General features: G+C 44.7%; 9 protein-coding genes across 24 annotated transcripts; 4 read left to right on the top strand and 5 right to left on the bottom strand.

Moving 5' to 3' along the window:
• Nucleotides 1-3086: 3086 nt before the first annotated feature.
• Nucleotides 3087-28955, bottom strand: SETX (senataxin). Of its 4 annotated transcripts, none has more exons than XM_065853797.2 (26): nucleotides 28874-28955; nucleotides 27970-28113; nucleotides 26918-27098; nucleotides 26580-26790; nucleotides 26240-26349; nucleotides 25853-26072; nucleotides 25446-25565; nucleotides 24743-24914; nucleotides 24303-24393; nucleotides 18923-23437; nucleotides 18033-18132; nucleotides 17350-17526; nucleotides 16770-16999; nucleotides 16079-16246; nucleotides 15362-15518; nucleotides 14925-15026; nucleotides 14033-14145; nucleotides 13561-13632; nucleotides 12604-12753; nucleotides 11980-12087; nucleotides 10423-10610; nucleotides 9964-10056; nucleotides 9212-9376; nucleotides 8649-8747; nucleotides 6819-6906; nucleotides 3087-5817 (listed from the first exon to the last, which is right to left on the bottom strand). In XM_065853797.2, the coding sequence occupies exons 3-26, from the start codon at nucleotides 27095-27097 to the stop codon at nucleotides 5077-5079; spliced, it is 8370 nt and encodes a 2789-aa protein (XP_065709869.1). In that variant the 5' UTR covers nucleotide 27098; nucleotides 27970-28113; nucleotides 28874-28955; the 3' UTR covers nucleotides 3087-5076. The 4 variants fall into 4 exon arrangements, with proteins under 4 accessions (XP_065709869.1, XP_065709870.1, XP_065709871.1 ...); XM_065853798.2 differs by having other exon boundaries at nucleotides 28392-28951; XM_065853799.2 differs by having other exon boundaries at nucleotides 28912-28949.
• Nucleotides 28956-29830: 875 nt separating this feature from the next.
• Nucleotides 29831-40257, bottom strand: TTF1 (transcription termination factor 1). Of its 4 annotated transcripts, none has more exons than XM_065853810.2 (17): nucleotides 40171-40257; nucleotides 39179-39279; nucleotides 38162-39007; nucleotides 37825-38067; nucleotides 37479-37721; nucleotides 37163-37393; nucleotides 36819-37058; nucleotides 36397-36698; nucleotides 35358-35608; nucleotides 34340-34525; nucleotides 33990-34068; nucleotides 33569-33699; nucleotides 32826-33054; nucleotides 32160-32249; nucleotides 31886-31951; nucleotides 31471-31556; nucleotides 29831-31029 (listed from the first exon to the last, which is right to left on the bottom strand). In XM_065853810.2, exons 3-17 carry the CDS (start codon nucleotides 38993-38995, stop codon nucleotides 30869-30871), a joined length of 3372 nt encoding a protein of 1123 aa, XP_065709882.1. In that variant the 5' UTR covers nucleotides 38996-39007; nucleotides 39179-39279; nucleotides 40171-40257; the 3' UTR covers nucleotides 29831-30868. The 4 variants fall into 4 exon arrangements, with proteins under 4 accessions (XP_065709882.1, XP_065709881.1, XP_071673438.1 ...); XM_065853809.2 differs by having other exon boundaries at nucleotides 37810-38067; XM_071817337.1 differs by lacking the exon at nucleotides 40171-40257 and adding an exon at nucleotides 40128-40148 and having other exon boundaries at nucleotides 37810-38067.
• Nucleotides 40258-40399: 142 nt separating this feature from the next.
• On the top strand, nucleotides 40400-96500 carry CFAP77 (cilia and flagella associated protein 77). Its single transcript, XM_065853818.2, has 6 exons — nucleotides 40400-40625; nucleotides 74014-74113; nucleotides 74666-74897; nucleotides 86735-86837; nucleotides 88317-88418; nucleotides 96339-96500. Exons 1-6 carry the CDS (start codon nucleotides 40497-40499, stop codon nucleotides 96405-96407), a joined length of 735 nt encoding a protein of 244 aa, XP_065709890.1. The 5' UTR covers nucleotides 40400-40496; the 3' UTR covers nucleotides 96408-96500.
• A 4570-nt stretch (nucleotides 96501-101070) lies between these two features.
• Nucleotides 101071-108112, top strand: BARHL1 (BarH like homeobox 1). Of its 2 annotated transcripts, XM_071817412.1 has the most exons (4): nucleotides 101071-101337; nucleotides 101463-102142; nucleotides 105307-105529; nucleotides 107082-108112. In XM_071817412.1, exons 2-4 carry the CDS (start codon nucleotides 101692-101694, stop codon nucleotides 107374-107376), a joined length of 969 nt encoding a protein of 322 aa, XP_071673513.1. In that variant the 5' UTR covers nucleotides 101071-101337; nucleotides 101463-101691; the 3' UTR covers nucleotides 107377-108112. The 2 variants fall into 2 exon arrangements, with proteins under 2 accessions (XP_071673513.1, XP_065709887.1); XM_065853815.2 differs by having other exon boundaries at nucleotides 101071-102142.
• A 4467-nt stretch (nucleotides 108113-112579) lies between these two features.
• DDX31 (DEAD-box helicase 31) lies at nucleotides 112580-155819 on the bottom strand. 2 transcript variants are annotated; one of them, XM_065853570.2, is made up of 20 exons: nucleotides 155518-155819; nucleotides 154254-154504; nucleotides 153990-154065; nucleotides 153464-153507; nucleotides 152942-153012; nucleotides 152501-152565; nucleotides 151624-151668; nucleotides 150443-150484; nucleotides 148972-149036; nucleotides 148003-148122; nucleotides 147524-147630; nucleotides 146554-146789; nucleotides 146021-146197; nucleotides 143689-143748; nucleotides 137911-137961; nucleotides 135790-135929; nucleotides 130437-130518; nucleotides 124457-124568; nucleotides 119545-119725; nucleotides 112580-113014 (listed from the first exon to the last, which is right to left on the bottom strand). In XM_065853570.2, the coding sequence occupies exons 1-20, from the start codon at nucleotides 155575-155577 to the stop codon at nucleotides 112867-112869; spliced, it is 2133 nt and encodes a 710-aa protein (XP_065709642.1). In that variant the 5' UTR covers nucleotides 155578-155819; the 3' UTR covers nucleotides 112580-112866. The 2 variants fall into 2 exon arrangements, with proteins under 2 accessions (XP_065709642.1, XP_065709641.1); XM_065853569.2 differs by having other exon boundaries at nucleotides 154254-154507; nucleotides 155518-155769.
• Nucleotides 155820-155842: 23 nt separating this feature from the next.
• GTF3C4 (general transcription factor IIIC subunit 4) lies at nucleotides 155843-167393 on the top strand. Of its 3 annotated transcripts, none has more exons than XR_011742039.1 (6): nucleotides 155843-156223; nucleotides 156984-158804; nucleotides 160592-160722; nucleotides 161384-161472; nucleotides 162364-162815; nucleotides 164811-167393. XR_011742039.1 is itself a non-coding variant. In XM_065853568.2 (5 exons), exons 1-5 carry the CDS (start codon nucleotides 155843-155845, stop codon nucleotides 162426-162428), a joined length of 2487 nt encoding a protein of 828 aa, XP_065709640.1. In that variant the 3' UTR covers nucleotides 162429-164207. The 3 variants fall into 3 exon arrangements, 1 of the variants encoding a protein (XP_065709640.1); XR_010652602.2 differs by lacking the exon at nucleotides 164811-167393 and adding an exon at nucleotides 162929-164207; XM_065853568.2 differs by lacking the exon at nucleotides 164811-167393 and having other exon boundaries at nucleotides 162364-164207.
• Nucleotides 167394-170396: 3003 nt separating this feature from the next.
• Nucleotides 170397-232344, bottom strand: AK8 (adenylate kinase 8). Of its 2 annotated transcripts, none has more exons than XM_065853998.2 (13): nucleotides 232240-232344; nucleotides 229807-229891; nucleotides 226155-226204; nucleotides 225325-225438; nucleotides 219454-219522; nucleotides 212745-212826; nucleotides 211579-211650; nucleotides 211171-211371; nucleotides 207936-208067; nucleotides 206207-206296; nucleotides 194080-194218; nucleotides 172751-172831; nucleotides 170397-170962 (listed from the first exon to the last, which is right to left on the bottom strand). In XM_065853998.2, the coding sequence occupies exons 1-13, from the start codon at nucleotides 232315-232317 to the stop codon at nucleotides 170716-170718; spliced, it is 1440 nt and encodes a 479-aa protein (XP_065710070.1). In that variant the 5' UTR covers nucleotides 232318-232344; the 3' UTR covers nucleotides 170397-170715. The 2 variants fall into 2 exon arrangements, with proteins under 2 accessions (XP_065710070.1, XP_071673426.1); XM_071817325.1 differs by lacking the exon at nucleotides 232240-232344 and adding an exon at nucleotides 231658-231772.
• A 186-nt stretch (nucleotides 232345-232530) lies between these two features.
• On the top strand, nucleotides 232531-238116 carry SPACA9 (sperm acrosome associated 9). 2 transcript variants are annotated; one of them, XM_065854044.2, is made up of 4 exons: nucleotides 232531-232625; nucleotides 233237-233392; nucleotides 235812-236014; nucleotides 236454-238116. In XM_065854044.2, the coding sequence occupies exons 2-4, from the start codon at nucleotides 233249-233251 to the stop codon at nucleotides 236833-236835; spliced, it is 729 nt and encodes a 242-aa protein (XP_065710116.1). In that variant the 5' UTR covers nucleotides 232531-232625; nucleotides 233237-233248; the 3' UTR covers nucleotides 236836-238116. The 2 variants fall into 2 exon arrangements, with proteins under 2 accessions (XP_065710116.1, XP_071673427.1); XM_071817326.1 differs by lacking the exon at nucleotides 232531-232625 and adding an exon at nucleotides 232809-232896.
• Nucleotides 238117-240720: 2604 nt separating this feature from the next.
• Nucleotides 240721-267307, bottom strand: TSC1 (TSC complex subunit 1). 4 transcript variants are annotated; one of them, XM_071817200.1, is made up of 23 exons: nucleotides 267182-267307; nucleotides 260127-260189; nucleotides 259731-259906; nucleotides 258956-259059; nucleotides 258151-258303; nucleotides 255744-255888; nucleotides 254542-254696; nucleotides 254147-254220; nucleotides 252515-252693; nucleotides 251960-252069; nucleotides 251600-251723; nucleotides 251099-251214; nucleotides 250709-250781; nucleotides 249869-249967; nucleotides 249204-249774; nucleotides 248451-248494; nucleotides 247842-248008; nucleotides 247016-247198; nucleotides 246532-246642; nucleotides 245997-246119; nucleotides 244815-245002; nucleotides 244553-244714; nucleotides 240721-243784 (listed from the first exon to the last, which is right to left on the bottom strand). In XM_071817200.1, exons 3-23 carry the CDS (start codon nucleotides 259834-259836, stop codon nucleotides 243298-243300), a joined length of 3474 nt encoding a protein of 1157 aa, XP_071673301.1. In that variant the 5' UTR covers nucleotides 259837-259906; nucleotides 260127-260189; nucleotides 267182-267307; the 3' UTR covers nucleotides 240721-243297. The 4 variants fall into 4 exon arrangements, with proteins under 4 accessions (XP_071673301.1, XP_065709661.1, XP_065709662.1 ...); XM_065853589.2 differs by lacking the exon at nucleotides 267182-267307 and adding an exon at nucleotides 267018-267122 and having other exon boundaries at nucleotides 251099-251211; XM_065853590.2 differs by lacking the exon at nucleotides 267182-267307 and adding an exon at nucleotides 267018-267122 and having other exon boundaries at nucleotides 244815-244999.
• Between the last annotated feature and the right edge of the window lie 587 nt (nucleotides 267308-267894).

Here is a 267894-nt window from a genome sequence, read left to right on the forward strand (position 1 = left end):
CGTTTAACAACACAGGGGCAGGTCAGAGGACTCAGTTAATCCACCATAAAATAAATGAGGGTTAAACTCACCCTGCTGAGAGTTGATGTTCAAGGGCGCGGGCTGGCACTGTTTCCTCCCTCCCTCCAGTGCAGCCGGTTGCTGTCCGTTGTTATCGACACCTGCACTTTCTTTGTACTTTCTGACTGCCATATATTTAAAATCCTCATCTGTTACTGTTCCTACAAGTAATAGCATAGAACACACTGTAACAAGATCAAGATCTCCAATAGCACTTCTGGAAGATGAAGCAACATTCTCCTTTCCCTGCACTAGTGTTTTTCTCCAGAATATTAGATTAAGCAACAGAAAATTTACTACTTCATAAAGCCACATCCCAGACAAACTCCACACCCAGCAGATCCCCTGCAAACTCACACATTTATTGCGATGCAAGCAGGAATGCGCCAAGCGCTGAATTCACATTGAAAATAAGCTCGGAAGAGCACAACGAAGCTCAGAACAGTCTGAGAATGAAGATTGCTGGAGGTGACACACCGCTGCACCAGACCTTTTCTCTTGGTTATTTGGGTGTTGGTTGGTTTTGTTTTTAAGACAAGACACCATTGGCTTCCTAACTCGGCTCCAGAGATGGCATCATCTCCCTGAGAACCCAGAACGCCTGTGAGGTTCAGTCCTGGACCTTCTGTAACCAAAGCCCAATGAATAGTTGAGTAACTTCAACCAGAAGCAGAAAGTTGTGGTGCCAAAGGGAACCTGCAAAACGCTGAAGATGGTGGAGATCAAACACAAGTCCACCCTCCATACTACATATACGATTCTTAGGCTTAGTAGTGATGCAGAAACAAAGCCCTTTGTGAATCGGTAACTGCAAAGGACAAACACAGGAGATCAGGACAGCACTTTACCTGTGCAGTGGTGCTGGAGAACTTGGAATCCATAACAGAAACCCCTGCAAGACAAAGAAACCCACAAAACAAAATGGAAAAAAAAGGCACAAACAAAACACCAAAGCAAACCCCAAAAAACCAACACCCATGAACAAAAAACCCCAACCAACCAAAAAAAACCCACCCAAAACTCTAACACAGAACTTAAACTTGGTATTTAAAAAATCATTTAAAGCTTCTGAAAGCCTCAGCACTGAAGACCCATTAAGCGCAGACATCCGTTAGCACACAGGTGTCTGCACAAAAAGAATAGAGCATTATCAAAATAACAGAGAAACCATCACAGCAAGTACCCACAAACCCCAAAGTTCATCTTCTTTAAGATAGAAACGTTTGTACACCGGTTAATGCTTCCAAATGGCAGAAGTTGTCCAATGAGCCTGATACTTGCGGAAAGGTTAACCAAAAGGCACTTCTGTTTCTGAGAAAAGCCGCTTGTGCTCCTTTCAAGAGGTTTTCATGTGTATCCCGCCACCAGCACACAGCATTTGAAATAGTTTTTAAATTATACTTCTGTCTGGAAAAAAAAAAGGTGACCTCTTAAAAGAGAACAAGTAGAGCTTTTGATTTTTCTTGTTTACCTCGAATTATAACAGTTTAGAGTGCTGAGAATTCTAGATAAAAGCCCCAAAGCAACACAATTCTGCCCCATGGCACAGGCCACAGCAGCCACTGAGCCCACAGCCCACGGGCAGGGAGTCACCGGCCCTCGGGTTCATGTGTATTTGCTCACTCGCCAGATAAAACGTTGAACCTACAGTCTCTGGGAGCTGGAGACAGAAGGAGGGGGGAAAAACCACCATTGGCACTTACCAGGTGTGTTGTTTGGTTTGGTTTTCTCTAAAGATGATGAAGCAGACATCTCATCCAGGAGAGCGATTCGTAAGGAGCCTTGCGGAGGCTGGAGCAGCCAGAGAACCAGCACTTGAGCGGTGATAAAATCAACAGCCTCGCCAACCGCTTCTGTTCTGTAATTGGCTTTCGTCGAAAGGCCCGAATGTAAATAAAATGAAGCATAAAGGAGGCGCTGAGTGTTCATGCTCAGAAATGCAGAGCTTCCTATCGCCATCTTCTCAGCCCTCAGGCCAGGAGATGGGGAGTTTGGCCACTATCCCATTGAAACTGCCTAAAAATCGCACAGATTTCAGATGTAGATAAGAACTTCAGGCTGTCCTAAAGGCTTCTTCATAGTTTTGATTCTCTAGGTGTCAAAATAAGTTTCACTGCAGGGCGAAATGCACGAAGAAAGCTGAAAACCACCCATTTTTACCACGTAACCACCTTCCTTCTCTCCTGGCCAGCAACAACTGGGCTCCAAAAGCTCCATCCCAACCCTGCTGTGCTAGTTCAGGGATTAAATTAACGAGAGGGGAAACCAATGGGAATTCTTTATGACAATGTGACTTTTTGCTCAAGACAACAGTGAAACTGGTGACAAAATTAGACGGCCTGGGAGTTGGTGGCAAATTAGCTGAGGCCTTAGCAGACAGGTACATATGGCTAGAAGGTCTCGTGTCAGCGATATTCGATGTACAAGGCTGCTTAGCTTACATTTATTTGCACTAAAGAATAAGGCATTGGGCTCCTTTCCAAGCATCTTAAAAAGACAAGAAAGGAGGACTTATATATGACTTGGGAATGGACCCGTTGTAGCAAGAGACTGTATTATATCATTAACATTATAAATTCCATTTACAATACAGCAGTCATTTCATCCATCATTTATTCATGCAGACCAGAGAGAACGCCTTGCATTTTTAGGACCGTGGTTCTGCTTATCCCTGGTGTTGCTGTGAAGAGCAGCGCAGCTCCAGCTGTTGGCAACTCCAGTCTATAGGGAAAAGTAAATCCCAATATCTCACACGCGGTAACTGCGAAAAAAATATCTCAAATCTGGAATGTTTACCCTCAGTGAGTATGTTCAGAGGGTGGGTTGGATTGGAAGGGACTTCCAAAGGTCGTCTAATTCCCACCCCTGCCATGAGCAGGGACATCTTCACCAGCTCAGGTTGCTCAGAGCCCCGTCCAGCCTGGCCTGGGATGTCTCCAGGGTCACACCAAAATTCTTTACAGCACGTGGGAAGTATAGCCCAGAACACATTCTGAAATGAAGATTAAAGAAAGCTAGAAGAAAAGTTTCAGCAGAACGCTCTTTTAATGACCAGAAAAGCATTTCCTCATTGACACCGTTGCCAGCTTCATTTTATTGACATAAAGATGGTCTAAACGGCTTCTGCAGCCGCAGAATCCTACAACCGCTCACGCGAACAGCGGCCCTGTGAATGTGCTAAGCAGGAACAGCAGGCAGGTCAGCACAGCCCTGCCAAGAAGAACCCAGAGGTTTGAAAGATGACAGTGTTTTTAAATATTCCTATTAACATAAAGGGAGATAACACACAGGGCACGCATTCTGTGATATGCCAGTGACCGAGATGTCCAATTCATGACAGCCAGATTAATTCCAGCCGCCTTCCTCCTCACACAAGGGACATGACGTCAAGGAAGAGTCGCAGTGACTTGAGAAGCGCAGGTGCTGCTGACAGGGTCGGGGTTCACCGGAGCGATTAAGGAAAAACTAAAGCTAAACAACGCACGTATTCTGATGTCACTTCACGGGCACCTCAAAGATTGTCTCCTATTATCTTAAAATACTACACAGTGCAATGAGCTGGGCAGTCGGACAGCAAGGAAGAGTCTCCCAAACCTACAACGTAGCTGGTACCAGTAAAGCCTGTTTGTTCTGGGTTGGATGTGTTAGAGATGGAAGTTTCACCAGTTTACTGAGGTTTTGCACAGTAAGGCACCTGTATTTCACTAAAATACATAACCTCTTTGGCAGTGGGTTAAGAGGACAAAGCTGACAATAATAATTGCAATTAATGCATTGGGACACAGACATAACCAAAGATTATGGCTCAATTCTGGCCAGAGAGGCCTGGCAGATCATTTCTTTTGGGAAAGCTGCTGCCCTTAGACTGGTTAAGCACAAGTTATTTAGCAAGGGGCAGCAGGACACTCCCCCTTCACCACAGGTTGTATTCAACACAGACACGTGGAAATACCAACCTGTCCCACTCACAACACACCCAACTCCTCTTAACATCATAAGGTGTCGCAAAACTCTGTGCACACAAAACGTTGCTCTTCACCTCCTCGAGACAGACAGGTACTCCACAAAGTGACACTTCAGCGACCCAAAGGCAGAAACAATGCCAATTTTATTGCGAAATGTTATGATGAGATGAGGGCTTCCTTAAAAATAGCTCGCTTTTCCCCCCCCACCCCATTTTACTGGTTGTATATTCTTCATCAACACCCAGAATGAACTGCTTGCCCTTTTCATCTCTGTAGAGCTCTAAATGAAACTCAAGTGTCATTACCGGTAAGCGTTAACTAGATCTTTGACTAAGATTCCACATGGATTCGCTGGGACCAAACAGACCTCGTGGGCTTTGATCTGCAACACAAAAAGGATTCCAACGGATGAAGCAGCAGCAAGAGCAAAACTCAAGGCACATTTGTATAAATGAAAGCTCTTCCATTCCTATAAAAACAGGCAATAAAATATACAAAACAAGTAGAATTGCTCTGCTTCAGTATTTCCTGAGGCACTAGTGGAGCATGGGGAAGACTCACTGCTACCACATTTTCAACGTTCAGTCTTTGCTGTCAAATAAATTAGGGGAAGTCTGTCTGTTTTGTGGATTTGGGGTTGTTTGTTGTTTGGGTTTTTTTGCTTTGCTCTGGTTCTTCATAAAAAATTGCATCACTAAGAGATTAGCACTTGCACAAGAAAACAAGCAGCTATGTATTTGCCAAATTAAATCTTAAAATAATTTTGTATACTGTACAAATATACATCATCGAACATTTACAACCTTAACTTCCTAGGTGACAAAATTCACTGCTCTTCCAAGCAAAGCAGCTGCCCAACTTCTCTTTTCAAAGGCTCAAAGCTATCAGGTATAAAGTCCCCTTCACAATTAAGGACAAGATGGGAAAGAGATCTACTGATAGTAGAGGTATCAATACAAGGGAGGTTCCGGGTGTACTGAGTAATTTAAAATACAGTCCTTGCTAGCCAGAAATCCAGGAACAGATTTTCAGCAATGAGCCAACACTGAAGTTAGTGAATTGTCTTCCTTCGCTTCGCAGTGTTTGAATCCGCGTCCTCTGGCAACTCCTCTGACGTTCTCCTCGTTAAACTATGACAGTCTCTGTTCCACCTACCGCTGGTACTCTGACCCCCTTCACCGGGGGCTTTCAAGCTGCTTGTCGACGCAGCAGCTCTCCAGCCTCCCTCGTGCCGAGCGGCGTACGGTGCCGCGGAAGGCGCATCACACTGTCCCATCGTTTGCTGGGGCCTCTTAAAACTTTCTGTTCTGGAAATCTGATTCCTGGCAGCCGAGGACACACCGTGGCCTTGCTGCGACGTCGAGCCCGGGTTGCTCCGGGCTGAGCTCCTGTCTCCCAAGGCCGACTCCTTCCCTTTGCTTTCAGTTCTACTGGCCAGACTCGCCAGCCGCGGGTCGCGCGGTTTCTCGTGATCGGTTGAAACGGCCGCAGCCTCCATGGGCGCGGAGGTGCCGCCTCTCCTGGAGTCCGCAGCCTGAGCGCTCTGCGGCTGCTGGTGCGCTCGGCTGCCCTGGGTGCCGGTGAGGTCCCGTGGGTTGGGATGCTCGCCCCTCTTGCTGCTGGAAGAAGCAGCCGGCAGAGGTTTCCTCGTCACTGGTTCGGTCGGGGGCTGTATGGTTGGCTTGAGCTTCAAAATCTTAACAGCATCCTTCCTGTAGCTTATTTCTGATGTCTGAATAATGGCACCTCTTCTATGAGCATCCTGAATCAACTCGTTCCAGTCTTTATTTTCCTTTCAAAGAGAAATAAGACACCCGCCCAAATAAAAGTTATCACAGAGAGAAATCAACACAAACGGACAGAGGTGTCAGAGGAGGCACAACCCCTTTAATCAAGGTACCTGACACAACTGTCATGGAAACCACTGTTATGTTCCTTCTGGAATGGAAGAATCTTATGTTTCACTTGCAAAACAGCAGTTGGCACTCTGGCTGCTGCAACACAGGGAAGGTACTTTCAACCATCACTGAGCTACTACTTAAAACGACAGTTTCTGTATTTATGAAGGTCAGAAAAGTTCTCTTACACAGAGAGCAAAAGAGGAACACGGCTTTAATGCCCTCTAGCGGTGCAGCTACCAACCCCCTCAAAAAAAAGCATTAAAATCAAGTATTGGAAGACATTAAGTCTATTCAAGAACACTCCTTGTAATTTCAGTGGGTCTTTCTAGTCCCCCAAATATGTAGTTCTGTTTCAGAAACAGCTGCTTCAAAGAGTACAAGCAAAGAGTATCCTTAGAAACCACATGGCTATGCAATGTAGTGTCAAAAACAATATTCTGAAGATCAGGGGAATGTTTTGTGGTGGTTTGTTTGTCCGTTTTTAAATCATTTTCCTTGCTCAGGTAGCCAGTGACAACTGCAATAGCTGAAGGAACAGTAAGGATTGAGCAGAGAAGTATCTCTGCCATCACGCTATCTTAGCAATAGAGATTTCTCTTCACAACCCCCACACTTGAATTGTAAAGGACTGTGTTACAATTTAGTTACTAAAAATATTGTGAAAGTAATTTCTAACTTTCCTTCTTGGAAGCAAGGAAAAGAGATTTGAAAATATAAAGCAGCAGCATTTACAACCGATATAGTCAAAGCTTTCAATGAGAACCCTCAGAGGGCTGGACTGCACTAATTTAACACCCCAGAAAAGGGTCCCATTCAGACTGGAGCAGTCTGAGGATGGTTTTACCTCCCCAACCCTGAAGTGCCCTAAAAGGGTGATTAACACTGTACTTACCATGAGCGTTTTCAGTCTTCCAAGGATGAAGAGACTGTATCTGGCTCGGGTAATTGTAACATTCAGACGCTGAAGACTTGCCAGAAACCTGGGTGACGAGACAAAACCAAGCTCCTAAACTACTACTTCCATGAGGTTTAAGTGTTAGCACAAAGAGAGTGTTTCATTTCAGTGGAATGGAGCTAACAGAAGCAGTTAGAAAGAAGGTGACAGTTCATAACCCATTCAGCAGCCCTGCCTGACACAAAGGGCTTTGTACAAATTGTGTTTTCCTTCACCACCCCGATTCCTTGCAGGGAATTCCGTCTCTTTCCAGCTCCTGCCATTGATGTTTCATGTTTCCTTTCTTAGAGCAAATCCCCTCTTAATGCCAGCCGTTGCTTCCTTAAACGTTCCTCAAAGTGCAGAAGACGTCAACCTCACTTCACCTATCAAGACTTTAAGCTTCTTTTTGACTCGAACTGAAATAGATTAATAATATTTGACACGATTAATGGGAAAATTTTCTACTGAAATACCGAATGCTGGATAGGAATATTTTAAAGGTGACTTGCACTGTAAGCACATAAAGGGAGACTTTTGCTTTGTCATGCTTCGAGAGTGAAAAGTACATTCTCGCAGAAGAAAGTCTGTATTAGCACTATGAAAATTGCCTAGTCTGGTTTTGTGGGCTCACAAACCAAGGTACTGAAATCTAAACAAATGCTTTTAAACGTTGATTTCTGCTAAGATTTATTTACCAAAACGCCACAAAAGGTTTGCAAAAGTAAGATCAACTATTCTCTAGTGAAAAAGCTCCCAAAATGCACAGCTTATGCTATACCAAGGTCTGCAACACAAAGTTCTTGGACAACTTAGTTTGAGCAAACCCAACATCAGTGTCTGGTACTGTGGTCATGGCACTGAGACCTGCTCTTCAGTACATTCACAGCCCTGCAGTAAAACTGCCAAATCCCCAGAGAATTGGGCAGTGCAGGAAAAAAGAGAGAGAGGCAGGACGCTGAGTGCGGGAGTGGATCCAGCAGCACAAATATTACAGTTCTCCAAGCCTCAGGTGGGGAAAACAAACAAGGAAACCCCAATAACAAACCAACACTATCTTGAGAAACTACTAAATATTCCTAACAGCTTTGAAAACTGAAAGACAAGAAGACTATTTTCTCAGGAAAGAAAAAAAAACCCATTGTTATTTCTTGGAGTTTTCTCCTCCCTTTGCAAGCTATTTCCAGAGTAAATTTAATGCTGGACTAGCAACCTTGGAGACAAAAATACTTTGCTCAGCTACAAGATCACAGTAAGGGTGATGCAAACTTTGCCATCACACCTTGCCAACGACACCTGGCCCTGAAACAGAGATGTCCAAGTCATTAGCATGTGCAGCTTCTAAGGCTTTGCACTCCCGACTTGTACAGACAGAATGCTACATTAATAGGACCAGTAACAGTCACAGAAAATGGATTTCATTTTAAGAGAGCAACATTCAGAAAGTTACAATATATATCAAAAGCTACAAGAAAAATAACTGCTGCAGTACTAATGCCAAGAGCCAGGTTCCCAAGACCAATCCTGCCAAACCAAACCAGCAGCAGGCCGAGGCAGCCCTGCAAATTCATCAGCTGCAACGCAGAACAAAATATTTCTCATTTCCATGTCCTTTTTGTCCAGAGCTCTCAACCAGTAACATTAATTCACACATCAGAACACCCTTTAATTTGCTGGCTGTAGCGACTTGTTCTCTATAACTTTCATCCTTGTCATATTAAAAATATAATGACTGTATCTAAGGCGTTGTTGGAAATGGAACTTGCGCATCGCTGAAGAGAAACATACCCGATGGACCCTTTGGTGCTGTTTGCCCGGACACACGTCACTATGATACAGTCTTTCTCTCGTCCCTGGAACGCATCCACTGTGTCCACTTCTCCTGGGCTGTTGAAGAAAGAATTAGCAAGCCATAAAATTAGGAGAAGTTGAATTGTTAAGCAACACACTGACACAAATGGCCTAAACACCACCCTTAACGACCATCTGTCAAAACAAGTGAGGGTAAATTCATTTCAGCGTACAAGCCTAAAGCTATATTTCCTTTTCTGAGGCTAGCATCGTTACTGAAAAGCTGTTCAGGCCCATGTAGCTTGGACTTTTAGGTTTTCTTTTAAATCGGCTTTATTCAGAGCAGCAATATAATCAAAGCACGTATAAAAGTAAGAAATGGCACAGCGAGTCCATGTCTCCTTTAAGCAAAAGGCTTGCGTGTCCCCTTTAAATGACGAAGTACAGATTTTTACTAGTACAGAAACAAGTTTTAGAGATTTTGCCGTTATTTCAAGATGATAAATAAAAGACTAACGAGCGAGAGCCGAGTCCCATTTGAAAACTCATGTTTTCTTTACCTGTCATTCCTATACACTCTGTCCAGCTGTTCTTGAATTTTCTTTTTCTGTGCGCTGTAAGGCGTAATTATTCCAATGCGACGAAGACCCAGATCCTTTCTTTTTTCTTTAATTGTTCTAATTAATTCCATCACCAGCTTCACTTCCTGAGGATTACTAAAAGAGCTGAACAAGACGGAATGGAAACATTACAGAAATACATTTGGTGGCTCTTTCAAATTCAGCCCAATTTGTAGGGGGATTGAGGGTCCAAGCGCCTGTTGTGAACTTTCACAGCCTCCTTCGTATGGAGGCTCAAAGAACTTTGCAAACGGGCCTTGATAAGGGGCTCAGACATTCCCTTAGAACTGCACAGCTTTGCTTTCCTTACAGAACAGGCAAAGGGGAGGACGGAGCTGCCACCTTCTGGCATTGCCTCAGCACGCAGCTGCGAGAAGGAAGTCGCTGATAAAGAAAATATATTAAAAAATAAATCAGGAACTCCAAAACTGTTCCTAGAGTTAGCAGAGACTGTAGGCACTCACTGGCATCTAACAGACAATCAGACCAGGATTAAAATTGGTTTCAGATTAAAAAAAACCCACCCCATGAACAAAAGCAGTTAATGCTTACTTTTTTTGTAAAATTCAATCAAGTTGAAAACACAGTTCTGGTTACTTAGAGCATATTGGGAATAACGGTGAAGACAACATTCTGCAGGTCATTAATTTTCAGCAAATGTAAAGTTTGGCTGAGTAGAACGCAGGACTTACTCATTGTCTCGCTCCTCACGACCATCTCCTACATCAAAAATAAGGTAAGGCTGGAATGGCCACTCTGAAGAACATCTGTTCTCTTCTGTTGCTCTGTAAATAACATTTTTATCACTAGCTAATCATACAAGAATTCTACGAACTGGTACTTCATTTATTTACACCATGGTTATCAAATACAAGCAACTTTCAGCTTTTTTTCCAGAGCCCATAATTTTCACCACTACCTGCATATGCTGCGGCCTGAAAATGAACTCCAAGCAATAAATATGCTCAATTTAATTGATCTAGTTAACTCACAAATCACAACCAGCACCAACAAGAGATGGAATGCACAATTCCTCCCATTGTCTTCCCCCACACAACCTCAAGAACTTTTGGACTCAAAGGAAGATCCTGCTATGAAGAGTTTTCTTTGAAATAACCCCTGCTCAGAAAGAGGAGCAGGGAGCTACTCACTTGTCAGTCTTTAGAGTTCTGCCGTAAACGTAACTGGATGGGAAGAGGCAGATGTCGGGGTGCATCCTGTACTGCACAGTCAGCTGCACAACCGGGAGATTTCGTAAAATGTTGTTCTGCACTTGCTGCTCCAGGTGTTGGTGCAGACGAGCCATAAGTGACTGATCGTAGCCGTAATCCTGAGCTTTCTGCCAGAGGGCAAACATGGGACTGACTTAGGGGAATGAGATCCCAAATTAACAACAGGAATTTGCTGTTTGGACTTAAAACTATTTGGTATTTTCTTGTAAACTTCTAAATCGCTGACATAATGACAACTACCCGCACTTCATTTTTCTGTGTTAGCCTTATTACTTCAGTAAGGATCAGCCGCATAAATCTGATTTTTTTTGTCAGTGCAGTCTTCAGCGAGACAACTTCCTTTGTGAGTCGCAACATAGTAAAATTTTAAAAACATCAACAATAACGAAAGGAAGATCTTCCAGGTGGGATCTCGTTAAACAAGCACACAGCCTCCAGACAATTTACCCTGTAGAGAGTCACAGAATCCCAGAATGTCAGGGACTGGAAGGGACCTGGAAAGCTCATCCAGTGCAATCCCCCCATGGAGCAGGAACACCCAGCTGAGGTTCCACAGGAAGGTGTCCAGGCGGGTTTGAATGTCTGCAGAGAAGGAGACTCCACAGCCTCCCTGGGCAGCCTGGGCCAGGCTCTGACACCCTCACCGGGAAGAAGTTTCTTCTCAAATTTAAGTGGAACCTCCTGTGTTCCAGTTTGAACCCATTACCCCTTGTCCTATCATTGGTTGTCACCGAGAAGAGCCTGGCTCCATCCTCCTGACACTCACCCTTTATAAATCTATAAACATTAATGAGGTCACCCCTCAGTCTCCTCTTCTCCAGCTCCAGAGCCCCAGCTCCCTCAGCCTTTCCTCACACGGGAGATGCTCCACTCCCTTCAGCATCTTTCTTGCCCTGCGCTGGACTCTCTCCAGCAGTTCCCTGTCCTTCTGGAACTGAGGGGCCACAACTGGACACAATATTCCAGGTGTGGTCTCATCCCAGTCTATTTTCTCTCCTTTATCAGATGCTTAAAAGAGGCCTTACTGTTCAATACAAGTGCTCCTATATGTTCGCATCTGTAGGGTGAGGAAGACCCCACACAAACACATGGTCTTCATCATCCGCTCCTTAAGGAATGCGACACTGACTGAAGCTCACCTGATGAAACACTAGAGCCTGTTGCAACGCAACATCCACAAACCAAGCGCCAAGTTGCACTGCAGCTTGTGTTGCCACAGTTATTCTGAATGGTGCATGAAATCAGCTTCAGGTTGCGCCAGGAGAGTTTCTACAGGTTGTGTTCACACACCTGTATGAGCTTATTCACCCAGTAATGATGTGGTCTCCACATAACAGAGACTAAACTTGGCAGGGCAGAAATAATTATCTGATATACATCACGATCTCACATTGAAACATCTTTTTTCCTTTTATACATGTTTTCTATACTCTTCTTATGCTATACAGCATGAAAAAAATACAGTTGGGTACTTACTACTGATTTCACAGTAGGAGGGAGCTGTCTGGGATCTCCAACAAGGACGAGTTTATTACAGCGATGGATCAGTGGAATCAGTGTTTCAACCTCACAGGACTGCCCTGCCTTTGGGAAATGCAAATGGGACAAAAAGCAGAAGTTATAAACAAAAGAGTGGTGGGACGTAAATTTCCTGTAACAGAGCCAGAATAACTCAGAAATGCTTTTTGAGGCTTAAAAAAACCATAAAGTAGATATAAAGAATAATTTTTCCTAATTAAAAACCCCAAATGTATTTTTCTTTTATTATTAAATACACAAAGCTCTCTCCGAACAGATAGAAATATAATCCAACCATCTGGACACCTCTAAAGCAAGAACCACACCGCAGCCATGATTTTTAAGTAAAAGCTGCCTGCCATTAAAGCACCAAACAAGTCAGAAAAAAGAAGCAATTGGGTTATTCTTTCTTCTTATGGCTCTAAATGGCAGGACAGGCTTGTGTTCAGGTAAAAGGCGGGACAGGACAGTCAACCCACCATATGTTACACCAGCAGCCAAACAATCACAGGTAGCTTAAGCGGGGAACAAGGCAGAACGTGAACGGTGGAGCAGCCTGTAGTTCTAAACAGCTTTCCTGACCTCATCCACAATGACACAGCTGAAAGGATCAAGTCGCTGTCGTGCAAAAGTGGATTCCAGCAGCCCCCCTCCGCTGGTGCTCAGCGTGCAGCAGATTATGTCGGCCTCCAGGATGATGTCCGCCTGCACCTTCTGAGAGTGCCCCCGAACCTGCAAAGTACAACAGGACACCCTGACTCCTCTTCCGTTTTCTTGAACCACCTCAGAGCAGTTTCTAACTGCCTGGACAGTTCTAACAGCCAAACAAGTCGAGCGTAATGCAGCATCCCAATGAAACCATCTCCGTTATTACAAATGGAAGTCGCAACTTGGCTTAATTGAAGTGTTACTCTCGCTTTAAACGTTGAGGTGGCAAGCTGGAAAGAAGTATCACTCACAATCTAGACACATAACCGCCAGCAAAGTTTAGCCTGCCGTCAGGTTTGTGACTCCAAACCTCCGTGACCACTAAGTCTGCAAATATTTGTTGAAGTTGAACCTTGATCTCATGGTTCGTGCTACTCAGCCTTAATGACCAGTGTTGCTATCAGTGCCTATTTCCATTTTCAAACCTCTCTCTTCCTACACACACACAAATTCTTCCAGCTGATTTACTTAAAAACATTTTAAAGCATCTCAGTCCCAGCAGGACTGTAAGGGCCACAAAAGCGGTGATGAAGATACATCCTAGAACATGAGGACATGCACATTTCTTTTATCTTCTTTGCTAAATATACATTTCATTTAAAATTAACTATAAAAGTTAATGTTCCCAGTCTTTTCTTTTTTTGCAATATGCAGCCAGAGCACACCTGGATGTCACACCAGGCTGGCCATAACTGACTCAGTTTATGAGTTTTATCTGCTTAGCTACTATTGTATAAATACTCTCAGCCACATCAAAACCAAATCACCACAATTATAAGATATCAAGTATATAAATAGATTAGCCATGGCTTATTAAAGATAAATTCCTACCTCCTTTATTTGAGAAGCAAGTTGTTGTCTCTCCTTTGCAAGTCTGGAAATTTCATCAGCCAACATGTGACTCTATATTGAAGGGATGTAGAAACTACATAAATATCAGGAATAATTAACACGTATTCCCCACATACTCTTTTTCCTCTCATACTCTAATTCACTTCCTAAACATTTAAACATGTTCAGACCATCTCCTAATATGCAAGAAGCAGCACGACTGACCTGCTGAAAATACCAGTATAAATAGATAAAAAAATAATTCTGATATAAAGTTCCTCATTCCCTTTCATGGTGCTAACACTTCCATTAATTAAACAAGTAGGTGAATTAACAGTTATTGCTCTGAGATGGCATTAAAAAGTTCTTTACTCTTTGGATTCAGTTATGAAAACCAAAAAGAAAAAAAAAAACAACCAAATCACAACAAACCACCACACAAACAGGATTAAAAGTACTATTTTGTTCCTACCTCCCTTTTCTCGCATCTGTCCCTGGCGCGCTGACGAGACAACCGGTCCAGCTCTTGATCTAGAGCTGCTTTTCTCTTCTGAATATCCCAGTCACAGTCAGCTGGCCTTCGTTCTATAACAAAACAAAGGAAAAATCGAACAAGTATGTTACAATAACACTTGCTCTCAGTCGTGAACCTTCATTTATTAAGAACAAATGGACAAACTCATCTTTTGCTGCATTTTGCCTTTTTCTATTGAGGTCTTATCTTGTAAAATGAAGAAAATGAGACTTGGTTCCAGTTGCAGCTCTCAAGGGCTGCATAGCCACATTGCTTAAAAATGATGGCTTTAACCTGCATTTATTATAATTTCTTTTAAAACAAACAAACTAGAAATTATCTTGCTTGTTTCTTTGGTTTTGCTTAGATTTTAGGCCACATCCAAGCTGTGGTTAGGCCACATCCAAGTCGCGGTCAATGGGGCGGAGTCCAGTTGAGGCCTGGATCTAGTGCAGTGCCTCAGGGGTCAGTACTGGGCCTATATTATTCAATATATTCATCAATGATTTGGACAAGGGAACAGAGTGCACTATCAGCAAGTTTGCTGATGACACCAAGCTGGGAGGAGCGGCTGACACTGGAAGCTGTGCTGTCATCCAGAGACCTGGACAGGCTGGAGAGCTGGGCAGGGAATTGGACTGGATGAGCTTTCGAGATCCCTTCCGATCCCTGACATTCTGGGATTCTGTGACACTTCCCACTGCGACTGAGAACAACAATGCTTATGAAGCACAGTTGCAGAAAAGTCTTTACCAGATCTTCTCTCTTAAAGGACGCATAATGTGAAGCGTGAAACGTCACCGAGCTCCTAAAGAATACTGGAGAAAAGTCTGATTTGGATGTTACTTACTCATTCTGTGTTCAACTTGCTTATCCAGGCTGAATCTCCGCACTTCACTGTTGATCGCCTTTTCAGCACCAAGTCGCACTAATCTGATATCACCACAATTTCCTGTGTACAAAAACAGAGTCAAAATTCAGATTGCTCCAATCACCTCTGCACTTTGGTATGAGAGAAAGAAAACAGACATCATGGATATCAAGTAAGGTTTTTCCTTTTCTGTTTATGGGGTTTGCAAAGCTAAATTTATGTTTAAAAACCATAATACATCTTGTAGAAAAGCATATTAAAATTAATAACAGTATGAGAATGTACCAGTCACGTTCTGCAAGAGAAAAAATGCTACTTAGAGTAGCATACGAGTATTATATGTAATCAACTGTTCCAGTTTCTCCTTCAGGCTTTGTCTATTTAACACATAAACAGAACTTAAAAATAAACCATACCTAAAGGCTCCTGTTTGTTTTGGCATTTTTCCTTAAATGCAACAATGATCTTTTTCATGAGTTCATCAACGGCAGCATTTGATGGTGCACAAACTAGAAAACGGTTTGGCTTCATCTTGGAATTTGTTTTTTGAGTTGTTTTCTCATTCCTAGTGTTCTGTAGATTAATAAACAATAAACCAAAACAGGCTCTTTAAATTGTTTTCATCGGTGACTTAAAAACCAGACTGTACACCCATCTTAATCAACATGCAAAGTAAGGGGACTATTGCACTTGAATATCTCTCAAGGTGTGCCTTACATGAATAACAAGTTGTCAAATATATTAATACTATTTGCATAAATTTCCCTACTTGACGAATCTACTGGATACTAATATGAAAACCATTAAATGGGGCAGGCCAAATAACATTCTTTAGTATTTCAAAATATTAAGGACTTTTAATGTAACAACGTTACATTCAAACACATAGCAATGTGTTTTGATTGTGCACGTTTTAGTGATTTTACTTTTAAATTCTCTAAATAAGAGTTTGCCAAGATGCCCAAAAGGTATTATCTCCACCTTTACACCCTATGCAGTACAGGTTTAATTAAGCTTAACGAATTACACCCCCAGTTATTACCGATGCTACACTTCCATTTAGTTTAAGCTATCACTGACTTCCACTGGGACACCAAACACCAGCGCGTGACGATCACATCCTGTTCTCTTACTTCTTTCAGAACCCGAGACAGAAGCCCAACAATAGTTTTTGATTTCCCTGTTCCAGGTGGTCCGTGGATGAGGCAGATCTTGGGAAGCCCTGGATGCTGCTTTACCATGGCATAAGCTGTCTCAATGGCTCTCTTTTGATCTTCGTTGTATTCATTCATATCCAATGCCTGAAGGGACAGAAGAAAAAATAATTAATTACTGAATGCTGATCAAACATCCTATGTTCATTGTAGATACTTTCAGAACGTCCCCCACCCCTCCAGCTACAACGCAAAAACCTGAAGGGCACAGAAGCTTTTGATTCTAGGTTTGCTTTAGACGCACACCTGATCCTGACTTGAAAGCCGTAACAAAGGTTTGTTTACACACCTTTATGTTACATTGCATTTGTCATGCTATGTCTTATCTTTCCCGTGCACACACATTTCCAGCAAGAAAAAGAAACTGAAAGCTGCTTGAAGTGCATTATTAGGATCTGTATCACAGCAGAAACACCCAGGCAAACAAATACTCCTTTCTACCCACACAGTCATCCAACTCTGAAAAGCCCAGTGCCTCAGTGCTTTTGAAACTTCTCTCTTTGCACTTGATCATCTCAGAAAAACAATGCGCAAAACCAGTTTCATACAGCTCATGAGATCCAAATGCCCACTTCGTCATTCCTAACTCGCTTCTACCTGCAGGACTTACAGCATTTTCTGAAGCCACGAGCAGATCTCTGGGACAGAAGTCATTGTAACTTGGATTTATGATGGGTTTGGCCAGGGGACTCCTGTTCAGCAGCAGTAAACCTTTGAACATTCGGTGTGTGGTCACCAGGGAGCCAACCACCACGCACTTCACTTGCTGATTTAGGAAGGGTGACAAATTGCCTCGAGTTTGCACAGAAAGGTGACAGGCAGTATGGTGCTCCTGTTGTCCTATTAAAAGGGGGTCAGGAGAGAAGAAAAATGACAATTTGTTAATTCCAGGAATATCCAAATTGTTAACTGAAAGATATTCAAACAGATCACTCAAAGAATTCACCAGAACCAGGTGCTGCCTTTTATTAAGGAGCCAACAACTAATTCTTGCAAAAAACTCAACCTCCTTCCCATGTACCCTCCCTTCCCCAAAAAATACCCTCAGTGCTCTGCAAAACAACTCAGAGCACTGATTTAATCAGGCAACATTAATCTTGATACTTAATAATCCTGGTAATTCACAACTTCAAAGTAGCATTTATGGTACCAAGAAGAATCCCACTTCTGTTTCAACCCCATTTACTTACGAGATAAACAGCCAGATGCGCGAGAAAATCGCGTCACTAACCCCACGTGACTCATTATAAGGTTCTCCACCTCACTTTCTTCCCTAAAGGTGTCTTTTCTCTTTTGGACCACCAGAAAGATTAAGTCATCCTCCTTTGGATGCAGCTGCTTTGCCAAATCGCTTTCTTGAAAGTGAGCTACCCAAAATACATGTTACAATTAGAATATTAAAAGGAAAGCGGTTACAATTACTTTCTGACTACAGAAATACAATTAACATATTGCATATACATCAGTAATTCCCATCTATTTACTTCTAAAGCTACTAAAAGCTACAGCAAAGGACTAAGAAGAGTCCATCCTGCAGTCTTTACCCTGAACATAGCACTCTAAAAAAATAAACCAAGGAAGTAAAGGACTATTTTATTTACCCAAAAGAAGCTGACACAAAATCACAAATGAGTGAGATCGAAAATATTCCAACAGCAATCAAGTAACTTTTTGCACTGAACACTTAAGGCACAAATTCCCTGCAAAATACACGTTTCTGTTATGTGCATTCTGGAAAACAACAAATTCAAAACCCTTTCTGTATTTAAAAGGTAGAATTTTTTAAATTTACTTAAGTGTTAGCTCATTACAAGGCATTGTCTACTTGAAAATGAGAAGAGGACCTTCTTAAAAAGACCCCACAACCTCTTACCTGTAAAATCTGCTCTATTCAAGTCAGCACAGAAGTTCTGTAAGCAGAAGTAGTAACTCCTCTCTCTTACTCTCTGGTTTTCTATCCACTCTTGTGCCAGCTACATGTTGGAAAGTAAAAGCTAAATAAAAATACTTTGAACGGTTTAGCGCATCAAAGGAATAGCTTATCAAGACTCAAAGGAGCAGAAATAAAAGCTAACAGAACATCAAGTACAAGAAAACGACTCTGACCCATTTCTTCTTTTAACACACGCAGACATCATATAGAAACACACACACAGGGCAAACGAAAGTGCTGTTTCTGTTTCAAGCTTTATACACTTAAAGAAAGAGGAACCACCTCTTTTTCCCCTCCTATTGTGAATGGGCAGCCAAAAAAACCCAAAGCTTCCCTGAGATCACTTAGGGGCAGTCAACACAGCTTCACCAAGGGGAAGTCGTGCTTGACCAACCTCATTGACTTTTATGAGGACATAACAAGATGGATGGATGATGGCAGAGCGGTGGACGTGATCTACCTTGACTTGAGTAAGGCATTTGACACAGCCTCCCACAGCATCCTCGCAGCTGAACTGAAGGAGTGTGGTCTGGATGAGCGGGTAGTGACATGGACTGTAACCTCATCTGGGTGTTCCTCCTCCAGCGGAGGGATTGGACTGGATGAGCTTTTGAGGTCCCTTCCAAGCCCTAACATTCTGTGATTCTGTGAGATGAATAACACTGAGAGCCCTCAACCTTCAACATAAATGTCTAGATTCTTTCCCCCAAGTCAGATGTGTATCTGAATGTTTTTCAGAAGGTAAACAGAGGTCATAAAATAGTTTTTGATCTCTTGGTGGGGTTTACTAAACTTGATGAAAACAAACCAAGAAGCAGATAGCTACTCACCGTTTCAAAGGCATTTAGCATCATCAAGGGGAAAAATGTATTAAAATAGTCAGAGTATCCCTGAAACTGGACAGGAACAGGGGCCACTACAGACTGCAGGAGGTGACTTGGAGGTCCGAACTGGCTGCAGCTGGCAAACATGTCATAAGTCCACTGTAGCACTTGATTAACAAAAACACTGTGATCAAACTGCCGAGCAGCAGAATAGGAATAACACGCCTCTCGGACAGGCCTCCTGGAAACATTTGAAGCGTTGTCGTTCAGTCTGTTTTGTGGCTGGAGAACGTTATTACAAATACGGGGTTGAGGGACGTTACTGAAACTCGGAGTCGCGCAGGTTTGATTTCCTGTGGGCACAGCCCTCACATTTGGTGGCCTGACCACCGCTGCTTTCGCTGCGTTCACTTTGCTTTTTGAAGCTGGCGGCAGCTTTTGGACGTCTTCGAGATCCCTGCTGAAGGCTGCGTTCCGCGAAGAACTCGCCGAGCTGAAAATTTTGGTAGTGGATGGCTTTCTTGTTTTAGAAGGTGGCGGGATAGAAGGTTTGGCAAACAAGTGATCTGCACCCAAGCTGGTGGTTGAATGCTTGCTGCAGTGCTCTCCTGGTTTTTCCACTTTTTCCATACAGTCTTCGTACTTACATTTCACAGTAGCTGAGGATTCATTCTGCCGAGGGCTTTCAGCAGTATCCATTTCCTCTGGGTTTTTACCATCTACAGTAGTATCTTTAACACTTTCCTCCTCGGAGCATAATTCCATATCCACAGGATCTAACTGAGTTAAAAACAGATCACCGTCATCATCATCTTCGCTGCTTTCATTTGGTTTACCTCCATTTTCTTTTGAAATTGTCTTCTCACACTCAGGCTGGACAATGGAACCTCTTCCTGAAGGTTCCTCTTTGGCTGCACTTGTTGAGGATGGTAAAGAGAGACCTGAATCCATCAGTACCGGAGGAACCATCGTACTGTCACCCTCTGACTTTCTGTTTGAGTCCAAAGAACCGGGCAGTTCAGAGACACTCGTCTGCTCCTGCACAGCGAGCCTTTCCAATTTTCTCTCACTGGCAGAGGGACAAACAATCTCCTCATTTCTTTTCCCTCTTTGGTTTTCAACATATCGCCATTCAAAACTTTGAGGCTTTTGTTTCACAGACTCTGCATTCCCTTTGCCAACTTTTTTGTTCCTGCTTTCAGAACTTCCTGCGTGATTTTTCACTCTGGCACTATTCTGGGGCCTTGTCTGCCTTAAAAACTGAACCTCCCGGGAGGCTAACATGTTTTTATTATGTTTCGCAGACGATTTCTGTTTCTGTGCACCTCCGACTCTCCCCGCAGCTTTACCATGGCTGCGCAGCTTGGCTATGCGGTCTAAAGAGCCCTGGGATAATTCAATCGCTTTGCGAGGCCCCTTCTTCAGACAACAGCTTTCTGCAGTTGACTCTGGTGCAGGACACGGCCGAACTTTCTTGGGAGGAACCACAGCAGGCATCGACCTGCCAGGCTGAGAATTTTTGGACGTACTTTGTAGTTTTTTACTTTGAGCTGCTTTAGGAACAAAAGGTTTTTTAGGACTTCTCTGAATATTTCTTGCTACCTTAGATTTTCTTATATTCTGCTGTGGGCTTGTGCTATTTTTCTTATAGGCCAGCTTTGAAGCTAATGTCATCTTTGATGTAGATGGTCCGGGTTCAGGCAATTTTGAGCCCTGGGTGAAGTCTTTAGCAACAGCACCTTTGTCTGCAAAATTCTCCAGTTGATCTTTCGCACTTTCCTTACTAACAGATTCTTGCCCTGTGGAATCAGTGGCTCTTTTTGTATTACCAGCTTCCTTCTGATGAGAAGTATTTTCTATCTGCTTTTCTATCAAGTTTGCTTCTTCTTCCATGGTATCATCACTTATGTAATCCATATCGTAACCCCATTCATTTGTGTGATCATTCAGTAAGTCACCTGAATTACTATCAGCCGATGCTGATTCACTATCTGGTTTATACTCTCGAGTTGTTTCCGTACTATAGTCTTGAGTTGCTTCCATTGCTTGAGTATCTTCCCAAACCGAAAAGACATCATCTTCTGTTTCAAATTCAAAGTACTGAGACTCACAGTCTTCCAGTGACAAGGGAGAGCTTGGTGCCTTGGGTTCTGTTTTGATACCACTATCAGAAACACAGCTGGAAGCTGAAGGCTGCTTTTCAGGACACACATTTGCATTCATTTTTCTTGTTTCCTCCTTATCAGTCACACTTTTTTCTTCGTCAGAAGAGTCTGAAATTGTAATGATTTGATCATCAAGGCGATCTGGATCACAGGGAGACTTGGTACGCTGGCCACTGGAAGACCTTACAGCACCTTTCACCTTCCTTTTAATATCACATACATTATGATGTACTGAGCTTTCTTGGCTTGAATCAAAAGAAAAATTGACACTTTTGGCATACGCAGCTAAAGATAGTTTACTGAGATCTCTGTCAATCTGGGAATCTGTCAGAGTATTATCTTCAGAAACCACCTTCACAAAATCCTCCTCTTTCTTCACCACTGAATTGCTTCCTCTCTTGAAATATTCTGAAAATTTGAGCAATGTGTCACTGGACTCACACTTCAGCGTGAGTGGTCTGGTCTGAGAGGCAAGGCTGGGTACATCCTGCTTGTTTTCAGAAGTAGATGGAACACAATTATTTGCCCAATTTTTATCCATACAGAGTGTTTTTGAAATTTGACCTTTGCAGTCAGGTTTAACTAAGTCATTTAAATTAGGTTGTTCCTGGTCTGAAGTTACTATGTTGGAGTCTTGCTTAAACACAGACTTCAACAATGAACTTGATTTTTCTTCAGTGGACACTTTTTTCTGTAAGGTGTCGCTAATCCCTGAATGCAAATTCCTGTTATCTTCATTTGCCCACATACCAGGTTCACTTTTAGAGGAGCCAGGGCACTCTAGTGGTGTTTCTTTAGTGGGGACCGGTCTGGATTGAAAAGCACCATTGACACTTTTCTCCTGTGTACTTTCACAACTCCGTGAAGAGGGAGTATCAACAGGGATTGCATTTTTACCCGCAGTATTCACTCCCTGGTGTTTCTGACACTCTTTGCTTGTACACAGATAGTCAGTGCAAAACTTCGGTTGTTCTACCTCTGCTTTTGTTGCTGAAGCGCAGTTTTGCAAGTCATGCGGCTTTGCTAGCAACAGTAACTTTGAGGACCATACAGTTTTCTGTAATTTGTTTTTCAAATTTGTGAGCCTATGTGCATCTACTTTAAACTTTGAGGAGGAACTGGGGGACATGTTGCTTTCCTTTACATCTGAGCTGTACACGTGTTCTGAAAAACCAAGACGAGTTGGAGTAGCCAGAGGCATTGGTGTTATGGATCCTGCTTCACATTTGTCTTCCAGCTCCCCGCCTGTTCTGAAATCTGAAGGCTGGGCATTTGGATTGAAGCACTGATTGTCCGTATCGCATTTCCCTGCCACAAGATCGTTGTTCCTATTTTCCTGAACTCCCCCACGTACTTTTGTTGCCAAAGAGTTCTGTGGGAAGAGATACTCCTGATCTGTTGAGTCACCAGGTTCCTTTTTAATATTCACCCAGAGGTCTCCTATGGATGTCTGAGTTGTTGAACTTTTGGATGCATCTCTACATTCCTCTTCCCAGGTGCTCTGCCTTCTAGTGAAAGGGTTCTCTTGACAACCTTCATCTCCACCTTCCTTCGATACATCCGCAAACGGTGACCCAGGCTCACCCCTGCCATGCACACCCTTCTCTTGCTTTATAGAAACAGCAGGCGGAGTTGTAGAGTTTGCATTGTTTCCTGTAGGCAAAGGGGAATTCAAAGGTCTGTCCTTCAGATTTCTTATAACTTGCTTTAAACACATATGTAACTCCTGGGTTTCCTGGATGTTCAGCTGCCAACCTAAAGAGAGATTTCCTCGCAGAAAAAGATTGAGTTTGTCTAGGTAATGCTTGCAAAGGGAATTCTGCCCAATTTGGTAGCCTTGTCTGAGAAGGCTGCGTATCAGCTGCACGCAGGCGTGCTGCACGGAGTTGGAAGCTTGTGAAGATACTGCTGAACTCCTCACGCAGGGTCCAGACGCCTTCTCAGCGCACCGTGTAAATGCAATAGCTGGGAGCTTCGCACAACTCACCACTGCTTCCACCCATTTCCGGGAGCTAATCCATAGCAAATGCAGACACCTCTTATTGCGATGCAGCTCAATAATCGACACCAAGATGAGCAGAAAAAATTCAGAGACTTTGTCGCACTGCTGGATTCTTTCATTGAGAATACCCGTGATTTCTGAGCAGAGGTAGTGAATGACCTCTCCTATATATGCTATGCCCAAGTCCTTGAGATCCATAAGCGACTGAACAAAAGGGATGAACCACAGAAACGTGCTGTCGTGGACACGCATGTCTCTGCCGATATCAGACTGAAGCACGTTAGCCAGCGTTTGCATTTCTTCATACATGTTGGGGCAGTAGTCTGGACAAATGGCCGCCCTCCACCCAGCATCCTGAAAAACAAATTCACCACGCGTCACCCTCATTGTGCACATCTGTACAGTTCAGTCTGCCTGTATTTTTTTTTCCCCAGCCATAAAGGTTACTTTCTTTCAAATATATGTTGATTAATTTATAGCATCTCTTAGATATACTAAGTCAAAATCTAAATTTAAAAAAATGCAAAAAATAAAGATCAAACTAACACACACAAGGAACTTGTTTCCTAAAATATGAAATAAGCGCAAAGTAATACTTCCTTTAAACTCATTGTGAAACCCTCTAAAGATCTTGTTATGCTGACACAATTGAACCTCAGATAATCAAATACACATTTAAAGCCTTTAAAAAACATTCCATAAATACAAGGCACCAACATCAAGAGAACACCCTCATAAACGTTTCCTCTGCTTTATAACAAGAAAAAAAAATGGTGCCATTTTGGAGCACGGTCTAACAAGTACATCAATGTAAGTCTCATTAATCCATAGTGAATATATTAGTTTAGAATACTGAGGAACAAAAAGTAAAATACAATAACTCAATAAGCAACTGCTCTCTTAAATTGATTTCACAGTTTTCGTTGAGGTACCAATGTTTGTTTCAAACTTGGTACGAATTCTTAGGCTTTAATACCATCTCTGCCTAATTCACAAACACAATCTTCTTTCCTCTACAGCCTGAAAGTACCAGGTAAACAACAAGTGACCGGACTGGCTGCTATTTCAGGCACACACCAGTGACATAAGTTTTTTCTTTATAACAGTACTAGTAGAAACAAAAGATCTTCCCCTCTGTACTTTATAGATGGTTTAAAATGACAGTGTCGTGCAGTCATCAGACTACAAAGAACAGTGATATAAAATATTTTTTAAATACCTTTTGAGGCCTTTCTGTGTTATAATTATACACAATCTGACTGCAGGTCTCCATGCCATCATTGTAGTCTGACTCCGGTTCAGATTTTGTCCTAAAAAGAAAATACAAGTCAATATAAAATCCACGCAGATACCTGAAACTATAAGAAAGCCAACTGGCCAAGACACAGATTTCACTTTCAGGCCCTAACCATGTGACTATTAGAACTTCTTAGTGGTAAAACATCCCTATGAAAAGATTCTGTATTTAAAATCGTAAAGCTTGTCCTATCCTACTCCTAAGAGGAGGGGAGGAAAGCGACTGCCTCTGGAAAAAGAGCTTTCTACTAAGTCATGGATTTGACCACCTAAGACAAACACCCAGAAAAATTCCATTTGCTTTGAATTTTCCTACCTGGTATTAAAATCATAAAACCGTTCCAGTCTCTTAATAAAACTGACCTCTTAAAGCTACTGCGTATATTGTTTATTTCATTGTTGTAGCTCAAACTGTTGATAATGGTTTGAAAGGCCTGGACAGGATCAATAAGCTGGCCCCACACTTTAGATCCAAGCTGATCCAAAATAACCATGAAACAATGGAGCGCTGGCCAGAAGGGGTCAGTGGAATCATCTGCAACACAACAGCAATATTGGGGAGAGGTGAAATGCAAGAGTCCCGCGCATTCTTAGACTAAGCTGAAATTGAAAGTAACTGGTTTTCATTGTCTTTTCTTAAATACTGATAGGAAAACATGTATTCTAGTAAGTTGCGACTATACTTATTAACACAGAAAAAGGATGAGAAAAGTCATCCTCACTTAACAGTACAGTGATATGCACATTCCCATACAGCCTATACATTAAATGAAAACACTATGGTAGAAATTATAGATTTATCCTCTCAAAACTTCTATAAGTCAGGCTTATGCAAAGCACCACCATCCCTTCTCCAATGAAGAGTTTATTTCTGTCCTTTTTCAGTATCTGTCAGTATCGCCCAAATATTGTGCAATACTGGCCCATCTTCCAGAAGATAAATAAGCCCCAGTTCAAATCAACTCAGCATTACACTACTAAGAACATACTCAATTAAACAATGAAGCGCAATAAAGATTAAAAATAGCCCATGAACTGTCTTAATCTCAGTATTAAAATTAGTTACCAGCTGTCTCTTTCTCCATGGTGTGAAGTATAGTCTGCATGAAATCATTTTGTTTGTCTGGGCCCAGTAACAAGGAGTCCATAGCTTGTTCTTCCAGCACTGTTAGCAACATGCAAATCCCTATAAAATATAATAAAGAAGCAACCTGTCCATACATCTGTAAAATTTGTCCTACTTTTGACCAAATCAAGGACCATTTTCCAAATGCTATTACCAGCATAACACTTGACCAAAGAGATGGGTAGCAAGTTGAAGCTAACTAAATGCTGTTATGCAATGTTCAGTTTTCCCGCCTGACATACCCCAAAATAAACAGCACCCATGAAATAGCAGAGCTCTGACCTGAAAGAAATTCTTACAAGGAGGAGACTACATGTACAGATTCATTTCTGACTATAAATACTCACCTAGCCAATAGTTCTTGTAGTTCGCAGTATCATACAAATGGGACGGCAGAAGGATAAGTTTCCCCTTTTCAACCATTGAAGAGCTGTAAATATCTGGACTCTCAAAAAGCCCAAGCTCAATAACTTTGAACAGGCATGTCAGTACTTCCTGCAAGTCATAGTAATCATCCCTGTCAACCTTCCCTAAATTCCTTGCTGTTAGGATGGCCCATCGACGAATCTAAGGACAGAAACAAACAAAAAAATAATACATTAAGAAAAGAACAAATAAAGTCACAATGCTGTAAGATTAGGAATCATCGCTGCTACAAACGGGACAGTAATGTATACAAATAAAACTCCTTAAAATTAAAAATCTGTTTTAGTGGAACAGAAAAAGTAACTCACCACTTCATTGGGGTGTACCAAAAACAGATAAATTCCTGGATATTTCTCAAAGACCTGAAAGGAGCTGTGACTCTGTTCCATTCTACAGAGCACTTCCACACACAGCTCACCTACAAGGACAAACACACTTAGAGTAAAGACTAATTTATATGCTCACAAGACAAAAAGCATCAAGATAAATATATTTATTAGCACATGTTTATATATATTTGCATCAAAATAAATATTTTACATATATACACACACACTGATACTTCAGTTTAACTACTATTTGTTATTTTCACCTCCTTCAGTAGAAACAACACTGCGCCCTTCCAAGTGTAGACGATAGGATACGTACTGACTTTCTCATGCAGCAGCAGATACGGATATTTCAGTATTTCTAGAAGGGGCACTCGCAGGTTATTCTCAAAATCCGGGCCCAAATAACCAGACAGCTGTGTTTCTCCGTTCTCATCCACTATAAACAACTCATCATCTTCCGCAGCTTCTTCTTGCATGGATTTCTCCATGTGGGCCACAAGACGGGAGGTTTCCAAGTCCCACAAGACCTATTCAGTGGGGAAAAACAACTGATCAGAATGTATTTGTGAAGGAGTGATTAAGGACATTTTTTAATGTCCTTCAGTTCCCAGTCTTCTCACTCAGTAACAGGCAGGAGCCAAATCTCTTAATTACCTCATGCAAATTCGGCAATTTTTCCCTTGCTTTGTGGTACTCGACCACACAGTCCAGGCAGTAGCAGAGATCATCGTTGGATCCTTCAAAATCTTCCGGGGACAGCTGTTGAGAAGCATAGCTCTTGAGGAACTCGGTGGCGTCAGGACCACTCGGCGTACACCATTGGCATGTGCTCATTCTGCAGATAGAAAGGAGGAGGAATTAACAGAAGCCTCAAAACTGAAAGTGGCAAAATATCTCCTTTCAGCCACAACAGCACCTAGCGTTGAAGTGTGATGAATTTCAGGATTTAGGTAACTCAGCAGCATACACGCATATGCTCTTAAATATTCTTATATCATATAAGCACATGCAATTAATCAAGTAGAGATTACGGCATTAAATGAACATTACAGGAAAATGTCCACTGAATTGCAAACATTAGAAGTAAAGCACTGGAAAGAAGTTAAATTACATAACATGCAAACCAGAAAACAACACATGAAAATTCACTTCACATACAAAAAAACTCCTCATCCACACTTAACGCACCCTTTCCAGAGCTACAATGCTAAAGTCCATCATATTGTTTTACTGGTATCCCTGCAATCTAGGTCTAAGGAGTACAAAATCTAATTAGCTTTGTTTCTTCATCTCCTGCTAAAATTTATAGGTCAACAAATCCCTGTTGCCAAAAGCAAAGGACTTTTAAGCAGAACTTTTCTGCCTTCCATTATTATTGTTGTTAGAAACCATCACAAAAATTCCCACCACAGATTGTTTCCTCTAAAACCACAAGCTCTCTACTAAGCAGCAACACAGTAATCTCAGACCCTGCTGGTGTGAAAAACAGAACACTGGAAAAGCATGAACGCTTGATGTTAGTGAAGTTCTATTCCCTAATGCTTGAACTAATTATATAAAATTAAAAGAAGGCAGTTGCTTGTTATTTAGCATAACGAGGAATACAAAAGAGAATTCTAGATAAAGCAAAACCATACATTTCCTCATACTTATATAACAGAGAGAAAAATCAACCACACACAACAACCCCAAATCGTGGCATTTACCTTTGGCAAAGGCAGCTCTTTGCTGTGCAGGTGTGTCGGGTCACATTGTGAAAGGAAAACTGGGGCTGGCACCCTCAGCCACACCTGCCCCCCAGCACCGTCAACAACACATCCCTGGGGACCGGCTCTTGGTTTTTCAGAGATCTGGAGCAAAATAGTAGTTACCAGATTTGGTTCAGTTCACCACATTCTAGACTAAGAATTGCTTTGGTAATTTAATTAACAGACTTTATACTAAACGCACGTTTACTGAAGCGATAAGTGTGATTTGCAACTGAATCCCTTCTATCACTCAAACACAAGCAACACAATACCTACCGCACCGCTTTATAAATAAGGTGTAAAACTTTCTCCGCGTTCACTCATCAAGGAAATCCGCTCAAAGTACACACTGAGCCATAAACCTCAGCTGCAAAACGAACCTCGCACTCGCGTCGCTCCACGGTGGCTCCGCTCCACCGGCTGCTCGCTCATGGGCATCAGCACCCGGCACCGAAAGCGAAAGCAGCCAGGATTCGGTTTCGCGGTTTCAGCCGCCCCAGCTCCGGCTGCCCGCTCCCGGGGCCGCCCGGGCACTCGCCAACAGCTGCTCCGCGAGAGCCCCGGCCGGGCCCCGCGCAGCTGCTGCAAACGCCGCCTCCCCAGCAGCGCTGCCCGTTCCCAGCGGGGCCGCCCGAGCCGGGGAACGCGCCGCTCGCTTCCCGCCAAGCGGGCCCAGAGGGCAGCGCCTCCCCTCAGGCAGCCTGAAGGAAGAGGGACCGAGACAAAGGCGAACCCGAGACGGATGCAGCCTCCCCCGCGGAAGGAGCTGGAAGCGCCAGCGGGGTCACGGGCGGGGGTCACGGGCGGGAGCCCCGTCCGGCCGCTCTCACATCCGGCCGCTCTCACGTCCGGCCGCTCTCACCTCAGGCCGCCATGGGCCGCCCGTCCCGCCGGACGCACCTGAGGCGGCGGCAGCACCACCCGCGGTTCCGGCCCCGCCAGCGGAAGTGAGCGCCGGACCACGCCCTAAAGGCGGGGCCGCCCGCCGCGTGCCCGCTAAGCCACGCCCCTTCGCGGGGAGAGCGGCGCGGCCTTAAAGGGCCACTAGCGAGGAGAGAGGAGAGGCGAGTGCGGGCGGGAAACTGAGGCACGCAGGGATGGGAGGGGAAAGGGAGTCGCACAGTAGCATAAAGCGAAGTGGTGTCAGTGCTCCAAGGAGCACAGCCTCAAGGACGCAATTACTTAAGCGTTAAAATAACAAAATCCCACCCCAAATGCACAGTCAAGCCCAAGGGAGGGAATTGCCCATCACCCTGAAGCAATAACGCCTGGAGGGAAGATTCCTCACAGCCGCAGTGCAAGGGAAACCGCTTCCATGCACAGCTCAGCTGCTCCTACACATCCTGAACCAGAAGGTTTTGTCACCACTCAGGCCTGGCCCTTGTCCCCAGAGCCACTTCACTCGAGGCTTCTGTCCCAACCCATGATCTGCTGACCCTCCAGCTCACAGGGATGATGCTGCCCCGCGGGCTGGGGGCTCACAGGAGCCAAACGGGGTCAGTTCGCCTTTCTTCAGTGCTCCCATGGCACTTGCTCAGGACTTTTGATCTTCAGCTGTTGCCACTGTAACACTCCTGGATGCTTCTCAGCTGCAAACCCAGCCCTGATGACCCAGCATTGATAATGACACACAGCTGAGGACTTTTTTTCTAGAACACCATTCAGGAAAAATGCTCCAAGTGACACATCTGCTCGAATCAACAAAGTTTTTACGGGACTCATGGTGCTGTTCAGACATGAAGGATCAGTCATGCACTTATTTATGATGCAGCCCAGGGGGCGTCCTGCCTGTCTCACAAAAATCACACAGAATTCCACCTTCAGAGAGACCAAAGCCAGACTGCAGTTTAATATGGAAAAGTCTCATTTACCATGCTTTCCATAAGTCACAATCCAGATGAACCCCCACCAAGGCCTTTATTTAACAGTTTAAAGTTCTGCATTTTTAATGGCAATTATTGAAATTAATGAAGGAAATTCTCATTTATCAAAATGCCCATCAAAAAGCAGTATGCCAGAGACCAAGTCCTTTTGCGTTACTTTTTAATACAACATATAGGAAATAAAAACAGTCCATAAAAATACTTTAAATGCACAGTAAGATTTTTCTTTCTTTTAACATTCATTCGGTCAATTTACAAATAATCACTCTAAGCAGATAGTTCAAAATATCATACAACATGAATACAACCCCCTCTTACCCATCAACTTATTAAAACGTAGAAATTCTCCCTTGGCGAAATAAATATACGTTTTGCCTTTGTATTCCAAATGTTAACCAAAAAACATTCTAAATGCATTGTTCTAGTTAGCATGAAATGACATTATGAATAGCAGTGGACTAATATCCCTTTTCTCTAGAAGGGTTGATAAAATCAGTTGCTTTTAAGACTGGGGTATCTGTTAAAACAAACAAACCAACCTAAAAGTTGTGCTGTTTCCACCAACACAGATGTCTTCAGATTTAAAAGCCAATGAAAATCTTTTTCCCAATTCCACAAATTTACTTTTAAAACTTCTTTCAAATCCATTAAAGTTCTGAAAACCAAGTTAATGCACAAAGGGTAAACAGCAGCTTTCAAGTCCACAGAAAACAAAGCAGTGGGAAAAGCACTATTTTTGAGACGCTCAGCAAGCAACTTGGATGCTTAAATAAAGGTTTCTAAAACCAGAGCTAATTTAAAGTGACACAAAAAGCTGTATTTACCTCAGTCTTCAATAGGAAACAAGAAAAATCACATCTTTTTCCGTTATTAGGTAACCTGTGTACCTGCAGTTGTTGATCTGCGCCCACTTTTAACCAGATCCATTTTGCAGTTAAAATGCAGATTGGGAATTGGTTTTTTAAGGCAATCAATTAGTCACTGTCTTCACTGGAGTCAAAAATGTCCCTGAGTCGGAAAGCCTTTTTCTGGTTGGTGGTTGTTGAATTATCAGGACTATTGCATTTCCCCTTCCTGCTTCCTAACGTTTCTTCAAGCTCTGGGAGTTTCTTTTCATAAAGATAATCAATAATTTCTTTGGGGAAAAAGAAAAAGAAGTAGTCTTAATTGGATCTGCAGGGGAACTGGACGCCATGGGGAAATTGGGTCTCACAGACATAAATTAGTTTGTTAGTGTTAAATGGAAATAATCTCCCTATTCCACAGCAATCCCAGCGGTTGCAGGGCGGATCAGACACAAACATGCAAAGATGAACTCAAAAAGCAGAGTCATAAACTCGTAAAGCCAAGGTATTAGACAAGGTTGGTAAGCACTCCAGAAAGATGCCATTGAAAGTAAACTGTTGTTTAAACAAGTAAAATTAAAAAGGAATTTAGTAAAGGAAGTATAAAGCCTGTGATTTTAGCCAATTTACTTCAGGGAAAGCTAACCAAGAAAGCATTGAACTCCAATACTTGTCCTCTTAGATTCAAACAAACACTTTAAGCAGTATTTACAAAGAGCTGGGATACTGACCAGAAAAGGTTTTCTTTTGCCAAAAAGGGACAGAGGTCACTTTCAGCCTATAAAACTTTGATTGAATGTAGCCCGCAGGGACATTTCTGAAAAGAGAAGAGTTCAAAGAATTACTGGTGCAAGGAACTACTACAAAGTTTAGTTGTTACCGAGACTTCGGCACAGGCCACATAACACAGTCGCAGCACACAGAATGCGCTGGGAATATAAGGGTTGCCTGAAGTAGTTAGAATTAAGTTTAGAGTTTACAGGCATTTATTGCTCAGCACTCCGCAAAGATATCCAACTGTACATTATCAAACTGTCATTTTCTATAGTTGCAGAGGCCTAAAAACTTTGATTCCTTTGTGGAATTTCTAAGACTATCTGCTTCAACTATCCCATGTATCTATAAAAAAGGAAAAAAAAGGTTTACCCAATAATATCAGTGAGTTCTTTCCACTTCACGTCACTATAATCCTCCACTTGCATTTCATGCAACCTGTGAATACAAAACAGAAGCAGTTTGCAGACAGAATTCAAGAAATAATTCACAGCTCCCCCAGTGAGAAGTCACAGGACAACTCTGACCAAAGAAACAGCAGTTGTGAAACCTGTACGAAACCGCACGTCTGCCCTGCTCACCCTGCAAGTTGTTACAAATACAACAGTAAGAGACACAAAAACATTCCAGTAACTCTGAACAATACCTTTTAATAAGATTGATCTTGGCCTGTATTGCTTGAGTTCCTCTATATGACGGCTGCCCCTTGGTCATCTTGTGTGTTAAAATTACCATCCTTTGAAAACACACAAGAAGAAGTTTCTGTCATTTCAAGAAATTCCAGGTATCAAAAGGAAGAATCTTCAAGACGCTACTGCTGCCACAGAGAAGCAGAGATCAGGCTTCACTATCCCAGCAAGAAGAAAACTGGACCACAGGGAGCAAAGAGTTATTTCTTTGTCTCCGACACATTTGCAGTATCTCTTCTGTAGCTTACAACCTATTTATTACCTGTTTTAGCAAACAATCACAGAATCAGAGAATGTTAGGGAGTGGAAGGCACCTGGAAAGCTCATCCAGTGTAATCCCCCCATGGAGCAGGAACACCCAGCTGAGGTTCCACAGGAAGGTGTCCAGGCGGGTTTGAATGTCTGCAGAGAAGGAGACTCCACAACGTCCCTGGGCAGCCTGGTCCTTGGTGGCTGCGCTGGACTCTCTCCAGCAGTTCCCTGTCCTTCTGGAACTGAGGGGCCACAAATGGACACAATATTCCAGGTGTGGTCTCACCATGGTACAAACGTTCTTTTCGCAGAATAGCGTTAAACACTCCCCAGAACATATTTTACAGTCTCAACGTAGTATAACCCCTTACCATTTCTGTTTACATTGTCTCCAATGTCGAGTTCCCACTTTAGTTTCAATCTCAGTCCATGGTAATTTCTGGTACAGCGCCTCTTGGTCAATCAAGTGATCTGTACCTGACGTTTCCGATGATGAGCGAGAATTTGCATCTTCCATTCCCACTCTTTTCCTAATCACCTCCTCCACCGCATGCATTAACTTCTGGACTTCTTCCTTTGACCAAGGACCATAATTAACAGCTAAAATTGAAAAATAAAGTTGAGGCATATTTTCTCATAAATGATTAGGAAAAAAAGGCAAAAGATCAAATGCTTAACTTTGCATTATTCTTATTTAAAGGACCAGTTTCTTCACACACTTTCCAGAAACTCTTCTGCATACCAGATTTGAGAGAGTTCAGCATAATCACTAAATAACAGCACTGATCCCTAGTTTCTATCTTTCAAAACCTGATTGCCAAAATCCTCCCTGCCTTCCCCCTAAAAGCAGGTTTAGATGCCAGTTCTACCTAATCAAGAGCTGAATTTGTTCCACTTCTTTCCCCTGTTCTATCAGAGACTGTTCTGATCCCTTCCATATGAAAATGCAATCAGTGATCTAGAAAAAAAGAACCACCATGACAAGTTAATTACAAAAAAAAAATATAAACCTACTCTAGGGATTTTTGCCTAAAGTTTCGGGCACGTACAACATACAGCTAAAGCAGCTTCTCAAATTGCAATGGACAGAATGAATTTTCTTAAAATTCCATACTTGATTTGATTTGAGAGTACTTCATAGCAACTGAGAGGCTGGAGCGAGACATCATCTCAGAAATCTTCTTCCAGTCATTGCCATGCAGAGCGTGATACTTCTTCAATTCTTCTTTTTCTGCCTTGGTGTACCTAGTGGAGGAAATGGGCACAGCTTCAGCTGTAAATTCAAACCATCCCAATATCTCCAAAGAGCTGTCATCTTTATAGATGTTTACAATGTTACTCATCGCTACCATTCCAAGTCACATTTTAGATCAGAGGAATTGATAAGGACTAGTCAGAAAAACGAGCTGCCAATTAAGTCACGGTAACTAGCACAAATGGGAGAGATGATCTTCATTTATATCCATTTTTAATGTACAAATAAACATCAGAGACTAAGATTAGCATTCAGAAACTCTTTCAAATTACTCTCTTACCTCCCTTTATAATTATTTGGGTCAAATATCTTCTTTGCTCGATAATAGACCAGCCTCCAGGGTCGCGGTATGCCCTCAGCTGGAAAGCAAATGATTCATTTTTGAGAAACATTTCTTACACCAGCGAGACCACTTTAACAAAACAAAGCCAAAATGAAACAAAACAACCAGTAACACACATTTTTATGACTGCGCTGCCAATGATAAATTCTCGCCACTCAAAAGAACATGCTCTGCAACACTTCGGTAACTGCACACACAGAAAACAGTCTGAACAGCATCTCCAGAGGAGTTCCAAAGATGTAATTGTTATGACCACGGTAAGATTGAGAAGGAACTTAAATACTTACAAAGTTTATCACAAAAATGATGTTTTGTTTTTAGACGATTGATATTTTTTTGTTCCTCTGGATACCTCGAGGTAAACAGGAGTTTTTCAGCACTGTCTATTCCAGTAATCGATAAGAACTCTTCAATATTTTTCCGGATCTGATCATTTTCCGTCTTGGAAAATTTGCCAAACCTGACAGCAAGACCTAAAATATACAGAAAGGCCAATGGTACCTGGGGTGGGTTAGAAGGGGGTGGTCAGTAGGTCAGAGAGGTTCTCCTGCCCCTCTGCCCTGGAGAGACCACACCTGGAATATTGTGTCCAGTTGTGGCCCCTCAGTTCCAGAAGGACAGGGAACTGCTGGAGAGAGTCCAGCGCAGGGCAACAAAGATGCTGAAGGGAGTGGAGCATCTCCCGTGTGAGGAAAGGCTGAGGGAGCTGGGGCTCTGGAGCTGGAGAAGAGGAGACTGAGGGGTGACCTCATTAATGTTTACAGATAACTAAAGGGTGAGTGTCAGGAGGATGGAGCCAGGCTCTTCTCAGTGACAACCAGTGATAGGACAAGGGGTAATGGGTTCAAACTGGAACACAGGAGGTTCCACTTAAATTTGAGAAGAAACTTCTTCTCAGTAAGGGTGACAGAGTCTGGCCCAGGCTGCCCAGGGAGGTTGTGGAGTCTCCTTCTCTGCAGACATTCAAACCCGCCTGGACACCTTCCTGTGGAACCTCAGCTGGGTGTTCCTGCTCCATGGGGGGATTGCACTGGATGAGCTTTCCAGGGCCCTTCCAACCCCTGACATTCTGGGATTCTGTGAGCTGGGAGCAGGTTATTCATGCACACGCTTTGGGTTGTAATTTGACAATAAAGAAGCAGATGCTAAGAAGCAGAAAAACAGAAAATACGTCAAATGGCATGAAGTCAGCCAGACTCCATGGATGCAACAGACTCGACACGAAACCAAACTATTTTCCCTCTGTCAAAACATTAGTGCAGCTGCACAGTCCTCTCTCACCGCAACAATATTTTGAGAGCTCACCTTGTTCTTTGAACTGTTTAAACCTCGCTAGGTCTTTTCCAGCCATCTTCCTGATTGAACACTCTGCTATATTCCTCACGTGAGGAATAAACTTTTCCAGTTCTTGTTTTGCAGCCTCCAAATCCATGGCTGAACTCGTCCTAGAGCCCACATGCTCTTCATCATTTGGACCAAGTTGTTCAGATGTTACCGTTTCAGTAAAGGAACTATTTTGGTCCTTCTTCCTATTTGATGCTGAGCGTTCTGGTGTCCTGATATTTATAAAACAAACAAACAAAAAAAGGTAAAATAATATATACCACTAGAGCTCCAAAACGGAGATTTTGTTATTATCTCTACCATTAAAACGTTCATTAACTAAAGTACAAGCAACATTTCACACAGCCACCCCCTTGTAATTCCAACCTTTTAACACAGACATAATTTAGTATCAAATTTCTCTTCTTCCAATACTCAAAAAGCTTGCTGAAGTTGGGAAAATCTCCACCTTTCCTACAAAACTCTCACACACGGACACACAGAGGAAACAGTGTCTCTTGCTACCACTGGCAACACAGAACCTTTCCACTGGTCTCTTCTCAGTGCTCTTATGGTGGGTTCTAGGTGCTATCAAAGCACTAAACACAACTAACATAAGCATTTGTTCTCACAGAACATTAAATTCTTTGGTTGACCTTACCAGTTAATTGGTAAAAATGCATCTGTTCACTATAAATACCCCCCTTTTGTTTTTTTTCTAACTGAATATGAATTGCTTGCACATAAATTATTTCTATTCCTACAGATGCTAAACGGAATAAAATACTTGGTGTTGAAGGCAATTGTAATGCATTATTACAAATTTTCACTGTATCTTCACAAAATAACTAAGCTCTTAAAGGAGGTCTCTATAACATCTCAACGTGTAGTAAAGGTTTTCGAAGTTGTTCTTCAAAATGCACACAATACAGAGTAAAGAAAAATCTGGGAACCGAATTAGAGAAAAAAACAAACCACTAACATAAAACCACACACAAAAAAAACAAACAACTAAACTTACATTTCATCAGATTCTGAAGAGCTTTCTTCCATGACAAAAGCTCTGCTTTTTACTACCTTTTTAGCACGGACTGGAGTTTTTCGGTGAGATTGATCAGCTGCTTTGTTCGGTTTAGAAAAATTAGCAGGTACATCCAGAGAATCTTCGCGCAAAGGAGAAGAATCACAGTCACCATCTTCATGGCACTGCTGGGGCACGGCCGCGCCAACCTCTTCTGTAGGTAATGGCAAGACTGTGTCTTCCCTTTTCTTCTTTTCCTTTGGAGATAACAGTGACTGGTCAACAGTTACAGCTGTGTCTTCCTGGGGAAAACAAACAAAACCCACAAAATAAACCAAACAACTAAATTACATGACATCAGATTCTGAAGAGCTTGCTTCCATGACAAAAGCTCTGCTTTTTACTCTCTTTCTAGCACGCACCAAAGTTTTCCGATGAGATCGATTAGCTGCTCTGTTCAGCTTAGAAAAATTAGCAGGTACATCTGGAGAATCTTCGCGCACAGGAGGAGAAGAATCAGAGTCACCATCTTCATGGTACTGCTGGGGTGCTGCCACATCAACCACTTCCACAGGTAACAGCAAGACTTTGTCTTTCCTTTTCCTCTTTTGCTTTGGAGTTGACAATAGCGACTGTTCAATGGATACAGCTGTGTCTTCCTCCTAAAACCAAAGAAAACCAAACTATTAAATTACATTACATTGGATTCTGAAGAGCTTGCTTCCATGACAAAAGCTCTGCTTTTTATTCTCTTTTTAGCACGCACTGGAGTTTTTCGATGAGATCGAACAGCTGCTTTATTCAGCTTAGAAAAATTAGCCGGTACATCCGGAGAATCTTCACGCACAGGAGAAGCATCACAGTCATCATCCTCACTGCATTGCTGGGGCGCTCCCACAACAACCTCTTCTGTAGGTAATGACAAGACTTTGTCTTTCTTTTCCCTCTTTTTCTTTGGAGATAACAGTGACTGGCCAACAGACACAGCTGTGTCTTCCTGCAATTAGATACATTACATCAGATTCTGAAGAGCTTTCATCCATGACAAAATCTCTGCTTTTTACTACCTTTTTAGCACGCACCGGAGTTTTTCTATGAGATCGATCAGCTGCTTTATTCAGCTTAGAAAAATTAGCAGGCACATCCGGAGAATCTTCACGTACGGTAGGAAAAGCATCACAGTCACTGTCTTCATGGCATTGCTGGGGTGTTGCCACGTCAACCTCTTCTGTAGACAACAGCAAGACTCTGTCTTTCTTCTTCCTTTTCTTCTTTTTCTTTGGAGGTGACAACAGTGTCTGGTCAATGGTTAAACCTGTGTCTTCCTGAAAAGCAAACACAAAAAGCCCACAACTAAATTACACTGGATTCTAAAGAGCTTTCTTCCATGACAAAAGCTTTGCTTTTTACTACCTTTTTAGCACGTACTAGAGCTTTTCGATGAGACTGATCAGCTGCTTTATTCAGCTTAGAAAAATTAGCAGGCACATCCGGAGAATCTTCACGTACGGTAGGAAAAGCATCACAGTCACTGTCTTCATGGCATTGCTGGGGTGTTGCCACGTCAACCTCTTCTGTAGACAACAGCAAGACTCTGTCTTTCTTCTTCCTTTTCTTCTTTTTCTTTGGAGTTGACAACAGTGACTCGTCAACAGTTACAGCTGTGTCTTCCTGAAAAAAAAACATAAAACAAACCACAACTAAATTACATGACATGAGATTCTGAAGAGCTCCCTTCCATGACAAAAGCTCGGCATTTTACTACCTTTTTAGCACACACTGAAGTTTTTCGATGAGATCGATCAGCTGCTTTACTCAGCTTAGAAAAATTAGCAGGTACATCCGGAGAATCTTCACGTACGGGAGAAGAGTCACAATCACCATCTTCATGGCACTGCTGGGGCGCTGCTACATCAACCTCTTCTGCAGGCACTGGCAAGCCTTTGTCTTTCCTTTTCTTCTTTTTCTTTGGAGACAACAGTGATTGGTCAATGGTTACAGCGGTGTCTTCCTGCATATCTTCAGTACTTCTCTCTCTTTTCTTCTTTTTCTTCTTCTTTTTTGATCTTCCATCATCATTTCTATCGCATGTTTCTGAGGTGGACAGCTCATATACCTCTTCCCCTTCGGACAATTTTTCTTTTCTCTTCTTCTTAGCAGATTGTTTCACACAAACATAATCAGCATTGATCTCCTCACAACAATCAGCAAGATGCTGATTCACTATGCCATAAGTTACATCGCGTTGCTCATCTGTACTATCACGACACTTATGCTTCTTTTTTTTCTTTTTGGAAGCATCCACTGCAGTTTCATCACTAATTTCATGTTCCAGCTCTACGCAAGAATTACCTAACGAAGGCTGTTGCTTCTCTCCCTTGTTTTTGTGTTTTTTCTTCTTTTTACGGCCTTCCCCAGTCTGTGCTGCTTGATCTTCAAGCAGCAGTGGCAAAGTACAGCTAAGCTCCTCATTTTGTACACTTTCTCTTTCATAATTTCCATGTGTCTCATTGTGCTCTTTGTGTATTTTCTTCTTTTTCTTCTTTTTCTTGAGAAAATCCTGCACTTGAATATCATCTGCACTTGCTTCTTCTGTCATATTTCTTCTTACCTTAAATAAAAGACATGAGGTTTACTCAAGCGCTATGATTTATATACCATTACACAGTGAAAAACCAAAACACCACAAAGAAAAAAAGTCACACAAAAAACCCACCCAAAACATTAACATACTAAGGAACCACTCAATGTTATCTTAGAAACACAGAGTAAAGATACTTACTTTTCAATCCAGCTAATTTCGCAAAGTAACTATAAAATAGCAACACCTTCTTCATCAAACAGACACGCATCACAAACGTATTCAGCCTTAAAATTGTTTTCCTGTAACAACAGAGACACATTATAATAACTCTTAGCTTTAGGTTAAGTTTGAATAACTAAGCAACAACAGACTGACATATTCAACTCTGCTCATAGCACTGAAACAGCAATGAGGTAAATATAACAAAGATATTCTAAAGTAATCAGAACTAAAACCACCTTCTGTAATTGGAAGTTTCTGACTGGCTTTGCCCCTGTTCAAACAGGGCCCAGCCCAGGCAGGACCTGCTGGCTCCAACTGATTCTTTAACCAGAACAAATATATTCCTGAAAGCTACAATTACACAGAGCAGGCAGGAAGTATTGTCAGCACGTTTTCTACAGCCAGTACATTAAAACCAAGAAAAATATATAAAGCAACAACCCAACATTTCTGAAACATAAGACCCTGAATTTCGCATTCCCAGAAGCTTCCAGCACTGACCAGTACCAGGTGTGACCATCTCACTGCCACGGGGAAGGGGCTGCCCGGAAACCTCTGGGGACAGACACTGACCCCCACAGCCACCCAGAGCTCTGGGGACAGACAGCAACCCCCAGCCCCCCAGAGCTCTGGGGACACCGACCCCCACAACCCCCAGCTCCGACCACAACCAGGCCGCGGGGCACCGGCCGAGGCCGCGGGCAGCCTGAGGCCGGACCACAGGCCAGGGCCCCGCCTCACGTCCCGTCCGGAGACACGTCCCCCGCAGCGGCCCGCCCGCCGTTACCCTCCGCGACTACGGGAGGAGCCCGGTGCAACCACAGGCCTCTCGGCGGGGCGGGGAAACTGCAGTCTCTTTGGTGACCCCGCCGGCCTCTCCCCCTCCCCGGCCGGGACCGCCCGTCCCGCCACCCTGCGCGGGTACCGGGGGCACCGGGTAACGCTCCCACCGGCGCTTCCCGCCTCACCTCCGCGCCGCACGCGCTCTCCCGGTGTCCTCCCACAGCGCCGTTCCCCCGCCCGCCGAGCCACCGGCCTCTCCGTTCCACCCTCCCCGCGGAAGCGCTCCCAGCCGGGCCCGCCAGAGCGACGGACCCGAGGCGTCACCCCGCGGTTGCTAGGAGACGGGGCAGCGCCTCCCGGCGGTTGCTAGGAGACGGGGCAGCGCCGCCCCGCCAGCGCTCACGGGTGGGAGCCGCCGCTCCACGGCGGGATCGTCCCGGTTCGCCGCTCGCCCACGGGCAGGACAACGCCGCCCGGCTCAGCCCCGGCTTCCCCCCACCCGGGCGGTGATATGGCGGGCGGCGGCGCGGTCTCTTCACGGCGGCCACCGCTGTCCCTGGCCGAGGTGGAGCCGGGCAGCGAGAACGAGCGGCTGGGGCTGGCCCGGGACAGCATGTTCCGCAACCCGCGCATCCTCAAGGTGAGCGCCGGCCACCCCCGCTCCCTCCCCTCCCCTCCTAGCGCCGGTAGCGGCGAACGGGACCCCGGAGAGGGTGTGGGGGTGTCACGGTCCCCGCGAGCAGCTCCGGGTCACCGCAGCCACACAGCAAAGTTTCCCGTTAAAGCACCTGGAGGGTGGCAACAGTTTAAAAGTCTTTCCCCCCACACTAATTTATATGACGAGGAGGGGGAAAGGTGTGTTTTCTCGCTGCTCTTTGGTGTTTTATCACCGTTGAACACCCGGTAGCCCCGAAATGGTTTTCCCTCCGAATTTCGGGCGTTTTTCCAAGCAATAGCCCCGCGGTTTGAGGAGCGCTCGGGGACAGGAACAGAGGTGGCACTGGGGCTGTTCTCTGCCACCCCCTGCAATAGAGGGGCCCTGTGGGGGGGGGATCACAAACTGTGACCCCCTAAATCAGGATTTTTATATCGACTGTGGAGGTCACCGCACAAAGTCCTGACATTTCCGTCTTACCGGCTCACTTGTACCCCCGTCCTGAAGATGGGCCGAGCTCCAGGGGGAGCTTAGGAAGCTTCAGCGCCTCCTCTTCAACATCACCCAGCACAGAAAGTCCCGCTTTAGCCTCCCCATCTTCCCAAGAACCTCCCCGAGCAGCAGCTGAAGTTCAGCTCTCGTCCCCTGGATGGCACTCGCAGAACAGCTTCGTGCCCTAAACCTGCTCCTTCCCATTCCCGTCCCCACCGGGGGACAAACCGACCCCCGGCGTTCGGGATCGTGGTTCGCAGGGTGCGTGACCCCCGGCTGCCCCCCAGCGCTTCCCCCGCCTGTGCTTTTCCCCTTCTCCTGGGGGGGGGGCAGCCGGTTTTGCTCCAAAATGCCGTGTTCCCGCAGCGGGGACTGTTCAACCGCGGCTGTTCGGCCTCTGCTGCGGTAATTCAGGGCTTGAACTCCTTTGGTGACTCTACCTCGGCACAGGCAGGCTCGGAAGTCGGCCATAAAATTTTGGAATTTCGAATATCACGGGAAATTTGAGTCTTGCGACATTGAACCATTTTTTTCCCCCCGATGAAACGTTCAAAATCGATTTGGAAATTACATTAGGAAGGAAAAAACAACAAAAAAGTCGAGTTTGCGTCATAACTCAGAAGCAGCTTCACTTATTCAAATCCTAAATTCCTACTTTCTTTTCTCTGGATCCTGTAAGTTTAATAGGAAACGGCAACATCTTTGCTTAAAAGTGGAATCGGGGTGTGGACACACATAGGCAGAACGAACCTCCCCGGGATGCCGGCAGCTGCACAGGAAAGGAGGCAGCTCCGCTTCTTCCCCATCCCTCCAAACTGTTTCTGCCTTTTCTTGAGAAGCATGCTAGTAAAATACATTTTTAGGTGATGCAGGAATATGAATCGGAAGAAATATGGCATTTAAGGTATGCTAAGGGATAATTGCAGGGGTTTGGTTGATGCTACTTATTTTCACAATGTATTTACATTCCTTAAATTGAAATAGGTGTTATATAAACCACTCGTCAGCGCTGTAAACTTCAGGTCTACGAATATAACACTGGGGTAACCTACAAAGGATCCTGTAGTGTGTATGTTGCAGGCAGATTATCTGTGGTCATTAGGATTATGTTGATTTATGTGGGAGTTTTCCCTGTCTGGATGGGAACATTCAGCCGAGCTCTGTCTGTCCCCAGAGCTCAGCCGGTGCCTTTTCCCCTCGGGTCCAGCAGTTTGCTCAGTCCCAGCTTTAGGGTTTGAGTTTTTTCTCAGCATATCTGCTGTGGAGCATCCTGGCAGTAGGGATTCTGAGCAGTTATGACTCATGGAATGTTTTAATAAGACCCAATCTGGATTTCTGCGATCTGGCCAGGTGGTACTAAAATTTGAGCAAGTTGTGAGAAAAAGCATGGTTAAATTTCAGCATTCTGGACAACTACTGTTCTCCCATCTGAGGCAGGAGGGTGTAACCCAGCTGGTGGGGATGTAAAGAGAACTGCGTCCATCTGAAGTAACTGGGCTGTTAACAGGGATGCTTTTACTCTTGGCATCAGCGGTAATTTCGCCTCATGGTAAATTATATTGTAAAGTCTGTGCAGCGAACTACCGAACCCCTGCCAACTGCCTTTCCATGTTGCATCATACCCCAGCGAATGCTGAATTTACCGGGGTGTCCTACGCTGCCAGGAGGTGACAGTGGTGGGATAGCAGTTTACTGGGTAAGTGCTGGCACTGGTACACGCACCAGTAGTGGCATATTCACAGCGCCACCCCTCTGCTACGTCTCCTCTTGATGTTTCCAACCGCAGTCTGGGATCTCTTACCCCTCCCAAGAGCCCTGGGGAGCAGGCATTTTGGAAAGAGCGGCCAAAGGGGATGGCCAGCAGGTCCCAACCGTCCCGCTGTGCAGTGCCACCTGAAAACCAAGGACACAAAGGTGGTTTAGAAGAAGCGGACAAAAGGTATCGAGACAAATGCTGCTTGGACAAGTGCTTCTGGCAGCCATGGGAGGGCACTGAGGAACACACAGCTCCAACAGCTGTCTTTTAAGGTTCACAGGACAGTAAACACAGAAGAACCTGCAGCCCAGTTGTGATGATGGGACACTCACTGCCCAATCCAGCTAGCACTGGGTCCCCAAAACCTTAGTGGAAATGTGGGACACCTCCTGCTTTGCAGCACCTAACAGGATCCTCTGCTTTCCCTCCCAGTTCTCTCACTTCTACATGAGGCATCACATATCCGAAAAGAGACCACGGCACAGGCGACTGCCCCAATTCCTGGCTGCCCGTCCTGCCCCAGCTCTGCCCAGCCCCATCTTCCCACCAGGATGCGTCCACATACACCGGCTATCGCAGATTAAAACCATCATCTTTTCACATAAAAATCTATGGGGATGAATGCTCTAATTTTTGCCTGGCAGAATGTACGGTGTGTTTTAATTAATCAAGGAATTAATTTAGTTTATCAACATCTATTTGCTTGCAGCATAAAACTGAGGAAAGTGTTTCACCTACTGATGCCAGTAAAAATCCGAGCAAAGCATATTTGGTTTGTTTGTTTTCACCAGTAAAAACCTTAGTCAAGCACTTTTTTCAGTACAAACTTACTGAAAACTACTGCATTACAAAATAAGGCAGCTCTGGGCAGGAAACAAGACCTCATCCCACTTAACCCCCAGCACGCCTGATGTGCACTCGAGAAAAAATGGCCAGCACAAGTTTGGTTACATTTATATTACCATCTTTTGGATAATACACCACAGTTAAGTTCGACATATTGCTGCAAAAGTCACTGGTCACCAGCTTCGCATTGGGCGTTTGTATCCCTGGTGTGTGAAGGTGAATGGGAGATCCCAGCTGCCAGACCCATGTGCCAAAGCATCCTCTTACTTGCTAAGGGGAATGTGCAGAAAGAGAGGAACTGCTCTCCATAAAACACCTTCAGAACTGAGAGGAACCCACCTTCCCTTCAGAGCCCAAGCTGCATCTCTCCACGTTTAAAAGTTGTTTAAGAACGGGCAGTTCTGAGGGGGAGGATGCTGACGGTGCTTTGCAGGTCACCAAAGTGCCAGCTCTCAATCCCCGTCATCCAGGCTGCAGGAGAAACACATTTAACAGAGTTTTCAGCACTGCCGGAATGCACAGTATTTGTTTTTAAATCTTGTTATTTACATGACAACTGATGCCAGTTTTATTGGTCTGAATGCCAGGCCATTTAGGGGTTGTTTTCCTAAGCTTTTCTCTCCAGCCCTGAGGCTGGATTTTTTTTTCTTTCCTTTTCTAAAATAAGATTGCATAAAGCTACAAAATTCAGGCAAAAACATTGCAGCACCTACAGGCTCCAGTGGAAGAATATACGATCAAAAAACTCGCAAAAACCCTTAAAATGCCACACGGATAGCCCAGCAGAGGAAGGATTTACCAGGCCAGAGAGGCTGAACAGTGTTTTCAGCAGAAAAAGGGGACACATGGGAGAGCTCATCCCAGGTCACCCCAGAGCCTCCTCCATGGCCAGGGAGAGCAGCTCAGGGTGAGGGGACACCAAGGCATGGGCTGGGTGGCCATGGGACTCCACTCGCTGCTTGGGTACCAAGTAAAGGCAGAAATAACTCACTGCATTTTCCTTTTTCCTTTCATGCCATTGAACCTTATAATGAAGTATTTCTGAGCCGTCTGACTTGTCACAGAGCAAGGCGCTGCTGAGAGTGGTTACGAACTCATTTTGGTTTCCGGATAGATCCATAGAAAGGACAGCTAAGAAAAGAAAGTAGGGGAATTTTATCAAATTTAAATTTTCACATCATGGAAAAAAACAGTACCCTCTAATTATGCAAGAGACAAACATGGACAAACACATGGTGTAAAAAAGAATATTACAACTTTGGGTTGTAACCTGCATTCATCACAAACATCCCTTGCAACAGTAATTACTGAAAGAGCAGGCTTTCCATCACTTTGGAGTGGAAGCTTTTATTAATAGACCTGCTTGTGGCTGTAACCACAGGGCTTTTATACCTGGATGTTGTGCTCCATCTTGAAGCCTTTAACCCTCACTCTCCTCTTTTTCTTTTTAAACCTTCTCTCTAAATCCACTTGTCATGTTTAGCGCTCTGGGCACCTGTATAGCGAGGAGCCGAGGTGAACCTGGAATGATGCTCCCATCTCACAAAGCCCTTTCTCAGGGCAGAACCAGGAGGTACCGCTCACCTTTGTCATCCTCATCCACCTTTGTAATCCTCATCCACCTCTGTGCAAGGACCGCTCACCCGCACAGGGAGGGAAGGTGGTGAAGTAAAGGCTTCCTTAGACATTCGCCCATCACTGGATGCTCAGAGAGCAGCTGTACAAGCCATCGGAAACCATGCAGGTGTCTGTGTGATGGCTGGGACCGACAGGGAGCAAAATTGCTCCCTCTCCGCAGAGCATCCATTCTCTGATCATGCCAATACAGTGCAGGTCCCCAGGTTTCCATCATCTCTGCTCTGCTTCAGTGATCTGGGGGTTCAGATGAGATATCTCAGCTGCTTTTGTGCGAACCGAGAGCCCCAGGTGTGGCAAACTCTGCTGGCAGCATCACCACCCTGCAAAGCATCTTCCACAAGCATTTGGATAATGCCCCTCAGGTGTTCCCTTAGTTGATTTAAATAACACCGTTCCCTCATACCTGCTCTCAGCCGTTTGAAATCAATGTGTCTATTGAAAACTAGGGCAGGGATCAGATTTGTTTGTCTGTCTGGGGTGAAGAACCCCTATAACACAGAGCAATCACAAGTACTGTGAGCCATGTTTGGAGTAAGGTTGTCTTTTATTTGGCGTTAATTATACTATTTACCTGAAACCACTACATGTGCTAAGCATCCTACCTTCTGCACTTGCTGCTTGGGGACGCTGAGGATTAATTAGTGTTTATGCAGCGTTTTGTGTGCTTATTACTATTATTATTATATTACCACTATTATATTTTTGCAATCTAAGACCCAGTGTTGTGCTTTTAAAAATGCATTCTGAAATGTCTACACAGTACAGCTTAATAATTCATTAGAGAAATAAGCTAATGAAGGGCTGGTTAGTCAAATAATCATTAGGTTTGGTTCTGTGCTTTCTCTTGCCAATGCTGCGACTTCTAAGGGTTTTCTTCTCAGCGTGAACTCATTTAAGATTTTTAAATGAATTATTCGGTACACTAAAAATTAAACTCCTTACGAGCTTTCATGCCCTCCCACATTTTGCACAGACGCCACGGAAATAAAGAAGGCACTTCCAAGAGGCGAGTAAACATTTTGCATTCGTGAAAGCAGTGGGGTTTTCTCCTGGTTATTTGAAGCCAGGACTTAGGCTGCAAACCGCAACTGCGATTCAGCGGGCAGAGGGACGGCCCCGGCAGCACCAGGCCTTGGCAGCTGCTCACCCCCAAGAGCGGCGCGCCGCACGTAAAAGCGAGCAAAAGGGCATTTTGATCCTTTATGTGAACAAAACAATGCAAATCGGTGAGACTAATAAGCCCAGAAACATTACAAGGTGAATGCCTTTTATGTTTGTGAAAATCTTCCGTGTTTATTTGTCTAATACAATGGAAATAAAGCTTCAAAGGCCCTTTGATTTAAAAGTGCATTATTGAAGTCAGCACGATAATAACCATTAGACCCAATTGTTGCATCATGACCCTAATAGTAGCATTATCATAGCAGAGAACGTCTGAACGGCCCCTTGCCTGAGTTGCTGGTGATGCAAAAGCAGAAATTAAGCCAAAGGACGAGAGAATGTAGGCAGAATAAAAAAAAATATATATATTAAAAAGACCACAAATAGGTCCATGCACTCTCAGTGCATCCAGAGCTGCAGCAGGCTATACATTTTTATGATGAACCTAAACCTGAGATTTTACTGCCTGAAAGATTAAAGAAACTTCAAGGGAGAGTCACCACCAGTTTATGGCATTACCCCCAAACCACGTTAAGGCAAGAGATGAATTTCAGACTAATTCAAATCGAAGATGCCATGCAGAAAGGCAGGGATATTCCAAATCCCGATAACATGCCCTTACCCTCCAACCCTTTTCCCAAAACACTGAACCTGGAGAGCAGCACCAGAGACCCAGGTAAACCCTGCAGGAGCACGGGGATATCTCTGCCCTATTTCCCACTCCAGCAACAATAACCATCCCTCTTTCTTGGGAAGAGGCACAAGAGAATGTCCCAAGCAAGGAGAAAAAGCTGGTGGAGGCTCAGTAAAGACCGTCCTGGACAGCAGGGCACTGGGCAGGCAACCAGTGGGCAGGTGCCCAAGTGAAAGGTGAAAAGCTCTTCATTTAAAAACCTTTCTGCAGTCATTTCCCCTCTTTTTTGAGTGCTACCTAGCAGAATATAGAGCAAATGAAGCACATTCGTGATGAACACAGAGATCAGTGTTTTCGATTCCACATTTTTGCAAGTTTTTAGCCACACTTTCCCCAAGGGTAGGTTGCTTTCCATGCAAATTCTTAGAGATGCTCTTATGCTTAATTATTGAATTTGAGAAGCTTTTGTCATCTTGCAGGAATTGTTTTGTTCTTGCTTGGCTGCTCACATTGTACAGATTAGACAGAACCGGCATTTCTGAGGATACTTTCGTCTTTAACCATTTGTACTTCGTAAAATAAATTACACTGACTTTTCTACTCGCATTTATTTGAAGTAGCACAGATTAATGAAAGTGGCACTCCATTGCTAGATTTCCAACAACAGCCTTTAAGAAAACTTCAATATCAGGGGAAATATCTCCAGTTCGATTTTTTTTAAGTAAGCCAGCGTGGGTTTCGTGCCTAAAAATTTATGAGTGAAACCTGATCAAAAATAATAACGTAATCCTTAGGTTGGGGCAAGGGGGAGTTGGGAAAGCAAACACAGCGAACCTTGTATTGCTTAGTGAAGAGCAAGCTAGCTTGGAAAATAAAGATGATTTTAATCGCGAGCTTGGGGCTCCTCACCCAGGTAGAAAAGCCCCTTTGTCTGCAGCACATTTTTCAACTTCCCATTTGTTCTCTCCATCACCCTCCCACTCGCCGCCCGGCCCCTTTGGTGCTTCCCAGGAGATATTAATCAGCTGGTCAGGAGGCGACTGTAACTACACTAATTACCATGTATTACGGTGTGTTAAAGCTCTAATACACGCCGAAGAGCAAGTTTCCCCCGCACCGGCGCAGCTGCATCCACGGCCGCGCTCTGCCCCTCTCCTCGGGGCCGCCGCGCTACCTCTGCCACCCTAATCTAAAGCTAAAATTGTGCTCAGCTTAGCCCCAGCGATGAAAAGCACAGTCCCAGCTCACACTCGTGCTTAGTTAGCATTTAGATAGGCTGGGACGGGGGGCTGTACAATAGGCATCAAAGCTGAACTCTTGGTGCAGCGAGAGGGATTAATTTCTTTAACCAACATGCCTGATCTGGCCTATCTCATTACCCTGCCTTGTCAGTGTCGATGTTAGATTTGATTGAAGATTATACCATTTAGGCTTTTCCCCTGTTTTCCACAGAAATCAGGCCTATTGAATTGCACATTCTTCCATGGGCCCCTGTCAATACTCAGTGGCCTGAGCCTCTAATTCTGCTTCATTTAAACTTCATCAACTTTTCCAATCAAGTGGAAGGATCTGAAATAGGCTCCGTAAGCAGAAAGGCCCTTTTTCCTTTTGTCAGATAATTTATTCTGTTTTCTCTTTCTTTCCCCCTCACTTCCCCACCTCTTTCTCTTTTTCTTCTTTTCGCTCCCTTTCCCTGATGCTGAAAATGAGATTACAGTATTTAAATGACTATGATAATCAATCGGGGGACCTTGAGCCGAGATTGAGGTTAATTTTTCTTAGCAGAACAAAGAAGCGTGATGCCATCGGGGATTTGAAGGTGCAATCTGTGTTTCATGCTTGTATTCCTTCCCCCCCCAACCTGAAACTGCAGTTTTAGGAGTCTTTTCTTGTTCCTAACCAGGCGGTTGTTGTGATTTTTAGTAGATGCTACCCCTAGGAGAGAAGAAATGTAATTTTGGGCTGATAAATAGCTAACAGCCTTCAATCAACAATTTTAATGGGAAAATAAAGTCTCACTTACATGGCATGATGGCAGATCTAATGAAAGCGCTATCATTGCCTTATTTATTTTTAAATATACTCGAAATAGTTTTCAGCAGTGTTACAAGTAGCCCCTTCCAGCCTGCACAGCAAAGTTGTGAACTCTGAGCCGAATACCCCCCTTTCATCCAGCCACTCTTCCCACTTCGCAGCTTTCTTGCTTGCCTGGAAAAAAAAGTCAAGACTTTTGTCATGATTTTGCTAATCACAAATGGAATCGCTTATGTTAGTCTTAAAACCCGCGTTGAAATGGCTTGTTAAGCCTTTAGATGATGTATTTTTGGTTGTAACACGCCAGCATTCACTCACCTGGATCTTTCCCCTACCCTCCTCAGGAAGAGAGAAAGAGGAAAATATGCATTTCTTTGCTTCCATCCCAGCTGTCTTGTCAGTGCTGTTTTACATGCTGCCACCCAATGTTATCTTTTATTTGTGTCAGGAGAGAGGATTTGACAAGTTCAGTATACAATGTTCATTCGGCAAGGCAAATTTTTCATACCAATTTTGAGTAGAAAATGAAACCATCTTTCAACACAACGAGCAACATCATTTTTGGACAGACTTATTATGAGAAGAAGAATTGCAAAACTTTATTTCCCTGCACGATCCCCAAAAAAAACCACCTGGAAATGAGACATTTAAACAAAAAAATAAATACATGTATGAATGTTTGAGGCCATTAGTTTGTTTTAGAAATAAAAAATAACCACCAGCTGCTGTCAGGTAGCTGTGGCCTCCTTTTAGTTAATCAGATGCTGCTGAAATTGGTTGCATCATAATGTAGCTTTGTTTGAAATCTTTTAAGCTGTCAGAGGATTGGGGAAGGCAGACCGGCTTCAGAAGTTTGTCAGCGTTCGCCAAGCAAAACAGCCATTAGTCAACAGCGGTAGGCTGAGGATTGCAGGGATGCCCATGGCCTGGGTGAAAGAAGGGACCAGGGACATTTCAAAGGGCTCCAGGTGCTTTGCCTCCCTCCAAAATCCCAAACATAACTTCTTGCATTACTAAATACTCTGAACAATCCAATTAATGGAAAACAAACAAACAGACAAAGCAAGCTTGTTATAAATTCTGCTGTCCCGAGTGTGTCATGAGTTACATGGGTACAGCAGGTTCCTTGAGGATGAGTTTGGGTTTTGACAGCCCCACTGTAATGGGCTTCTGGGCCATGACAAGGACCTGCTGGTGCAGGTGCATAGCAAGGGCCCAGGACAGTTGAATAACTATTTTCTAAGGAAGGCTGTGTGTTGAAAAAAGGGTCTCAAACCTTCATGGGGTGGCAAGTTCATTTTAGCACCCAGAACCCCATCAAGGTTGGGGTGCATCCTGAGAGCCAGGGAGGGCTCTATGTCCTCCGTGTTCTGCAAGTCCCTGGGAAACCCCAGCCCGTGGTGGGAAGGGGATGCTCTTCGATGCCCCAGCTACAACCCTCTATGAATGTTACCCCCTACAAAAGCCACAGCCCTAGGATGCCTGTTCAGCTCCATAGACTGGGAAGAAGCTGTGTGTCTCTCGGGCAGTGGTTTGCTCTGACAGTTTCTCTCTTTAAGCAAATGTTGACTCACCACAGGGAAATTAAAACTCCATTAGACATCGCCACATTGTAGAGCAGACCCCATTACAGCGGTCGAGTTGCAATTAATTGGTTTCTTTAGATACTATTTAATTCTAGGAAGGCACAGATAGATGGGAAGGACAAGGCTCATCTAAACAATAATTTCCTAAAATAACATAATCTAAATAAACTAATGAAGTGATTACATAGTTATTAATCTAAACATGAAGAGTCAAAAGAAAATATTGGATATATAACAATTTAGAAAAAGCAGTAGAGTTAATACCATTCTGGTTAGACTCCTCATGAGGCAATCAGCATTTGTACTTAGGGATGGATGCTGGTTTAGCAGATTAATTATATTTCCTGCAAATACCTGCTATTTCAAAGAGTCCCATCTTCTGCTTTTCTTTGGTCTGTTGTTCATGCTACTTTTCAACACGCGATGGACGGGGCTGCTGCCTACGCGGTGCTGCAGGTTTGGGGGGTTGTTTTCTAACTAAGGTTGATGTTGAGCTAGGAAACATAGAGCAAAATAATAAGAAGATATTCCCTTGTGTGCAGATGGAATAATGAGTAATTTGGAAACATTCTGGCCCAGGGACAGCCCTCCCCACAAACCACTGCCAGTGCAGGGAGCAAATCCAGCCATCTCCCATGTAGCTCTTCTGTGCAAAGCTCATTCTCTTGTATTATCAGGGTGAGGAAGTATTTGACTTCAGGAAAATAAATAAGTAGGCCTTATAAGTCATTAAAAATGTATTACAAGAAAAATACAGTGCGGCTATAAATAGAAAACAAAGCAACTCCTATAGAAACTTTTACAGTGACAGTTACTCAGACTATTAGTCACTGTCTGGTTTTAAGTGAGTTTAGCACCCGTGAGCTCCAGAGGCCGATTCCCCTTGAAGCTGCAGATCTGCTCAGGCATGGGCCATGCGCTGGTCTCTGAGATTTGCCCCCGGGTTTGGTGACCAGCATTTGGTGACAGGAGCTGAGGTCTGTGACCTGCTCAGTCTCCAGAGCCCATCACAGGGAGCAGAGATGAGCTGAGATGGGGACAGAAGGGCCGCTCAGTCCCAAACTGGAACTTGGCTGGTTTTCCTTCCTTCTCCCCAGCAGCAGCCCCTGTCCCCTTTTTTAAAAAAAACTGGAAATATTTTACTTATTTCCAATCAAATTCCATTTGTGACAGTCTCATACGTAGCAGTTACTTCCATATCACCTCTCCCTGCAAACCCCTACAGATAAGGATGAAATGAACAACAATCATTCAGCGATACACCATTATTGTCTTCCTTTTCGTTATTACTTGAACAGTAGTTCACTTAGGTAAAGTCAAGCACACCTAATCATTTTTAAACCTTTCTTAAGGAATACACATCTTTTTTTGAAGAAGCCAATATTATCTCCACATTCTCCATAGTGCTCCAACTGAAGTCAGGGCAAGTTTGCTTTCAGGGGGAGATGAGCTGCACTTTGTATTTTCAGACACAAATGTTAAGAGTGTTTGTCCTCTGGTCTGATTTTCTTTTTGTCATATCAAGCAATAATGTGGAAGATTTAGGTGGCTAATATATCTTAATGCAGCTCAGCACCCAGCAGCAAAGAAAAATCCATCAAACTTTCAGCAAACTTCAGCTGTGTGATGGTAGAACTTTGAAAGGAAAATCCTGTGTTGGCAATATGAAAACTCCACAGTAGAGTGCTCAGAGTGCTTAAACTCCTTTGTGTAGCTAATTATTGCTCCAAGGGAAAGACTGGGTTGCCTTAGCTGGGCAGTGATGAACAGAGATAGCAGCACCCAGGTGTGCTGCAGAGTCTATAGCCACATATTCAGGTCAGGGAAAATAGGCCACAGATCTAAATGGTGAATTCTAATAGTCTGAGTTGTGGGGGTTTTGTAAGGAGGACATTTAATGCAGCTTATGTCTTCAGAAACGTGATGTTTTCATCACTATTCTGCTGGACGCAAAAGGGAGCTGGTCCAGAGGAGAATGTTCTGATTGCTTGAGAGAACACAGAATAGCCAGGGGATGGAGGACAACATTGGGATCTTGCCAAGTGTTGGACGTTTAGGATCTGGGACCGCACTGTCCTGTTTGTTTCCATCAATGTGTCTCTGACTCAGGACCCTGCAAGAGGGCAAGAGAGCTTGATTTGCATCTAATTCCTGGTTGAAATGTAGCGACTCTCTGTTAGGGTCTCATTGGTCCCCTCCCTCCTGCAAGGCAGTACTGCCTTTAATTTGGGAATTTAACAAGTGATTCTAAATTGGGATGTTGGAAAACCTGTGATCCTATCTACCATGTATATCCTATCAGATGTGGTTCTCTGCTTTCACTGCCTTGAAAACAAAGGGCAAGAAAGTTGAACACATGGTATCCTCAACTAGAAAGGGCTTTGCTCTAAGAGGATATTGAGTTGTTCTATAAAGCCCAATATTACGCTTGAATTATGCCTGAATAAGGAGAAAGGACATTGTTAAAGAGCCCTAAACATTGACTATAGTGGATCTTTTTTCTTCCAAACCCTTCAGTGGTGTTGTTTTCGGCTGTTAATGATTTGGTGGTGTATTTATAAGCTGGCAGAGTAATCTGGAGAGCAGCAGGAGGGGCAGTTGCCTTAAATAAAGCTTTACAATGCTGCTAATTAAAATGATCCTTCCTCTGCCTGTGATGACTAATGAGACAGAAAGAAGAACCAGGGAGGGTTAATGAAAATGTTGCCATGAGATTCCCTATTTTTAATTGGTCTTTTTAATGTTTTAATCTCCTTTACGGTGTGAGGGTGGAGATGGAGACATTTTCTTTCAACCTTCCTTTTGCCGTGCCCAATAGGTTTACATTGGTATTAGAAATGTGCATTTCTAGCTATATATTAAGAGTCTGTAACTGAAAGTCTGAGTGTAGCCTCAAGATAGAAGAAGCAATTTTGGACTTAACTGAAAACAGAAACAAGAAATGTGAGACTTGTTTTTAAGCTCAAGCTTCCAAAACTCCAAGGGAGCATTCATACCCCAAGGACTGAGGCTCAGATCTATTGTGAAGGATTGGCACTGATGCTCAATAGTATTTAGAGCTTTAGGTCATGATGCTCTGTTAAATGCAATATTTATCCCATGAGCATGTCACAGTTCACCTCAGATGTCAAGAATTCAATTAATATTCTATTTAATAGAACACACCATGACCTAACCTTTTAATACTCTTAGTGTGTCTGAGCTCTCCCTATTAGTGTCACACTCTAACTTTCCTTCTCAGCTGATGCATCTAACAACAACTGGGATGGGGAAATTGGGAGCAAGGAGAGGGGGTAAGAGATTTAAATTACTTTTGGACCTCACTGTGAGGCTTCAGCAGCTTTATCCCTTGTAAAACCCCATTGGCAGGGGGCTAGCACACCCCACTCTTCCCATTTTAAAGGGGTTGACATCTTGCAAGTTTCAACTTTCTATCGATTCAAAAAAATCACAAAAGGCAACGCTAAATTTTTCATGGTTTGAGCCAGCCCAGATTTTCATTGAAACAGCATTGCTCCTGCTTCACACGGCATTATCGAACTTAGGGTCGAGGAAACCACTCGTAACACCTGCAGGATTAAATCTTCGGCTTGAAACTGTGCTGTGCTGTGATGGTGGGTTATAAGTAATCAGATTTTGGATTCAGCACTGCAAAAATCTCCCTGCATTGCCTCTGAAAATGAGATCCTTTGAACACATCATGATTTTTCAGACCAGACTAGAAAAGTCACAGGGGTCCTTCTGGCCTTCAGTCTGTGAGTAAACCGGGCTGCCTTCCTTCCCCGTGCATTTCAGATTATACAAAACAGAAGACAGGCTTAGTAATCTGATGCTTTTTATATCTAGCCTTTTAAAATAATAGAATTAATTTTTGAAACTCCTAATTGGGATCTACCTCAGCCCAATACCTTTTTCTGTGCACGGCCTGCATGACTCATTAGGAAAAGAGACTGAAAACGAGTGGTTTAAATTATTCTGTATCGTGTAGCCTTCACATTTGGAGAAGTACTAAATAGCAAAGGGTTTATTTAAGGCAGCATTTCCCGGAGCTCAGGCAGGTAGGATGGGGATAGCAGAGAACACCTGCCTGCAGCTGGGAGGGGGCCACGCTATTACCACACCTGTGATTTCAGTAAGATTTGTTGGGAAGATCAACCAATAAATACTGAACCCGCACCACAGCTCCTTAGAGTGGGAGGAAGAACAGACATTGCGCCAGATATTTTCATGCAACTACATTCATTATTTATGCAGAAGAAGAGATATTTCAGGAAAACAGAGCTGAACTATGAGTGACAAGGTATCTTGCCAGAGCACAGGGTGCAGGAAAATTGCACTGAGGTTGACAGCTTTTTAATGTAGAGTCTCTATTTCACTGAATTACTGCATGTTGGCATTTCAAAAGTACAAGATGACCTATTTATTAGCTGTGAATCAAACAGAAATTACATGCTAGAAAATAAAAAAGTTGTATGTTTCTTCCAGCTGGTAAGATGCTTATGCTACAGAAATAATATACACATAAAAGAAAACCTGCAAACAAAGGATCATCAATCACAAAGCACTAAATTTAATGTCATAGGCCCTGTATTCATCTTGTAATACCGCAATTGTATGTGCTTGTTCCCTTACATGTGATGTAATATTAAATGTATGTGTGTCATAATACTTTAAAATTTCGCTATCCTGCTCAGCTTAGGCTCCTCTCATGCTCTTCTCTTTTGAAGAGGAAACATTGGCTTGGAGATTTGGTTTCAACAGTAACATGTGTCCTAAAGCAACACTAAGGGGCTCACTGAGGTCAAGCTTTCCATATTCCCTTTGAGCACGTGTCCTCTCCATGTACAGATTGGGCTCAGATGTCCCCGATTTGGGGATGCCAGGCTGTCCAATGTCCCCAGTTTGGGGACACCCGGCTGTCTAGTCCCACCTCTCAGTACATGGAGCCCTTTTTAGCCCTCAGAAACTTCAGCCAAGCTTAAACAAGAGCTCCCCAGCATCACCTGTAGTACAGGAAGCAGCAAGTTAGGAAGCAAGAAATTCAGCTTTCCTTGGGAACTTGGATATTTAGGAAGTGAACAAAGGCCTAGAAAGAAAAAGCCAAAGTCATTGGATCTGACAAGCAACTTCTTTTCCTTTATCTTCTTTAACAATTTAAGAGAAACTGAAGGAGCAAATGTTCAAGCCTAAACCTGGCAGAATGTTGAATATAGCTTTATTAGTGGATTTCATGTACCTTTTAAGCTCAGAAACTGAATGACTTGACTTTTATTTTTTCACTCCCAAGTACAACAACCATCAATATGAAAAGTAATCCTCATACACACAAAAAACCAGGCCAAGGCGTGCAATACGAAAGGATGTGGAGAATCATTCAAGAGGGGCACAGAAACACCCGCATTTGCTACAAAAATGCAAGGGTGCAGAAGCAATAAACTGATGTACAGATTGACGTGTGCCACTATCAGCCTGTAAATACAAAAACCTGCAGCATCCCAGCAAGCAGGTGCCCTCATTTCCTTCCTCCATCAGTTCCTCCTGTTCCCCCACCCTCTGGAGCAAGAGCCCCGCGTATCGGTGTCTGGCGACGTGGCCTGGCTGTTGTTTTCCCGATCAGAGCAGCAGGCTTTGCAGGGAAGATGAAATGATCGCTGACTCTCTTCTTCTCATTAGTTTTGTTTACGCTGCGGACCATTGAGGTTTCGCTGGCTTTGTGTCTCATGTTCTCTGCTTTGAGAATCCCCAGCGTTCATAAAAGTGAAGCCAACTAAACCTGCTCAACTCTTACATTACTTAAAGTTCGTTGAGAACTTTTATCACACGTGCATAATTTTTCTTTTTTTTCAAAAAAACCCCAAACCTGAAAGCCACAGATTTGTTGTGTAGAAAGACAACTGCTGTTAGGCTTATTCTTAGACCTGGTGGTTGTCATACCCAAACCCATTCTGGACCAACAGCCTCCAGAATCAGGGCTCCATTATACCCCAGTGACTATGGCCAAGAGCACCAAACTGACCATGGATTGCAATAACCTCACAGGCATTTGACCCATGTCCTGAAGAGGGCAATAAACAAGAACCTCCCAATACAATTATTACTTCTGCTAATCCAGTCGTGTGGCAGGGAAGAGAACACCATTAAAAACTGCTGGTCCAGCTGACTACCCCAGAAGGACATAAAGAGATGAAAAAACATTATCAAATTCCTGTTGACTTATCTGAAAGGCATTAGCAGAGGCACATGGTGAACTTTACAACTGCACTTCTGGCTCTGCCACTTGCCCTTCTGGGACTGCAAAGCAGTGTCTTTCACCAACCTTACATTCAAAGCAGCTTTGTAATTAATCAGCACCACTTGGATATGTATGGATATATATATTCTATCAATATAATTTTCAGACTTGTCAATATAGTGTCTAATTCCTCACAATAGCTGGATAAAGCATTTTTTAAAATACACACTGATCCAAGTACATTTGCAATAGAAGCAGGGCAGTCATTTCAGTGTTGCGCACTCATTCTGAGTTAACACATAGGATCTTCAGGGAAAAAAATCTACACATTAAAAATATTTAATTGACCACTTGATATTATTCCAATCTCTCTGTGTTGAATCCTGAATGGTAAAACTTAACACCACTCTTCTATTTTTTTGCTTGAATTATCCTCCTGCATATATACAAGCTACACGTTGTAATGCAAGACTCATACATTCGTCTTAGTAATTTATCTCATTTTCTTTGGAATGGTGTCCCTCAGTGGCTCAGAGAAAGTGGAGCGGTTGTTTTAATAGATTTGAGTTTTATCTGCCTCTCTATTTGCAGCAGGGCATAATAATAATAAATTATGATACTAATAAGTAGGTTGTGCAGAATGGACTACAGTGGTACCACTTCCCTCCCCCTCCAAAAAAGTAATTTATGGGTACATTCTTGTGACTTTAGGGGTGTAATAAATTATCAGGGTTCGTTTTTCCATCCAATTTGAGACAGTGCAGCTGTGTTTTGCAAGCAATAAACTCTCTTGTTGTATTTCTTAGCTAAGCACTGAAAAACACAGTGCGATTTTTTTCTCTCCCTTCCCAATTATTGTTGCAACGCCTGGTAGCTTCTCTGTAGTTAAGGGCTTGCCAGTGATTCTATTATAAACCTGAATTTTCAGAGACCTATAACTTTGCTCTTACAAATCATAGAGGGCTGGAACTTGGTGTACATCTGCCAATCTATACGCTTTTTTAACTGAGAAAAAAAGGCAAGTGTTTCAAGGAGTCCAGAACTCCCAAATTGGAGCCATGTGTGGAAGTCACAGATACATGGATACGAGTGGCTGGTAATGCCTGGATACCTCTTCAGTTCCTCAGAAGCCTGTAAGTGCCTTTTACTTTAGACACATTTTGGGACAGCATTTAGACCTTAATCACATTTTTGACACAGGGGGCAGAAAGGGCAGCACCGTGTGCCCCTTTGCCGCTGGAGGGTTTGGCGATCAAGAACAAATCAGCCGTTCACAGAAGCTCCCTCCTTGGAGGTGACATCCTGCCACCGAGTGCCAAACACAGCGGATGTCAAAGAAACCATGACAATTCACCCTTCCCAAGCACCGCCTTGCAGTCTGAGCCAACACACGGACCAAGATACGGTCACAGGGTCTCAGAATTCAAGGAGAGGTTAATTGTGGACCTGATGCCTGCCCTCTTTGCACTCAGCCTGATATGAGGAAGGGTCAGAAAATGAAGAAAATTAGAAGATATAAAAACATTAGAACTGCGCAGTGTCTGTACAGCAACCTTGGAGACCTTAGGCTGGGAAATGCAGTATGTGCTCAGCTCTGCCAGGAGATGGTGCATTCCTTCCCTTCTGCAAAATTTTACCAAATGGAGAAGAAAAAACAACAACAACAAAAACCACCACCACCTGATTTTCTAATACAGCTTTGTACGTGTATAATTATGTCCTGCTTGTACTGCACAGGCACCGCTCTGCAATAGGGCACCAAATACCTTCTACTACAAGTGAGTAAACCAAGAGTAGAGTGAAAAACGATTCTGGGTGTGCAGGGTGCTCTTTGGGGAGCCCGGCGGCAGGGACGGAGCAGCTTGCAGCCCCTTTGTGCAGGCGGCTGTGCGGCCGTACGGCGCTGCCAGACTCGCGCTCCGCTGAAGCCGCCTTCTACGTGATCAGCAATTAAGCTGTGAAGTCAGCCCCTTAATATTATGTTAACATAGTTCAGTATATTAAATGTAAAACAAGTCATAATTTTTAAAGGTACCTCGGCTTAGCGAGTTTAAATGAAGGCAGCAGTAGGACTATCACAGCCATATGCAAATCACCTGCATTTTAAAGCTAACAATAGATTTTGCTTTATTGTTTTGGCATTTAACGAGTGGGAAAATAATAAATTAAGCCACATGGGGAATCCCTGGTGCTTTTACAAACTGAAGCAGTGCCCATTTGGAGAGAGAACATTTCCCATTTTTCTCCCTAGCTACATTTCTCTTAACTCACCACCTTATTAAAGCTTATAGGGTAAAATTCTCCTCTCATTTTCCTCTGGCAGCTCTTAGTCCACGTTCAGCTCACCCTACCCTCCTGGCTTTCTTTCATCCTGAGAGCTCTCTCTGCAGACAGGGAACAGAAGAAGAGTAAAGCCTGGCTGGGCCATAGGGAGTCAGAAGAAAGATGTTATCATAGTTTTAGGAGGATTACAATAGCTACTAGAGCACAGACAGCTTCTTCTGCCTGTTGTAACAGTCAGCAGCCACCAGTGCAAGGTCTATGGAAGAGGCAGCTGTTAGGCTCTGGTCAGCAGTAAGCAGGATACATACGATGAAAATAACAGGGCCACCTATTATTTTCCGCCAATATTTCCATTTTAACTCACTCAGCTCTTACTGATCGGAGCCCTGAGCCAAAATCCAGGGTCAGCTGTGAGGCTGTTGGTCATCTCAGGCTGATTGAATGGGCAGATGCTGAATGGCAATATTTAGCTCGCTCATTGGTAGTTATGAAGCGGAGCTGAAAGCAGACCATGTCATGTATGTTCGCTCCTGAACACCATCTAGATGAGAACATCCAACACGTGCTTGCTTCCTGTGTTCTCTGCGAGAAGTATCAACTATACATGCCCAAAAAACATATCCCTCCACCTACAATCACCCAGAAACACTGTTTTACCAATGCCAAAAGACGTAACAGAAATCAGGAACCAAGGTAAACCAGCCAGCCTGAAGTCAACACGACACTGCAGCTTCAACTGGCAACAGAAAATTGCCAGGAAGAGTGAAAATTTGAATAAGACACACTACAGGAATGTAGAGAAGGTACTTTGAATGGAAACCTGCAAACCTCAGACAAGTTTGGAACATGCCTGGGGATAATTCATCTGCTTCCATCTTATGGCTCTGTACAATCTCCAAGAAGCGTCCCTTGCAGTCTTACCACACATGTCTGTTTTCCACCAAATCTGCTGTTTGTTCTATTCAGTGCATTTCATCTGTGGTGTGTAACATTCACACTTGCACACTAGAAGGGTGTATTTACACTGTAAATAGGTTTGTACAGCCCTGTGAATATACGGAGTGCTGCACAAGGATTACGGTTATTTTCATAGTAATTCTCCACCACCGACTATGTTTGAAGTCAGGGTTGTCTGGTGGCTGAACCAGACAAGCAGAACACACGCAAAAGCCCAATTAGCTTCTTATCTCCAAAGCTCTTACAAACGCTAATGCATTAATCATTGTAAAACTAAGATGAGCACTGGTCTGTACTCCTGGCTCAGTTCACTCAGGGTGTAACAACTGACGTTGAGAGTTATACGATGAATCTTGTCCATTCATCCCCAGTGTGTGGGAGAGGAAACAGAAACAAAGGCCAAGCACCTCACTGGTCACCCCAGTGTCAGCCACCATGTCCCTTTGTAAAACCTGGCCAAGACTCAGCTCAGGAACGAGCACATCTTAGGATCTGGTCCAGCTGAGCATCAGTCCTCCATGAGATGCTTTTAGTTCCCTGATAGAAAATCTAGATGCTGCTTAAAGCATGGAAAGTCTGAAAATGACATGAGAATAGACAAGGAAGGGCTAAACAGCAAAATAAATGTTTGGTTCTGTAAGAGATGCACAAACACACAAAAGCAAGCTGGCTCCAGGAAGAACTTTTCAGATTACTTGAATGTCTCTTAAAAAAATGGATTAAAATACAGATTCGCCCTATTATTTTTCAATAATAGAAGTGCAGCACAGAACAACTCACTAGTGCCACAAACTACTTTTTCATTTCTGTTTTTGTTTCATGCTTCAATTTCTTCTTCCAGCTGCTCATGTCTCCTTTTCCTTCTCCTCACTTTGATCTATTAGTTTTCCCCAGAAATGGGGTTTATAAATCATTGTAATGCAGCTCTGGGAAAGATGGTGCTTAGTGCAGGGAGAAATACATTGCAGCTAACAGCCACGGCAGGGAGGAAAACTCTCACCTCGTAGCGGGGCTTAGGCGACAGGTTACTGATGGCGCTGGGTTATTTTATGTCTGCATTCGTGCCATCAGGGGCAAGGCCGCAGGGAGCGCTGCCCGTACCCCCTGCGCAATATTTCAAGCTTCCTTCTGCAGGCAAAAACAAACTGCTCAGGGGCTCACGAGGGAAAGGGGGGAGGAAAAATGGCCAGAAGAAGGGGAGGGGTGGCAGGACAGGTGGGGATGGATCGCTTAGTTCCTGCTTTCGCACAGTCGCATCTTTTTAAAAAGAGACATTTGTCTCTCATGCGCCTTGGAAAGATGCAAATTTCATGCAAGCCCCATCCATTGGCAGCAATGGCAGGATCCAGCTTGGCTGTGAACATTTCCACCCCTTTGTGCCAAAGCTTTTGTGTTCCCATTTCGCACTCAGGAAACTGTTGCTGGGGGCCCATGGTCAAGGCTGATCCCGGCACCGTGTCGAAGCGGGGGGTACCGCAGGAGAGCCCCCTCCAGCACTGCCCCATGAGAGCAGATACAGACACACCTGCTTATGGTGTTCCAAAATATTTTTGTATTTAAACCCTAAGGATTCGGCTTCATTTTCTAGTCAGGCTCTTGAAAGTTGGCTACAGCTATTAAAGAAATAAAATACAAAGCTGAGAGCAGCGCGAGGCTGGGCACCAGGTCACCGAGCAATCTCAAAACAGCCTTTCCAGGTCAAGTTGGTGGATGGGCTGCTGTAACATTTGTGGCACAACACCATGACCTGGGGTGAAGGTCTGAACATCCCTCCAGTAAAGAGTGGTCCCCTGAGTCCCCTCCTGGGAACAAGGGTTAGTCCTAAACGCAGAAAACCCAGCAATGTCATACAGCCAGAGAGATAAACCTCTGTCAGCAGAGGTTTAGGTACTTACCTCCTGCCCTGGAGTGCAGCATAGATTAGGGGAACCTATTACCAGCCCTATTTAATTAGGGAGGAAATCTTCATAACCTCCTAAGAGCAGCACAATCACACCCAAGCTGCAAGCTCCTTGAAGGACTTGCTGCGTTTTTGGGATCACCAGCTCCTAATAAGACCACCCCAGACAGACACACCATCCTTTAGTTTCAAAGGCACACAAAAGAGACACCATGCTGGAATCTTACCTCTATCTTTAACAAAGCATTACCCCCTCCTCACCCTCTTCCCCATAATTGCCTTGTTATTGTCATTGGTGCCATTGTTCATTGGCTCGGCCGTAGAGAGGCCCGAGGGAGCAGTTCTGCCTTAGCTAAACCAATATCTCCTGCAATAACCCCCTGCAGTTTCCCCTTTGCTATCCCATGTTGAATAAATCCTCCATCTCTGTTTGCTGAATGATCATAAAGATATGATTGAAGTTTCAGATTTATGGTTTCGTTCAAATTGAGGAGCAGCTCCAATAATGCCAGAGCCTGTTTGCTGACTGCTTTTGACAGGATATCTGTAAATGGAGACTTGTAAGAGCAGAAACAGGGATGCAAAGATTAAAGCGAGGTATTTTCTAGACACGCAGTGCACACACATGCAGTCGTGTCTAGGAGTTGAATTCACACACACATTTCCAGAGCATCCTCTGTGCAAGGGCCTCTCTGCGGTTCCCAAGCACCCTGAGAGGCAGAGCGAGCGCACAATATTTTACTCTAACAGCGAATCTGTCTCAAGTAACCACACAAGGGAGCCACAAGAATTGGTTGCCTAGTAAAGCAGGATCCTAACTGAAGATCTCACACAACTGTACTGAAAACTACTCTAAAGTGGTTGCTGAAGGCTGGGAGAGGGCTGTATATTAAGGTGGTCCTCGCTGTCAGCTTCACTCTCCATATCCCACGAGTTCCCCCTGAGCTGTGCTAATGCAATCCTTTGGGTGCCTGGGATGCTCTTTGGGGAGCACAAAGAAACCCTCTTGGCTCCTATGGGAGAACATCCCAGATGTTTCCTCTGATCAAAGCACCAACATCCCAAAAAAAGCAGCCAAAGGGGCCTTATGCTTGTAGGGAAAAGCAACTGCCTCCCGAGGACACGCAGCATTGCACCTTCCCCATTGAGGCAACAGCCTCCAAGAGCGAGCCCAGGGAATCTGGTGCATGATTGCGAACTTCAAGCTGGGGACGGTTATCACCTTCCCCAATGCTGTTATTAATATCTTGGCTTAGGTGCCAAACCCATCCTTTCCCCATCGGTCCATCCCAGCAGCATTTAGTGAGCCAGCTCCATTACAGAGCTGTATCCTGGGAATTGCACATTGTTATTCACATTCAGGTCAATTTTGGTCTCAAAGCCGTGGCAAAATCAAAGTTTGTGACTTAGGTGCCAAAAAACACAAGCAGGGCATCCAAAATACATTCTCTCCAGCCCTGAAGCTGCAGCGTATTTGTTTTTCCCCGATTCACAGCCGTTTATGCTCATTCTCATTTCGACAAAAACCTATAAAACTCTTACGGTGCGATGCAGTCCTAAATTAAATGCACTTTAACATCCTATATAACAAGGGAGTCTTCACTCTTTTAAATTAATGCATGTAGCTGAAAAGGGGACCTTTCCTGGAAAATTCATTCCACTCTATTTTGAGACAGAAAACCCCACCTCATTGCGCCTTCTCCAAGAGCAAAGATTATTTTGCGTGTTATTATGAGGAATATGTAATAACGAGAGCATTGCATGTTAGACTAACTACGAAGCGAACAACAGAAGACTTCTGTGAGCAGCACTGTTTGTGTGATGTATGGTAATATTTTTCCTCAGTGCATTACAAAAGAAAAAAGCAAGATAAAAATATCTTCCATTTTCTCCCTAATTTGTAGTTTTCTGGTGTTAGCAAGGCTTATAAGACACATGCTCCCAATTAGCTGCTCCTCTTAATTTAAATGCTTCATAAATTATCTCCTGCGCTTGTGGATTATCACTTCATAATGCGAGTTAGCATTTAAATAAATAGCTGCGATGTAGGAAATTAGCGAGGTTTACAGTCTGAGGCAGCAGCATAATGAAGGAAAATACCACAGCAGCTGAACAGGGCTTGGGAGAGAGGTGATGAGACAGACATTTTTCTCCCTTTACCTTTTAGCAACCGAACTTGGTCTGCAGCAGGGAAAATATGGGTCAGAACTCCAGCAAAGCAGGAGCCTTTTGTAACGGCTGAGCACGAGGGAAACACAGAATTCTTAAGCATGTAAAATGTCTGATTTAGCAAATATGATGCAATTATGAAGTGACTTGTTTGAGCCAACTCTTGGTTGCCTCACAAGGTAGCCCCTTTGAAAGCAATCGGGCTACTCGTGTACATCACCCAAGCAGTAACTGACCCCCCCGTTCCAGCCTTCCAAATAAGTATAGGACTGGAGAAAACAACAAAACAAAGCAAAGCTGAAATTGTATTGAGAAAATTCGGTGGGGAAAGCAATGAGAGAGTCAGATGGAGGATTATGGGGGAATTTTAGGAACAGATATATATATACACCTTGCAAAGATAACGAGCATTGATTTGCAAGCCAGATAACTTTTGCCATGTTTTTAGCACCATTAATAAGATCAACCCATAGGCAACAATAATTTTTAACCATCGGCAGCAACTTTCCAGTGCTAATTCAGCCTGGTTTCACAATTATTGTCATAAATGTAGAAAATTAGGAAGGCAGGGCAGGGAAAAGCCTCATGACAACTCCTTGGGGGACTACGGCTCTCCCCAGTGTTTGCTGGTCTTGCCTTTGGTGTCACTGCTGCTTTTTCTGCCACAGGAGGAAACTCTGGGCATGATCCTGCCAGCAGTCAATCACACTTGACTGCCATTAACTTCTTGGGGAGTTGGAGACTGAGGCACTTGTGGGCTCAGCACCCTTTGGTGTTTGCCTTGCAGAGAGCCCAAGGTCGAGCACTGCAGCTCTCGGGGAAGCTCAGCTATTACATCTCCCTGCTCACTCACATACAGAAGTCCCAACGTGTCAAAATCATGGACATTTTTGAAAAAAACACATGAAAAATCATAGAAGCCTTGACAGCCCTGACCAAAGTCCAGCCTTAGGCAGGAGTAAAATTATTAGTTGCCTTATTTCCCAGAGAAAGTCTGACACATTAGGATTTCACAGTAACTGGCTGTAAGTGTAATGGGCAGGGTGTGATTTTGCTCACTAGGTTTTGCAGTTAAATTTCAGCATGTTGAATACATTTTGCTGTAGGACAGAGCAAATGATTCGGGCAGATTCTTGCATTAGCACAAGACCCTCTGTGCTTAATGGGAGTTCTGTCTACCTGACAGCACAATTTTGGTCATCATTGTATTTAATATACTTCAAGAGCGGGGGTCAAATTGTCTCATCATTTACATCCATACAACCCTGCTAATCCCTGGAGAACTGCAGAGTGAAAGCTCAGGACAACCTCTAACTGACTCACTTTTCTTCTCTTAGCACCTTTCAGTTAATTTTTCTAGCAATGTGCCCCAAAACGCTCTTGTCACAGTCCCAGTTCTTCCCAGATCAATAGGACTGAACATGGGCAAGTGGACTGAAGTTCATTGGAAGGAGGTCTCTGCCTGGACCCCTCTGGACACACCTGTGGAATCTGCAGCTGTTTTCTGGATAAGATGCTGTTCACCCTGCAGGGAGCTCAAAATCAGCATAGCAGGGTCCCCATTTCATCCTAGAATTTTCCATTCCAACACAGAGTTTACAACATTAAAAAAGGGCTCATCCCACTCCAACCAACATCTGAAAGGTTACAGGAGCTCTTCATCCCTCAGCATTCCCAAACAATAAAGAAAGGCTCTGGGGGCCAAAATGTACATGTGCTCACAGCTCTGCAGTGGCTCCGTCCGCTGGGGCATATTTACATCTCTATTAGCATCACTTTGCCTTCTGCATGGCCACAAGTGTTGCTGGCTTCTTCTGGGCTTAGAGCCCAAGGACCCCCTGTTTTGCTGGATTATGAGGATGCAGAAACCAACTCTTTCTGCCCCAGCTGCAAGAGTTCTTCAGGTCTAAGAAAAACCCAGCTGATGTGTTGGGTGCCAGATGCAGGAGATGGGATTGGAAGCCCTGGGACCAGATTCCTTCAGGGAGATGGTGCCTCTTTGTACAGAATCACCTTCTCTTCTAAAAGGGCATTTTAAATAATAAAATTGGAAGCTGCCGCATAGATCTTTCCAATTGATCTACTAATCATATTTCTTCAAATTTTATATCCCTGACCCTTGTAAAGGGATTGCAAGGAAGGCGTTATTTTAAGCTGCATTTTAATAAGTCAATATGAAAGCTCAAAATTATTTAAAGCTTCTTAAATAGGATTATATTTGATTTCTTGTGGGAATAGTGGGGAATAGTCTAGTAAAGACGTTCTGTCCTGCTGAGGTTTTATTACATTAAAGAAACAGCATCCTTTTTTAACAGCAAAAACTTTTATCTATTCTCTGATGAAAATGGAGATTATTCTGTACATGAGGTGACTGAAGTTGGTAAGTTCCCGCATCTGCGATCGGAGATTAGTTTCTCCTCAAGTGAAAGCTGAGAGATTCCTGAACCAGAGGTTTGCCTGAATTTAACAAGTTGTCTGTTAGTCTGAAATATTTGTATATTTTGTTCTAGGAGGTACCACAGGTGTATTGACTTCAGGCAAATTCTGCTGGGAAATAACAGGTAGCTTTCAAGGCAGGCAGTATCTCATTTGCAGCCAGGGATTGAATTTGGCCCTAAGAATAAGAGAGTTGTGCCACTGGGAAACTGTTTTGCTATACGGGGAACGTGGCTGCATTCAGTCTGCTCAGAAAGGCTGACAGTCAAATTCTCGCTTGCATTCAACTCCTTTAACACCATTGTGACTTATACAGATCCTACACTGGCAGCATTTAGCCTAATATGTTCTACAGTGCCCAAAGAAATTCAGGAGGAAGAAATTAAAACAACCTGTATGTAGTCAAAGGAGCCAGCAGCAAGTTACGTGGTGTAAACAGCAGCTTCACCAAGTTGAGCTGTGCAGGACATAATCTGGAACAACATCTGGCCCTGCCAACATCAGGGGATTTTTCTTTGAGTAGCAGATGGGGAGGTTTATGGAACAGATATTATTAAGGATGAAGCACAGAGAAAAGGTCATAACTGCTGGCAGGGGAAGGAAACTTTTGTTAAAATGATTGTTCCACCTCTAACGTTTAAAGAACGTTCTCTCAGTCAAATAACCCACATCCTACTCTCAGCTAAACCTCAGCACTCCCACTGAAGCCGAAACACACTGAGCAAAAGCATTCCCTGGCAGAATATGACTTCAGAGCTCACAACACAACCGGTATCCCAAGGCTGTGACTCTCTGGGAAGTGGCACCACCACTACACCCTTTCCAGCTGCTCTCTGGACAGTCAAATGCAAATATAGTAAAACACGTTTTTTTTTTTTTTTGTCAGGGTGCTACATGCTATTCTACCCACATTCTCTCCAAAACTCCCAGAACTGCTGCTATGAGGACAGAACTATTCCACTGGTTTTCCCACCCTGATCTATCTGCACCCACCTCCATTTATCCCCTGGTGTTGCCAGTGGAGAGAGCAAGGACTCTGATGTCTCCCCCATTCAGCTGCTCCAGGGCCACCCCATGCTGTACCAAACCTTTCTGCTGCTGTCCCTACGTGTCCTCAAATCTCACAGGTTCTTCCCACCTCTCAGAGACAAGTGGTGGTTGTAGCTCAGGAAAGACCAGGTCCAAGTAAAACCATAGTCTAGCAGCGGCTGCCAGCAGCTTTGTCTGACAACTGCAGACCAGGTTGCTGCTTTAGGACTTGAGTGGAGGCTGATGTGAACTTCACAAGCTGTGACACCGACTACAGAACCACGTACACGTCTTTGACCTTCAACACCAGCACGAAACCTTACAAAGACACAAATTTGTCTTAAAGTCAGGAGCAGATTTAATAGAGCAGGAGAACAGCGTTTTCACTATTTCTGTCTCAATTACAGTCAAACACCTCGGTGAGCCTCAGCCTTTGGGGCTGTACCTGGGCTGTCTGCTCCCAGCACTGAGACAGTCAGCAGAATCAGCAGAAATAACACAACTGGGCAAGGTGGTGGTGATTTATCAACACTGAAGTAATTCCTACTGACACAGAGGTGCTGAGGAGGAGCTCAGGGTCCACAGGTGCCCCCAAAGACCTGAGTGTTATTTGGTGCCACGCATCGAAAGCTGCAGACTTGGCATCTGGCTCCCTAGCAGAGAGCATCCTTTTTACTTCCAAAACCGTTTTCAAACAGCAGAAAGAAGCAGCGAAAGACAATTTTAACAGCTGCAGTACCCTACTGCTAAAATTGTCTAAGAGTGCATTATCTTCAAACTCAATAAAGAGTGACCAGTACTAAGAGTCCCGGCACTTTGAAGCAAAGAATTTTTCAAGGAAAAACTAGAAGGTGATTACGTCTGTGAAGACAAATGAAAGTATTGTGTGCGCAAATACTTTCATATCTGTCTGGCCCTTTAAAACCAAAATGATAGAGTTCATTTGCATTTAGATCTCTTTGGCTCTCTTTTCATCTAAAGACAAATCCTCACAAAGGCTGCTTAATTAGACTAAATTAGATTTCCACCTAGTGGCTTGTCATTCATTAGAAAATGCTGTTCTTTTTTTCTGTTTTGGTAATTATAGGCTGGTCTCGCAGTGTTCACTTCAGGCTCAAAGTATGACTTGCATTCATGATTTTGTGCAGATGAGAGGAAAATTATTCAGTCGCATCAAGTCTGCCCATTTTACAAGTTGGATAAAGATCATCGCCGGAGTCTTTTATGTAATGGGGTATACTCTTTCTTAAGTCTTTAATGATTAATTGTAATAGCATATCTCACGGCAATTTTCAAGACTAAAAGCTAAGTACAAACAGTTTGCATGCAAAGCTACTGTACCAGATAGCGGGTGGTTTTCCTTAGATATGGATTTCTGTCGGGGACACGTGTGTGGCCCTCGATTGTGGGTGTCAACGAGAATATGGGAAGGGGCAGCTGGTGCCTGGGGTTGGGTGGGTGAAACCCTGGGCTGGGTGTGCCATCTGCCTCATGTACCCATTGTACCTGACCCAGTGAGGGGGACACCCATGTCCCACTTGTCCTCACTGTCCTCTGCTGCTGGCGTTACATGGAACATCACTCCCAGAGGGGAAAATCTTTCAAATTGAGATGTGACACTCAAAGGTTTCTTGCTAATAAGGCTACAACTCCCAGTGTAGCTCAATCAGGAGCACAGGTTAGTGCAGATCATATGTAGACATACTCTGGGTTAGCAGCATCCCTATCTGGACTATTTCTAATGAAAGGAGTTAAAGTCACAGTAAGACCCTCAAGCTTTGCTATTCCTGACTCTGATGGTGGTGGTTTGCCCACCTTTTGCTCTAGAAAACTCTCATTTTGCTGTAGGACACTCTAATAACTTGGTCTGCCATGATGAACACAGAATACATGAACTGTCTGCATCTCTCCCCAATCCAAACTCAGTTCCCTTTGCTGTCCTGCATGGGCACATTAGTTCCCCACCTCAGTTTCCCCACTATTACAATAGGATTAATGTTCAGTGGCTTGTTTTGAAGCTTCATAATTCAGGGTGAGATTTTGTGGTCCTTCATCAAGCAAAACTTCCTTTGACCTTTAACGTTTATGAAAAGCTTCCAAGATAACTGCCAACTTCCTACTGATAACGTTGGGAATGGAAGTTACAAGCAGTTAGCAGCAGGCAGCCCGGCAGCCCCTGCTAGGACTTCTTCTGCGCTAACAAATCCAGATTTTCAGGTGTGTTTTCATAGCAACATTCTTGTTTTCCCAACCATTTTTTTGTGAGAGGGAAAATAAGTTTTTCCCTCCACCTTTAAAGAAAAAAAAAATCTGATCAAATTTGCCTTTCTCAAAACACAGAACATTCCCTTTCTCATCTACCTAAACCTGATGTTGAGTTACTGTCCCCCAGAGGCTTTCAGTGGCTCAGTTCTGATGTATCCCTGCACTTTGTAGCTCACTGCCTTCTTAGAGTGTAATCAAACATCAAGCTAAGTAGCAAATAAATCTCCCAATCTCATAAGCTGCACAGCAAGATCATGTAAATGCAAATGAAGGGCTTGATTTCAAGCTGTCGCGGGGGGAAGGAGGGAAAAATGCTGGGCCTTGTCACCGCAATCACTTCACTCTGCAAGTGCAGTAAATCTGCAATAATAATAGTAATGGCAGCGTGACGGGAGGCTTTACTGTACAAGGGGGTGTAATGAAAAGGGGAACAGAAGGTAGGGAAGGAAGCAGGGCCTGGTGGGTTGAAAATGCACCGGTAAGGGGTTTGCAGGGGTCCACAGGGCAGAGATGTCCAGGAGGGGACGGGGCAACCCCGGCTGAGTTGGAGCAGAGGGGATTCCTGTGTTTGCCCAGCATTCCCTCGCAGGGACGGGCTGCCTCAGATGCAGGGATCAGCAATCTGTGCCTCCCTCTGTCACTGCATCTCTCTACAGACAGATCTCCTCACCCTCTCAGTTTGTCACCTTCAGAAAAATCACTACAATGTGTCAATGGGCCATAAATACCAGGGGATAAAACAAATAAGGCCTACAACAAAACCTGGAATCCTTAGAGGTTTTCTACTTCCTTACACCTGTGCAACACACCCAGTTTTACAAACAGACCCATTTCCAAGCCTTCCTCTTCCTTCACTGCGAGAACTTTCCAGCACCCTTAGGCACTTAAATACAAATCTAGGGCTCAAAAACCAGGGTTGCACAAATCAAACTGTCTGGCAAAGGCCATGGAGCTCAGACCCAACACTGCTTATTCTTCAGCCAGCCGGGGTATCCCACTGATCAAATACCTCAGCACTGCTCTGCAGCCAGTCTGAGCATGGCACCCTCCAAATCCAACTCAACCATGAAAATTATCACATCCAAAGGGAAAGGATGCATTAACTGAGCCCTTAAAGACAATTTGAGAGAGCAAACAAAGCCTCAGCACACATTTCTCACAGCCCCGGGAGGAGGAGGTGATCTCTGCAGGATGCTCTGGGAACGCTTCAGGAAAAAGTCTAGAGCTGTCTCTTCCAAACAGGCTGGGTAAACAGTATTTAAGATGCTGGATTTTCCTCACTGAGGTCGTAAAGGGAGAAAACTTGCAGAAGGTACCCAGAGAAAATTAGGACCGCCTGGGATGCAGAGAGAGATGGTTTTAATTAGAGCCAAGAGGTGGGAAATAAGGCAGAGAAATGACATCTTAATGAGGTTTAATGAAGTTGTCTGCTGATGGGCACAGCTGTCAGACAGATCTGTATTCCAGCCAAGCAGCTTTGTGACAAGCTGAACCTGAATACAGGAAACAGTGCTGGAGCTGGGGAAGAAAGAAAGGACCTTCTGCATCAACTTTGGCTGGCTCTCCCCACAGCTTTGACACAGCACATCTCCAACACCCTGGGACAAACAAAACCAGCCCATGAGGCTCCAACACCCTTTTGCTCATTTATAGATACAAAAAGCTGTAACCTTGGATTACACTGAGCAAGACTTTTTCCTGCTACTTCCTTCCCATTCTTTGCTTTTGTGGGTAAAAGATGTTGGCAAGAAACCAGTCTTCTGAGTCCATTGATTTTCTTCAGGCACAGGTTCTCTCCATGTTCAACATGTTGCACCAGATTTTTTTCTTTAATTAATTATCCAGCACCTTCAGCTTTATTTATTCAGTGCAAAGTGACTGTAAAATGCCTCCCAATTGTAAAAAACAGCGGCATGCACTCATTTTGCAATGGAATAAATACCCAACTGTGTTAACTACACATACTTTAAACAAAGGAATCTTTAAATCCTGTCGTTTACTCCATTCTGCAGAATTCTGCATTCAAAGCTCCAGAAGCAGCATTGCCATGGGTTACAAACCTCTTTCCTTTCCTGCAGTTTCCCAGCAATATTCTCCCATCTGCCACACCTTTGCCATCACAGCCCATTTCTGACCTCACTTGGCTGATCTGGAATCAAAACATGATCCCCAAGAAAAGCCTTTTCCCATGCATCTGAGGAACACCACACCATTTCCCTTGCACATCAGTGACAACTAATCCAAAAATAGCTAGCATGCAAATGCCTGTAAATACAGGAGGAACAGATCAGCGGTGAAAGCCACTTTATCATCCCTGGCACCGGCTTATAAGCTTTGCAGGAGCTCCCTAACTCACACACGGCGCGCACATATGGTTTAGCACAGCCGGGTGATATTGCAGTTGCAACAGCACTAAAAACCCCCTTTCTTGGTGCTGGACAAACCTGCAGGGGACAGGGACAGTCCCTTCCTCCATCACAGGCTCACAGGAGGCAGCTGGGGAATGCAGCCATGGCACACACAGGTTGTATCAGGTACCCACCGAGTCCATTGCTTTCAAAAAGCTAATTAATAGAGTCTGCTGTTACATCACCTTGCACAGTGCAAGGAGCCTGATGAGGTTTTCAAGTCTATCAAAGGACTTCAGCAAGCCCAGAAAATTCATTTTCTAGTGAACTTGTGCTGTTGAGAGTCAGAAGGATACCACACCTAGTATACAGCATCACAGCTGCACGGACCTAACAGGACCAAGGTGAAGGGTTTGGATAATGCTCCTGTACAAGCAGCGCTGGTCAGCTGTGCCCCTTATTAACTGCTATACTACCTCAGCCTGCCATAGGGGTAAGTTGGAGATGGTTCATTTTCAGTCTCACTCTCTTGGTCCCTGCAGAAAGGGCAGTGTTCACTCTGGAGCGTAATAACAGTCATTTAAATATCAGCGCTCAATGAATCACCCATGAGAAGTGCTATAGTAGGATGTAAGCCCTTCCATTCTCCCAAGAAGACCAGCCAACACCTACAACCCCCCAGCTCCTCCAACACCCTTTCTCATAGAAAATAGCCCATCCCAAGGCCCCCACACCACCCCTCAGAGCTCAGGGGTTTGTTGCCCAGCCCTGCTGTGCTTCTCCCAGCAGGAACACACAGACCAGGCTGCCCGGGTCTCACCCCTTCCCTCCTCTGCCACCTCCCTTTCAAGCAGCAGTAAGGTTTCAAGACACACACATCCTGCAGTGACTTCACCATGGAGATGGGAGGGTAGAGACAAAGCGGGGAGCGAAGGTCACTTAATCCCACAGACTCCACCAGACTGGGCTACACATGGGCTGGGGAAGAGTTCATTTTAAAACTAAATAGGAATGAGGTTATTGAGCTCAAGTTCTCTACTGTGCTATAAATCTAAGGCTCTGCTCCCCGTTTTTCTTGCTCCTTATCCTCCCCCTGCAACATGCCTTGCGTCTTGATTATTCCCAGGCAGGAGTGGTGACGTGATTGCGCTTGGGGAAGTTTGTACCAGTTTTCTAGGGGAAAGCACAACTTGGAGATGAAATATCTCAAAGGAAAGTTAAGGTTAGCTGCAGGGTCTCCCCTGCAGACACCATGACCAGGCATCCCAGACAATGGAGAAATTTAGCCAAATAAGGAGACTTCAAGTCAATATATCAAGTCAGGATCTCTATTTCCAGCAAGGCTAGGTTGCTTTATAACTCAGGTACAAACTTGTGTGACATTAAGCATCCCTTTGGCTTCAGTTCTGGTGAAGCCTCATGGCTGTGAGTTCTCCTTTTGCACTGTCACACTCGCTTGTGTCCAGACAATGGGATTCAAACCTGTGCAAGTGGATCCAGAGCCACTTCTGGTACTTTTGGTCACATTTTGTTGCAGATTTTTCTTTTTGGGGGTTTTAGTTTATTAGGAAACGTCTTCACACTTCTTTAACTTCACTCTTCTGCAGGCAGAAGTGGGGAAGCCCCTGAGAAACTGCTACACCCTGCCAGGCTTTGATTTTGCATACGGGCTGTACATCCCCAGGACAGATGGAGGAGTTCCTGAAGGTATGACAACACCTCTAAAATACAGACCTGCAACAAAGTCCTAATGCTATCAGGGACTCCCCAGTGCTCTTCAATACTTCTCCTCAAGCTGGAGGTAAAGAACTCCAACATTCACCCGCTTGTATTATTATCACCCAAATTGCTTGGTGACTTAGTGAAGTTTCTCTGTCATATTGGAAACTCCTGTAGGATCACACAGAGCCCAAGCAGAGGTGGGTACAGCACCTGCAGAGGGTGATACATGTGGTGGCTTTCATAACTTTGTTAGAGCTCCTACTTTGTGCTCTCAGAGGCATTTCCCCTGTGTAATCAGGCTTGCTGAGCAAGCCAGGGAGGAGGGTAAGAACATATCCAATTCAGATGGGAGATGCCCCCATATGAAACACAGTGGATAGGACACAAAGCTCACTCCACAGTGAAACCATAGCAAAATGCATGTGAGCCCTACAAGGCCCATGTACATGGTGCACAAACAGCAGCCTGCCCTACCAAACAGGAGTTACCCGAGATGCTGATCCTCTCTTCGCCTCTTGTGTTTCCTTCCATCTCCAGCCATAGGCCACTGGAACACAGTGGATCAGAACAGGACTGATTTCATTCAGAAGATGCCTCGAGACTTCATCACCATGAACCGTGGTGCTCTGAAGGCTGGTTATACCACAGCCCGTGAATATAATTTGTACTATAAGAACAAGGACATTAGGCGCAAAGAAGAAGAATGCACTCGCCTCAAGAAAGGTCCTCTTAAACTGCCTGCAGACATGACTTTTGGCATCCCAGCACGGTAAGGGGGAAGCCTTGGGACCCTTCTCGGAATAAGATTATCCCTTCCTACCCTCATATCTGATTCTCAGCTAGCAGAGTCCCCAAAACAGAAGTCTCCTGAACCTGGACATGCTACAACTGAAGTCACAGCACCACTTCTGTGTATGATTGCATCTGTGTCAGATAATCAACTACCTAAATTTAATCTACAATGCCACAACACATGCCCATTCCACCCCTGGCACTAAGGGCTTAGAATCTCTCAAAAATGTGTTCCACACCTATCCTTTCACTTAAAGGAACATGAGTTATGAGCCAGAATGTCTTCCCAGGGCCAGAAAAATCAGAGCCACAGCATTTCTACCTGTTTGTGCTTGTTTAAATATTCTGGTGTAGTTAAAGGTCAGTTCAAGTTCTTTATCCCCCTCTTTCCCACTTGTTAGTTCATCACCCTGCACTAGACAGAAACTGGTACTAGTACAGCAGGATAGAGGCAAAAAAAAGGTTTCACTGCTCCATCTTCTGCTTTCTGGGAATCTTTCCCAAGGGCTGGAGGGGAACTGGTACCTGCTGCTCCCCAGCAACCTCTCTAGTAGGGCATAAGTCTACCCATTGATCCCTGGCGATGCAGCAGGAGGTTTAAGGCTTCACATCAAGTCAGGTCTTTTGCATCACAGCATCTTCCAAAAGACTTTTATAAAGCACACATGAGCCGCACCTGGAGGTGCAGCATTCAAAAGTGACCCATTTAACATCCCTCCTCATGTACCAGTTCCCAACTCCCTGCTGTGCCAATTTCTCCCAGGGAACTGTGCAACAGGGAGTCTGCAAAAGAGAACATCACCTTGATCAGACTGACTTCTAGGTCTTTCCACCGCCTGTTCTCCACAAGAGCACGGTGCTCCAGAAACGCCAGTGCAAGTCCAGCACAAACACGCCACCAAAGCCTCTACAAGGGGATCCAAAGCAGCCCTGTGGCTGCTGGAGCACGGAGGGTTTTCTTGCTCCATGCAGGTCTGGACCAGACATTAGGTTTCATTTTAAGAGCTGGATAACAATCACTACCAGAAAAATAACAGCTACAAATTCTAGAGAAAAGACATGATGAACGGCACTGTGTATTTTACATGATAGTAAATGGGCTTTGCATATGCAAATTGAATGGATTTTAAAATGGTATTTAATGACAATTTTCGTAGCAGACATTAACATTAATTGCATCAAAATGAAAATGTAGCATTAGCTTGCTGTTAGCTGCAAATGCCCCAGCTATAAAGCTTTATCTTTATCAGTATCAGCCCTCACCGATGTGACAGGGCTGCTCTGCAAATTGCAGGCAAAAGGGCTTTTATGTTGCAAAAGTATCCCCCAATGTAGACCAAAATCAACATCAATTTTGCTTTATTTCTTCATAAACAGAGGTTAAATGGCTGCCTGTGAGAAGTCTAGGCACGTTTCAAAAGTTTTAAGGAAAATCTGCAGACCCCACAACAGCAGAAGTAGTGGGAAAGGGCTTTTAATTTAAAGTTATTGTACAACTTGCCTCCTCCCTAATAGCTACCTTTTATGCAGACTGATTGTATTTATCCCTTTACTTTAAAAGCACGTTACACACAAAATCAAATTACTGGAATTACCAATGAGTTTTTACAGCCATTTCGGTAAAAGGGGGAATTTAACACACTTTTCCATGACTGACACATTGAAGATAACAGCTTTGGTGAGCGCTCCCAGCCCAGGCCTGCCCCTCGTCACAGCTGACCAGGTTCAGCAAGACCTGCCCTGTTAAAAATGACTTGCTTGTCAGTGGATTTAAGTTGCTTCTGCTTTTGGACTCTAAGCCCCGTACGACTGTGTTTTAGTGCTGCTAATTGGGAAGGCTCTCACAGCTAACATACACACACTTGTCTGGGGACAAGAGAACAAGGGGCATACAGTCTTTTTCCATGACTCCAAGCACTTGATTACCTTTCGAAATACCCACTTTGATAAATATCTCAGGTGCAGGGAGGTTTTTTTGACAAGAACAGAGCCTGCATATCATTCCCTAACCCCAGGCACAGCACAGACAGCACAGCTGAGCAAAGGTGCTTTCACATCACCCTGGGAGATGCTGCAGCCACGCTGCCTGATGCTGGCAATGCCATGGGACAGTCCCCAGAGCACCAGTGCAAACCCTCCCAGTCTGCATGCCCAGCCCCGCTGCAGCTCTTCCGCACATCTGGAATTGCGGGTAACACCAGCACGCAGCCTCAGGGCTGGGCTGCCCTGGGAACAGCAGCACCCACACTTATAAAGCCCAAACAACCCTGCAGCTGTCACAGGAACATGTTTGTGGTGTTGCAGCTGTCGGTGGGTGATGTCCAGGGGGCTTCTGAAGCCCTGGCAACATATCTCCAGCCCTTTTTCAGGCCCTGGGCTGCACTGCTAAAGGCTTTGTCTCCTAAAGACACCAAGGTCAGGAGTTCTGCCCCTCAACAGTACAAGCTCTCATGGATCATCCCAAACAGAAATGAACACAAATGCTGCGGTTGCTATTACTGCCTTATTAATCACACCCTGGCCCTGCTGCTCGCTCTAGCATAGCAGATAGCTTATGCTTCTGCTTTCTGTTCACCATGGACATGTGCTGCATTTCACACGGCAGTGTCAGACACTGGAGTGAGCTCTCTGAAGCTCTGAGGCCTCTTTCTTTTCCTGGGATATTTACCTTCAAAGGTCACCCATACCCCTCTAATTCCCTGTGGGCATCTTCCACAGGAGAGAGACAACCCTGCTTTTTTGCTGATTCCCACCCCCCATTCTCTCCCTCCCTTTTCCCAAAGAAATGTTTGCTAGGAATCATGTGGCCAGCTTTGTTGTGGGAGTCATAAAAAGGACATTTTTCATCTCTCTTTTTTCCTGCTCTTGCTCCCTTCCCTCTCTCAGTATCAGACAGAGATTTATTCCCTCCCTGATGCCTGTGGCATTCGGAGCTGGGAGGGGTCAGGGGAGGCACTGATGGGACGATAATAGATAATACAGTGGTTCCCCAGGGTCTTGTCCAGCGCCGTAGCCGATCCATCAGCAGGCAGCGCTCGTGCCAAGGTCAGCGGTAACGAGGATGCGGTGGGGTCCCAGGCTCCCCCATGGGGCATCCTCCAGTCAGGCTCCCCCAATTCACACTGCAGCTTCTGATCTCTACAAAAGCTGCCTTGTGCAAGCCACGATTTGCAAGAGCACACACGTCCACAGGGCTCAGGCACTGGGGTACCAACCACGGTACAGCACACGCATGCTCAGCTTCACCTGTCCCAGCTCTCAGCCACACCACAAATGGGTCTACAGGTTTTAATTCAAGGAAAATGCCCATTATCACAATACCTCCTCTCCAGGAGCTAAACCCAGCCCATCCACGTGCTCTGTGCATGACACATCACTGCAAGAAGTTTGCGGGTAAGGTTACTGTTCTCCTGGACCCAACTCCTAGGTCCTTTCCTTTAAAATAACCCCCAAACACAGTGCTGCTAGCAGGTGTATCCAACCCTCATGCTCTTTGTGTAATGATGATGTTTTACAAGAGGGAGGATCCAGGGCACTGAGCAGGTTGGGTTCTCATGAGACTGAGACAATGGAGATCTGAAGACAGAGGGTCTGTGAAGACCTCCAGGATCTTCACTGGTGTCAATACAGCTTGGTATTCAAGGTGTATTTGGAAATTCCAATACATGTCAAGACCCACATTTATCCTCCTAACCACCTTTTCTGTTTGAAGTTCACTGTGCACCAAAATCAGCATATTTTAAATGGTCATTTTTGGAACTAGAAGTAAGCATTAAGATATGGATGCTGTCCACAGCTAGATTGATTTACACAAGGCATTTGAAGCCAAAACACACCAGCACACAGTTGGTACCCCAAGCACAAGCTTTCTCCCCAGGAGCCAGCAGTGCAGAGCTCATCCTCAGCATGAACACAATGTCCTGCATTTCCAGCACTGCTTTTAGAAACTACTTTCCATTTGCCTCTTAGTAGTGCAAGCTTCCTAAGTCTGCATATTGTGTCCCAGAACTTATTCCTGCACACAAGGACCGCACAGCCCATCCATCCTACACCTGCACCTCCTTCAAACCCTGCATGGCCACAACCCCGCCTGCAACGCGCTGCCATCGCTTGGCAGTTGGCCCGTAGGTTGGGCTGACCTTGGGTGTGCTGGCAGGATTTCCCTGGCACTCTGTCATCCCCATGTCTCCTGCTGGGTCCCACCCACCGTCTGCCTTTACTCCAACCATCCCTTTGCTGAATTTTACATCCCATTTTCTTCTAACTTCATCTCCTCCTTCCATTCCACTTGCCATTCTCTAAAACTGGTCTTCATCCTTTCACAGATGCTTTGACAGCATTCCTGCAGCAAACGCATCTCTAAAGCATTTGATCTCTGCAATTTCTCTTAAAATTGTCACAGTTGGCCAAGGGCCTCAGTTATCCAGTACCTCCCCTTTTCTTTGTATCATTTGCAATCATCCTAATGCTCTGTGGACAGTTGTCTCACTGGTCTTTAGCAGCTCAGCTGGTACCTTGGCTGTCCCTGCAGCTTCCTGGCTTAACTGACTGCTCCATCCTTACCCTTCACCTTCCCCCAGAAAGAAGGTTTCGATGCTCATCCTTCTTTGCAAGTGGCCTTTCCACCCATGGTGTCCGTGATGTTCGCACACAGCCAGAACAAAGTTTAGAAAGCTGCCCCAAAGATGTTTAGGTATTTCCAACATCTCTTTGGCACAGGGAATGCACTGGTAGATTTATTTTTGAGACATTTAAAGAGCATTTCAGGTCAGTAATATATGGCCCTGGTGAAAAAAAAAAAAAGGAAGCTAATCTTGCCATAGACCAGCTGCAAAGATATGTAAAGAAACTACTGAAGAGCAGAGTGTGCCTGGAAAACACCCACCAGGAGAAGCTGGACATGCAAGAAGCCCCGCAAGCCCATAGCTGATCCACAATCACTGGAAATCAAACAAATATAGAGAACGTAAAGTCACAAAAACCCAAAAGATTGGGCCAAACAAGTTTTAGAAAAAAAAATCTGAGCACTGACAATGCAAATCAAAAAAATGTAACATAGTGACTGGAATCACTGTCAGGCTGAAGGCACCAGAAAAATGCAACCAAGTGAGAAAAAAATAGGACTCCTATCAGTTCAGATAATTGCATATCCTATCCAGTTCCACAGCAAAAAGCACTTTGTGTCTCTGCCACCATTCTCACATGGCTAAGATAACAATTTCTATTTCAAGAATCATTTTCTCCTGCTGGAGACGTTCCAGGCTGGGTACACGCTCACATTTCTGCGGGTGCATCAGCCACCATGGAGCTCACACCTCATCCGCCTGATTGCGCTGCCTCGTGTCTGGGTGACCGTAGCATCTGGGTGGGCAGAAAGACCTGTTACCCCCGTCAAAAATCCTGTGTGCACTCTGAAGATACTGGTTCTCCTTCAGCATAGTTATTTACTGCAGTTGTAATAGTTTCTGACTGCTTCAGGCTCCCGCATTAGCAGAAATAAACAGCCAAGTCATGGTTTGGCATAAGGTTCAATGTCCTGTGTGTCAGCCGCAGAGTTGGGAAAAAACATCTAAGCAATGGAGATTTAGGTCCCTTATTACACTGAATAGGAAAGTGATTTACTCTCTCACAGAGTGTTGTCCATGGGTTTTTCTCCATGAATTACAGCTGCCTGAAAAATTTCTACCAAAACCTTCAGCATCTAAAACTACTTCTTGCCACAAGTGCACTTCTCCCCTTGCAAATTTTGCAGTCTGTGTAATGAAAACCTGGGTGAGGGCAAAATAACCACAGAATCTTTTCTTTGTGAAAGCAAAGCTTTTCAGCCCTCGTTGACATCTCTTCCTTTCAAACAAAGTCATGTTCCCACCCAGCCAGAGAGGTTCAAGTACAGGACGGAGGTCAAGGGGAAGACCTTGCTCTTCAATTTGTTCATGTGGTGAAGACAAATCTAAATTATCTCCAATTAAGTCAGCAAAATGGCATCCTCAACCCAAAAACTCAATGCTAATACACAAATTCCAGCTTTTGAATCCAAGTATTTAATGGGTAAGAGCTGGCTCAGTATCTCCCCTGCAAGATACATTTCCCTGTGTGCATTTAGGACCGTTCCAAGCAAACATCTCACTCCAGGCCTGGGAGGGAATAGTAAAGCAAATTGGTGCTCTTGTAACCAGCTGTACTCCTAAGTACAGCTATGAGCATCTGATAAATCTTTTAAAGTGCATGTTTACAATGGACTTTATTCTTTTTACTGTTCTATACATATGAGCCCTCTGAGCAAAATAACGGATCCTCTGACACTTAGAAGAAGCCACTGCCACATCGGCTGCCCACAGTGAAATAATTTATATTGTTATTTCCCCATCCAAATTACAAGCACTGTAAAGAAGCCTCAGAAATTCAGAGTAATCAGTGTTTTGACAGCACAGATCCTGCAGCTGCCAGGGGGGTGGAAGACCGCCCCCCTTTCAACAGAGTTTTTCCAACCCAAAGACTGCAAAAAAACCCACAAAAATTGGTCCCTGAGTGTTTTCTACCAATTTTTCTCTTGTTATTTTCTTCAGTGGTTAATGGAAAGTGAGGACAAGCGGAAATCATTTAAAAATGATCTTTCAGGCCTCTCCATGGGTTTATTGCCAGGACCTGTTTAGAGGACCATAAAGCTGTAAGGGGCCTATAACTTCAGTGTATAGTCCACAAGCTCCTTAGGAAAATGAAGAGCCTTTACATTCACACACTGTTTTGCCATCTCTCCCTCTCCTTACAAACACACCCACACGTGTGGGGGAACCACCGGAGCCACTAATTGAATTCACTCTTGTGAAAGCATTAACAAATTGTAAGTGACCTTTTATACAAATTTCAAAGTCAAGAATCCACCACTAACTGCACATCCCTCTTCTGCCATTCACCCTTATGCAAAACCCACAAACAATTAGAAGAAATAACCAAGAGCACAGCGGCCCTCTTTCCTAATTAGCTGCAGGAGGCGATGCTGGGGAGTGTGGCTAAGTGCTTCAATTACCTCGGCCCTCCTCGCTGCCCTCGTTAGTACAGACAGGTCCACCAGCCAAAGGGGAACAATTAAGGCAAGGCAGAGCCGGGCAGTTTGCGGGGCGATGCTGGGGCCGTGCTGGCTCTCGCACCAGGGCCAAAGCTGTAATCACGCCCCAGATTCCTGCTGGGCTACACAGAGACAAATTAGTGGTGGATAGATTGCTAGCTCCAACCCATCAGTAACGAGGGAGGAAGGGAGACAATATAGCAGTCCAAGGGAGCTGTAATCAGAGCTTTCCTGTGCTATCAGCCCCCTTGCAGGGCAGAGGGAGCTGAGCACTAATGTCTCACTGCTGCCTGCATCAGTGGTACCCCAAAGCCCTGAGGCAGCATCACAGACCCTGAGCAGCATCACAGACCCCAGCTTGTGCTTTATTTGCTGAAGATAATCTGTACCAGCTGCACCGAGGAGCCCCATGCTCCAGAGATGCTGGAGACCAAACCAGTTCCCAATAAGAAACCAACCTGAGCTGGTTTGGCTCACCCGGCTGCGAGCCAGGGGAAGATCTCTGTATGGACACCACTACCCCAGGGCAAATCCTTCCCATCATGAAGTACATAACAAAGGAATACAAGGTGGTGACTCCTGCAGCTGTGGACCCCAAAGAGATATCTTGGCTGTGCAGCAAAAGCACATTGTCTTAAATGGAAGGACACCAGCAAGGACCAAACCTCACTGAAACCTCATTAACCTTTCAAGAAAGGGTTAAAGTTTCAGGATAGCCAGTAGTGTTTTAACAGAGGTTTACTATCACAACAGAAAAAAAATATCAGTTATAAGATTAATCTGTTGCATAAGCATCCCTTGCAGGACCAGATCCTGTTGCCACTAAGCTGCCATTGAAATCGGAGCAGTGTTTTTGATGCAGCCCAAAGAGCTGCGCAGCTGCCAGAGCCCATCCTGAGCTCTGCAGGCACCGTCCACACTGCCCAGGGGGACACCCAGAAAATTCAAGGGCTCAAGTTTATGCTAAAATATTTACAAGTCCCTTTGCTTTCAAATAATGTAAGAAAAACATGATCACAAGTCAAGTTTTTATCCTTTTACAACACAACTTAGCAATCAAATTGACTGTACCTTTTAAGCTGCTATAAACCCCCTTCCTGAGCAAAGTCCTTTGTATCCGCTGTTGCCAAGTATCTTTTTTCCAGTTGATAGATACACCTTTGAAAATAAGTTTGAGGGGAGACTGACAACCTTGAAACCTCGAGAGCAGCGTGCCATTGACGGGTGCCGCTCCCCGAGCTGAGTATTATAGATGGATTTTAATTTCATTTTAACAAAATAGCTGTCTCCAGTGGAAGAAGCATCAAGAGCTAAATGAGGACCCATCTTGAGCTGAAGCACGTTGAACAGACCTCAGCACTGTCATTGATTTTCTGGGAAGAAAAAAACCGCCTCTGGCTACTAAACCAAATTAGTAGTCACTGATGACCAATTATTTTGCCCCACTGTGAACGGAAAGGCGTACTAAAATTCCAGTTTGTCAGACCCAAGGCTCTCTTCTCAAACACCTTTCAACAAGCGTGTACCAAAAGTCCCTCAGATGGTTCTGACGCCTTCCTGTTTTCGGCAACTTCTTCTCCAAAGTTTTAATGAGCTGCTGCTCTGACGACGGCCTGCCACAAAGTGAGCCCTTCCCAGCGCCGTAGAGCACTATTTGGCAGGGCACAAATCACAGCTGTCAGGATTTATACACACATACACAAAAAAGTGTCAGCCTAATGTTTGCAAATTATAATTACCATTTCTCTTGCATGTCCCTGGTGCCTTCATTTTAGATAAATCCCAGCTCTGAGGTATCAGCTGCAAAGCACTGAAGGCTCATATTGAATAGAATAGATTTAACTAGTTTGTAGCTCATTTAAGGCCTACACCGTTTTATTTTAATATTGTTAATACTTTATTATACTTTTTAAACATTGTTTTCACAGTAAAATAGCCTATTAGGAGGCTGCAGCTTCTTTTCCAAGAGATTTCTGGCAGACTAGCATACCACATTGTATAACCAAGTTAGCAGGCGCTTGTCATTTCAGTTGAAAATAGGTCTGTACCCTGACTCCTGAAAGTAAATTAGAGAGAGATTCTATTAAAGAGACAGAAACTGTTTCAGGGATAATAGTTTTGAAAACGTGTACAGATAAATTTTAAAATATTTAGGAAATGTCAACATTAGAACTGGTTCCAACTATTTGACTATAAAAGGAAGCATCTGATTATTTTTTTCCACAATTATAAATAATTTGTTGTATACTATTCAGAACTTCTTTCGTTTTCCTTTTTGTGGCAGGGTGCTTGTGCCAAAACAAGGAGATCTGAGTTACTCCGAACGAGATGGATTTTAATCCACAATAAGCATTTTCAGGGGATGCTGCCCCTCACTGCATCCACAATTACAGCAAAATCCTCCCAGTTCAGAGGGGTGACATCTGGGCAGGGTGACAAAACACACAAGCTATTCAACCCTGTCCTTAAGTAACACTAAGGCGAGAGGACGTTTTCCCAAAGACCAGCTGCAGATCAGAAATACAGCTGCACTGCCAAAGCAGCGCCAGTACCAGGGCCAAAATACCGCATCCACTCCAACGAGATCAGCGTTTGACCTACAGAGAAAAGCCTGCCTTGCTGAAATTTCTCTGGTCATCTTAGTCAAAGAAATGTGTTACCTGATACCTCCTACTCTTGCCCGGTTTCTCAGTATTTCTTCTCAAAGGAGGCAGGAAAAGCCAGACGAAGCCTCACATCCTGCAGCCCCATCAGAGCTTACGTGCATAACTCTGCACATGAGTCATTCCCACCAGTTTCGAAGAAGCGGTTCACGCATGTATCATTCCAGGCATGATTCTATACTTTGCTGGATCAGGACTTAAATGCGATTAATCACACGGCAGGGAAGGATCTCTGAAGAGCATCAACCCAAATGTGTCCTTTCAAGCATTTACTTATAAGCCAGCTGTGGGCTAATCAGTCACCAACTGGCTGGTCCACTGGAGATGGTAAAAGTCACCTCCGTAGAGATGTGAAAACACATTCAGCTACCACAAAAATCAATAATCAAGCACCACACACAAAAGCTCAGTGTTATTCCTGCATCCCTCCCTGCTATTCCTGCACACCAGGAAGCTCCTGCCTTGGAGAGCAAAGGGACAGGCCAAGAAAAACACCATGCACTTGTGCTAGGGCTACCAAAATTTACACCATGCAATGAGATTGGAGACCCACCCAGACAATACACACTCAGCCACAGGTTTGCTGCATATTTTTATTACCCTTCATAAATATTTTGCCCTGCTCTGATCAGTACGAGATGCCAAACTGGAAAGGAAGGAGGGCAGATAAGAGGGGACGAAGGGTAAATGCCGGTGTCCCCTTTGGCACAGGGTGTCTCCAGACAATGGTCTGAAGCTGCACAGCTGATTTGTAAGCCAAGCCTTGAAAAGCCCTGCAGCATGTGATCTATGAAACAGGAGGTCTGCAGAAGGATGTCTCCTCTGATATGAATGCCCCCTTGGGATGTATATTGCTGGATCGCACATCTAGCATCATTAGAAAACACGACCATAGATTAGGCTGTTTTGAAGCATGCGGTGTGCAATAATTAAGTAATAAAAGTCACCACAGGGGTGAAGGAACAAGAAACAGAAGAGTTACTATTTGCATACGCGCTGCTCACACCCTCCGTGATTGTCAAAGATTCTCCAGGCTGCTAAAAGCTGGCTGCTACCGATTTTGGACCCGCTCCTGCCAAAAGCCACAAAACCCAGCTCGCTTCATGGCACATGGGCACTCCCTGCAGAAAAACACCTTCTGGTGGAGCTGGTGGCCCAGAAGCAGCCCAGCAGTCCCCAAGGTCTTGCAGTTGGTTCAGACAGGCAGGGAGAGCTCTGCCTTTTTGGTGTGGGAGCTGCAGCTGAAGGCAGCACAGGCTACAGGTGGGAGCAGAGCTGTGGCTGTGGCTCCACGCTGTCACCAGTTGCTGCTGAGATAGGGAAAAATCCCTCCCCAGCAAGAGGTACAAGGACTAATAGAACTTAAGCTTGATGTTCTCCATCACCTTCAAGTGTCTGCTTCTGAGGGTAAAGAGCAGCAGCACAACCACAGCAATAAGTGATATGCTGTTCTCAAGGTGAGAATCCTGCTGCTGCCACTGCCAGGTTTGCTCCCACAGTGGCTGATGAAGTTAAAGTATCTCACTTGCATGGAGCAATTTCAGGCTGCTGCTCTGCCACAAGCTGGTCAGGTCAACACCAGCTCAGAGCAGCTGAACAGGACACTGGCCAACAAGCAGCTGCCTTTTATTTTTCTCTCTCTTTACCTTCAGGTCTGTGCAGCTGAGGCACTAGACCCAGGCTCAGCAGTTCAGCTCCCATCATTGCTGCCGACACCTCACCATCTGTATCGAGTCTGGTTTTATCCCTATTCAGACTGCTTAGAACACCACTTAGTCCTCTCACCCAAACCATCATTGCATCTGCTTGCATCTTTTGATGTACCACAGCAGTGATACGTTAATAGCAAAAGCAGTTTTATTTTGGCAAAACACACTTTGCACCCAGCAGCTCTTCCCAGGCAGCTGCCATGGGCTGTGGCAGCCTGGATGGGACTGAGCTCCAGGGTGGCAATGCAAAGCCTTTCTTAGTGCAAGGACTTACTCATGCTCTCATCAATCACCTCTTCCAAACAACAGACCACAGGGAGGTAAATAGAGGCATTAGCCCTGGAGGTTATATTGTTTTCTTTTCAATGTTTTCCAGGCCTCCCACTCCCATTTTTGACATCCTCCAACACAGATACAAGGAGCTGTGGATGGAGCAGCAGAGAGCACTGACAGTAGCCCAGCGAGTGGAAACTAAAAAGGTGATAATACTCCAGCACAGTGCTGCTACCAGGCAGAAACTCCCACTGTCCCACCCCACAACAGAGGCTTCTCCCACTTGGGAAACCACCCTCCCTGACCACTAGAAAGCCGGTGAAGCCTCACAAAGCTCAGCTGCTTCCCAGCCAAGATGAGCCTGACTCCAGCTAGAGCATGTCTTGGGGAGCGATGCTGTGGGAGTGAGCACTAGCTGTGCATATTACAATGTGTGTATCTGAGAGTGCTCTGGAGACGAAAAGGAAGGGTTGGTTGGTTGGGTCATTTTTAAGTATTTTTGTATCTAGAGATATATACAGGAGCTAAGCAAACTTTTGCAGGTGCTTTGGCCAAGGCCTTTCAAAGGCTTAAACACCTTGTCCCACAGAGATACTTTTCTGACCATCACTAAGCACCTGTCTGCTCCAATATGCCTCTGGTCACAGTTAAATTCCTGATTTCAGCTAAAACAGAGGCTTTGGTTGTCTTTACATCACCACAATACTAAAAGCCCTTTCTGTAACAAAGAATTACATTTCAAATTATCTGGTATTTATGTCATCCCCGTGGCAAAAGCCCTGCAGACTGTGCTTTGAACAGCATCAGCTCTGCTCAGGTTGCCTGTGACAGTGGACAAAACAACAGAGCAGCCAACAAGCATTGGCAGCTGTTGGAGTGCAACGCTGTGCTGTTATACCAATATTGTAATAACATTTAAAAGGAGCCAATGACTGTTTTATTAGTTAATGGCTCAAAGAAGAGTCATGCTGATATGGTAATGACCAATTTCAATGGGCTTGCTATCATCACAAACTATGCTTTATAGTTGAAGTACAAGAATACAGTGTTCTTAATTAGCAGCTACTGTATGAATACACAAGCCTAGGATGTTGGAAAGTACATCCCTACCTTATCTATTAACAACTGGTAGTTTTAATCACTAAGTTCCCTCCATCAAGCTCCTGAAACCTCCAGCCACCAATTACTGAGTTAGGCAGCACAAACCCACATTCTGGACCACAGAGCAGACAGATTCCCCAGGGTTTCACACAGTGGCCAAAACATTCCCCAGGTACCTGCACAGGCTTGTGCTGGGACTATCAAGCACCACAAGCTGCAATTAATCAGGACCATAACACACACAGGACAGCCAGGAAACCACCCCATGGCAGGGGTTGGTGGAAGTGACTTTCCCAGCTGGTGACGAGCAGTTTGGAGGACAGGGCTTCCTGCAGGCAGTGCTCATGTCCCTGGGATGCTGTATAAAACTTGTCCTGAGAGCTGGCAGCTGCTCATGTTTTCCTCACCAGTGTTTTCATCAGTGTTAGCCACATGGATATGAAAAACTACCCAGATCAGTCGCTTATGATCATCAGCCCAAAATGACTTTGCATCTTGTTCATCCCAATATCCCAACATAGCATGACACCAACCAGATGGATGCAGCTGTGCAGCTCTTTCAGACCATTCTTCTTTACCTTCAGTTACAGATAGACAAACCACGTGAAACTCGCACAACACTTCTGCGAAAAAACCCACAACCCACCAAGGAGGAGTCCTTCTGGCACCTGCCCCACTTGGAGAAGGTATGGAGCACTTGATTGAACTCAAGGACATCCTCTAACCTTGTCCACATGCCCTGATAACACCCTTAACACGCGACAAAGGTAGACATGATGCTCTTGCCTCTGAGACCCAGACCCTAAAATACTCCCATGCTGGATGTATTGAAACTTTAGTCCCTTTTGGACTTCCAGATGGGATGATTTTTGCAGCCTTAAGCCCTGGAAGATAGGCAGCAATTGCCCAGACAAGGACCTAATGACTCGTTTTCTAACTTGTGTGCACTTTCACAAGCTTCATCAGATGAGAACCCTTTTCTGTATCTCCCTGTTAGTATCAGGGTGGCCTCTGTTCTCTGCTGGTGTCCCCACAACCATCCTACATGAGCAGGACTATCAAACCTGCATTTTGGTAACCTGCCATTTTACCAGCTCTCACCATAACTAATTCAAGCTACGCCACCCCGTAACTAGAGATTTCCAGAAAGTCTGTACTCTTAATACCTCTCTAAACTACCTGATTGACAATATTCACCCTGAGACTGAGCAAAGGGTCTGGCCAGGTTACAGACATGCATGACACTTCCTTTAATTGATCCAAATAAGAGCCAAGGTGAAGATTTCTTGTTCCAGCATTGGGATCAGAACCATCTCCCTGAATTCATGTACTCATGCTGCTGCGCTCTGGGGTACTTGTTTGAATTCCATTGGCTTTGTTTGTGGTGTAAATTACAGGGACACTTCAAGTGAAGAGCTAGGGGGCATTTTAGAAAAGAAGGGAACAGAGCTGGGCAAGGGGAATGGAAAGGAGACACCAAAAAGTCTGAAAGGACTGAAACTCTGCAGGGAGTTTACGTGGCCAATATCATATCTGGCATTGATAGATACCACTGCAAAGGGCCCCTCAGCCCTCCACCCAGTCCTTGTTCTGATGGGTTGGGGTTTTTTTTGCCATGCTGTTGGTTTCTAACCACAGTTTAAAACAAGTACGAAGCCTTGCGACTTCCTGAAGCTAATTTACTTGTGCAAGTTGTAGAGTTTCAAACAAGAAATGTATTTTGCTCCACCTTGATATATTCCTCTTATGTCCTGTCTAAGACTGTCCGATTAGCATATGTCAGTAATCATTTATCCCTGCTGCCTGTCAGCACAGAGCTGCTGCTGCGGCTAGTGTCAGGTAAAGAACATGACCGATCGCTGTTAAACAGATTGTGTAAGTCACACGAGATACTGGGGCAAGGCTCCTCTTTAGAGCTCCTCTCACCCCAGACCTTGCCATCACTATTCATTTTTCAGCCTGTGTTTTCCTTCATGCTTTCCCTCCCTGACTGTGTTTGGGTTCCTCCCCCAGCCACAGATTTCAAACCTATGGGTCTTCTCTCTACCTTTCTCCTCCTTCTCCCATTCCTTCCCATGAGAAGCATCCAGGGGAGGAGGAACAGCTCATTTTGCACAGCCTCTGCAGATTTTTTTGTGCTCCTTTCTCACTACGTTAACCTGGAAGGTTTGCAGATCTAGCAGCCACGGCCCATATTGGAACTTGGAACAGGAAATTAATGGCTCAGTTGAGTTGCAACACATGGTTGAGTTCTCTTCAACATCCATAAATGTCTACCCAGTTCAAATCAGTAACAACCCAGAGAAAGTTTATGGTTTCCAAAGACACTTGGTACCCTCCAAACTTTAACCATCTCTGTAAAATTGGGTTCTACATTGTTGGTGATGGAATGGCCTTCAAGGACAAGCTGGCCTAACCCTTCAGCCAAACCCAGGGACTCCAGGGGTCACTCTCAATGCTTCTTTCACAAAGGTGAACAATAGAGAGCAGTGCTCCAAACAGGTAAGGGAGCTTGTTCTTGCAGTGTTTCTGTCCTCATTAAACCGCTTTCTTAGACTCTTCTATTCTCTGGCTACTACACAGGTTGCTCATGACCTGGGAACAACTTCAGATTCTGAGAGCCCATTGCCCTGACCACAGCCCTACTTTGGACTATTTTTCCATGTGACCTGTGGCTGGTGCAGAGGTGTGACATGTCCTCAAGCCACTCATCATCCTTCTTGTCACTCAGTTGCTGCCTGTCATCTCCATATTGTGATATATTTGATAGTCACAACACAAACCAGTAAGTCAACGCTGACCACTCCACAATAGATTCCCAGGGCTCTGTCAAGTCAGACTAGGAGGATTCTGGTAGCAACACCTCACACTTTGATGTAGGACAGAATTCACCTGTGTGTCAAAATAGCCTCATGTACCATGTGTCACTGACACACACCAGGGTTTTTCCTTTGCTCATTAGAGAATTTCAACTCATACAGACATTCAAGGTGGCTTTCCTAGGAGAAGAGTCTTGTTTACTTGACCAAACAAGGAGAGGAAAGAAAATGCAGCAACTTTGGACAACACTTTTGTCAACATGCACTGCCTTCCCGAGCAGATGAAAAGAGCTGCGCTCAATGCGCGATATGAATAAGCGATAAGCAATTGACGAGCGAGTGTTCGGGTACCTTGGCAAAAGACTTAATTTGCAACCTGGCACAAAATCAAAGGCTCTGTCAACGGCTGAGCGGCTCTCCCGCGTGTGCCTCGCGTTACCTGGGAAAGCTCTGTCAGGTAAACTTCCACTGAAAGTAATTAGAGGAATCCCCACTGTATAAACTTTGCAGCAAAATTCTGGGCTCCAGAATTTGATTCTCACCAGGGATCCGATATCTGCTCAAAGCCTGATCCTTCATCAGAATTAACCGTTGAGTTTTAACACATACACACAAAAATGTTCCACATTTTTTTTTAATGCCTTACCTCTATTTTTGTCTGAAGAGCTGAACTGACAAGCACAGCTCGTGTAATCTTGCAACTGTTGTCTTGTCTGAAAAGCCACAGATTCTGCTTAAATAACCTGGGCTTGATATGTGCAGCATGTGGTGGGCTGGCTTTTCAGATACCGTGTTTACCCTGCCAGGTTTGAGGGCAGCAAAACTTAATGAAGTTGGAGTGTAATAGAACTTGTCTCCTGGAGCCTAAATCATGCTTAAATAAAAAAAAACAATGAGTTCAAGAGCTTTCTGTCATCACAGGGCCAGATCAAACGTCCCTTCAGCTGGGATTTTGGCTCACCTGATGGCTGTTCAATGTCCACCATGAACTGATGGGTCCCAGCCCAGCAGTGACAATCAGTGGCCTTCAGTGCTAACCAGCCTATAACAGGCACAATGCAAAAAGAAAATACAACACTCTGCAGGGTTCCAGGTGGGCAGCAGAGACCCCGCTACCCTGAGCGCATCCCCTGCACATCTCCACTGGGACCACAGCAGAGATGTCACCTCACACGCCACAGCCATTCTGTGACCAAACAGACTCCGAGTCCCAGTCACTACATTTTCTTGCAGATTCTCCATGTTTTCTTGTTTTGCCTAAATAGCTTAAATCACAGCAAAGCACTTCCATGATCCAGCCTTTCCCAGTATCCCTTTGCACATGTCCTGGACACTCAACCTCTCCATCACACCCTAATGCTGCCCTCTGCCATGCTCAGCCCCTTCCTCATGCCTCCTTCAGAAACACGGTAACTCAGCATTTCTCTGCCATTTTCATTGCTCTCCGACATCTCCTCAATCACACCATAAAACACCACCCCTCCCTGTGCAACTCTCCAGCCTGGACCATCTCCAGGGCAGGTTCCACCTGCATCCAAGTCACGCTGCCCAAAGGCAGCACAAACAATTGTTGGCAACCCATGTTCATTTCTGTTATGGAGATATTCACCCATGGAGGAACAAGTTTGGGGTACTTCCAGCCACACAGCTTGCAGCAGAGTAAAACCACACACACTGTGTTGGGTTACGGGTGAACATCTTCCATTGCTTTTGGTGCTACCTACTGTTTTGTACACAACTCCACAGAAGTGCTTTTAAGTGGACTTGAGGTTCCACTCATGGACCTATTCTGCCTTCTGCAGAGATGCTGTTTACAAACTGACAACTCAGTTTGACGTAAACCTCTTGGCTGGCATGAAAAGGATCAGGATTCAAAGCTCAGAAGTGCTTGAGGTCGGTACAAGAGCTGCCAGTTCTGGTCTGACCCCAGGACATCTGCCAAAGGGACACGTGCTGGGTTACAGCTCCAGTGGGTTAATTCTCCTTTAGTCACACTATTACCAGGCCAAATGACCAGTGAACTCCAGCAAACATCTGCAGCCCTTATTTTCAGGAAGCTAAAGAAAATCCCAGATCTCCTTGGGGCATTAAACACTGCAGCAAAAAATTGCCGAGCACTTTTTGAAACCTTCCTGGTCTGAAACAAATAAAGACCATTCAGCCTGGACTCCCTTGCCCTGCAATTCCAGACATTCTTGGAATTAGAAAAGTGGGAAGAGAAAAATCAACCCCATTCATTAAACCAGTTAAGTGCGCTACTGCCGGGAAAAGCCACAGTATTTGTAACCCTAATAATCCAACGCACACCTCTGAGCGCAGCTCATCTTGGACAGAATAACGTCTGTTTTAAAAATACCTGCCTCTCTCTAACTTGTCATGGCATTTGTTGACAACCCTATTGAAAGCCGCTCTCAATGCAGCTGTGAAGGATCTTTCAGCACCTCTTTCTCTTTCCTAGACAGTTTTTGAAAGGGAGAGGAGGAAAACACAAAAAAAGCACCATCAATACAGGGGGAAAAAGGCATCAGCAGCCAACATCGGCTGATGAAGCGCCTCACCTGGGCCCCCAGCGCACCGCCTCCAATTAAATCAAAATGGTTTGTTTTTAATGGTCTTTTACACTGACAAGTGGGCTATCATTCCAGGCCTAGAGAGCTGTCAGGGAGCCGAGGCAAATCCTTCGTTGATAATGCCCAATGCTTCCAATTAGGAGCCGAGGCCGCTCCTGGCGCACTAACGATTCCCCAGCCTCCCCCAAGGCCCCTTCGGCTCCGGCTGTTTCGTCTTCCCTCTTCCTCCGCCGCAAATTACTGACACAAAACGGAGGCGCCCCGGTGCCTCCTCACCACGCCGGGCCCCGGCCCTGTTGGATTTAATGAGGCGATGGAAGTTTTTTGCAGATCTTTCGCTAAATTCTTTTCTTGTTTGACAGCTGCTTGAGTGTTGACCTTATAAAAGATTTAGTGTTTCTCATTATTTTCTGTCAAGCTTTACAAGTGATAGCTTCACGGAAATCATTTGCATCTCGATGCGCGCGCGCGTGTGGTTTTTGTCTGTACGGGGATGCTCGGTGCAGTGCACGTCGGTGTGTACACTCTACCCTTCTCCCGTATTGTGTATTTTATTCCCTCCTAACCACCAAAAAAAATATCTACAAACATTACGCTATTGTTTTGGGGAAAAAAAAAAGAAGGAGAGGACTTAAAAGGCCCAGGAGTTGTTAGACTCCTGTAAATGAGGAAGGTTTTGAAAAAGGAATAGAGATTGGTTTCCTGTAAAGAGAGCTCAAGAAAGTGTTTTGTCACCCGCTAAAAAGGTTCGATCAAATGGATGATGGAAAAAACAGGCTGAGGCAAGGGGATGTTTAGTTGTTAAAGTGGAAAATCACACAGGGCTGGGAAGCTGCCTTGGAGCAGGCACAGACATATCCCAACAGCCAAGCATGGATCCTTCAGGGCAGGAGGAGAACCTGGTGCTGTTTAAGATAATACTTGCTTCAGCCTGTGTCATGGGTTCACTCTCAACACCTCCCACAAACCATTTAATCCAGCTATATCAATTAAAACTTCCATCCCAGGGTCACTCTCCTTTACCTTCGCCCCAGAGCTGAGCCTGCCCAGCAACTACAGCACACAGACCCCAGCACCCACCTCAATGGCAAGAGCACCCACAAAACCCCAGCTCTGCAGCCAGTCTGTATCAGCTCAGCCTTCCCTGTCCCACATGTGATTTATTAACCCTCCCTTAACAGACCTGCTTCTGCTTGCAACATGCACATGGTTATATTAATGCTTGCCAAGTGATCATTTATAGTCCTCTAATTTAAAACATTACAATAACTGAGAAACCCAAATGAAAATAACCCCAAGATATATATTTAGGTTTCAGGAATGATGAGGATTTAAATTGCCCCTCTAATTCTTTGAAGCCAGGGCTGACATCATTACAATATCTCAGCTGCAATTGTCCTGCAGGTTTTAATTTGCCAATAACAAATACAGAGAACAACAGGAAAACATTGCTTCTAATCAGCAGCTGAAAACCATTGCAGATCCACCACCCTGCCAAAAAAACCACCAAGTTTGTGCCTCCAAAGCATACTCCTGTCCTGCTACAGCCAGTGCTCCAAATCCATGGTTCAGACAAAATCCTGGCATAACAGCTCCTAACCACATCAGAGTAATGGTGGAATCATCAGCTGTCTCTAGAGGAAGTACCTTTGGGTTCATCATTTAAAATATGAATTAGAAGAATCAGAGATGAGAATTCATCACTGGCATTGACTTTTCAACACCAGTCTCTGTCATAATAAGACCTTTGACCCAAGGACACCCTTATCTTGACTCTAATTACTAGCCTGGGACTAATCCATAGTTCTCAACTGTCCCTCATTATGAGAGGGTGTCTCATTTTTTAAAACAGCACTTGTCCCCTGTCCTACACCTGGTGCTTCCCACTTACTCATGCTGAGGGCAGAACCTGGCATCCCTCACAACTTTGTCAAGGCTCTGCTAATTTTAATTACTGCCAGTTGTAGCTCAGTGTGACTGTTCTCACCTGAGAGCTTTGTTCCAAGACCAGAGTGAAAAGAATGCTGCTTCCTCCCCTGTGGCTTCAAGCCCATCCCAAACAGAAATTTCCCTCTTGCCCAGTCCCTGGTGGGCAGGAAACATGTTGGGGAAGGCAGAGGAACTTCAAGAGAAGCAACTCTTTACCTCCAGGCACTGGATTTTTCTAGCAAACCCAGCTCTGAGGGGAAAAGCTCCTACATCTTTAATGGGAGGCTGGAGTTGGCCTGGCTGGGGATTGTCCCTGCCAGCTCCCGGGGTGCCCACCTCCTGCAGCAGCCCTTGGTGGTGCCTTCCCCACCTTCCCTTCCCAGAGCAGGGTTATGTCACTGCTGCTGCTTGAGAGAAAGCAAAAACATCCAGAAACAACTGTCTGAAGTTAGGCTCTCAAATGCATATTTAAGTACCTGAATGCCTTCCTCCAGAGAGGGGGAATAGCTAAATACGCTTTGTTTGTCTTGATTAATGAGATCACTAGCAAGCTTTTCAGGGCAAAGACTGCTGTATATTTTTACATATGCAAAACCTGACATCCAGCCAGCCTGAGCAGGGTGGGGGAAGCAGCAGGCGGCTCAGCACAGCTACACAAGGCAGATGGATGGCACAAGGAATTGTGTCGGAGCAGGTAAAGCCCATGGCCCCCCGTGGTGACCCCACTCCATACATGAAGACACCCATCTCAGTAACTCAGCATCCACTGCATAGATTTGCTGCATGTAGCTGTGTGCTCACCCCAAAAGGCCCTGGGACCTTTCTCCCCAAGGCAATTTCCCCTTTGTTTATTTGTCATGGGCATTTTTTCATTCCCTTCCCACCTCAAAGGAGATTCCTGGTGGAGGCTGCTTAGGCAGGTCATAACAAGTCCCTGACCCCAACAGGGGCTTCCCTGGGAGCTCTGAGCCTGTCCTGGCCCCTGCAGTGAATCACACAAGTCCTTTGTTGCAGGAACCAAGAAACGTTTATTTTAGGGTCCACCTTAAGGCATACCAGGGTTTTAAAACATTAGACAACCAACACACCATAGTAAGACTACAGGATCTTGTTACTAAAGTCCTCATTTTAAACAAGTGAAGTGTTTAACTTCAGCTGGAACAACATTTTCCAAACAGGCAAAAACCCTCGTGCTAATCTGCAGTTTCTTTCCTGTTTGTGCTACAACCTATTTTCTTTGGCTGGCTGCTCACTGTAACCAATTGTCTATGTGCTCCTTTCATTATAGGTTGGGCCTCACCTCAGTACTCTTCCAGGTCGTGATGCTCGTAAAAAGGCATCCAGTGCCTCCCATTGAAAAGTGCCTGCGAGATACGGTCCCTTCCCCAGAGCATCCACACAGCAAGGACCACAGCCCTGTGCTAGACACCATAACCTTTAGATCCTGCAATAGCCATAGGTAATAGGATTTCTTTCTGGTTTTAAAAAGTTATGCTAATGCAGATATAGCAAAATTAATCATAAATACGAGAGGAATTATTCTGTCTTGGCCTGTTCATTGTCTCGTGTAAGATGCACAACACCTTACTCAGCCTAATCACCACAATTCTCATCATGCTCAAGGTAACATCACACACTAGGAACAGAACAGTGTTTGCACCAGTGCAGCCCCAGAGAGGAAGAACAACATTCTCCTTCACTACCTGTTCTGAACAAACATGTTAAATGCAACCATATCCCAGTCGATATCAAGTCTGTAATATCTCGTAATCCATCAACCCTTATCATTTCTTTGCCAAATAAGCTTCCCACCACTGCCTGATTCAGCAAAGCCCTTGCCTGTGTGAAGGCATCCAAACACCTGCATTAGGTGCTCTGCCAAACAGAGGCCTCACCACAGACCGATGCCTTTGCTTGAAGATGGCCCCAGCCAGCCCCACGCTCACCCTCCAACAGCTGCTGGTACCTGGTATCCCCACAGTTGAGCATCTCCAAGGAGTTGCTAAACAAACTCAAATTCTACCAACACCAACTCAACGTCACAGCAGCCAAACACCAGCCTGGTCTCCAACAGGTGCCAACAGAGTCTCAGAGAGGTACCAATACATTTAACCTCCATTTAACACTAGGAAGCCAGGTTGAGCTCAGGGCTTGTCCCCTACCAGATTTCCAGCCAAACTTTTAAACCCCAACCTCAAAGAGCAGAGTCCTTCATAACATTAAACTGCATTGCTCAAGACACAAAAAGAAAGTAAACTGCAAGGGCAGCTTTTCTTACCTCTCACAGAACAAAAAACCCTCCAGCTGCTCTAGCATGTCCCACATTTCATCCTTAGAGGTGGTTTGTGCCTCAGCCTGCCCTTTATATAGGGAAGCAGCTGTAGCAAACTCCACCCTGCCCACACCTGAGCAAAGTGGAGAAAGAAATCACCTGCTCAGCACCAGGGAAATCCTAGTATTGGGTTCCCTCTTTTTAGTACAGGCTTCTAAATAAAACCCATCTCAAATAACTGGGAGGGTAACTGGGAGGGTTTGCCATGCTGGCAGAGGTGGATTATAACTGGAGACCTTTCACATCTCCCCAGAGAGGGAGAAAGCTGGCCCTTAAATGACTTGTCTTGCTAAGAAAGACAGTGTTTACAAGTGTGCGAGAAACCCAGGCATGAGGTTTGCTTTCCCGCCTGGTGGGAACCACATCCAGGACTTGGTCCAGCCACAGCATCTGTGCTCACCTGCAGCAACTGCTCAGGTCCTTGGGGCATGCAGAGGGATGGCAGCGTCTCCAGCGAGTCCCAGGGCTGGCAAACAAACACGGTGTGGAACAAGCCCTTGCAGACCTGCTGGTTCGGGACAGGTCCAAGAAGCCACCAAAGATACCAGAAACCCAAAAAGCAACAGCTGAGTCAAAACCAAATTGTGTTCAGGAGGAGACATTGCTCTGTGGGAATCGTGACCGAAATCCTGGCCAGAGTCGTGCCCCAAATCGCCCAAGTCTTACAGCTCAGACAGGCTGTTCAGAGGGAACGTGGGCACCCACCCCCCGCTGCATCGGCACCCACCGGGTGGGGAAGGCGGGTCCCACCGCCTGGCCCTGCCGAGGGGTGAGCGCTGGAGCCGGCGGGGCGGCCTCGTCCCCACAAAAGGAGCCACCTCGGACTCACCGCGGTCCCGCTGCCCATCGCCCCCAACCCGCGGCCGGGCTCACCGGGGGGCACGGCCAAACCGCAACCCGGGGGTTCCCCTCCGCCCGTCCATCCCGGCGGAGCCCGGTGCGGGTCCCGACCCCCCGCGCAGCCCCATCCGGCGCCGGACGCTCCTTGTCCTGCAGTGACACCCACTGGTAACGGGGATTTTAACGCTGCTGCAGCTTCCCCACAGCCGCGCTCTGCTCCCCCCCGTCACTGCGACTCTCCGGCTGACTGTCCCCCCCACTTTATGCCGTTCCCTCCAACCTCCGTGCACTTCTCTGTACCCAGAAGATACTCATTTCGTTACCAGAGCATCCCACCGAAACCTGACCCTGTCCGTCAGCAGCACCCAGGGAAGTGGGGTGCACGGCAAGTCCCAAAGCTGTCAGAGTCCTAGAGCCAGCCCTGGGGTGCGGCTGGGGCTTGTGAGGCGACTGGAAACAGCTGGCATCAGGGATCTTTCCTTGGCTGGTACGTGTCCATGTATTTGTGAACAGGAACAGCCTATGAAATAGGTTTTAAGGGCAGGCACGCACCGGGAAGGCAGTGTGGGCTGCCCAGAGATCCACAGGATTTCCTACCTGTATTAGCAGCCACACACAAATCACTGGAACCCCACTTGTCCAGTGGTGCAGGGGGACACCACATATGGACAGAATGGGGAACGTTTCCACTTTGAGGAGTCTACTTCTTAAACAACTTAATAATAATAACATTGATAATTCATATTAATTGTCAGCCACGCTGACATAAGAATATGAGTAGCAAGCGACTCTGTAGCTGCTGGGAACTACAAATATGGCCCAGGAGTGATAATCTCTGTCCTCAGGGCCTTGGCTGGGGATGGGACAATGCAGTATCTGCTCAGGGATGAGCATTAGACCCCTCCATGCCCTCACTCCCCCCCCGCCCAGTCTTGCACAGCATCACATAGTGGTTCTGATCTGGAAAGTTCCTTGTGGTTGTTTGAAGGCAGGTGCTTTATTCAACATATGGAAATACAACAGCAGATCCACCAGCCCAAACTTATCCAGGCATCACTGATCCAAATGCTGATTCTAAATCCAGTCCCGGCCCCATTCTGGTCCCAAACACAACCCCAGTGCTGGTCCTGATCCCAGTGCTGAGCTCCATCCCAAACAGGGTACACTGGTTGAACAGGGAGGCTGCCAGGGCTCAAGATCCAGCAGAGTCACACTGCAGGGAGCTGGGAAAACCCATCAGGATCTCTGCCCCATTTCTCACTGGGACGAGTTCCTGCACATCTGTTGCTCTGGTCCAGACGCTTGGCCTGGCTTCACCTTGGGACGCGAATGCTGCAAAACCAACCCTCGGCAGACCAGGACCCTTCAGCCTGGCCCCCAGTTCCTGGCTCTGGGGCAGCATCTCCATGCTGGGAGGGAGCCAGAGCAGAGCAGCAACGGGGATCCTCCACCCAGGAACAAGCAGGACAAGCACCCCCAGCACCGGCCGTACAGACCCCCAGGGTGGGGCCAGGCTGAGGCTGGGGCTGATGCTGATTTTGTCCCCGGACTTGTCCTCTTATAAGGCTCTTTTGTTCCGCTGCCCCGATCCCAGCCGGCCCCGAGCCTGCAGGGCCGAGGGCAGGAGGTGCCGGGGGCCCTGCCTGCGCCGCTGCCCGACAGCTGGCAGCCGGGCTGCCCGGGGGGGCGGGCGGGGGCTTTCCCCTCGTTGATCGCCTCCAAGCTGCCGGCCAAGGGCTGCTTTGGAAGAGGGACAAGATGCAGCTGCCTGGCCGGGAAGAGAGGAAATCGAGTATTTGAGAAATAACCAGCGACATCGTTTTAAAGTGGCGCAGCTTCACGTACCCGGGTGTGGACATCTTCCTCATCTCCGCGGCGAAGGATTTACTCCCAGGAAAAGCCCCTAAATAAACCCTCGAGGAGGCAGGAGCCGGTCTGACCGGAGGAAGGTGGGAGTCCTGCGTTATCCGGTCCCTCTGCAACCAGGGAGATCAAAACCCCGGGACGGGGCGGGAGAGAGGAAACTTGGTGTCTCCAGGAGAAACGGGCAGGGCGGGCAGTCTGGGGCCATCGGGGTTTTATTTAAAACGAGATTGACGGCGAGAAGAATCCGCCTTGAGCCCGGTCCCTTCCCAGTTGCACCAGTAGGTACCGCCGCTGGGAGAGTGGGCAGAGCCGGGCTATGCCCGGTCCCCGCCGCTCCGGCAGCGCTGGGGAGGCGGTTGCCCGGTGGCCCCGCGTCCGCTTGCGCTAAAGGACCTCTATGCTCGTTCACAACCGATTTCGAGGGCATTCAACGAAATTCGCAGCTCTGAAGCTCACCTCGGGCGCAGAGTAGCCGCCTCTGCGCTGGGCTTTGGGGCAGGTTTCGATGCTTTTCCTTTTCTTTCTTATTTTTTATTATTATTATCATTATTATAATTTTCAACGCCCGGCAAAACTTTCCCTGCTCGGGAGGGACTGGTAGATCGGCTAATTGCTTGCGTAGGCGAGCAGAAAGCAGCAACCCCTCGACATCCACCCACCCCGCACCTCCCTCCCGCTAATCACCCCATTACGAGCCCCATCAGCGGGATAATGACAGCAAAAGAGGGCGGAAACCGCCCGGAAAGCGTGAGGATCCGTGCGGCAATTAATTCCCGTTAATCAAGCTGCAAGGTGTCGCCGCCGGGGAGTGACATCCCCCAAGACGCCTCGCGGCCAATGGGCGCGTTCACACGGTGGGGGGGAGGGTGCAGGCGTCCCCGAGCCGGAGTGGCACAAGTTCATTTTTTCCCCCATTTCCCCCCCGGTTCCCCCTCCCCCGCGGAGGACGCAGCGCTCCCGCCGCTGTCCGAGGTGCTGAAGGCGCCACTGACTCCGGAGTGACTCCGGTTCCTCCCCCCGTCGCTGTCCGAGGTGCTGTCGGGGAAGGGGGGGGCACGGCGGCGGCCCTACGGCTGGCCACCCCCTCCGCCCTCCCCTCGCCCTTCCCCATTGATTTCTGGATCATTAAGTGGTTAAGGCGCTGCGAAGCTTCACTATCGATCGCTGCCTCCCCACCTCCGGCTGGGAGCCCCCGGGCTGCCCCCCAGCCCCGCGTCGCCGCGGCTTCGGGCAAGGGTGGGGTGGCCGGGTAAGGAGTCGGGGCCCCTGGTGGAGTTGGGGTCCGTTCCCCCCCGCAATCCACCCCCTTCGCGGCCAAAGTTTGACTCTGCCTCCCTCTCCCCCCCTCTTCTGTCTGTCTGTCTGTGAGTGCAGCTGGGGGCGATGCTGAAGACGGAGCAGCCCTGGATCTAATGTGCGGCGCCTCGGAGAGCCTTGCAGCAATTTTTGCCTGGATCCCAGACTGAACTTTGCTCTCTTTTTTTTTTTTTTTAATATTATCTTTTATTTTTTTTTCCTGTTATTGTTAATTATCATTATCAACCCGCTTCCGCCGCGCCCTCCCCGCCAATGCCCGTGTGAGCGCCGGCACCTCGCGGGGGCCATGGAGGGCTCCACCGGCTTTGGGATCGACTCCATCCTCTCCCACCGAGCCGGCAGCCCGGCCGTGCCCAAGGGGGACCCGCTGGTGGGCGACGGCCGATCCCCGCTGGAGCTGAGCCCCCGCTCGGAGGGCAGCAGCGGGTGCCCCTCGCCCCGCTCGCCGGGCCGCGAGTGCCTGGAAGCGGCGGTGCCGCGGCCGGGCCTGGATGCGCATCTCCAGCCGGGACAGGTCTCGGCTCCCTCCCAGTCCCGCACCGTCACCTCGTCCTTCCTCATCAGAGACATCCTGGCTGACTGCAAACCCCTGGCTGCCTGCGCTCCTTACTCCAGCACCAATGGACCTCACGGCGGGCAGGAGCCGGCGGGCAGGATCCCCACCAAACCTGGAGAGGACTTTAGGGAGAAAATGGAAAAAAACACCAGCAGCTCCTCCTCGGACTCGGAATACAAAGGTAAGAGCCGCTCACCCCGTTGGTCTTTGCAGGGCGACCTGGACCCAAAGCCTCCGGCGGCCCCGAATCCTCCCGGTGCGCCCGGAGCTCGCTGCGGAGACGGCTCCGGCGTGTCCCGGTGATGGGGGGCGGGAGGGTGTCGCGGCACCGATCCCCCCGAAATGACCGCGGGGTCAGCATCAACTTGAGAAAACTTAGGGGTTCGGGGCTCGGTGGGGCTCGGACCGGTGGAAGGTCTTGGGGCGATTGGTGCTTCGCCAAACGCGCCCGGAGGATTCGCTGGGCTGTTTTCCTCAGTGAAGATCCGGCCATTTCGTTCCTGCCTGCGGGGAATGGAGAGAGGAGAACCAGGGAGGGATTTCTGCCTGCGGGGAAAAAAAAAAAGGCAAACAATAATAAAATAATCACGAATTTGCCGGGTAATTCCCCTGCTCCGGTGAGAAACGATCAAGAGAGTTGGCGGGGTTTCATTCGATTTTTATTATTTCAATTACTATTTTAGAGACGGTTTAAAAATGATCACGGCAGACAGGGAGTCCCGGGTCTCATCCGCGGCACCGGCGGGAGCGGGTGGGATGCGGGTGCTGCTCACCCCGGGCCAGGGGGCTCCGGCCTCCCTGGTCCCTTTCAGCCCCTTCCCGGCCTCCCCTGCGACAACCGGGGCGGGGGGAGGACAGGGAGCAGCACAGGAGGGGTTGGGTCGGTCCCCACCATCGGAGCAATTTATCCCGGGTTCCATCGCCCCTGCAAAAACTTTCACCCGGGAAAACTGTTTGCCGGGTGTTGGCGAGGGCAAGGCGAGGGTACCCAGTTGAGGAGAGAAAGGGGATGCTATGGCTCCTGGCGGGACTGCTGGATTTTGAGAGTGGCTGGCAGGAAAAGAGGGGACCGGTCGAGCCCCGTCCCGGCTGCAAATACTCCTTCGGTCCATTCCGAGCCGCCATCCTGAAACCCGGTTCATGGAAGGAAAAGTATTCACCCAAACGAACGAGAGGCTCTGGGCATCGCGGGGGAATTTCGCTCTGAACGAAGGACGGAGCCTCGGGTCGGTGCCGGGGCTGGAAGTGACCCGGAGAAAGGCCGGGATCAGCCCCGCCGTTTTGCAGGGCCGGGATCGAAAACAGCTGCGATTCCCAGCTTGGCGTTTTGTTTTCGCCTCCTACATCCTCCCGCCCCCCGAATTCCTTCAGCTTTTCTCCCCTTCCCCCAAATCGCGAAACAAGCGAGGGAGGAGAAGAAACGCGGGTTCTCCGCATTCCCCTAAGCGGCCGAGCCCGGGCTGGGGGAGCCGATTTTGGGTGGGGGCCGTTACCCCACCGCGCTCGGCTCCTCTCCTGTCCCTGCGATGCGGCAACCACGGCAAAAATGCCGCTTAAATTTGGGGGGAAACATCCCTTAAATCGGGGGAAACCACCACTTAAATCGTGAGGAAAACAGCGCTTAAATGGGGGTGCGGACAGCTTAAATGAGGGGGAAAACATCACTTCAATGGGGTTGAGAACACACTTTAAATGGGTAAAGAACGACAGTTTAAACGAGGGGAAAAACACCACTTCGATGAGGTAGCGGGTGAAAGTCCCTGCTGCGAACACGATCCTTTTTTGGCTACCTTGGAAATGGTCTTTCCTTTGGCAAAACGCGCCTGGTTTATCCCGCAAAGGGGCTGCGGTGCCGGGCCTAACCCGCAGCGGCAGGATCTGGCCCATGCCGAAAAAAAAATAATCTCTATATATTTATATATTATATATAGATATATATAAATACATATGTAATTTTTTACAAAACTACTAATAGCATGGCGAGAGAGCCGGAGCCGGCCGGGGAAGCCGCCGCTAACAAACAGGAACTTTTTAGGAGCCGAGGACCAGTCCGGGGGGCCGGGGCGGGATTTGCCTTTCCCGGGGTGCGGGAGGACAGACCCCGCTTTCCTCCGCGGAAAAACTCGGCACAAACTTTCGGGCCTTTCCCCAGAGGGAACAGGACCGGGACCCCCCGACCTTCCCGGTCCGGATTAGGCCCCTTCCCGGGCGGTGCCGGGGCTGCCGCTTTCCCCGGGAACCGGAGCCCGGTCTCCGTGCTCGGGGCTCGTCCCCGGCTCGGGCTCTGTCTGCTCGGCCAGAGCCGGGATTTCTGGTTGAAGGGTTTCGCTCCCCGGTGGCTCAATTAACCGGATTATTGTCTTGCTACAGAGAGAAATCAGCTCTCGTTCGGCTACAGCCCTGCTAACACCCACCACCAGCAAATTCAACATCAAGCCCCATTAAAAAAAGAAATCAAAAACCAAAAGAAAACCCAAGCGTCGCCGATTCGTATAAACTGACTCTTTTTGCTACATAATCTCCTTCCGGAGGGTGGGAAGGCGACCACAAACACAGATTTTTTTTCCCCACTATATTTTTTCCTGCTCGGATATTTCCCCGTTACCTAATAATATTTAGCGGAGTAAATTGCCGCGTCACTCCGCCGGTGCGGATGGACCGGCCGCGCTAACGAACCGCCTGACTGGCGTTTTGTAAAGATAAATAACAGCATGGAGACGGGTGTGTTGAGCCCCTTCCCCAGTATTTCGTTGTGTGCCTTGGAGAGGGGAGGGTAGTTCCGTGTCCCGGCAGCATCCCCGGGAGGATGGAGGCCTCTCCGCGGAGGAGAAGACGCAGCACCCCCCCGGCGATTTTCCTCTCCAAAAATGTGGGCTCGCAGTTTTCATTTTGGGTTGGTTTTCGTTTGGGTTTAAAAATTTAAAAAAGAGAGAGGAAGGGGAAAGGGAGAAAAAAAAATCCAAGCATCGAGAAAACTGTTTGGTTTTGGGCAATAACCCCAAGGCACGATCCTGCCCCGTGAGAAATGGGGGATACGGGAGATGCGGGGGGTTCTGGGCAGGAGCGCAGGGGGCCGGGGCTCCCCGCAACACAGCCCAGAGCTCTGGCCCCACTCCCAGGCGCTTGGGAAGGGGAAAGGCCGGACCAGGCTCGGGGACCCCCGTGAGTCCCCTGTGTGCAGCCGGGGTTAAAATTCACGGCTTTACAGAGTAAATATGCCCTAAGCCCGACTCAGTGTCTGAGCCCATCTCCTCCGGTTTATGGCTGCCAGGGGGTTACCCCCCATTTTTGAGGGTATTTCGCTTCTTGCCCTGACCTGGCCTCTCTTCCTCCTTCTCGGCCCAGTGAAAGAAGAAGGGGACAGGGAGATCTCCAGCTCCCGGGACAGCCCCCCGGTGAGGCTGAAAAAGCCGCGCAAAGCCCGCACCGCCTTCACCGACCATCAGCTGGCCCAGCTGGAGCGCAGCTTCGAGAGGCAAAAATACCTGAGTGTGCAGGACAGGATGGAGCTGGCGGCCTCGCTCAACCTCACCGACACGCAGGTGAAAACCTGGTACCAGAACAGAAGGTAAAAATGAACCCTTCTCTCCTGCTTACAGCGCCGGGGTCCCATGGTGCCTCTCTCCCCGGCCCCACATCCCCAAACCGGGTAGGGGTTTTGCACCTCACAGCCACCCCGTCCCTTTTGGCACCAGGGAAGTTGTGATGTCCCATACACACCCTGGGTCTCCTTGTGTCCCGGGTGCCTTTTATTCCAATGTAAAGGTGAGAAAAGTGATGCCGGAGCCGGGCAGATTTGGGGCGGGGGAGGCAATATGTGCCCCCAGCCCCATCACTGCGAGGAGGTAGGACCGGGTTTCTAGCTAAATACAACAGCATAACACATCGGCACATAAATAATAGATACCAATTACTGCTTTGGGCATCAATAATTAACACCCCTTACAGTAATTACACAATTATTATTATGATGAATAATTTACTGGTGGAAATAGGTTTAGCGCTTCAGCGACAAATCTGTAAAAGGGCTGGAAATGTGTGATGGCTTCAGTGGATTTTTCGGGCCGTCTCTATCGGTGCTTCCCCAGCCCCGACCATTGCCACCGTCACCAAACGAGGGACACTCGGCTGCAGCACCCACCCCGTCACCTCGCTGCCCCCCAGGTTTTAACCCTCCTCCCCCCACTTTAATTTCCATCGCCATCTGCAAAGACCCGCGACTTATCAACTCGTCGGGAGTTTTGGGGAGTTTAGAGGAGGTGGGGGCTGTGCGCTGACATCCCGCCCGGCCCCCAAATCCCTCCTGCAAGAGCACACCGGAGTCGGGGCTCCCAGCCCCTTCCCCAGCCGCCCTCCCCGGCCCCCTGGCGGCCCCGAAGGGGGCAAGATGCCGGGTCCGGGGCTTCTCCGTGACACACACATATATAGACACATATCTATACCTGTATGCATACATACATACATACATATATATATATAAAATAGATACATATATATAAATATATATATATGCGGCAAACGAATGCCCCGGGACCCGATCCCACTCGTGTGCCCCCGCGGGGCTCCCGCAGCCGCCCCAGAGGCCCGGCCCGGGTTGCAGTCCCAGAGCCGCGGGTGGCGGTCCCGGAGCCCCGGGTGGCGGAGCGGGACCGCGGCGGCCTCGGGCCGAAGCATCGCGGTGGCAGCAGCATCGCTGCTCAGCGACGGGGCTGCCGGGTAAAGGATCGCCCATGTCACACACGAGATGTCATACGCAGTTCACCATTTGCCGCCTGGAACTTACACCCCAGGAAGGGAATGAAATGTTGGTCGTGATTTATATCGCAGGGATTTTCACTCCACCATAGGACCCCGGCCGGGCTGTGGCTCCGGTGCTGCCGCGGGGGAGACATCGGGGAGATGGGACTCCTCGTCCCGTTAATAGGCTCTACATCTCTCCGCACCCATCCCATCCCATCCCATCCCATCCCAGCCATACAACAGAGGGCACTAGTCCTGGGAGCCAGCGGCGGGGAGGAGGGATGTTCGGGAGGAAAGGGGATACACGAAGGGTAAAAAGAGCCCGGGAGCGGCTTCTGGAGCATCCTTCTTGACCCCCTCTCTCGACTTGTCCCCTCCAGGACCAAGTGGAAAAGGCAGACGGCGGTGGGCCTGGAGCTGCTGGCTGAGGCCGGCAACTACTCAGCCCTCCAGAGGATGTTCCCCTCGCCCTACTTCTACCCTCAGAGTTTGGTCTCCAACCTGGACCCCGGCGCCGCTCTCTACTTGTACCGCGGACCCAGCGCGCCGCCCCCCGCTCTCCAGAGACCCTTGGTGCCCCGCATCCTCATCCACGGACTGCAGGGCGGCAGCGAGCCCCCGCCGCCCCTGCCCCCGCTGCCCGGCGTCCTGCCCCGGGCCGCGCAGCCCCGGTGAGCCCCGGTGAGCCCGGGCAGCCCCACCGGCACCCCCCGTCCCGGGCTGGGGGGTCGGAGGGGACCACCCCAACTCCGGAGCCGCGAGCAAGCGAGAGACTCCCGTTCATCCCCAAATATATATACATATATGAGAACTTCCCCCCTCGTTTTTTAAAATATATATATATAAAGAATGCAAGAAGTGAGGGTTTGGCAGGACGGAGAACCGGCAGAGATGCCCCCTACCCCGGCCGCGGGGCACTCGCCGCCTTACCCCCTTGTGCCCCCGAAGGGCAACGGTGCCGCTGCGGTTCTCCCCGACCTGGGACGGCGCCGGGAGCACGGGCAGGGCCGGCTGCACCGGGCGGGTTTTGCCTCTCCGCCCGTTCCCAAGGAACTGCCGCGGGGGCCGAGCCACCCCTGCTACGGACGGCTCCGGGGAGCCCCTTCTCCGGCACCCCGACCCCAGGGCACCGGCCCCGCCGCCGAGAAGAGTCATGGGGGGGGCTCGGGCCGTCGACCCCCGCCCGCCACAGCGAGACTTTGGGAGGTCCGTAACTAAAAACAAACCAAACCAAACCACAAAAAGCGGCGAAATGTAAATACGGTGCGCAAAATGTATATGAATTATTTATTTGTGAACCCTGAGGGCGTATTTGTGTAAGTGATTCTTGTCAGTCTGTATCCCGGGGCCGGCCCGGCCAGGGAGAGCGGAGGGGGGGCTCGGGGCACCGCTCCCGCTCCCCCCTTTTTTAAATGTGGAAATAAAACTTCTTTACAAACAAACGGGTTTCGCCTCCGCCGGCCCTTTCTTCCCCTCCTGCTTGTTTGCTCTGGCGGATCCGCCGCCGCCGGGGGAGAGCGACGAGCAAAGAGGAGTTTTCCCACCTCCCATCGCAGGGAACCCCCTCCCTCTCTCCGGGGCTCTGCTCGCCCACCAGGCCCGGTCACAGTGCCGGCATGCGGGACCGGTCCCTCCGCCGTGGGCCTGGGGGCGGTGGGCAAAGGGGGACACCGGGACGATGTTACCCGGCGCGGCGATAACTGCGGCGCTGGTGAATTATTAACGCTAATCTTAAGTGTATAATTGCCTAAGTGCTTTAAATGATCGCTTTGGAAAATGGATTGTTTCCACCTTTTAAAAGTGTCGCTCATCTGGCTGCGGCCAGCGAGCCCGGCAGCTGGTCCCCGGGACAGCCGGGCAGCGGCTCCGCCGGCTCGGGGAGCCGACAGATGGGCTGCGGGCTCAGCTCGCCCGGTCCTCCGCGCTCCCCCCGGTCCGGCTGTCTGCCGAGCCCCCCCCGCACCGCACCCACCGGCCCCAAAGATCCCCGGCTCCGGTCCCAGCCCATTGCCCCCGTCCCGACCGGCCCCGGGTGCTTTGCCCCGGCACCCCCGAGCCCCGCCGGGAGGGTTATTGTCGGCTCGGCCAAATGCACAGCCACGCCTGGAGGAGAGAGCCCCCGGCCTTTGTGGACCGGGCTGTTCCTTTGCATGTGAATGGGGGAGTTTGGTAAATCCCCGGGCCTCGGCTGGGGCGAAGAGGAGGAGGAGGAGGAGGAAGGGGGGTCGCTCCCAGCTCGGGGTTAATGAAGTGGGAAAGGAGTCTTTCAGAGGGGCCTGCAAACAACCCCCCTCCCTGGGCAACAAACCCCCGTCCCAAATCCTACATGGATTGACTTAAACCCAGGGGATAAGTGCTTTAAATTAATCTCATTGAATAAGAATGAGGCCAAACAAAACTCTTTAAAATCATATTAAAAATCTATCAAAGGACAACTTGCAGTGGGTGTGCTTTTCATTTTCTGAGCGCAAAGGCAAGGAGCATACAGCAACCTTCCTCCCATTTACACAGCAGGAATGTGAATCAAAGACATTCTCTAATATTTAATTGTCCTTGTAGCCATAGCAGAATCTTCCTCTTACATTAATGAAGTACAAGGCTTCGTTACACGTTTGTAATTGCAATATTTAAATTTGCCATTTCACATCTGGAAGAAGCTGGAAACTCCTCTGTAAAAGCGGGTCTGAGCGAGCACCATAACACAGTGATGGGTCCAGTTTGTGTTACAAGGATGATAAAAGACAGCGGGACAGAGGCCCAAGGAAACCTCCACTTCGAGAAGGGGGAATGGCCATGCCAGGTCTGGCTGCGAAGGAAAGAGAACAGGTCCTCCAGGGAGACCTCAAGCTTCAAAATAAATCAGTTTAGGGAAGACACCACGCACTGCTGTCTCTCGTCAGAGAGCACCGTGCGGGCCACATGAACAACATCTTGTGTGGGAGGATCTCAGCAGCATCAGAAGCTGCTGAAGGACCAGCCGCAGCTCCAGCCCGTGTGTCCACCAGCAGAACCCACCGGTGCTGGTCCTGCACCTCCAGCAGCCCCAGACCAGCCGTCCCACTGCAGAAACCTTTAGAACATCGCACCAGTTCTGCTCCACCAGTTTCTTCCAGGGCACAGAGACTCTAACAGACAGGCTGGTTTCTGTCAGATCCAAGATACAACCCAGTTGGTGCAGTGGGTTTGCCAGGACCAAACATGGCCCTGGCTCTCAAAGCCCTTCTGGGCTTTTACCCAGCTTGAGGGCCACCTACCCCCCCTCCCAGCACAGCTTTAACCAGGACCACCACCCTGGGAACAGACAAAGAACAAAAGCTGCTCCTCTGAACATGCCAACACACAGAATCCAACGAAATCAGCAGAATGGTTTCTAGCTGAGATATTTTATGGTTTCATCTGAACACCAGAATCATGCCAGAATGGAAAGCCTGAACAATTGGTGCTTTTCCTGTCCTCTCCCCAGACTTACAGAGAAAATAAATCACTATAAACAGGGAAGTTCTGTTGCTTTCTATCCTGCAGATGCTTCTCAGTGGTGTGTACCAGCACTGAGTCGTGTTTGACCAAGACACTGAACCCAGGTGTTCAACTGTGACCCTTGCACCAAGATGACATCCTTGCTTTTTCCCATCCCAAAGTCTTGAAGTTTAAACTCAGGATGTTCCAGCTGCAGAGTGGAGGGTGTGGGCTCCTCTTGCTGGCAAAGGACACAGAGTCAGATGAGAAAAAAGGCACAAGAGCATCTCCTGGGAGAGACAGCACTTGAGGCTGAGACAGGGAGCAGAGGAGCAGCAGGGAAGGCAAATCAAACTGAGTCCAACCTCACTCACACGCAGCTTTATACAGAAGTTCCACAGTGCCATTACGTCCATAGCAAACACAGAAATTTCAAGCTGCAGGGCAGCAAGGCCCCTGACATTCACCACAATTCAGACAATAAAGCAAACCTGACCGAAGCCAATGCCGGTGCAGTCAAATGAAGCTGCAGTTTCACCAAATGCTGCCAAGAGCCGATCTCCCCACCCCAAGGAGCGGCACAGGCAGCTCCCCCCAGCCATAACCCCCAAACACACACCACGTACCTCAGAGCAGAAGGGGACACATTCATGAGCAGTTCCAAGCCCAAACCTATCAAGTCCTCCTTGAACTGAGTGATGCAGGAGGTTAACACCAGCTCAGGGCCCACCTAGAGCTCCCAGAGCACAAATAAGGGCAGAAACTGGTTCCTGCTGACCCAGCTACAATTCAACCACATTTCACACACTGGCCTTCAAGTTCATTAGAAGTAAACTCACCTTAGCTTCAGGTATGTGGCAATTAACACTTCCTTGTTTAACTATCTCCTCCTCTCGCTTTCCCTAATCACACAAGTAATCCACAGCTACTTGCTAAAAGATGGTATATTTTTAAATAACATTATCCATCATAACCATTTGTAACCCTACATGCCCAGTTAATTCAGATGGCAATGAGATCTCTCTCACCAAGGTGCTGTTGGCTTTTTTTCCTATTATTATGAATTTGCCAATAGCCCCTATTAATTCATACATGACAGTCAGCCAGGAGAAGGTCATATATTTTCCCCTCATGAGCAAGATCAGTTCTTCCCAAATTTACACTCCACATCACTCTCTCTGAGTCATTTTCATCCTCAGGGGTTTCTTTTCAGTTTAAGTTGACATTTGCCTTAAACCCAATTGCTCTTTCAAACAGTACTCATAACAAAACCAGGCAGGCTTTGTTGTTATTTTATCTTTATCTGATAAACATTAGGAACTTCATTCTGTCTGCAAAAACATGCTTAATTTTTTACTGGAGCCTTTTGAACATCTTTAGCATTCAAAAAAGTATTGCAGTAAAATCAGCACATTTGGTACTTGCCTGGGAGGAAATAATAATTTTGTGTCTCAGAAGTTACATTCACTTCAGAAATTAAATACTTTCGAGCTGATTGCTCCCCTCCTACAGCCCTTAGTATGACTCACTACAGCCCAAAGCAGGTGCCCTCAATTCCATATTCACAAAGTGAGTATCGTTTTCATTTGGTTATACTTTGCATCCCTGGATTTGAACACTTTCTGGCCCTACGTGGAACGATGTGCGTGGGTCGGGGTCGACTGCTCTTCCTCAGCTGGGCACACCTGGGGCCACACTGCATCCCCATTCTGCGATGATCAACAAGAAAAAAGGCAAATGGGAAAAGCAAGAAGTGAAATTAGCTCAGGACGTACTCTGAAAAGGCCCAGCCAAGCAGGGAGGGCCCCAAAAGCCGGGGTTACTACGGCAAGTGTCAGCAAGAGTCTGCAAAGGCTTCAATGTTGGGAGAGGTGAGACATTTCATACCCACTCTACGTTAGATAATTAAGTATGACAATACGCTGCAGGCAAGGAGAAGTTTGGAGATTGCTGGATTCCACGCTGGCTCCTTCCCACTGTGACAACGTTTGTTCCCGAACTCAGGAGTTTCAACAGGGAGTTTCGTGCCCGTGAGCTCTGCCCCAAAGGGACCATGTGTCATTACACGGCACAGCTCTCCACAACCCTACCGTATGCACGGGGATCGGGGAGACTCCTTACAGGTGGCAACATCTGCCTAACAATCGGTGTCCAGAGGCAGCGCTTGCACAAAGGACAGGAGAGGAGGTGACAGCAACGTGGGTGTGTCACCCAAAACAGGAGCAGAAGTGTCCCCCTGTATAATGACAGGGGGAAGGGTGGCTGCCCCACTCCTCTAGAATGTGCTCCTAGAACCAAGCCCTTCTCTGCCCCGACTATTCATCTGGTTAAAAACAAGCAAGCAAACCGATTGTGGAGTGGTCCTGCAGGCCTTTTAAACAGAAACACATCTCCTGTGTTTATGTTATACACAGACATCAAGTTTTTCTGAAAAACATATTTAACCTTTTTAATTTTTCTTGCAAAAAGCACCTTAGAAACACGGTGTATCTTCAAGAAGCCACATTCCTTGCAGCAGTGCAACAGGACACGCCTGGATTCGATTCCATTTGGACCTATGGAATGAGGGGGAGGAGGCCAAGATCCTCAGGATCCCTCCCATATTCACCTGATAAATTGCAACACTCCTCAGTCGATTTGGCAGGTCACCCCGGCCCCCGGCTGAGGTGCTCGAGCAGGTTTTGCAGCCAATGACTGGAAGGACCCGGCTTATGTTGGAATCTGCTGGTTGCCAGGTTTCCTCTGTTTTCTCTTCCTCTTGACCTTGGATACACCAGTGTCCATCCCACTGGAATATTCAGATCGCAGGATCTCAGCAAGGCGGTGTTTTCTGTGGGTCTTCTTGAGAAGGTCAGACCTGGGCAGAGGGAAGAGAAGAGGAATTCAGAATTAGATTTCCTTCTCTCTGAAACGCTGCTAGGTGGGTTACTTATTTTACAGCTGTGGAAAGTGACATTTGCGCATTAGCAGAAGAACAGCTCCCTTTTCTTGAGGCTTGATTTGAAATTCTGTCTCATGCAAAATTAGATATTGTTGTGACAGGTTTTCACAAAGGTGGCAAAATATCATGGCGTTTTTAAAAGCAAGCCTTTGTTCTGTACAAATGCTCTTGCAGGGGTGGCGGGGAGAAGGAGGGAAGGTTGTGCGCTGAAGGTTGATGAATTAGGTGACACAGCAGTTTGAAAATTATTATAATAATAAAAAGACCTATCAGCCTTAAGACATCGAACAATGGAAATGTTTTATAAACAGAGCTTGAATCCAGAGCTTGAAAACACAAAACCCAAACAAACAAGCAAGAAAACCCCAATGTCAGGAGTCTAAACCCAACAGACTGTTTTTCTTGCAGTGTCCTGCAGACACCGCATGCACCTTCCAGGCCCTCTCTCCAGAGACCGGCTTTTGCAGAGGTAGCCTCATTCTGCCCGGCCACGAAACTCCACCATGGATCTCCCTGCAGCCCTGAACTGCCAGCTATAAATATAAAAACCCACTCAGCATCTTTTCACTGCAAGTTCTGCCACTGTCCTGCGCTGTGACCTTGGGCAAATGTCATCCTCACTGCTGCTGTCACCCTCCCTTGTTTAAACTGCGATCTCTTTGGTGCAAGACACATCATTCCCTACCATGTTCTCCTGGTCCTGGGCACAATAGGGTACTGGTGTCTGCTCCATAATAAAGACCAGTCAAACAAGGTGTGCTCAAACAGCCCAGCTCTACTCCAAAAACTTCATAGTGCAGCTGTACCCTCTGCTCAGCCCCCTCCATCACTTGATAAAAGTTTCTATTTGACACTTTCGTTGTGTCTCCAAGCATTTACTACAGTAATTCGAGGGTTACCAAGCAACAGATCAGTTTACTTAACAACAGGGAACTATCTACCGCAAAAGGACAAGTAATCCACCAGTAGCTGTCGGGCTGAGTTTCAGCTCAGCAGGGAGGTTGTCCAAGTCTTTATTATCAATCAGGTGAAATCATTGCCCAATTAGTAAATCAATACCCCCTGCTGTGGGGATCGGCTGTACATAGGGAAGCAAGGATGCAGCGGAAAGGGACATTTTCCCTTTAACTAGGGCCACACAAAAAACAAATCAATGGGGCTGTGCTGTGTAACCTGTGCTGATGGCTGAGAGAAGAAAAGCTGCTGTCAAGGCCCCGTTTAACCACGAGATGGAAGAGCCACAGGCAAGAGGAAAAGCGCACCAGGTCAGGAGCCCTGTCCGGATCCTCATTCCTGTTGTAAACCTGTAAATTCCCCTCTCTGCTCAAGTGGTGAGAGTCTCTGGGGCTCTGCCAGCGCCGTCCAGATAACATCGGTGAGGAAAGGTGCCCCGTGGTTATGAGACAAACCAGGAGAACAGAGAGACACCTTGATACTCAATCTGAGCAACCTTGGGCAGGGTATTTAATCTCTTCGGCCTCTGTGTTAATTCTCGCACACCATAACCCAGGACAACTGCATTTTCCCTGTTTGGAGGGCTCGTGTGATGTTAATTTAAGGGAACTGTGTGGTGATACTGGATACTACGGCAAAACACTTCACAGAAAAGCCATAAACATAAGATGCATTTCCAACACAGGCAGAACCTGTGCTCCCATCACTAGAAAAACACATGGATTGTCAGCATCTTTCTCTGTGATCTCAAGTCTAGATATTGTGCTACATTGAGCCCTAATGAGAACACATCAAGTTGATAACAGGCAACAATCCCCAGCCCCTGAAATCCCTCCCTCCAAACACAACCATGAGTACTTAGGTGGGAACTACAAACCAGTGCAGCTAAGGGGAACTTGCAGGGGAAAAAGGATTCACTAAGGACTGACCCATCCCAACGCACTACAGTGCCAAGGTTTGAGCAGGGCTTAAAGGAAAAAGAAATGTTCAACCGGATGAGAAAACAGCCACGTTTATTGGCTGGGGGAAAATGAGACAGGAATAGAGAAGTCATAACTCTGAAAATGAAACAGCTGCAACACGTAAGTTAGGAAGAACCTGTCCCAGAACAAACACTATTTGACTTCTCTGGGTTCCTGTGCAGCTGGGTGCTGTCACGTTTGGCTGCCAGGCAGAAGCACCACTGAACTACAGCTCTCTTACACTTGATACGGGGTGTCAGGGCTTCCATAAAAGACAGATGGGGATTGGGAAGTAGCCAGAGTGGAACAGTGGTACCTACACATGGCTTCTTGGACATCATTTGATGTCTCGAAGATGTCTCTGCTAGTCTTTTTACCTAAATCATGAGTGAGCTCATTCTTAGAAATATCTCCTCCAACTTGGCTGGCATTGCTGGCTGTTCCTTTGTCTTGAGCTGCGTGAAATGCTGGTGCAATGCAGTGCAGCAAGTGCAGTGACCTCTACCCAAATCACAGCATCTGCAGCAGTCAAAGGCTCCCAAATTGCTCCAGCTGAGGACGAAGGAGCACAAAGTTCTGATGCACAACCCCAGAACTCATGGGGTGTTTTTGGAGGAGACAGGAGTAGGCTGTTTCATTTATCAGAAAACATTTCAACATGGACCGCGCTATCAATCTGCCTGACAGCATCTCCAACAGCTCTTTGAAGTGGTGCCAGCGGCAGAGCTGGGTTACCTCTGGGCCAAGGCTGCTGCAACACCTGCTTTTTCTACTTACAGTGTTGGATGAACCATCTGCAGCCAATGCAACCCTGTTTGGGTTGGTTTGAGTGTTGTTTTATACAGAGATGGGGCAAGAAATTCATCAGCAATCCTACACTACTCTCGACAAGCCAACAGATGGCCAAGGTACTCTGTTATCAGCTGATGTGGACACCAGCTTGAGAAGATCAAGGAAAATTATTACCTCGTTTGAGCACCAAGTGCTGTTCCAATACAGTCAGAGCAGAGCAGTCTTCACGCCAAGACACACTAAAGAGCAAAGCCCACCTTACACCTGCTGAAGTCAACTGTATTTCAGCTACACAGGAAGAGACAAAACCCACAGCATCATTTTCACCACCATCCCTTGGCCTCCACCCTATGGAGAAAGGATGAAAGCACCACTGGGAGGCTGGGAACCTCCCCCCAGCATTCCTGCTTCTGTCAGGCTCTTAAAGGGTGGAATATACTTCAATTAGAGAGAGCTGATCATTTTTTTGGTGTGCACCAAACAGCACAGAGGTTTTCCAGCTCCATGAGTAGCCCTGTGCTCAGTCACAGCTGGAGCAAAGGTTCTGTGCTGTGCTGGAACAGGACAGCGACGAAGGGCATTGAAGTGCATGAATCCCTGCTCTCACCTGAGCTCCAGTCTGGCTTTCTAGAGCAGATCGCCCAAAACAAGCGAAATTCCTAGTGGGCAGAATTCCAAACTTGCATTTTGACTAATTAAGTGATATTAGGAAAGCTGTAAATGGCACGCAAAAAACTGGCAGCGAAACTGCTTCTAATGATTAGACAATTGCTGTGCAGGGAGATCCAGCTGCAGCCTCGATTCACAAGCGCTGTCAATAGGAGCATTAGTCTTTCTAAAACTGTCAATGCCAAGCCATTCAAACGTGGACCCAAGGATCTAAGGTAGAAGGTAAAAAGCTTCTTGTGTTCACCCAAAGGAGACTGCTGCCCCGTACAAATGAGGACACACGAGGTGTATTTCCCAGCAGGAGTCTAATTCTATCTGACCCCTAAATGCTGAAGAATGCATTAGCACAGTAATCTCGTAGCCAAAACCTTAAGGGCATGATGATATCCATATTCAGAGCAGTGGCAGTGTAATAACGATGTAAATCAATGCCTTCAAACAGAAGCACCCTGGACACCTTTTATTGATCCTATTTTAGTTAAGGGTTGGACTTGAACTCTGAAGCATGAGAGGATTTTAACCTTAATTTTTATACTCACTTCCTGCACATGCTGTAGCAACTATGAATATACTTGATACTGATACATAAATTCAATCTTTCTGAGCATTTCTGGCATCAGAGATATCCTGTAGCAATGAGTTCCACAGACTCGAATTTAAAGATTTCTCTTTCTTCAATAATGGCTTGAATTCACAAACAAGGCAAATCAGGTTGCAACTCCTCATTATGGTGAAACCCTTTGGGGACATACACCAGTCTTCCAGAACTCAAAAGGAGAAAACAGACCTTCAATTGCCAGAGAATGCCATAAAACCCACTGATCCAAAATGCAAAAGAACTGAGCAGCACAGGGATGCTCGGTGGAATGGCAACAGGCCTTTGGCATCTACATTGTGAAAGAGTCAGAAGACTCGTCTTTCTGGCACGTCAGCTACTTCCCGTACACGCTGCTGCTCTGCAGTGAAGGAAAGACAGTTAATCCCTCAATGGAAGTGGGATCAGCTTCCTTGCATCTCCCCTTCAGCAAAAGCACGAGCCCAGGCACTTACTAAGCTGATGTATTGTAACTTAATATACAGTATCTGGTTCATGTGCTCGTCTCTTACCTAAGTACAGCATTTCAACTTTCCAAAAAATCATGAGCAATTATTTTTCCATCTTCAGAGCAGGTTTTTCAAGAACCACTACGGTTAAGGGGACAGTTGGTTTGCACAAAGAGGTTTAAAAAATACATGCAAGTTTTCTATGTGCATTCAGGAGAAGGCTGTTTCCACATTTCAGCATGGACCCACCCCACACCTGGCTGCTCTGTCTTGGGTCTCACCTTCCCCAAGCAGGGCTCTCCGAGGAGGCACTGAGCACAAAAGGAAACTTCAACAGGAATGAGAAGTCTTTGTCCTCTTAAGGAAACATTTAATGATGATTTAATAATGATTTAATGTCTTTACCCCACTCTCAACCTGGACCGCTGCTGCTTTATTCTCTGGGCAGGTGCTGAGAGATGAGGCTTTAGTGAGCAGACTGATTAAAAACAAGTATCAGATGTTTGGAGACGAGGAGTAACACGACGACCAACACTCATGGCATCATGTGAGAATTATAATTTAAAAGATTGCTCTGTGACTATACTGTTATAATTTCAAGCCCTGCACTTCACAATTAAAACCCATTCGTCTTCTAAACGGCAGGCTAAATTCTGCTTTTTGCTTTGTCAGTGTGAAATCAAAAGCAATTTTCTGTAAGTTAACGGCATTATCTTGATTTTATGCTAGTGTAGACCAAATTTGAATCTATATTCACTTTCTGTAAACTATCCTATAAATACTAATACATTGTGTCTCTCTTTATTTTTTAAGCTCACACAGAGAAAGTTGATTAGAAACAAGTTTCATAGCCAAGAACAATCGTTGCACGTCACAACTTTGGCTATTTCTGCAGGGTCTTAACTTTCCAGATGCTCCCGGATTTGAAATCTGGAGCTCGAGCCGTGACGAACTTGTGCAACGTCTGCCCACTTTCCCTGAGCTGCAATTATATGATCCACGTGCAAATGAGCTTTCGAATCACTCTCAGACCATTTGTTCCAACACCTCCACATCCCCCAACCCCACGCGTCCTGTGCATAAACTACCTACTGTATCTTGAGCTTGTCTGTACTATAATGGGATGAAGACTTGGGGAGGAGGAACTCCATCTAAAAGAGGTTCATAACAAGGGAAAAAGTAGCTCTAACAGAGTAGCAACATCACAGGAACAGAGAAAGGCATTGTTGCAGGCCAAGTAATCCTGTGACACGCTACTGTCACTCATAGCTCGACACCCTGCTGGGCCAGCAAGACATCAAAGCCCACCCCATACCATCTTACATGCTCTTTATCGGCTAATCAGGCTATTCTTCCTGAAATAAAGCTCCGTTAAATCCCCTGCTCACAGGGGCATTCCCATCCTGTTGCCCATCTGCTGGCGAGGGTCAGCTGAAGCAGGAGGCAGATCGGTGGCCCATCCGTCCCTGGTGGCTTCTCAAGGCAGGACAATGCGCTCTCCAACTTTTTGTTTTAAAATCCCTTTCCCTTGCAGTTTTTTTTTCCCCCAAGATATGTACATGTGCAAGAGATGTCACCAGCCCAGGAACAATTATGTGATTAGTGCTTTAATTGCATGGCTAACGGAGTTTGCAGTAGCAATTACGCAGGAAGAGTCGCAACCGATACTGATAAAAGAAGAAAGATTTTCCTCCTTTGAATAATTTGAATAACTCAAATGTTCAACCAAGCTGGTTTAATAAATCTAATTTTTAGGTTCTCCAAAGCCATTAGAAAAAGGGGAATGAAACAATAGCTCAGAAAGCAATGTGACCTAAGCCACGGCTCAATGTGATTTAGTCTCTCAGGAACAATCACACACAACCTGCCCACAGCACGAGCCTTGGACTAGATGGTCTCCAAAGGTCCCTTCCAGCCCAAACCTTCTGTGATTCCTGGAGCAAGCACAAACACCTTGAGGAGTAAAGCACACCACAGCTTGTCACATATGGGATTCTTTGGTGCAGGTGTATCAAGGTAGCCTACCTTTTTGGTCTTGCTTTGGTTTTCTTCTTGGAGCCTGCAGTGGGAAGAGCAGTCAGGTTCTGGGGAGCGTCCCTCAGGCCAAAGCTCTTGGCAACATGACCCAGGTGGAGAGATTTGATGTGGAAGATGTGCTTGAGGTTCCTGGGATAGGTGGTGTAGGCACAAAGGAAAGACTGCAGTGCTGAGGGGGAAAGGAAAAAACAATGAATTCTGTTTGCTAATGCATTTTTTTATATATAAGTGTATATATATACATATATAAAGATTCAGCTGTTCCAGCTGAAAGGACGTTGGTCTTGTCCTTTGGGACACCTTCTGGTCAGCAGCTGGTAGAAAAGGTTGGTATGTTAAAATCTGTGAAGGTTATTCAGTACCAGTACAATCCCAAAAGCAGAAGGCAGGAGGTGGAGAAGCATCAGGAACTGAAACAAAGGTTTGCCTCTTGCAAGGATGCCCCTTCTGCCAGAAAGGGTGATGTCTGGAGCACAGCTCACAAGAAGAGTCATTGACATCAAATGGTAGGGGAGAGGGAACTGAGATACAGGGATGAAGACACGGAAAGAGAAGCATGGAGATGGCACAGGAAGACTCCTCTGATATTACGGTCCCAGTAGCCCATGCATTTTTCACCAGTTACTAGCTAGTCCCTTATAAATATCTGAGAGCCAGATGGATTTCCTGACTCATCATCTCACTGAGAACAGAGCTCACCTTCTCAACAGGGAAAAATAATAGAATTGCGTGCAAATTTCCCTTCACATCTTTATATTCCTGTAATGCCCTTCCCTCAGGGCTCATTGCTCTAAAGACAATCATCCACTAATATGAACGCTACCACTGCTCCTCCACCCACCCGGAGCATTAACTCCACCCAGGCTGTCCTATCTGCTATGGGGAACAGAGGGACTTTTTGTAAAGAAACTCTACAGCTCAGAAAATGCCTCTCTTCAATCCTCCGCTCACCAAACCTCCTGTGCTCCCCCAGCCCTGACTCCAGCCACCACCTGCATCTTCCTCTCCCCCAGCCCCTGACAGCAGCGAGCTCCAAACTCTCACCTCTCCTGCCCTTGCCTGTTGAGCCACCGGACCAGCAAGTTTGCCCACAGCTTATGTCTAATCTCTTGGCAGCAGCCGGAGATTGGAGTTTATGAACAGTAATAAAAATGTCATTTTAGCAGATCAGCTCCTGGAAGGACCCAGGGAATCCATCAAAGCTCTGTTTACTGAGCAAAGTGAACTCCTTTTCCCAATCGATGAGAAGAAAAGATTGAGGGTTTTTTGCATCTTCTTACCAATTTCACAGCGCTACTCTTTCACAGGCATCTGAACATCAAGAGACCTGTGTTCTCCCAAAAAGAGAATGCTAAATTCCAAATACCCCATCTCAGTGTCTCACCTGAAGGCCACCCCCCTGAGGGCTTACAAACCACCTCAAATGCTCTCAACCCCTCTACTCTGCTGCTTTTTTTCCAACAAGTTATTGTCAAATTCACCTGCCATAAGGAGGTGTAACTCCTCAAAAGGAAGAATACGAACTTGCTCCCACTCCAAATCTGGTCCCATTGGAGCAAACACAGTTGCATTTTTTGCTGCATTTGAAATGGTTGATACTAAAGATCCTGTTCTGATGAAGGCTTGAGCTCTCAGACCACAGTTCCTTAGCCAGGAAAGGCTGCTGGTACTAACTCCCCGGATCAGAGTCAGACAAAGTGTCAAAAGCCGCCCTCTTCCCAAAGCCCCGACAGAAAACTGCGGGACTTGGGCTTGAGTCAGAGCGTGAAAAACCAGGGAGAGCTGCAAAACATGGGCCCAAAGCTGAACTGACAGCCCAGCCGGACCAGCAGGTTGAGACCTCAGCTCGTGCAGCTCTCACCTCTGAGGAGCTCAGAGCTGGTAACGCTCATTACAGCACCCAGGAGATTGAAATGAAGACCTTTGTGGATGCGATTCTATTTTAAATCTGTACTACCAGGTCTTTAGACTCTCAGTGTTGCCAGAGTCATATTTTCCGGTTTTTATGTGCAATTATAGTGGCCTGATATTAAAAGCTTCCTTTTTTTTTTTTAATTATTTTATAATTTTGTGATCAAAGAGACAGAGCTTACAAAAAAACAACTCAAAAAGACTGGTAACAGCACTGGTCAGGCCACAATTCACACAAAAGGTACCTCATCTTAATGCCACAGGAGCAAACTACCCGAGCTGTTGTGGTTCTTGTCACACCAACACGAATCTAAGGCAACGCAGATTGGCCTGGGGTGGGATTCAGGCTTGCACTCATGTGAGAGAGTGGATTTAGACTGGTCCTTTGCACTTGCGCAGCCCCACTTTTCCATAGGAAATGTAAGTGTGGAAAGTCAAACGAAAAAAAGAGAGCTACATATGATGGAGGTTAGATAGGCAGTTTTGTTGTTTTTTAAACAGGGGACAAGAGGGTAATGAGATATGAAAGCGAGACAGGTGACATAACCTGTTCACCGCGCTCTCAGCTGGCAGCCAGTGCCCAACGCCGGCCCCCGAGCGCACGGCTGGATAAACCGGTTTCGGCGTTTCGCCAATGTACCGAGCGGGTGGGAACGGGAGGGAAAAGGCACTAAAACTGCCACAGATTCGCGCATCGTGCCACAGCAGAGGGCTCCTGGAACTCTGCTGTCCATAGGCGGGTGTTGAGGATACAAAGGATGGGGCAAAACGCTCAACTATTTGCTATAAAATAGGGAAACACACAGGAGAAAAGCAGGGTTTGCATCCTTACTCTTTCTATAACCCCAATGGCACGAAGGATCAGTCTCCTGAGCTCTGTCCACCCCCACAGCCCCAAAACCTGTCATCACGCAGCCCTTCGGACCTGAGTCTTCCATCTCCCAAAAGAGGCTTCACTCTCGATGAGATTCATCCTTTGGGTAGCAGGGCCCGGTCATACCCCTCCCCTCTTCCTCCTCCTCCATCCGTCCATCAAGTTTGAAGGGCAGCACCCTCACTGAACCATTTGATTTGCGTTTGGAAAACACGGGACCGAGAGGCAGAAGGAAGGAGCGGGCAGGGAGCCACTCGCCTTTTGAAGGCAGGCTGCAGCCAAAACACTGCTTATTAACATTGACTAGGTCAGAAAATGGGGAAAAAGAGAAAAAGAGAGAGAAACAAATGCATCTCTGGCACGGTTTCCAATTGATTGTCTGCCATGAAAGCAAAAGCCAGCTGCCATGTTAATTATTCATGATGCTTGGCGCAGAGGGGAGGAAAAGGGGCTTTATGGAAGCCACTCAGCACTGGAAAATTTGCATATGTAGATAGCAGAGCAGGAAAAAGAGGTGGAGTGCTCCTGTACGAGATAAATGGGCTGCACAATGTTTTAGCATTTCCTGATATATTTTCTGTACTTCTTGTCTGTGGCTAAAGAAGTTATTAGTGCTGAGGCCAGCAACAAGTGTGCGTGCAGTGACATACACTGTGCAGAGACAAACCACCACGTCTGACCATTCGTTGTTCTCCCTGTCACAGTCATTCCAGGTTAGAAGTTTGCATGGGGCATAAAGAATCCCAGGGGAGCAACAAGAAGCTCATCCATGCAGAATCAAGGATTTGGTCAGATTAGTCACAAGCTTTGAGATTGTGGACTGCAAGTGCAGCTGTAAGAGTAATTACAGCAGTCAAGTAGCACAAGACAGCTGAAAATGGTGCAAGCAAGTAGTGTAGCAAAGCCTCTGACACTTGCACTGTAGGGGAATGGTATTTCGAAACCCTGAGGAAAAAAGTCAGCACTGCAACTGTCAGGGGAGGTGAGAATCAGTGCAGTGACACGCAGCGGCGGGGAGAAGAGCTAAGAGTGAAATGGTAGGATTTCAAATACCTCGCCCATCGATACGGCCGTGCATCACTAAAAGCACACAGAATAATTTGGGGTAAGCAGGTAGTTATAGTACGAGCTCCAGTTGTTCTGCTGTATCATCACCTAACAAGTTAGTACAACATTCAGAAAAAAAACAGGACCTTTGACTTCTCAAACAATTGCTTCGCATGATTCCAAACAATTTTAGTGCTGAACTTCTATCTTGAGAACGGCCTTCCCTCACCCAGTTTCTATGACAACATTGTACAGCTCAAAGGCCAATTTCCCCATTTGGTTCTGGACCCCTTGGTATGTGATTTATGTAGTTTAGCACATACGGTACACTTGTACCACATCTGTACACACACGCATACAGCAGATATATATAATGGTAAACAGAAATGATGTCGACCATTAAAATTCATCTCATCAGGACCCCCTCCCATCCAAACCTGACTGGGACTGAGAAGCAGAAGGGAAGAGTTTCTTGTACTGCTCAGTGACAACTGCTGGGCATCCTGCTTGGCAAAGATGGGAGATCAAATCCCAGGTCTGTAACTAGCTACAATTAATTATTATTTAAATCCATCCCAGTTTTAATTCTTCTTGCCTTTTGAGTAGCTGCCCCCTCTTTCATTTTTCTTCCATCCCACAAAACAACCTCCAGTTTAAGATCCCTGACTGTTCAAAGTTGCCCCCAAGGCAACTTGTCTTATAGGCTTCAAATTCATCCCTGGTGTAAACTGAAACACCTAACGGGTGTTGGACCAGGATGTGGTTAAGCAGATCACCCACGACCTTCCCAGCGTAACACACATAATCTATTCACTCATGCGACTGGGTCAGAGCCCTTGGATGCGAATCCTGTCGAAAGCCAACATTAAACCTCATTTGCACGTAATATGGGAATGCAAGAAATTAACATTTAATATCATCGCAAAGCCTTCTGGGCCCATCTCAACCCCCTACAGAGCCCGACGGCCCCAAAATGTTTCTTCCAGGCCTTTTCCCTGAAGAAGAAGAAGAAAACCTTGGCAGCTGATACGAGCCCTTGTGGGATAAACTGAAAAGAAGCACACTGACCTTTCTTTGCCCATCGGACCGTCCCCTCGCTGGAGTGAACGTGATTTTCAAACTTGGTCTGCAGGACCGTGGCCCGTTCCCGGACTTCCTGAGGGTCCGTGCCACAGGATTTCTAGACGGGCGGTGGGAGGATTAGAGGAAAGAGAGAATTTGAGTCAGGAATAATGAAGCAGTTTACAATAGATTTAATAACAGTAAAATCACACAGTAACCACCCAGGGGCCAACAAAGGTAATCCTCTCAATATTACTAGAGAAAAAAAGATACAGATAAAGATGTTAAAGTCAAAGCAGCCAGTGAGTGCTCTGCGGTGAGGCGAGCAAATCAGTTTTAATTTTGTGTTTTCTAACATCTATCATCCATCTTTTTCTGTTGCTTCTTTTTTTTTTCTTTCAGAGTCAGACAGATACCACTACTTATTTCCATCGGAGTTATTTGGAATAACTCCCCCAGTCTCTACACTGACGTTGCAAGTTGCCCTGTGCAGTGCCCCCAAACACCCGGCCTGTTCTGGGCACTTGTGGGGCAGGAGCTCTATGTTCAGCCCCCAGTTCCAGAGAACGGACCAAATTCCGCACCTGTGAACAAAGCCACCTAAATGAACTTCTCACTATTGATGCCTACGTGAAGTTTTCTCACTGTCAACAAGCCCTAGTTCACTGTAACTGCCATCATGTGGCTCTTTTAGACTAAGGCGAGCCCATTGCACCAAAAGCATGACAGAAGAAACTTACTTAGACCAAAAGGGCAATATTGCACGTGCCCAAGCTTTCCCAGGATCAGGCTGTGGGATGCAGTTCAGGAAATGGAAAGCAAACATTCCTGGGAGCAAGCTGTTACTGGGAGAGAAGAGAGGCCGTCTCTAAAGTATCCAGGCAGTGAAAGCGCATGTGGACCAGAAAACAAGAGAATTTTTGATGGAAAGTTGGCAGCAAAGTGCAAAGCCAAGCACCCACAGATGTCAGCCTGTCCCAGGAAAGGACCACAGTTCTCCAAAGCTACTCAGACAGGAACCAGCATCCAAGAGCATCAGGTCCAAGGCAGTAACGTGATCCTGGTCAACCCCCTCATCTGACCAAAGCTGAATGAAAACAAACATCCAGCTTCCACCATTCTGCCCTAGACCTGTGCCAAGGCAACAATCCTGTTGTTCCTGCCTGGTAGATTTGCATGCTAATGCTACACAACCCTCCTTCTCTCGGTGTGAGCATCACCTCTGCGCTGCTGCCGGTCCAGGGGAACCAAATCACAATGACACTGCCAGCCTTGGCCATCGTGGAAGCCGGACAATGCTGCTGGCACCCTAAACAGAATGTCCTGCTGACCCAGATCTGCCCAGAGACAGACCCCAAATTAAGTCTAAATGCCCTGCACAGTGTCATCTTTTGAGCCTGAGATCCCACAGCTTCCAGGCACTGGGTTATTCTTCAGCAAAGCAAACGTGTGGAAACCAGAGCTCCTGCTCGCTCATTGCCTGGACTAAGCATCCTGCATCTCCAGCAAACACAACAGTGGGTATTTTATGGCTATGTGAAGTCTCCCAGATTTCAGGTCTCTGCTGTCTCCCAACGCACTGGAGAACCTCACAGCACAGCCCGTTTCACAGCCGCCTTTTAGTTGGACTCAACATGCGTCTGTTAATCAGCTGGGACAGTCTCCAGCCAAGGGGCCGCTCTAAAGGTTTAATAAACGACAAGTGGAGCCGCCTTCCCGAAGTGGACACTCGTCGCCGGGACTAACAAGTTTCCATTGACGTGAAACATAAAACTTTCTCCCCCCACCTGCTCCTCCCGGCCCCCATCACTTTTCTTTTGTTAAGCCTCCTGGCAGCACAAAGTGTCACCTTCCCAGCGTTTTTTAATATGAATGTGAAATTAGTGAGGTTTGCCCTTTCCCCTGGCGGACAGAATCCTCTGTTATTAAAAAGTAAAGCACTTTAATAATGAAAACTTTTTCTCTTTTTCCTGTGTTTTAACTGTTTAAAATTAATGAGAAGGGCATAACGGTTGTCAAAGCGATATTGAAAGCCGGGTAGCCAGGACCGAATAAGCACGAAAATCCCTCCAGAGTGTTAAATAAACAGTGCTTCAGCCCCCTCTGAATCCCTCTGTTGGTTATTGTATACATTCTGTAACAGCACTCAGAATAGATCTGAGCACCGGGGAGGCAGAAAGGTTTCAGAATTCCAATAAAGGCCTCAAATTAAAGACAGCCTGGTGCGAATTCCAGGAGAAAATTAAAGAGACCTCAAGCTTAAGTGACAGGTGACTTGCTTCTGTGTCACAACTGTCAGGGGATTTAGTGATAATATGGCAATATATTACAAAGGACTTTTCTTATTCCCCCCTTTAGGTTTCAAAATGAGGCATCTCTTCTTCCTGGTGCTAGGGGAAAAAGAGGGGAAAAAAAAGTAAGACAAAAATGAGGGATAAAAAACTAGGTGCATAATTTCTAAAGTGTGAGGTCAGTCCGAGAGAAGTAAATGAAAAAAAGCAAATGGCAGGAAACATAATGTACTCGGAAAACAGCTTCTCCCCTCCTCCCACCTCCACCTTGTCTTTTATCCTCTTCAGCCCCTTGAGACAGATCTCATTTTAAAATTGCCCCCTAATGGGCACGAAAACAAGAAATCTGTGTTTGATTCCTGCCTTCCAGGTTCATCCAAAATAAAATAATAATTAAAAAAAAAAATCTAAATTTAAAACTGACTCAGAGCCAAACTGTGAGAATAAAACCTGCAAACTGTGCGAGTGTCTGGGCAGACCAAGTAAACCAGCGCTACTGATGTGCACTGGGAGCCAACCTGGATGTGCTGTGAGCTTTAATCCTGCTCCTATTCTGGTTGGGATTAACAGGACAACTAATTTGAGACCTTATACGTTTTTCCAAGACCCAAAAGATAAAATCCCACCCTAGAGGTTTGCTTTATCTACTCTCCAACTTGATGAATCTGTTTCATCTGTTAAGTAAGAAGCATTTTCTTCATTATGGAGAAACAGCAGGATAGGGGAACTTCTACTCTGTGTTTGCTTAGAGTAAAAGCCTATTCTGGCAGATCCCTGAGAAATGGTGTAATGACTGTGATCAATAACAATATTTATAAGCTCAAAGAAGAAATGGGCATGGTTACAATGTCATTTAACCAGTTCAAGACATCTGGGGGCTTCTCCAACTGCCAAGTACAGCAAGAATAGACATTCAGCAGAAGGAAACTTGATTATAAGGACTGCAGCTTGTAGGTTTGAGAGGCTGGCGTAAGGCCCAAAAGCCTCTGATTTCATTAAGAGAATATGTTAATGGGAGAAGGGATTGAAACACAATAAAACTAGACTGAGGTAGCAAAGTTCTTCCTTAAAACAGCTTGAAAAAAATAAGAGAAAAAAAGGAGAAAAAAAAGGCAGGGAAAAAAAGGTAGAAAGCCAGGCTGTAACATCTCCTGCTTCCATTATACTTCAAAACAAAATGAAGGATTTTGTTTTAATAAAAACTTTTTACTAACCTCCACACACCTCCTCCAGAACTCACCGAGTCCCCTGCCCCCCTCCATAAAAGTTGAAAGATCAAATTTATTCTCTTTGTAGGCAGGTGAACATTCGCACACCCAGACATAGCCACATATATATTTTATACACCTAAATATAAAATATACATTTTACAGGCACTTCAGCTTGCTCCCTAGCTGCACACCGAAGCCCAAAAAATACATGCTCCAGTGTGGTACTTATAATGGACTTGAGTTGAGGCGATGAGAACTGGAGAGCATTATAATGAGGTTCCTGTGTGCACAACTATAATATATACATTACTCAATGTATGGTGAGCTGACAAGCAAAACTAACGCCCTCTGGAATGGCAGCATCACCAGCGGGTTGGGTCCAGCTCCTCACGAGTCCTCAATCCCTCTCTGACCTCTGTCACGTCCCATCGTGCTCCCAGCTTATCGTACCATCTTTACAGCAAATGTACAGAATTTAATAGACATTAACTCTCCTGAATACTTGGAAAGACGTCCCTGTAGCTTCTGAGGAAGGGCTGCAGACCGCTTACGAGCCTCTAATGGCAATAAAATACAAAGCTAACAAACAGAATGAGGCCTCGCTTGCATTTAATATATTTTTCAAGGAATTCCTGAAAAAGTCTATTTGATATGGACAGAACTACTGTAATTTCATCCCTACTAAATGATATAGTTTATTTGCCATAAAGAGAGACTCTATTCCTCAGTCCCAATCCTTTCAGATTCTGAGTCACATAAAAATAGGTTATTCTGTATTTACAAGCTCCTGTAGCAGATTCAGAGCATCCCATGGCCAGGGTGGATCTATCTCAGCTCCAGTGAAGTTACAAGCAAAGCCCCACTGGCTTTGAAGGCCAAAGGAAGAGAAGAACTCAGTCCCACCTTTGACTGCAAGAGAAAGGAAGCAGCTCCGGCTGCACAAGTACTCACATAGAGCGCCTGGCAGGGTGCAATATGAGTAATATGTTGTTTGTTTTTCTAAATTTTTTGAAGGAAAAGGAGGAAAACAAAAGAGTGTTTAAAGTATCCTGTGCTTAGCTACGCAGAGTATTTTACAATTTGGAAGTGTGTTAGAAATTTGATCAGTCCTGGCAGCAAACAGGCTTGTTAGCTTTTCATTGCTGTGCCCAAGGCAAGGCCACAAAGGTGCTGAGATGTCCAGGTGAGAATGTTCAAAATGGGTCAATGGTTTTGAACCTTCTCAAGCACTGGGCTCTGACGTCCAGCAACATTCAGCGGGCGTTTTCTCCTGCCACTTTTCAAAAGCCAAATGATCACTTCCTATAAAAAAACATTATATTTTTGCCCATTTCCCATGAAAGAACACTTGTCCTCAAGTCCAGAACAGATAATATTCTGTCCCACACCAGCAACAAATTTTAAGTGCAGCTTCTGTATAAATATAATTGCTGAAAAAACTCTCCAAAGGAAATGCAAAGTTACCCACCTATAAGCACACTGGGGAGAAAAGGGAAGTATTTACACACAGAAGAACTATTTAAAATAATTCCTGCATTAACAAGTAACACCTAAACTTTTAGGTATTTGTTGAACGAGTTAAGAGGTCAAATTCTAGGCATTTAAAACGTAGACATTACAGGCTTATTTCAGTGCAAAACTGTGCAGTGGTGGGAAAGAGCTTTAAATAGAGCTGTATCTCCGATGAGCCACAGATCTGGCTTTCTGTGAAATATAGGGCATGTAAGAGAACTGAACGCCTTTCAAAAGCGTGTTTACCAAGAACACCACAGCTCCTAACAGCCATCGCAGGAAATGAGGAGGCTCATACACGGTATAACAGAGAGAACGAGCAGGCAAAACAGCAACAAGAGAGGGGAAAAAAATAGAAAAGAGCATGCTGCATCACGCTTGATGCATTCTTGACTTCTATTCAAAATGAGCATTCTTGGAGGATTTAATTTGCCAGAATGCAGAAACGCCTGTGACATCGATTGCGTATGACTGAGTTCTGTGAATGAGCAACTTGAAGGCAGACCCAAAGCTTGCTGAAATCCAACAAAAAGACGCCTGTCAACCCAGTGAGCTTTGTTTTAAGCTCCAGGTAAATACAGATAATATAAAAACCTAACGTAACACATCACCAAATACATTTTACTCATTTCTTCAGAGAAGTTTTGTGATCTCCAACAGTATTTTAGTGCAGAAAAGCCAAGGAGAACAGAAATATCGTGGGGAAAAAACCCCAAACCTTTTGCAGCTAGAAACCTTTACCGTCTGTTACGAAAGTATTTGCTGAAGCGTTGGAAGCTACTGCTTTTTGGGGAAAATGGTGTAAAGATTGGACAATTGTGAAATAAGGCAGTGCTATCATTATTTGCACTGCCTGACATCATGGATATACCCACCCTAGTATTGTGAAGACAGAAGGTAAGGGAGGAATACTGATGATGTTTAGCTGGTAAATGAAAATCAGAGCAATACCAAATCAGCAGAACAACTCACCTTCCTTCCTGGTCTGTGCACTTTGAAGCGATCATCCTTCATCAGGCTGGATAGCACCTTCTCCATCTTTATCTCTGAAACACTGAAGCAACGAAGACAAGAAACTACAATTTCTCCTGCTTTTCAAACATAACATGTAACGAGCCACAGGCTGATAACGGAGAGCAAAAAGACTGAGATTTACACATTCAGCCTAAGAATTTACCCCTGAAATACATGAAGTCTTACCGGTGCTTTCATTGGAACAGCGACGCAATTTTACCCACAACCTTGTCACTGCTACAAGTGACCAACACACACATCAAAATAACTGATGGTGGACTTGCAGTTCTCCCTGGTTCTTAACAAAACTAACTGATTAAAGAAAAAGAATATGGCTTTTAATTATATTTCTGTTGTTTTTCATAATTTTTCTTTCCTTACATTGAGTAGCACCAAGACAATTGGGAACCATAAGAAATTCAAAACAGAGTTGAAGCAGCCCATAACACTAATGCTTCTTGTAGCTTTGCTTTATAACTATAAACAATAAAATCCGTAACCCCTACTTTGAACCCAGAGGGTGTCAAACCTTTTATTGCACATTAGATGCCACGGGCAGGGAGCAGAACGTGTCTGCATTTGGTTGCTTGTGTGAGACCGATTGAGACACACACAGAGGCTGGAGAGATGTGCTCCACTTACTTTGCTATTATACTTCTCTTTCATCATATCTCCCCCAATTTACCTTGCAGATTCCAGACATCGTTCAACCCTCATTCAAAGGAACATACTGCCTTGATGTTTCCACACATTAATTTCCACCCATGACCATGCTCCCAAAACCAAACAGCTAAAACTAAAGCTGTGTAAAGACACAGCTACTCCCTCTCATCGTGACTCGAGCTCAGAGAGTAACAACGGGATTCCAAGGAACTCCTCGGATCAAGCCGACGCTCCCACAGGTTCCTTCCCCCCGGTCACGTCATCGTTCTTTCCCACATCTTACATCATTCCAACTTCTTGCTACATTGCTTGGGTCAAAGCTCAGAGACACGCTCACCCTCCAATTCATTTATAGCTTCAAAAGCCACCTTTAACACAAAATACACGGTTTGATTTCCTTCCCTGTTCTAAGAACTCACCTTCCCTCTCATCTGAAGTGTGAAGCCAAAGCCCAGCCCATTAGGGACCCCGCAGCATTACTTTAGAATCCAGGAGGCTCGGTCAGCTGTCCTGGCCAGGCTTCACACCAGGCATTTATTTTCATTCTGTCGACTCACATTCCTCCTGTAGATTCAACCAGATGATTTATTCTCCACTCTTGCTTGCAAGACACCGCTGGGCACTGTCATGGCCCAGATACTGGAAACGCTTACAAACCTGCTTCATTTTCAAGTGACTGGCCCTACTTAGAGGTGCATTTACAGGAGACTAGAAATTCTTCATCCTCTTTAACGCTGTCTTGTGGGGCACACACACACCAGGTGACACAGCACAGGAACAGCTGTGCAGCTCCAGGCCATTAATATTACAGCTGCATCCAAACTGGGTCCCATTTCCAAGGGAATTTGATGATAAAAGCTGAAGTTTGTGGGCCCAAATTTTCAGCAATGGGCAAAGGACATCACTAGAAGAGATTATTTTCCTTTTTATACCATGAATACTGCGTGGAAGCCAAGGAGTTTATTTGGGGTTACACCAGTCTAAGGAAGAGAGAAATTTTGGGGGTCCAACAGTTCTCAGATGGTCAGAAAGACACATGCAGTTTTTGAAAGGAAGCATTGCTGATTTTCTTCAATTTGTGAAGTGTAGAAAAGAAATTATAACCCCAAGGATATCCCCTTTCTCTTCACTCAAAGATCTCCAAACACCTGGTTAGGAGGAATGGACTGATTTTTGCCAAACTAACAGTAACTATGATCCTTGCCTGTTCCCCAGTCTGTCCCAATTAAAGCAAAAAACACCTTTACTTTTGCAATCTGCCTTTTCAATCTCAGCCAGCTCACCACCGCAACAGAAGGGAAGGAAAAGGTATGGTCCAGAGAATCGGACATTGAGCCTGGAAGGTACAGGTACATCCTATATGGGAGACAAGCCCCATCGCTGCGCAGCTGGGACTCCCGATATGGCAGATTCCTCTGTAGAAGATGCAGAAAGGCGGGGGAGCGATGGGGGAGAAATGGAAACAGAGCATAAAAAGACAACTGAGGGTTTCTCTTTGAAAACTATAACAGCAAATTAAAACATAAATGGCAAGCACTTACGCAAGAGAAAAGCCTACCTCCCCAACTCCCCCCTCAAAGGTTGCGTTGACGCCGCTATGAATGAAAACGTCAAAAGCCCTGACATTGATTTGCTTGGGATGTCACCCCCTCCCTGGCGCGCCGCCAGCTCGCAGCCGAACAGATCCGCGAACTCGGTTCGCAGCGGGGAGCAGCGTGCGAGGGGGGCGAGCACAACCGGGGAGAAGGCAGAGAAATGACTCGTGCCTTCACGGTGATGCGCTTCCCTTTATAAATTAGTTAGGTTGCCGTTAGGAGATAAAGAAATTATCTGATAGCTGTCGAGGCAGGCGCTGCTAGATTGCAGTTGAAGGAACTAAAAGAGACATAAGGGAGGAAAAAAAAAGGGAACCTCACTGACTTTCTTCTGCTTCTTGCCTCCTCCCTTTGAAGGGAAATCTGTTAGTTATGCTTAGAGCTGAGACAGAACATTTTGGAGTCTAACCTTTTTTTTAAAAAAAAAAAATAGAAAGAAGAAATGTACAGAAAACATGAGTGTGCATGTGTGCGCACACACATTCACAGTTAGGTGGAGGAACCACAACTTCAAGCCACACAAAGACCGAGAAGAAAGTTGCTGAGAGCGGCACGCGGCTTTCTCGAGCCCCACCGGGAATTCCTGATCTCAGCAGAGCCAAAGTGAGATCGTTTTGGCAAAGGCAGACGCTGCCTTTTCACCGTGGAAGCCAAGGAGAGGTTTCAGGTACCGGTGAAAATTAATTGCGAGCGATTTCCAATTTCAAAGGCAGTCATCCCTAATTCCAAAGTGGATTTTCATCCAGGAACAAAGCCACGTCTGCTCTCATTACTTCCGACTCTCAACATTTCTGGACTCGCTCCCATGCACGCTGGGGTGGGTGGAGGGGCGTAAGAAAAAGCTCCGGGTCAGATCCTCATCTACTGCAAATCAGCACGGCGCTGCTCATTTACACCAGCTGAAGGCTGCGGGGACCCGTCTCGTGCTTTGTCTCCTTGGAAATACATATTTTATGAAGTATTTACATTTCAATAAACCCAGCGGGAATTTCATTTAAAAAATAAAAAATAAAACAAATAAACCGAATCCACAACGCGCACTCATCCCCAACAAAAATAACCCCGAGAGCTTTAAAAATTAAGCAAAGACTAAAAAAATGCCAACTCCAGTAACTCGTGCAGTCCAAGTCAAAAGCTACAAAGACTTAGGATAAAGAAACAAAAATTATCAGTGCTTAAGAGGATCGGTGACAGTCCAACACATGCTGTCTTTCGCCCTCGCACTGAATTAAATTGTCAGGATTATCACCATAATGCTCTGTTTATGAAGGGTAACGGCAATTTGTGCTGATGGCACTTGCTGCCTTGAGCTTCAAGCTGCCTTCCCGCATCTTCACTGTAATTCATCAGCTCTTTTCTATCCCGTTGCCCCTTCTCACACCATGCGCTAGAATGTGGGAAGAGCAGAGGACACCTGACTGCAAACAGGCTGAATCGCCCACCCTTGTCAATTAGAGGCTCATTTTCTTCCATCTGAAGAAGGGGGTCAAGGAAGGCAAATTACACTCCTCCTTTGGCAAGTCTCTTACCTGCAGGGCAGCACGTTTTATGAAGAACGTAAAACAAACAAACAAGAAAAGGCAATCGCCAGAGTCGTTTGGTTATTCTGATTTGAGAAGTGGAAGAAAAACCATATTCACATTAACCTTGCTCTGCTCATTCGCCACAGTCTTCTACAGACTCCTGAAGAACAGTGGTTAGCTCAACAACAGGTCTCCTCAGCAGATATAATTACCAGTGTGAGTGACACTCCTCCTTAAACTTGTTAGAAAACAACAAAATTGGATAAAAGCATTAACATTTAAAATTTAAAAAAAAAGGAAATTTCCCTCTCCTTCCTCCAACACTTCCAAAATATTTTGAAATAGAAAAATAGAACTTTCCGCTTGGAGTTAAAAATTCACAATTATGTGGGATTTCACCTTTAAATGTCAGTGCTGTTTGTTACATGAAAAAAAACCCTGTCAGCTTAGCCCTCCATGTCTTGCTGGTGTCTGCTTAATAGATAGTTACCTGGGATGATGGATGGCTCTTTGTTAGACCACTAAATGGCTCACAGCCTAGAATAAGCCCGTATTTACTGCCAACATTTGTTTGTTTCAAGGATGCAAAACCAAATTCGACTCCAAGCAGCTCCACCCGACATAAACACCAGAAATAAAAGGGAACTAATTTGTGCATGAGTTTACAGGGCTCCATCAGCTCTGGTACAACACAAAAGGGACTCAGCTGATGTTCTGGAAGGCTGAGAGACAGGAAGCAAGGGGAGTTGCATCCATCCGGCTGCCTGCTGAGGAGGATGGGAGACCTGACTGTGCTCCTGACCAGCAATCCTGAGCGAGTTGGGGGTTTTCTCCACAAAAGGACCATTGCGCAAGCAGAGCGGGACTAAAATCTCATGGTGTGTTGGCCATCAGGTAGCTGCACCTTGGGCTGGTCCTTACCCTCCGAGCTGGAGCTGGTGGAGAAGCTTTTTCAGCTGGCTTGGAAGCACATCCCACATTCGGTCTGCAGAGTCCACCCCCGTATCGCCCTCCAGGACCATCCTGGGCGCTCACCACTCGCAAAAGCCTCTACCATTCCTGTCACAAGCCACTTACACACCACATCTTGGCCAATTACCTGCCAGATACGACCCACGGCTCCCTACCTATTTCTCCACCGGATCTCTCCTGAAGAGAAAGCATCATCTCTGACAAGATGGTGCTACGCCAACAGATGGCCAGTTAGCATCTGACAGGCTCATTTGACTTGTGATCTCAGCGTAGCCACGTTTTGAACCCGGGGCCAGAGAGACAACAACGGAGTGTAAAGGATCTCCGACTGTCGTCTCCTCTCTGCCCCTCACCACACACTCGCTCATGCACAATCTGTCAGGCTGATGATTTTCACACACTTTCCTTTTTGCCTTTTGCTAGTCTGGGGCCGGTCCTGGATCACAAGAATTAATAAATTCTTATTAAAACCTGCACGAGACACAGTCCCGCTGAAAGTGCCACGGAAGGTTAATTAGCGAGGATGAGCTGAAACTTTTGTTCGCATTTCTGACTCACTTAATCTTGTGAGAAGCCAGCAAGCTGACATATTCTGCCTCCGAAGGCGCCAGGACAAGCAGGCTGTTCCCGTGACAGCCAATGCGAGCCGTCCTCCCGATCCGGTGGATGTATTCCGCAGGTGAAGCTGGAGCGTTATACTTCAAAAAGGGAACATGAGAAGGGAAAGGAGGAATTAACAGAACACAGCATGTTAATTATAAACGAGACGCTCAGCCTGCTCATCTGAAACAAAAGGGATCTCAGCAAAAGCACCTCCCTCGGAACTGGCCTGTTTATAAAGAGCCCGTCGGGCTCATCCCTGTAACCATCACTCAGCCCCCTCAGCTGCGGCAGTTTTTTGACATGTGAATGTGACACATTGGCCAACTTTCAGATAATAGGACAGTTTCCCCATCTCAGTGTCTCTCTTTGCCTTTTACATTCTATTTCTACACAGGCACGTCAGGAACATGTTTGCTTCACTTAAAAAAAAAATAAATCATCTCACAAAGAGCTCAAACCAAGCAGCCCCCCACAGGACTGCCCATATAGGACACCGCTTTTGGGGAAAAAGTCATAAAACAAAAGATGATGGATTCAAATTTGGAGTTGGGTTAAATTGCTTTGTTGGTATTAAAGCAAAAAATGGCTGGTTCCTCGTTAGAAACAACCTAAGAGAGATGGGGGAGTAAGGCCTTTCAGTAGTGTATGATAGAGGCAGCAATCGGCTTCCCATCTATAACTACCAAGCACTGAGGAAATGTTGCTTGAAGCCCCCCTAACATAGCAGTGCCTCTCATTTATTTCACTGAGAATCAAAACTGCCCAGCCATTTGCAGGATCTGATAAAGGGTGACATATTTCCCTCCCTTTAACCTCCCCCTATTCTCCCCCCCCCCGCCAGCCCCCCTTTTCTCTAGAAAAATGAACATGCACAGAGATACTGCTCAGAAATGAGCCCTCAGCAGTTTAACTGGAAAAAACCCAACAACCAAAGCCCACTCTAGTGTTTATACCTGTGCCCTCTGGCAAAGTTTCTCCTGGCTAGAGGTGTGAGTAAGATGCTGTGAGCAATCTAATTGCTCCCTGCAGGTCCTTGCTCTTGGACGCAGCTCTCAGGACAGCTGAGATTTCGCCTTCTGGACACACAGAAGTCTCCCAGGGCTTTAGGTAATTTGCACTACGTTCTAACACTGGCAACTATATCTTTGGTTAAATTATATTAATATACAGATCTGGGAATTAAAGACTTCACTTCCCCAGCCTTCTCCAAGTAGCTACTTGCTACACAATCTTTCTTTTTCAAAACCACAAAATTAAAATCAAATCTGCTCCTGAAGGGATGAGGTAGAAATTAAAGGGCTGTGTTGAGGGTCTGTGCCCTGTTCTTTTTACAAGAGAATCTGTGGGTCAGTTTTTCCTCAATTCAACTAACCTTTTTTTAATTATAAATCTTTTATAAAAATGAAATCTACTTCATGCCCCCACTTTCCCCTTTGAAACAACAGGATGCTATTTTTAAGGTTCAACCCTTCTCCCTTAATTCCTACTTTTTTTCAAAGCCAATATTTCTTTCAATACCAATGTGGCAGGTTTTGGGTGGGGTGGTTTTGGTTTTTCCTTCCACAGAAAACCTGAACTATGCAGTTCTACTGAAATCCGAATGCTTACAGCTACCCAGCCCTGACCCAGCAAAGCCCCACATGCAACATTCAGGTCACTGCACAGGCACTGTTGAGCTACTCAAAGTTTAACATTAGGATTGCACTTAAACTCCTCCTGGAACCGCCTCTCCAGCAAGCTCAGAAACACAGAACGGCAAGAGATGGCCAGTACTTCGCAGGATTTGGCTTCCTATGGGGGTAAACAGGGTGTTTCCTCCCAGCCAGTGAAATATTACACCGCTGATGATACTGGAGTTATTGAAGAGGAAAACGGACTGTCAAAACCAAAGATACGATAGCAATGCTGTATCTGAGCAAAACCTTGAGTCCCTGCTCTGCAAACCTGGGTCTCCCGCACCTGTAGGCATCGACACAAAGCAAACTGCAGGAAGAGGGTCTGGACTGGAAAGGGATCTCATCTGAGCAAGACTGCACTTGATACATACGTACACACATACACACACAGCAAACCTACCTGAACAATCCATGTAACTTGAGGCAGGTCTAGTCCACGTGCTGCAACATCCTTTAAAATTAATAAGGAAAATACTTTAGTAAAAGTGCTTTGAAGATGCCAGCAAAGTGAGAACTCTTCAGTGATGGCGATTATGCCAGGAAACAACTGCCTGTGCAAATAGGAATTTTATGTATCTAGTTCGGGGAGGGACAGACTGAGGGTCAGAAATAATATTGAGGGTTTAAAAAGCAAGGAATATTGTTAACAGACTCATGCAATAAAGAATGTTCCACTACTACGGCTCAAAGCCTGGAGGATATAAACCCACTAATTTCAGGAAAGTGTCGTTGAATTATTGCTGTCTGCTACAGTCCTCTTACATCAGATCTGAGAAAACCAACTGTCTCAATGGCAGTGATAGCGTTGGTTCTTCAGTTTGTCTCATCAATGAAAACAGATCTGCTTGTAGGCACCTACTACCTAAACACTGAGAGAGGCAGAATTAAAGCGATGGAAAGCAACTCTCCTTCTCAGCAAAATTTCCTCCAGAGCAAGCCTAAGAACTAAAACCAGGCTGCTACTGATGAACAAGAAAATGGCCTTGAAGCATATGGCCAAGGATCCTAAACCCTGAGTGGAATGTCCAAAGATGCACTCACCTCCACCTACAACTAATTAACTGTTTCCTAGGTGATGGTCTGAAGCTGAGGAGCAGATGACTTACAGGTCACTTGGCCCTATGATAAAAGGCCAACAAACAATTTAGCGGAATCTGCAGGAAGCTGAAGTACAGCTTGAGGAGAGCGAACTTCAGCTGCCCCTTAGGTTTTCACCAGTCTGGCTTTGATTTGGAGAAACAAAACTCAGCCCCAAAGAAAAGCGTCTGAAGCTGCTGTCAGGAGTGTTATTTGATGTCCCAGTTGGTGAGAAAACCCATCAACTTGGAGAGAACTTGAATGAGACCCTTTAGTTACCCACAGCCAGTATAGCTCAAAAAACATGTCCTTTCAAAGAGAAAAGAGAGTTTAAATACTGTTCAAAACAGAGAGGTAGTGCAAACATGTTTCAATCTCCAGTCCTGATTTTCTGTTCATTAGTAATGTCCTCACATACTCCTTGGATTTCACATTCACCGCGCGCAATAGCAGAGCAGGTGTGCAGATTTAACTCTGTTAGGAAATGTTTTGGAACACATGTATCTTTTAGCTAGCTGCAAAATAGAATATATTAAGAACGTAAGCAGGAGCTTAATGTACTAAAAATGTGTCAGCCACCCACTGAAGTGTTTTCATGCAACTCCCACACACGTTAAAAGACGAGGAAGCTGATGTTTTGGCAGCAAAGGCCCTCCCATAAGCACCAGCCAGGTTGTTTTGTGGCTCCAACTGCAGTAAAAGAGGAGACACTTTCCACAGCGCCCACTCCGAAACAACAGACACTTTCGCTCCAACACGCTCATTAAGAATGACTCGTTCCCAGCGTTGGAATGAACAGATGTACAAAAAGCCATTTAAAGGAGGTTGGAGAAAATAAATCAAGAGAAGTCGGGGAATGTGTACAGCAGTTACCAGGATAACAAGATTATAAACTCTACAGCACGATCAGACGGGAGCGCTGACGTCTGATTCCAATCTGGGTGGCTCTTATGTACTTCCAAGCTGACAAGTCTTTGGTTTTTTGCCTATGCTGTGCTCTTTCTCACACTCAGTAGTCTATGAAATCTTGTGTTTGATGAGAGACAGGGTCAGTTTACCCAAAATAATCAGATTCTCAAGCCATCCCTGTGGTCAGGAACGAGCACCTCCAACACATGGAGGAGAAGTAGATGGCAGGGGCAGAACCCATCGCTCTCATCCAACAGGATTATTTTCCTCCTCTTCTAAGACACCTTTTCTTAACACCTCCAGCTGGGAAACTACTGCTGCAGCCAGTATTGTTCTCATGTGCATTTGTCAAAGCAGGCAGCAAAGTTGAAAAGGTTAACCAAAAGCCTAATAAATAGCCAGGGACAACATTTTAGGAGGAGGTTCTCTCCCATCATCGGCCTTGTATTCACTATTGCTTTCACAATGCCACCAACTCTGCTCAGCTGTTACTGACACACAACAACAGCTATTCTCCCGGGGTTTAACTTGGCTTTCTTTCAGAAGCATCTTGGGATTTCCTGGTAATTGGAGTGTTTTGCAAACTCTCAAAGATTCCTCAGTATCAGTCCACCTGTGTCTCCTGTAGCTCCTTTTCCTCAAAGACTCCAATACACAGCAGCAAGGTAGAATTAGGATAAAAAGCTTGAGCTGATTTACTTTTCTCGACTGGCAGAGCCCATGAGCTTTTTGCTTCTCAGATCTCTAGAAAAATACCTGTGGGTCACCTTACCAGGAAAGGGAATACAGCTCAAACTCACCCAGTTTTACTAGCACTACATTTATTCCACATACAGAAGCACTAACCTATTGCCAGTGCTCTTCAAGAAGCCCAATGGATTTCCAATGTAATACCCCTCCCTTTTCTTTCCACTGCCCCAGTCAGCATTCCCCTTTCCATGCACGACCACCATTCCTTAGTAACAAGGAAATCAAGAATACGACATCTCAGCAGGTCACTGCTGAATCCCTTCAATGGGCAACGGAATAGAGAATTAAGTGACCATCTCACAGCAGCAAGGAGAAATAACCTGCAGTGGTACAATTGTTGAAGAAAGCCCAGATGCCAAGCAAACACCATAATCTGAAGCTTTAACCAGGTTCCGGCCCTGATCCCAGCTGCAAGCCACAGAACGGGACAGGGCCAAGGTACAATCCGCCTGCAGAGCCCCAGAAATGCTGGAACTTCAGCTCCCAACAATTCATGTTATCAGGTGTGCTCACGGTGCTGGGGTACAAACGAGAGGGTGGAATGGAACGGGGGACAATAAGGCCACACCAAAAGTGAGGCACGAGGCACAACCCTGTGGAATATCAGAGCCAACACAGCCTCAAAAGTTTTGCAAGGGCTTTGGTTTGCTCAGTCCCTCTCACACAATCTAATTAGGGCAAAGGAAATTGCTAAAGTTGCTTTTGAAAGACACTCAATGGTGAGGTCTTGAAGGCCCTGAGCTTGACAATTGGCTGCCTACATGAGGCCTAGAAGTACAGATGGAAGGCAGCTTGCTCAGGTGCCAGGCTGTCAGTTGGATTAAAATGACTCATTTATTTACCAAAGAACCTCACAAAGTGCTTTAGCTAACAGGCAGAGAGGGCCTAACGGCTCTCCAAGCTGGGGAAGAAGCTCTCGCGCCTTCCCGGCCTGCCAAAAGTCATTACTGCCGAGTGTGGAAAGCCATCAGCAGGGTAGAGACCCCCGTCGGCAGGGTGACAGATTGGGCTGCGTAATCAGAGGAGGAAGGAGAGAGCACAGAAGCTGTCAGAGGCAAAAGCTCTTGGCTGGGGCCGCCAGAAAACTGGCAAGATGAGTTAGCGTGACTGAGTAAACAGCAAACAATCTCCAAATGATCTTTCCTCTCTCCCTGGAAGAGATGAACTTGTTTAAAAGGCACATCCCAAAGGAAGCCGCAAAGAACTTCAGTGAAGGAGAGAGAAATAAATCTGGATGAGACCCTCTGAGATACACAGCCCTTCTTTATTTTCTTGCCTGCCAGCTTACATTGTCTGGCAAAAATATTTTATGGAATATATTAATATACATATGACACAGAGCAAATTAATAAAAGGAACAGCAGGTCCCATTGCTTACTGGAGCGGAAAGATGGGTGGAGAACATGGCATAAGGGACAAGGGAAGGACGGTAACACTATGGATGTTTCTCTTTTGTGAGCCAGGTTTCAAAATGTAGTGGGTGCAAACCATGATTTTGCAGTGCAAAGAACAGAACCACCTTTCTGCAAAACATTTTCGCCGATATGAAGAAAAGCATCAGAAAAAGCAATGCCCTCGGAGGCGGGAGGTGGTCACAGTGCTTGGCTGCCCTTTGGACATCTGCGTTGGGGAGGCACCTGTAATGTGGGACTAGCGCAAAGTGTATCTCTATATTAAGGTGTCCATATGGTCCCCATTACTGTGGTAACAGGCCACCTCCTGATTTCAATGCATTTGTCCTCCCAACATCTCTGTAAGATAGAACAGTGCTGCTATCCCCATTTTACAGATGGGGAGCTGAGGCACAGAGAGATTTTGGACTCGGACACACAACTTACTGTGCTTAACGTGCTAACCGTGTGCCAGCTGAGCCACAGAACTGTAACTGTCAGGATTTGCATCCCCGCCTTGCAGTAAATGCAGAGTAGCTTAGATTGAAACGAAGAAGGGTTACAACAAATGCGTTACCTTGCGCTACCCTCTTCGCGGCAATCTAGGTTCTTCCTCCTACCTTGTCAATAGTTGTACGTTTCCTGGCAGATTTTTCCTGCCACAGGCTGCATTTCGCCTTCGAACAGGGGGAACCCAGGAACTGATATCTCAGCTACTACAATGGTTTTATTTTCTTTGTCTAAAATTGAACATTCACTGTCTTTCCAAACTCATTAAATTGAAATTTTAGTAACAAGACATGTCCCTAAAATTTCTCAGCAATAGACAGCATGTGCATGAAGGGTTCAGCCCTTTACCGTTTAGACTTTACCAAACACTTTTTAACTTCAAAACACTTAATCTACAGCACTGATCAAGCTCTGCTATCCTCCTCAGTTGAGACACTTAAGTATTATCTTCATACACAGGGAAACCCAGTTATAGTTATACTTATGCATTGAAAAGACGCATTTTGACCTTGATTAAATCACTGAAAGGCTGTACACACAAGCAGGACCAAGACTACTGCATGCATAACAAGTAAAATTTTACAGGTGACACAATATATAATTTGACCACACTAAATCAAACACTCCCATATACATGGTGGTCCTAGTTTGAACTGCAAGGATAAAAATAAAACTTAGCCCCCACTCTCTGAAAAAAAAAAAAATTGCAACTAGTTTCCTTTAAGAATAATGTGCTGCAAGAACAGGAGTCATTTCAGAGCTGGAGAGGGTTTCTCAGCTCTAATTACTCCCGATCGTTGTAATTTACAAGTTTGCGGTGGGTAGAAATCGCCAAGATTCACACATTTTCAGATCAACAGCTGCCACTATTAGAGAGCAAATCGTGCAGCCTTCTGCACCACTGCAGCAGGCTGGCTGTGGCACCGACAGGTCAGAAACGAGACATGGAAGGTGCCACCACAACACAAGGGTGCCAGCAAACTTCAGAAGAGGACAAGAGTTTCTCCCTCAGCACCCTTGAAGGAAGCTTGAAGGGCAAAGCATGGAGAGCAGCAGAGCATGTGCATTTCTAATGACACCAGTCTCTGGTTGGGCTTCCCTTCCATCCCTGCAGGTTTTTGTTTTTAACCTTGGGGTAGTCATTAAGATGGGAAATATCACATTACATCCAATTTACCTGCCAGTTCTGGGGCATATTACAAACTAGACTGGCGCTCTACTGCCTGCATGTAGAGGGCAAGGTTCCAGCTTCGAACGAACAGATTTTTCCAGACGTAAGACCATGCAAGATACTTAGAGGCCTCTTGTACAAGACAGGCACTTTTTCTGTATATGGTACCTTGCAGCAAAAGATCATCTAACAGTTCGCAAAGAGGGCACCAGTCCTTATTTAACATGTGAGATGCTGAAAAAGGAGATGACTTTCCTCAAGGTCAGACAGTGAGCTGGAAATAGAGCTCAGTGCCAAATCCTCTGCTCTACCATTAGATATCAGACAGGCCCATTAGTGTGGAGCTGCAAAGGGACTCCAAGTTACTTACAGTGCAGAGCAAGATGCCAGTCTTGGATTTTAAGAACTCCTGGAAGACCTCTGTTCTTTCCTAGAGGATTGAAATAGAAAAATGAAGAGTGTTTATGCACATTACAATCAAACATAAAGCAAATTAGCTAACGCAACAATTTAAACAGCCACGCATTGTTCACCGTATCATGTACAGCTTTAAAAGCAAAGGAATCAACTCAACAAATTACAATCAGACTCCTTCTGCAAATGGAAAAAAATTCTATTGCATACAGGTAGGTCCCAGGTAGGAAGGCACAGTGTCTGGGACAAGCCTGAATGCATTTGGTCAAATCAAAGCAGCCAACACTTCCACAGTTTACACAGAAGCATGGCCTGTGTATGTTAAAAAGCAGGAACGGTTGAAGCACTGGCACACTTGACGGGCACCACAGGCTTTTGTGAACGCAAGAAAAAGCCAGACATCTGAACTGCTGTCTGTCCAGTCGCATTGTGGGCAGGATAAGCGCATTTTGTTGACACAGCGATACAGTCACATCACAAGAAATCAGCCTCATCATGTGCCCAATGGGGCATGCAGGCAGTCACCGGATTGACTGTGTAATTATTAAGTATCAGCTGCAGAGTTGCTCACGTGAATTGCTGTGCGATAAATCTTTTAAGTAACAGGGTAGGAGAGGTAAGACCTTGGCCAGAAACCCCTGGACAAGGAGGCAGGACTGCTGGGCCAGAGCTCCAGGGCACCCTCCATGGCCTTCCTGCAAGAAAAGGCCCTGACCTGGTGCGGGCCACCGATGGCTGCTGACACCGGGATGGAGGCCGTTCCCTCCTGCGAGTGTCACAGGCAGGCACCTTCCATCACAACAATATTTGCTGTCACACACAACGATCTCCGAGCACTAGCAACCAAAGGCCTCTGTAGCATTTAGTCTTTGCTTGCCAGCACCACCCATCCACCTGCGCTCTCTCTCCTTAGCTCTGGGAAACAAGTGCACACCCACATTCCTTGATCTGATTCCATTCAGTTTTCCTTCTCAGAGCTCAGGCTGTCTCTGGCCTCAGAAACATCCTACTTGTTTCCTTCTTGTCCCTTTTGCTCTCTCCTTCTAAACTATCCTCGTTTCTATGTTTCAAACCTTCCTCCTCAGAGTTCTAGCAAGGAATTAAGTGAATGTCCTGTTATCCTGATGATGCAGAAGAAACGTTCCACGCTTGACTCCCAGCTAGAGGTACTGTTCTAGGAAAGAAGGGAAACTTGGGCCTCGCCGACACACTGAACCCTCTGCTGACAAAAATTAAAGAAGAGAGCGCGCTGTATCTTGTTGACAATGACAGCAGCCGTGCTCAGCAGTACCATATGGGATCCACAGTTTAGCTCCATTAATGCTCTTAATTTGAAGACATCAAGCACTAATTACACACTGGGTACTAAAAAGGCAAAACCCTTCCCCTGGTGCCAGCTACTTAGTGGTGTTCTGTTGGCTTAACAGCTGGTCAGGGTAGAGTTGGGCCAGACCAGGCCTGCTCGCTCGCTCAGGCAGGCAGGTTGAGGAAAGGCCAGACTGCAGGGACAGCAAAGCACATGTTTCTGGTCTCCACAGGATGGGAATGAGTGAGAAAAACAATGGCTCTTCACCTCTTGCTTCATCAGAAGAGCTCTATTCATTTACCATCTCTGCTGTGCAGCTCAGAGTAGAGTGGGAAGTCTATCACAGACCAAGGGCAGGATCAGGAGGTCCCTCGGCTATTGAGAGAAACGCTGCAGTAACAGCTCATTTGACACTCTTCTCTTGGCCTTTCAGCCCTCTATAGCAAGCTCCAAGCTCATCACCCAGGCCAATCCAGCTAAAACATAGACCTATTTTGCGATAATCACTGTTATATTGCTATCATTCCATCCCAGGGAAACGAGCAGTCTGTCAAGACACTGTTTTTCGAAATCAAAGCCACACCGTTCCACCCTCATCTAATGGGGGCAACTTATTGTGTAGTAATGTTTTGGGGCTTGGGTGAGGTTTTCCTTTAGTGTTAAAAGCCTGTCTTGATTGCATGAGAGAGAATCATGGATACATAAATGGTTTAAGCCTGTCCACTGGGAATAGAGAACGGCTGCCTCAGCCTGCTGAAATAACACCTCTTGCCTCTTCAGCTGTGTTTTCAGATATAGCTACCAAGGTACTTTCTAGTAAGTGGGACAATATTCTTATTCTCATTAGCAGATGGAAGAGTGAGGCCCCTAGAGGTGAAATGACTCTATCCTCTTTTCTGCCCTCCTCCCCAAAATAACCACACAATAAATCACAGGGAATAAGGAATAAAACTGTGTATCCTGACATTCTGAGAATGCTTACTTCCTGGTCCATGTTCCCGTGCAGTCGTAGAAACTCCAAGTGCGCAGAGGAGACAGAAGAATGTTCAGGTTGTTTCGACTCTAGCCCTCCTGAAAGGACTTTTACAAGGAGCTCATAGTAGAATTCCACTTGTTCACAGCTGGAGAAAAAGATGATCATCTTATGGTGTTTTTCAAACTGCAAGAAGAAAACCAAGAAAATCACACCTGGCCATTTCCACAGAACTCTCCCAATTCCCTGGTCATGATAAGATCTACGTGGCTTCTACTTCTGGAGACATGATTATACAGGACAGGATTACAGAGTTTGACACCAAATACTGAGCCCACAGAAGATGTAGGAGCACATATTGCACAGGTATCTCACTGCCAGTGTGAAAGACACAACACCACCTCAGCTCTTGTGGCTCCCTGTACACCAGATGCTCCTCAAAGCCCAAGATCCAATCCATGCTGTCCTTGACAGAGTAATAGATCCAGGAGTTGGAAAAGGCAAAGGGCTACTTAATAATATAAATGCAAACAGAATCTCACCTTGCATTTCTCCAGGATAAAAGCTGCTAACATGACAAGCCTCAGTTTACTGGGGACCATCACAACATACTGCTTGAGCTTCTCTGGAACAGCAAAGTTTTCTTGGTCCATGCAGTTTGATGAACTACTGGCTTGTCTGTCTGTTTGTGATGCTGATTTGAGCCCGTTCTGGATTTCATCTGCTATGGAGATTCTGATGGGATCATTCAAACTGATATCGGCCAGGCGCGTTACTCCTAAATCACAGAAAATGAAAAAATACATAAGGTTTAGTCTGAGGAGCTGCTGGGGAGTGTGATAATATATTCACATAAAAACCCCCAAGAAAACAAAGAAACAACTAACGCAATTCCAGTGAAAAGCAGTGAAGGGCAAGGAACTAATAAGCCATGCCTCAGACACTGATAAACACCTCCACAAACTTCAGACTTCTCAGGGCTTAGCCAGGTTTAGTTGCTGTGGACTCCTCCAACAGCATCTCCAGACGCTACTTCAGCCAACCGTGCTATTTTACACCATATAAACATCTTGACCAGACAGACAGCATTTGGCTGTCCGCGTGTACAGGGAAAAACCCAACAGGTCTTCACTCTATCAAGAGTGCAGGAATCAGGAGTCCTGGCTCAATTCCTGCCTCAGCAACTGACTTTTTGTACAATATTGAGAAAAACTCCTGTCATGCGCTTTATCTATAAAGCAAATAAACAAACCAGTTTCCCAGGTTTACAGCGACTTTGCTCTGGAATTTGTGAGACATATGTAAGGACCATGTAAGTGTACACACTGACAGAAATTCCAGTAACAAAGGACAAGTGTCATAAGCCCAAAGAAATCAATAGAAAATCAATATTCCACTTGTGCAAAGGGCTTCAGATTGGGCTGTAATGTAATGTAATCAGACTCAACCAACTATTTTGCAGCTGTCTGTGCATTTTTCAGCTAAAGGAGACACCGTGTGTTTCTCATGTACCTTCTGTGAGGGTGGCTGAGAGCAGGACATTCTGACGTGTGTCTCTCTCAGCATTTAAAGCATTGAGTATCACAGCTACGTCCTTCTCAAAGCCCAGGTCCAGGATCCTACAAAAACAGCAGAGGTGATGATAGAATGAGGAGAAAGTCCTAATAATGCTCCATGAGCTGATTAGGAATAGGGGAAGTGTTAGAGCTGATCAGATCTTTGGCCCATCCAGCTTCACGTTCCATCTTCAACTTCAGCCATGGTCAGACAGGTCAGAAGACACTGAGAGAAACTGCCAGGAATCATTGTACACTAATCTGTCCAAAGGGGACATTTCTTCCCAATCCCAGACATCTGGTGCTTGGCCGAGGCCACTTGGCATGAATAGTTTAAGATTGTGTGTGTGTCTGCTCTTTTTTTAGAAAAATATTTAGTAAGTAATGATGCAGAGGCTATAATAATTTCCCACATTGAAACACTTGGAAGTTTACCTGTCTGCTTCATCAATAATCAGCCATTGAGTACGACGGAAATGAATACATTCTGTGGACTTGATGTGATCAACCAGGCGACCAGGAGTTGAAATGAGGATATTTATCCCTTTGCGTAATCTGTTTAGATTAAATAAAACAAAAACAAACAAAACAAACAAAACCAACCAAACCAAAACCAATCAAAACACACACACAAAGGAAAAATAAATAAGAAAGGAGAAAAGCAAACATACAGGTTAGCGGTAACTCTGGAACAGGAAACCAGAGTGAAGAAATGGAAGCTGCAGAGGAAAAAGATCACGGCCACAGTAAAACGAGCAGTGACAGTACTTTCTCAATGATTAAAACTGAAGTTTCTGGCACATTTTTATCCTTGCTTATCATTGATACTCAGAGGCATGCTCTGTGATGGGGATGGGGTGGAAAGAAATATTAATAATATTTAAAAAATAAAAACCACCAAGCTAGGTTTTCTTTTCTAATTAAGTTTGCTTGCTTTATTGTCAAGAGTAAACTTCTTTTTGTGTATGCTTATGTGTAGAGAAATGAAAATTCCATTGTGGATTACCAGCTTACAATTCAATTCTTGAAAAGGGAAAAGAAAGAGATTTTTAACACCAGGAAATCTCTTCTCCAGAAAGCAATTTCCCCTGTAACAAATACTGTAGACAGCACTTGGTGGTAAGCAAATACAGGTGTTTGTCAGAGAGGAAAAAAAACCTACTGACACAAGAGATCATCTTCTCAGAAGGCTCATCAACATTTTAGAAACAGATCCAGCTGGGGCGAGCGAATATTTCCTGCTGACCCAGTCACTGTGTCTGTGTCAAATCCAGGGGGATCACAGCTTGATCCAAACTTACAATCCTCTCTGCCAGTAAGAAGAGCACTCCGGAGAAGAGGAACAGATAAAAACACCGCAGAGCAGAAGAACCCAAAATAGGATTTAAGAAGCTGGCTTCCTACCTGGCTTTTTCTGATTTTCTCTTTTCTCCCCCCATTAGCACTCCAGGCACAATCCAGGCAAATGGCTACAGAAAGGAAAACCAAGACCAATATCGATTCTTCTTAATAAATACACAGAGTCTAATCCAACAATGATGTTTCTTGGCAAAAAGAGAAAAGACTGGGGCTGACAGCAGTGTGCACCTGATTTGATCTCAGATCCAGTCTCTCACCCACAGCTACATATCAACGGCACCTTTAGTTCCAGCCATGGAACTTGCTTCCTACATCGCCAGGAAGATAGAAATGCAATCATTTTTGCACCATTTCCAATCACATAATAATATTTCTTTTCCTTCTCCGCATGTAGCCTAAACGTTCAAAGACAAGCTACAATGCTATTTCTCCATCTTGCCTTTAAGCAGCATCTTCCTGTGGCCAAGGAAAACTCAAGAAGAAACACAGGATCGAACAAGTTTATTTATACATATCTAGACCTACATGCACATAGTCACCAGGGCTGTGAACATTTAATGTCAGTCTCATGGATACTGGCAGGAGTTTTTGCCACTTAGTTTAATGAAGTCTAATCCTGCATCGAATCCAATAGTGTCCAATATTGACGGGGGAGATAATCAAAGCCCAGCACTGCCATTGCCTCACTCGAAACGCAAGCCAGACGCAGAGCACAGCTTGGAGGGACTGCACGAACGCCTGACTGGTAAATAGGCTTAAGTTTGCACGGGTCAATGCTCGCCAGAAATGCTCCAGCAAAATAGTTTCTACAAAAAGAATTTATTTTTAAGGTTTAAAATAAGGAAGGTGTCTAAGCAAGATCCAGGCAATACAACCTTAGCAGGTTGAAGTACTTTAAACCTCATCATGACACAGAAAAATCTTACTTGGTAATTCCAGCACTAAAAAAGCCTTAGAAAGTGCCTTATTATTTCAAGGAAAAATCAGAAGTGGGAGCGGGACTATGGATCAGATGAACAATTTAGATGCCTTCCAGCCCCATGGTAAGATACTTTGCCTCAATTAAAAGGAAAACACTATCACCTAATGATTTTAAAAGCCTTCTAATTTCTCCAGTCATTCAACTGGCAAAGCAGTTCCCCAAGTTCTATTCCCCATCTGAAACCCATCTGCCCAGTATTAGTTTCAATAAAACGGTACTTGTCATCACAAGAGTTTCCATTCGGAACTCAGACCAAAACAAAGGCAGGCTCTTCTAAAACCCAAACTGGCAAAGTCAGCTACACTTGTTTATCAAACATGTACAACTAAGGTGCCACAATTAATCACTGAATTGGTCATGCAATAGTTTAAAAAACGACACAGGGAAATCATGCACTTAAACAGATTTATCTTTAAGGACCATATATCTTGCCAGATATAAACACTCAGTTGAATTCACAGAAACTGAAGTTGCTCAGCATCCTACAGCAAGAAGCTCAAGGAATAAGTAGAACACGGAGCAGTGAATTCTTACCTTAAGCAGTTTCTGCATTGTATCAAAGCTTTGGAGGGCAAGCTATGGAAAGCAACAGAAAAACGTGAGCTCTGAAAAAGTCCCTGGACTACAAAGATGGACTACAACCCCCTTTGGCTCAGAAAATCTGTAAGCTAATCTATTTAGGTATGTTCATCGGAATTCTAAACACGGCCTTAGTTTTTCTTTTAGAAGATGCTTATTATTTTACTTTCTTGCAAAATCTTGCAGAGCACTGACCCACGGAGTGATCTCAGCACTGGATCTTTTTCCTTCTCTGTCTCCCGGTCAGCAGAACAGAGGTGGTGCGTACAAAACCTGCAAAGCTCAGTGTGTGCTCAGGAGGAAGCATTCAGCTGTTGGGTTGGATTTGCTGATGGCCACTTCTGCTGTGGCAACGATGAAGACCCAGAAAGGCAGAGGTGCCACCATGACCCAGCCCTGGAATGACTGTGAGTAGGGCTTAATTATGGTAGTAGAACTCCTTTAAACGCTCTGACTACACATGCTACATACAACTATTTGCCAAGCTGTCACAAAAGGCCATTGCTTTCAATACAAAGTAAAAGTAATACCAACTGTAATTATAAATTGTCTTCATATGTGCTCTCAATGGCAGCCCTTTAAAGAAGCTTATGAACAGTTTTCTAAGTGCTCCATATTCATACAGCATCCTAGAGAGGCACTAAGTTTGCTGCTGTAAAAATTTAAACAGCTTCAGAGCTTTCTCCCTCCATGGAACCCTCCTACGAAATTGCCTTTGCAATTGCAAGTAATATAAATCAAATAGAAGAGAGTTCAAGGGACAAATCCACTTATGGATTTGAAAAAAAAGGGCTTTAAAAATGAAACGTTTGTATAAAGCTCCACATTTGCAAATTTGGTTTTACTCATCCCCCTGTGTGAGCTGGGCAAGCTTCTCCCTCCCATGCACCGCAGTCTTCACAGTTATTTCCAACTGCGTGAGGAAAACTTATGTTCCTTCTTTCTTACTTTGCTATGGCACTGAACAAAAATGACAACACACATCCAGAGAGCAAACACTCTGCAAGGGCAAGATCTAAGCAAATACAGACAACGTTTCTTAAGACAGTTCCTGGTGGACCCACAGCTACACACTAAAAAAAAAAATCAGTGTTCGAACACTTCAGATGGAATCAGAAAGAGAAAAGGCCACCTACCTCTCTTGTTGGGACTAAGATGAGCGCATAAGGTCCATCGCTGCGCTGCAAACAGACAAGACAAGAGGTCCACTAAGAAGAAGGTAGCACTGATACAGAGCACTTCCACATCTAACTGCTATTAGCTGCCAAAGTGAATTCTGAAGGGGTTTAGTACATTTGTACATAACAGTTTGGGGTATTTCGCCCTCTCAGCTTAAAAAGAAAAACCCAACAGTCTTTTGAATATCGATGCTGCACTGCCTTCCCTTTCCTGTGCTTGGAAACCTGCTCAAAGTCTCACCCAGCATTTTATGCCATACTCATATTGTTCCACTCTTGTATTCCTGAGTTGCAGAAATACTCTCATTTTGATGCACAGCACCAGTTTGCAGGTAGCAGCTGCAGAAAGTAACAATCCAGGATGGGCTGGAAACATTTCAACCCGTAAGACAAGTCAGGATGATCTCCTCCCATAAAACACAGAGATGGCAGAGCTACAGCAGCACTTTCTGGTCAACCAGACAATCCAAACTGGGAGCAATTACCAAACCGCACTCCATGTCAAAGATTAGAAACTTATTACTCCTACAGATGTGGCAGTAACCTTTGTTTTCAGTTCTTCCAACTTCCAGACCATTGCCTCTTCACTTGACAATTAGACTATTCACAATTTAGTCTACTCCATGAAGTAAACGGGAATGTGTAACTTTGTTCCTGTATCACCTGCACCTCAACAGTACAGGGGGATCACACAAGCCACATGCACAAATAAAGGGGGAGAAAGGCTGCTTGACCTTTGTATCAAGAAGAGACAGTGATGACCACAAGGTGAAAGCTGGATTTTATTGTTAATCTTAGCATCAAAACCCAATATATTTAATTCATTTGCACCTACCTGTATCTTCGATTCCATTCCTTGCAAAGACTGCACAAGTGGAATTCCATAGGCAAGAGTTTTACCTTTTTGAAAGGGAGAAAACTGGAATAGTTACCATCAAAAAAAGTGGCCATTACAGCACTCCAGCAAATTAAATTACCATTCATCCCACCATTCTTAAACTGAGGTCAGAGTGCAGAAAAGTTTTAATTAAGTAGAAAGTTTCCAGAATGGAAGATTGACAGGCAATTCACCAAAGGGTTAAATTAAAAAAGAGAGGTGGTGGTATCCCACTAAGATCTATCTAAATAAATACCCCCATAAGATTTATCTAAATAAATATCCCCAGCCACCCAAAGAAATGAGACATCCAGGCACAGTTTGCTGTAGCACAAGCTGGTAAGAGTGTGTGCTGCTCTGGTTTAATATGACCTAGGGAAGGAGAGTGACAATACCGACCTGAACCAGTCTGAGATCTCACTAGAGCATCTTTGCCTTGCAGGAGCACGGGAATCGTTTGCTTCTGAACACTGTGTAACAAACAAAACAGGTGAGGAAATACAAATCCAACACGTGCTGGAATCCTAAGGTTTGAACATACAGTGACTGTTTGAAAACTGTTTACCCCAAATTCCATGTAATCACCTCTGCTGCGTAGCTACATTAGTAGAGGTGATTTCAAAGGGAAGTCACTAGATAAAGACATCTCAGGATAAACTGAAAAAAGGCGATTTTATGATTCATGCACGCAGTTAGAAGGCAGGACTCCAAGGTCCCACCTTCAGCTGTGACAGCTGACTCGCTGTGTAACCAACAAGTGATTTCTCCTCCCAGATTTTGAAAGCAACAAGCCCTATGGCAAATGGGACACTTTAACAGGTCCTGTCATCTTCACAAACCAATTACATTATAATTAAACAATCACAGGTGATTTGCTTTAAGGGGTAGTGAAGGGCAAAGTTTTTAGATGAATTTGCTTACCTGGTCATACTATTTATCTTCAGGACAGTGTTTATTGTGGATATCTAGAGAGATAATAAAGAGTAGTAAACAGGTTTCATTGCCAAACTGTTCCATTTGTTACTTTTTGTAGTACAAGACAGAGCAAAAACCAGAAGACTGATTCCTACTCCCTACATTACTGGTCCAGGGCAACAGGATGTAAAAGGTCTCAGGTCCTCAAAATACTTCTTAGTTAATCAGGCTTGGAACATCGCTGGTGGTATCATGAGATACCAGACTTGTTAAAATACTGCACTCCCAAATAGTTTTCTGTGTTTTTTTTAGTATTATAACTGCAAACAGTGATGGGTGCTGGAACAACGTGTTTGAGGAGGGGTCGGGCCACTGTCCCACATGCTGAGCTAAGAGACTCCAACAAAATCAGGCAAAAGCCTGGTGATTCTGTCCAAGTCACGGTGAGTAAAGGTGCATCTCTCAGCTCTCTAACCTGCCCCCCACTCAAATCAAAGCACGTTTCAAGGTACACAGCCTTCCTGCCACTCACCAGATGTGGATGGAGCTCCAACTCACTAAAAGACTCCGTAGTGAAAACATTTTCTTGCACCTGCTGCACTGCTTTTCTGAGTTCAGGGAAACAAACCAAAACAAAGGAGGTAGCATGGTCAAAAACTGTACAATAGTATTCTACGTAAACAGCAATGAAACTACAAATACCAAGTAACTGCTTTGCCCAAACAAGGGCAAGAATTCAAGACATTACTTTTTAAGGCACTGAAAAGGTTTTTTTCCTCCCATTTATCTAAAATACCTGTGGATTTCTGGGATATCAGGGTTGTTTTTAAATAAGCTGGACGTCTTAATGAAAGCTTTGCTTTTCTGGCTTTCATTTCGGTTGTGAGTCAACTGCTTCTTAGGCAGAGATTTTTGTGCTGAATTTCCGTTTTCCCTGCTATCAGCTTCCGTAGCACATTTCTTGAAGGTGTTTATTGATGCTTTACGCTTCCGTTTCAAAGCTGAGTTTTCATGCGGCGACTGGAGCTTTCTTTTCGGTGCGTTAGACTGCTGCAACGTTAACAAACAAACCAAGAATTCATTAATGAGGGAGAATTAACGTGGTATCGTGTTGAACACAAACATCAGCCCTTATTTTTGGAATCTCCTACCCCATGACTAAAGAAACTAAGTTTGATTTTTACAGCTAGCCAGTTCCTACTGTAACAGACTCACCCCCATGCCTGAGACATCTGAACACCACTGAAATGCAAACAGAAACCTAAAATCATATACAGTACTCATCTCTAAAAGATTTAATCTAACTTCTCCAGTAACTGAGCAGGACATGCTTTAAAAGTCCCTTTTAACAGCTCTGCAAATGTCATTATCACATTAAAGTGATCCCCGTAGGCTTCTTTCTCTCTGTAGACGAATGGTCCGTACTTCAATTTATGCTTCTGCCAACTTTCAGCATCTCTGAGCTCTTTATTCCTTCTCCTACAGAAACCAGTTCGCTTTACTGATCTTCCAATCATCTTCAGAAAATAAACTGTTGCTCTCCCCATATCTCCCCAGGAACAGTGAAGAACGCTTTCCCTTTTTAGATGCTTTACCTAAAATATGAGAAGGCCTCTCCCTCCGGACACAAAAGTGTCCGAGTGATGCAGAGCATTACCCACAGGTTCAGCAACCAGCCCTAACAACCCAAAACCCGCTTCTATGGTAAGGAAAGCGCAGGGCGATCCCGCAGGAGGCCATTTTTAAAGGAATTAAGAGAACATCGTACCTGCCACCTCCCGCTCACTCCCTGACAAACTTCCCCGTCCCCAACCACCGCGCAGGGAGCCCAGGCCCGTCCCTCTGCCGGGTCTCAACCCCTTCTCGGGGGGGGAAAGCTAAATGCTCGATTTCATAAACTTTTCAGGCTCTGACCCCCCCACCACGCTGAGCGCGGCTCCCCCGGCCAGGCCCCCGGTCGCTGCCTCCCCCCGCCCCGCCCCGCTCCGCTCCGGCACCCAGGTCCCGGCGGAGCGGCGGCAGTTCGGCCCGAGCCCCCAGCGCCCCTCGCCCGCACGTACCCGGCTGCGGTCCCGCGGCGCCGGACTCAGGTTGAGCAGCAGCGTCCCGGCAGCCGCCATGGCCTCTGCCTCCCGCAGGGCCCCGGGGCCGCCCCTGGGGCCGGGCTCAGCCCGCGAGGGTGGCGAACAGGCGGACGGGGCGCCGAGGTGGCCTCCCCAAGGGACCGACCGTTCGCGCGGGGCCGCCAACCGCAACCGTCCCGCCCCGGGGACTCGGCGGCGCTCGGTGCGTCCCTCCCAACCGCGCCGCCGGGGTGCGGGACAGTGCAGGCGGCGGCTGGACAGCCCCAGCCTGGGCGGCCGGGGGCTTCGGCAGCGGCCGCGCATGCGCGCTGCGGCCCAGGAGGCGGCGGTGAAGATGGCGGCGGCGGAGCGCGGGGGCAGCGGGGGCGGCCCGGGCAGCCCCTCGCTGTCGGCGGGGGAGGAGGAGCCGCCGCTGGGGCTCGACTCGCTGGTCGAGGAGGCGGCGGCGGCTCCGAGCGCGGGGTTCCGCCTGACGGCGGTGCGGCGGGAGCCGGCAGTGCGGCTGCAGCACGGAGTTAGCGGGCTGGAGCCGCTGGCCTGGTCGGAGGATCACCGGGTGTCGGTGAGCACGGCCCGCAGCATCGCCGTCCTGGAGCAGCTCAGCGACGTGCACAGCGGCGGGCAGGAGATGGTGATCCACCGCACGGCCGTGCCCGCGCCCGCCGCCGCCTGTCACCTCAAGGTGAGCGGCACAAGCGGCCCCGGGGCCGCCGCGCTGGGTCCCCCCGGGCAGGGGAGACCCCAGGGCCGCCTCCCCCCGGCTGCTCCTGACCCCGCACAACTGGCTGCAGCGCGGCCCTGGTTCATTTAAAAGGGGGTAGCTCTGTCCAGCCCAATGCCAGGGTGCAACAGGCTCAAATACCGAGTGCATTTCAGGGATTCTAAACCTCGGTTTTCTTTTTAAGAATCGCTCGAGCTCCGGTACTTTGATGACGATTATCTCGGTGCAATCTCAAGTACGAGTATTTCCTGGTTTACTATCTAAGCTGGAAGATTTTTGGAGCAGGGGCTGTTTTGTGCATCTGACTTTTAACGTCTTAGCACAGGGAGGTCACAACTCTGGGTGAATTATCTTGTTAAATAGTAATTCTGTTGTTGTGGATCTGAATTTTCGTTCCAAAATAAGGCTGAGAATATGGAATAACTTGATCTGAACTACTGAGTGCTTTACAGCTTGAATGTTATATCAAGTACCTTTAAATACACGCTTGAGACCAGAAGTATGAGAACAGACCCTTCAGTTCAGGAAAAATTCAATAGTTGAAAGTCAAAATTATGCAAATTCAGGTCAACAATGAAGCTTGAGGCTTAAAGAGTGAAGTTAATCAATCATTGGAATAGCATAGTATAGGTTGTGATAGAGAATGGGATTAATTCCAGGAAAGTGTCCCTAAAAAAAAATCCTACTTCTGTTTTTAAAAGTCCTTTTTATTTTCTTTTAGGTTGGTCCAAAAAAGGAGGTAGCAGAATGTAGAGAAAAGTTTGCAAATTCAGTGGACCCAACCGTCAGTCAAACTTTTATGCTGGACCGAGTCTTCAATCCCGAGGGGAAGTCGCTGCCGCCCATGCGAGGATTCAAGTATTCCAGCTGGTCACCGCTGGGCTGCGACGCCAACGGGAGGTGCCTTCTGGCAGCTTTAACCATGGACAATCGATTGACCATCCACGCAAACCTCAACAGGCTGCAGTGGGTGCAGCTGGTGGACCTGACGGAAATCTACGGGGAGCGTTTGTATGAAGCCAGTTACACACTCACTAAAGCTGACACTCCCAGGGGAGAGCTAGGAGACTTCTCCGAATTTCAGCGCCGGCACAGCATGCAGACCCCGGTGCGCATGGAGTGGTCGGGCATCTGCACCACTCAGCAGGTCAAACACAACAACGAATGCTGGGATGTCGGCAGTGTGCTCTTGGCAGTTGTCTTTGAAAACGGTAACATTGCGGTTTGGCAATTTCAGCTTCCGTTTCTGGGGAAGGAATCGATTACTTCTTGCAATACCATAGAGTCTGGAATAAGTTCCCCCAGTGTGTTGTCTTGGTGGGAATATGAACATAACAACCGAAAGATGAGCGGACTTATTGTAGGGAGTGCTTTTGGACCTGTTAAGATCCTCCCTGTCAATCTAAAAGCCGTCAAAGGCTACTTCACGCTGAGACAGCCTGTAGTCTTGTGGCAAGAAATGGACCAGTTACCCGTGCATAGCATCAAATGTATTCCTCTTTACCACCCCTACCAGAAATGTAGTTGCAGCTTGGTGGTGGCTGCACGAGGACCTTATGTGTTCTGGTGTCTCCTGTTGATATCCAAAGCGGGTCTCAACGTCCATAATTCCCACGTGACGGGGCTTCATTCTTTGCCGATCGTATCCATGACAGCGGACAAGCAGAACGGCACGGTGTACACGTGCTCCAGCGATGGAAAGGTAAGGCAGCTGATTCCCATATTCACAGACGTTGCTTTAAAGTTTGAGCACCAGCTGATTAAGGTCTCGGAGGTGTTTGGCTCTGTCAGGACTCATGGAATAGCTGTTAGCCCATGCGGTGCGTACTTGGCGGTTATTACGACAGAGGGCATGACTAACGGCCTTCACCCAGTTAACAAAAACTACCAAGTCCAGTTTGTAACCCTTAAGACTTTTGAGGAGGCAGCTGCGCAGCTCTTGGAATCTTCTGTTCAGAACCTTTTCCGGCAAGTGGATTTGACTGATCTTGTACGCTGGAAAATTTTGAAGGATAAGCATATTCCTCAATTCCTCCAGGAAGCACTGGATAAAAAGATTGAGAGCTGCGGTTCTACTTACTTCTGGCGGTTTAAGTTATTTCTCCTGAGGATTTTGTACCAGTCAATGCAGAAAGCTCCCTCAGAGGTCATGTGGAGACCTTCGCATGAGGATGCAAAAATCTTGATATCGGACTCCCCTGGGATGGGCAGCACTGAAGACGATCAAGAGGAAGGAACTTCTAAACAAGCCAGCAAGCAGAGTGCGTGTGACACGGGAAAAGGTATGGACATAGATGATGCTGCAGACGATTCTCTTCCTCCATCAAGTGACATAGGAGGCCGCGAGCCAATGGAAGAAAAGCTGCTCGAAATACAGGCACAAATTGACGCAGTAGAAATGCACTTGACACGAGAACACATGAAACGCGTGTTGGGAGAAGTTTATCTACACACATGGATTACGGAAAACACCAGTATTCCCACCAGAGGAGTCTGTGACTTCTTAATGTCCGATGATGGCTACGATGACAGAACAGCACGAGTAAGTGCGCCTCTATGCTCTGGGGATTCGATGTTACAAGGGATTTCTTTCTCCCCCTTCCATATCTTTAAATGAAAATAAGATTTCGGGGGTGGGAAAGAGAGCTGTAATCATGTCCTCCTTGCCAGTCAGCTTCTATAGAGTGTACAGCTTAAATTGTCCTTCCTTGAAATTATGGATTAGGAGGGAATGTAAATACAGATATTGAAATTTGGATCAGATACAATGAAGAATAAGCGTATCTGAATGTTTGCAGAACGAGGGAGAGAACCACGGTTATTCCAGTGGTTTGGTGGGTTTAGAACATGTACTTTCATGGCTAAGATTATTTAATCTATGATCTCTACAAAACTAAGCTTAGGAGATATTTTCTCTAGTTAGTTAGTCTGCAGTTCTAATATTCAGAGTTGCAGTATCACTTCTTGAAGTATTTCTAATTGAAAGTCCTGTGCCTGTTCAGGTGCTGTGTCAGCTCTTGTCAGTGCTCCATGAGCCTGCAGTGAAAAGATGGGTTCAGAAAGTGATTGTGTCTTAAGAGTTAAATCCAGTGATCCAGGACTTTCACCAAGCTGGCTGAATGTCTTTGTTACAACATATATGGCTTGAACCTTCAGGCACACTTGCATTTATCGAACTACAGTAAATAAGCATAACTGAATGCTTGGCCAGGACAGGAAATCTTCCCAAACTTGCAATACTGCCTCCAAAATAAAAGCAGAACTGCGAGGACATTGTCCTGACTTCTGCAATGTGTGGAGTAAGCATATGTGGTAGGAAATAAGTGATCAGTAAACCTGGCACTGGGCAAGGAAGTTTTCTGAATGTAGACATCAGACAAAGGAAGCTTCAGTGGGAATGCTGCCATCAGCCTCCCGGCGCTTACGACTTGATGAAAAGAACATCTCGGATGTCTCTGCATCTCTTTGTGTGAGCAGAGAACAGTTCTGTTCAGTACCTAAGTCCTTAAATCACTTGAACTCTAAAAATCACCCTTTCCATTGCACCCAGATGGCAGGGGAAGGGAGGGTGTTTCCAGCACTGATGGAGCGTGGTGTTCTCTCTGCTGCTTAGGAGCAAGCGGCCCACGTGGTGTGGCCTTCAGTAATTCACTGGGAGGGTATTCTGGCAGAACAGCTGGGGTTTTCTAGCATCCCATTACTATGAATTGAAGATTTGAGAGTTTTCTTATCTTGTAAACCAGATTATTCTTCTTACAGCGATTAAAAACTGACTTCCAAATTCTATTTTATCTATTCAGTTTGCTGCCACATTTTAAAGGTCCTTGGGACATAGTTTGTATCGATTGCAATGTCAGAGGCAAACTTGATCACGTATATGTTCTACTGTAAACATTACACATACTCCAAGGTGACTGCTGAAAACATGTATTCAGGTAATTTCTGAACAGGAGTATTTTAGCACATCCATTGTGATAGGCATGAGAACGTCAAAGCATTGCTGGAACCATCAATGGCGTCCTCTGAAGTGACACGATACCAGTGTCTTCAGTACTTTGTCAGTGTGTAGGGTAACATAACACCACTGCTCTTAAGTTCTCTATCCCTCTACTGTGCGACAGAAATCTTTAGATTACAATAAAATGAGAATAAATTAATGCTTACCAATGTATTATGTTTCTTATGCTGTTATTTCTTTGAATTCAGTGCAGAGCACTGATGTTTGGACCCTGTATCCTATTCAGAAACCGCAATATCCCGCGAGACGTTTCCACCTTTCAGTAGGCGGCTGCTTTGCTCTGACCAGTGCTGACCGCTCTGTGTTCCCAGGTGCTGATCGGGCATATCCTCAAGAAAATGAACAAACAGACTTTTCCAGAGCACTGCAGCTTGTGTAAAGAGATCCTGCCCTTCACCGATCGCAAACAGGCAGTCTGCTCCAATGGACATATTTGGCTCAGGTAATTGGTTCTTAAAGAGTTTTTGCCCTCCTCTGGATGATTTAAACATAAATAGCTAATGTAACGCACTTCCTAGTGTTAGAGTCAAAAGTCATGAAGCATTTTGTCTATGCTGCTGTTAATGGTAATTGTTGCTGTTATCTGTCCCCTTCCATGAGGGAGAGATGGTATTGTAGATTGGATTTGGTTCTCTTATCAGGACAGTGTTGTTACAATAAAACACATTTGTCATTTAACTTTTCAAATGGGGAGGGAGAAACTGGCTGGGGAAATTGAAGCACACATCATCCTTTGGAACAGCACACGAAGGAGGGTTTGTTCTAGCTACTTCAGCATTTGGAAACAAAGTAATTTGACAAAAAATGATAGGAAGGAGCCACACCAAGAAGTGAGACAAATTCTGGAATATCTCAAAAAGGCAATCTTCCAACAACGATGTATTGAGTACATGGTGATTGTCCCTGGAGACTTGGCAAGTCAGTAGTCTGTCACTTAAAGTAAAACATTTGCCTAAAAATCTTAGGTGCTAATTTGGCTATGTAGTCATTGCGTGAAAGACACCGGTTCTTCCCCTGGGCAGTAAAGGTCACGTCACGGGGTAGGAGCAGGTAACAAAAAAACCAATAAAACCTCTTGATAAAAGCCACTTGTCCTTTTACAGGTGCTTTCTAACCTACCAGTCCTGTCAGAGTCTGGTGTACAGGAGGTGTTTGCTTCACGACAGCATCGCGCGACATCCGACCCCAGAAGGTAAAACTGTTCCTGTGGCCAAGAGGGGCTCAGAGGGTTCTGCATTCTTAAGTTTTAGCTGCATGACTTGAATTAATTTCACTGACTTTCTGCTTTTAGGCAGTTATGTGACGTACCAGTACCCTGCATTTCACTGTGTCCTGTCATGGTCTGTGCATTAGTGGCATATGTTAATTGCAAAACAGTGACTGCAGAAATTAATCTATAAATACTCCATTTTAATGAGAGCTGAGTAAACACATGATCTGTGCTGGAGTGCTACAACAGTTAGTTTATATTCAAGTGGAATATATTAGCATCCAGTTCTGCAAGAGCTGAGGGTCTTTGTCACTATTTCAGTGCAAGCTGTATTGATCCAGCACAGGTTAAGAAATATTGATAGTTGTCACCTTGCTGGCTTAGGTCCCAAACCTGCTGTAAGTACATCATTCAGAGACAACAACGGCAGGCTGGGAGGGCCAGTCAGCATTTTGGCTTTGCATTTCCAGAGCTTGAGGAAGGACAAGCTGTGCAAGAAAATTGTTTTCTTCCCAACTAGTGTATTTAAAAAAAAAAATCATGAAGTACTCTTAACAGTTTGTCCTGAAGTGCAGGTGATACTTTTCCTCTCCCCATAATATGCTGGTAATCCAGTCAAGACTAAGAATCAACTACAGCACTTAAACCCCTGTAGAGACAGGCTGTAAACTCGATTTCCTTATATTGGAGAGGGGGAAAGAAACAGGAACCAAGGACTGCACTATGTGAAGGATGAACTTTCAGTTAAGAACATAAGACCTACATTTGTGGCATGGTGATCCTTTACAGTTTTTTTTCCTATATAGCTATTTAGATGAGTATGTTATGATATAGCATGATATAGCTTTTAACAACTTGTTTTCTTATTTGCAGATCCTGAATGGATCAAGAGGTTGTTGCAAGGACCTTGCACGTTCTGTGATTCTCCTGTGTTCTAGAGAAGGGCTATGAAAAGACTCAAAGTATTTTGTGTACTGCATGGGCTCCCTTCAGTCTGGAAGGATATTGAGCGCAGGAATACAGACTTTACTGGAGGGGGAAGACATTGTCCATGACCCTGTAAATAACATATCAGAGGTTCTAGAAGCTCCTGAAATCCAGAGCCTGTTCCATGTTCCAGAAACAGGAGTACACCTGGAAAAGCAAGTTTATAAAGGGTTTGGAAATGCACCCTATTGAAGCATCAGCAGCTGGACACGCTTCCTTTCACTGACAAGGCACTGAAGTCTTAAGCGCGTGGGTTGAACTGCCCTTTCTGCCCCACAAACGTGAGGTTTCCCCAGAGCTAGGACGGGAACAGCGGAGCTGCCTCTTGAATGGTCTTGGTGGGTAGAGAAGGCTTCAGCTTGTAGTGCTCTTGGTTGCTTTTTAACAAGCACTGGCACTTGCTGCAGAATATTAAACTATCAAAATAATTTGTGGTTTTAATCTCTTGCAGAGTGAAGCATGTGCCAGTTACAGCCATATGAAAGAAATTGGCCATTATATTATATTCACTTTAAAGTCTTAAAGAGTAACTGCTTCTTTACTGCTACCACAATATTGCAGTTGGAAGGGTAATACTGGTTGCCTGGGTCAAATATGGATCAGTAAGAATAATTTTTAAATGTAATAATTATTACACTAATAGCAATTGGATTAAACACTAATATATATCTAATTTCCAATGCTCTTCAGTCTTTTGCCCCGCTTTCTTTTTCTGAACTAACTTCTAACCACTTCCTTGCTTTTGCTGATGTAAATACCTTTGGTTTCACTTGCTACCAGCAGGAATCATCTTTCCCAGTGCAACTCAGTTACCAAAAATTACCCATTTACCTTATTTTCAATTGAATCAAGCCTCCCTTATAGAGAAATTGAGCTTTACAGAAGTTCGACACACAAGCAATCACTCCCAGCTGACAGTTTCTCTTTTCAGAATAATGCAGTAAAATACCCCGAACCACCCCAAAGCTCAACCACCCTGTGGTTAAGCTGTTGTATGGAAAGTTCCCACAGGTGGTCATGGTCTGGTGAGGCTGTTCTTGCATAACCCTGACTTCCATCAGGAGATCCTTAAATCAGTGATGTAGCATGGCCAAGACCAGAAGTTCATTCTGCCTTCTGTCAGAAGAAAACATCTGTCTCTCTTTGGCACCTCATTCCCGTGGGGAGCAGGAGAATCCTTTTCAACTTCCTATGCAGTGTTAGAGGAATAATACCTCCCAAATGTGTGTGGTTATTTGGTACGGTTTGTCTTGTTAACTTAAATCCATGTTGTCAAATAATCTAAAGCTTATGTATTTGCATTCTTCGGAGTGCCGATCTGGACACTTGGCTGTGTTGCCCTGTTTGTGACTCATGACATTTCTAATTGTGTGTAAAGTCCTCTGCAGCTCTTTGAGAAATCAAGGGATTGTCCTGCCAGTATCAGTCTCCAACAATGCATGTGTGGATTGGTGCTTAAGTTTCCTTGATTTACTGACTATGCATTTTTTTTTAATGTTCCTTCACTTTTAGTAGGAGCAAATTTTTCTTCAGCTAACGTTAAAACAAGTCAACTGTCCTTACTATTCAGTGTTTCATGCATTAAGCATGACAGTGCTTTGACTGAGAATAATATTAATGTAGTAGACTAGAGCAGCGGAAGCACATTCATCTGTAAAATAATTAGCCTTGTTTGTAAATATCCTTGGAAGCGATACCATAATTGTATTAAAGAAATGTTTAGTTTTTTATTGCTGTGCATTGCAAATTGAAATTACTTCAGTGTGTCTGCAAGTAAAGAAGATGTAGATCGTGATAGCATCCAGTAAAACGACGAGTAACCTTGATACCCAACGCGTGCGTAGTTCGAGGCCGGGTACTGTACCTTCTCCTCCCCAGTGCTGATGGGGTTTGGAGGGCTGGGGTGGAAAATCAGCTCCCAGTATGAGCTGAACAGAAGGTTTATTCACAGTGATGGAGAATTAAGTGGAAGCTGCAAGTCCCTGTCCGGGCGGTCCCGACCAGTTCGTCAGACAGTGTTCCCATTTACAAATTCACCTGACTGGAAAGGGTGAGAGAGCTCTCCAGAACCACATGTAAGTGCTTTTAAAACAAGTCAAAGACTGTTTCTTTGATACTGGCTTAGAAACCATAATAACATCCTGATCTGCTGAAATGTTTAAGTCTGGCTGACCAAAAGGTTCAACATGATATTAGATTAATTCCTGGTGATTACTTCTGGCAGTTCTCCTGAATTTCCCTGGGTTGACTTTTAATGCTTTAGACATGTAGAAGCTCTAGTACCCCCTGCATTCATGTCACAGCATTAATGTTTATTTTCCTTGTCTTTCAAGGCAGTAGATACTCAATATACCATTGCCACTTTATTTAACCTGATTTATGACTGCTGGAAGAATGGGATTTTAAAGCCAACGATGTCGGCTTTGCATGCCAGTGGAGATCCTTTAGCGCAAAGCTTTCCCTTCTCACCCTGACCCATTCACAACAGGTAAAGAGGTATTGTGATTTCATTTTTCCTTCAAGAAACCTTCAATCTGTCCTGGCCTTGGCACGCGCAGTGTGGGACTGTGGAGCCCTGGCCCGTTCCTGCTGGGGTTTGTAACAACCCGCAGGGCTGCAGCTGCCCCTTGGTGCATTATCCCCCACCTTGTCCTAATCAAACCCTTGTTTCACCCCACGCAGGGAAGGCGGGTGGGTGAGGAAGGTACGAGCACCTGCTGCCAGATCTTCACATTATTTTGCCATTAACAGAGCTGCCTTCTCAAACTAACACATAGCCAACCTATCCAATATTTGGCTTAGTCTGTTTTGCAATATGAAGCACACAAAGAATAAATCGCGCAAAATCAGAGTTCATCTCACTAAGTTTTTGCCCTAAGTTTTGCAAGATGTTTCAAACAAGTGTTTCTCCTCAGCTGCAGTTGGTGGTGAACACTGGCTCTTTATGGTGCTTCACCTCCAGAGGAAGTAGCACTTACTGCAGTACTTGCTGTTGCATCTGAGAATTAACAGCCAGAGAGGCCATGTTCTGTGGCCGGAGCTAATGCGTCATTGTCTTTGATAAGTAGCTTTTGATATTAGAGCATTTAAGATGTATTGCTTGTGCCGCTAACAAGAGTTTATCCCTCCCCGCGGGATGAGGAACTCCAGGCTAGTCCAGGGGGAAGGAGCAGCAGAACAGCTCAGGGCTGTTCAGCTCCTTAGTGCCCGGGTGCTGGTGCCACTGCTGGAACTGAAGTGACAGTTTGGGGTCACAAGGACTCTGTTTTGGGTCTCCAAACTACACTTGCTCTGGAATTGGTGACAGTGGAACTCGCTGCTGCCTTTTACCCCAGTTTAGCCCCCACGGACTTCATTATTCAATCATCCTTTCCGTTTGTGTTTTCTCCCATCCTATTAATCCTATTGTATATTTCTAGAGAAGAAAAATGATGGTTGCTAATACATACATACAGGCAATAAATAGTTCCCTGATTTTCTTAAACTTGCCAGGTTCTCCACTGGCTAATGCATCATCAGTGATTACGAGCAGCATAACACCATTTATTCTATCCTCATTAAGGGTTTCTTGACATAAAAGAACTGAACGCAAACATTTATTGCCCTAGTTAAAGGTGAACAAATCACACTTGTGCTGTTATGCCCTAAACTAACATTTACGGGAGACTTGTTTGTACAAGTTTAATTTCTCAGCTACAAAGCCCACCCTTTACTACTTGACCACCGCTTCACAAACTGGGTGGCCTTGCAGGCACAACTGTTACCAGAGTGGGAAGGGTTTACTCTTTAACCAGAACCAGTCCAAATGTCTGTGTGGAAATAGTTTATAGCTCTGCTGGTAAATACCAGGTTGGAAAGCTGTTCTTCTTTCCCCTCTCTGTGGGTGAACAAGGACAACTTGAGCCTGGCTCTTCATCTGGAGTCCTGTCCTACCTGTTGAAGGTGCAGAAATCTCAACAAGACAGAGTTGAGCCTTCTCTTGGGAGTCTCAATCCAGGGTGCACATGTTGCTGTGTGCGAACAGCAATGCCCACAGGGCTCGTTTTCACTTCTAACAGAGGAGGACCTCAATACACACACTTAAATTTCTGTCTGTGCTGATCTTTGGCTGTACTCAGTTCTAACTCATACTTTACACTAGAGACGTTCCCAAGCCCCTTGGTGTCAGTTGGAATATTCTTATCCTGTTGCTATTTTTTTAATGCTAACTCAGTTTTTAACACTCTTCACTCAAAAGGCCTGAACTGCTGCTCTGTGATGGTCTGAGTGGTGACCTCAGGAGTGTCACAGCTGCCTGTGCACAACTCTTGTCCCTGTTGCAATGCAGCCGGTACACGAGGCACTAAGAAGCATTAACTGCACTGCATTTTGGGGCAGAAAGTGGAGTAATTCCCTGTGCTGTCCTAGGCTGCAGCTGAATCAACCCAAACGTGAATGTCCCTCTTGAAGCACCGTCAACCCAGGAGGACTCGGGCACCACAAGAGCCCCCAGAGGAGTTACAGGGCCGGCCAGCCTCACCACATTCCTATTTAACACAAAACTCAGAGGCCAGCCCTGAAAAGGGAAAACCCAAGAGCCATTCAAATGGAACTGCTCAGAGGGGAGTTTTATTTGATTGCTCCACTAATCTAGTTGATCGTGCTACTTTAATTCTGTTTTGAGGTACAAGTGTAGCTGACCGACCACACGGTCCCCAGGCTGAACAAAGAGCAAAGGTGAGTTTGACTCTTCAGTTTCTGGATTTTTTCCTTTGAGCCTTAGTTCATGGGAGGGTCTGACAAAGTTGCTGTAAATACTGATGCTGTGTATATGGCACGTTTTGTAAAACGGATGAATGTTTTGTATACTTTGACAGTAGCATTGTAATCCTGCTCCTTTTTTATTCTAAATAAATAAATAAAGTACTTTCTGTTAATGTCTGTATTTTAAGGGATTAGATTCCTGGGGGGGATGTGGGGTGCTGAGAGCCAAGACTGACAAGAAAGAGCAGTGTGGTTACACAGTCATTTGGCATAAGACTTCACACTTAATAAAAAAAGCTTAATAATAAAACTCTGAGCGTGCCCACTGTCACAGAACAGTGGTGGTAAAGGCTGGAGAGGAGCTGGGCTCTGACGGTGCCTTCAGCCACACAACCATCCCCTTCTCCTCACCAGCACAGGTTCAACCGCACTTTTCCCTGACCTCCCGAACCACCATGGCAACTCCAGCTCCAGAAAATAATTATGCTAAAGAACCAACTTCCTCTGAAGAAAGGGGCCTCATGTCACCTTTTCTTTCTGCAACACAGACAGGCAGCTACAGGGTCAAAGCCACAGTTCATTCCCACCTGAGATCAATTCAGCTGCAGCTCTGGGAAGCAGAACTGAGTTACAGGAACCTGCTAAGCCTGGCTTTGCCCTAAACCAAATCTTACAGACCTGTACGAACACCTTGCTGGCCTGTCCTTCATTACAGGCCCGCAGCTTCTACAGCACCTTGTGAATGGGTGGTGGTGAAACCAGCTACATTTAAGGCTTTTAGCACCCATGTTGGGTGTCCTGCTGGGGGACGTTCAGCCATCCTTCCACCCCCGCGCACTGAAGGATCTATTATTTGGAGCAGGTGGACACAGAAGTTTGTGGAACAGTTGGACACACTCATCTCACTGCTGAACTTCCGTAATTAGCAGTAGAATATATAGGGTGCGGCACAACCTCCAAGCGACCCTCTCTGCAAAGCGTCTTCGGAAAGCAGAGTGGTAAAAGATGTCCACTGCAGAACCGGGCAAGCTGGACCATAAGTAACGTCTGGTCCCCGCTGCGTTCTTACACCACCTCCTCTTTACCTTGTTTTTCTCATTGCTCAACATTTGTTTTGCCAGAATAAGATGCTAATAAAATCAAGCGTAGTTACCAAATTGGTTTTCAAGTGTTGCATTCCAATTATAAAAGCCTAATTCCTCCTTCCACCCACTGAACCTTTTTGGTATTAACAGGCTTTACTATGCAAAGTGATGCAGGGGCTGTTTCGTTTACAGTAATTAAATGAATGTCAATTGTTTTAGTTGTTTCTGAGGGAGAGTTCTACACGAGTATTAGCATGTTCTGCTAACCCTTACGTTCTGCACTTCAGGCCTGCTGCAAACCCTTGGGGGTTGACCATTGACCTGAGACTCCGTACCCAGACATGCCAAGCGCATCTCAATGAGACGAGCTCTTTTTCTCAGTTTCTATGGAACCAGCAGAGCGGAACTAATATAGCGTCCGCATATAGATGAAAGAATGAAGAGGAAAAAGGGCTTTACAGCTAAATTAATTAAGCAGATGTACCTGTCTAATTAAAGATGCACTGTCCCTTTTGTACCCTAGCCGCAGTACAAACAGTATTTAAATACACTCTCTATCCATTTCATCTATCAAAATATTTAGTAGGAACACTCAGATGAAGGTGATATTAGCAAGATGAGCTTCCCATGTATTATTAATAGAAGGGCTCCCAATTATGCATGAATACTACAGCATATCTTTATAGCAATAGCATGAAAACCAGCTGCCCGCAAACAGCACATTTGTAACAGGTAGAACTGCTGAAAATGCCCTTGCCCAGCGTTACACGAGGGGTTGCGGTTGGGCCCCGGGAGCAGCCGCTGCCTCCACCTGCAGCTACAACCTGAGTGCCTGAGCACACGAGGCACAGAGGACTCAGCTTGCGTTGCTGCTGCCGAAGGATTCGGCTTGCTTAGATTTCAAAGGTATTTATTCTCAGGTTTTTAAAGCTGCCCCCAAGGCTGAAATGTCCAATTCCCATTCACCAAACCTCTCAGAGGTACTGAAAATTCTGACCGTAAGCTCTTCCCAAGTACCACAATATCCCCCCGTAGCCATCCCGATAACCAGGGTCTTCCCACCCGAATTTACCCTACAAGTGCAAGGAAGAAATTTGGCACATACATCTCTACAGTATTCCATATAGACCCAGCCACACATCATCAAAAACAGCAACAAAGACCCAAGCTTATTTACAGCAATAGGATCAGAGAAATCGTCTGAACCAAAGGGGTCCTGGGGACCTGTGCTCTCTGTGAGGAGAAGCTCGTGCTCCTGCATCTTCCCAGGTGCTGAGGGCTCAGGAGAAGCTGAAGCTCCTCCCCATCCCCTGGTCAAGGGGAGAAATCGAGAGAAAAACATAATAAAGGCATCAAACTCAGTGCTCCTCTGAATCACCACGGCAAATCACAGCCTTTCCTAGAAGCATTAGGATGTGCATTTCCATAGCCAGAGTCTGAGCGAGCTAACAGAGAGCCATGTTTCTCACCAAGGATTTTCTGATTAAAAAACACCTGAGCATTTACTGCAGCCAGAGAAAACAAACACCCAAACCCCCAGAAAACCTCACAAAACAACAAACTTACCCCAAAAAACCCAACCAACCAAAACCACCCAAGTGGGTATCAACCTGCCCAGCCACAGCTCAGTCAGGACAGCCACAGGATTGGAACCTCACTCCCTGAGGAAAACAGGATTTAGTAACCTATCTGTTCCTGCAGCTCGTTATGTCCTTAACTGGGTTCTGAATGTGATGAATCAGTTTTCTGTGGCTCTGGATATTTTTTTCAGCTGTTCTGAGTCTTTCTGCCCAGCTGCGGGGTTAGGCCCAGAACAGGGTGTCAGGAACAGCTGTTGCACCCACAGGGTGTTTGGTCAGAACTTTTTAAGCAATCTGAGTTATCAAGAAAGTAAAACCCCTGCGTCCTGGCCTGAAAACACTGCGGTTGTGTTTGGGGAAAGCGCACTGCGGAGCTGTGAGCTCTGGGTCTGCGTTTGCTTGCAGCAGAGTGCGGCAGCAAGGCAGACAGGTCATGCCTGTGTAGTTCTGGTGGAGAGCACGCAGTGAATTAAGACACAAACACATTAAATAGCTTTAATACTCCAAACTGGCTCCATGAGTATTACATAGTCGAGACAAGACTACTGTTCGCTGAGTCCCAGAATCGGAAGACGATATTTGAATTAAACACAGCAACTTCCCCAGCCACAGCGCTTCGTGGCTTAGATCACCAAACAAAAGCAGACAAAACGACCCCTAAAGCACAATTTCTTACTCTCTGTACTTCACTCAGCCTTGGAGAGCTGCAAGTTTAACACAGCTTGGCTGGCTTCCTCTGCCCTTGTGGCAACCTGCTGCTCCAGTGACCGGGATGCAAGCATTGCAGGGAAAAGCTTAAAACCGGCTCTTCCAGAAATCATCCTTATTAATTATAAGCTTTTCACTTTTTTGCACGGAAGGGGCTTAATGATGCAGCTTTCTATAAACTCAAAGACAACATGAGGGTCTTGGTCAGCATTGACATAAAAGGCATCTTCATAGAAATCCTCCAGTTCCTTGACGTTCCTGTAATAGGCTTCCACACGCTTCTCGATATTCTCGTCGCTGTCTCGAGGGTTCTGCCTGAGACGGGCTTGGATCGCTGGTGTGGGCGCTGGTCTGAACGTGCTGTGGTATCTGCAGACGAGACACAAATGCCACGGCTTCAGCTCAAGCTGAGGACAAAGCTGCCTCTTCCTAAGACATCCCATGTTTTTTGCCTATCACAGTTCAGCAGAGGCGTCTCTTTCTACTCTAAGTTGGGGTTTTAAAACAATGATTGGAAATTTCAGGGTAAATAATCTGTTATTCCTGCTCTCAAGAATCCTGGATACTCAAAAGCCAAGAGTTTCTCTGGAGGTGACACAGAGAGCTGCTGCTGTTTACAGACCACACACAAGGTGTGGAGAAATCCCTGTTACATGCCCAGCGCTCCAGGTTCAGATGCATTTCCAGATCTGTTCCAGACCCAATCCCAAGATAGTGTGTTTTACCTGTAACATTTGATTCCTATTTAAAAAAGCCTAACCTTAAACCTTAGCACCTGTTGGAAGACTTTGCTGGGGTTTACTGTTATGCTGACGCTGGGCATTAATCAGGAAAAACTGCCCAACTTTGAGCACTTCCTCTGCATTGAATCAGCGTCCCCGAACACAGACGAATTTTCTGAAGCTGTTGGGACAGAAGCAAACCCGAGGAGAGCGGCAGAGACCCCGTGTCTCCCACAGAACTGCGGTGCAGCTCCAGCTGTGGTGTGGACACCGAGTTCATTCCACGTAAGCATTACTGAGAGCACATTCACCCTCCTCAGCACGCTGCAGCCAGCCGTGCAGGTTTAACATAATGCTGAGGATTAGATCCAGCATCTAAAACAATTCAATTCACAATGAATTTGGAAGCAATAAAACCCAGAGTTTGGAAGGAGGAAGCGTGTTAACTGGAGCAGATACTGAACAGGCTAATCCTAATGATAAGAAATGCAAAGATGTGTGAATGATTTGCTTCATACTGTTCGTTTCTTCTGAACAACTGCATCACTTATTACTAAAACAAAGAGAACAGTTACAGCAAATCACTATTGCTGTCACAAGATAATGTTGCACCTCAAGTGAGATGTCTGAATAATCACGTATCACTTTGGGACAAATCCAGTATTTATGGCCTTAATCTTTGAGGGTTCAGTATTTGTCTTTGACACAATAGGATGAATTTAACATTAGAAAAGTAAAACAGTTGTTTAAAATTTAAGTGTGAGGGATCATAACAATAGGACACGAGTGAAGTTGCAAATCCACACCAATTCCAGCAGGTATTTAGGAAGATATCTCATTGTTACTCGTTCCCCGGCAAACAGCCAGCAAACGTGAGGGTGAAACAAGGGGCTGCGGCTGCCGGTGAGCTGAACTCCCACGTTGGAGACACCCATCTCACACTGACCCGGCGACTCGAACGAGTTTGCTCTGCTGGGCAGGAAATACGTGAGTATCTCACAGCAGACAGAACCATCACAGGAGCTGGCGAAGTAAAATGCAGCAAGTTTTCCATTTTCCCCAGCTGGGAAGCCTTCGAAATTCCCGTGGGAACGTCTGAAACCCACCTGCATTTAGGTTAGGTTTCAGTCATCTTCCCTCAGCGTTACTTTGCCAACCAATTTGGTTACCATTAAAATATTAGAGCTGAGCTACTTTCTACTGCAGATTTCACGCTCCGAGATTTTAAAACGCCCTATTCTGAGAACAGGAGCTTCCTGCAGCAGGTTGGGGGTTGGTGCTCGAGGAGCTATGAAAGTTTTACCTTTTCTTTCAAGGAGTCCCTAAGCAAGAGTACAATATTCCTGCGTTTCCTTAGGTTTCTATGTAGTCTATCTGGTGCTTTCATCTCACTGACAGTCTTGAAAAATGTTAAACATGAGACAGGAGCGCTCACCTTTCCCCGGTGACGGGATCAGTCCTCCGTTGGGACAGTCGTTCCATGATGGATTCGTAGGGGAGATTAAAGAAAAATACCCTACGGAGAACAAAACAATTAAGTGCATTAACACCCTGAGAACATCACTTGTGACCTTAGAGTATGAGTTAATCCTTACTCAAACGAAGAGCACACGCAAATGTGGAAGCGACAGAACCACTCAGACCTGCAGAAAACATCAGCAGATGCACAGGACTCCTCTGGTTCTTCTCCTCACGTCTCCTTCAGCCTCCAAGCCCATTAGGGCAGAAGCTCTTTGACACACAGTGTGTGTGGTGCTGTGTGCGCTGACAGGACTTAATGGACAATAATAGCGTGGACACCAGTGACCAAATTAGACCCAGAGCCTGGCTCAGCCTGGCTGAGCTTGCTCACAGTCCAGCTCTGACCTTCCTCTGGATCCAGTTTCTCATCCCAACCAGCAAATACAACCACAATGACTTTCTGCAAAAGGTAAATAACGAATTGCTACTGTAGTGGACAGGAAAAGAGCTTGTCTGCCATTATTATGCATTCTATCCTAATAACAGCAGGGCACAGCTCAGTGCCCACCAAAGGGGTTTCCCTCTGGCTGTTAAGATCAAAATCTGCAATTCCCATTGAGTGTGAACAAGACGTAGTTGCTCGGGATCTTAAAAAGTCGGACTCTCAGTGTCAGTGGTTCCACACCATGAACAGCTTTTCACCAGGGGATGGAGTGGCACTTGCCAGCTCATGTCATACGGGTGATGCAAAAGCCCTGATTTGAGTCAAGGATGCAGAACTAGAAAACAATACACAGCACTACTGACCCCAGTCACATCACACTGTGGTGCCCATCTCACATCAACTCCTCCTTTTAGTTCATTAGTATGGTTCTGCTAATTCTACATTCTGGTCCAAAAGCTCCTCGGCAGAAAATTCTTGATGAACTGCTGAGGATGAGCAGACCTAAGTCCCCTGTCCCCAGCTGTTGGAGGCTAAAGCAGCTCTGGGCTAAGATCACATTACATGATTAATTCGGAACAAAATAAAAAATAAGGCTTCCTTTGAAAACATATGAAAATAAACTTCTACCAAGCGAATAAAGCCTGAAGGCTGCAAATACGTTCTTCTTTATAATACACCTTCTCCTGCTGCTGCCTTCAAGGCCAGGCTTCCCGTTTCATTTCTGTCTGCCTCTCTCTAAAGATGCTGTGTGCTTTAGACATTCACCAAAGGAACATTTTACACTGACGGGGTGGGATCAGACCAGATGAAAGCCTGAGCTTTACCTTGGCATGCACATAGCAGATTACTAGAATCCTTTGTAGGATTTAAAGTTATGAAAATCATCTCTCTTTTCAAATGTTTACAGATAATGACTTCTATTCACACTGTGGTAACAAAACAACAGCCGGGAATAAAACATTCAAGATCTCGGAGATTCCAAAGACAGGGAAAGAACAACAGTTTCAATGCTCTTTTATCCCTTACACTTTTAACATTTTGTTTTTCTTTGTTTCTGTTGCCCAACAACGGCACAAAAACGTGATTGTCAGAACAGGTAACATCTGATGATGTGTCTCAAGATGAATATTCTAGTAGAGAGGAACAACATTTATACAGTCATGATAATTGATACGGCTTCCTATTGTATTCTGAAATAAACAAAACCACTAAAGGATTATAACCTGGCATATCAAGAAAGCTTGTCGTAATTCATAGTTACTAACTCAAAAAGTATTATGGTATTTGAAACAGAAGAGCCTAAAAAACTCCACTTAAAAAGCTGCCAACAAAATGAACTCTGAAAGCCTTGTCTGAGATTCCCTTCTTTTTTATACAAGATGCTTCTTATTATCCAGTGTGGTGTCACCATTAAAGAAGAGTGTGGGGGGAAGATGTGGAAGAGTATAGACATCCCTGCTAATATGTTGCTTGTTTTTTTTCTGTATTTATTTTTTCCACATGCACTGTATAATGGCACACACAGAATACACTGTACAACAGCACAAACTCCTCATCCGATGGTCCTTCCAGCAGGAGGCGGGATGCCCTACCCTGCCATACCGCACATCTCCTACAGATGAGAGGAAACATCACTCCCCGGGGCTGTCAGTTTAAAATCCTTCAGAAGCAGGAAAAAGAAAAAGATTAAGGGAAAAACCACTGACAGAACTACTGTCTAGACTTAAAATACTCCCAATTAGAAAGCTTTATTATCATTTTGAAGGAGACACATACCACACACAGTCTATTAAGCAGCCCCAGGAGGTTTACGCACATGAGTAACACTGATTTACACACATGCACTCTGTGAAGTGTTGGCCTTGGGTGTATGATCCTGCAGCTACTCAAGGTACCTCTGAGCAACATTTTGCCTGTGTCCCTCTCTCAGGCTCCTATGACTCTGATCACATAACAAACTTGGTCCTCCCCCTGTCCAGGGAACGTGTTTGTGGGATTTCTCGTGGAAATCCTCATAAGAGAGAGCGCTGCGCCCATGACCCAGACCCAGCATTTAGAGCAGCAACTGGAACAACTCTCTATGAGCCCCAGATTCATCTCCAAGCAGAGCTTGGTCCCGTTCACATACCAACCACATTTTGTTTCTCAGATAAACGCATCCTCTGTAAAGCTCGCTTTAGGAATCAGCCAGGCTTTGTGTGTTGTAATGTGTCACAACTTCTATCAACGGGAAATATGAAACAGATGTCATCAGAACCGGTAGACAGGGAGGCGAGGAAACACAGCTTCATATCAAAGTAGACTACATTATACCGCTAGATTAGCATCTTGCGCAGCTTCTTTTGCGGAGTTGGCAAGCTGTTCGTTCGGCTCCGCAACAGGTGAACCCCGTCAATCAGCCGCGAAGGGCGCACGGGGGGATGCTCCGAGCAGCCTCTGCTCAGCACCACTCTAAACTTGATCTCTTTAAATTATTTTTCAATAGCTGATTGTATATACGTAGCATTACATATATTGTTTCTTTTTCTTTTGCTATGTAGTGTCCTTTTCATGATTCACGTGTTGAGAAGCCTGACTCTCCTCCACAGTCCTAATCAGACCCATGTTTTCCACCTGTTCTCTCGTGGTGATGCAAGTTAGATTGAAATATCACCTTCATCAACTTCTTCACAGCACAGACCATCCACATAATCTTTTGCCATACACAATTTAGAGAATATGAAGTAATGTACTCCCTCTTGTGACTCTCTTCTTTTTGAGAGGTAAGATACATCAGACTCACTACTTGAGTATTCCCAAATTAACTAAAATTATGTGGTTTATGTTCAAATTCAAGTTTCTGTGGGAGTTTCCTGTTCATGTGCTCCTGAGTTGTGTCATAACTAAAAATCACCGGCACCCCGTTCCAAACTGGTGCTCTGTGGGGTGTGACTCAGTAGAGCCTCTCGGCCCAGGTCTCTGAGGACAAATGTCACCGAGCGGTGACATCGCTGGTAAATGCAGGACTGAAGGCAAGTGATTCCTAAGCAAAGCTCTGTCCTCTCTGCTTTGTTCTCTCTCCCAGGAGAGGGATGTGAGGGAAGGTCCGGTCCTGTCAGCCAGCTTTCACAGGTAATAAAACTGTGAACACAAACGTTAATAGGAAAAAAACCCACCAGTGTCAGAATCCTGCCTCTGCCTCATTGTACTTGACATCACTTATCTCATCTAGTACAGCTTTCAGATACATTAGAGAGATTAAATTCCAGCAAATTAATAACACTGATGACACCTTCACTGTGTACCTAGCCAAATGAGAACTAGTCACCTTTGGATGATGATGAAATATATAGGGCCTCTAACAGATGACGGCTATCTGGCATTCCAAAACAGTGCTCCAATCGCTTCTGGCTATTCAGACAGCATCATCTAACATCTTAGAGGTGACCAGGGCATCCCGATGCTTTCCTTCACAAACAGAGAGAGGAGAAGGTAAAAGTATGGGTGGTAGAAGTTGCATCTCACACCTGATCGTGAGACAGCATGACAACCATACAGCAAGTGAAGAAACGATTTTTGCCCTACGCAACAGTATTCATCTAATCCCGAACTGCATTTGTTCCAGAGGGCAACCAACCTAGTTAACCCAAGTCATTAACAAGTGACAGGGCTCAGAGTTGTCCATGAGAGAGATTTTTTGGTGGTGATTTCCTGTTTTGTGGAAATAACGTCACTGACGGCTCCGCGGCCGTGCCAGCTGCTGCACATCTCCAGAGAGCTAAAGCTCTGCCTGCACGCCACGGCCTTCCACCGCTTTTGGCCCTGTAATTTAAACACAGCTCACCTAGACGGATCCAGGTGTTTACTGTTCCAGACCTGAACTATTTACTTACTTAGTTCAGATTCTCATCCTTGGCATTTCCTGTTATGTGGAGATGCTCTGGATTGACGTTGGTGGAGGGGAGCCCAAAGCCAAGCCCTTTTTGTAAAATTGTCTGTGAAATTTGACCTATACTATTCGATCTGATTTAATTCATACCTGGTTTTCATTTCAGGATGAAAAGTAATGCAATGTGATATCCGAGACAGAATCCCGACTCCCTAGCTGGCCTTTAAAAACAGACACTACTGGCCTGCTTGTGGCTACACCAGGGCCAGATCAAGCCTTGCAATTAACTTATGATGCTTGACATAAAATAAACCCCACAAAAACAAAAAAAACCACACCACCAAACAACACTGGGACACTTTTAATGTAGCATTTAAACTTTTGAGTTGAAACTGCAACTTTAAAAATAGTAAGCTATTAATCTTTCCCACATTTTCTTGACTCCTATATTTCTTCTCCCTCCTAGCAGGTACCAGCTGCCATGTTCCCATTCTTCACGCTCTGCACTCTGCAAAAAAAAGAAGAGGCCCCTGCTGGCCAATTCTTGTTTAAAATTGTACATAATTGATAGTGGCAAATCTACCCCAGCTGTGTCTAAAACCTCTCCAGGGGCAAGAAAAACACTCTCTGTGACTGTCATTAACTACTAAATTAGCAAGTGCTCCTGGCAGTTTACAACGTACCACATCAGTCTGCTTTAAAAAAAAGTAATAATAATAATAATGTGAAGATCAGATGCTTGTGTGGTCTCAAAGTTGCAGCAAACTTTGCTGGTAGAACTTTGAAAGAAGCCCAGCTAAAGCAGAGCCGAAGAGAATAGGAAAGAGAGAGCAATAGAGAGTGGAAGAGAGTGAGAAAGGAGAGAAGGGGACACAAAGTGACCCTCTTTTCCCAGCAAACAAATAGAAAATGTCAAACTCCAGGCTAGAAAATGAAGCCTTTCAAAAGGCATAGAAGACCTTACTCACTATGGAGATATCAACACGGTGTTACCTGATGCTATGGCACAATTCCCCATGGAAAATAACTCTCCTGAAGGACTTCGTTCTGGCAAACGGTTACAATTTTTGTAATTGAGATGTAAAACGGAAGGACAGATGAGGCTGTTGAAGTGTATGGATGCCGTAGATCTCTAAAAGGCCACCACAGGTAAAATCCCTCTGTGATCATTGGCACAAACACAAGCTCCTCCCTTTGGTTCATAAACCAGCCAAAGCAGGCGGAGAAGGAAATAACACAGTTCTCACAAAAGGATGGAAAAGCCTTGGGGGGCATTGTGGACTGAACTGGCAGAGAGAGAAGTGCCATCTCTAGCAACTGTCCTGAATTTGGCTAAACTCTAAGATCCATTTTTAAAACTGACCATGTTTTTTAGTTTTAAAAGTTTCCAAAAAATGAATAAAGCTGTACAGGGAGTACAAGCCAGACGGGTGGGATGGCAGGCTTGGCCAAGATACAAGGAAAATCTGCACTGCAAAAAGGTCTTTTTCTCGGTTAGTACCATTGAATTATCACAATAATATAGCAAATCAAGTGAGTGGTTCAAGTTGACAGGAATAAGGAAGTTCAGATCTGAACTCAAGTGACCAATCCCAGCTAAAACCCAGGTCATCTTGTCTTTATTGACTTCCTAGCTAGAGATACCTGACTTGGATCAATCAGTTCCCCTAAAAGATGCTCCCTTTCCTGTAGTATAATGACACCTTGAACCTGAAACCTTGGCTAAGCCTCTTCTCAAGAACCAGGGGCACAGCCACAGGATCCCAAGCCCGTTATATTTTCATAATTACATGCTGCATCCCCAAATCCCCTTTTAAAAATTAAACTGGTTACATAGATCACATCTACCTTTTCTCCAGCTTTGTTCGGTTTTCTCTCAATGTTGCCATAAACAAGGTATTTTGCCCATGAATAACCAGATTACAAATGATCTTGTGAGGCTGCACTGCTGGTTGGACATGGATCTTAGTTTACTTCCTACTCTAAATACACCTCCTGCGTGTCTCTGCCACAGATGAAATGATCCTTATCTCTTATTAATGGAAGGAGCTGTTGGGAGTTTTTATTCACTCATGTCTTTCAAATTCTGGGATATCTTCTGATGAAAGGTGCTTAACTCTATTTCAGGAAGTCATTTCACCCTTTAGGTTTTGACCATAAGGGAAAACACATTGCATAAACACTAAAACACAGGTTAATTGGCACAAGCGTTTTGCTCATTGAGCTCCTATACTCATTCATGTGACAACAAGCTATTTCCAGACACCGGATTTTTCTTTTCAAATGGATGCATTTCTGTCGAATAACCACAAAAGGCAGCTAAGTGGGGCACTATTCCCAGGACGTGGCTTCTGGCCAGGGGAGCAAGATGAACAACATCCTTGGTATGCAGATGTTCCTTCTCTTCCCCAGCAGTGCCGGGTAATGACCCTTCGATGTTTTCCACCCACTGGTTCGATGTGCTCAGCCTCCAACAGCCCAGCCGGGGTCCCCCCTGCATCCCACCCCACAGCCTGGTATCTCAGTAGCATCCCAGCAGGTGCCACAGCAGCTTTCGCAGGGGGAACAGGGGCGGCCCTGCCGGGTAGCACTGTCAGGTTGTTTTATTGAACAACGGGCTGGATCTTGAGCTGGGATTGAGCAAAGGGCATCACGCAGATTTACACCAGCAAAGAACCCCAGGACTTTTGGCAGCGAGAGCCATTCCACAGGACAGTGTGCTGAAAAGCTCCCGGCTGCGCAAGTGTTACACAGCACAGCGTACACAGAGCAAATTTTTCATACTAGGGGCTTCAAGGCATTTTTAAACCTCTTTTGAGAAGGCAATATTAACTCTTTCCATGTGTAATAAGTGGCTCGGATGCATTAGTACCTCCAGTCAAAACCGCTTTACATTTCTCCCCTCATTTTTATTCTTTGCCTCCTCCTCACTCTCAGCTGTTATTCCAGCATCTTTGCATTCCCCCTGGAGTTCATTCCAGCAGTGCTTTACGAATCACAGAATAAGATGGCAGCCAGCGCCGCTTCAGAATCGTGGGGCTGGCACGATTTCCACGATCCGCAGGGTTAATCCAACCCCGTCTCAGATAATCGAAAGCCTCGGCAGCCCCGGAGGCCCGAGGTCAGGAACCTGAAGCCGCTTCCCCAAACGCAGGCAGGTTTCCTCAGGTGCTGGCAGCATCCCCTGCAATAATGAGATTCTGCAAAGCAAATCTGGAGTGGAGCAAGAACTCCAGGGTTAAGCACTGGCAAACTCCTTTCAGAACTGCTGCCTTGGCCACCTGCCTGCAGCTTTTCCCCAGCACTTCCTGCGCCTGACAAGGAAACCCAGACTTTGCTTCCTTATTAAATAAACCCAATCAAATTTATAGTAAATGATATTAATCTTAAGCGTTCCTACAAAACACTACGTTAAACTCACCCCACCTCCATCACTTCAACACTGACTGTTGTTGTTGGTAGGATATTTGGTATATAAAATAAAATGAAGACCTGACACCAAAAAAGTGTATGATTTGGGGGCAAGGGGAGGGAATAAAAGAATGGATTAAAATGTGTCATTTTATATATGTGTCAAAGGAAACCAATTTCATAATAGGGAATAAAAATTCCCTGTTTAAATACTGTCAAATAAATCCTCAAATGTAATAGGGTTCACTTCTGGGGAAAAGAAAACTAAATCTGATTAAATATTAATGTGGCGTAGTATTAATTAAGAGAGAAAAAAGTCCATCAAGAGAACCCCAATATGTTTACTGTGTCCCCAGGAAGCTGGAAAATTTCACAATCAAGTGTGTAAATGTTCTAAAAAAGGGTCCTGAATATTTTATGAATATTTGTCATAAAACAGAAATAATAACCACTGTGCAGAGCTATTAGAATTAATATTTATGCTGCCTGCCATGAAATATTCATGGGGACAGAGAAAGGGGGGCCCATAAGACAAGAATTAATTTACATTGGGCTTGGTTTACCCGCTGGCTTGATGTTTAAAGACGGGTTGACAAGGCTCCATATGAATCCGTCAGTCACTTGCAGCAGTAGGTGGGGTGAAGGCAGGGGGAGGCGGGGGGAGCCGGGTCCAAGCTGCTGACAGCTCACAGATTGAGTTTCTGACAGCCCTTAAAAAACCTAAACGGCCCCCCACCTTTTTTTCCTTCTTCCATTGCCCAAGGCGCTCTGTACTGCCACCGTTCATCCGATCTCCCCTTCCATCTGCTGAAATTAAGGAATTAATGAGCGCTATACACTTTACAGCGGGCCCCAGGAATGTTTACTGGTGATTAAATTATAATGCAGCCAAGCTGTATAATTCATGAACCAATTAAAGGAAGTGTTAGTTGATTTGATGGGATGAGGACGTACAAAAAGCATTTAACTAATAGGGAACCGTGGGCTGCCGGTCGCTTTGGCTTTCTCGGATTACGCGGCTAATTGCTCTGCTTTATAGGGCTGTCACAGATAGCCATACATATTTCATTGTTCTCAAATACTTCAATTGTTTGCTTTCGTGTTGCTGCTGTAATATGTAGAAGCCCAGCCAAACTTCAGTGTAGTTAAAGCACTACTCTGCAAAAGCAGGTTGCTCCGGGAGGAGGGAGGAATGAGAGGGGCAGGAGGAGCAGGCTGGCTGACAAAGGAGTAACTTAAAGCCTCCGAGTTAAATGTCACTCAGCAATTACATGATTAAAAGGTGCAACATATGATAGTCTTTTGTTTTACAACTTTTTGGACACTAATATTCTATGCTGACTTCACCGCAGAGAAAATATTGGTGCGCTAAACTGCGTTGTTTTTTAATACCGAGGAGCGAAAGAAGGTGGTGAGAGGGAAGTAAGTTCAAAAAAATCCAGCAGGGAGGAGCGAGATTGCCGTGGTTATCAAGAATAATACGTCGCGTTTTAACTTACATGGTTCCATATTCTAAAATACACGAGAGAAGAAGGAGGCTGATTTCCCACCTGGGAGAATGCTCGGTGTCTAATTCAGAGCTGCCGAGCCGTGCTAGCTCCTCATCCCAACAGCTTCGACTTATTACACAAGGAATGGGGGATTTGCCCATTTCTGCTGTTTTACAAAGTGCTCCTCCCCAGCTGACGGGCCACAGGATTTGATGAAATGAATCCTTTCGATTTGAAGAGGCCTATCAGTCAAGTTACTCCTGTTACTCACAAACAGGCACGTTTTCTAGCAGTGAAATCCCCAACACATATACAGAAGTACATATATTGCTGAAGAAATTAGTTACTATCAGATAAACATCACAAACGCGTGCACTAACCTGTAGTTAGACCCTGAAATCTATTGAATAGCAAACAAGCGAGGTAAATATGTTATTTCTGTAGATCGGTGATGAAGCCCGTGAACTTCTGTGGGTCCCTCATGGGTATAAATTCACCCACCTGAGGAACACTGTGGCAAATCTTGACCTCCTGTCTAATTCAGAGCTTTACATTTCCAAGTGTTGTACAAACACCAACTCAATGACTTTCAAGTGATCCTATTATGTAAAGCTTATAATCTGGTTCATCCCTTTCCTCGCACCCGCTCCCTCCAGGATTTGGCTTCGGAAAGCAATCCCTGCGGAACGTCCTCACTGATGCTTCTCCTCCTCACATCTCCACTGCAGAGCATGAAATCCCCTCTCCAAACCCACCCGCTCCAAAGAAACTGGGTGTGCTGGTCTGCCAGAAGCAAAACCTGGTGCAAAACCACGCCGGTTTTAAGAAAGGCTTTGTTAAGTAGGGGCAGCCAACAGCTGGTGTTGAGGATAACTCTTCAAACCAGGCCAGCTTCACTTCGACCTGCCATTTATGAACCATCTCCCAGCCAAGCCACAACACTCAACTACAAAAACCCATCTCTGCCCTCCCCTTTGAACCGCTCTGCTTTGTATAAAGAATCACACCAAAGCGGAAAAGCACTATCCCTCTGTGGTCCAGAACTACCCTATATTATTTGTTTGCCCTTAGCTTCTGGGTGAAGTAATGCAAAACTTTGGCTTAAGACATGAGTTGAATAGGCAGCCTCCAAAATAAGGGATGATGACACCAGTTACACAGCAGGAAAACTTGCCATTAACCCACTGTGTGGTTAAGTAAAATGGAAATCGGATTGCCTGTTCTAGAAAATAGAAAGGTTAAATTGTCTGGGAGATAAAGTTGATCCTAAACTCCCCTAAGTGGACAGTGCCCAGGATCTGAAACCTGACTCGCCAGATAATCATCTGGACAGTTATACATCCAGTTGAAAGCCAACATGTGATCTTGGCAGGCTTTGAATCATCCCATTGTTGGATTAAACACATCTGCAATTTGGTGAAATCCATTAAATACATTTACGACACCTGGGATAACAACAAAGCGCGTGTGTGCCCGTGTAGATGAGCTGAGTGCCCTCGCACACTGACCCCAGATGCGAGCTGTGTCGGCGTGGGGAAAAAGTGGAGGCTCAGGAATCACTTTTTGCCAATGATTGCTAAGAAAAAACATCAGAACTTGGCAATGTCAAGAAATCAGAGGCACTGCAGAAAGTATTTTCTTTGTTGCTTTTGAAGTGCCCTGGATACAATCAATCATATTGAAAAAAAACTATATTTTGGTTCGATGTGGAAAGGGCTATTTGCATTTCAATATGTTCAACTTATCCTGCCAATAAAAACATGGAATCATGAAGAAGAGATCAGGCCACTGGAGTGAAAAACAAGAGCTGACATCCTGCAGACCTTTCAGATAAAACAGCTCCTTGCTTGTAACATTTCTGTTGACGTCCCAATATTTCTGAATGATTGGGTTTTCAAATGAGATCAGTCGGCATGCAAATGAGGAAACAGGATCAAGACGTCTCCCACACCTGATTGGATGGAGAAATTATCAAAAGACCCTTTTTTCATATCAAATTTCCATCACAAAAGGTCAAACTTTCAACTCCCATTACTTTTGCTAACTGCATTTCACTGTGCCTGCCAGCTCATTGCTGCCGCTGTTTTCAGAGGAGAAAAGAGAAGTAACAAATGATTACATCTTCTCCCACATCTGTCATACAGGATGGACAAACATTTTCTAATCTTATCCTATTCTTCTCTACAGCCCTCAAAATCCTCGCAGCCGAAACATCGCTTCTGACCTGATTAGCTATTCCTAGGTTGTTTTTACTTCTCTTACAGGTTCTCTCCTTATTTTCTAGCCTACAGGCTGACAAGAGCACCAGCTGTGCTGCCAGAACATTTGTTCTACATTTGGGTCATTTAAAGTACTTTTTGATGTGTGCTTTTCTAAAATACATTTCCTCGTGTTGTCTGGCTGGACTGATGCCTAAATACCCAAGAAATGGATGTTCCAGGAAAACAAAAGACAAAGGGAGCACATAATTTCCCCTGAAATCCTCACATTTTCCTTGACAACCAACACTGCCTGGCCTTCCATAGACCTTGATCTAGTGAACATCTGATCATGGCCTGAGACTCCACGGCTTTGCCCTTCCTGCTCAAAACACTCGAATTCAAAGGATTTGCACCCTTGTGTCCAAACAGAGGAGCAGCTCAGCATCCCCAGGTCTCATCCACTGCTTTTGTAGGTTTAAAGCTGAATTTTGGAGCAGAGGTAACAAGTGAGGTGAGCACGAGAAGACGAGACATCAGTAAAAAGTGCAGGACTCAATGTATTTGTTGCTACTGGTCCCATAAAAACTGTCTCTCAACAATATTACAATCACAATATATATAACCCATCAGATTAGTACCTGGAGATTTCCACTCTTCTGATTCTCTCTGTTCTTCTTATTACTCAACAACTAAATGTTTCACAAAGCCATTTCCTACAGAAATATTTACGTTCCCAAATGTTTATTGGCCTCTCTATCATGATCAGGTTTTTATGAGCACGCTATAGAGAACCCTGAATTAAACACATAATTCCTGATCTCTCAGACCTTGGCTCGATGCTGTGTTTGTCTATTTTACACAGCAAGGCACTGTGGCAAACTACAGAACACCTTATAGAAAAACTAATTTCTGCAGGAAAGATATTTCTATGCAGCACTGACTGTGGGGTCATGATTACAGAAAGCTAATGATCTCATCTCTTTTGTACCCAACAAATGCCAGTTGGAGAATGAAGGGACACTTTGTGATTCTAAGTTCTCCAACAGCAAAATAACAGCAATTGTATTTTATCTGTAGGTGTCTATTCGTCACAAATCTATCACAATTGAAACAGCCATCAAAGTCGTTCTCTGAAAGGTTAAAATTCGCAGCGTTCTGTTTTTTCCTGGGACAAGTCTGGTCTAAGGTTGAACTGGGTATCGCAGTCACCAGGTGAGGTCTGGAGTTCACATGATTTAATTATGGGCTCTTCAATGTAGCTGAAAAAATCTAATAAGATCTGTGGACTGGAAGCTGTATTTGACATTCAGATACATTCGGAACCAAAGCGTGGGTTTCTAAGGATGAGTAACTGCGTAGCAAGTTCCTCAGCCTTGGACTGATTCCACAGGCAACTTGAAAATACTTCTTTTCATTTAAAAGATAGTGGAGTTCAAACAAGACTCCGTCTGAATCGGTTGTGAATTGCAATGTGTTTGGAATTATCCAGACAGAACCTGAATTGTTTTAAATAAAAAGGATTCCTGTTCCTTAAAGGGTCTAACAACTTTGCATAACTGTTTGTACCCAGAAATAAATTGAAGGTAAGGGCACGCACCGTCGCTTGCAGTTTGTACGCACCAGGAATGTGTGAAAAGCTGAGTGTTTATAGTTGTTTTCTCCCTAATACAACACAGAATCCTGCCTAACAACGTAATGAAAGAAAACCCTTTGTACAACATCAAATCCTCCCGTTCTTCCAAGGGCAAAATTCTCAGATTATCTAACAATTAAGGATTTTCAACATACCCTGTTCATACAGCCACACAATTCCGCTGGCACAGCCCTGCTTCATGCACCATGTAACAATTAAGCATATTTATAAATATCGGACCTTTGCAGCACATTTGTGCAAGGGCAGGGAGGAACCCAGAGCAGGATCTTGTGTGGGCTTCCAGTACAGAGCTTACCTTGCCATTACCATCAATCACCCCGAATATCAGCAGTGACATGGCATCTTTCATTAAAAAAAATACTGCAGCTTCTTTCAGGACTGCCACTTGCCATTTCTTTTAGGTAATCAGATAGCCGTTAATTAATAAACCTGTCAGGTGAATCGTCCTGCTCCGGTCATCATTATCCATTCTGTAACAGAATCCTGCTAGCATCACTGCTATCCACCCCATAGCTTCCAGCTCAATTAACTTAATGCTATGCAAATGAGAGGCTCTCCTCATCATTAGCTTATAGCCCACAAATGTTAATAACATAATTGGGCCTTCAACAGGGTAATTAGACACGATTTCTTCCATTAGTCTTACAAGGCTAATTATTGTTGATAGGAGAGAGGGGATGAGTCCCAGTGCTGCATGCAAAGAGGGGCATCTGGTTAAAGCAAATATAGACAAACCATCAACAAGGTAAAACAACAGTTGAGATCTATAGCGGGGTCAGGTAGGGGTTGGGGAAGGAAGACAGCGTGATGAGAAACTTGGGTACCGCCGGAGAAATTCTCTACGAGGCAGGAGCTAAAACCAAATATTTAGCCTGAATATGGAGCTCTCCTGCGCTTAGCAGTAAAATAACGTGAAGCTTAATTAATCAGAGGAAGCTACTCTCAGGTTTTTGCAGACAGGACAATTTGGAAGCTGTGCTGATCGAGCCTCCTATGCGTGTAATGCAAATTTATAGCCATAGAAGACACCTGAAGAATTTAATCTGTTCCTACATCACCTTGACATTATGTCCAAGCTTCTCTCCTGCCATCGCTGGTTTTGCTGTGTTTTATTTCATGATTTTACAGCTATTTACTGTAAGAATTACAGAATTAGAGTACAAAGAATTCTTCAATAACCACTGGGCCCACCAAATGAGATCCAGTGCATGCGTCAGACATCAGAGATCACTTCTTCATGTCTCTGCAGCAAAAGCTATGACAGCATTCAGCTGCTCTCTCTGAAATTGCCCTGCCCTCGCAAAATTTACTCACTAGAAAATTCTGAGCAAATATCTTGTTCCAAGGCAAACAGCAGTAAATCCACTGATGTTTTAATGAAGATTACACTTTCTAATCCTCATGGTAATGACAAACTAGTCTCCACTCAATATGCAATATTACTTGACAGTTTTAATCACCCAAGCCATATTATATTTGCTACAGACTGATGCACTTGTCTGCCCAGATCTTCAGCTTGGAGAATCTAAGCAAAAGCAGCGTAATTCCTGTTCTGCCTGGGGTTTGCAGTATTGGCCGATTTTGGCAGCCAGGCTGGCTCTGGGCAGTGGCTTACTCTGGGATTAGTCTCAGAACCAGGGAGACTAAATCAGAGCACAGCTGGCACAATCTCGTCCGTAGTTTTTACTCCGGAATCGCTGAATTCCAGTAATCATGGAGTTCAAAGGTAATGCACATTTGCAATGTAGTTCCTCTAAAAGTACTGCTCTCAATATCAGACAGCAAAAGCAGTAACAGGCTTTCATAAACTCAGTTTTAACCTGCACAGATGTACAGGCCCTTAAAAATAAAAATATTGACATAAATAGAAGCTTTATTTCATTCTCTTCCTGGGGACTTTGGAAGCTTGCTGAGATCAGAGATCTCCTTAATTGCTGTATCCAGGATTTCACCAAACAAACCCCAGCCATCAAAAAGAGCTTGTATGAGGTAACTTCTAAAAATAATACCTGCCTCCCACAACTGAAGCCAAATATACCTCCTGTTCTTGTTGGAGCAGAATAAGAAACACGAAGTGATGCTTGTGACAGCAAATGCAGCATCCTACAGAAAGCCCAGAGAAGGGTTTTAAACCTGCATTTCATGTTTTGCTGTTGTTGGCTCGAGATGCACATTAATGCCTTTCCCCAGGATAGAAAGACTCTCACGGTACCAATATACGTCAGGCAGAATGTGCAGCAGAAGTGACATAATCTTTTTTTACTGTAATCATCCAATTTTCTAACTATTGGATTATTTAATAGCAATAGCTTCTATTTGGATTAGCGTTACATTACGAGGGAAGAGAGAGCACAATCTACTAAAGACAAGAGGGATAACGGAGAATAATGATTCTCCACTGATGGCCAAACCTCAGAGAGGAGCTGCTCCCATCACATTTGTATAGGGCAAAAGGCTCTGTATGTGTGGCTTTTCACACCACATGTGGATAATTAGGTGTCACAATTAAGTAGCCCACGGGTGTGACTGTATGAACGCTGCGTACCTGTTCACGCACAGCTGTTACACGCAAGGTGACAGGGGCTTCCCTGATACATTTTTCCCATTACGGAGAGCTCAGCAACGCCTCTTCCAATAGAGAAGGATCAGGAAACAGAGCTAAATGACTTAATTAAAATCTTGTCAATGAACAGACTCAAAACAGTTGAATGAAGAGATGTCACCTGCAGCACAGCACTGACCTCGAGAAGATTCTGCCCCTATAACTCCCATGGTCTTGCCCCTTAGTTTTTGCCAAAGCGGTCAGTCTGACTTTGAACACATGCAGGAGGAGGAAGAGACGAGCAGCGGCTGGAGCACCCATGTGCAAAGTGATAATAAAAAGGAAACCAATTAGCACCAGTGAAGACAAGAGTCAATAAACCAGCAACCATATAATGGCTCTGGTAAGAGCGAGAAGAGACAAAAATGAGAACGACTGAAACAGCGAATTGGTCTGCCTACTAGTTTTACTACTTTCTTTATAAATTAAGCCAAATTCTACATAGGTCACTTGGACTTTTCCTACTGGTTCTCTCTCTCCCTGGTGCAGGCAAATGTTATTCTGCTGATTTAGTACCTTGATTACCACATCGTTTTTCTGTTTTGTTTTGTTTTTCCCCCTGAAAATGAGGAGAAAATAAGATATAATTATAATCATTTCTTCTTTGTTACTCATCAGGTTTTTGTATGCCATCAATTAAAAACACATCTATTATAAATGCACAATATCCATCATATAAATTAGGCCAAAGTTTTAAAAATGCCCTGTAAGATTTTTCCATGTCAGAATAATTCAATCACTATTATGTTTCCTTGATGCAACTATTTGGGGACTTAGCTTGTTCCTTGATAGGATTTTAATTAAGTCATTTACATTTAATTTCCAAATATGTAGCTATTACAGAAGGCAGCAAGGAAATGAACAGACAAAAAGAAACCAGAAGATAGATAGAAATATTTTTGTTAAAGATTGTCTGATATCAAAATGAACGTGAGGAATACATATTCAGTGATAAGTATTCCAGTCCATGTCTGGTAAACTCTCAGATAATGGCAAGCATGGTAGGGTCACCGGGGTTCTATTAGCTCAATTAATGAGGAGTAAGATAAGGCTAACACCTCGCTCTTCAAACGGCTAAAAAATAGAGCTGATAGTAATGGAGTTATTAACCTTCGCCAGCCATTGAATTTTGCTGCTGATTCAAACTCCATTTCCTAGTTCAGGCCTCCATTAATAGGCTGTTTATGATCTCTAATCCACGTTGGGATCAGCTGCAGAAATATGAAAGCCCCATGTAAAGACCAAAGAGTTAAAAAATATATATATTTTCCATCCGGATTTTTCCCTTTTCAATATATTCTGAGATTCTACCTTAGAAATTAGGAACTTCATTATCCTAAACTGTTTGAATACAAGTTCTTAGCAGCGTGATGAAAAAGAAGCTTTAAATATGTTATGTAAAAAGACGACATAATTGGGGATACAGATGCATCATTTTGAAGACTAAAGGAAACACTGCTGGAAAACTTGCACTGGAGAGGCTAGCGCTGTTTATTGTCTCTATTGGGAAAGAAAAGCCTTCAATATTGGAAAAATGGGTATTTGAAATCTATTATATATGTACTGTTAGGTCAGTCCTCAAGTTCAACCCTCCCCTGCCTGCCCCGCTTTGTCTACCTATGTGTATTTTTCACAGGTGTTACTGTAATACAAGTAATACTGAAATGTAAAACAATTGACCCCGGACTCCGATCAGACAAAAAACCAAACCAAAAAAACAAACCAAATCAAAACCAACAACCCAAACACAAAGGAAATGGTGGAACATCCAGTACACGATGCTACCCTCCAAACTGAATGCAGTTCTGGTTGTCTCACCTTCGAAAAGAAACAGCTCAAGAAGGTAGAGAACAGGGAGACAGGATGATCAGAAGAGGGAAATGACTTTCGGGGAAGGAGAGGAGAACCAGACCAAGAAAGAGATGAGAGAACAGGCATAGACAAGAGGCTTATAAAGCCAGGAGTGCTAGGAGAGCATGAGCAGGGAACACTCATAACCATGTTTCAATAGGAGAAAGGAACATGGAAAAACCACCGTGAAGGATTTTCCTCTGACACCTAGTGAAAAAGCAAGAGTCTTTCCATACGATTTGGTGGAGGCCCAAAGTACGGTGTGTTGGAAAAGAGACTATAAAGTCAAGGAAAATGGGCAATTAGATGGTTGTCCAGATGGGATTGGAGTGGATGAGCTTTCGAGGTCCCTTCCAACCCCTGACATTCTGTGATTCTGTAAGATTTTGCTAGATATTAGTTTTCTGTATATCAGAACTACCCACGACCATACTAGGTATCTCCTATTGTTCCTGAAGCATTAACAATTAAAAAAAAAAAGCTAAAATACTTACTTATTCTCATTTAAATGAGGAACTGAATTCAGTCCTTCGTGTTAGTAGTTTGGAGCTTCAGATGCCAACCTGTAATTGCATTTGGATTCCCACTTACCGTGGGCGCTCAGTGGTTAACGGTGTTCTTGCACCAGAGAGCTGAGAGACCACTAATGGATTCAGCTTCTTATTTGCCCTAAAGGCTGCCACAGTTCAATACGATTAGGATCCTGTCCACTTAAGCAGTAACTGCTTCATAGGGAGGAACATAGAAAGCAATGCATGTCTTCTCCGAGCACAGAAAGAGCAGTTCTTTGGTAGACAGGTTTTGTCTGATGCAGGCGGGTTTTCCTGTACCAGTCTGCAAGCCCTTGCTCTACTGCAAATTCTCATTCAAAGAAAACCCTATACTTTACTTTTTCAGCGGAAAATGAATTATTTTCCTTTCTGTTCCCGGGCAGTTCTTTGGATGCAGTGGCTGATGCTGTATGAGGTTTTTTTTATTATTACATTTTAACAAACTTTATAGCCCATTTTGTTTGTTTTCAAATAACTTTATTTTCCTTCTTTTCTACCATCAATTACTAGGTTTGTTTTTCTTTCCATAAGATGGAGGAGTCAGGAGACTGATCCTGCTCAATGCTGTATAATTTAGTATTATGTGTACTAGCTTTATGAGGTGGGAGTCAGATAAAACATAGTATTTGAACACTAACCATTTATTAGCTCTAAGGAATAGATTTGTGACTTGACAAGCAGACAATAACTCTGTGTTCTGATCAGCCAAAGAGGTCTACTTTGAGTTCAAAACACAGAGTAACATACTCTTTCACAAATAATTTTGTTTACTGATGTGACTAGATTTTAATAATAAACTTGATATATATGTAAATTTATTTTAATCTAATTTCATCAACGGAGCCCTCCTAAAAATGAGACTTTGTAGATTGTTCTGTGTCTGATTTATAGATTTCTGCATCCTATTCCCAGATTGATTTCAAGGCTATAATTCTATCAGGTTTTTCTCCTGATGTCAGAAACACCACCTCTGCAGATAGTATTTTATAACTAGCATCACAACTGAAACTGAATTACTGCCCTGCTATCCTATGCTGCAATATGTCCTTTTGTTTATAATCACCCTCTCTCCCTTATATACCTGCTACTTCAGTTTCATAGAAAATACCAGCTCCAAAATCAATCAGGTAGCATGATGTCTATTTTTGTCCCATACTTCAACCCCGGTATAAAATAGTAGGGGCCAAATTCTTAACTCAGATGTGAATGTGCAGAGCTCTTCAAAGAAAATGGAAGCTGAGCAAATGGATCAGTGCCGAACGAGCACACATACAATTTTATAATGAGTCAAGCATGTGCATCTTGCAGGAATCCATTCCATGAAAAAAAGGGGGAAAGAATCTGGAAAGTGATGCTAGATTCAGTTAAAGAACATTTCCCATGGATTATTTTTCATGTGCATTTAGAAGGTAGGTCCTGAGTCCCTAAATATGTATCTGAGTACCTGAGACCAGTGGGAATACTTAAGTGTGCACTTTGTCTTTTAATAAATAAACCTTGATGGCATGAGTGCTGACTCCCTGCCTGTTCACCCTCCTCTTCTCTCTCTCCAGCTCAATCTTACCCTTTTACATTGTTCCACCAGACCCTGTATGGAAGGGGATTCTGGGCAGCCACGCAGAAGACACAGGGAGAGTAACTTTGCCAACTTAAACACTTACGTGGGTAACATGCATTTTCCACTACTATTCAGATAAGAATGAAGCTTCCTGGAAGCATAAAGACTACACATTTCCAATGAATGCCTTTGGAATGGCCACTGTGTCAGCCAGTGCTATGGGCTGAACCAGGAACCCCTGGGGGGCAGGGTTATGGAGCAGATCATCCTGAATGCAATCACACAGCACCTTCAGGATGGACAAGGGATCAGACCCAGCCAGCATGGGTTTAGGAGCGGTAGGTCCTGTCTGGGCACAGAGTGGCTGAAGAGCAGTCAGGCAGAAAGGGACCTGGGAGTACTAATGGACAGGAAGCTCAACATGAGCCAACAGTGTGCTCAGGTGGCCAAGAAGGCCAATGGGATCCTGTTCTGTATCAAACATAGCGTGGTCAGCAGGACAAGGGCAGTGATCCTTCCCCTGCGCTCTGTGTTGGGGAGGCCACACCTGGAGTGTTGTGTTCAGTTCTGGGCTCCTCAGGTCAGGAAAGAGATTGAAGTTCTGGAGCGGGTCCAGAGAAGAGCAACAAGACTGGGGAAGGGACTGGAACGCAAGACCTATGGGGAGAGGCTGAGGGAGCTGGGCTTGTTCAGTCTGGAGCAGAGGATGCTTAGAGGTGAGCTCAGCACTCTCTAGAACGACCTGAAGGGCAGTTCTAGCCAGGGGGGATTGGGCTCTTCTCCCAGGCAGTCAGCAATAGGACAAGGGGGCATGGGCTTCAACTCTGCCAGGGGAAATTGAGGCTGGAGATTAGAAAGCAATTCTGTGCAGAGAGAGTGGTCAGCATTGGAATGGCTGCCCAGGGAGGTGCTGGACTCACCGGCCCTGGAGGGTTTTAAACTGAGATTGGCCATGGCACTTAGTGCCGTGATCTGGTCAATGGACTGGAGTTGGACCAAGGGTTGGACTTGATGATCAGTGAGGGCTTTTCCAACCCAGTCAATTCTGTGATTCTGTGAATGGAAAAGCCTCTAAGCCTTGATGAGGACACCAGCGTTTCAAATCCTCCCCACCTTTGGACCAGCTGTAAAAAGTAACCCTGTTTTATTTGCCTGGTAGTCATAACAGTTCTCTGTTGATGCTCATTTCTCTTATATTACATTTCTGAACACTTCATTATAGCTCAAATAAAATATAATTCTCATGTTGTTTTTAATTATTTCACAAAACCCAAAAGTCTCATAATGAGCTCCTCAGAATACTAATATACCTCCATGATATTATGCCAATGCTAAAGAAAGAAGATACAGATCCCCTCTCCTGCTGCAAATAAAATACACCTTCTGATATAATCCAACCTTTAATCCATTTCTTATGGTTTGCCTTTAAAGGCAACTCAAACAAATAACGAGAACAACCACCCTGTTCTCTCTCCCACAGTCTGGCCATCTGGAGGATTTGTAAGGCCAGTGCTCTATTTCCTACTCTCCAGGAGCAAGACCCCTTTTCTAGCTAAGGAAGCGACAAATAAAGAAGATGCAACAGTCTATACAATGTCAATAAATACCTGTATCTTTCCACAAACAAATTTTGCATATTTGTGATGCCATGATTGCTAAATGTACAGCTCACCTGTTCGGACTATGTGACTTTTGCAGCTCTTCTCCCTGCTCTATGTCTCTCGGGAAGCCGTGCAGCACCCAACCGTTGGCCACGCAGTCCGGTGCGTTCAGCCGGTCTGCCAGGACCTTGAGAACCAGCTTGTCTGGGACTGCGAAGGATTAAAAACACGACATTTATTTCCTATGCTGAGTCTGCAATTCAGGAGGACACACTTCACTTTCTCAGGTTACACCGCTACAGGAACTTAACCACAAAGAGTTATTCCTGCTTATGATTGATAGGTGTTGGAGAAAGGAGTTCACGTTGACTTTTGCATATCTAATGTGCCATGGTGGAGCCCCCAAACTCATAAGCAACTGTAGGACTAAAGCAAAGTATTTGGTAAAGATTGATGCCCACATAACTTTGCAATATACTTTTTCTCAGCCGTACTGAGCTGATGTCACAGTGAAGTGTGTGACACAATCTTATCAAAATACAAAAATAATGACTTGAGCTGCGTAAAACAAATCCTAAAAGAGTAAAAAAAATGTCTTTAGCATCCTGTATTTAACCTAGTGGATGATAACGGTTCTGCCAGAGCGGGCTAGATGTAAAGTTTCTCCAGTGTGCCCAAAGGCTTGAAGCTTTTTATAACCCAAAATACATTTCCAAAATATATTTCAGCTCCTGTAACGACTGCATTGATGACTCCTAATTTTAGAGATAAATGTTCTCTTTCCTCTATTATTATTCTTCTTTAGGGCAAGGGAGCGAGATGAAGACTGGGATAAGAGTTGGTATTTGGCCTTCCAAATTGTATTTAATGCGACACAGTGGTAATGAACATCCTGCATATTTTCACCGTAACTTTTATAAAGTAAAATGTTTCAATCAAGATCCTTAAACTTCTGTATCTTGTAATTTTTTTTTTGTTAACAAAATAAAAAATCATTGGGTCCAATAAGAGTAATTATACATTTGCCAAGGATTCTTGTAATGTGTTGAGTTCAGTGTCAAATAACCACAAAGATCAGCAAAATCAGCTCAAGCTACTTCCCAAGGCAGCAGCCAAAGCAATGTTCAAGCAGCCATGAGAGCCCCTTCTCCTCAGTTCCTCGGTCTGCCTGATGCGCTGTTGCCTCTACTGGAAACAAGCGATAAAAGGATGCTACATAAATCCACATCATGGAATGTCGATGTTTTGATACTCGCCCTGCCATCCCATCTGCATACAGAAACACAACAACAAGTGCTTGTAGGAGAGCGTACGTGTCAGATTTCTAACAACGCAATTCTCTTTAGGACCGGCTGACAGGAACGCGCTTGGATTTTAGTAGAGTATATTATTAGCAGTGCACATTTATACCCTGGGTACGAGCAGGTTTTAAACTGCAATAATAAAATCCATTTGCTTCCTGAAATTTAACATTTTCTAAAGATTTACACCTCCATCATGAATTTCATTACTTCTCCTTTAAATAATCAAATTACCGGGTTTACAGAATTGCACTCAGGATTCAATGTACCAGCGAAAAGGGAGGAAAACCACAGGGAATTAATTAGAAAACAGATTAGTGTATTAATTGAGGATACTCACTTCACATTATAAAAAAACAAACCAAAACCAAAACCAAACAAGTTAAGGAGAGTAATATTCTCCATCTGCTGAAAGAAATAGGAGCGGAATAAAACCAGACACTTGGTAGAGAGCAAAATGACAACAGAAAACTAGGCATCCTGTTAAAAATGGGATTCATAAAATTAACCACACAATATTGCAGCAGCAGGTAGAAATGTGATTAAACAGAGGATACTTCTCTATCTGAGCCTGAGCTGCAGGCACGGAGGGGATCACAGGGGGATTTCAGTGCTCTCTGCAGGGCAGTTCCTCCTCCCAACCTCCGGGTTACAAGAACAAATACAAACCCAATACATCCTGGTAGAAAAAAGAAACCAAAATAAAATCCCACCTTCTCTTTCCCTCAAACATATTCCAGACAAAGACCAGTGGAAATTTCCCGGTAGTCCTGAATTTCTGGCTGCGCCACTAAACTTTTTGTCTTGCTGGATGTTATTTTATTGCGATTCCTACTGGAATCATTAACATGGATTTACAAAGACGCCAAATTATATTTTTTAAAAACCTTTCCAGAATGCTTAGAACAATTTTGAAAGTGATTTGAATGAAAGCCACAAACCCAAGAGTAAAACTGCACTAGGGCAGGATTGTGCCAGGGCTGACAACCCTGGGAGACAAACAGGGAACCAGGACAGAGGCTGAAAGCCCCAGCAATGGCACAGAGAAATGAGTGGGTGTCCTGTAGGAGATTCTCCAGTTGCAGGGGACGATTTGCTTCTATCCTGCACATGGGAAGGGGAAACACTACAGCCTACAAGGAAATTAAAACATAATTATGATGGGCACCAGGCAGCACCTCCTCGATCTGATCACTTCCCATAGACCTTTTGATGATTGAAATCCTCCACTTCAGTCGTGATTTTTGAACAAAACTGAAGCAATCGCAAGAGGAAAAATATCTAAGAGAATGCAGTGATAATTAATTAAGTATTTATCTAATGGCATGCTGGGTTTGGGGGATTTCGAGTAACTGAGGGGCTATGTGGTAACCCTGACGCCTTGCTAAATTCAGTGATGACTGACTAGAAGATATCAGTGACACACTCCGGATTGTGCGTACGTTCATGTACATATATACATCACTGAATAATATAGATGCTTACATATTTTCTGTGCCTCCCTCTAAAGCTTGATGGTGAGAAATAAAACATAAACCAGTCAGACAGCGAGCTCTGCTCTCCTCTTGATTAGCAAACATACCTATCACTTCAACACAATGGGGGAACAGAGCTCGTTGGCTGTTCAATGGCATTACAAAGTACATCAGCTGCCCTTGAACAGGAACAGTCACACTTAAAACAGCTGCATTAAAACTGTAAAACATCTTCCGCAGACCAGAGGGGGAAGAAAAAGAAAAAAAAGGAAGAAAGAAATCAGTATTTCTCTTATTTTGCTGGAGTACAGAGAGAGTAGGTAATGAAGAACTTGGCAGTATGGTATTCCTTTTCACTCATGTGGAACTGTCTCTTGAATGTAAGGCAAATTAATAACCTGTAATTGGAGGGGCACACAGTCTGTAAGTAATGCCAGAGGTCTCCTGGCCTTAAGCGCATGACCCAGTGGGCTCCACAGCAAAGCAAAAGTTAGAGCTTTTCTGATGAGACGGTCAATCTACATGTTTTAAGCAGATTATGAAGCACAAGGGCTTTGAATAATCAATTCTTTTTCAACATAAGCTTGTGTGAGTTTCCAACTCTGAAAGTTGAGGGAATGAGACTCTAGAGAGATTTTACTTTATCATTAGAGAAGTCCAGAGATAAGTTTCTTGTAAAAATTACAGTGTGCTACAAAGAGCTATCCAGATTAGGTAACGTGGGAGCACATCTCTATTAAGGCGAGAAATCAAGGTACAGGAGTGAAATTCACCCCTCAGAAGGAATGGTTGCAGAAACACAGAGCCAGGGATACCCTGTGCTGAGAGCACCGTAAATGGCTGTGGACCAAGGTGACGGTGAACCTCACAAATGGTTGGTGTACGCGGCAGAATGAGGCCACAACCAGCTCCGTATAGAAATGTGATTCATTCATGCACACGTTCTTGCCTAACATCAATACCACACACCATATCTCCTTTATCTCCCAGCCTGTCCTGACCATGTTCATGGTCTAGACTACACAGCTGAATTAGCAGCTGTGGACCTAAGAAGTGATCTAATCAATTCAAGGGGATGATCAGGCAGGGAGCGGAGGCTTAAAGTGCTGCTGTTCATGCTGGAACTGCTGCGTGGACACCTAGAGATTTTCCATCACTGGAGTTGTCAATCAGCACCTTCCAGCAGACCGTTTAAAAAAATACATTTACTTCCCAGAGCTTCAAAGGTTTTCGCCAGTATAAGGTACTTCTCATGGCAAGTGATTCCTCATGGAACTCCGAGGAGTGTGGCCTATTAGCTCCTACTCAGCCCATAGATATGCAGGACTAATAGAAAAGCGTATCAGGCGATCAGTTGACAAAATCATACCATCTGCTCCAGACAAAAGTAACCCGACATTAAAGGCACAGTCTGAAAGGCAAAAACACTACCCAAGAGATTACAGGGCACTGTTCTCCAATAGTTTCAATGCTGTCAGTGCTCCAAGCGATACAATTATCATATTTAAATTGATTCCTCCTCCATTACTTCCCTTTAAAACAGACTTTTGAAGGGTATTGACTCACTTCTCCAAACCTAAAACCCCTTGATTCTCAGTATAGCATAAATACATTTGCAGATACAAATTCTGTCAGCTTTGTGATGTAAGAAGTTCAAGGTCCTTTTGACAGTATTGTCCATTTACCCTTTATCCCTCTCTTGGATACACATATATATATTTAGCTAGGTCTGAACACTTTCACAGCTAATTCAGATGCCTGAGGCTTGATTCCCGTACTTGACAGTTAACATCTTGCCCAGAGTACAAGCTACCGCCAAAGGCTACTTTCTCGGATTGTCCTGTCAATCCTAAATTTAGCAAAGCATGAGATTTGCTTATGTTCTTGCTCTATAAACTCTGGGTTGTTCACAACGGGTCATTTCATTTGGATCTTTCAAATACGCTATTTTCTTGCCCATATTCAGAGATTGTACCCATTTATTTGTAGCGTGTTTGAGAACGGTTTAACACTGATTTAGCATCACCTGGGTAGACTGATATTTTTATTCAATCCCGACAACACACCGGATTTGGGAAAAGCGGCTGGTTTCCCATTTCACTGTAAATAATAAAGAATAACCCCGGTCTGTCCTCAGCGCAATGCGGGAGGAAAAGGGTCGTTGCTGCCCCGATGCAATGAAAAGGGGAGCGGTTGAGCGGTTCAATCCCCCAGGGTCGGTGGTGACCGCGGAGGTGATGGGGGGTTTAGGGGGTGGTGACACCGGCGGGACCGGCCCCGGTTCGCTGTTCTCCAGCGCCACCTGGCGGGCGCGGCGGGCACCGCGGGGCGGCAGCCGGTACCGCCCGGTGGCGGCGGCGGGGACCTGCAACCGCCGAAATGTCGGGAATTCACGGAAAGGGACAGCGCTCCGGACCATCCTTAGGCCGGCTTAACTCCGGCCACCGCCCGGTTTAACTCCGATCACCGCCCGGCTTAACTCCGGCCGCAGCCCGGCTTAACTCCGGCCACCGCGGCAAACGCCAAAGCGTCTCTGGTTGTCTCATTTGCGATGCCGATTGTGAAGCCGGCAAACGGAACAAATAACAACGTCGACATTTGCAAAGTGCCGAACACTCAGTAATTTCATCAGCTAGAAAATTCGCACAGAAATACAGCCGTCGCTCGCTCATTTTACACACGCAGCACTGCTGAGAATGGCGTCCGCTAAGAACTGGAATAATTATTTTAATACAGTAACATGAATTAGATGAGAAAATATTTCATTTCCACATTTTAAGTATTTTTATTCCTTCAAATATATTAGAACCTCTTTTTTTTTGACCTTTTTAGTCATTTAAAATAGGCATTAGCTGTATTAAAGAGGAAGTGATGACATTTTTAAAGCAAGTACGCTCCCAAATCATCGATCGAGTGATAAATTAAGACCTCCAGAAATGCACGATAAAGGAGCGCATCATTCTTACAGCTATCAAGCCAGAGATTCAGGACTCTATATCTGATCACATTTAGTAACTAGATAAGGTTCCAGCCCCTTACTCTGCTTTACCTGCTAGTGGCACCTTCACATTTAGCACTGAGATTCAGTCCAAATTGTGTATCCAGCATACAAACACAAAAAGCTTGGTTTTCCCCCTAAAAATAGGCTCTGTGATGTTGTCATTGTCTGTGTGTGTTTGGCTACTGGCCCGGGCTATCAGCGAGCCACAGGGTGATCCTGTGGCTGACACCGAGGTCAGGATCTGCACGCCTGGGTTCCCACCCGTGCTCGCTCACCCATCACTATGTTGAATTAGGTTTTCTGCCTCAGTTTACGTACCTGCAGGAAAAAAGCGGCTCCGAATTACCTCACAGAGATGCTGCTAACCTGAAAGTTTCTAAAACTAGCAACAAAATCTGTATTTGCACTATTTCCTTTTACTCCTTCAGCTTCTGCAGACAGAATACAGCCAGACACTAGCCAGCAAGCTCAGTTCTACCCCAGCTAACACATCATTTCCATTATCAACCAAGTTACCTATTTCGTCTTTATTTCTAAATTAGTTCAGCTCTAGTGAGGAATACATGGCTTGTGACAGGATAGAATTTGGCCTACAAAAAGCTTTTTGATAGTGATATTTAAAAAAATAATAATAAAAAAGAGTAAATAAGCTCTTAGATGTTCTGCTTGTCATTCAACCAGCCTGGTTCATACAGGAGCTTGATGCTGCATGTATGGCACCCAGTGAAACAGCTCCAAAGGCCAGAAAAGGGGATGCTGCCAATGTGCAACCTGCCTTCCCTTCCACTTGTATTATAGAAGCTCGTGTGACTTCCCCGTCTCAAGCTCCGAACAGAAAAACAAACCGAATTCAAGTCAGCGGCTCTTTGCTGAGGACCAGGCGCTGCAAGAAGAGAAGCAGGAAAGGAAACACCGCGTTTCTAAGTTTTTAAGACTGACTGTCAGCAATAAAGATACAAATAAATACAAAAGATTAATACTCAGCATTTCTATTGTGCTTTGCTGTTTGAAAGACCCTGTCAAGCATGAGGAGCTGTATGGCCAAGGGCCACAACTTCACTCAAATCCATGAGGGTTTGTGGCGCCACAGTGATGCCAACTGACCAAAAATGGGACCTGTGGGCATCAAATGCATTTGTTAAAATGTTAATGCAATGTGTTTCACTCCCTCAATGCAAACCCACAGACTCCAGCAGCACTGTCTCTGGGAGTTACAATGCTTAATCTCAGTCTATCAATACACCAATAAGAACAATAATGGTGAAACTGCTGCAAAGCCAGGAGACTGGCAAACTTCATACAGGCAGGACCATATCCACAAACTGACTGATCACAACTGCACCAGGAAACTACCGCACTAGGCTCTTCAACAAAAATGACATTTATTTTGTCATTCAGTGTTGTTTTTTGGGGTAATCTTTTTGGTGGTGGGGGGTCTCTTGGTTGTTTTGTGGTCGTTTTTTTACATCCTAAGTGGGATGGCCTTTAAAACCCTCCGTGTAGCCTGAGTGTCCCCAGTGGTACTTCAGCCCTGAATATCTGCTGGCCAGATAGGACAATTTTGATGGTTCATTTCATGTTGTATAGAATAAAGAACAATATATTCTAGGTTGTCAAATAAAGGGAAAGAGGGCTCTACTGTATCATGATCCAACACACAAAAGAAGTAAAATTCAGGAAAGAAGAGGACAACTTACTGCCTATATGCCTTCATGTAAAACTTTCTATTCTACAAGCTTGCATTTTTTATTAAAGTATGGACACCTCAAACAGGAAAAAAAAACATATTACATTTTATTTTGTTCTCTTGACCACCAATTTACTCCTCGTAGGAAAAGAGGCTGCTACCTATTTTCCATAAAAAAAACCTTTGTAGCAGTCCCAGAGGAAAAGTCAAAAGTTTGACTTGAAAAACGGAGCTACTTCAAAAGCATTGTCAAACAGAGGTGAAGGTTCCTTAAAAATGCATACATTAAACTATGGTATATTCATAAATATCTCCACAACTTTGCACGGTATGTTTGTGATGGAGGTGCATGTATAGGTGAACATATAGAATAATATTTCTAAAACTAACTTAAATAAAGTAGAAAATCAATTTGTTTATTAGCTACTGTTTGGGCTGTGTGTGTGTGTGTGTGAAAAATGAAAGAAAAATGGCGAGTTTTTTTCAATAATAAAAAGGGAGTTGCACTGCAGGGCCCCTAAAGCTTGTGAAAAATTAAACTCGACGGATTCAAACTGTCCTATTTCCACTTCAAAAGAGAAGAGGCACTGAGCTCTTCCCAACTTATCTTCAAACGCCCAGCACCCTAGAAAGTTTCTTTAAAAAAAATAAAGTCTCTAGTTCCCCCAAGCACTGTACCCGTTACTGTAGCTGCTGTCTCTCCCTCTTCTAATTATACCCATGTGAGTCTATTAATCAACTTGTAAATTATTTAGAGAGCCATGCGCTGTCTTCAGCTAGTACAAACACACTGCATGCAAAGACTTGCTGAAAACCAATGGAGCTCCCAAAGGGTCTCGGCAATGTTCAGACGGCTCGCTGCTCGCCAGCACAGCGCTCTTAAAACCAAGAAATAACGCTCAGCTTTACCTCCTCAGATAGAAAGATTTACTCGGCCTTTCAACTCTGCAACTCTTTGCGAGTTTTTAACAAAGAGGAAGGCGCTCTATTGTCAAAGCTTTGCTCGGCACTTAGCGAGGAGAATATTAATTGGGTGTCAGAACCCCGAGTGCTTTCAGCGAGACTCTGATCGCAATCACCAGGGGACCCCGAGTTTCAGAGGCTGCAGCAAAAAGCACCCCTTTAAAACATCCCGATTTAAAATAAGGGGGGGGAAACAATCCACATTTGTAGAGTAATAGTTTTTATTACAAAATAGGAGAAATTAGGGAATTCCAGATGTTACCCCCCACATGCAGACTGCCATGGGGGACGGCTTCAGATATTACTACTTAAAAAATAGAAAAAGGAAGGGGAAAAAACAACGCGGATTGTGCGTGTTCGAGTCTAACAGGCTGCAAACAGTGCAGTGTTATGCACCTTCCATCAATCAGCTCTCCTCACCACTTGAATCTTCATTTTGGTGGAAAAACCAAAACTAACAGCAGGTCTCCCAGCCAAAAAGCAGAATCTTACTGGTTTGGGAGCGGAGTTTGTGTTTCCTGGCTCCATTTATTGCAGCCTTGCAAACAGATCTATTAATTAGCAATGACCATTCCGTTCTATTTCACCATGAAAACACAGAAAATGGAACAGACAGAACGGTATGCAAATTTCTTTTCAACTGACTGATGACCTTCCCTATTTTTGTGATGCCCCCAATGCCAAAATGTTTCTCCTTCTGTTTTCATGAATGCAAACACGAGGGACATTTTAAGGGGGGGGAAAGGCAGAGATCCTTTCTGCAGTGGTGTTTTGGTTGGTTTTTTTCCTCACAGGGTATCAAATTGTGACAGACACCTTTAAAATGGTGAATGTAGATAGTGCGGATGGAACTTTAAATTAATGCGTGCCCATGTTTTCAATGAGACAGGTCCAGGGTGGGGTCCAGCCCTCCTCAGAATTACAGCAACCTGCGGACGCAAATTCCACATAAAGGTCTTAAACAAGCCAGAGAGGTCTATGAACGGGCAATCTCCATATGGATCATTTGTTCGGAGCCTGAATTTCTACAAAGGGAGGACCAGACTATGGAATAATCTCTTCAAAATAGTTCAGAAGGAATCAAACTACGCTCACCTCTACTCCAAATGGAAGTCGTCCCGGGCTGCCCAAGCAAACGGTGTGTGCTAAACTCAGTATTATTGACCCAAATTTAACCTAACTGGAGTTAGTGACCAGATGACTGGTATCAGCCCAATGCTGGTAATTTTCTGCCCAGAGTATAGCCAGCAATAATTGCCTCGTATTCGCTGAAAACCACAATATCCTAAAGGAAATGTCTGTGCATTTCAGACCGGTTGTCCAAGGACCGACTGGATGTTTATGACAGGCAGAAAGCAGTCGGGTTGCTGAACTCTTCACTGAAAACGCATTTTTGAATATCTAGTGTGCACCAACTGTAGACTAGAGTGCCCCGGGAATTAAAAAATTAATGGCCTCAAAAATATCTATGCTACCTTCATTACGCAAAATAAATCACCATATACAAAATGGAGAAGTTTGATAAAGCAACAGAAAAGGCCTTTATGAAACAGCAAATACAGAAAATACAGAAAATGGGAATGCACTGAGTTGCCTTCTGGGGTGAATAATAGAATTGTTCGGGGTGTTCTTGAAAAATGTATACATGAAGCAGCATTACAGGAAGAAGCAATAAAAAGAATGTTTGTGAATCCTAAACCAAGAGGAGCCCTGAGTTAGTCAACCAGAACTAGAACAGAATAGACAGTAGACAGCCTCAATAACTCAATAATGAGTTAGCTCTGAATAAGCTGGGTTTTGAGCCTTTTAATGACACCACAACATATCCTATCGGCATATCTTAAATGACTAATTGTATGCAATCAGTTGTGTCCATAAGAAGGGAAACCACACTGAGATTTGTCCCCAGGGCAAGCATTTTAAGAATATATGAGGCGTGCCCTCAAGATTTTATGGCACTAGTTTCATTTTGAATAGTAATGATTTGAGCACAACGTTTCTCGTGGTCTGCCTTTGGTTCTGGGGTATTCTATGATAATATCACTCGCACGATTCCCTGCCTACAGGAACAACTACTCTTACTTGGTACAGAACTAAAAATGCAATGACAAATTTGAAGTTCTAATTGCTTTTTCAGTTATAAGACTGTCTGCTGTTGACTAAACTAACTCTATTCACACATGATTTTCTTGAAACTTAATAGAGTCAATAATAGTGTCAGCATCTTTCCTTTGTATTAATCTGGTTGTAACTCTGGAGCCAGACAGAACAGATTCTCTGCTCATCTTTCCTCTTTGGTACACTATGTTCTTTCATTTTCTCCAAGCCTCTTGTGAGGGCAGTAATGAATTCTTGTTAGTGTTTACTAATGTAAATTCATTCTTTGTTATTCCCGGGAGAGGAGGATTAGCAAAATGACAGAACTTATTATTTCTGGGATTGCTATATAATATTTACTTTTCTTCAGTCCTTAATTTTGCAGTATGTCCCACCAAATAAAATATATGTGCATACAAGCAAAAGCAGAGGGCGAATTTCTTAGCACAATGCACAGAAATATAGCTATGTTTCCCATTAATATTCAGAAGCATCGTACAGCTTTATCCTTGCATGCTGTATTAAAAAACACAATCTAAATCTCAAATAATTTCTAATTTGGAGGAAGAAAGGAATTGCAACTTCAATTTCATTTTCCTGAAGCGAAAGCAGCTCCCTTGGACTATGAATGTGCATATTTTTAGAACTGCCTAAAAATTACAATCTGTGCAATTATTTTAGTCTACTGGGAATGCTTTTGGTATCTCCTTTAAGGAACTACGACGGTTAAGATGAAGTTTATTAAAACACATGAAGAGCATTTTAGTAAAGAAAGCTCTTAAAGGACCTATCTTTGAATAAGGACCAATCTTCCTCTGAGGCCCCAGAGGCAGGCAGGACAATGAGGAGTTTGCCTGGGTTGATGAGGACTGGGTTAGGGAGCAGTTGGGCAACCTGGACATCCATAAATCCATGGGTCCGGATGGGACCCCATATTTGTATCCCCGGTAACTGAAAGTTCCTCTTCCAGGCTGTTGTAATTTGGCAAAATAAATGTTCTTCACCTGAAATACAACTTATCCTTCAGAACTACAGATATTTTCTGGTTTTCAATACCCACCACAAACAGCGAGCTATCCTTACGCAGGACAACTAACAAACACCTAAAGTTTAAGCTTCTGCCCTAAGGAGCTTACACTATTTATGATTTATCTGAAACCACTGCAGAGCCTTCCAAAAGCAAAGTGTGCTTAGATATTCTTTGTGGTAGTCGCCTCCTACAACCAAAAATGCTGATAGAAATGAAGTTCAAAGCAACTTTATTTTTCAGCTAAAAATATCTGTGTGAAAGTAGAGGAATCTACAGCAGCATTCTACAAGTCAAAGCCTACATATAAAAGCAGAGTCTTTATTACAGCCCACTTGAAATAAAAACACTACGTGATTCTATGCTTTAAATAACAGTTTAAACACTTTAAAGTTATACATCTGTATCAGAATTCTAGCTGAATTTTACTGGAACAGTGAACTATTTGCTTTGAAGATATCTAAGATCTTAGAAGCCTAACTCCTGTCACGCAGGGCTACAAATCACAGGTAATTAAAGGAATTAATCAACTTCCAGATTACTCTGGCGTAACTCAGATTAGAATCTGACCAAGAAAATTTCTCTCCATTTATTTTTTTTGCCACCAATTTGTAACTACAGTGTAATGAGACAGCATCGTGCCCTACCTGGGTATCCATTGTCAATATAAGGCTTAACGAGTTCTCCAAGTTTTGTGTTGTCTGCAATAGCTTCCTTTAGCAGTTGCCCACAGCAAACTAACAGGAAGGGAGAACAAAAAAGACACAAGGTTAAATTTTAAAAAGGAAGCAACAAAGAAAAGGAAAAACCCAAGAAGGTGCATACTGGAATAAGGTCACTGAATAAAATAGAAGTTGCAGGCTTTTCGGGTTTGTTGTTAGGAATTTTTTTCTATTTTTTGGCAGAGCAAAAAGCAAAGAAACTGAGCAGGGGAGAATACTGAATAAAAAAGAATACATTGGCAAAGAACATATTAAAAACAGAGAGAGAGAGAAAGATATTAATCAAATATGTTCCTGAAATAATAACTCAGGGGATTGCCAGCAGTTTTCACTTTTTATAAACTTATAATTACCGAATAAAGTTACACCTGCTGAACAGGATCTGAACGGCACTGCTGGAGGTGCAGGATAATACACAGTTCAAGGAAGTGACTCCCTGGATCATTTAATGATCATGTAAGAATTATCTTTTAAAAGCTGTGCTAATCCGATATCATCATTGACTTCAAATACACAGAACACCAGGAGATGCGGATTTAAAGTTTTAGTCAGAACCATTGTATATGAAATGTTGCTGCTTTGGGCTTGGACAGCACTTTCTGACCAAAGTTATTGAGTTTTACTGCTCCATGCCACTGAGGTACAACAGACCTGGCCCTGATTTTGTAGGGAGGGAACTAAGGTATTGAGAGGTTAAACAACATCAACAACTCCTGGGGGTCCTGGGGACAGCAGGGTGACCATGAGCCAGCACTGGGCCCTTGTGGCCAGGAAGGCCAATGGTACCTGGGGTGGGTTAGAAGGGGGTGGTCAGTAGGTCAGAGAGGTTCTCCTGCCCCTCTGCTCTGCCCTGGGGAGACCACACCTGGAATATTGTGTCCAGTTGTGGCCCCTCAGTTCCAGAAGGACAGGGAACTGCTGGAGAGAGTCCAGTGCAGCCACCAAGATGCTGAAGGGAGTGGAGCATCTCCCGTGTGAGGAAAGGCTGAGGGAGCTGGGGCTCTGGAGCTGGAGAAGAGGAGACTGAGGGCTGACCTCATTAATGTTTATAGATATCTAAAGGGTGAGTGTCAGGAGCATGGAGCCAGGCTCTTCTCGGTGACAACCAATGATAGGACAAGGGGTAATGGGTTCAAACTGGAACACAAAAGGTTCCATTTAAATTTGAGAAGAAACAACTTCTCAGTGAGGGTGGCAGAGCCTGGCCCAGGCTGCCCAGGAAGGTTGTGGAGTCTCCTTCTGTGCAGACATTCAAACCCGCCTGGACACCTTCCTGTGGAACCTCAGCTGGGTGTTCCTGCTCCGGGGGGATTGCACTGGATGAGCTTTCCAGGTCCCTTCAACCCCTGACATTCTGGGATTCTGTGATCCACTGAAGAATTCAGAGCACTACAGGAATCTAACACCTGGAAAAATACTGATATAAAGGGTATAAAAAATGATGACTTAAAGTGGTTTGTCACAGAACATATGCTTTATTGGTTTATATTTCTTCATGGAAATACTACTCGCTTCCCTCAAGAATTTGACATCCATAGCAATGGACAAAGAGAGAAATTTCATGAGCAAATAAGAAAGACAGGCAGCAAAAGATAAGTGATCAAAAAGAGAGAAAGGGGGAATTGAGCAAAGTGCATATTTAGTGAGAACTTACTGTTGACAAGATGGTATTTCTGAGCTATTAGTGCTGCCTGCAGGCTCTTCCCGCTGCCTGGGGGGCCACAAAAGACAATCCGCGGTGTAAAGGGGGCGGCTGATCGGTGCCGTGTTTGGACGTAGGTGAGAACTAGAACATAAGAGAAAGGCAAGAAACACAGTTTATATCCTGTTGGTTGGTTGGTTGTGGGGGTTTCTTTTAATAATATAAACATTTTTAAACTTCTCTCTTTTTAAGAAAAAAGGTGCTCATTTTGATCATCATTTATTTTACCACTGAAACACCTACAGACTCCAACCCAAATCAAACTCTGATGAAACTGTCACGTCAGCAACTTAGACTGAGAGACACTTTAGAAATCTGACTATCATTACACTCTTATACTTTCTTTCATCAGCAGACATCAAACCATTATAAAGAGCAGATTCAATTAATAATTGCTCTTTTACCATCTTGTTTTTAACAGAAGTAATTTTTGCTTGATCGGTACAATTTCACCACGCAAATTATAGAGGGATATAATTACATTTAATACTTTCTGCAGTTTCTGAACAAATATTTAAGTGTGAAAACTCAAGATGTTAAATTAATATGACATTTATCCAGCTGTGTGTGTGATTAACAGTCGATTAATTACAATATTATAGACTTGTAGCATAGATGTCATGACACAATGCGGCATTGACAACACGAAACTGAGTATTATTTTATTCCTTTGTCCATCACTTTTGTATAACTTGCAAAGACTATTTGAGCTTCTCTTTTTGCTGGGCATCATTCTTCTGAGTTTTTTATTGCACAGGAAATACCACAATCAGGTCAACCTACAGATTAGAAGAGCTTTGGAAAGACCACAGCACAACGGAAGCATCATCAACATTGCTGAATTATAGACATCTGAACTTTGTTACAATCTCAAAAGAGAACCTGATGGACCAGCAAGAAGTTACAAGGAGACACGGCTTGGCTGTGCTCAGGATTGAATTTGGATGTGGCCAAACACTCTTAGTCCCCGTGCCCCTCTTATGGCTAATGTAGTAGAGAAGAGCACAGCTCAAGCTTAGCACAAGCTTAAAAATGATTGCAGATTAACAAGCCAGGTCTAAAGTTCATGCCACCGCATCCCGACCGCCCCGTTACCCATGGACACACCTACATATTCTTTGATTTCCTCTGTAATTGCAAGGGATACAATGAAGTGCTAGCCCAGAAATCTTCAGTTCAAATAGAAGAGTCTATAGACTGAAGAGTCCTTGTAATAAAATGCTATTTAGTCTAACAAATGGGACAGGCTTAGACATGAATGTTTATGTGAACTGTAAGCTCATATTAAAAAATAACAACACACACAATCAAAAAATCCCCCCAGAAAACAGACACAAACCATACAAATCTTTTTCTAATGAAGAAGCCTCTCCAGCAAAGTCCAGACCTTCTATTCCTAGCCAGTGAACCTTAAGTGTTGAGAAACTAAATCATCTGCAACCCTGCAGGATCACATCCATCTCTCTCCAGCACCACAAGCTCTACCAGGATACAACACTGTACCGTGGAATTTGATGTCACACATCCCAGCATACGTTAGCAGTAATTTGATCAAAGTTTAAGTGTTTACAAAATTTTAGAATTGTATGAAACATGCCATAATAACACTACTACAAGACCTATGGGGAGAGGCTGAGGGAGCTGGGCTTGTTCAGTCTGGAGCAGAGGAGGCTTAGAGGTGAGCTCAGCACTCTCTAGAACGACCTGAAGGGCAGTTCTAGCCAGGTGGGGATTGGGCTCTTCTCCCAGGCAGTCAGCAATAGGACAAGGGGGCATGGGCTTCAACTCTGCCAGGGGAAATTGAGGCTGGAGATTAGAAAGCAATTCTGTGCAGAGAGAGTGGTCAGCATTGGAATGGCTGCCCAGGGAGGTGCTGGACTCACCGGCCCTGGAGGGTTTTAAACTGCGGCTGGACATGGCACTTAGTGCCATGATCTGGTCAATGAACTGGAGTTGGACCAAGGGTTGGACTTGATGATCTCTGAGGTCTTTTCCAACCCACTCCATTCTGTGATTCTGTGATACTACTGGTAGGATATCTCCTTTTTCTTTTTAAACTCAATCTGTAGCAGTAAAAATACTTAACAGAAGACCTGGAAAACCCTACCAGATTGCTGCATAACTTCCTAAAAAGCAAGTACCAGCTTCCCAAGGAGTGCTCTAGTTATTCAGAACATTTTCCATAACCCAGCGTATTGAAAAGCACAAACATTACAGGCAAAGCACCCTGCTTACAAATGATGCTTAATTTGCAGTAAATAACCAAGTTAATTAGGAGTAATGATCCCCTAGACGGTCTCCACATCTAATTATTCTTTAAAAAAAAAAATATCTGGCTGCTTGATGCGCTGCAGAAAAAAGATCTAGAGAGGATTTTTCCATTCCGGTTTTCAATTTATCTCACTACATTATTAATTAATAATAATTAATATTCAGACACTCGCATTTTTATTTACAATTCAAGGCATGAATTCTTTATGAATGATGATATGAACTTTTAAATTTAATTAAGTAATTTAGAGGTAATTAATGTGTAAATGCAGAATATAAACTTCCTACTTGTTTATCTTAAAAGTGCAGCACTTGTTATTAAAAAAAGACCTTTTTGAGACGCAAAATTACTGGGATATAAGAGATCATCTACAGACTGACAGCTACAAAGTACATTATCAATTGGTCTTTCTGGCAGTTTCCTTATTCTCTTCTTGAAGAATCAACATTGAAAGTCAGATTGCATTACAGTCAAGCGAAGGCAAACAAGGGTTGTTGAACAGAAAAGCTACCAGCACAAACAGCTTTTAAATAATGAAATGTTACTGGCTTTGAACTACTCCTACTTCATGTTATCAAGACTTGTGGAAGGTACCAGCCCTGCAGGAGATTAACAACTGAGCCCCAGCGCAGCCTTTGAGAAGAGACTCTGGTGGAAATAATCGTGACATTTGCTCTTCTCAGGCAGCTGCTCCTTGGCTGGACTCTGCAACTAAGACTGTTCAGCAATCTGCATTTATTCTAACCTGTAAAATAATTACCAGGAATCCCAGACTCTGTACTAGAGAGAACAACTCAGTTGCGAGCCATCTGTGTTGGCTATTCCTAATCCCACCAACTATCTCTAATGGTTGGGAACTATCTTTCAAATAAGCGTTGATCAACCATCAGATTTGCCACAAAGGTACATATTTACCCTGTGACAGGACATCCATGCAAGGCTGGTCTGCGTTGATTGATTTCAGAATTTTTTGGTAGATCTGGAAAACCCCAGGGAAGTTTCTATGATATTCCAGCAGTTTCTTGGACGTCTCCTCTTCAGACAGATCTTCTGGTTTCACCAAACGTTGCTGTACCAGCTCATCACTTGGCCAGTCGAAGGTCGTATGGTACACCTCTAGAAGTTAGACATATTTTACTGGCACACAAAATAATGCAATGCCAACAAATGCTTTTCCCAAACAGCTAAGGTTTATAATTATAAATTCCTTCTAGTTCTTAAAGGGATACCACTTAAATATTAATCCCACTGGTATGACAATGTTTCTGGGACCAAGCAAGACTCCAGTTTCTAGTGGAGATCAGAAACCAACACATACTGCACCTTCTGTGACGGGATCGAGCCTTTTCCCACTGTTGCGCTCAATCAGCACAGTGTCTGGAGCATAAAGCACAACTAGGTACAAAAAAAAGGAAAAAAAAAACACAAAATGTTAATAATAGCACTGCACCCATGAATATGAGCTGTCCCAGTCATCCATACCAATTAACAAGGTTCTACCTCACATTGTACCCACAGCTGAGTACAGAAGTGCCCACAGATCACCCGAGTCTGATTCTCTTTTCGCTAATCATCCTTCCAGTTAAACACTGTAATTTAATTACTAATTTCAGTGCATTTGGTTACAGGTTCTTCTTATGACTTTCTTCTCTGTATCAAACAGCTCTTTCAGATGATTTTTCTCCCTGTTAAGGTACTCACACACTGTAAATCTCATATCCTCTCAATCTTCTTTTTGATTAACTAGACAGACTGAGCTTTAAGACTCTCATTCAGGTCTTGGTTGCACAGGTATAATTGTGAGCAAAACTCAACTTCAAATGTTATTAGCTATATTAAAAATACATGCAAGTACTAGACATTAAACATTTTTGCTTAGCTCTATAGCACTGATTCTGAATTCTTCATTAACAGCCAAATTTCATCCAAATCAAATCCAAAGTGACAATTCATCACGTTCACTAACATCCTGGCAAGTTCATTCTCCACTGGCAAGCTCTACATTTATCATTTTACACCATATTCCACACAATCACGATGTTTTCTTACATTCTACATAGGGCAGCCTGTTCTAGTGGAACCTCTTGTGTTCCAATGTGAACCCACTGCCCCTTGTCCTATCACTGGTTGCATCCCACCCGGACCCATGGATTTATGGATGTCCAGATTGCCCAACTGCTCCCTAACCCACTCCTCATCAACCCAGGCAAACTCCTCATTGTCCTGCCTTCCTCTGGGGCCTCAGCGGTACCGGGCTCCTCAGGACAGCCTCTGGCAGAGTAGACAGAGACAAAGAAGCATTCAGTAACTCTGCTTTCTCCGTATCTTCTGTCGCCAGCGCACCCACCTCAAGTCATACTGAAATATTCTGCCATTTGGTGACTCTGATGTCTTCAGCACCAGTATTGAATTTATGGAGGATTTCTGGAGAGAAACACTTCCAGTCTTTCCTACTGGATGCAATCACACATGAAACTTGTTCTGCTTACCAACGTGCCTAGGAAAGATGCCAGATGACTGCAGCATCCACGCCTGTTCCTGATTTTCAGGGAAGCCTTCCAAAATCCACCCCTATTGAACAAAAACGTGAAGCAGTTATTGACCCTGGAAGAAAAATAGCACTAAATATCAGTGCTATCTGCACAAAAATGACCTCATTCTGATCTCACAGAAGCACAGTATTTGTTATGGATGCTTGTGAGAGAAGAAAACAGACATGGAGCACCAATATTTTTGTGAAAAGGCAGGCAATAATACCACTGCCACAAAGCAATGGGAACGTATGTGTTGTAGCAATGATTTTCTTCTTTTTCATGTTTCAATCTTAAAAAAAAATAAACTTCTATCTCGAACAAAAACAACCCAAACCCATTTCTACAGTTTTGAAATATTCAAAAGGATGCCAGCCCACACTGTGTATAAAAAAAGAGGCTAAACAAATCTAAAGACAGATTTAATGCCGACAACACTGAGGAAAATATGCATGCTTTCATTATTTTCTTAAATTATACAGGAAAACTCACAGTAATGGAACCAGTGTTCCCAAAGCTAATGAAGCAACAGAGCAAAAGAAAGCAAAAAGAAAAAAGAGCCTTTTGCTCCCTTAAGTCCTTGTTATAGCCAGCTAAGTGTTGGATTGAGCATCTTTAAAAATACATCTACAGATCTGTGAAATACCGTAGGAGAGCGGCAGCCTCACTCAGCTTCTGTGCGATGTGGTATTGGAAATCTAATCCACTTCCCAGTCTCAGGTCTGAATCTTCTAAACTTTGGCTAATTTATCTGTTAGTTGCTTAACCGCACACGTCCTTGTCACTCTGTCCTATACCTCCAAATAACTTTGTGATACTACAGTACATCTGGAAACCACCTTTGTACTGAAATAAAGAAGGTATTTTAGGATTGCATTAGCTAGCAATCGTTATCATCTCCCACATAAATCTGAAGCTCTGTCAGTATGGGGTCCAAAGGTTTTAGAAGTATTGCGGGGAAATGTATCTCCACGACTTCTGTAGGAGGAAACTGGGACATTCCAATTATACAAGAAAATAGAGTAGACTGTTTAAAATTCCTTAATTAGCCTGGTTTCAGGAACATGTTATCCTGCTGATATCTGTAGAAAATAAGAGACTGAAGTAACCGCAAGGCGTTTTTGCCACTCCCGGTGTCTGCGCTATCGAATTAGAGCGAACCGCTGTGTAAGGTCACACAGGTGCTGAGAAATCAATTGATCCCTCGGGACTTGCAGGAGACAACCTGCACAATATTTTTAGCGCTATGCTACGAACTTCAGTGCTAGTTCTGGATATATTGTGCTTGTACAACAAATATATATAGGCCCAGATCCTCTTCTAGGGAGAAATGGCATCAGAGGTCTGAAGCCAATAAATCTATGCCAATTTACACAAATCTGGTGCATTTTCTCCACTCCAAGTGCAACACTTTTGGAAACTAAAACAAAACATAGAAAAACCACCCCACAAAACCATTGCTTCTGATGTCGATACAGCTTATTGCTCAAAATCACATACTGAGCAACAGGGAGTAAACAGAGAACACTGGGGTTTGTATCAATGTATAGCAAACTTTAAGAGGTGTATATAAAAAATTCAAAGGTCCTTAAAACGGACAATAAGCAATTTTATAACTAAAAGTTCTTGCGACGAAAGAATAAATATCTACCTGCAACAATATGTTTTAAGGCATTAAACAAAATAAACACACCCCACAAAAATAGTTAGCATTTTGGATCTTATTTCCAAAGGTCTCCGAGTACCAGGGTATCAGTCAGTCCCTAATTAGAATACATTATCCATCTACTTGACACTTCAGTGAAATGTCTATTCCACCACAGAGCCGCAGCTTTGTTCAGAACAGGTTTATTGATATTCTGCTGCATTCCCTCTCCATACCCCCAGTGGCTCGGTTCTGTTTTATCACACATCAAAAAGGCCGTATGCTCAGGGCACCCCGTGCACAGCTCGGAGCTGGAGGTCTGAACAGCTGCAGTAGTATGGTATCACAGGAGGGACAAGCTCCAAGCAGATGTCACACAGAAAAAAACAGAGGAAAGAAAAAAACAGAGAGTAAAAAGACAGTGTGGCTTGGGAACGGAGCGAGAGGAAGCGAGACACAGCAGAGCAAGACCCAACTTAAAATATGCCTATCATGCTTTATGCAAACACCAGTCTTTTTTGCCCTCCTGACTATCATGAAAGTGTAATTAGTAACTTCACATGGTAAATTTGCTTCTTTAAGAAGCCGTCTATTTTTTGTTCTTGATAGCAGTAACCTTACATCCAGGCACGGATTGCACTTGATCACATCAAGGGTGGAACAAAGGCTAAAAGTAATTCCACAGTGCCTGTACTCGGTGGTCACTGGTCCCTCTCTTTCAGCTGGGAACCTCGATCCTTTCCCACATGAAAACTGCTGTAAATGCACCATTCTGCTGCTGCTGGAATGCCAGGCGCTCCCTGCCCTGGGCCACGCTGAAAAGCAGCAACAAGGAATTACTCTCAAAGCCATCACTTCTCTCTTCAGATTTAAGGAATCTGGAGAAAAGGGAATGCCCGAGGTCATTCCCAAATGTAAATCTCATTTCTTTGCTGGTGCACTGCTCTCGGCTACAATACCTGCCTACACACCTTCACACTTTCCACCCCAATAATAATGGCTTGGGTATGCAGTTCTCCTTTGTTATTCAATCTGCACATACCCATTTTTATTTTAATTATAGAATCCAAAATTGACATTGCTTTAGAAAATGAAAAGGGATAGCGCAAAGAAATAATACTGAATTACATGGCATATCAGAAAGAAATCTCAGCCGGAAGTATGAAGGTCAAAGGTCATGAATACTCCTGCCTTTGGGAAAATGGGTCATCACAACAGTTTTTTCCACATCATCACTCAGTGTTTTTGAACAAGTATTACATGCCTTTCAATCCTATCTGAAGAAAGGGAACAGATAATAATGGGGAAAAAAATTCAGTAATAGATTTAGTAGTGTGGTTGTCAAGTTTCTGAGATTTTCAGACAACATCAGGCTGGAGAGTGCAGCAGAAATATTGCCAGCCCAGCTGCTGCAGTCCATCAACATTAGCAGCGTGGGTGATGGAAGAAACTGCAACTTCACCAAATCTCCCATTAGAAATAAACCTTTTATTCCCCACATTATTTTCATGGGTTGAGTAAGTTGCAAAGGTACTAAAAAAGCAGCCACATTCTTCTTGGAAAACAAAAAAAGGTGGTCAATAGGTAGATTCTCTCCCCAGAAAAATCTCTGCGTGGAGTTTCACAGAGACATGATGATCTTTATCTGCCAAGGTAAAGCCAGAAAGAACCAGCAGTCATTGCTCTCTTTGCCTTGCCTTTCAAGGACAGCCGCTACCCTTGTGAACTGATCAGTACCAAATGAAGACTCGTTATTCCACGACTCATGCCAATCACTGCCCTAAGCTCAGTTACTAAATGGTCCTAAGACATGAGGAAAGTTGCTCCGCTCTCTCTCCCGAATTCACCACGGAGCAATCTCTTCACCAGTCTTCCCCAGTTCTGTAAACTCCCTCCACAACAGTCGGAGGTGCCGAAGCCAACATGGACTAACCCCGCAAGATGAAAAGCCTTTGTATCAGCTTCACAAGTCCCAGGTTCTAACATAAAGCTTGCTATAAGTTTTCCGCGTGTGCTGGAACACCCACCCGTCTGATCCCTCGCAGTCCCAACTACATTTGTATTAGAAGAACATACAACACAGGGTCTCGGCAGAGCTGTTGATCAATAAAAGTGTTCTCCTTAGAGAATGCCGGTGACATCTATAAACCTGTGAGTGTCAAAACAACGGCACAAAAAACCCTGTGTTCCCAGCGTCAGTGGGATGAAAGCTGTACAATTAATGCCAAGCCAATGACACCACAAGGAGAAATAAAACAGACAGCTGGTGGTACTATGGTCCAACATACTGCTCCTATCCATTAACATTTTCAGTAAAAACCAGCTGACTCATGTTTTGAAAGAAATGGCATAAATCTGTCCAACGATGTAACCACAGTATTAATTGTATTTCCAATCACAGAAGGAAAATATTGCAATTAAAACGCATAGATCCCCTTGCAAATGGAAAAGATATACACTATGTGAGGAAGTTTTAGTGACCACAAATTACTATCTATTAATAAGATTTTTAATGACCATTGCAACCTTTGTTTTTCCTAAAAATAGGCAAAAACTGAACTAGCCCAATAACATCCACTCCATTCTTGCTGAATGTCAGGGAAGATTTATAAAGGGTTTTTTCCCCCCTGGTTCTTGTGGGGACTGAAACCAGGCTAAAACCCGGCAGTTCACAGTCAGAAGAGCGGTTTCTCTCTTGGGTTTATCATCCCTCTAACTTACTTTCATTTCTACAGGTTTAAAGCTATTTTAAACATACTCACTGGAGGAGAAGTTTCACTTGAGATAGATGTTCCACGTCTTGCCACAAGGACAAGGTGGTAAATCATACAATCACCTGACTTGCTGTATATCCATGATATCTCATTGCACTGCTTACATAAAATATGTTGACATTCATTGTCTTCTTTTTTTCCCTGCTCATTTGCTGGTACATCCAGAGCTGACAACACTGGTTTCTCAACTGTTCCTCAGCTACGCTCTTTAATTCAAAATGCCACAAAAATGAACACGATGGTACCTGCGTGTCTTTAAACAGGTTCTCCTGCCAATTGAAAGGCCAAAGTCCTGTGCGAATCCAGCACAGATAATCAAATACATAAAATACTACAAAATATTTGGTCTGGTGTGCTAAATAATAAATAAAGAAGCTCAGCTAAAAAGACCTTAAGAGAAACCCAGACAGACCCATATAATTCAAGCGCAGTGACTAGTAATGCAAAAGTTTAATTCTACTTTGCAAAGTCAAGATTAATAGAATAATTATGGAGCTGTACAGTGTTTTGTACAGAAAAATTGAAAACCCTTAGGTTTTCTGCCAATCTCTTTACTCCTTTCTTTCTAAGGATCCAAAAATCAGATGCTGAAGCATGGAGCAAGAAACACAGGATCCTAAACCACAAAAATTTAGCTGAAAATGCAATGAACTGTTCCAAAATCAACTTATTTTTACTCCTTCAGGGCTTTCTCTATTGATGGAAAAGGAGGGACGTTTATAGCAAGATACTGCTCAATGCAAATTAGGGCACTGTTATGCAAATCAGGATATTGTTATGCAAATAAGGGGACTGTCATGCAAATTAAGACAGTGTCACACACTCTTCTATGACCTGGCAAAAGAACAACATTAGCTGGGCAAGAAAGGGTTTGCTTTAGCATAATGATTTTTCTCCATAACATTAAACACCAGCAGATAGTATCCTAAATTAAATTCTCATGCAACCAGCGGATTAGAGAACGGGGTAGGACGAAGTTTAGCTATCGCTAGTTCTAACCTACTGATTTTGCTACAGCTATTTGCTCACACCAGAAATATGACACAGACAGATGTCCTCCAGCAAACCTGTCAGGCAGGCACAATTTAAGAGATTACATCCCAGCTATTCATTACCATGCCGATCAAGTTATCCTTTCCGCAGTTCATACCCTGTAACCGACCATCCAATCCAGCTTACACAAGGCAGGTTCATCGGAAGCCACGTCCATCAGTGGCTCAAGCCAAGACAGTTGACTTTGCACTGGTGCACGTGAAGATTTCTTTGGCAACCATTCACATTATCTGAGTTTCAAAAGCTGAAATCTTCAATTGGGGCAGAAAACACTTTTTAAAATTCTTCTTGCTAGTTTTGTTGATGTTTATCTCAAAAAAACCCTGTTTGGTCCTTCCTGAACATGACACCCACTTTGGAGCATGGACTTTTTCCTCTCAAGAAGTGCATCAAATAATGTGCAGTCTGTATTTAGGCACTGTTTAGAAACAGAGTTTTATCCATTAGATTACTATGTCTTTTATAAATAATCCCTTACAATGGGCCGATTACGGACTCAATAAACCATAACAACATCAGAGATTTTAAAGGAAACACATAAAAGAGATTTTGCTTTCCTTGAGTCCAGACATTAATTTCAACCAATATTAATCTACTTAAGTTCTATGTTAAAAGTTTCTACTTTGATTAAGGCTTAGCATATATGGAGGGAGGAAAACCCGCACATCTGTGAATACAGCTAAACCTACTCAGTTGCCTATTTGTGTAAACTAACACTGAACATATTCATTATTACGCAGAAGATAATATATTCAAATGCAGTTTTTCCTAACACAGGAGGAAAAAAACACACAATGAGAAATAAAGAAAATTTAGATAAGGAATGTTAGACTCTTCCCCTCCCCTTTCCTCAAGAAGAGTTTAAATCTTAACATATTGATTTTTATATATCTTCTGTTTATCTGTTTTGTCCACTATATCTCTGCCAGTTGCCCCAGGCAATCAACAAAGCTATGCTTGTTCAGCCTTTGATCATCTCTGTGCTAGAAGATTAGCATATGCATACTCTCATCCTCCCCTTTATCCTGTTAATAAAGCTCCAAACTCCCTCTGCTGATGTTCAAGAAAGCAATCCACTCCAGAGCCCCCGAAGATTTGCCCCCATTCCCTCCTCTGTTCAGGACTCGGAATGCTAACTACTCCTCACGACTTGTGTAAGTGCTTATCCACCGGCCCTCTGAGGAGCAATTCTTACTTGTTTGATGCAGTCCGCATTTGACAGACGTTCCTGGATCAGATTGGCCCAAAGCGCGTTGGGAATTTTCTAAAGAAAGAACAAAAAAAAAGGCTGAATATTCACAATTGAGTTCAAAAGGAATTTTACCATGCAGGCACATTCCGGTTAAAGGTGAACGGAGATGTCTTCTTATAAACGAATAAATCAATCAATCTGTGCAAGTCCCAAGTCATTAACATAATATATCAGAGTGGTAATAAGGGCACAAACCCCAGTGTTAAAGGTAAGCTGAACACAAAGCCTACATCCGTGCTTTTTGCATGCTGACATGGAAGCGGTGCCAAGTTTTACACACTAACACAACAGACATCAAACCTGCAAAGGGATCCACGAGAATATCTTGCGTGGTTAAACAGGGAACTGCTGGGTAAGCTCAAGTGGAAGAGGAGAGTTTCTGGTACTGGGGCCTATATTATTCAATATATTCATCAACGATTTGGATGAGGGAATAGAGTGCACTATCAGCAAGTTTGCTGATGACACCACGCTGGGAGGAGTGGTGACACTGGAAGCTGTGCTGCCATCCAGAGACCTGGACAAGCTGGAGAGCTGGGCAGGGAAAAATTCAATGAAATATAACAAGGGCAAGTGTAGAGTCTTGAATCTGGGCAGGAACAATCCCAGGTTCCAGTGTAAGTTGGGCAATGACCTATTAGAGAGCAGTGTAGGGGAAAGAAACTTGAAAAAGTCTAGACCTTAGCCATTCCAGTTAGAGCAGCTGTTAATCATTTGACTAAATGCCTTGGCTTCATCTCATTCATTTTGTCAGTATTGGTAAAATGAATGCTCAGAAAAAATTCTGCAGTCAGATTCTCTGCTACCCAAGTCAAGAAATTACCTCTCTCTTTCCCACCTGAGCTTGATTCTTTGTTCCACACAGTTTCACATATTGTGGATTCCAATCTCTTTTTCTAACCAAACCATCTGAAGGCCATAAGGTTAAAAAAAGGAGGATTTCTGTAGGTTTATGTTATAGTAAAGGATGCAGATGGATATAACGAAAATGTGGCTGGCCACGCGGAAGATTTCATAACCACGTTCTTCATTAGATCATGAAACAATTTCACCAGGAGTGGTGGAAACGCAGCCAGACAAGTGGAGCAAGCGCTCCGGAACACACGAAAGTCACCAGTCCCCATCTGGCTGTGGGACAGAGTGGGTGGCCCAGCCTGGCAGTGGGTTTGCTGGTTTCATTTCTGCTGTCCCCAGTTGTTTGTGCCTTTCCTAATATCAGCCATTCATAAGGCAACATCCAAGCGGGTAAAAAATTGAAAGAAATCGCTGTGTTTCTTGAAAGCCAGCGTGTCCCATAGGGTGGCGCGTCAGAGCCTCCCGCAGCCTCTCGGCTCGGTGGCTTTGAGTCTGTCACCTCGCAAAGGTGACACGCTGCGGCGGGGACAGCCGGCGGCTCGCTGCCCGCTTTGATGTGTCACGTCAAGGCGGGCGACCGGCCGCCGGGGGTCCACTCTGCTCAGCCTTGCCAAGCCACTTGAAACCAGAATGGCTCTAACTTATTTCAGTGCGGTGGTATTCTTAGCCCTCTCTTTTGAGCAGGGTTTACTGCATAAATTGATCAAGACACACGTGTGGGTATTTCGGTGGTTTAGTTCTGCTCTCTGCAGCTCCATTCCAGTCTCATCTATCGGTCAGTTTTCCTCATACCGAGCAGTGGCCGATAAAACCCTTTTCAATAGGTTGCTTGTAGAATGCTTAATTATTCAACTAGAAATCATTAAATCTGATACATATCACATAGAACATTTACTATGTCTCCCTCATAAACACTCACAGGAATACATCAGGTCATGATAGACCTGACATCTCCTGGAAATATGCAATAATGGACAATGACACACGTACATTTGACAACTGCAGAACCGCATCTTATCAGAGGCCACCTGAGCCTGTCCCAGCACTCAGTGTAGTTAACGGCAAGAGCTGCTGCAATGGTATTTAATGTTTTTATGTTCAGACCACTTTCCTGTATGCACTGGTTTAATCACCATTTCCATCCTGCTGAAAAACCACACTCATTCAAGATTAATTTTAAATATTCCACGTTATTTCAGGGACATCATACTTCGCCTCATACTCAGAGTTCATTTCAATGATCTTTTCACAAAACTGCTGCACTTTTTTTTTGGGTGGAAGCACTTTCACTAGACATTTTAATTGGAAGTTTTGGATATATTTGTTCTGAAAACAGCTAGAAAATACATTGGAATACATTAGAACGCTGAACATGCATAGATAAGGATGCCTTGGGTTTGCCTCTCTTCTGGTATATTTCTTACATGCTATATTACAGAGATATGATGCAGCTGTAAAGCAGTTTAAAGTCATTAAGCAGTATCCAAACACCTTAACTGCAATTTAGTACAGCGTTAAGAGCACACCCATCCCACAAACCCACAATTACCACAGTTGTTTCAACTTCTTATTTTACCCAGTTAACAGGAAAAGTGAAACATGCAATAGCTCATCATTAGACTTTGCTACGGGAAAAACTTGAAGGTGCTTCCTATTAACATTATAATAACTAGAGATGAGGGAGTAATTTGCAGTGATTTATCCAAAAATGTAGCCTCTTTTTTGGTTCATGGAATATTTATCGATAGCTCACGGTTCGTCAAATGTATTGAATATTCAAAAATATTTGACTTCTTTTTGGAATATTTTTACATGCAGAATGATCACATTTTGCTTTGAACAGTCAATATTTAAAATTCACTACCTGAGCTGTGCTCATTAGGAAGTGGCCAGGTGTGTGTTAGCGAATGATTGCATGTCCAACTTGAAAAATTGAGCTTCAGAGAATAATCTCATACTTTAAATACGCCTTCCCTGAATTCCTGTGCCAGGGAATCTTAAATGCTTTAATGTTCACTGGAAGCGAACACAAGAGATAAAAGCTTGGCTAAAGGTGAGTCAAATATGTGAGCAAACATTTGCAGACCTTTTTGCAGCATTTGCCCAGATCTAATAACATTGATCTACTGACCCAAAAATGAACGACCTTTGGCACTAGGGTTAATTTAACCACAGTAACCTTATATGCTTGAAAAGTTCCTCTAACAACATTAAATTGCGTTATATGATCTTCACAGCACGCTTTGAAAAACAGTCTTAGCTCCTGCTTTTCCTCTTTCCATTTATTAAATTGCATTGCCCAGGACCGCAATTTTTGAATGCCCTGGACGTGTCCAGGAGAGCACGAGCAGCTATTGTTCTGTTCCTAAGAGACACCCAAACCCATCAGCGCTAATGGATGTTGCGGATGCTGGAGGAGTCAAGTTCAGCGCTTGTTTCAGCAGAACCAGGGCTCAGTTACGGCACCAGCAGATTGAGCCAGCGGACATGAGTCAGTAAGGGAAGATACAGCTCTTGAGATGACAATTTTAAGTCATTGTAAAGCTTGCATTGATTTAGACGAAGCAAGGAGTTCCCTCCTCATTTTAAGAGTTACATTTGAAGAATCAAACTCACGTAAAAGAACCAAATAGATGATTTACTAAAAACGTTCTTCTGGCATCTATCATCTCAAAACCAAACTACACAGCGCTAAACCACCACCAGATTCTGCTCTTCGGGAGCTCCTGACTACCTGATTAGCCTTGACATTTTTGACTTTCATCTTCCACACCATCCATCTTTTTAAATCAAGTAAGCCCAAAAGGACACCCTTGAAAGTGCATCTGTATGGTCTGGAATATGTTAATAATTACAGTAATTAAACCAAAGGGAATTTTTGTTTTAAATTCTCCCCCTCTAAGTTGAAATTTATGATTCTAGCAAAACAATCTTTAATAATTAGAACGAAGATTTCAAAGCACACATTCTCAATAAGGATTATTTTCTATCATCCCAGCCAAAGCAAATGTTTCTGCCAGTAAGTTCAGTGAGTTCAATGAGCTCTTTCCTCTCAGATCTTTAAGTATTTTACTTGAGGCATCTCCAAACTTCATTTAGTAATTCAGTATAAAATAAACACTACCCTGTATTCAGCCTAAGGAAAATAAAAATAAATCTATGTATCATGTCATCTACCATCTCAGCAAATTCTGAATGGGGAAAGGGACCTGGGGGTCCTGGGGACAGCAGGGTGAGCATGAGCCAGCACTGGGCCCTTGTGGCCAGGAAGGCCAATGGTACCTGGGGTGGGTTAGAAGGGGGTGGTCAGTAGGTCAGAGAGGTTCTCCTGCCCCTCTGCTCTGCCCTGGGGAGACCACACCTGGAATATTGTGTCCAGTTGTGGCCCCTCAGTTCCAGAAGGACAGGGAACTGCTGCAGAGAGTCCAGCGCAGCCACCAAGATGCTGAAGGGAGTGGAGCATCTCCCGTGTGAGGAAAGGCTGAGGGAGCTGGGGCTCTGGAGCTGGACAAGAGGAGACTGAGGGGTGACCTCATTCATGTTTACAGATCTATAAAGGGTGAGTGTCAGGAGGATGGAGCCAGGCTCTTCTCGGTGACAACCAATGATAGGACAAGGGGTAATGGGTTCAAACTGGAACACAGGAGGTTCCACTTAAATATGAGAAGAAACTTGTTCCCGTTGAGGGTGTCAGAGCCTGGCCCAGGCTGCCCAGGGAGGTTGTGGAGTCTCCTTCTCTGCAGACATTCAAACCCGCCTGGACACCTTCCTGTGGAACCTCAGCTGGGTGTTCCTGCTCCATGGGGGGATTGCACTGGATGAGCTTTCCAGGTCCCTTCCAACCCCTGACATTCTGGGATTGTGTGAATCTGTTGATCAATTTCAGTCAGATTTAGCAGGGATATAGAATTCTCACAGATAGGCAATGTCTTCAATTTTATGAAAATAGGTGACCAGGGAGAAAAGAAAAACTCAAACTAGTGGACTTGCTAGAGAGAGTCACAGAAAATCGAACTTCTTTCATTCTACTGCTTGTGGAACACCTTGATGTCTGGAGAAAGCAATCAGCTAAAAGAGCAGGAATCAGCAGCAGAGATGCTTCTGTGAATGCAGGATATTCTTTCAACATATTTTTCCAATCTGCTTGTCACCAGCCTTTAATAACAAGACAAATACAACTAGTCCTGTGAGCCATGACATCCGGAAAATACGTTCTCTGGGCCAACTCCCTTGAACACTAGTTAGGAGGCCCACAATGATACATGAATGGATTTAAAAACCTGTCTGGAGCAAACCACGTACTCAGAGTTGGGCAGAGTGTATCAACCCAAGAACCGAATGATCTCCTGATGCCTCAGCTTGAGAGCTTTGAGGGTTTTCAATAACTGACTGGATTGTCACACTCCTTTGGAGTTAATGCACCAAGTAAGTTATTCGTGTCATGCTGCAGAGAAATCAAACACGCACAACCAAGCAGCTCTGTCAGATCAAAAAAAAGTTCTTTGTGTACATATTTTCCAGAGCATTTTGTACCAAAGGAGACCTCAGAGATTAACGCTTATTTTGTTGAGATTCTCAAACACACTGAAATAGAAGATGCTTGGGTTTATGATATACTGAACCTTTTTCTGTGCTGTGCATACTTGCCCTTCTCTCAATTCTGTTGCTCATGTCTAAGGTTAATATTTTCAGGATCTCCATTACTTTACACTGCTGTCCTCTCCTGCACTTCTTCTATGCCCTGATACATTTTTATCCTGGTTCATCTTTTCTTATCTAGCAGAAGTTACCCTTCTCTAAAAGACCCTGCACCTACATATACACAAACCAACGCACAAACCACTATAGATATGAGAACATTTACTCTGATCTGTTCAATCCGTAGCAGTGGAAATCACGGGAATGCCTTAAAATTCCTCTTCTGTGACATGAGAACTATTATTATACTCTCTTACACACCTGTTTTCTTTCTTTATATGCCTTTGCTTCCTTTGTCAGCGCTAATGTTTCCTTGAATAACAAAGTCTCCTGAGAGATACGTATGGCATCCAAATGTTTACAAAGCCACATCGCCTGAGGGAAGAGGAAAAAAAATACAGGTTGAAATAGCTAGAAAGAAAATGAAGCATTTTTTCAGAAGACTGCAGAAAGACAGAGGGTGTTTTCCTAGCCTTCCATTTAAACAGACAGACTATATGTGTAACTTTGAGCAGCTTGTTAGAAAGATGCTCAAGAATCTACAGCTTTCAATACGGGCTTTTTCATCTACTGTACTACAACACAGATTTTAAAGAAGAAAGCGTTCTTCCTAGCATGCCCACAGCACCATCATCTGCAAAGCTTCCGTGGTTCAAACAAAACTTTGAGATGTTCAAATAAAACCTGGACATTTTCCATTAAGCAGTACCAGTGGACACGATGGACAACTGACCATGTAAGTTAAGCAATCCGCAATATGGGAATACCACAAATGTGTGACTACAGTACCCCTCCCAGCTTAATTAGTCCTGCTAAAAAGCTGGGAAAACATGGGAAGAAAAGTTCTGTCGTGGTATCACTACCAGTACCTGAGTGAGTTCTCCCAGAGCTCACTCCAACATTTCCATGTAACCTGCAGTGTAGATACACAGGCGTACCCCTTGGAAAGCCACCCTTCCACCGACCTTGTGCTTTTCTATCACTTAGATGATTCTGAACGTTCTTATCCCAGAATAACATTTTCACAAGTGCTGAGTGCAACAGAAAGTACAAAAGTAAATGTATTATAACACTGAAGGCAGCACACTTACAACTGTCGTTTTGCCAGAAGCAGCTGGACCAAGTACACAAATCCTTGGAGCTACGAAACAAGAATAAGTGAATGTAGAGATGCAGAAGGGCAAAAATCCCAACCAGTTTCCCACTATTGAATTGCATAATACAAAAGTGTTCACAATGAAACAACTATTTCAGTTGGAAATCTGCCTGAATGGAGACTCCAGGACTGGGCTCCACTGGGGAAAAGGAAGAAAGAGGAAACACTAAGTGCCAGCTGGCCCTTCCTTTAATCTCCATCATCAATGAGATTAAAACTCTCACTAAATATGCCACTTAAGCACATATATACACATACCTATATGTATCTCAATCTTCACAGAAATGACTGGGTTGGAAAAGACCTGAGATCATCCAGTCCAACCCTTGGTCCAACTCCAGTCCATTGACCAGATCATGGCACTCAGTGCCATGGCCAATCTCAGGTTAAAACCCTCCAGGGCCGGTGAGTCCAGCACCTCCCTGGGCAGCCATTCCAATGCTGACCACTCTCTCTGCACAGAATTGCTTTCTAATCTCCAGCCTCAATTTCCCCTGGCAGAGTTGAAGCCCATGCCCCCTTGTCCTATTGCTGACTGCCTGGGAGAAGAGCCCAATCCCCCCTGGCTAGAACTGCCCTTCAGGTCGTTCTAGAGAGTGCTGAGCTCACCTCTAAGCCTCCTCTGCTCCAGACTGAACAAGCCCAGCTCCCTCAGCCTCTCCCCATAGGGCTTGTGTTCAAGTCCCTTCCCCAGTCTTGAAGGGACTGATGAGGAGCTACTGGGAACAGAGGTCAAAATAGAGGAGGGATCTACTCACCCAAAAACCTCTCCAACTCTTGATAAGCCAGGGAGCTACAGAGTCTGATGGCAGCAGACTGGGAAGGATGTGAAATGTATTTTTATGAGCCCTTCCATGCACTTAACAGTTATTGGGCAGGTGCAATTTTTAAACATACATGAAACCCAAATTACAGATTCATCTTTACAAAGTTATCTGACTTGGAAGGTTTAAGGAAAACTCCCCCCTTATTGGTTCTTGCAAGTGCAACAGAACTAGTACACAATGTAGAAAAATACTTTAAAAGGATACATCAGCTGTTTTTATCACCTAATTTCTTTCAAATGTAATGTGATTAAATCTTAGGGTGGTGGGTTTTTTTTTTTAATCTAACACCTTGAAACTCCAGCCCGGTACTTAGGAATTATTTATAAACAGCGTCATAAAAGAGTGCTCGGGTGCCAACACTAATCAACTTCTTCAAACCACTTCAAAGAAAATCAAAAAACCTTTCCATCCACAGATCCTTTTGAGGTTTAACTAGGAGCGTGATTTAAAATTCACAAGAAAACCCTTAGGTATTGAAGCTTTAATACACAGCTTTCTTGGACAAACGTTTGATAAAAAACGAAACATACCATTATATACACCATATCATGCTTTAATATTGCCCAGGGCTACTGTAAATGCTCACTTTGTACTAAATCTGGTTTTCTCTCTGCTTAGTGGCTGGCAGCAGATGGGGCAGCGTAATTCACTGATTTACTCATTTGCACACTTGTAAGACTCCTCTAAAGCATTTTCCCTAAACATATGACACAAGGGCACAACCAGGACACCCCTGTGCGTCACGTTTAACCCCCTCCCATCAGTATTTAATACTGGAGGGCCGAACCAGCAGCCAAATGAAGTCAGAAATATCCAGAAAATGCCTTTTTCTTCAGTAACTTATCACGTTTCATTCCATGTTTAGTCTTGATGGCACGTTACAGGATTTGTTCTGCCAAGCAAAGCGAGTTTTAACATTCAATAATGACTTTAGTGATAACAAAATTAACCCTGGAGTAACACAAAAAAATAGCCGGAGACGCTGAGTTCTATTGAAGACCAAAAGATTCTATGATTAATATTAATGCGACAAAATTTGCTTAACTTGTAAGGGAAATCCTTTGTCAAATAGGAAAAGCACATAGTACAAAACATGGTGAACATTCTTGCAGAACTTTTTCGCATTCTTCAGGGGTTTGGCTGTAAAGGAAGAACTCCCAGAAACGCCACTTGGATCCTCAAAGCTTTTCTCATTAGCACAAAGCAAGATGCACTGTAGAAAACCATCCTCTTTGTGTATGAAAGAGTTATCAGCCTTCATGTGTTTAAGGTTTTTAGAACAATATTTCAAAGCCTTAAGCACAAACGCAGCCGCACATTTGACCTACGAGATTTTCGAGATGGTTGTAAGCTACAATCATCATTAGACTTGCTTATATTTTTAAGAGTACTTTAGATGCTATTATTAATTAAAAAGGTGTTCTAACTTCACACCTGGGATAGATGCAACCCTTCTTTTCCACACATCTCTGTTTGAAATTTCCTCTAGGGCTAAAACTGTCTAGCAAGGCAAGATCATGAAAATTCATCACTCCACTGATGGCTCTAATAAGGGGTTTTTTTCCTTCTAAATAGTCAGCACCTTCTGCCATGATCAAAAAATAAAATCAACTCTGCTACAGATTTCTGTTACATTATTTTCCATATAATTTATTCTTAAAACAACATTTAGGCTTTAATTCTAACTGGAGTTCCTTTCCTTCCTTAATAGTTCTTTCCAGACCCAAAGCAGACGCGTTTTTCCTTTGACAAACAGCTGCTGTAGTTCTACCTTTAGCCTCTAAGTCATGAAACGGAAACCTGCCTAATTCTGCTCAAATAACACTGCGGGGCTTAAGGGCAAATGTTAGCTCAATGCGAAGAAATTTTATCAAACTGCATTAAATTCTTCCCCACATTTTCCACGGGTCTATAAAGCAGATTGATTACTCGTGCTGCCTGCATGGGAAAAGGCTGGACACAATTTGCAGGATTGGATTTTTTCTTTCCCTCATATTTAGCAGCATTTCAATCAACATCCATCTGATCAGCACCACTACGAGCTCACGCACCTCTAGTGATAATGATTTCATTGATGCTGCAGCAGAATTTTCCTAATGGTTTACTATGGTTTTAAAGAAACATCAAAGCGCCGTGACACCAGCTACCCCTGACAGCTCACGCAGAACTAAAATTACAGTTCAGTTGTGCATATCCAAATATAATCTGCCTAAGGGTGAACAGTTTGTAAATCAAATCATTTGATTGAGCCTACACGCTTTTATTGTGCAGAATACAGCCTTCCCATTCAATTTGCGGGGTTTCGTTAGACACACGAGCTCCCTGTTCCTGCAGCCGCTGAGCACTGGAACTCATTAACGGCAGCGAGTAACGAACTAATCAAAACCCAGAGAATCTGCCAGCCCAGGTAGAATAGGAAACCAAATTTACACCTGACAAAAGGAGTAATTAGCGAGCTTAAAGACAACAGGAAATATCAGATGGGGCACAGAACACATTAATAATTGATACGCTAGAACTCTTTGTTATTCCCTTAGAGGGTTTCATTGTTATAACTGTTAAAGCGCATTTTTTATTAGATTACCCACTAAAAAAAAAGAAATTAAAAGCATCTTACCTATAACTATTCCAAAATGCTCACCTTTTCCTTTTTCCTCCCCCCCCAAGACACAGTCTGAGAAGTTTTATCCATCATCTGCCCACTGACGCGCAGCTTTAAACAGGAACTGAACGAGCTATGGTGTCTCAGTTTGCACTCACCATCCGCGTTGTTTTGCTTCAAATGGTCTATCAGAAACTGAATGGGATCATCTGGCTTATGAATTAATAGTTCTTCAACCATGTTCTGCAAATAAACAGGACAAAGTCAGAGGAAAATCTAATGTAGCTATGCAGTCATGATATACTGTATTTTTACAGCAGTGTTACAATGAGGATCTTGAAGGGTTTATAAATGTCTGCTTATTTTCTCAAGGCACCTTTCACAGGCAAAACTGAGACTAAGGAACCTATTTTAGATGCTGAAAAACTAAATTAAAGCACAGTCAGAAAATTGCCAATTAAAAAAACCCCAATCTATTCGCTTTGGCTTATTTGTGGCACATAGGGACACCAGAAAGGTTTGGCTTGAGCAGTTGGTGTCGATAACGGTTGAGGCAGCACTGACATAAAACCATACGAGGAGTTTCAAAAGCAGAGTGAACTTCAATGAGCGTCTGCAGGGCAGGTTAAACCCTCTCACCCACGTTCCCGCAAGTTTCCAACCAGCCAAGGGAACTGCAGAAAACACAAAACCAACAACCAAAGCAGCACATCTCGCTTTTAGAACTGCACTCGTCTTCCTCCTGCATGAAAAATAAAGGAGGGGGGGAAAGGCTTAGAGCATTTCCTTGAATGCCTGTTTGGAAGCACGTTTTAATCTGAAATGTTTGATGTTTTACAGGGTCTGATTCACAGGCAGGGGAAGGATCGACACTGAGGTTTTCTCACCAGACATTTCAGCACAGCCCAAAATTCTGCAGTTAAAAGAAACATCGAACAGCAACTAATGTTCTGCCTTAGATTATCTACTAAAATGCTCGCACTGGAACAGGACATCTTTTCCTAAAGATCAGCCAGAACGCTAAGATTCGCAAGTAAATTCCCTAAAGTCTGTGTATTGCATTAAATTTTATACTCCAACCAACCGATTGCCTTTTATTGGTGTGGTCTGTTTTCTGCTTTATCCGCTTCATTAGAATAATTAAAACACTCCGTTTTGTTGATAAACTGTTTCACATTGCAGTTCTGTGCTTAGAGGTCTGAGGAACACAGACCATGAAGTATGAAATTTGTGGTTTTACTGGAGGTTAATTTAAAAATTGTTACTTTCCAGCAACATTTATTTAAACTAAGAAATCAGGGTTTGGCAGTACAGTTATCAGGAGCTTGAAAAATAACAAACCTAGAATATTTGGTCTTATTACAACGCAAAATTGTTCAGGCTGACACTGATTGATGCTTTCACTGTTTCATTCCCAAATCCTACCAGCGCTTACACACACGCTCCATGTTATCCAGTTTGATTTCACACCAGCAGTTCTGTTCATCTCTAGGGGAGTTTCATGGTTTGGGTCTCATGTTTTAGGTTTCACATTTGGGGTTTTGTAAACGTTTCAAGTTGAGGACAATCATTTCAAGCTGTGTTTGTTTGCACCATTATGTTGCTACAACAGAAGGGAAGCATGGAAAGAAAACCCTCTGAGTAAACGCCACAAGCAGTTTATGTAACAGGAGGTCCTGCAGCTGCATTCGATGCCTCGTGGCATTCAAAATATGGTATTTCCATTAAAAAACCCACTAATGTTATGCTACACTGAAGATGCTAAATGGCCTTTAAGTTACATGAAAAAAAAGAGGAGATTAAAAAAAATAAAAAGGGAAGAAGTATTTGTGTGTTTTCCAGTGAGATTTGAAGAAGTTACAAGGCCTTAGGGCACAGAAAGCAGAGCTCCGAGTTAGTACACACGAGTGTCTCTAACAGCTTCTCACATCCGAACGGCACCAGAATATTTAATCCCTCACACAAACTCCGCAAAAGGGCTTTTTCCAAACGTACAGAACAAACCGCACCTTTCTCTAAGGCAGGGAAACCCGTCTTGCTGTTCGCTGAATCCCCGCGCTGTAAGAAGCGCAGTTGGGTGTATTTTTGACACACTTCTCCGCAGAAACGCCCCGACAGCAGCAGGAGGAACGATTTTAAGCGGCTGGTGCGGATACCGGGGTAACCGCGCTCGGCACCGGCGGAACCGCCGCCCGGGGCTCCGGTTTTCAGTTTGCTCCCTCCTCCTCCTCCCTGTCCGGCCCAGCCCGGACTCACCACCTTCCGCAAAAACTGACATGCATGAAGCCTTGCAAGCGCCAGGCTATTATTAAAATAAATTAACTAATTAAGAGAGCGCACGTTGCCTCAGACACCCGCCCGCGCGCTTCCACAGGAGCCCGGTACCGGCTGCGGGGGGAACGGCCGCGTCACTTCCCCCCGGGAACCTTCCCCACGGCCGGGCCTGGCTCGGGGCTTCCCCCGGGAGGAAACCGGAGACCCGGGGCCGGGTGCCCCTCACCGCCCCCCGGACCGGCAAGGCCACCCCCGCGCCCCGGAGGGGTTGGTGGGGCTCCCCCGCGGTGCCCCCGTGGCAGGCACGGTCCGTTCACCTGCAGGAGCCGGAACAGCTCCCGCTCCTCCGCGTAGGCGCCCACCGGCGGCGGCCACGGCCGGGCGGGGGCGTCCATGGCCGCCCCTAGCAACCAGCTCCGCCGCGTTGCGTTGCTAAGGTGTGCGTCATCACCCCGCGACGCGGCGTGGCCCCGCCCCACTCAGCGCTGTGGGGCGCGATCGCCGCCTCGGTCACAGCAACTGGGGGGGTTGGCGTCATCGAACGGCGACGCGCCCCACCCCGGGGGGTTGCTAGGAGACGGCGGCGCGGTTGCCGGGGTGACGGCGGCGCGGCGGGAGAGGCCGCGGGGGAGCCCGGTCGGCCCGCTCAGCCGCTGCCGCTCCCGCCGCTCTCGCCGCGGCTGCCGCCCCTGCCCGCCCGCCGGTAGGAGCCGCAGGGCTCGCTGCGCTGCCGGGGGCGGGCGGGAGCGAAGGGACGAGGCCCCGGGCAGCAGGACGGGGCCTGGGGGGCCGGCGGGTCTCCGGCGGGGGGTGGAGGCTGCAGGCGAGGCTACCCCGGAGCACAGTGTCAAAACGGGGAAAAAACAGCCCCTCGGGCGGGCAGGGATGGGGTTAACCACGCCCCCCCCAGCTCCTCCAGCCACCTTCCTTGAGTGTTGGAGTTGTGAAGCCACTTGGGCAATGGTTTTACACGGGTAAGAGAAGCCATCGCTCCCCTCGGGCCTTTCGCCGCGCTGCGTTTGATGCATCGCCACATTATGTTTACAATAGACCCACTAGGGTTTATGGCATCTGATTGTCAGTGCTCCCCGCTGGGTTCTCTGCCTCTTTTTGCAGCATCATTACAACCTCATTGACTTGCTGTTTGGGGCCCTGGGACTGCAGAGCTTTAACACGATATATCTCATCTTTTTTTTTTAAAGTTTTCTACTAACCTACGCATTTCCAACTCGAGTGAAAGACACAGTGACATATGTACAACCGCATCATTTCTAAAAAGTAGCTTATTTTCTCTCCTTCTCTCCCAAAACGCAGGAGGGAGAAAACATGAATGAGGTAAAGGAGGCTCTAAGAAATATAGAACAGAACTACAAGCTCTTCCTGCAGCAGCAGTTCACGTTTATCGGGGCGCTGCAGCACACCCGAGAGAACGCGCACGACCTGATCAGACCGGTGGCGAGCATCAGCCAGGTACAAAGCGCTCCGCACAAAGTTCTCTGCCGATGAGAACAGGGACCAACGCGGCGCTGTCGCGCACTTGGGTCTAGCTCAGGGATGAATAAATGTTTTTACTAACAGAAGATGCACAAAAACTCTATAGTAATGTTGGCGTGTAACTCTGCAAACTGGTGGAAAAAGATTAAGCAGGGAAGAGAAATACCTGTGTTAGGCCTTCTCCTTTGCAGAGAAGGAATTTTATTGCTGAGCATCAATTTATGACTTAGCTTAACACCAGCATTTTGCTGCTGAGGCATAGCCAAAAAATACAGGCTACAAGAAAACAATCAAGCCAACCTTCCTTCCCCAGCCACATGTGGAATCTGTAATCCTTAAAGTGTAGGAACCTGCATACATGGCTCTTCCCCCTGGTATCGGTGCTGCTGTATCTTTCTACAGAGCTTATTAAAAATAATGGCTGTGTTACCGAGGTAGGATGATGGATTGAGGGCTGAAAGTCCCAAGTGAGCAAGGGGTTTTCTGGGCTGGTAAGTGAATTGTCTTGGAATTTTTATACCACGGGATGTTTGAAGCGGTGCGAAGAACTCAGACCACCGGCAGACAGAGAGGGAAGAAAAACCTAAAAGAAATTGGAACAGTGGATGCGAGACAGCAGAACCCAGGCGGATGACAAAGCCAGAGCGAAAGCCAAGCTGTTGTTCGGATTAGGACACAGAAGTGAGCTGGTTGTCTTTTCTGAGGGCTGACTCTAATATAAGGGCTTTGCTTATGACATTGAAGAAGATTGAGACAAATGTAATGCTGAACCATTTTTTTCCAAAAATAGGCATTGAGGTTTTAGATAACATTATGCTGGTTTAAAAAGCGCCAATATTTTTGTGATATTGAGCAATTCTCCTGAATCAGCCCAAACCTGTTTTAAATTTTGCATTGCACAAGAATAAAAGTAACAGATGCAGAAACATGCGTGCGCTCAGCCTGCAGCTGACCTGACTGCCAACCTTCCTGGAGTGCAAACACAAACTAGAGAAAAATATATATATTGCACCGAGCTGGGACTATGGCTGCATTTCTAGCCCATAAAGCTGTGCGTGGCAGCTGATTGTGTGTTGAGTGATGACATTTCTCAGAGAAAAGATGACAGCACAGGCAGGGGAAAGGTTGAAGAGCGCACTGTGGTCAGGCAATGGCTCCTGAGACTTCGGGATGCAGCGGGGTATAAACTTGAAGCCCGGGTGGTTTTGTGAGACAAGCCCCTCAAGTCGCTGCTTCAGCCAGAGACTCAGATCACCCAGTGCATCCCTGCAGTGCAGAGCCTGGCGGTGGCCGTGACATTGGCCCGGTGCAGGGGCCTCTGTGAGCCCCCCGGCCACAGCTCCAGGGCCAGGACTTGGCTGACAGAGCTGGGCACCCCCTGTGAGCACCGTTCATGTCCTGGGCCCTGTCCTGGTGGTGCAGATGCATTAACTCTCTGCTGTGGATGTAGACAACAAGAAGTCCTGTTATCCCACTGGTGAATATCCAGGCTAAAATGCTCTTCGCTTTAGAACTATTTCTGCTCACAGCAGCGATAAAAAATCCTGCCATTCACATGGACACAATGCTCAGCAAACAGTGTGGAAGGAGGAATCTGCACTGGAAATGGCCCCGTAGGGGCCATTTTTTCTTACAAACCTGCTGAGGGTTTGCCCAAGCACATAGCACAGCTTTTCTGTATGCGGGAACTGTACCCATGTTGGAACAGCTACTTCTTGTCTTGAAATCTTACAGAAAGCACCGAAGGTGTTAGAGTCCAGCTATGGCTCAAACCAGCCACTCAGGATTTTATATTCTGACCACTCATGCCTGTGTTTTCTTTGGAGAAGCCACTTAATCTCTGGGCATAATGATTCATCATGCAACGCCATTTGCTCTAAGTAACAATGCATTCAAGGCAAATAGGGGATACCATTGCTGTGATAGGTTAGTGAGAACAATTTAAGTTAAATGAGTTTAGTTTGCAGGCATGTCTAGTGGTGCTGAGTAAAGAACCATGAAGAACACAGGATGCAAACACATCAAACCATTCCCAGTTTGCTCACTGCTCTGCACGGGCAGCCGTGGCTGTGGCAGAGGGATCCCTGCTCGGAGCAGACACAAAACTCCCCTCACACTCAGTCCACAGCAGAGCTGTGGCTCTGGTTGCAGTGTTCCTACACTTCTTTAAAGAGAAAAGCAAGCTCCTGGTGTGCTGACGAGCAGATCCATCACCCCAGCCTTCTTCAGCGAACACCTCAGCCGTGCTGTAGAAATCTTACTACCTACCTTGGTATTGCAGTTTCCATAGTGCAGAGTCACAAGAGAAAGCAGCTTCTCCTCACTAACCTAAGAAACTCTGCAGCATAAGTTATATTAATTTAACATGCACAACCCTGTCTTTCCCCATGTACAGGTACAGACCTACCTGGACCATTATTGTAACAACACCACGGACAGGCGTATCCTCAACATGTTCCTGAACATCTGCAGTGACCTAAGCAGGCTCTGCCAGAAGCTGGAAGCCATGCATTCTGGTAACAACGTCACCAACGGCATTCTGGAGAGATGCAAGCTGCTCTTGAGCCACAGCAACGACCTGAGCGCCATCCGAGCTAAGTAGGTCTCTCCATCACCTTGGTTTCTTTGAGGTGATTTTCAGTGCCGCAGGACTGTCGTAAAAAGACAAGATTCCCGCTTCTCCATCAGTTCTGTTACAGCCTCCACTCACAAAAAGGGTGTTGATTTGTTTATTTGATCATTTTATGGATGCATGGAAAGGCATATACAGGCAGGTAAGCCCCCTGAAGTCCCATGCAATGCTCAGGCAATTGCCTCCATCTCCTGCGCTGTGTGTAGCTCATTTCTGTGCAGCGTCTCTTGACCTCTCCCAGCCCTAACCCAACACTCGTTTCTCAAGGTGTAATTCTACCCGTGTCACATCCTATTGCTGTCTGTCCGTTCCTGCTCTTGCCAGGGGCTCTCAGGGTGACACTGTGGGCTCTCCAAGGCTGCATTCCTGGGACTGCTCTGCCAGTTGTTTCCTTCTGTCCCACAGATACCCTCATGACGTTGTGAATCACCTGAGCTGTAACGAGGCAAAGAATCATTACGGAGGTGTGGTGAGCCTCATCCCCATCGTTCTAGACTGCATGAAGGAGTGGGTGACCCACATGGAGAAGCTGCCACAGCGCGTGCTGCAGAACGTGAGTGGTGGAAGTGCTGTCTCTGAGAAGAGGGCACCCCAGGACACACCAGCTAGGGCGGCCACTTCCCAAACACCGCCTGCTGTGCACCCTGGAGCCCAGACCTCAGCTAGTAACAAAGATAATGTAGCGGTACAGGGGAGTAAACGTGTCTGGAAGAAGCTGAATGACACAGAAAATGACAGGGAGAAACTTAAGGGTCCCTGGAAACCACCGGGTAGACATGCCTTTTAGAGGATCAAAGTTCTTCTGCTTACCACCCTTAATCAGGTGGCTGATTAAAGTCAGTGAAATGAATACTAGAGATCCTTCCTATCCACGTCCTCTTTCTGAAGAGTTAGCCCTGTAACCCAGCCTTGGAGAGACGCAAACTTCCCTCCCTTGCTGATGTTTCTGCTCCTTAAAGTCATATCCCAAAAGAAGCAGCTGTAGCACTGCAGCTGGTCCCTTTGACCAGCACTGCAGTGAGAGCAGGGAACTGTCAGGAGCAACCAGGTTCTCATCGCGCAGATACGAATCGTGGGCAAGATACCTGAAATATGACTTTACACTTTCTCAGACTTCTTTCTGAGGACCATCCACTCACTGTCTGAAGCTGGAGGTGTGAAGAACCTGCATGTCTGAAGGACACGATGCAGAGCAGCAACAGCTGCTCATTACGGATTCAAACGTATTTGACTCGTCCCTAAAGTTCCCTCACCCCCGGTGAAATTGCCCAGATGTTTGGACCAAAGAATCACAGTTTACAGGACACAAATATCTCCCTTCCATGTCACTGGCTACAGGAAAGATCATTGAGGTTTAGCTGCACCACCTCTGCTCTGCTGCATCCTCCTTGCAGGTTCTCACACCATTGCCAGCATCTGCCACTCAGAACATCTTCCCTTACATCCATTTGACTCCTTTGCTGTCAGAGCTGGAGGTGTAAAGGATGTAAACTTCATTTTGCACTTAGTTTGGTGTACTAACAATATCCAAACTTGAATAAAAACACCCCTGTCCTCCTCAGAGCTCTGCAAAGCTAACAATGTCATTTTCAGTCGACGTGATTCATAGGAATCTGGTGGAAGCAGAGAGAAAGCTGTGGCCATTATCAGATGGTTTCTTTTCAAAGTGCAAGTGAAAATGTGTGTGATTTCCCTTTTGGAGATTAGAATCCAACTTGCCTAGCTTTCAAAGATGTTATTAGGCTTAGATCATTAAAACTGCGAGACATTTGGAACAGTCTCTTGCTGCTTTTATACCAGCGCAGTGACTTTACACGAGTGCTGACAACAGCTTTCTTTCCAGCCTGCTCAAGGAGGGACAGAGTCACAGGCTCTCCCCATTCTCTGCAGCCAATACACGTTTTTGGTGGTGTTTTTAATTGAAGCACTGTTAATTACAAACTGAAGATCTCAATGACGCGGTGCCTTCCCTGTATCTGACTGGTCTTTTCCCCTCCCACAGGCAAATTAGCTCCTGTTCTTTGCTTCCTGCTGGAAGACACTCCTGAATAAACGATTTCCCCTTGCATGCCTGGCTCAGTCTGCTAAAACTGTGAGAAAGTTTTTGCCTTAAGATGGCCAGATTCTGGCAACAAGCAGCCAAAAAAGAAGGGAGAATTAACACAGGAGAGAGCACAGGAAGGAATGATAGCTCAGATGAAATGAGTTTTCAGGATCATGTTTTCCTCACATAAGCCCACACTTTCTTTTGCACTTTTTTCCCCTTCCCCTGTGGACTTGTGCTGCAATGCAATCCAGCTGTCCACGCTGGAGGAGAAGCCTATTTTTAGGAGACATCATGATCCAACTAAATGGAACCTTGGTGAACTCATCAGGGTGACAAATCCTGCTGGGGTGATGTGGAGACCTGCAGGTGTTGCTTGGGGCTCAACGTGGGGCTCCTCAACGCGCCCGTTCCCCTCTCGGGCTCTACTCGAGAGCCCGGCCGCAGAGGCGGAAAAATCAAAGCTGCTCACAGCTGCCCTGTTGTGTTTGATGGTGCGAAGACAAGTGTCCGGTGACGGCTGCTGTCTTGGAAAGTTTTTCAAAACAAGCACACACACACAAGTACATGGGCTAAAAGATGACAAGTGCTGGGGACACAAGGGGATGCTATTCCCAGATCTTGTTTCCAACCCTGTCATATAGTTTAAATTTGAACACACAGGCTGAGACCAAAATTATCCTCCAGTTTGTAGTTCACTTTCAGGTTTCAGGGTACAGCACAGTGCAAATTCCCTGTCAGAACAGGCCCAAACCCTGCCAGTCCTGTTGTCCATTCATACCTGACCAAGGCTACGGTGCACATGAGAAACACAGTTCCCAAACCTTAATAAGAATTTCTAGCGCAGCCTTATCCTTTCAATCAGTTTTAAGCAGCCAAAATTTTAAGACACAAGCAGAAAAATGAGCGCATAAATCGTGCAGTCTGAGGTTTGGTAATGACATGACCAGCATTTCTTGGAAGACGGCAAAGTTAAGGCTCACAAAAACATCTAGACAAATTACTTAATTTCCATACAAGTTCTCCTCTTCCAGAGTGGATGGACACTTCAAAAGACAAAAAGATACAGCAAGAATTGTTTTTCTCCACTACAAATCAAGCTGTTTGAAGAATTTACATAAACAGGATGTAAATGCCAAACACAGAAGTGCAATAAAGTTCTACTTTAGCCTCTGTGAGCATAAAATGGCAAGATACACACTGAGAAACCAGGCACCAAACTGACTCACCTAGAGATCTGTCAGTTAGTCCAGGAAATAAATGCTGCTTTTTTGTTCAAAGAAATAGAAATACAGGCTGCTAGGAGATGATCTCAACAGAATCCTGGCATCTGTAGGCTATAAATTACCTCTGTGCTCCCCTTGATTCAGGTTTTTGTCAAGCTGTAACCAGGCCAAAATATTCTGTACATTAAACACCTGGCTCCAGCATCTCACACACTGAGAGGATGGAATTGTAGAATCATTTTGGTTGGAAAAGGGTTTTAAGATCATCAAGTCCACCCATTCCCCCATCCCTGGCACTACCCCATGTCCTGAGAACCTCATCTCTGCCTGTTCAACCCTTCCAGGGATGGTGACTCCAGCACTGCCCTGGGCAGCCTGTTCCAATGCCCCACAGCCCTTTGGGGAAGAAATTGTTCCCCAGATCCAACCTCAACCTCCCCTGGTACAACGTGAGGTTGTTTCCTCTTGTCCTAGAGGTGTTCATAGCTCAGACCCCAAGAAGATCAAGTGTCAGTGATGGTTGGGGGCTCTTGCAGAAAGGGAAGAGGCGATTTGAGGGGAAACTCAGCATCACCCAGATCTCTCAGCATCCCACAAATGTCATCAGAGCCGATGCAGAGATTAAGTGGCGGCTTCGTGGGGCCTCTAGTGGCCACAGCCAGGAAACGCTCCATTAGTGACAGCAAGCAAAAGCTCCTAAAAGCAAGTTTTGAAAAGTTCTGACCGTCGTGCTGTCCTGCCAGTCCCACATCCATGGGGCTTTTTAACGTCTGTCACACGGCAGGAAACCCGCAGGTCCAGCAGCGCCGCAGCCCTGGTCATTTTCCCAAGATGCATAAGGCTGCCAGTCTGGAAAAAAAAAAACAGAACAAGAATACAACCTTAAGCTACCAGGTTAAACTTAAATGGTCCCAAAGTTCCCCTTGGTTTGAGAAACTGCCCCCCTGTGTGAGCAGTGACTCTTGAGTGAGGTACAGAGGAGAAAAGCACATGGACAAGGGCAGACGGAGCTTCTGACACCGTCCCCAGCTTTGCAAACAAGTCTTTGACATTTGGATCTATTAATTTGTCTAATCACTGTGTAGTCTCTAGGCTACATGAACAATGCCATACAGAGAGCTCATACACAGATTTGCAGCACTGAATTGTTTGCAGTTAATTTATGGATTATACCGGGATATCGTCATGGAGTTTGTTGCTTGCAGAAGAATACAGGCTTTGGCTCCACGCAGAAAAACGAGCTTCTAACAAAGAACCCAGTGCAAAAAGGGGCAGAACCACTTATCTGCTCTGTACTACACGGATCTTGGAAGATGCTTCAATACTCAACTTGTTTCTGCATGTTGTGTCTCAGCACAGCTTGGTCCCAAAGAAATCAGCTTGCAGGGAATTGAACACAGAGTAGTGCAAAACAATACATTTTATTTGTTCACAGTTAAACACAAGCAACTGCCTTGACATTTTAGAACATTCTAATAAGGACAGCAAAACCTCCTTTTGGTTTAAGTTCTTTCTTAGCTTACGATTGTACCATTTCCTTGTATTTCATATTTATGGCATTTAATGTGGATTGTTTAACATGCTTACAAAGAGCGAGGCAGGGAACAGATTAACTTGACAAAGACAGCAATTTTAGATTTAACTAAAAGCAGTCAGTTAAAAAAATCTGTTTCCACTTCACTGATGGGACCCCTTCGAACAAACAGCAAGTTAACTACATACAGCAGATCCATGATTTTTAGACTTACAAAAAAAAAAAAAGAAAAGAAAAAAAATTGCAAAATTTGTTCCTCCATAATCTTTGTGGTCCACGAACAAACCTAAAGTGGTTTCCATTACTATCCCGGTGCTAAAATCCTTTTTTAAAAGAAGAAAAAAGCCACCTTATCAATGAGCTTGCATACCGCCAGGGCATTTTCGTAACCGACGACAAAACCCGCCTCTCTTCAGGGCAAGTGATGCTGTTGTTCAAGCAAGATCCACCTTTTGGGGCTGGGCAGAGCAGAATGAGCTCCTCCCATGGCCCAGCCCTTCAAGGGCAATGTGCAAACCGTTCAATCACTCCTGGGGCTGGGACGCAGGGGGGAAAGGGGCGGGAAACCTCCAAATCTTACCAAAACATACGCTACCACGTTTGCTACCGCTACGTCTTAGAAAGTCTATAGACATGTCGACAAAACCAGTCTGTCACTTACAACCAACTCTCTATTTTCTATTCCATGCAGATTCAAGCTTTGACAAAACCACTGAAGTTCACCTTTACTTTCAGAGTTCGTACTGACCAACCGAAAGGACATTGAGAATAATTTCGACAGGCAGAAATGTATTTAGACCCTGGGCATTATGGAAGAAGTGGAAAAGGGAGGAAAAGTACTGTCAGGCGCAAGTTAGCGTATTGCCAGCGCCTCGACAGAGTCTTGTTCCCATTCAGGTTAAGAAGGGATTTGTACAAGCGCAAGTGTACTCGGACTTGATTTGTATGTGAGACGATTCTTAAACAGCAGCTGCCACCGACAGAATGTTTAAGAAGAGAGGCCACACGTGATGCAGGGTAACTGAAACCTCATATGTCCAAGGACACCTGGACCCAGACATATCTAACGTTTAAAACAGGCACACTGCCTCCCCAACAGCTCTGCCACAAAGGAGACTGAGTCTGACCACCGACAAGCCCTGATCTCACCATCCTCCTTCACAGAAGGCCCATCATCGACTTAAAACATGATTAATGCAGAAAGGCTTCACGACAGAATTCCAGTGCTCAGCTGGAGCAGGCTTCGTCGTCAGCCTTGTCTTCTAAGGGAAGGGGATGAGGGCAAAGGGAAGATACCTAGAGCCAAACTGACATTGCTGAGCTGAAAAATGTGCTGCAGTCTGAGCACAACAGCACTCAAAGGAAACCCTGAAAACGTATTCCCAGGAAGAATGAAGCCAATTGCTTGGACTCAAAACACAGAGATCTTGCTCAGACTGGGAACAAAGACCAAAACTACGAAGGAGGGTCAGGCAGCACAAGTATTTCCCTAATTAGAGAAACAAACGCTCTTCTGCAAATCTTCATAAGCGTGCGATTCTACATCAGTGTTCTGCACCGCTCACCCTGCTCGAGTAAAGCTTCCTTTTCCCTCTTCTCCCACCCTGATTGCTTTCCCATACAAACCAGTCTGAGGTCAGTACCACTCTGTCAGGCAAACATTTAAAATACCACAAAAGCTCTGAAGCTAGTGTTTTAACAAGTCTCCAGCACATACGGGCTCTTCTGCATTACAAGCTCCAGTTCCTTCGTAAGTGTCTGTTCAAATGTAACTTTCCAGGAAATGTTAAGGACAATATAAACAATGATCATGAATTAGGGTGAATGAATCCTTTTGCAGAAGTACACTATTTTTTTTAAACATTTCGTTATTCAGAGTCCAACTTAAGGCAGACTGGGCTCTGAGTGATGTGGGACAGGGGACAGGCAAAATAGAGACCTTTAGATGAATGCACTAGAAATTCTAGCGCTGCTTCTTTCCAGGATGAAAGCAACCGAAGTCACCTGGACAGGCAGCACAATTAACGGCTCTAAATTGGAAGCTTGTAAAGGAAATACAAAGCATTCATAGTAGACTCACAAATGTTAATTTGGCCTCATATTGCACTCAAGTTCATAAACGCAGCCACTCAGCTGGGGACAGGGAGAAAGGGAAAAAAATACTTGCAAATGTTAACAGTTGTCCCTTCAAATTAGTACACGCTGCTAAGGACTGAATTTGAGAAAGAAGCAAGAGTTATGCTGGGCGTTTCAATTCCAGACCCAAAAATCCACTTAGCATTCGTTCAGCAGCCTTTTTTTCCGTTTCTGGCCATCAATCCTATTCCGCTGCATGAGCTAGCTGCTCAGACCAAAGAAACATAAAAGCTTTTAGTTAAACTTGCATTCACGCCTCCTGTTCTATGCCAAGAATATGAAAATAACACTGATTGACTATCTTCCTTTTTAACTGTGGTCATGATGAGTTTCATTGTAGTCCATGATATGAAGCTGTCCAACACTGCTTTCCTGGATCTTCGGCGAGAGGCTAAGGTTATCGGGGCTTGGAGGGGCCTTCGTCTCCACGCTTGGATCTTTATATAGTTCGGTCTTTAGAGCATCAGAAAGCCTGCTGATGGTTACACCCTCCTCATCACACTGGCTCTCGCTCTTGTTGCGAAATAATTCACGCGCCTTCATGCCAAGGAAGCTCTTGGAGCTGGGGAGTGAACCTACAGTCAGTGGGACAGTAGTCGAGGGCTCCAGCAACACGGATGTCTCCCAGCGACTGCTGAATCTCTGGTCCTGGGGTTTCTCTGGGGTGGAGAGCTCGCTGTTGCTGCCACCCTTACTGCTACTGCTACCTCGAGTGCTGGGAGGTTTGGTCTCTCCATTTCTACCAATTGTTTCTTCGCTGTATCCCGCCACAGTATCTTCATTAGCACAATCCAGCCTGTTTTGGGAAGAGAGAGGACACAGTGTCAAGGAAACTGCAGCAACGTTTACAATGGGAGGTGAAATCCTGGGGAAAGCACGTTACTTTGATTACTTTCCATTTCTGCTACTGTATATGTACTTTAAATTTTCCTTTCACCGTTTTGTAGCAAAGCAGAAGTGGCAGAAGGTAACCAGAAAGATGTCACACTCAGCTTTGCAATATCCAGTGTTTTAAGTCCAAAGCTGACACTAAAGCCAAAGCAGAATGGAACTGGATCCTGGTCAGTTAAGGCAGAGATCTGTACAGCTTCCTTGGACTGTCCATATTTCTTTTAGCTTACCCATGCACAGGTGATTGCCATAAATCTGTTGGCAGTGCAAGAAATTATCCTGATGCTGCAGCAGAATTTGGTGTAGAAATAAAAAGGTAGGATCTGAGGGAAATCCAGCACTAGCAAGATGCTTTAGGTAGAGGTAAGTAAAACAACTACTTAACAACAGTGTAGCAATTTGTAGATTAAAGAGACCGATCTATGAGACAAACCAGAGGTTTCTCTCAAACTGTGAGCAAGGGTTCTGCTATCTGAAAAGAACTTCACCAGCACCTCCAGTTTTGTCAGCGACTCTCAGTAACCCCGGCAGAGTGCTGAAATACTCAGTCTGTTAAAGTGTGGATAACAGAAATATTTTGAGATGATGCATCTAAGTTCTAGGAATTCCAGCAGGATACCAACTTCCAAGGAGCTGGTCATGAGTTCAGCACATTGCACATTATCACCCTTACCTTTCTTCTGCTGCTTCAGCTGCTTCCGTTTTTTCATCTTCAAGTTTTTTCAGTAGGCTGCTCTTCTCCAGCCGGCCAAACAGGTCCAAGATCTCCAGCTCAAACGCCTGGGTGATTCTTTTTTGGGCCTTGTACCTACTTTCTACTGCTTGCAGCTGACCTCTGAACAGAAAAAGAAACCAAAATCCATCAGGTCCAGAGTCTCCAGATTCTGCCCCAACTATCACAGTGCATCTGTAAGTTTTCCATAGGAAGCCCCTACCGTGCTTGGATTTTGACATCTTCCAGGTATTTCTTTTGCTCCAGGAAGAGGTGGTCCTTTTTAGCAAGCTGAGATTCCAGTTCAACTATCCGTTTCTGGGAAGCATCGAGCCTTTGGCTTTGTTGTTGAACACACAATTTTGCTTTCTCCAGTTCTTTCCGAAAAGCAGCATGCAACATTTCAACCTCCTCGAAGGAAAGAACACCATGTTAAAGTATAATGTGACCATGTGTTATTTTTATTAATATTTAGACACGTTTCTGATGCTATAAATAGGCACACTTTTAAGCAAGATGGAATAAAAGAGAAGCATTTCTAAAAACAGATACAGAAAATTGGCTACTCTGAGGATGTACTCTATTAAGTTACTGGGAAAATAACTACACATCACTGGCATTTATTAGCACATTAATGTTCCTCATGAAAAGCTGTTTTCAGCAAAGCAAACTTGCCAGGTCTGCACCAGATTAGAACAGACAAACTCCACTTTAAAACCATTTTTGCAACATGACCTTCATTAAATACCAGTGAAAGACTTTTTGCTTATTATTCATCTTCTTTAATTACTTGCTCTCATGCAGAAACAGTTATATTGTTGTGCAATTTACTTGCTTCTAATTAAAAAAAAGGTTTCTTTGAAGTCAGGAAGTAAAACCATACGAACCACAGAAGTTTTAGTTAAGGTAATACTAACTTCTAATAAGAAAATGACCGAGAAGAGTAAGACTGCTCATTTTAAAACAGCAAATCACAAAGTTAAGATCTTTCTACAAATTCTAGCAATACTACCCTAATGTTACACACCTGCACAAATATAAAAGCCCTATGTTACTTTACCAGCAATAGTCTGCTGACAATTGCATTAAAAGCACAGTAAAGTCTTTGCCTTTGGCAGGAAAAGATTGCTAAGAATTTACACCAAGTGGTTAAAACTTCAGGTGAACCCTAACATCCCCTCCTTAGTTTCCAAGCACAGGGCACTGAAAGGATTCTATAACAGCACGGAGCACAAAAATATCTGAACAGAAGATTAAATTTTAAAACAAATCCTTGAAAAACAGTTTTAAACCCAGGTACATGTTAAGTAATGAAGCATTTCCTTCATTCTGCAGCCAAGGCTGAGAACAGCTTGACAATGACCTCAAGTGACGTCTTCCCGAAAGGCCAGCACTGCGATCGTACCTTTGTAGTGTCCGTGTGCTTGTGCTGCAGCTGCTCCAGGTACAACTCGTTGACCTCACCAAGAACCAGGAGCTGCCGGTTCAAGAACTCCATCTGCTGCTGCACCGACTCGCTGTTGGAAAGCTTTACAGAGATTGAACAGAGTCAAACGTTGGGATAAATCGTTCTGCGGGAGAGTCCCAGCTGACAGGCACTGTGTGCACAGGGTATTTTTATAAAGAAGGGAGACAAAGAGAAGAATCCGACACATCACAGGTAATAAATGTTAAATAAATAAGCTTTTATAAAGCTGGTGACAGTCCATACAGAACTTCACCATACAGATATCGCTTCCTTTAACATAATCATGTCTCCACATACAGAAGTCCATTCAATTTCTGATATAAACAAGATGCCAAGATTTAGCAAAGCTTTAATACAAGTTCATATCCCTCAATCTGCAAATTCCTACTGTGGAAAAAGCAGCCCAAAGGAGAAGTTTCAGACGCCTCTGAACTGAGTTCAAAGCGACCCTGGGAACAGGGACTTTTCTTACCTTTTGAGAAACTTGGCTAAGCAGCAATTCAGTGTGACACACCTTGTTGTTAGCCTTCTTTAACTCTAACCTCAGATCTGCAATCATATTCCGGCAGTCTTCCAGCTTGGTCTATTCAAATTGAAAAAATAACATACCAACCCTCACCCAGGGTTCTGAAACTTGAATAAGGAGCAGCAACGGCACGTGGCTGGAGGGTCGGAACTCCCAGCACTGTAAATCAAGTTACACCGAGCATTTGTCAAAGTCCCAAAACCAGTTAAGAAACTACATTTTGCTATTTCCAAAATGAAAAGAGGACAAAACAGCCATCACCCTTTTAGAGTTTTAAGTTGAGCCTTTCCAACTATGCACTGTCTCATTCTGAATTAGGACAATATCTCTAACATATGTAACTCTCAGATATTTCACACCATGTTGTTAGGAAGGTTATTTTTAAAGCCAGTACGTGGATAACAATTTTGTTCAGTGTTGTGCTCCATACCTGCAGTTCCTGGCTCTGGTTGTAGAATTCCTCCCGGTCGTGCTGCAGCTGTCTGATCTGGCTGTGAAGCTGAGCCACTATATTCTCATGCTCCTCCTGAAACTGGTGGTACCTTGCCTGTTCTTTCTGCAGACTCAGTTTCAAGGCCTGGATTTCTTTTTCCTGTAGTTTCAGCTGATCTTTCTGTTAAGAACCCCATATGAAGCAGCAGATAAGACACCTGCTTTATCAGTTAGAACATCTGTCCTAAGTTGCTAGCTAAGGAAAGCTATCAATTAATCGCATGCAGGTGTAGCACTTTTCCATAGATAGAATATTCTATATACAGCAAGTTCTTTAGGCTTTTGGGATTTGGTTTTTTGGCTGAAAACGAGATAAAATGGTGATAGAGTGGACAGGCTGACAACTCAAAGTCACATCCAAAGGCACAATGAGCAACAGCAGATTCTCCTACTGCACCTCACACTTTTGATGGGGACTTGGGTTTCACAGCTGAAGCTACAGTTCATTTTCCAAAACGTATTTGGAAAGCTATTTTTGCCTCGTGTTGAATTATCAAAAGGTGAAAAAAGTAAGTGCTGGCAAAGGTCAAGCCTGCAGGTGTCCACTGATTCAGCTGTCTACAAGCCAGTAGAAACCATTGGTTTTAATAATCACAGTGCATGTAACTCATCCTCAAGTTATTCCACAAACACTGACTTTAATAAGGCAAGAAATTAGGCTTCTTTTTAAATTGAGTAGTACTGAAAGATACTGGTCAAACCAATCAATACTTGTTCTAGCACCAGTGAGTTTCACTCACTGCTGGAGCTGTACCCCTGCTCACCATGGCAGCGTTATGTTCCTCCAGCGCTGTTGCTTTAATCACTCTTCGCAAGAGTCGACGGTTCCGAAGGGCATGTTGCTGTCTTTTGAAGCGCTCATACAATAACTGGTTGTGCAGCAAAAGCAATTGGTTACGGAGGGTGTGAATCTCATCTGAAGGTGGAGAACCTGGATTGGAGTTGAAGACAGAAGAGGTTACTGTCCCTGTTCCACATATTTTTTAAAATAAGCAAACTAGAGTTCTTTGAAATGACAACTTAAAAATCTGTCTGTTCTATTTTATCAGGTTTAGATTCAAGTAGTGCTGAAAAGGTGGGAGGATCTTTTAGATGACCAGCATAACTCTGAAGGCTAGAAGATCTTAAATGGTCAAAAGGAGAAATGGCTAGAACTGTGAGAAAGGCAGTTTTCACTTTTCAAAGATGAAAAAACCCAGCTCATCTCAGTGGAACGCAGATGTCTACCTGCTAAGCAGATAAACCAGGACTTAATGGAGGGCATCATCTTTCTGGAGCATTAATAAACTAACAAAAAAAAGGGACACAGGTTGTTGTGTAAGCAAGTCTAATAGCAAATGAACAGATTGCCAAAACACAAGAAACTTCCTCACCTCCAAAGTGAGTCCAGTCAGCAGACTTGCTTGGCAGAGACAATCTGGAAAACAAACATGCAGCATTAAATAGTAAGTTTAAATATGCAAACACTCTGCAAGTCACTTTAAAATGGCATGCCTACCTCAAAAGAGCTTACAGTCTAATAGAAGTACAATTATGGTCAGTCAGTATGTGAGAAGGAGGAACCGTGCAAGCAGCAGACTGCAAGGGCAGATGATGGAGGGAATTTCTTGGGAAAGTTCTTACAAGCATAGAACAAATCAAAAAATGTGGTAGTAAGATGAAAAGAAGAAACACAGCAGATACACCTAAACTTTAAATCCGGTTGTCCAGTTTTTAGCTTCGTGTATATTAGAAGAGTCAATCTCCCCTTGGCCTCTACAGTTACTTTTGCCTAGCTAATGTGGGATTTAAACCTGATAAAGTGAACAAATCTCACTGCCGGTGGTACCAAACCATAGCTGGGCACAGCCAACAGCCCTGCTTCTTCATCCCAAGCCCTGTCAGTGAAGGTAGTAAAAGTCCTATGGTCACAGCCCCGCTTTTTATAGCAAAGTAAACTAGTTACCACCGCAAATATACAAATGTTCCCTCCGGAACCTCTAGTTCAGTTAACAGAAATGTTCCACAGAATGTGGTTTCACTGTAGATTTCCAGACACAGCTGCTTTTAGGTAAAGCTATGAAAATAAAGCCAGCACAAAAAGGACTAAGATGCAAGTTTGCAAAGTATGATTTTCAGTCACCTACTTGTTCAGCTCCTTAGTATGTGCATCCGCTCCTTGCTGTATCAGCCTGTCCAGCACTTCCACGGGAGAAGTGGAGGACACACACTCCTCATCCTGGGTTCCCTTGGCTTTCTTTAGCAGCTCCTCAGTCTTCTTGCCAACGAAGAGGTAGGCAGTCTTTGGTAATGCAACCTCAAAAAGGTGGTCGTATAGGGGAGGCTGCCCGCTCCCAAACACCATTCGTCTTTGTGCTGGTACTTTGCAAGGGCTGGGAGCGAGAATACGCGTCTCCCCAGAGGTTCCTTCCCTGTTACCAGCAGGGCTTTCGGAAGAGCCTCCGTAGGGCTTGTCTATGGGAGTAAATGTTTGTTTGGGTGTTTCCCGCGCACTCTCAGGCCCAGGCTTGTCCAGAGAAGATGTTAAAGGCTCAGAGGTCTGACTGTGGCCCTGAACGCCAGAGACTGCTGAATGGGTCTTCTTTTGAGAGCCTGACAGACTTTCATTTGTGCGGTAAAACGGAGAGTCAAATCCTCCTCTAGGCACCATGTGTTCAGCATCAGTTGTGATCTCAGAGATCTCTTTAGATATTGCATCTGAGAAGGATGGGAGGAGGGAGCATAATATCTTGTATGTTAACATTACAAACATTTCCTTAGCTAAGATGTATGTAAGGATGACAGAAATTACCTTCCTCTCTGTCCTTTTCAGCACTATCTTCAAAAGACAAACCACCTAAAAACTCTGGAAGATCACTTAAGGTTACTGAACTTTTACTACCGGGTGTGTCTGAAAGAAAAAAGAAATGTTAGTTGTACAGATGCTGTTTTCTCCAGCCTTATCACAGCACAAACCAGAAGGCTTTTACTGCTGAAAGAGCCCTAGAACAAGCCTGTCCTTCCTTCAGATGCTTCCCCAGAGGAGGAAACCATCCAAGCCCTGTTCCACTCAGAGATCAGTCACTGGTCAGTCCTGATCCCAAAACGTAATTTTGTAAACTTAACATCTGCTGTTGTACAACAAGTGTAGGCGACCACCTCTGTGAATAAGGATGTGCTGTTTGCAACTATACCAATATGCTTAAGTGTAGAGTGATTACTCTCTACTTCAGCAATAAACTCCCCTTTGGGTTCTGATCTGGCTAAACAAGGACACAGAACTTACCTGAAAAAAGTTTAGCCAACTAATGTAATAAAAACTCAACAATGTGACTACTGATGAAAACTCTGAGCCAGCTGCCAGGGAGATCCACGCTAAAGCACGCAGGGCAGAAACACCTCTTGGTCGCAACTCAGTCACAGATTAGGAGCCCAGTGGAAAATGAAATGAAATCAAAAGCATCCCAAGAAAATTTTAAGTTGAACCACAGGTTAAGGCAGGATCCTGGAACTACAAAGAACTTGTGTGGGGAGAAGCACAGAAAAAGACAAAAACCTGTGGAAAAGTGTTTGGCAACTGGAACAGGTGTCAATAAAACAAGGGTTGGTTTACAATAGGTTATTGTAATAAGGAGAGGAAAACAGAGTTTACCCAATGATTTATCGCTGTTTATGACATTTTGCTGTCGGTACAGTGAAGGCCTCCCAGAATCTGGTTTGTCCTCCTGAAAATATACAAAACAAAAACCAAAATAGATGCTTCACATCAGACATCTGTTGGCAACAAATCTCTTGGACAGTTTCATAGAAAGGGAATTCCTGCAAACAGATGGCTTAAATAGCAAACCAACCTAAGCAGTCTTCAAACTGTGCAACTGGAAGTAGCAATAGTTGTGTGAACTTAAAAGAAAATGAGTTTTTGCAATGAATGGCAACATTTTTTGTAAATCAGTTACTCTGATTTTTCCTTCTGGTCACTGCATGTATGACGAGTCAATGAAAAAAACCATCAGATTTGTTTGGCAGAAGAGTTTTGTTATACCTTTTTAGGAGGCATGGCAGCAGCTGAAGGGAGTGAAACATGCACAAAGTCATCGGAAGTGCAGGGTGGAGGAGGAGACGTGGCTGGCGTTCCCAAGGGTGTTCCTTTCCCCCCTGCTGAAAAGGAGGAGCAAAAGTTTTCTCAGCAGGCTCCCACTTCCTCCTTTCAGCTGAATATTGCATGTGAAGAATTGTACGTTTCAAACACTATCTCAGTCATTTCCTTCTTAAATCTCTTTCAACTATTTATCAAAATAAGAGTGCACAGTTTTTAAAAGACCTGCTCCAGACTTTGGCAGTGAATTAATTGTGACTTAATTCCTGTTTCTGTGTTTGCATTAGCACTGCTCTAGATGACCAGGTTATTCAGTCCACAGAATGACCTGAACCTATCAAACAGCACGGTGTGGCATTCCCTATTAAGAAGTTGACAGTAGAATTTACAGCCAGAATTTCTATTGTAATAAACTTTGAGGGCCTGACTCCAAAACGCAGCACGTACCGGAGGTGCCAAGAGCTTTGCTGTAAGGTTGTGAGGCAGACTGGGATGGCTCTGACGGGACAATGCCAGGGGATGTGGGTGGAGTGGTCATCCCACACACTGCAGAAGGACTCCAGATGGTAACCTGTGGAAAAGCAACACACAACAAACACAAATCAGCGAAAGGAACACGTGAATAATCCGTATCCAGGTTCTGACACGGGAGATCAGATGAGGATTAAACCTGAAATGTACACCAGCTTCTGAAGAGCTCACAAACATGTTTTCAGAAGCACGAATTTCTTTGGATTGTCACGAGAAACCAGGAGCAAAGTGCAAAGCACTAAAGGCATTTTGGCTCCACTGTGTGTTCTGCTTTACCTGCTGTGGCTCAGTTGGCAGCCGTATTGACTGTGGGCTCAGAATCTGAGGTAGCTGCCCTGACATTTGTGATAGTGTTAGCCGAGGAGTGGAATATGGGGTAGAAGTCCCTGAAAGTTAAAAAAATAAAATTAAAAGCATCCAGCACATCAAATACAAACCAATGATTCTTCTGGGTAATATTTAAAGGTTTTTAACCAAAACATTTCAAATCCATTCAATATACACAGTCGTAGCTGGCAAACAAGAGACTTCTCTTCCAGCCCAAGAAAATACTTTTTCAATATATTACATACTAGAGCTTTTCTTTTGGTTGGTTCATTGTTTTAGGGCAGGGGAGAAAGAGGCAGTGGAAAGGCAACTTTGCCAACATTCTGTATGTCTACATGACCAGAGCATATATCTATATATAATGATTTTTTTTAAATAACAGTTTATTTTCTGGTGCCTAAGAACCAAATTTTACGTGGGACAAATTAGTAAGACGTCTTTTTTGCTACAGGGTCAGTTTTCCTCCCAAAACTGAGTATTCACCAGCCCTCAAGCAGGTCTTACCATAGCTGCTCTGTGTGTCAATGTCAGAGCTGGCACTGGGGTCAGTTTGATGATGTTTTAAGCTTGTGCTGAGTTTCCGAGACACAGAGGAATAACCATCTTCATACGAGGCTTCTGCAGGGTCCAGGGAGATTTTGGCACATTCTATCACAACATCATGAGTTTCTAGTCTTTTCCACCTGCAGACAGTTTTTGGATCCAAAAGAGTAAGTTAGTCAATTATTGTCACAAATAAGAGTTCCTGGAAATATGAGGAATTGGCTTGTAGGATGGCTCATTTGTTCCAGACAGCTTTGCACGCTCCCAGTCAAAACTGGAACAAGGCACCATACAGAAATTGCAACCAGATGACTTGTAAGAGGGGGTCTCAAAGAGGAGACAAACAGCTTTGACACAGAGATCCATAAAGGTCTGCCATGGAGCACTCTGGAAAGGAGGAACAGCGCACGGAGACTTGGTTGATCCTGAGCTTCAGCAGCTGTAGAAATCAGCTCAACTAGACTCAGATGTTGGTAGTCAAAATTGAGACATGTCAGCAGTGAGGGAATCTTATATTATTTAAGCAAACACCATCTGCAATGTTAGTTTCAGGTCTGTGTTTTTCCTCCCAAGTTTTGGGAATGTTTTTTTACTATTACTACCTCCTTCATTCTGAAAACTTTTTCACACTAAATTAAGCAGCCAGATTAGATCTGCCCACTATCTCAGGGAATAAAAATTCACTGTAAAGAAGAGAAAGCACAGAGGGCTGCCTATTAAAGGCTGAGTTGCTTTCTAACATAAGATATTATGTGCAGATACCAAAACAGAAGGCTTCAACTGGTAGTTTTGTGCCAACTGTGCTCGTTAGTGGTGCCACCCTCCCCCCTGTCTGGGAGAAGCCTGCAAAACTGAGCACTGTGATATTCAATAGGTTCCCATTTAGGAGTGTTTTCCTAGTGGCTCTGAAAAGCGGGGCAAGAGCACTACTGTGCAGCAACAAGAGTCAACTTTCTCCTCTTCAGTGGCTGGGCCTGTGGAGACAAGAGAAAAGCAGCAAGTGGTGCTGCTGCAGGCAAATGAGCCTATTGCTAAAGAAAACTAATACAGCTGATAATGTTAAGACATACCTGTTAAAAGAACTGATCTGTTAACTGAACCAATATCTAGGTACCAAAACAAGACACGCTGAAGCCGTTTTAAACACTTAAATCCCACCAAGTACTTCAACAAACAAAAAAAAATCACCCAAACCTTATGCCAATGAAGCAGGTCAGTGGTAGTTTCTTTTTATTCATTTTAACCAAATCTTTTAGAACTTTATGAGCATGGTTTATGGTTAAGTCATAAAATTAAGACAAAGTCAACTGTTAAGTAGATGACAGATTCTACCCCAGACACAAAATGAATTTAGAACCCAAATATTGCTGGTAATAGCTTTTCACAACAGTTTTTGCTCATTCATTCAGCCATAAGTTTGGATGAAAAAAGTCTGTGTGTTTACCTGGTGTACCCATGTTTACATGGGTGGCAAAACACCACTGCCACACACCATTGCTGACAGAAAAGGTTTTGCTGTAAAGCCTTCTGAAAGAACCCAGCTGAAAGCTGCTCATTTATAGCCTCTCCTAATAGCAGAGTGAACATATATACCTTCGTGGGTCCAGTTCATGGTCCTTAGATCCAGTCACTAATTCTGGATGAATTCGCACATGTTCCATCATTGGCTGGATGAGTAAGAGCAAGAAGAATTACGTATTATCAGTACAGCATCTTTTGGTTGCACTAAACCACACAAAGCTGATGAGCCACCTACTGATCCCAATAGTTCAGAATGCTACATTTCCCGATAATGCTAATGCACATCATCACAATTTCAAGAGATGATTTTGCTCCCGAGATTTTAGTCCTCCAATAGGCAGTTTTTATTTTGTTTTGCTGAGCAGCACTCAGTTAAATCAATGTACTGTGTTGAATTGGCAAATATCTGCCTTTTTACAACTATTAATTGCTTGTCTCAGATAATTCAGAGAGAAGAAGCATTTTACCTTGACTACCTCCTCAAAGGTCTCCAAGTTTTCCTTCATACTGTAGTGAGAACGCAGAAATGACACAAAATTGCAAGGATACATTCCATAAAGACGATGAAAGAGAGCATAAATGCTGGCATGAAGATGGACAAGATAGATGTCTGCCACATGACCTGGAAAAAGTAGTTATAATCTTTTTCATTACACTGGAGAAAAGGACAAAACTTCTAAGAATGCAAGCAAAGTACTTTTAAATTAGAAATGTTAACTCGAACAAGTCTTCTGAGATACAAACAGTCTCTGGCAAAACTGAAGTCTTCTCAGGGAATAGGCAACACCTACTAATCAGCTCACAGCAACACCAAAAATTAAGACATGGACCATTAATTCCAACCAGTGTCCTGCCATTCCCAAAGCACAGCACTTTCTTAATTCAAGTTAGAACCTGAAACCCCTCTAGATAGCGAGCCAGAGTTCGCAAAACTGTCTGTAAAATTAAAACTAAGGTTTGCATCCCTTCAAAGGTAAAAATTAAAAGCCTGTATCCACAAAAAGCAGCTGTGACAGACTGGAATCTTACTGGCCGTCTTGTAAGCTCCAATCCTACTTGCAATGCAAAATGGCCCTCTAAATAACATCCCTATGGGCTTAACACAGCATTTGTTCATACAGCCATGAGACACACACACAGATAACACCAGTGTTAGACATCAGATACCTTACAACAAATTCAGCAAAACCAGTTCATCAAAATTGATGCCGTAACTGAGAAGATGAGTTTTACCGACACTTACATGACTATTGACAGTTGCACACTAGAATAAACTCTTACATGTTGCTTCTTCCCCCTCCCCATCCATACCTGGCAATCTCAAATTCCCAAATATTTGACTCAAACGTCAGCATTTTCCCTTCTCTGTCCATTAAGATCAGTCTCTGCATTTCACTGTTATCAGGGTAGCATTTCGGTCCAGTGAAACTTCATGTAGCAGCAGCACCACATGGAAGAATCTAAGAGACTTCCAAACTTTGAGTGAAAAAGCACTCCTTGATGCTAACTATCAAAGAACAGAATAGCTTGCGGGCTTAATACATGATGCTCTGCATTTAAATAATCTCAGACCATTAAGAGTCTCACAACAGAATTTACTCACCAACTGTGCAAGATTTACAAGGATACTACTAAACCATAACTGCATGCAACAAAGTTGAAATCTCACCTGGATTCTGCAAGCACCAGGCTGAGAGACGCCCAAAGATACCAAAGAAATCATGAAGGTATTGTTTGCCAGACTGAGGAATCATTGGCAACATGGTTATTAGCACTAGGACACCTGTGGTGAGTACTACTACATCTGTGTCAGTCTGCAAGAAGGGAGAAAACCTGCATTAGTCAGTTAAAAGTGTTGAACTTTATTTTTTTCCAAGGATGAGGTGAAGACTGAATCATCATCATGGAAAAAGTTCTCTACTTCGAAAACATTCCCTCTGAAACCTACCATAACTATTCTGCTGCCGCTTTTCTGTATAAAAGCTTGACCTAGTTAAAAAGGGAAAATCACCACAGTTCCACAATTGAGTAGAAAAAAATTACTGGTATGTGAAGTATCTTACGTACCACCTTCCTTCTTTCTCAGAGCTAAGAACACAGAGTGTTCAGAGTCTAAGAAATCGCAAATCTGATCAGGGTATTCAGAGATGTTGGCTAATTACCAGTGCAAGGGTCAAAAGCTTTTCTAATAAACCTGGCTGATTACTCTGGCTGCTAAATATTTCATACAGCAGTAATTCAAACAATAGCTAGAACCCCATGGTTTACACGGAGAGAAAGGAATGTGGCAGTAAAACCTTTAGCTAGATGAAACTACATAACAGAGAATCAGATTTGAGGACAGAACACAGAAAATGTTTGAACTCTCTCCTGCTAGGGTCCCTACTTGCTTCCCTTGTTTAATGCACTTTTTCCTGGGTAGTTCCTCTGCTTTGCCAGGACAGGGTATAAGCAGCACAGGAGAACTAACACCAGAGGCAATGCAGGCCCACTGATGAACAAGGTGGGTGCCCTGGTGACAGAAGATACAGAGAAGGCGGAGTTACTGAATGCTTCTTTGTCTCTGTCTACTCTGCCAGAGGCTGTCCTGAGGAGCCCCATACTGCTGATGCCCCAGAGGAAGGCAGGACAATGGAGGAGTTTGCCTGGGTTGATGAGGAGTGGGTTAGGGAGCAGTTAGGCAATCTGGACATCCATAAATCCATGGGTCCAGATGGGATGCACCCGCGGGTGCTGAGGGAGCTGGCTGAGGTCATTGCTGGACTGCTCTCCATCATCTTTGCCAAGTCTTGGGACGAGGATGGAGCCAGGCTCTTCTCGGTGACAGTCAATGATAGGACAAGGGGCAATGGGTACAAACTGGAACACAAAAGGTTCCACTTGAATTTCAGAAGAAACTTCTTCCCAGTAAGGGTGACAGAACACTGGACCAGGCTGCCCAGGGAGGTTGTGGAGTCTCCTTCTCTGCAGGCATTCAAACCCGCCTGGACACCTTCCTGTGTAACCTCATCTGGGTGTTCCTGCTCTGGCAGGGGGACTGGACTGGATGAGCTTTCCAGGTCCCTTCCAGTCCCTGACATTCTGTGATTCTGTTAACCTGCGGCCAGATGCTGCTGAGTTGGTCTTGGTATCTCCCAAGAGCTGCTTGGGATGATCAGACATATCCAGTGTTACGGATTTTTGTTCCTCTGTGTAATCTACAGCTTCTGTTCTCCCTCATTCAGACACAATCTCTCACAGCACATTTCATGTCCATCCCCATCCCGCTGTACACGTCCCGAGCACTTCCACGTCTGTTCTGCTCCCAACAGCTTTCTGACACACTTCGCTTCACCCGCCATCATATAAGACTCACACTGGAAAGGGTCACAAACCCTAGTGAGGCACGTCAGGAGTTCCAGGAACAGCACATGGAGCTGCTTCTTTGGCAGTTACAAACTTGTTGTGTTTTTATTTTGAAGAGCACTGGCACTTGACTACACCGTGTGCTTAACTGAGACTTAAGTGACTAATATGAATTCTACACCATCGTATTCAGTGATATTACAGACAATGTATTCTAGGTCTCAAAACACTTTCCATTCTTTCTTCACTGTTACAATGCTTTACGGTATTATAACTGATAAATTTGCTGATGGAAGAAATCAACAAAAGAAACAAAGCGTGGGGAAACATGGAATAGCCTTGTGCATGGCCCATCTACACTGCAAGTATTTGACCTTACATGCACAAATTTCAGAATGCACTAATGGCAAGTTACTGTATTTTTCATTAAATTAATATTTAATACATCCATCGACTTCACTGACAGCCCTCTGTCTTTAACCTACTTTAAGAAAAGTTGTAGTAAACTTCCCTAACTCAAATTCATACAGTGACAGTGGCTTTTAGAAACAAGATTGTCAGTAACAACAGGATCAGCACAGAGTATTTACTTGATACAATTCCACTGTGGCTCAGTATTCATTTTACCTCTTCTCACAGCCTAAATAAATGACATCAAACCAGAAAACAAATGCCTTGCACTACAGGTACATAGGGTTACATCAGGTGTACAAGTGTTTTACAGTTCTTACCTTGAGACATTTAAGTAATGAAAGCAGGAGAGGTGCTTGAGAAAGCTTATGTTTCCAGGATGGTTGTCGTCTGATCACGTGTCCCAGCAGAGAGAGAATGGGTAGACGGGTAGCAGCTTTGCCCATATATTCATTAATTTTGTCCAGTAGATGCTGATAGAGGATTTTTCAGAGAGTAGTAGAAAAGAGGAAGGTATTTATATTTAAATGGTACATGTTATTTTTCACCAATTTATATTCAGCAGTTTGTCATCACCAATTATGGAAACTATGGGCATTTTACAAATATATAGCGTGCAAGAGCAAATAAAACCAAGCAATACATTTAAGCCTGCTGGTAGCAAAATACAAACTATTCAGTCCAGAAGCAATCACTACACTTCACTACATTTATCATAAATTAAAAAAAAATCTGGTCAGCAGAAGTAAAACAATTTGTAGTGTCATTATCTCAATCTATTTAAAAATCTTTACTTCCTCTCAAAATACCCTATTTGGTTTGGGCTAATGCATCAGCACCGAACAAGCAGCAGTAGCATTGCAAAGAGACAACATCAGTCCTCAGAAAACTTTCATTTATAAAGGTTCTTTGCTGAATTGCATCAGTTTAGGCAACCCAAGAAATCGAGACCTTTGAAGTTTTCTAAAAACTTAACTACTCTTACTACAGAGATACTACATCTCTACAACAAGGTCATTCTATATCAGAACGGAAAACCAGATTTCTAACAGATGCTGTTTAAAGGCTGCTTCAATATAAGGCTAAAATCTGCCATACTTAATAACAAGATTTGGTTCTTTTTACCTTGTCATGAGGCTCTTGCAGTGTGGACAGTATATGCAGTGCCTGCTGAGAATTGGTTTCCAAGTAATAGTCCACCAGGTTGTTGACAAGCACAGGGCCACGGTCTGACAGGTTGTTTACAGCAAGAAAAAAAAAATATATTTTCATTACACTACAGATGAAACATTTGTTACATGGATACTGGACAACTTTTTAACAACTATTACATAACTAACAACACAAACGAGTATTTACTGTTACCAGACCTTTAGGAAAATGAGACCTCTCAACTACATTTTCTAGTTCCTAACGATTCGAGCAATAGCATTTGGCTCAGAGAAAGTAAGTTTTTTAATAATGAACAATTACTGTGGCACTCTTTAACCTTACAAACTGAGAGGCAGCTGAACTCCAAGAGTATTTTACCCAGGACAGGTAAAGAGTTCAGGAGTAACTTTACACTCTCTCCCTTGAGCAGATAAGAGAGAACACGTTCAGGGACAAGAACACTGACAGCGCTCTCATGCTCTGAAAAGGCTCTATCAACATTAGAGATGCCTTAATAGCAGAAATCATTTTTGCAAGAAAGTCTGGATCTGCTGTTTTGTTTGGGGAGAGCCATGCCATTAAGCAAAATGTACGTAAGAGAAGCCTCAATCCTTAAAGCAATTTCAAACCCAAATATCAAGAGTTTCTTTCAAGTGGCACTTGAAAAGATTGTGTTTGATAGAAAAAAGGCCATTATTCTACCTTTACAAAAGCAAAACTCTCCTCCAATTCGTAAAAGGATACACACCACAAATGAGATTATCTTTGAACACAGCTGTTACATCTTCCAGGACACCCAGAATTGGAGAATCCAGCATTGAGAGGAGCTCCCCAACATTTCCTTGCTGTGCCATGATGCATGTACCAACATGAATGTGGAGGTTAAAATTTCAGGCCGTTCCTCATTGGTGCCTCTCTACCAGACTAGGAGAGAAGAAAGAACAGATGAATGAGGCTTACTTTTTTCCTTTCCATCTTAAATCTCTCATCACTTCACCCCCTCTTTTCTGCAGTATTGCCCATTTAACAGTTTTACATGGCAATGATTGCTTCCAGCTAGCAAACTCCCTCCATGGAAGTCAAGGCTGACACATACCAAGTTTACAGACACGATTTTTGTGTACTGCAGTTGTGTATACAGCACCTGTTCTGTGGACGAGTTGAGCTTCTGTCTGTAATTCTGTCAGCCACACACCTTTCATGATCACTAATAAAGAAAAAACATGAAGAGGTTAACAAAAGAGAATTTATTTCTTCCTCATCAAGCCTGGTTTATGTAGAACAGCAGTAAGTTCTTTACTAAGCAGAGCTGAGCGACACACGAGGAAATTCAGTCCTTAGTTTGAAAAACAAAAAGGTGCTACACAATCACCCTTTCCAGAACTGTCCACAGGTGAAGCTGTGCAATTGCCTCCAAATACATGGCTTTCACAAGCTTCTAGTTTTGTACTGTGAGCCTTCCAAAGATGCTGAAGAGCTGTATTATGGTAGGCAAAATCTTACAAAGTCGTTGTCTTCTATCTTACTGAATTCTGAATATAGAATTAATGTAATTAGTTAAGTCTTTAGATTCTAGTCCAAATATTGTTAGATATTGGCCAAGAACCATATATCAGTGCTATTTTAAATGATAATCTGTACCTACCTACAAAGTATTTTCTTGAAAACTTATGTTTAACAATGTTACTGGACAGCAGGAGTTAACCTGCCTACCAGCAAACTTGGTCATTTGCAACATATCCCTCCGTAGTTGCAGAACCGCCCAAGGTCACTTTTACTAGGGGCCACAAGACACCAGACAGACAATCTGGCACTGGTTGCAAATGCAAAGGTGACAATACGGTCCCACACTCACAACATGCATTTCATTAGCAACAAAATCTCTTTAAGTGTTCCAGTAATCACTATTCCAGAACACAGAAAAATCCCACACTCAGTTTTCAATGATCAGAGCTGCACAGTTGAGCAGAACAAATAAAATTTCAGTCCATCTACAAGCAGAGTCTGCTAATTGAAGCATTTCAGATTTAAATGTTATTTCTTTTCGCATCCCACGCTGGCAAAACCTTAAGAACTGCAGACTTAAAACTGGCTGGTAGTGTCAGCAAAACTTTCAACTGAAGATAAGAAAATAGAAACTTGAGCTGGGAGAAAAGAGTTACTTTTTAGTCAAATACATATTAGGGCTCTAATTTTTTTGTGGTTTGGGATTCTAATTTTTTTTCTCTACATTGTGCAGACTCCCAGGCTTCAACGTCTTCCTCCCAGAGCTTGCTGTTCAGGACACAAACAATGTTCAGAGAGCGACACCAGCCTTCCAACAAGTTTAAAGCCACTCATCCATGCAGCTGAAGGAGTCAACCTTCCACTTCGTTATTCATTTTCAGGAGTCAACTGATTTTTTAGTTTCTAGTAACCGCTGTAATATTTAATTTACTAAATTACAGCTATACTGAGATACCCAAGAAAACCATCTTTGAGACCATAAAGGGCCTGCTAACATAGGTGCCTGAATTCATCACACCATACAGCTACGGTTAAGCAATAGATTCCCCAGCTTCCTAAGCACCATGAATTAGTTGTTTAATGTCTTGTTAACAAAAGAGATGTGTGACCACACCCCCGAACCAGCCGCGAGCTAAACCTGTTTTGAGAATTAAAGCAGCATAAATTCACATCTCTGTTTCTTTATCCCATAAAGAGCTTCTCAACTCTCTTTTTGATTGCCCACACTCCCCCATCAGCGTGTAAAAAATGCTTTTATTTCTAATTTTCCTCTAGTAATACTATTATACTTGGACCAGATCTTCATCACACCAGTCAAAACCTCAATAGCAGGTTTCACTAATTCTGATATTGCCAGAGGAAAAAAAACCTAGAGCGTGCTGAAATGAAGAAACACACCTTTGTAGACACTCTGGCTGGGTTCTGGAAGTCAGGTTCAACAATACGCTTGCAGACAGATGGGAAAAACACCGGTTTAAGCGTTCAGTAGGTAAGAGGATTTAAAAGTTTATGCTATTGGTCTGCTGGCACACACAAACACTAAAATCAGATAAAAGCAAGGTTGATAGTGCAAGTTTAGTTGCCGAGAACTATACACATAGGTAACTAATAATTTCCCAAGCTCCCTAAACTAATTAAAACAGATGGCTCAAGTGACCCTGTGCCATTAAATCCAGCATAGTTTAAATACACTTGTCAATCATGCACTGAAGTACTTTACACAAACCGGAGTGATACCAGCATTTGAAATATTAATACAAGTATTCCAAACCATGTCTAAAAATGGGACAATAACACACATAGGTATTTCCTGTATCAAACATAGCGTGGTCAGCAGGACAAGGGCAGTGGTCCTTCCCCTGTACCCTGGAGTATTGTGTTCAGTTCTGGGCCCCTCAGTTAAGGAAAGATGTTGAAGTGCTGGAGCGGGTCCAGAGAAGAGCAACAAGACTGGGGAAGGGACTTGAACACAAGATCCATGGGGAGAGGCTGAGGGAGCTGGGCTTGTTTAGTCTGGAGAAGAGGAGGCTTAGAGGTGAGCTCAGCACTCTCTAGAACGACCTGAAGGGAAGTTCTAGCCAGGTGGGGATTGGGCTCTTCTCCCAGGCAGTCAGCAATAGGACAAGGGGGCATGGGCTTCAACTCTGCCAGGGGAAATTGAGGCTGGAGATTAGAAAGCAATTCTGTGCAGAGAGAGTGGTCAGCATTGGAATGGCTGCCCAGGGAGGTGCTGGACTCACCGACCCTGGAGGTTTTTAAACTGTGGTTGGACATGGCACTTAGTGCCATGATCTGGTCAATGGACTGGAGTTGGTCCAAGGGTCGGACTGGATGATCTCTGAGGTCTTTTCCAACCAAGTTGATTCTGTGATTCACTAGGTGGAAGTTTTATCTGCTGAAGTTATAACACCAATAAAATGTTGCCACCCTGCTACATACAAATAACCATATTAAAAAAAAAAAAACAAAACCAAATCACGGCTTTCTCAATGCAGGATCTCTTGTAAAGTCATTTGTGAGGAACCGATTTGAAATCCTACGTAAGACTGAGATCCTCTAATCACATTGGGTCCACGATGCCCAACACAAATGAACAAAGCAGGAAATTCCTGCAATAGTCTTAGATGGTGTCACACTCTGTTTAAGCAAAGACAGCTGAATAACTAGTTTGCAGGCAAGAGGCTTTTAATTTCAATCAGAAAACACTGTGTTCTGCTATACAAAGTACTGTTCCCACGGGCCACAGTATTGGTGTGATTTATGACCAGTCCCAGCAGTAATTTGTGATTTTCAAATCTTCTAGATAAGGAACTCAGCACAGTGCCGGTTAAGGAACTTCCATTACCTCGTAAAACAGCGAGATCACCCACTGAGTGCCACAGTATTCTGTTTCTGGGATTGATGCATCTGTGGTGAACAGAACCTCCCTTAAATCTTCACAGTATCATATCACCACAACATCTTTCCTCACAAATACATAGCATATGAGCCTCTTTAATGTTCCCAGCCCCGGCTATCGCAATCATTCCACTATTAGAATTTCCACATCCCTGGAGCCATACTTGGAACCGACAGGATTAAAACAAAGTCAGTAACTTTTCCAAATGGTTTGAGTTGCTGATTCTTTGCTAACTTTTACAATTACTTTTATATAAAAGATCCAAGGTACTAAATAATAAAGAGTGGGAAAAAATCTGTTTAAATACCTTTTAAAATGCAACATTTTGATCTCACTGGAAGATATAAACGCCAATAGCAAATGTCTTATTCTTATATTCCAGAGCTTTCATAAAAATAAATTGTAATAAAAGACATTAATTTTAAGTACCAATACAACTTTGGATCCAGCTTACAGGAGAAAAAGGAGAAGCCAAACAAGCCAAGAACCAATCTGTTTTACAAAATGTTTTTGGTAGCTAACTTAACCACAATACAGTTAAGCTACAGACTCAAGACAAAGGAAAAGACCGTAAAAATATTCAGGGGAAAAGGCTAACTAGGGAAAGACATTATGACTTCTGTAAGTATTTCTGTCAAGAGAAGATGTTCTGTTCAGTGTATTTTTATCTCAAGCCAAATGAAAAAGCAGCTGGTAGTGCCAGTTATGGGGAGGAGGGGACACACTCCACAAACACACACTCCTCCCAGAACCTCCTCAGCATCTGCTGGGTCAACACAGAAATTCAGACACCAGAACCATTTACTCCAGGATGAACATCAGCACTTCAGCCCTCTTCATCACTTGTATGTTAAACGTGGGGCATGCCAGTAAATGGTTATTCCCCCTCTCCAACAAGACAAAGAGGATTTCAACTACACACAAAGCCAGAGCTCAGGATTGACACTTTTCCACCTGCTGCAGGTCAAGTCCTCGGGTGCTGCCTCGGCAGAGGCCGCGAATGAGGACAGACAATTTTACAGCAATCGTCATTTCCACACAAAATTCAGATTGACAGCAAAGCAGCCCTGCTCGCTCAAATCTTTGCAATGTTTGTCATGAAAGGATAAGCCTCGTTCCCTCCCATCTGATATACAAAAACCCAAGCCTGTTTTATGTTTCCTAACAATACTCAATTCTATATTTTCTTCACAGGTGAACTAAACACTACCATTATAGAAGTGACATAAGGAATGAATGAAAACTGAAAGTAGGGAGAAAAACCGCCGGTGGCAATAGGAGAGAAAGCAGCTGATCGTTCACTTTTTCACCTCAGTTCAAACCCATCATTGAAATTGGCAGTACAATTAATTTTATTTATTTATTTGTAAAGAATGAAGGTCTCTGTTTTTTTCTAGTAGCCCATATTTTTTAAGATCTGATACAAGACCCCATTCCTGAACTTGATAATTATTTTTAGATATAACTCAATATTATACACAATACCAAATGATGGGTACCTTTTAAATTAAAAAAAGACTATTACCCAGGATAGTGAGAGTAGTTCACCACTCTGTATTTTAATGTGCTACCCAAATAACTGCTTTGGCTAACAAAGGAAATATGATTACTTGTCCTCATTACATTTATTAAACTACCTGAAAACATAGCAGCTACATACCAGACCAAGAGATAATATTCTTTCAAAAAAGATATGTCTGCAACACGCCATAAAATCTAAGACTCCTCTCCTGCCTCCACCACTGGAAAGTGCTTTGATTATTTATTGGCTTATAAGAGAAGGTATCTTGTCCAAAGATATATATGTGTTCCTGATCCAGCAGGGGGATTGGACTAGATGATCTTTTGAGGTCCCTTCCAATCCCTAACACTCTGTGATTCTGTGATATGTGTGTGCGCACGTGCACGTGTGTTACAGGCTGCTCAGCTCTTACAGAGATTGACGGGTTATCGCCCCACCAGCTCCTATCAGAGCTGCCAAGAAGGTGTCTGGTAGTTGTAAGAATTTCAGGAATTGGTACAACTTGACATCCCAGCAGTCCAGCTCTAAACAGTGTTGGCATTCATTTGAAACTACAAATATTTACTACAGTCAAATATTTGTTCAAACACCAAAATATCTGCAATTTGACAGTATATCTCATGTGGGAATTCTTTAATAACACCACTTTTTATCAGTCACCAGAAAAGTAAACTCTCAAGTAACAAAGAATTAAGGAGCCGGGATTAAACACAGCCAGAGATAAAATCATTTTAATTAAAGTTCATCTCATGACACATTAGATATTCTGACTATATTTTCATCTGAGTAAGTCTGTGCAACTCCCCATAAAGGCAAGTTAGTACTGGGTTGACTAGGCTGCTTACAAAAACCCTAAAAAACCAGAACAAATAAACAAAAAGGTTTTTACTGAGTAAAGGATTATAAGTTCATGATTTTATTTTAGGCTTAAACATGGTATAGCTGTTTCTGATAAGCAGAATACCTGATTGCTGCTTAGCAAAGCAAAGTCAACTGCAGACAGAAGTATTCCCAATGCTTGAACTAATTATCAAAACATCCTGAGTTTCAAAGATTCAGTTTCTAGTTGTTCATACGTGTAAACTGCAGAGGAAATTTTCCACCTCCTGGGATCACTTCAGTAGTGCTTCCATTAGGATGGATTTCTAACAACTTGGTGGACAAGTTAATGCCAGCAAACTACAGGATCAGACCAAAGAGTGAAAACCTTCGGTATGAGCATCCACTGGAAGGTTCTCTGGAAACAGCAGTTCTGGAAATGATTCTGCACACAAAACCTGATCCCGGTTTCTGTGTCACTTCTACGGGGTTTGAATCATGTGCTCCTTTAAGGCATGTTCTTTCACTCATTGCCTTGTAAAAGACTCATTAAAAAAATAAAACCAATCAACCAGAAAAAAAAAACCAAGCACACAAAAAACAAACGAGACAAGGAAAGAAGCACTGACCAAATCGATAAAACAATAACAGAGGCTGTATCCATAGCAAACAAAGGGTGAAAACTTCAGAACTGCAGTCTTCCAAGTTCTTTGTGATAACAGGAAGCAAATTTTTGTTTTGTTTCGGTTTTTGTAGCAGTAAACAACATCCTGACTGCACATCACCTACCCACGAGCAAGGAAATAAGAAAACCCCTCCCCACTGAGGGGACAGACTTTGAACAACTGTTTTAATGCCTGAACCCGGACGAGTGAACCTCTTCAGCAAGTGCCTGAGGCAGGAGCAGTCTACAAATCACTGCTCAGCGTTCGAAAGCGGAGGTGCTGAAGCTTTTTCGATAAACCGCGCAAAATTCAGGGCTGGGGTGGGGGCTCAAGGTGGGGGGCTGCGTCCCCAGCTCCCCCCCCTCCCCCCCCAGTGGCACTCGCCCCAACATCAAATTTACCTGAGCGGAATGAAAGGGGACGGAGAGCGGAACATCGCCCCCCGCTAGGCTTCACACTCACCTTCCCCATCCCCCCGGCCCCTTCCCTTTCTCCTGCCGCCTCCTCCCCAGCCCTTTCTCGCTGCCTCCCCATCGCTGTTCTCTGCCTCCTTCTCTCCGGCCCCCGCGGCTGCCCCCGCTCTCGCCCCGCTGGGGGAGGGAGGAGGAGGCCCAGCACACTCACCTCTCCTTCTCCTCCCCTCAGCTGTTTACCACTCAGGGCTCCTCTAGCCCACAGGGCGCCGCCATCTTGGCCCTGCCTCCCCCTCCCATTCAGAACCGCTTCTCCCCTCGAATCCCTCCGCCGCACAAACTAATCCCACCCTTCCGCCCCACTCTCCCCCTCACCCAATGCCACGCCGGTCCCTCACGCCACCCTGCTCGTCTCTTCTCCCTTTAGGGCCTTTCTCCCCGGTTGGGGATTAGGAGTGGGAGTGACGGGTGTGGCGCCCACCCGGTGTCCCGTGGCGGAGGTATCTCCGCGCGGGAGCGATGCGGCCGCGAGGAGGTCGCGTGATTCGGCGGGCGGTGCCGCGAGGAGCCCCGGGCGGCGGCGACGTCACGGGGGGCGGGGCCGGGCGGCGGCCGGTAAACAAGGCCCGGCCGGCAGGGACGGCGGCGGCAGCAGTGGCCGAGTGTTATATTTTCTTTTATTTCTCTATTTCCCCTCCGCCCGTGGCACCCAGGGTGTGTGGTTCGGGAGCCCGGCACCCCGCGGGCCTCGGGACTGGCTGGTCGAGGCTGCGGAGCGGCCGCTCCGCCTTGACCCGGGTTCCGAACTCCTGCCCGAGAGCGATTCCTATAATGCGGGAATGTGCTGAAAGGGAATAAAAATGTCTCAAAAGTGCCTGTGTGTGTTTGGAGTGGCGTTAACGGGACAGCCGTGTGTGCCGTGCTGGAAAGCCATGGAATATCCAGGGGCAGGCACCCACAAATCTGCTTTATATTCTTAAATATGCAAAGTGCATTTCATTATTCTTATTTTGGACCCCATAATACTTCATGCAAACCCCGGACGAGGATTATTTTATTTTTTTGCTGAAGTGCAGCAGCTGTAGAAC

Source organism: Patagioenas fasciata, chromosome 20, assembly GCF_037038585.1.
Source record: "Patagioenas fasciata isolate bPatFas1 chromosome 20, bPatFas1.hap1, whole genome shotgun sequence".
NCBI classification, from domain to species: domain Eukaryota; kingdom Metazoa; phylum Chordata; class Aves; order Columbiformes; family Columbidae; genus Patagioenas; species Patagioenas fasciata.

Bases quoted from the DNA above. Each gene is read 5' to 3' on its own strand.
- SETX (XM_065853797.2), bottom strand. From the start codon at position 27,097: ATGAGCACATGCCAATGGTGTACGCCGAGTGGTCCTGACGCCACCGAG. The intron at 13,633-14,032 runs GTAGGAACAAAA...CCTTCAATATAG, and splicing joins ACAGATGCGAGAAAAGGGAG to AGTCACATGTTGGCTGATGA. The intron at 10,611-11,979 runs GTAAGTACCCAA...GCCCTCTGGCAG, and splicing joins CTCCTACTGTGAAATCAGTA to AAAGCTCAGGATTACGGCTA.
- TTF1 (XM_065853809.2), bottom strand. From the start codon at position 38,995: ATGACAGAAGAAGCAAGTGCAGATGATATTCAAGTGCAGGATTTTCTC. The intron at 37,394-37,478 runs GTGCGTGCTAAA...ATCTAATTGCAG, and splicing joins GATCTCATAGAAAAACTCCG to GAAGACACAGCTGTGTCTGT. The intron at 35,609-36,396 runs GTAAGTTTAGTT...TATAAATATCAG, and splicing joins TCTTCAGAATCTGATGAAAT to GACACCAGAACGCTCAGCAT.
- CFAP77 (XM_065853818.2), top strand. From the start codon at position 40,497: ATGGCGGGCGGCGGCGCGGTCTCTTCACGGCGGCCACCGCTGTCCCTG. The intron at 74,114-74,665 runs GTATGACAACAC...TTCCATCTCCAG, and splicing joins AGATGGAGGAGTTCCTGAAG to CCATAGGCCACTGGAACACA. The intron at 86,838-88,316 runs GTGATAATACTC...CTTTACCTTCAG, and splicing joins AGCGAGTGGAAACTAAAAAG to TTACAGATAGACAAACCACG.
- BARHL1 (XM_065853815.2), top strand. From the start codon at position 101,692: ATGGAGGGCTCCACCGGCTTTGGGATCGACTCCATCCTCTCCCACCGA. The intron at 102,143-105,306 runs GTAAGAGCCGCT...TTCTCGGCCCAG, and splicing joins CTCGGACTCGGAATACAAAG to TGAAAGAAGAAGGGGACAGG. The intron at 105,530-107,081 runs GTAAAAATGAAC...TGTCCCCTCCAG, and splicing joins ACCTGGTACCAGAACAGAAG to GACCAAGTGGAAAAGGCAGA.
- DDX31 (XM_065853569.2), bottom strand. From the start codon at position 155,577: ATGGCGGCTGCCGGGACGCTGCTGCTCAACCTGAGTCCGGCGCCGCGG. The intron at 148,123-148,971 runs GTAGGAAGCCAG...TAATCTAAACAG, and splicing joins AGAAAATCAGAAAAAGCCAG to ATTACGCAAAGGGATAAATA. The intron at 119,726-124,456 runs GTCAGTGTGCTT...TTTCCCCCTCAG, and splicing joins GGTCCGATGGGCAAAGAAAG to CACTGCAGTCTTTCCTTTGT.
- GTF3C4 (XM_065853568.2), top strand. From the start codon at position 155,843: ATGCGCGCTGCGGCCCAGGAGGCGGCGGTGAAGATGGCGGCGGCGGAG. The intron at 160,723-161,383 runs GTAATTGGTTCT...GTCCTTTTACAG, and splicing joins AATGGACATATTTGGCTCAG to GTGCTTTCTAACCTACCAGT. The intron at 161,473-162,363 runs GTAAAACTGTTC...TCTTATTTGCAG, and splicing joins GCGACATCCGACCCCAGAAG to ATCCTGAATGGATCAAGAGG.
- AK8 (XM_065853998.2), bottom strand. From the start codon at position 232,317: ATGGACGCCCCCGCCCGGCCGTGGCCGCCGCCGGTGGGCGCCTACGCG. The intron at 229,892-232,239 runs GTGAACGGACCG...GTTTATTTGCAG, and splicing joins AGCTGTTCCGGCTCCTGCAG to AACATGGTTGAAGAACTATT. The intron at 208,068-211,170 runs GTAAATATGTAC...CTTATGTTCTAG, and splicing joins CATGGATGTCCTGTCACAGG to TTCTCACCTACGTCCAAACA.
- SPACA9 (XM_065854044.2), top strand. From the start codon at position 233,249: ATGAATGAGGTAAAGGAGGCTCTAAGAAATATAGAACAGAACTACAAG. The intron at 233,393-235,811 runs GTACAAAGCGCT...CCCCATGTACAG, and splicing joins CGGTGGCGAGCATCAGCCAG to GTACAGACCTACCTGGACCA. The intron at 236,015-236,453 runs GTAGGTCTCTCC...TCTGTCCCACAG, and splicing joins CTGAGCGCCATCCGAGCTAA to ATACCCTCATGACGTTGTGA.
- TSC1 (XM_071817200.1), bottom strand. From the start codon at position 259,836: ATGGCACAGCAAGGAAATGTTGGGGAGCTCCTCTCAATGCTGGATTCT. The intron at 248,009-248,450 runs GTGAGGAAGTTT...ACTCCAATCCAG, and splicing joins TGACTGGACTCACTTTGGAG to GTTCTCCACCTTCAGATGAG. The intron at 246,643-247,015 runs GTATGGAGCACA...CAATTTGAATAG, and splicing joins ACCAGAGCCAGGAACTGCAG to ACCAAGCTGGAAGACTGCCG.